Below are 266,156 nucleotides of genomic sequence, written 5' to 3' on the forward strand. Positions count from 1 at the left end.
GTTATGTATATCTAAAATGTACCAATAAATGTTTGGCTTAAAAAAAAAAGAATTTAGGCAACTCAGTCATTTCCCGTTCCTTATGAGTCTCTGAGACCTCTAACTCCCCTCCCTACTTTCCTGTTTTTCCCACTCCATGAAGCTCACATTTTATGCCAGTTGTAGCATTTATCCCATCTTAGGTTTTAAGTACAATTCTCTTCCCACTCTGACTTTCACTGCCTTTAAACAATTTATTTCACTAAAGTGTGTTAAACGCTACACACCAACCTGAAGACACTTTTAGATATAGTATATATATCTATACTAGATATAGTATACTATACTATAGTATATAGATACTGTAGATATAGTATCATGTTGTTGTTTATGACCATGGCGGTGCAAAGGATGAGAACTCGGGATCCATGTCTGGTTTAACCTCCAAAAAGGCCCAGAGGGACTGCATTTATCAAGACCCCTCAGTGTGAGACAGTCTGAAGCTTTTGTGGCTTTTTATTGATAGAAGCAAGAAGCAAGGATATAGAACAAGAGAAGGACATCTGTGCAAAAATTCATATAGGGGACAGGGAAAGGATGATGGTGTGCAGTGGCTCATATTTCCCTAATCTAAGCAAGCCATTGGGGATGGAGAGAACAGTGGTGGAAGCAACTGTATCTAAGGATAATCTATTTTGGATCTTGCTCTGCTGTTGCTTCTGCAGGCTTTATTCTATAGCCATGCATTCTAGGGAGCCTGGGCCATTGCTGTAGGAGATACCTTCATCTCAGCCATCATTTCAATCACTCCTCCAGCCAGAGTCTTCCCCACAATGTTCTGGATTATAAATTACCTTTATAACTAATGAAGGGAAGTTCAGCATTTGTAGTCTAGAGGTAGACCCTTGTAGTCCCAACTTAAGATATGCTAAGAGTAATAAATAGTTAGGGCTGAGCAGCTAGGTCCAGTGAACTCTACACCATGTGGTTTTTTTTTTTTAGAACAAGATTAAGTAAAAAAAGTCAAGTCACAGTGTGCAATAAAGCTCAATAAAAAAATACCAAACCTTAGGTATGTCCATGAGGAAAGACACAAAGACAGTATATTAGATGCCCAGTTTAGCTGAATAAGAGTATCCCCAAAATTTATTTTCATAAAACCAAGTTTGGTAACCAGTGCACTTTTTCCCCTGTGTGAAGAGAGTCTTGTGATTGTACTGTTGTCTGAAAGCTGCTTCCATGTTTCAAAGTTACAACACAACTCTATTGCTGGAAAGATTTTAACCTGTAGAAGATGTGTATGTTGACTGGTCCCACAGGATACTAAAGCCATATAATTAAATCAGTCTTAAAAAAACATAAAACAATGGACGTGGTTCACTTTTAGAAAAACAATGCAAATTTGTATTTAAAATATTATTGTTGGCTAGAATACAATGGATTTTGAAACTGGACTTTCCAGAGTCTAATGTGAGTGCTAGCGCACACCCAGAGACATACACTCTCTTGCACACTAACCTCATACGATCGAAGGCACATAAGCAGGCTGTGAAGCCGGTTGTATTAAGATACGAGTTGTATTTAAACAACTCTTTTTCCTTCCGTGGGTGGAGACTGCATGGAGCTGCCCACGGTGGCCTTGGAGCCCCCGAATGCGTTGCTGGCCGAGGCTCGGCCTCGGCCCGGCGTCTGCAGCGGCGTCGGGGGCGTGGGCGCCTTCTGTCTCGGGGGCTCCTTGCCGCCGTCCACGGCCCCAGGAGCAGCGTGCTCGGCCTTCAGGACACAGCCGGCCCCGAAGAGCTCCTCCATCAGGCTGCTCTTCCGCTCCTGGAAGGCGGGGTCCTTTGCTTTGATCCGGGAAGACTTCCCGAAGGAGGGCTCGTACCCACTGGGCGCGTCCGGCTTCGGCTCCTCGGCGCCGCCACTCCGATGCTTGTAGGCGCCGTGCCCTTGAGCGTGCCCGCCGCACGCGGGAAGCCCGTGGTGCAGGTTTTCGGTGGCTTCCGTGAACGAGTACAGCTTCCTTTGCCTGCAGGGAGCCTTGGCGTTGGGGACGGCGCCGTGGTCGGAGCTCTCCTCCGCCTCGCACAGCTGGACGCTTTTAAACTTTTCTTTTTCTGCATCATCATCCTGACCGCTTTCTCTGTCAGGGGGGACAGCTGGAGTGTTTTGGGGGAGTAGCTCTTGTTCTTGCAAAAGGGGTTTCTTTTCTTGATCTTCCTTCTCTTTATGTCGTCCAGTATTCTCCAGAGGTGCATGTACTTCCAGATATTCCTCTTCCTTTGATAAATCTGTGTTAGAAAAAATCGACAGTTCAGTGCCCTCTCAGCTCGTGGGCTTCTACTTCAGGGTGGTGCGGCCAGCACACGGCCAGTGACAGGAAAGGCGGAGAGAGCAGTGCGCACAACACAGAGCAGAGCATTTTCTAACAGGCTCAGAATGCCCCATTTTCCTAGAATATCCCAAATACACGGGATTTATGAAACCAAAGGAAAGCGATATTCATAGGCAAGGAAATGCAATTTGCCAACAAGGTTATTAATAATTTCTTGCATCACTAGCAGGATATAGTGCCAGGGAAAACAACGAGAACATTTTTCACCCATCCAATCGGCAAATAATTTCCAGAGCTGATGAGAATATGGGGACATTGCAGTGTTTGCTCCCCACTGGTGGGCGTATGCGTTGGTGGAGGATTTTGGATGGTAGTTTGGCAGTATCTAGTGAAATTTCAAGGGGACACACTCAGGCCAACAGCCTCACTTCTGGGAGGAGGCCCACAAACAAAGATTGGTATAAGGATGTTTACTGCAGAGTGGTTTAGAACAATGACACAAATGTCTGCAAAAATCCCAGCATGGGGAAGGCTGAGGCAGGAGGATCGCTGTGACTTTGAGGCCAGCCTGAACTATACAGTGAGACCCTGTCTCAAAAAAAAAAAGTAATGGTTAAATAAAGTGTGGCATTTGCAGTCCATGGGATTCTGAGCGGTTACTGTAGAGTGGGGGATAATGTGAACCGAAGGGAAAGATGGTCCCACATGGGAATATGAGCACCTCAGGGCAGGGTGTCTGCTAGTTTTCTTTTGGGGCTGGGAGTTGAGACCAGGGCCTCTTGGTTGCCAGGCCGGTGCCCACCCGGCACAAGGTGTTTTGTACTTGTTCACTGCCATTTTCCAGTGGCAGAGCAGCGCCTGACACAGCATATGTGCAGAAAGAAATTTTCAAATGAATAAATCTTTTTTTTGGTACTGGGGATCAAACTCAGGACCTTGCACTTGCAAGGCAGGTGGTGGCACCACTGAGCCAAATACTTGGCCCAAAATGAATAAATCTTTAGGACAATATCAGTGACCCAAATGGATTGAAAAGTGAGTGGAAACTTATGTAGGCCCAGTGACCCCAGCAAAAACGCAAGCAACCGTCAGATTCCACGAGTCTGCCGCAGACAGGGTGCCCTTACATTCGGTGCCTTCTACCAAATTGCTGAGTTATTTCAACTTTCTTAGCTCCCCCAGTCGAGGTGTGACCCTTCCAGGGCATCTATCTACTCTATCATCTATCTAATAATGATACCAGGGATTGATTCCAAGGCCTTGCACTGTGCTACATCCCCTGCCCTTTTTCAAATTTTTCATTTTGAGACAAGCTCTTGCTAAGTTGCCCAGGCTGGGCTCAAACTTGTGATTCTCCTGCCTCTGCCTCCCATAGCACTGGGATTACAGGTGTGTACCACCTCGACCACCCAGGCACTCCTTTTATTGTGATTCTATCAACTGTTCATGTTTTTTTTTGTGTTTTTTTTTTTTTTTGGTACCGGGGATTGAACTCGGGTCCTCGAGCTTGCAAGGCAGTTGGCGAAACCACTGAGCTAAATCCCCGGCCCTCAACTGTTTATGTTTTAATGTGTCCTTTTACGCACATGTATACAGTTCATTCTTTAAAAAATCAAATAAGGCCGGGGATTTAGTTCAGTGGTTCCAACACCTGGCTCGAAAGTGCAAGGACCTGAGTTTGATCCCTGGTACCAAAAACAAAACAAAAAACAAACAGACAAAAAAATCAAATAAGATAGGAGAGTTTTCTTCAGAGTTGGGGAATCGTCAGGCTCAGGGCCTCAAGCATGTAGGCAAGCTCTCGCCCATTGAGCTATGGCCGCTGGCTAAGAGATTTTTTTTTTTTTTTTGTACTGGGGATTGAACTCAGGACCTTGCACTTGCTAGGCAGGCGGCGGCAACACTGAGCTACATCCCCAGTCCCTCTAAGAGATTTTTAAAACTTGGTACAGTTACCTTCAAATTCTCTCTTTGAATCATCTTGCTTTGGCAGTTTACTGATATAGTGAGGAACTTCATGGTTTATTTCACTTGATTTCTCTTTAGGATGAATGTTTCTTGTTATGTTTTTACCCTATGATTTAGAAAAGCAGAACAAATACATTTGTGGCATGTAGATGATTTCCACTTGTATTTTACTCTAATGAACACAAATACTGTTTGTGTAGAACAAGTGGTGGTCACAAGTGATGGCTCAGCTGTTTTTGTTCAGACACGTTTAGCCACCGCAAGACTTCACCTTTGCCGTACCTTAGTAGTCAAAGATGGAACATCTTCTGACTTTTGGGTTTCCTGGTGTCTCATACTTACAAATGACAAGCTTTTTCTGTCCGCTTGTACTGATTTTGTTGAAGAAACTGCAGAATAGGTAGATCGCACGTGAGAATCATATTTTACATTTGGAAGCAATATTGATTTTAAACAAAATACCATTGAAGTATGCAATGTGATAAAAGCCAACTATGCTATTTTCTGGGTATTCGGTACACGCCTAACATTCGTTGGTTGCCTTGTGTATTTTCCTGCCATCTCCTTTGTTTTGCCTTATTCTGTCTCGAGAGTGGAATCAGGTGTTAGGAGAGGACAGGATTGCCGTTTGAGGACGAGGGCGTCCTCTGCAGGTGGGATTCGGAGCTGCAGACTTGCAGTGGGGCGGCTGGGTCCAGAGACACCTTGCATCAGGAATGCGGAGCGCCTTGGGTGAGTCCTACAGACCCCTCACAACTGCTCAAGCCAGGGGTGTGGACTGCCGGCGGCACGCAGGCATGAGGGACCTTTCTGGGGTGACGTGGCCTTGATTAGGTGGCAGTTATGTGGGTAAAATCATTGTCAGAAATCCACTGAACTGGGCCGAGGATTTAGCTCAGTGGGACCGCGACTGCCTTGCAAGCGCAAAGTCCTGAGTTCGATCCCCAGAACCGGGGAAAAAAAAAAAAATCGCTGAACTGAAAAGCTAAAACAGGGGCATCTTATAAAGAGGGATGAGCCTGAGACATTGCTAGCTAAATGGATGCACCTTGAGACCATGCTCTTAAGTGAAATAAATCGGACGCACCTGTTTATAAATTCCGCCTTGTCTCTCTGGTGTGAGAAACCGAAAGTGAAAATAGGACTGAAATGTAAAATAGATACTGGGAAATGGGAAGAAAATGTTCAAATGGGAAGGGGAACGAGGGAGGGAGGGAGAAAGGAAGGAAGGGACAAGGAAAAGAAGATAAAAATAGAAGGGAAAACGGAAACAGAGCTTTTGTGCATGGGGGGGAGGGGAGATGGGAAAAAAGAGGCCGCAGGCGCCACGTACAGGGGCACCTTCTCTGTGATGAGTGCTATCGTTCCGTGTGCCTAAAAGGCACCAGTGATTGCTTTGGTTAAAGAAATAAAAGCCATCAAAGATCATCATCAGAGCTAAATTATTTGCCTTTCAAGATCACCTGGGACAGAGTGGATAAATTATGCCAAAAAGTAATCTCTAAGGACTTCAGAGTTGAAAAATGTTTCTTTCAGAAGAAAAGAATTTCTGAAATAAAACAAATGATGGCAATTAAAAAAAAAACAACAAACAAGCCAAGGGCATTTTTTTTTTTTCTTTCTGAGACAGTCTCTTCCTATGCAGCCCGGCTGGCCTCGAACTCATGGTGAGCCTCTGGCCTCAGCCTCCCCAGTCCTGGGATTGACAGGTGGGGTCACCACGCCTGGCTTACGGGGGCATCTTGTTAGAGAGGAAAGCCTACCTCAAGGAAGCTCATTTTCAAAAGCCACACGCTGGCAGCAGATATACTTAGGAAGTTCAATTTTTGAAAGAGGTATTTTGCTTCTGGCTGGAAAGTTATCTCACAACTTCATCATCTTTCTAGGGTTGCATAATGCATTTTAATGCCTAGTCAAATTATTTTTTAAAATATGCATTTTTGGCAGGGTGTGGTGCCACATGCCTGTAATCTGGCGCTCAGGAGTCTGAGGCAGGAGGATCACTGTGAATTCAAGACCAGCCTGGGCTACATAGTGAGAACCTGTCTCAAAAAATCAAAATCAAATGAAATTAAAAAACCCCATTATTTTGGCTATATAAATTAAGAAAATATGACCGAGTACTTAAAAATAGATTCTGAGTAAAAATAATAAAAATATACCTTTTGGGTAATCTTCTAGTTCCCGTATATTTCTAAGGATTCGATTAGTATAGATGTTTTTAATTTCAAGCTCATGCTCCTTTTCCTAAAAAAGAATAACAATATTGATTTTTCTATTGTTTACTTTTATTAACTTGATTTCTTTCAAAAAACAATCTAAGTGAGCTGTGTATGCTATGAATGTAATCTGTAGATTCCAGAAGGAACAGAAATGAGCCTTATCATTTTGTCCCATTCTGGACACCAGATGGCAGTAGCTTTTTTTTTTTTTTTGGTATTAGAGATCGAATTTGGGACCTTGTGCTTTCAAGGCAGGCAGTGGAACCACTGAACTAAATCCCCGGCCCCTGAACTAGCTTTTTGACAAAGTGACACGTTCTGTGATGGGGACTAGATTGTGCAAGTGAGCTTCTTTCACAGGATTCTTTCGGTCCCCTGTGCCTGGGCCTTGAGGTTTATTGTTCCTCACTGCTTACTGTAGTAGCCACGGACTATATGAGCTTTTGCCCAACATCCACCGAGGGAAGAGGACCAAGATGTGACAGGAGGCCACCCAGTGCTCCTGGCCACAGTCGGTTCACACCAGACGGGGCCTGGGAACGTGACGAACACCAGTCACTCTTGGGAGAAGTGGGTGTGGAGGGAGTCGGTGGACAGACATGGTCACAGGTGCTTTCTCCCATCGCCAAGCAACACGAACACGGGGAGAGGGGAATCTTGTCAGTCCAGGAGCTGCCTAAGAGGAGAATGCTTTGGACTAGAGGAGACCCAGGCAGAATTCTTGCATTCTTCTGTGAATGGGGCTCATGAGGAAGTAGAGTTCAGTTATAGAAAACAAAGAACATTACATACTTTGTAATCTCAGTGGGACAGTGTAGGTTTTGTGCTCATTTTAATCATAAAGTTAGTTTATGACTGCTCTAGAAATGCATAAAACAAGAATATTCATTTTTTCTAGAATTTATGTTTCCAGAAGCAAAAATGGTGCAGTCCACTTCCCCTGTTCCCCCTTCTCACAGTAGGAACACTTAGCCCAAGGACCGGAAATGCTTGGGCCACTGACCAAGTGGATCCTGGGTATTAGGCTGAAGAGGAGGGATAGGGTATAAAGCTGTTCTGACTGTTCTTTCACTCACATTGCTTAAGAAAGAAGATTTCAGTGTCGGGGAGCAGATTTTAGTTCCCTGGAAAGTTCAGTTCCACCTTCCATGGGCCAGGCCCTGTGCAGGAAGGGAGTGGCTGCTGAAGTCACAGGGGCTGGGGTGGAGGGAGGCTCCATGAAGGACAGTCCCCTCTAGCATTGGAACAGAGGTGCAAGGCCGCCCCCCCCCCAGCTGGGCCATAACCCACCCAGGCCACTCGTGTGGTTGATCAGGGAATAAGTGAAGCCTTGTGTACCCAGGATTGCTCATGGAGTCTTTGTGAAACACCCATAGGAAAGAGTACTCAGGAGCTCAAAGGGAAGTCAACACAGAGTTAAGGGGGGCATGGTGGTGACACCTATAGCCCACTACTCTGGGAGGGCGGGGCAGGAGGATCTGGGCAGTTTAGTGACTTAGTGAGACCCTCTCACAATAAGAGGTAAAATCGAGCTGGGGGTGGGGCTCAGTGCACAGGCCTTGAGTTCAGTCCCCAGTAGCCCCCACCCAGAAAGGAAGATGGCTGATGGTGTGGAATCATGATGTGCTCAGTGTAGATAAATGGCTTCCAAAAATTAGCTAGGTAGCTGGGTGCGGTGGCACCCGCCTGCAATCTCAGCACTCGAAAGGCTGAGGCAGAAGGATTGCCTTGAGTTTGAGGCCAGCCAGGACTACATAGTGAGTTCCAGGCCCTCCCGAACTATATAGTGAGATCTTTTCTCATACGAAAACAAAACCAAAGACATAGATTAGCAAGGAAGTACATTCCTAGGGGCACTCCCCCTCAGTGAGCCTCGACTGAAGCAGGCAAAGCAGGGCAGCAGTACCTCCTCTGGGACCGGCGGAAGGCTGGCGTCTGTCTTCTTATTGCCACCCATTCTCCAGAAATGGGTCTGCACTGGTGAGGGTGACTTCGACAATGAGTTTCAATGACATTTCAGTCCTTGGGCCAGACCTCCCAAGCTCGGACAGTAACCACTGACGTTCACGGGGCAGATGGTAGTTTCCTGAAACTGCCACAGTGTTATTTCTTGTCCCTGTATTTTCTTGTGCCAGAACCTTGTGACTCTGCCTTGAGAGGTGGAGTTTGCTGCCTGGAGTGCTGTGGGCCCTGGAATGGAGCAGAGATGATGCTGTGTGACAGCCAGGGCGAGATCATAAAGGGCGCTGGGACCACTCTCTGCCCGATGCTCCCTTGCCCTGTGTCTGACTCTCTCATTCTGTCTCCACCTCCACATCCTTTTCATTCTTGCCCTGGGAACCCAGCCATCCAGCTGCGAGGACCCCTACACCTCGCGGAGAGTCTGTGTAGGCTTCCTGCCAAAGACTTCAGCTGTCACTACAGATAGACAGGAGCAGGACATCCGATAATCCCAGCCCCCAGCCTTTGAGCACCTTGGCCCATGAGCTGTCTGTGGAAGCCCCTGGCTAAATTGTAGCTTTGTGAACAGAATTCATGCTGGTCCTTAAGTTACTTAAGTTTGGGAGCAGCATGCTATGCAGCACATAACAGGAACAGGTTCTAAAACGTCCTCCAGGTGTCTGCCCCTCCCCACGGGGGCCACTACTGGAGTTGAGCATGGAGGGGAAGCAGACAGCACCAGAGGGAGGTGGGGAGCGCCCCAAATGCGGGGAGCACGGCGGGTGACAGGCCACGGGTTAGTGACCGAGTCTTGAGAAATGGCCAAAGTGATTGTTTTAAATGATTTGGGCACGTACTTTCTTTTTTTTTTTTTTTAAAGGGGGAAAGGTTTATTTGGCTTACTGTTTGTAGAGGTTTCAGTCTGTAATCGCCTGGCTCCACGGCAGGTTAGGAGAGGGGCAACAGTCTAGGCCTTGGAAGACAGCAAAAGCAACAAGGGAAGGGGAGGAGCTCTAAACTGAGCCTTTCTGCCCCTTTCATCTGATGCTGATTACTTAGGGAGCGATTACTTCCGCTCTCAGTCAGTGCCCTGGAGCCTAGCATTGCACCAGGAATCAGTTCCAAGCAAAGCTCCACCCATGCCTGCACAAGGCTTTGGGAGGACATCAAGTCATAGCCCTAACACACGCATTGGAGCATTGCAGGCATGAAGCTTCCACTGTTCACGCAGCCCTGCTGTAGCCTGGGCGGGAGCAGCATGCTTCCCACTGGAGAGACAGAAACTCGTGATCGGGGCAGAATACTGGGAATAAGTAAGAATGGTTTGGGGGACTTCCGCATGGAGGCCTGTAGAACTTTGAACAAAACTTGGCAAGCTTTTCCCAGGAGGAATCAGACAGAAGATGGATCCACCCTTCCAAACTACAAGGTGTCCGCTGCACGTGAACTCTGTCCCTCGCTGCAGACAGGCAGGTCAGGCGCGTACTTTCTTGATGTTTCCTTTTTCATCTCCTATCGTCCAGCTCCTTGTTTAGGGAGATTTTCTCAGTATCCTAGGTCAGAGCTGGTGAACCTTTTACAGCTAGTCTGCCACCTCTGTCCCAGATCATCTCCTAGCTCTTTACTGACTTTCTCCTCACTGGCAGTTGAGTGAAGTTTCCCTTGCTTTCTGGTTTTTCCATTTTTATGACATCACAGTTTGTGGACGCAGCATCTTCTTTCCTGGAATATTAAACTGGGTCAGCTGTTCTGCTTGTCTTTCTTTCCTTTTCTCCTTCTCCCCGCCGCCCCAACCTCTGCAGTACTAGGGATGGAACCCAGGACCTTTGCACTGAGCTGCACCCCCAGCCCTTTAATTTTGAGACTGAGTCTCACTGTCAGTAGCTACCCAGGCTGGGCTTGAACTTACCATCCTCCTGCTTCAGCCTCCTAGAGTGCTGGGATTACTGGCCTGGGGCACCACGCCTGCCTGTTCGTGTGCTTTCTCTCCTGCCTGCCGATGGTCACATGATCAGGGAGCCTGAACGCAGGTGGGAATGGAGGGCTGGATTCGCTGCCTCCAGTGTCCTGCTGCTCTGTGTGGCCCTGGGTCTCTTCCTAGGCTTCTTCCCTGCTGACCTGCAAGCTTTACCCCGAGCAAGGCCTTCCCGAGCCCCTACAGACTTTGCTTTCTGTTTTGAGACAGCATTTTCACCCTGGCCCTAGGGAGGAGGCCAGGCGAGCTGGAGCCGCGCAGGGCCAGTGGTGCCTGTCGCCCTTGCCTCCAACCTGTCCTCCCACATGGCACCATGGGAGTCACCACCATTCTCTCTGTCATTCAGAGTCTGGTTTTTTTTTTGCAGTCTTAGGTCTTTCCCTGGGGTCTTGGGGGAAGGAAGTTAGAGATTGCGTAGAACTGTCGCCTCCTAAGGCGAGGTGAGCACTGCCTTTTTCTGTTTTTATTTTTAGTTTGGTTTTCTGAGTCAGGGTCTCACTACATAGTTCTGGCTGGCCTTGAACTATGTGCCCCAGGCTGGCCCGGAACTCCCTAGCATCCTCCTGCCTCAGCCTCCTGAGTGCTGGGATGACAGCTGTGCAGTCTGGACCACATTTCCCTGCTGGTGAATGTGGCACAGGGACCGGTCCTGAGTGAGTCACCGCTGCCCAGAGCCTGTGTTGTAGGGATGTGTGGGGATGGGGTGACTTCTGGGACCCCTCCATACTCCTCAAATCCCCCCAGCCCCTACTGGCTGTCTGCCCCTCTTGCTCCCTCTGCCGACCCTGAACCTCGGGTCCTCTAAGAGCAGAGCTGAGCATGTTTTAAGTTTCATTTGTCTCCTGGTTCCCTCAGCCTGAATGCACTTGGTTTTGACCTCCCAGAAGCCGTTTGGTAATCGGGTACAGCCACACCGTGTGCAGGATTATGGATCCTTGTTTAAGGTATGGTCATTTCCAGAGGGTTTTGGTAGGCAAGAATGAAAAGCTCTTGTTCAGGCCACCTCTTCCTTCCTTCCTTCCTTCCTTCCTTCCTTCCTTCCTTCCTTCCTTCCTTTCTTTCTTTCTTTCTTTCTTTCTTTCTTTCTTTCTTTCTTTCTTTTCTTTCTTTCTTTCTTGCACTGGGGAGTGAACCCAGGGCTTTCACACTGAGCTAGGTCCCCAGCCTATTTTTTGAGACAGGATCTTGCTAAGTCCCTAAATTGCCCAGGCTGGGCTCCAACTTTTGCTCCTCCTGCCTCAGCCTCCCAGAGTGCTGGGGTTACAGATGTGCACCATTGTGTGTAGCTTCAGCTCAGCTTGTTTTTTTTTGTGGAGTCTCCCTCAGCCTGGTGCCGCTGACTGTGTGCGTCTCTGTGGTGTCGTCTCCCCAGTTCCTCCATCCCGTTCCACTAAATCAGCTGTTAAGCTCGGTGGGCAGCCAGTGTCAGGCTGGAGGTGGCACTGAACTCCAAGGGTGGTGGTTGCAGAGCCATCAGGAGGGACCACCTCACACTTTCTCTTTTGTGATTTTAGTAGCAACTCATGATCATTGATTAGGGCCAGTAATTTATTAGGAATTCTAAAATAGTGAGTTGGATCAAATCATCCCTTCTTCATCATCAACTAGAGTGCTGTAATAAGGAGGCTAGAACTTCCTTACATAATGTGGTTACTCTGAAGAATACTTCAGATAGAAAAAGTAAAAAATAAGTGTTTGTTTCCTTTTCTTTAGGTATAAGTTTCAAAATAGCATACTGTTCCCCTGGTGGTATATTGGAGCCTTCCAAAGGTGAGTAAACCCTGAAGTGTTTTGTTTATTAAGTGTCGTTGTGAACTCTTGGATTCAGTGGATAAATTGCAGTCCGTGCGGTTCGGTTATCTTTTTTGATCTCACATTGTCCCATCTCTGGCCAGTCTGAATCTACTCTAGATGGCTCCCGAGCCCTGTGCATGTTGTCCTCTTGCTCTTTGATGCTTTCCTTTTTTGTATGACAGGAATCCCAGGCTTGTTGAGTAGACTTTGTGCACCCGACTTAAAATTTTTTGAGACACCTTGGCTCTTGTTTGTGGGAAATGGAATTTGGAGACCATTAGAGAGCTCCAGGGATATCCATTCTTGCTGAGTTGGTCACTTTAGAAACATACAGTTTTAAAAATAAATATATCATAAATTAATACTTTCACTTCTGATCAAAATCAGGAGTATAGGATTTTCATTTATTCTTCTGTATTTTTTCTTCTGTCTCCCAAATCCCAGTTCTCAATGACATGAACATTATTCACCATGTTATGAAGGATGCACACACCGGTGTCGAAATAACTGTATCAACACTACCATAACTGAAATCAGTACTAAACTAACAATACTTTTGTGTGTGTGTGAAAGTTTTAACTTGTATCTCACTAGCATATGCAATAAAATGAATGTGTTTTAAGTCACTTGAAATGGTTTTTTTGTGTGACATCATGCCACCGATAGAATACATAGTTGGGTACATGTATTTTTCTTTACTTTGGATTTTTTTGGTATAGCATTTTAGTTTTTGAATTGTCTTATTACTATGCAAAATATTTATATGATTTCAAAGGCAAATCAAGCAGGAAGAGATTCAAGAAATGTATGTTTTATGACTGTCCCTTTTACCTTATTTTCTTCCCCTTTCTATTGTTATCTTACTGATTTTTTAAAACATAAAAAAATGGATAATTTGTATTGCTGCCCTTAACCTTCCTTTTTCCACTTACCAATACATCCTGAGGTTACTCCACAGGGTTCATGAAAGTTCCTTGTTCTTTTTCTTTTTTGGTACTGGAGATTGAACTCAGGTCCTTACACTTGCAAGGCAGGTGGCAGAACCACTGAGCTAAATCCCCGGCCCGAAAGTTCCTTATTCTTATTTTGTTTTTTTTCTTTTGTCGTGCAGAGTGTGGAACCCAGTGCCTCCCATCTGCCAGCCAAGCGCTCTACCACTGAGCCACACCCCCATGGCCCTGTTTCTTTTTGCGGGAGCTCAGAAATACATTGTGCAGAGGTGTATTTACTTTTCTTTTAGCAACTTAAGTTTTTTTTTTTTTTTTTTGGTGCTGGGGATCGAACTTGGGTCCTTGTGCTTGTGCAGCAAGTGGCGAAACTGCTCAGCTAAATCCCCAGCCAGCAACTTAAGTTTTGAGGGATTTTTGTTTGTTTTGCAGTGCTGGGGATAGAACCCAGGATCTCGCACGTGCTAGGCAAGTGCTGTACCACTGAGCTACACCTCCAACCAGTCCCCAGAATTTCTAAATATTTATTTTTGCAATCTTCTTGTTATCTTTCTGGCTAAATTAAAATCTTAGTGCATGTAGAATTTTGAATCTTTAATTATGCATTTCATTGAGTATTAAGTATATCGCCTGGCAAAAAATGGCTGAACACAATGTCTATTTATATAGAATAAGGAAACACAAAATTGTTTTAAAATTCCCTGACTGTGTCTCCTTAGTCTTGTCCAGTGGACCCCGACACCTCTTCTCTTAGACTTCTAAGCTATTTGTCATAGCCATACCATTTTGTGGTGCATTCTTCCTTGGTTTCCCGAAACTCTGGAGAAAAACTGGACAGAGCGCTTTCCCTGCCTCACGTAAGGAGGGTTTCCATCTTCCTCCCTGCCCTCCCTGTCCCCAGCTCTAGAGGCTCTAGAGGTCTGTTCCGAAGACTCCCTAGAAATTGAATTCCCACTCATCCCAGAAAAGACAAAGATTTTTGTCTCAAGAGTCAAGCTGAAGACCAGCTGAGATTTGAAAGTGTTTATTTCTCACTTGTCTTATCCAGCTTTCCCAAAGTGTTGGAAAATTTAGAAAAAAAATTTCTTTTCCCTAAGACAGGGTCTCACTGTGTAGAGCCCAGGCTGGCCTCGAATTTATGGCGATCCTCCTGCCTCAGCCTCCTGAGTGCTGGGATGACAGCTATGTGCCACCATGCCTGGATTAAAAGACTGTTTTGAAAATGTATTTGTAAGGAGACTTTAAATAAATTGTGGGCCATTAAAGTTTTCCCTTGTACTTGCTTTGGGCACACATATACTAACATTTGCCCTTGATATTACAATGTTAAAAATTAGTTTTACATTTAAAAATTGATTTAGAATTACACTGTAAACAAACTGCAATATTAATGTGATGAAATAAAAATGATAAGTCTCGTGAATGAATAGAGCTTTAATTTTTCTAGTTTACAGTATGTATTCACTCATTCTAATAACTGCAGACCTTCAGTCTGTTCAGGATTGTAGGGAAGAAACAATATATTCCTGAAATCACAGAATTTGAGACATAATATGCACAAACAGCTCCAGTGTCCGGGGACACGGGATCTCACATTTTCCCACATTTTGTTTTGAAAGCAGTACCTTGAGTTTCTGCTGCAGGAGCCTGAGCTCCTCTTGCAGGGACTTCGTGGCCGTCTGAGCTGCCTGAGTCTTCTGGTTTTCCGTTGCCAGCTGGCGGTTGAAGGCCTGAGTGTTCAGCCTCAGCTGTCTTTCCAACCTCTGAAAACAGGACACAGTTCAACTACTCTGCAGCCGGTTAGATTATGAAAAACTTCAGTGACAGAGGAACTAAGCACATTTAGGAGAAGTATAGAATGGCAGTACCATTTTAGTGAAGGGTTCACGGAGAGGACATCTTTTTTACATTGTTTTTACCATGTCTTTTTACATTCTTTGGAATTTGATAAAAAGAATTTGAACACATCCTTCAGATCATTAAATAAAATACAATCAATGTCGTACTTTACACCAAAACCTCAGCAGTTCTGGCCAGTGAATGCTTCTCTCTCCCCCGTAGGTTCTTGAGCCCCGCAGATCCTGGAGACCAGGGCTCCCCGAGAACAGAGACTGCGAGCCAAGGACCTCACCCACCTGACTGAGCCGAGGGACGTGAAGTAGCTTGGTCGCTATCTGATGCAAGCTCACCTGCTCTGCGGAGCGACAGTCCTATGGCACAACTGTTGGCTCTGGACTTTGACAGAAAGCTTGGCCTAAAGGACTTTTTCCCCTCATGCACAAGGGGTGATGGAAATACATGGTGACTGTTTATATCTCAATTTATCCCAATAAAAGACACAGCACCATGAAATCTCCTCCCAATACACCCCCACCCCTATTCAGAAGCACTCATCCCATCGTCCTTGCTACTTTCTGCAGCAGCTCTGGAGTCCTCTTTCCTGAGTGTCTTTATGAAGCATGATCAGAAATACGGTGAATGCTGCTGCCCAGTGCCATCCAATGGAAAGGCAGCTTATAAAAACACAGTGCTGTGTCCTCACCCACTTTATCACCACTGTGGGACTGTGTGATTTCTGGCTCTTCCCCAAGGTCAGAATCACCAGAGGGGAACATTTTGAATCAATTTAGGACATTGAGGCAGCCAGGACAGTGCACCTAGAGATGCTCCGGAAAGGGACTGCAGAATTACTTGAAAGTGGCGAGGGGGATGGGACAAGTGTGTCTGAAACATTCACCCTTTTTGTCAATCACCACTCACAAAGTGGGTCTTGCTTATTTTTTTTTTTGTACCGAGGATCGAACTCAGGTCCTTGAGCTTGCGCAGCAGGCGGTGAAACCACTGAGCTAAATCCCCAGCCCCTGAGTCTTGCGCATTTTAACGGTAATACTTTCCCATGAAAGAAAGTGGAAAAGAGAAATCTAAAAGGTTGACATAATCACTGAAAGTCCCACTTCTTAAAATATTAATGTTTAAAATTACCTACATTATGTTCACCCATAAAACATTTCTCCCTGACAACTGGACTGAAATTCCCCATACCACCAAGTGCCAACAGGCAAGGAATGGTTCATTCATTCTGGAAGTAATTTCAGATTTGTCTATAGATATAAAAACATGTAGGAGAGATAAAAATACATTTACTTCTACATGACAGACATATACTAATATGGATCCCGTATCACCCCAAACCTAAATAATGTGAACAGCATACAAGGTTGATGGTGAGGGAACTCAGTATTTTATATATGTCATCCATCCATTTTATGTGAATTTTTCTTTTTGGGACAGGGTCTCTCTATGTAGTTCAGGCTGGCCTCCTGCCTCACAGCGATCCTCCTGCCTCAGCCTCCTGAGTGCTGGGATTACAGGCATGCACTACCACACCTCGCTAGAGAAAGTATAGAATTTTCTCTTTGAAAGTATAGAATTTTACTAACAGAAGAGATAACAAAAACGTGGATCAAATGAACTTGATATTAGCTTATTTTCAAGATCATAGAAAATACTTCCTGTCACCATCAAGTATCAAATAATTAAACAGTGAAAATAACTCCATTGATATTTGTGTCCATTGATGTTTGTGTCTGAGGCAAAGTGGGCAGGACATTCTCCAGCTGGTCAGTGCTGTCTCCTAGATCCTCCCAGGCGACACCATCCCTGGCTGCGGACAGCCACCGACTGCTGAGGAGAAGCGGCCTATTCACAGCTTCATTGTTTTAATTCCTCTTGCTTCCCTACTTCTAGGATCATTCTGGGGGAACAATTCCTACTCCAGAATAACTAAAAATGGTCTATGTGGTAATGACGGGTCACACTGATGACCAAGGATGCTGCACGCAGGCAGAGTCAGGGTTTGGGGAAGCAGCCTTTTCATAACAGTTTTCAGCAGTGCTGATTCCAAGGGAGACTTTGCACAACACGGTGCAGCCTTTTTGGCACATGAGGAAACTTCCTAACGTAGGTAGCTGTGCTGCCTTAGATAACAGCCGTTTCCAGACCCGTGGGTCCAGCTGCGGCATGACCTCTTGCTCACTACGACCACAGACAGACATCTCTGGTTCAAAGCTTCTTCTTTCTCCGAGCCCCTCCTCCCCAACCCCACTCTAACTGAACTGCTCGCCCCGGCTCGCCCTCCCCGCGGTTTCATGTGCAGTGTTACAGGTGAGTGGGCTAATGCGCATCGCCACAGCCTGTTCATCTGGGAACCTTAACGTGTCTACGCCTCTGAAATACAGACCTGTATTTTCTTGTCATTCGCCTCCATTTTTGCTGCCAGAGCAGACAATTTATGGGTCAGTTCTTCCCTTTCTGCAAGGTTCTTGTCCTCGGAGAGTTTCTGCAGTGCCTGCAGGGCATCCCTGGTCTTCAGCAACTCGCTGTCGGTTTCCCTGAGTTTCCTAGAGACAGATCTTTCCTTCTCCTGGGATTTCCTAAGTAGCTGCCTTAAATTTTTCACTTCATTCTGATGTTTAATCATAACTTGAGGTAAGTTGCTTTGCGAGTTCTCGTATTTTCCTATCGCTTTCAAGTGCCTAAACTGAAGTTGTTTCAAAAATTGGTTTTCTGTGATGATGGACTCCAGTTTACGATGGATGTCGGCCAGTTCGTTTTTCAGCTCTTTAATCTTGTGGAGCCGCGCGGAGAGGATCCGGTGGGCCGTGGGGTCTCTCCGGTGGTGCGCTAGCAGACTGAGCTGGGAGTGGAGGCCTGGCGCATTCCAGGGGTGCTTTTTTCCAACGGAGATTTCCTTCTGACCTGTGCAAGCAGAGAGCCGGCGATTACTAGTAACACAGACAGATGCGCACACACACACACGCACCCATGAACATTCAGTGTAACTAGGAGGGGAAGGAACAGATGCTATATGAGCACCATGCTCTGGGCTGGGTACTTCACGCACAGGTATCTCCCTAATCCAGGTCTTCAAGGTCACTTGTGGTCTGTTTGATAGTGGGAGATTTAAAGTCATTTGTCCAAGGTTACATAGCTACGAAGTGACCCAGGATACACTGAAAACCAACTCTCTGACTTGCACTTAGGATTCTATTATAAAATGATACTAAAAACCGCGATACTGCAATTGCTAACATGGACAGGGCTTCTCATAGGTCAGGCATTGGACTAGATGCTTTGTATCCAATATCTGATGTAGTTCTTTCAACAAAGTGGGGCATGAGAACCCAGCATGAAGATCTCATATTAAAAATGACCCTTAGAAAGCCATTAAACTGTTTAAAATATGTATATGAATATATATGTTCCACATCCATAAATCCAACATAACCAATTTGTTTCTTTGTTACTTCAGAGACTAGTTGTTGATGTGTGCTAATGTATTTTAAACAAAAAATACCTGAAAAATATACTCAGCACCAAGTTTTTATAATTGAATCTGAGTTTTAAAGGTATGTGTAACATCACTGTGCTATTTGTCTCATTTTAAGTTACACTGATCCTTAAAGACACCACTGTTCAGGCACACGGCAAGGAGATGCTGAGACCGAGCCCAGGGTCTGCATGCGTTAGTGTGATGTACACGTGTGTGCATCTTTGCATGCAGAGACATGTAGGGGCATGGGTACATGTTACTGTATCTAGGTTTTGATCAAGGCAGATTGAAACTGGATTCTGAAATCTATAGCCTGGTTCTCATTCTGCAGAGAGGAGCATTCTCTGTGCCTGGTGTCACTGGAGCCCTGACCTTCAACGACTGACCCACTGTGGCCACATCGTCCACGATGTAGCTCAGCGTGTTTGGTCCACGTGGTGGAAAGGCAGTTCTGCCTATGGTGGAGACAGTGAGCCCACGGAAAGCTAGAGCACATTCGGGATAAAGCAGTGCATCATGACCACCATGGGCCACCCAGATTCTACAGCAATCAGTATCAGCAGCACCTCAGTGATGACGCCATGCCTTTTGGGACCCTACCGGAAGGCGGCTCTGGCTGCATTGAGGCCAGATGTGTTAGGACCTTGGGTACCACTCGGGAAGTCCAGATCCAGGCAGTGTGGACCAGGCTGGACTAAGACAAGGAGGACAGGGGCTGGCTCATCCCAAGCCAGGGCCAGGATGACTGAACCGAGCCTAGCACCTTGCAGTGTTTTCCTCCGTGGATGGCCTGGCTCTGAGATTAGAAGGACGATACCTGGTGGATTCTAAGGGCAGTAGAGACCTGTGTCACCCTGCGCAGGTGACAGGACCGCAGGGGCAGCAGGAAAGAGTGCCTGGGGACAAAACCCTTTGGCCCCAGGAGGTGAGGTGTGCACAGAGGGTCAGAGGTCTTTCCCCAGGGGTCTTATGTAACCCCTGCCCCAAACGCATCTGAGACTGAATTTCTCGCCAGCCTTAGTGGGGGGTGGGAGGAGATAAGTGGATGTACTGGCTGCAGAAAGGTAAATATGCCACTTGTACTGGGGGTGTGCGACAAGTTCGTGCTGCCCACGTCATGCATACAGTGCTGTGTAATAGGAAGGTAAGGGCTAGGGTCAGTCCTTAATGATTTCATATCATTACCCTTAACTACATGCAACAGCAATGGTATATAAGTAATTTATGGTCTCTGTCCCATTTCACTCAATAAGGCAGATTTAGCTGAATGATTAAACTATGTGTGGGCTGGGGATTTAGCTCAGTGACACTGTGCCTGCCTGGCAAGCACAAGGTCCTGAGTTTGATCCCCGGTACAAACCAACAAACAAAAAAACCCTAAAAACAAAAAACTATGCTTAAATACCTAATTCTTTTTTTGTGTGTGTGGGTGGGGTACTGGGGATTGAACTTGGGACCTTGTGGTTGCCAGGCAGGCACTGGAACCACTGAGCTAAATCCCCAGCCCTTGAATACCTAATTCTTAACCCACTGAGCTAAAACACTTGCTCAGATTAATCCACCGCGAACGTATATGGTTGGCCACAGTCCTTATAAAGGAAATGTGTGCTTCGCATTTGGTTCACCCCCAGCTAGGTGGCTCGAAGCTTCCTTCTCAGGTTCAGCCCAGCCTGGTCCCGCCTCTGTTGCCTCCTGTGCTCTTCTGGGCCCCAGCCCTTTCCTTCTACCTTCCTTCCTGGCCTCTTTGTCACTGTGGCCCCACTGCCCCTCCTTTCTCCATCCCTACCTTGCGCATCCTGAGCCGTGCTCCCCTCTTGGCTGTTGGCCAGGTGCTTCCCTCTCTTCTGGTCTGCACTTTCTTTCCTCTTACAAGAGTGGGCCATTTCCTGTGGTCCTGCTTCCTCTGTGGACCCACTTCCTCCATGGATCTACTTTCTCTGTGGACCCACTTCTTCCATGGTCCCACTTCCTCCGTGGATCTACTTCCTCCATGGACCCACTTCTTCCATGGATTTACTTCCTCCATGCACCCACTTCCTCCATAGTCCCACTTCCTCCATGGATCTACTTCCTCTGTGGACCCACTTCCTCCATGGACCCACTTCCTCCATGGTCCCACTTCCTCCATGGATCTACTTCCTCCATGGACCCACTTCCTCCATGGTCCCACTTCCTCCATGGATCTACTTCCTCCATGGTCCCACTTCCTCCATGGATCTACTTCCTCCATGGACCCACTTCCTCCATAGTCCCACTTCCTCCATGGATCTACTTCTTCCATAGACCCACTTCCTCCATAGACCCACTTCCTCTGTGGACCCACTTCCTCTGTGGACCCACTTCCTCCATGGACCCACTTCCTCCATGGTCCCACTTCCTCCATGGATCTACTTCCTCCATGGACCCACTTCCTCCATAGTCCCACTTCCTCCATGGATCTACTTCCTCCATGGACCCACTTCCTCCATGGTCCCACTTCCTCCATGGATCTACTTCCTCCATGGACCCACTTCCTCCATGGTCCCACTTCCTCCATGGATCTACTTCTTCCATAGACCCACTTCCTCCATAGACCCACTTCCTCTGTGGACCCACTTCCTCTGTGGACCCACTTCCTCCATGGACCCACTTCCTCCATGGTCCCACTTCCTCCATGGACCCACTTCCTCCATAGTCCCACTTCCTCCATGGATCTACTTCCTCCATGGACCCACTTCCTCCATGGTCCCACTTCCTCCATGGATCTACTTCCTCCATGGACCCACTTCCTCCATGGTCCCACTTCCTCCATGGATCTACTTCCTCCATGGACCCACTTCCTCCATAGTCCCACTTCCTCCATGGATCTACTTCTTCCATAGACCCACTTCCTCCATAGACCCACTTCCTCTGTGGACCCACTTCCTCCATAGACCCACTTCCTCTGTGGACCCACTTCCTCTGTGGACCCACTTCCTCCATGGACCCACTTCCTCCATGGTCCCACTTCCTCCATGGATCTACTTCCTCCATGGACCCACTTCCTCCATAGTCCCACTTCCTCCGTGGACCCACTTCCTCCATAGACCCACTTCCTCCATAGACCCACTTCCTCTGTGGACCCACTTCCTCCATAGACCCACTTCCTCTGTGGACCCACTTCCTCTGTGGACCCACTTCCTCCATGCACCCACTTCCTCCAAGGACTAGAGGAAGGAAGAGGTTGAGAGGAAAGGCCTGTCCCAGTGTGTCCCCTGCAGTGTCCGTGTCCCCTGTCAGAGAAGGTGGTGCTGCCACATCACCTAAGGGCTTCCACCTCTACCTGGCCAAGGACAGCAGGGCAAAACGGGTCCCAAGAGACTGAACGGAGCCAGCTGAAGTTCTTTTTTTGGTACTTGGGATTGAACTCAGGACCTTGCGCTTTCGAGGCAGGCAGCAGAACCACTGAGCTAAATCCCTGGCCCTCAGCCGAAGTTCTGAATGACACTCATTTGTGCTGGCATTGCCTTGACAAAGAAAACACATCAAAGGAAGCAATTTTCTAATCCACAGAGTATGTAGGTGAAAAAATTCTGTAAGTACCTTTTCTTTCTTTTTTTTTTGGTATCGGGGATCGAACTTGGGGCGTTGCACTTGTGAGGCAGGCGGATGAACCACTGAGCTAAATCCCCAGCCCTGGAAGTACATTTTCTACAAAAGACGGAAACAACGCTCGAAAAGCAAACTCCAGAAATATGTTACTTGCTCTCTACTGGGATTTAAGTAAATCTGTAGAATTTGACTAAACCAAAAACCCCACCACACGAAATCCTCGTTTCATTCTCTTGCTCTTTCTCTATGAAAAGTTTTGCTGCCATAAAATTTGCTTTTGTTAGTTTTCTAAGATGGGATTGAAAGCAATCTCTGCGGTTCCTGTTCTCTGGTGGACCCTGGCTCCACCCTGGCCGTTCTAACCCAGTGTCACCATCCCCAGGAGTTAACATGCGGGAGAGCCAAGCGGAAACGGAAGGTCCCTTGAAGAGAGAGCGCCGCTCCGGCTAGGGACGGAGCCTCTGGGCTTTGGGCAGAGCGATATCTCCCTAGAGTGGGCAGGTGACTTCAGCAGGCACAACTGCATGGGAAGGGAAGAGTGAAAGAAACCAGTGAGGAAGCGCTTAGCATTCAGGGACAAAGCTGAAAACTCATCTGTGTCTCCAGTTTGTCACAGGCTGGGCAGGGGCCTCAGGGGCACGAGAGCTGGGTTACCATGCGCATAGGACTTACTGAAAATGATTTCTGAGAAGGAGACCCGAGAGCCGCCAGGCACTCACTCTGATGGAGTCTAGTCTGTGGTAAGTGACCCCGGGTTGCTCTTGGTTGTTAACGGGTTGCTCTTGGTTTACGAACAGGTATCTTGCATAAGGGGCTCAGTAGGTATTTGCAGAAAAAATAAATCAGGAATCAATTTTAAAAAGCTAAATTATAAGGCACTCAGAGCTCAAAATGCAGTTCGTTTCTTGTAGAGAGTTTTATAAATGCTAATTGCCGTCTTCAATAGTCTCATGAAAGCTTAAATTGATGTAAAATGTGGTTTATAGACCTGTATATCCTTGGGCCAGGTGGTTCTAGACTTTTTTTTGAGAGAGAGACAGAGAGACAGAGAGATCTTGCTATGTGGCCCAGGCTGGTCTTGAGTTCCTGGGCTCAAGAAATCCTCCTGCCTTAGCCTCTTGTTTTTATATATATATATATAGTGTGTGTGTGTGTGTGTGTGTGTGTGTGTGTTCCATAGTTTTCCTAGTACGGTCTAAGACAGCACCCTTTTTTTTTTTTGGTACCAGGGATCAAACTCGGGACCTTGTGCTGTGAGGCAGGTGGAACCACTGAGGTAAATCCCTGGCCCTATACATTTTTTTTTGGTACCAGGGATCGAACTCGGGACCTTGAGCTTGCAAGACAGGCGCTGGAACTAAGACAGCACCCTTTAATCAAAAAACCTTTTTGTGGTGAAAAAGTAGCTATTCACACTAAGTAAAATAAATGAAGATCAGTCTCATGCCATTTCAAATCAGGTTCCCCTGAGTCAGTTTTGGCTGCAGAGGCTGGGTTTTCAGAGTTGTGAATTTCAGCTGTTGACAGGGATCGTGTGACCTCGGGGCCTGGCCGTGATGCTGCTGTGCTGCGGCAGCCTCTTCCACACACCGCAGACCTCTCTAACGGGGTCAGGGCAGTGCGCTGTCATCCTCTGCCTGAGACTGTGCTAGTGGGTTGGGGCCCACTCCCTCCTCCCTGGAAAAGGAGCTTTTAACCTTTTGAGAATCTGGCAACAGTTATGGGCCTTTCCTTCTGGAAAAGTTCACAAATGCATAGAAACAGAAATAAAAAAAAAAAAAATGCTGGGTGTGGTTGTGCATGTCTGTAATCCCAGCACTTGGGAGGCTAAGGCAGGAGGATTGCTGCGAGTTCAAGGGCAGCCTGGGCTAATAGTGAGACCCTGTCTCAAAAAAAACAAAACCAAACCCCAAAAACCAAATAATATGAAGTAAATAAAAAATATATAAAATGTCATGGGGTCACAGACACTTCCTTGTCCTAGAAGAAGCCTGCCCCGTAGGTGAGGAGCAGGGGAATGGAGTCTAGATGTCCCTGCAGTGGCATGCAGAGACACAGAGGGCCCCGGGGCGCCTGGCACAGGGACAAAGCCACTGGGTAATGTGCCAGGGGTCGGCCCTAAGAGAGCAGGCTCTCCACAAGTTCCAGCTGCTGCCGGGCTGGAGAGGGCTCCGGCTGGGTGGGAGCGGGAGGGCAGTTGGGGCGTCTGGGGCAGAGGCCGCTCTGGATGGTGGAGCTGCAGAGTTGGGGACTTCTGAATGATCCACAAGGAAGCAACATCACCGACAGCCTTTTGAACCCTCTCGGCCTCGTGCCTCCCTGGACTGGAAGACCATCCCCGTGGGCAGTCGAGGCAGGCATTCGAGTTTCACCAGCACCTCAAGTCCGGGTTCCTCAGCTGAGATGAGAGGCAAGAGGCCAGCGGGCTCCAGGCCCTGGCCACCCTGTGAGGCAGCCACCTGCTCACTGCAAAGGGGCCCTGCGAGGACCTGCCTCTCCACTGCAAGTCTCCCTGTTATTTTGTATTTGTCTTCAATTCTCTGTCTCCTAATTCCCCCAATGCAAGTTCACTTACAATACTCATCTGCAATGTGGAAGATCAGTAAAGCCAAACACAGACCGCCTCAAATTAAATAACAGCCTCATGGTCTGAGGAATTGCGCTTCGGCTGGGACATTTTGCTTCTTACCCTTAGGCTGGGCGAGTTTGGGCGCAGTGTACTTTTTCTTCTCTTTCACCTCCGGCTGCTCCACACAGTTCCTGTTGGTGGCTGGGTCGAAGCACAGGGAGATGAAGTCCTCTGAGTAGTCGCAGTTAGAGTGCAGGCTCCCGCAGGAGCACTGGGACTGGCTGAGGTCCATGCTGCCGCTGGACGGCCTGCTGCTGGTGGGCTGGCCGTCAGTCTCCAGGACCACGGCGGGGAAGGGCTCATCCGTGTGGGGTTTTGTTGTATCAGCCAGGGACATAGCAAGGAACCTAATGAAAGAGAAGTATTTTTAGCTAGGTGTGGTGGCGCACGCCTCTGATCCCAGCCCTCAGGAGGCTGAGGCAGGAGGACTGCCTGGGGTACACAGTGAGTTCAAGGCCAGCCTGCACCACATAGCAAGACCTTGTCTCAAACCAGCCAACCAACCAATCAACCAAACAAGTCCTCCCAATAAAACCCCCAACCAACCCAACAAAAAACTCCCCAAAAAGTATTTTTAAAGGAGTTCATGTTTACTTTAAAAAAATGTTTAGTTCATGTTTACAGGACATAATGATCGCATTGCTGTGGGGAGTTGCTGCACGCACTTAACGCAGCTTCTTTCTTTTTACCTCCCCTTTCCTCTCCTCGCTCCTCTCCGTCATCTCTTGGGCCCCTTCCCAAATGCAAAAGATCCATTGCCCTGTTTTCTACTGTGAAAGTATTTTTGAGTTTCCAGCTCCTGACATTACGACGAACCTTTGCTGTTTAAATTTTCTTTAACTATAACAGAGAATTAGGAAGGTGAAACCACACATTATCTTGAAGCATTTTCTGGAAGAATTTCAGTTTGGTTTTCATATTATTTCTACATGAAATATAAGACCTCTGAGACCAAACTTTGGTAAAAGCAAGTTAAAAAAACAGGTACACACCAGTGATCCTAGCTCTTGGAAGGCTGAGGCAGGAGGATCACTGTGAGTCCAAGGCCAGCCTGGGCTACATAGGGAGACCCTATCTCAAGGAAAAATTATATTGAACTGCAACACTGCAACAATGTATGAATTAGCGAATTACATTTTCATTTCTAAAGGCCTATTGTTCCTTGGGATATTTTGACTCCATGTATATATTTGGAGATGTGCACTTTCATTTCCTAAGGATGAAATCACATACTTTTGAGGTCAGACACAGAATACAATATAAGTGATCTAGTTTTAAAGAGCTAGTATTCTAAAACCAAAAGAGATAATGGGTTCCTGTTGATTATATATCACTAGTTGACCGAGGAGTGATTCTGAGCATAATGCGGATGTTCCTGCGCAGCTCATCTTCCGTGAAGGAAATCTGCCACATGGAAAATGACATTTCTTTAAGAAATAAATGACCAAGGGGCCGGGGATTTAGCTCAGTGGTGCCGCTGCCTGCCTTGCAAGTTCAAGGACCCGAGTTCCATCCCCGGTACCAAAAAGAAAAAAATAAATGGCCATACTTTCAGCCACACTAAAACCAAACTTTTATAAATATTAGGTTTGCAAAAATCAAAACAAAGCTTTTGTCTAATATTATAGATTTAAATATCAAGGTGAAAAATCAAAGTTGTATTTGGGGGCTGAGTCATAGCAAAGTGGACTTCAAAGAAATATGTTTAGCAGCTAAAATGAAAATAAAATTCGATGGTGTGATCCCAGTTTCTAATCAGGAACATAGGATAGCACATAATTGACGGTTCTTGAAACCAAAGCCTGCCTGAAAATCTAACTTAATTAAGACCCATGCAGCCTCCTACTTCTTTAATTCATTTGCTTCAAGTTAAGTACAATTTAAAGCAATTTAAATACAACAGTTATTTGTAAATCAGGAATGTTTTAGCTCGAATTAGTCCTCAAAGCAGCTCTCACTGGCTGCTTCATAGTCCCATTGGCTAAAACAACTCCCCAGTTTTTTCTCCCTAGGATCTTAAACTCAGTGAAAAAATGCTGTATTTTACTTCTACTTTATTTAAAAGCGATTTCTTGATATTGGGCTTAGACAGTAGTATTAAGTACTGGCTAAACTACATAATCAGTGTGGTGAGCAAGACTAAATGACAATGTCTTTTCTGTTTGTTCCACACAGACTCTCCTATAGGTGACCTGCTGGGTCTGCAGTTGTCGACTTGGCTTCTCATTTGATCTGAGGGTGTCTTGGTAGAGAGCATGATAACTGGCTGGTAGATACATCCCTTGAACCCCAAAGTTTCATAGGACAGTTATATGGTGTCATTGATAAATACAGTGAGTGGTAAAAATTTTAAAAATTGATTACAGTAAAAGACACATTGTCATGAATCCCCTTCAAAACCCTCCCATTTACACTTCCAACATCCCCGGCCGTCCTTGCCACTTCCTGCAGCATCTCTGGAGTCCTTTTGCCCAAGTGTCTGTAGTTGCGCTGTCCTGGCTGCCTCAATGTCCTGAATAGATTCAAAACGTTTCCCTGTCATGGTCATTTTGACTTTGGGGAAGAGCCGGAAGTCACATGGCACCAGGTCCGGTGAATAAGGTGGATGAGGACACAGCATCATGTTTTTACGAGCTGCCTTTCTGTGAAATGGTGCTCAGCAGCAGGATTCACTTTATTTTTTATCACACCTCATAAAGACATCCAGGAAAGAGGACTTCAGGAACTGTGTAGAAAGTGACAAGAATGGGCCAGGGATTTAGTTCAGTGACACCACGCCTGCCTTGCAAGCACAAGGTCCTGTGTTCGATCCCTGGTACAAAAAAAAAAAAAGTGCTAAGAATGATAGAATGTGTGTGTTTGAAGCAAGGGAGAATATTTTGAGGGGGATACAAGGCAATGTGCCTTTTGATGTAATAAAAATTAAAAAAATTTAAACATTTGCCATGTATTTTGATCACTCTTTGTATCTCTGAGATAGCTCAAGACAGCTAAACAGCAGAGCCCTTGTCCTTGATAATTTAGAAATAGATTCCGAAGGACACCAACTTCTGGTACTTTCCATAAGCCCTCTTAGCTGTCTGAAGTGGGAATTTAAAATAGAAGGAACAGGAAGTCACATACAAGAAGGATCCCAAGGCAGGCATGGTGGCACATACTGTAATCCCAGCACCCAGGAAGCTGAGACAGGAGGATAGGTTGGAGTTTGAGGCCAGCCTGGGCTGCATAGTGAGTTCAAGGCCAGGCTGAACTAAGTAGCAAGACAGAAGAGCAAGAGTGAGAGTGAGAGTGAGAGAGTGAGAGAGAAAGAGCACAAATACATATTCTTAATAAAATTAGTTAAAAAGCAGAGGGTTTGGCATCTCTTCATGATGCTGCTGTGTTAGAGCACACTAAAGTCTCTTTCATGGTAGCCTGCTTCCATAGCAGATTGAAGCAAACCCATCTCCAGCTGGTGGATTGTAGAGGGTTATTTTTTCATTTAATTCTCAATTCTCTTATTTTACCAAGAAAGGAAAAGAAGAATTAGTTGTATCAGACCCTTCCCAACAGGGTCTACTCTCTGTCTGTCCACTGGGAGACTTGATTTCCCTCAATTGGTTTCTGGCTGCATCTGGGATGGAGATCACCCTGAGCAATCTACAAATTCACAAGTTGGCTTTTCATATTAAAAGTCTGAATGTCCTATTAGCCCACAGTGGCTGCCTGAAGAGCCAGCAGTTGGTGTGAGGGACAGGAGCACCTCCCCACACCACTGGTCACAGCAGAGGTCTCCATGATTCGTGACCCTGTGACGTCTTGGATGGCAAGACAACAGTGCGGCTAAGGGCAGCATGGCTCGCACAGAAAACTACAGAGGCAGAAGTTCATCCACGGGAAGAAACAGATTTCCCATTAATCAGTGAGCTGCTCCTGCTAGAATGTCTTGTGCCCTTGTTGCTAGGACCCTGCTCGCATCAGTGCTGCCCTCTGAGCTGTTCCTGGCACCGCCCCTCACCCCTCCAAGTAGCGGAGTTCAATAAACAGTGGCCAGCTCCAGGAGACAGCGTCTCAGCCTGATAACAGCTTGACCATGCTAGGCCCACTGACGCAATGAAGATCTTGCCTCGTCTTTTGTTATCCTGGACCGTATCCTTGGTCAGGTGATTGGGAGTTTGCACAGCTTCCAATACATCTTCCCAACTCTCCAGCCTCCCCCGTGCTATGAAATACATTACACAGCTCATCACCTCCTGCCAGTAATTGTTCTAGCCGAAGCCCTCTTATTAGCAATTCAGCATTATGCTTAATACTGACAACTAGCACAGGTAAGTTGTGCAAACAGTGTACACATTGGTGGATCCTTGGCCCAGAGGGCAGAGGCTGGGGTGGCACAAAGGCTAAGGGGCTGTCCTCGCTTTCCAGTTCCAGGGTCACTGCTTTTCTCACTCATTTGCCAAACTGCACACAGCACACTGGCTAATTCTTAAGCCTTTGGGATGCAGAAAATGTTTGCAGTTTTCAGTGTATTAGTCCTTTACAACTTTTGTCAAATTTATCCTTGAGTACAGTAATATCTCAGCTCACGAACCTTCCTTCCACAAACAACTTGGTTTGCAAACAAAAGTGGTCTGTGTAATTTTGCTTCCATTTGCAAACTCCACATTGGGTGACATTAAATCTTTTAAACCTTACAGAAAAGTTTGATTCTGTTCATGATCGGTTCAGTTCAAGACCAGAATTATGAAACAAATTAAGTTCGTGAAGTGAGGTGCCATTGTATTTCCTATATTTTGTTGGCAAACAGTATTGTTACTGTGAATGGTATTTTAATTTCAATTTCTGATTGCTGCTTGTTTACAGAGTTACAATTGACATTTGCACATTGATCTTGTATCCTGCAACCATGCTAAATTCACTTATTAGATGTTGGTCTTTTGTAGATTCCATCAGACTTGCTACCTGAATGATCTTGTAATTTGTGAATAGAGATTAATTCTCTTTTAAACATGGATTCTTTTCTTTCTTTTTCTTGCCCAACTGCATTGGCCAGAATGTCCAGGACAGTGCTGCACAGAAGTGGTGCTGAGAGTGGATGTCCTTGTCCTGGTTTGGTCTTGGGAGCAGAGCATCCAGGCTTTCCTTCTTCATACATGTCCTATATAGTGGAGGATGTTCCTGTCTATCTGTATTTATCAATGGAGGTAAGGGGAAAGTGGGGGGAGAGAGAGGGGGAAGTCCTTTGGGGCACCTAGGGAATGTCCAGTTGGAACGCTCTGTCTTACCCCAGTGCACAGCATGAGATGGAGCGACAAGGACAGCAGACCGAAGGGACTTCAGGGTCTGCACCTGCATCTTCTGTAGGAGCCCCGGGCCCCTAGGGCTGTGCAAGATCAGGCAGGGGTGGTGAGGCACCGTCTGAAGACTAGAAGGCCACTGAACTGGCTGCCAAGAGTGTTAAACATCAAACCAGGTGTGTTAAAGGCTTGAGTTTATTTGTGCGAACACCAATCATGAATCAGGCAGCACCCACTGTGGTTCAAGTTCTGGGTTCTGCAGTTCTTAAGAGCAGGCTTTTATAAGATGAACGAGGAAACAGAAAAGGGAAAAGACTGAGTACAGTTACAGAGCTGTCTTATCCGGACTATTCAGTTGCTAAGTTCCTAGTTAGGTCAGTAGAGATTGGCTGTTCTGATTGGTTCAAAGGGCTTCCTTTTCCTTCAAGTTGCCGCTGATGAGAAACGTATTGAACTGGGTCTGGTTTGGCAGGCAGGAGCCCAGGGCCTGAGCCACTGCTGTCCAGTGGCTGCTGCTGAGCTGCTGTACCAAGAGGCAGATGTGCACCTCCCTGTCGTTGGTGCCATCCAGGGTCACTGAGGACCTGCTCAGCTGAGGAAGCAAACAAGTGGCTCTTCCCACGTGCAGTCGCTTTCCTTCCTGCAGGACTGGAGCAGCCCCATGTCCCAGGGATGAAGAGGAAAGCAGAGGTCACACGGGCTTTGTCCCTCTAGGGCTGCTGACGGGATGCACCCTGAGTGTGGGAGGCCACTTCTCAGTGAGCCTGACTCCCAGGTGACGCAGATGTCCTGTCTGAGATGAATTACTGTGACTTCTTTTTCCTCTCATTTGCTCACACTGATGGAAGCCACCACCAGGCTGGAAGTGGTCTATGGAGAGGCTCACAGGGCAGAAAGCAGAGGCCCCCAGCTGACAGTCACAGGGGATGGAGTCCGGGGTCTGACAGCCATGAGGATACAACCCTGCCGCAACTGCCTGACTGGGCTGGGAAGTGCAGATGCTGCACCAGGTGGTCCTGAGGCAGCTGCAATCAACTGAGCCTTGGTTGCTGCCTTCAGAGACATCCCGACCAAGGACCCTTAGTGCCTGAGGCCCATGGTCTAATAAAGGGTCATGCCGCTGTCCAGCAGGGAACGCGCATGTGACAACACGAGAGAGGGACTTCTGTGCGAGCTGAGTTGGCCCCAGGAGGTCACAGAGGCCACAGTGGCCTTGCAGAGAAAAATGGAAGAAGTAGGGTTTTATGGTAAACAAATAACTTAACTCATTTAGGTTAACAGGTGCATTCTAGGATGTTTACTTAATTTTGAAATAAATATAATGCCATGTTTTCTCTATCTCCAATCCATTGATTGTAATCAAATCATGAACCTATCAAAGTACCTTTTTGAGGATTGGCTCTTTCTTTCTTTCTTTCTTTCTTTCTTTCTTTCTTTCTTTCTTTCTTTCTTCTTTCTTTTTCCTTTTTGGGTGTGTAGTACTGGGAATTGAACCCTGGGCCTTTGCACTGCACTACATCCCCAGCCCTTTTTTAATTTTTTGAGACAAGGTCTCACTAACTTGCTAAGTTGCCCAGGGTGAACTTTAACTTATGATCTTCCTGCCTCAGCCTCCCAGAGTGCTGGGACCACAAGCATGTTCCACCACACCAGGCTCACTTTGTTTTAAGCTGTTCAGTTTTGAGGGTAATTATTATGCAGGCATAAATGATAAACTCTGATGGATCTCAGTAGGGTGGTTCAGTTTCCTGAAGAATTATGACCGGTCACTGACCTCCAATGGTTCAACTTGCAATCTTTTGGCTTTAGAATGGTGTGTATAAGATGTAAAATTCAGCATAAACTGGATTTTGAATTTCCATCTTTTTTTTGGCTAGCGATATGCAGTATGACTCAACACCCTTACACCAGGCAGCCAGTGGCAGCTCCCAGTCAGCCAAGCAATCATGGCATAAGCAAAAGATATCCTAGAGTGTACAGTGTCACCAGTGGGTTTCTTTTTCTGATACAAGTATTCCCTAAATCTTTATTCAAACCTTTATTATAAAGTAGGCTTTGTGTTAGATGATTTTGCCTGTATTGGTCAGCTTTCCTGCTGCAGGACAAAATGCCTGATGTATGCAACTTAGAGGAAGAAATGGTTTATTTGGCTCATGGTTTCAGAGGTTTCAGTCCATGGTCATCTAGTTCCAAGGCAGGAACATCATGGCGGATGGATGTTGTGGAGCACAGCTGCTTACTTCATGGGGACCAGAAAGCAGCACACAGGGGAAGGGGAAGGGGAAAGCACCAGCAAGCTCCCTCTCCTCTCTCTCGCTCTTGTTTTTTTTGGTACCGGGGATCCAACTCCGGTCCTTGTGCTTGCGCAGCCGGCGGCGAAACCACTGAGCTAAATCCCTGGCTCTCGGTCTCATTTTTTACAGCACTGGGAATAATTGAACTCATGACCTTGCACTTGCCAGGTGAGCGCGGTGCCACTGAGCTACATGCCTGGCTCCTCTCCTTTTTGCAGTACTGGGAATTGAACCCAGGGTTTCAGAGTTGAGGTACATCATTATCCTTTTTTTTAATTTTATTTTTTATTTTGAGACAGGGTCTCGATAAGTTGCTAAGTTGCCCAGACTGGGCAGGAACTTTCTATCCTCCTGCTTTGGCCTCCCAGAGTGCTGGGATTATAGGTGTGTGCCACAGTGCCTGGTTCCAGCAGTTTCTTATCCAGTCAAGTCGAAATTTAAGCTTCACTGTCACATTGCCCAGCTGCGGGCTAACGTAAGTGTTCTGAGCATGTTTAGGTAGGCAAGGGTCAGCCAGGACGTTCTGTAGGTTAAGAGTATTAAATGTATTTTGTGACAATGGGTTTATTGGAACCTAATTCCACTGTAACTTGAGGAGCATCTGAACTTGAACTTAACATAAATATTACATCCACCAAAGAAATGGAACATTCTTAGGATTCTGGAATTCCTGCAGTAGGATGCCAGAACTGTCCTATAATTTCTACCTATATGACCTGAATATGGGTCTACTCAGGTTCACCTGGCATGTGGCAGTTTCCATCGTTTTCAGGAAACTGAGTCTGAGACACATTATCAGCAAGGCAAACTAAAGTAAAACCAAGTTTGGTTCTTGGCTGTCACCACCACCGGCAGGGAGCTGTCCCCTGAATGTGTAGGCCAAGTGGAAGATTCAGTCTGTGATGTATCTACCTTCTCACTTACCTACTAAACCTGGCTGGTGACCAGTAACAGGCCTGCCACTGCACTTTTAGGTCGACTCAGCTGCTTTAGTGTCTCTGTGTTAGCATAAATAGGGCACATTTTGCTTTATTAATAAAAATATATGGCTGGGGATGTGGCTCGGTGGTTCTGTGCCTGCCTGGCAAGGGTAAGGTCCTGAGTTTGATCCCCAGTACCAGAAAAAAATATATATGCAATCTTCACTTATATGGATTTCTGATGATGTGGGACATATTGGAAAAATGTAGGCCTTGGGCCAACCACATAATGTTCTTCATTAATTAAGTAATTAATTCAGAGGCCCAGTCAAAGAACATTTAGTGTCTGCTAGGTACTGGGTTATGAAGGCAAGCTTCTGTCTTCAAGACCTTAAAATAAGCAGCCAGTAATTATTTAATCAATGTCTCCTGTAGTTAGCCCACTAGTTTTTACTGTATCGAATTTATGGTAGTTTACAGTTTATAGATTCATTTTGGCAGCGTTTATAATTTGAACAATCAGCATTGACAGAGTGAAGATGCCTATTTTATGCACTATAGTGCCAAGGTGCCATAATTTTATTATGTCTCCATCATTACAGAGTTCGTAGTTATTTCATTGTTGTTATGAGGAACATGATCCATGATAATAAACACTGTTCTAATGGAAAAATAGGACTGGTTGATTGTGTGTTTTCCTGAAATGCAACAAGAACAATAAACTCTATATTGTGTTCACCTATTTTTTTTTTTTCAGACAGGGTCTTGCTCTGTAGTTCAAGTTGGCCCTGAACTCACTATGTAGCCCAGGCTGGCCTTGAACTTGTGGTGATCCTCCTGCCTCAGCCTCCTGAGTGCTAGGATCACAGGCATGCGCCAGCATGTTCACCTAATTATAGAATAAGAAATAAGGATGTTGTAGACTAAGGTGAATATCTTTAAAATACTACACTCAGTTGTCTTCACTCCTGCTTTTATAATTAGGCAAACAAAAAATAGCTTATGCTGAAATGTTTTCAAATGGGTTCTTTCATACCTGCTGTTTATCCAGCTTCTCTAAGACGCCTGCAGAGAAACTATGTTCTGGGCACAGGTCCTTCGCACTGCAGTGTTTATGAAGTTTCCAGGGTGGTGTTTTTTGACATATTTTGGTCCCTTGTTAAGGAAAGAATATATTTCAAAAGACCTAAAATGATATTGCAAAAGGAAAATGTTACCATCTCGCAGAGAAACATTTACACAAGTGCAGAATTCGTGAAGGGGTGTTAATTTACACTGCACATGGCCCTCTGCACGACGGATTGCTGCACACTTCACACCCTAGGCTTTTCCTCTGTCAGCCACAGGCGGTTAACTGGGAAATTCTTGGATTCCCCAACAGAGATGCTGAAATACAATTTGAAGGGGTCATACAAAGTGGTGCTTTTAAAATACAGTAGGCAGGGGCCAGGGATTTAGCTCAGTGGTTCAGGTGCCTGCCTCGCAAGCACAAGGTCCCAAGTTCTGTCCCTGCTACAACCCCCCCCCCAATACAGTAGGCAGAGCAAAAGATCCAGTGGTTCCCTGCCTGTTCTTTCTTTCCAGCGCAGAGCTGAATAAACATTGTGGAGTACATCTTACTTATCTGTAAGCAACAAAAAATAACCAGTGGAAGACCTCAGTGGTCCTGCCGCTGGCTACTGGATCTTTTTTTTTTTTTTGAGACAGGGTCTCACTGTGTAGTCCAGGCTGGTCTTGAACTAACTGTGCAGCCCAGGCTGGCCATGAACTCATGGTGATCCTCCTGCCTCAGCCTCCCGTGTGTGTGCACCACACCAGGCTAGATCTTATTTTCCAAGCACTGATCATTGGCTGAAAGTTTTTCTTCTGGCCTCACAATTGGTCTCTGGACTTACCTGATTCTTGGCTATTATCACAACTGAAAATCCTCATTCTTAAATGTAAGCACTGTATTCTGTAGTGAAGTTCTAAGGAACTCAAATGGACAGTTCAGTTCCAATGGTAACAACTGTGTTTCCCACCCTGAATTATTCTGTGGTTAAGTACATATTGTATTACCCCACCCTGCCTCATAGGCAATAACAGCTTAACACACAAGTTTTCCTTCTTTACTTACCCAGATTTTTTAGTACTGTGGATCGAACCTAGGGCCTCACATGCTAAGGGAGCATCCACCACACAGCTATATTCCCAGTGCTTTTTATTGTTTGTTTCGAAACAGGATCTCACTAAATTGCCCATGCTGGTCTCAAATGCTCAATATTCCTGCCTCAGCCTCCGGAATAGCTGGTATTACAGGTGTGGACCCCCACATCTGGCTTCTCATCCATTCTTAACAATTCCTGTTCCCTTTCACACTTTTTTATATTGAAAAATGAATATGGGAGAGTACAAAGGAACTTGAAAAAGAATGATTAAATAGGATTGGCTTTATCAGATACTGAGATATAAAGCTATAGTCATTAAAACAGACCGATAATGAAATAGATTCAGAAACAAAAGCAGAAACCACAGACTAGACTCCAAATGGAAATTGAAAATATTATTATGTAGATTAAAGATGTATATGTTAATAAAAACATCTTTTTTTCTTTCTTTTGGTACCGGGGATCGAACTCGGGTCCTTGCTCTTGTGCAGCAGGCGGCGAAACCACTGAGCTAAATCCCTGGCCCCAATAAAAACATCTTAAAGGAAAATATAAAATGTGGTAAGACATAAAGGCCAGGACCATAACAAATTGACAAAGAGGACTGCATAAAAATGTAAAATCTCAGTCCAGGGATTTAGCTCAGTGGCTCCACCTCCTGCCTCGCAAGCGCAAGGACCCGAGTTCAATCCCCAGTACCAAAAAAAAGGGAAAATCTCTATATAACAAACAAAAAACATTATCTTTTTTTGTTTTCTTTTGGTGCCAGGGATCGAACTCAGGACCTTGCACTTGCCAGGGAGGCTCGGTGCCACTGAGCCACAACCCCAGCCTTACAAATCTCTTAAAATGACCCATTAATTCAACGAAGGCAATTGCAGATCTGCAGACAACCAAGAAAAATGAGAGGCTCAAGCTTACAGTGAAATGCAGGTCAAAACAATCAGAGTCCGTGTTTCATCCTCAGCGTAGTAGAAGTTACAGAATCAGATGAGACACATCGTAATTGACTAATAATACTAAGTGATACTCATTGTTTTAGAAATACAAGAGTGAGGCATATTTCTATATGTGTGGACAAATACATGGAACGATCTCTAAGATCCACTGATTTCCAACCAGTGTCTATCAGTGGCAGTGAACCCGTGGCACATGTTATTGAGTTTTTCTTTTAAGACAAAAGGTGTTAATGTAGACTTGCTTTTTCTAAACAAAAATCCCAGTATTCAGGTTTAATTGCAGTGTTGGCACTTTGTGATTAATAAGTCGGGTTTGGGTAGCAAGTTGGGTACCCGGTCTCTAAAAGGTTCGCCATCACTGGTCTGGGCTTTAAAAGGTTTTGTTTCTTGTTTGTCTTTTTCTGGTACTGGGGGTGGAACTCAGGACCTTGTGTTTGCAAGGCAGGTACAGTGCCACTGAGCTAAATCCCCTGCTCTCATCACTGGTCTCAATGAAAGAAGTTAAAATCTCTCTGTCTCTGTCTCTCTCCCTCTCCCCAGAGCAGGAGGCAATGGTGGAAGGTACCTGGAGGCTGGAGGCAGGGGAAAATAATGGTGACAAAAAAGTGTCACACAGTTGGCAAAGCTGAGAAATTACACAGAGGAAATGAAGTTAATGGAAGAAACAAGTAAATATATTTAGAATCATGGGAGTTGAGCTTCTTACTGCCTGAAAGGATTTTACTTACATAGAAAGGGGAAGAAGAAAAGAACCTCAGGGTACTGTATTAGCCCTGGACAGACTGGGTTAATGTACACACAGACACAGATATCTGCACTCATGGATACATGAGCATATCTAGGTCATGCGCGTGTGTGTGTTTCCCTCAACCCTGCTTTCTGGAATGCTGACACTTTAGTGACAGTGAACACTCCGCCCCATTTGGCCCTAAATACCATTCTCCACAGCAAGGGATCAGGGCCCCTTGGAAGGTGAGATGGGTGGGCAAGCCTGGGGCTGCACAGTACATGGCTGGGTGGGCATCAGAGGCCACGGGAGACACCCTGAAGGAGCTCTCGCTGGGCAAATCTAGGACAACTTGAGTGTCACACTAAATGTGGATGAAAGAGAGGAGTCTGACTCACTGAATAAAGCAGAAATCCATGAGTCCGTACTGATATAAATGCATAAATGAGAGCAAAGAGAAAATTCTTTCTCATGCTAGAGCAACTACCAATAAACGTATGAGAGTGGTGGAAATACAATAAGGAATAAACAACTTCCACAGAGGAAGTTGAGAAAGGTAGGAGTTGTCAATGGACGCTAACCATCAGGGAGTGTAAGCTGATCAGGAGCAGGCTTTGCCAATGTTATCAGACTATCTCTTCTCAAAATACTAATGGAACACAAAGACAAGACAGGGGACTTTGGGGAAACCTGGTCGACACTGGCTGGAACAGGGAGTCAAGGCCCTGTCGCCAGCAGTGGGGCTCAGGCGGACATGGGTGTGTCTGCGAATGTGGTCCGGAGGAAACATCAGCCAGAGCCCCTTAAAAGCATGAGCTCCTGGGCTCAGAGTTAAGCAGGTGAGAGGAATGGAAACGCTCTTCCCTTAGCTTGTAAACGTGGTGTTAGGCAGGCAAGATGAACAGTGCCTGAGCACCTGCAAAAATACTATTCCAAACATTTAAGGCACTTTGAAGACTATGGGTCCCCATCTTCTGATGCAGAAATTTGGTCACCCTCAATACTGACAGCGAGAATAATTAACACTAAGAAGAGAGGCAGATGGTTATGAAAGAAGAGAGGTTGTGAGGCAAGATATCGGAGTTCTGTTCCCACTTTGCCGACTCTGAACTGAGTCAGACAAGAAATTAGCTGGTTTCTCAGTGACGTCTAAGGGCCAGTCCAGCACAAAACCCACAAGTGCCTCAATCAATCGGTCTATACCAGAAATTTCAAGCTTTATTCGATAAGGTGAAAATGTGTCACATTCAACCTTTAGATGATTCTGGACTAGCTATGTGAGTTTTGGTCATTTAACGATTTATACATTTTACTTTTTTTTTTTTTTTGGTACGGGGGATAGAACTCAGGACCTTGTGCTTGCGAGGCATTTTACTTATTTTTGACAGTAAGCTTGAATTTGTTAGCAGACTGACACCCTAAGGCAGCCCCTTTACATTAAGGAGCTGTGTCTCTCTACTGCCACCACGTGGTGGCAAGTGCAACGCCCTGTTTTTGGTAAATGAAAACTTTTTTTTTTTGGTAAATGAAAATTTTAACACAGGTTCTAGGAAGGACATCAAATCAGGATAAAGAGACCTATTTTTAGCTTCCTGCCACACTTAAAAATTGTTTTCAGTGTTTACCTCATTTCTTTTTACTAGAACTTTCATTCTATTTCAGTAAAATTGTGCTAAAATACCTGACATCTATTATGTGTTACACATTAGATGTTCCTTTCATTCATTCTTTCAACACATGTTTGAGTGCTTTACCGTGTCCAGGAACTGTGAGGTGTAGGGGAATAATGATGAGCAACATAAAGCTTCCTGTTTTGGAGGAGCTTCTCTGTCAGTGATATGCTCCTCACAACAGTGACTGATCCCAGTGTTTGGAACTGGACTGGCAGCCCCTAGGGAAGCCACCCCTGTGGAGGTGCTGGGAGTAAAGATGGGCAGGTCAGCAGTCCTGGACAGGAAGGAGAGGACAAGGGATAGGAGGAAAATCATGGCAGACACAGGGTGGAGGAGGCTCATGTGGCGGAAGCCGTGGCAAGGGCCTGTGGTTGCAGACAGCTGAATGAGGTGTGCTAGGTGGATCTAGGTCCACAAGGCCCAGGGGCCCCAGCCTATGGCTGTGGGGAGGTGGTAGAACCTTTAAGAGGTGGGGCTAGTGGGAGGAGTTTAGGTCTCTGGGCCTAAAAGGGGATTGTGGGACTTTGGTGTTTTCTCTTTCAGTTCCCGGCCTGAAGTCCCCACCCTCACGTGCAGCCTGGCCACAGGCCCAAAAGTAACAGAGTCAAACAGCCTTGGACTGAACTCTCCAAAATTCTGGGCCGGAATAACACTTCTCTCTACTTTGATTATAACAGTTTGCTATAATGGTCATGCAAAGCTGACTAACACGAGGCTCGGACTAAGGTCGTGACATTGACAACCTGGGGAGGACACTCAGGAGACAACACCCCCAGAGCTGGCAGATGCACCGGATGTTGGCATGAGGCGAGGAGTCAGGAACCCTAGATGGCAGAGCAGCCTGGTGGGACTGGCTGGGGGGACGCTGTCTCGTGCATGTTGAGCTGGAAGTGTCTGGGTGACACTGAGAAGCAGTGCCACTCAGCTAGCTGGATATATGGGTCCAGCTGAGAAAAGGCCACACTGGAGGGACGAAGCTGGGGCCTGGGAACGTCCGAGCGGTGGTTTCTGCTTTAGATAGAGTTGAGACTGGGGGTGGATGAATGAGGGATACGGGATAGAGGAACCGAATACGGGAGTTCTTTAAAAAGCTGGTGTGTCCCAGGGCATTGGGGATAGGACAGTGACCAAACCTGCAGGGGAAGGTGGGGTCGAGGGAGATTTGTTTTTCTCCGTCTTCTGCAATGGGACCCTGGACACAGTAAAAGGCACGGCAGAGCCGGCTGAGATGGACCAGGAGAGAATGGACAACTGGCAATGCAGGATGTCTGGTCAGGGGGAAGGGACGGGGCCTTGGACAGGAGAAGGGAGCCAGGACGGGTGGGCAGGGCTTACGGTTCTGGTGGCTGGAGACTGAAGGGTTTCCCATTTGACGCTTTGTTTCTCTGTGAAGTGACACCAAAAAGGGCGCCATGGTTTATGATCTGTAACCTCCTGTAGGCCCTTAGCAAACTGCAGCAATTGGACCCCATTACTTTAGTGAACTCAGGTTGTGCTGGATGGAAAACAAACGGGCTGGGGTTTAAGAGACTGGCTAGGGGCTGTCCACTGTCTGAAGGTGTGGACTTGTTACTCGCACCACCCTGTCACTCTGCCACCAGGGCGTCAACACCGAGGTACTTACTATGGCAATGATTAGCACAAGGATGGTAATTTGTCTCCATTGCAATTTGCCTCTTTTGGCGCTTCTCCAAAAATAAAGAGCAGGGAAGAAAGCTTCAATTCCTACATGACTCCTTTTTCTCACTTGGAAGAAGGCTCTGGATGCTTTTGTTCTTCCGCACAGTCTACTTTAAAGGTCTTGGCTCAGTTCTGTTCTAGGGATACTGTCAGATTTATACCTAGGAAAGCTAAAGAGTAGCTGAGTACGTGCTGCATGCCTGTAATCCCAGCACCCTGGGAGGCTGAGGCAGGATCAGTGAAAGTGAGTCCCTCCCCCGAAATTTAGTGAGGCCTTGTCTCCAAAATAAAGGGGGAGGAGGGAGCTGGGGGATGTAGCTCAGTCACAGCGCACATCTTGGGTGCTCCATTCCCAGCACCCAAGTCCCCTGATCCCCCCAAAGGGAAATAAAGCTAAAGGACATCTTTCAGTTTGTAGCTTGGTAGCAGAATCATATTTAGTTTTATCTACTCGATTTAAAAGCTGAAATTCTCAAAATGTGTACTAAAATCTATTTTTATTTATGGGAAATACAACATTCATATTACCCGTTTAAAAGCTATTCACATGAAAGAGCAGAGAAAGGGCAACCAACTCCCACTGTGCTCAAGGGGGAGAAGGGCAGACGCAGGGGACCCAATCAGGTCACCGAAGTAACACCAGCACCAGATGGCGGTGGCGTGGGGTCCAGAAATGGGACTCTGTTCTGGGCGCATTTTGAAGATACGCTGACAGAGCCAGGGAGGGCACCGAGGCCTGGGCAACTGGAAGGGATTTCCAGTACCTGGGGTGGAACAAGCTCGACAGAAGCAGGTTGGGGCTCTGAGGATGCACTGCCTGTGAGACGCCTGAGGCACCTAAGCTGGGGCGCAAGCAGGCTGCGGGTTCCGGATCTGGCCTTCAGAGGAGCGGCCAGGGACCGACACAGGCATCAGTGCTCATGGCATTTAGATGGAAGAGTCCACGAGACTGGATGCATCCATCTAGGGAGTGTGGACAGAAAACGGGTTCAAGGTCACGTTCAGCCTCGAAAAGCCGGCCTCAAGAGTTCAGTGTGGTGGCAAGGAGGTGCTAAAGCGCTAAGGGGAAATTGGATAAAGAGCCCCAAAGCTGAGTGGGTGGAGGGCAAATAACCACATTTCGGAAGCTTTAGATTCCTACAGGCTGGGAATGGAAAAATATCAGCGCTCAAGTCAGAAGGAAAAACCAGACCGAAGCCGAAGAGCAAGGCGAGGGCCGGCAGCCGTTGGGGCGGCTCCCTCGTTGTCCCGGGCCCGCCCACCGCCCACCGCCCACCGCCCACCGCCCCAGGGGCTCAGCAGCCGCTCGGGCCAGCCGGTGGCCCCTTGGGTGTCGTCCTGACCCGGCTCCAATTCCTGGGCAGAGAGGGCGACCCCTGCCAGGCAGCGCCTTGCAGGAGAGGACGGCGGGCGCCTGGCTACGTTACCAGCAGGCAGAGCGGGGCCCTGGGCTGAGGGACCTGGAGGTGCCAGAAAGACTAGCGGGAGGTCCTCGCCGAAGCTGGACCTCAGCGACAAGATGAAGGCGACTGCGGCTGGGCAGTTAGCTGCTCCGCGCTGCTCCTGAGGCTGCGCCAAACCTAGGCCTTCCGGCGTGGGCACGTCGCTATGGAAACTGCGCGCGCCGGAGGGGGAATCTCGGAACGGCCGGCTGGCGGGTCGTGCGCGTGCGCACTGGAGCCCACGTACGCCGGGGCAAGGAGGGGCGTCGTGGCCGGGCGGTGGGCGAAGAAGCGTTTTCCCTCGGTGCGTGTGCAGTTTGTGCAGATGGCTGGGAAGTGACCGTCCGTGCACGGGGGTTTGCTGGGGAAGAGTGTGGGTGGAGAGCAGCGCGCCCACGTCTGATCACCGCACTGTGCATGTTAGGTGCAGAGATGTACAGTCAAGGACAGAGGAAACAAAAGCCGTGATGATGGAATTGTAGTTGATTCTTAAGGACTGCCTGTTTCATTGTCACAAATGGGCATCTTGTATTCACTCCGTTATTGGGAAGGGCAGACTTTTTGATATCTTTGGTGGCCATTGCAATCTTGTGATCTGCCCCTCCCCCCTCCGCCTTTTTTTCTTTGCGTCTCACTGCTTTCCAGGCTGGGCTAGAACTCCTGGACTCAATTGATCCTCCTGCCTCAGTTTCCTGAGTGGCTGGGGCCACGGGCACGCACTACCATACCTGGCCCTTTTGCCTGTTTTTGAACTTGATGGTCATCTTTGTAAACATTTATGTGGAAGAACTTTTGATGTATGAAAACTTGGTCTTTGATGTATGTTGCAATACCTCCACCAGTTTGTCAGCTACCTTTTGTTTATAGTGCATTTTAGTGTTGTGTAGACTCATTTGATCATTCCGGGCGTGGTGGCACACGCCTGTAATTCCAGCACTCGGGAAGCTTGAGGTAGGATTGCTGCAAGTTCTAGGCCAGCCTGAACTACATAGCCAGACCCTGTCTCAAAACAAACAAACGAAAATGGTTAATCGCACTTTCCCTTTATGATTTTTGGTTGCTCTGTAAGGAGTGGTAGGTGTTCCTTTTCAAACAGACTCGGTTTAGTTCTACCTTGGTAAGGGTAGCTACAAAACTTTCCCTCCACATCGCCAACCCTTCATCTGGCCGCTGTTAGAGTTCCCTCCTCTTATTTTGAAAGGCCACACATTTCTAAATGTTTAGGTGGAGAGTCATTTATGAAGATGGTGGTGGAGGTCGTGGCCTTAAGCAGACAGACTCAACTGTCACCTTAGACTTGACAGTCACGGAGACGTGGCTGGTGGGGCCCCCAGGACCCTGTCCAGGTGACAGGTGTTGCTAAGGAAATAAGCAGCCCTGATGATCCGGGCAGGAGGATCTGAAAGATGGAGGTTCCTTTCCTACCTGCATGGTCTCCTTTTTTCTATTACCTGTCCCAGTTCCCAGTCCCCAGTTCTGTCTCACCGTGTGTAGATTTCACTTCTGCTTTTGAGGGGATGATCTTCTCTGTGTGTTATGGAAAAGGATGAGGCCCTTTGGTCAATGGCTGGAGCAGTGGCCTTTTGAGTATTGAGGAGCTCATCAGCATCTTGCCACGTAACGAACATGCACCCTTATTACCCCTGTGTTAGTTTTCTGGGGATAGTGTAATCTGTCACAAATTTGGGGGCTTAGGACAACAGAGGTTTATAATTCACACTTCTGGGTTTGAGAAGTATTAAGATGTGCACAGGCACATACTCTCTGACAGCTCCTAGCAGAGCTCTTGTTTCTGCCTCCTCACTCTCTTTCTGAGTCTTTTTTTGTTTGCAGTGCCAGGGATTGAACCCAATACCTTGTGCATGCCAGGCAAGTCCTCTGCCCCTAAATTGCATTCCCAGGCCTTGTTTATTTTACTTCATTTTGACTCAGGGTGTCCCTAAGTTGCCCATATTGGCCTCAAACTTGGGAACCTGCTGCCTCAGGTTCCTGAGTAGCAGGGCTTAATAAGCATGTGCCACTGTACCTAGTGGCTTCATGGGACACCCATCAGTGGATTTAGGGCCTACACTTAAGCCAGGATGATTTCACTGCCAAATATCCGACTAATTACATCTGAAAGATCCTATTTCCAAATAGGGTTACATGTGGAGGTTTTGGTTGAACGTGAATTTTGGGGAACATGATTCAACCCAGTACAGTTTTTATGGTAATCTCTTTCATCATCCCACATACTAAGAACATATGGCTTTGTCATTTTAGGTTATCCATGAAGTTATGTAGGTCAAAATGTAACATCTGATGTCACTTATCATAAGCTCACCTGAGGAGCTCTGTGAAGTCTATCGCTAATACCTCATAATTGATCATTAAAATTAAGTTCAATCAAAAAGTGCCATTTGGGTTTCACAGCATGTGCTAGAGATGTTTTAATTGGTCAGCCCTGCGTGTCCCGGAGTACACAGCTTCTCTCTCGAGTGGGCTGTATGTCAGAGGTTTTTTGAGGGTCATTGCAAAAGACTCTTTGGAATGTTTGGTATTCATTCCTGTTGATTATCTTAAAGCTCCTGGGTGCAATGTAACACATTGCAAGCGATCTTTAGCTACTTTCCAACTTCCTCATTTGCACATTTTCACGATCATTTTAAAAGGATGAATTTGTGAAAAATAATTCACTGTGAGAGAGGGAGCACTAGGAATTTGAGGGCAGCAACTCAGGGACTTCTCTGGTGTGGTGTGAAGTATGGGCGTGGGTTCAAGTCTTGGAGGAACCGTTTCCTGTTCCCAACGACTCTAGGTCTGCATCCTCACCATGAGAACAGTGGAATCCAGTTTTAGGGCTCGCGCGGGTGTGGTTTATGCAAAACACCTGCGGCAGACTTGGGACACGCTCAAAGAGTCGTTATTTCAGTAGGAAACTTATTTCTCCCTAGGCCTGCAGAGGGCGTCTGGAGAGAGTTATTATTGAAGGCCGTTTTTATCCCCCGTGAGCAGGGCATCTGTATGTTCTAGAGAGTTGGAGAATCCAGCCCTGGTTTATGTTCCTACTTGACAGGACCATTAGGAGAGAGATTCCTGGTTTATTACTTTCTTAAATAATATAGCTGGAGAAAAATGGCATGCTCATATGGAAGGTTTTTTTTTTTTTTTTTTTTTTTGTGCTGGGTATGGAAGCCGGGGCTATCCCTCTCCCTTTTTTATTTTGAGACAGAGTCTCGTTAAATTGCTGGTTTTCCAGGCTGGGTTCAAACTTGTAATCTTCCTGTCTCAGCCTCCCGGGGTGGTGGGATCACAAGCATGTACCACCACACCCAGATTCCTATGGGAAACTTACAGGCGTGAAAATATGTAATATTATTTTGTGTGGAAAATACAGCATGTATTGTAGAATTCTGGAAAATACAGAAATGAATAAAAATAAAAATGATCTATAGTCTTCAGTGGCTTTGAAATTGAACTTCTAGAGACCTGAATGTGGAGAACCCGCTGACCATCTTGACCAACGACCGCATTTGGGGGTGGGTGGCATCGAGTATTGAAGCCAAAAGTGAGATTCTGGTAGAGTCACTTCAAGCATTCGTTGTGCTGTGAGTGAATCTGCACCGTGTACCGTGTACAGGGGACGCCGGGGCCTGGCTCATCTCGGGCACCTCTCTCAGGGGGCAATGGCGGGCGACGCCTGGTGGGCTCTGGGACTCTGGTGAGGGGGGCCAGGTGCAGAGCCAGAGAGCTCCCTCCCTGACCAGGAACCCAGGGCCACCTTTTCCACAGCGCCAGGGGCCTTAAAAAAGGAGGGAACCCGGGCATGGCAGCGCACACCTGTAGTCCCAGCACTCGGGAGGCTGAGGCAGGAGGATCGCTGCAAATTCGAGACCAGCCTGGGCTACACAGTGAGTTCAAGGCCAGCCTGAAGTGCACAGTGAGACACATACAGTAAAACAAAAAACAACTCCTCCCCCCACCAAAAAGCCACAAAAACAAAAACCCACTCCTCCCCCCACCAAAAAGCCACAAAAACAAAAACCCAAGGTGGGGACACCTCCCTAAGAGGATAGGCCTTTGCCTCCAATGCCCTAGGTCTTGATTTTGAAACTCATCAGAACACTGAGCAGCTAGTATTTGGGCGGCTTTGCTATGCTTTTGTATTTTTCTGCTTTTAAACTCAACTGCAATCACAGAGATAGCAAGGTGGGACAGAGCCCTTTGCGAACGCGCCGCTCCTCGTGTTTTGGCCCCCAGTCTTGGACAGCAGCTGCGATCAGGCCGCCGGCCTTCAGGGCGCGCGGACGGCACCGCCCTTAGCGCCCGGCCAACGGGGCGCGACAGCTGACAGCTGCGGAGAGGCCACTCGGAGAGGAATTCTGTTGCTGTTGTGTGACCGTCTTTTCCAACTTTTTGTAATCTGCCAGGAAAATGTAAAACAAGAAGCCGCTCCTCGCTCACAGGCCCCGTGGCTTCTCCGGCCCTGACCCCCGACTCCCGCACCCGGAGGTTTTCGGGCTTTTCCTTCGCGTCCTTCTCCGGCTCCGGCCCTGGCCCCGCCCCCTCCGCGCCAGGGCCTCTGATTGGCCCGCTGCAACGCCTGGCCTTTTAGGGACTGTTGTCAGGCAGGGGCCTGACCAGGGAGCTGCTTTTATCAACCAATCAGACGTTCACCTGACAGATCCCCAAAAATTCCCGCCGATGGAGGGGGAGGGCCGGCAGCAGGGACCTGGGCCCCGGCCAGCTGCGACCTGGCTCTCGCCGCTGCCCGTCCAGCAGGGGTGTGTTAGGGGAGCCCTCTCCGACCCGCGACATGGTTATCAAAGTGTTTGTGGCCACATCTTCTGGGTCCATAGCGGTAGGTGTCTGGGGGACTCTGCTTTTGTCTGGGACGCTGAGTTGGACGGGGCCCGTTGGCCTTCAGCTCCTTTCGCGCGTGCGCCCCTGGCGTGCTGCGTGTCTGGGCGGTGTTGAAAAGAGTGTGCAAAAAATGTGTGATCCGGACAGGTGGGTGTGAAAACGGATTGGAGGAAGGAGGAGAGTTTGAAGACGGAGTGGGCCGCACTGCTGTTGCATGCACGTTTTTATAGACTCATGGGCTTGTAGTGTTTCTGCCATTCATTCTCCAAGACTTAGACCGATTTCAAGTCGCTGGAGGGAGTGGGGAGAGGACCGAGGGGAGGGGAAGGGAGAAGACTCGAGATGTGTTACGTACATGTTCCAGCTCCCCACGACGAGTGTCATCATCACGTACTGCAACACACGCTAATAAAAATGTTTTAGTTAACAAAGTTGGAAACAAATGAGACTTTCCGTAACCCCGTTTGGACAGTGTGATGAAGGAGCTTGCGGAAGCGACCCCGGAGTGAAGTTCCTTGCATGCGCACTGTCATCGAGTAGAAAGTGTACAGCTGGCAGGTGCAATACTATTATTTGAGGGAAATGATGTCACAGTGACAAGAGCAAGTATCTCTGAGGCCACAGTTGTAGACTTTAGGAATCCAGACAGCCCCAAAATAGGAAATAAAAGCCAACCTCCATCCCACAGCCCAGGGCAGACCTGCCTCGAGAAAGGAGGGTGACATTTCTCCCTTGAGCTACAGTGACTGCCTAGGGCTGGCATTTTGATTCACTTTTCAGCAGAAGCCAGGAAAGTGGGGGATAGAAAACCTCTTATTAATCTCAAGGCTGGAGAGGGGCTGTTTCCTTTTATATCTAGTTCCTGGAGGCTCTGGGGTTGCGGCTCGGATTTCAGCACTCAGCAGACAGAAAGGGTTTCCGAGAGGGGACGAAGAAAACGAGAGAAGAGAGCTGCTCTCTGGAGCAGGTTTGAAACAGAAAAAAAGGAGCAGCTTTGCAAATGCGAAATTCCAGATGGAAACCTTTTCTGTTGGCACTGGCAGAAACTTTTGGTGGATCTATAACGAACGCATTTTTGTTTGTTCATTTCTGTCAGGCTGGGATTGGACCCCGGGCCGGGCAGGTGCTCTGTCACTGAACTACATCCCCAGCCTGGGAGCACGCTGGTGAGGTCACAAAATGTTGCTCTGAGAAAAATGGCTTTGTTAGGCTCTGAATATGTTAACACTCAGCATTGAAAGCTTTTATCACTTTTTCCCAATCCTCTGTATATTCTGCAGGCTGGGTGTGTGATCAGGCCAATGGCAAGGAATAGATTTGTAGATTTCTTTTTTTTTTGGTACTGGGGATCGAACTTGGGTCCTTGCGCTTGCACAGCAGGCGGCGAAACCACTGAGCTAAATCCCCAGCCCCCATTTGTAGATTTCTTAGGTTTATTTGATGTCTTACACTTGTGAAGTTTGGAAGCATTATTTAAAAAATATTTGTTTATTTAGAGACAGTCTCTCACTATGTAGCCCAGGCTGGCCTCGAACTCTCTGTGATCCTCCTGCCTCAGCCTCCCGAGTGGTGGGGTGACAGGCGTGTGCCCCCACACCCAGCTCTGGCAGCACCCTTGACTTAGCCTTGGAGGAGCTGGAGGGATGCCATTCACCCCAGGGTCTCGGGGGAGCCAGGTTCACTGGGTACCTGAGGCAAATGTTTCAGTGTCACTGTAACAGTGTGACCTTGGGAGGGATTTCACCTCGTAGGCCTCAATTGCCTTGTCTGTAAAATGAGGATAAGAATAGCAGCTGCCTCATAGAGCTGTCACGAAGACTTCTGAAATAACACGCCCCGGGGTCTGGCGTGGGGTCAGGACCCCGATCAGCGAATGGTCTCATGACCAGCTGTGGTCAGTTAGCATCAGTTGCTACCATTGTCTTGATAACAATGAATGCTAATTAGTATGGCGGTGGTTATAACCATCAGTTACTATTGACTAGTAGCGAATACTGTAGAGTAGAACTGTACCTAAGAGCCCGGTGTTGTCAGAACTGTGCAAAAGACTTTGTGTCTTATCCCAGAGAGAGACCTCAGGACCCTCAGTGTCCATGCTGATGGTTTTGGTGAGGGGAATTTCCTCCAAACCTGGGAAGAAAAATCTCACCGCTCAGGTTGCGCGTGTGTTGGGTGGTCGGCAAAGCTCTTTCTTTCTTCTTTCTTTGAGACAGGGTTGCAGTATGTAGTTTAGGCTGGTCTTGAATCCACTATGGATGAATGAAATAAATGAAAAAGCAGCCGTAAACTCTCACCTCCAGGAGCCGCTGAGTACATGTGGTGGTGTATCACAGTTCTATCATAACAGTCAACTCCAAAAAGAGATGGCACATTTCACCAAGCTCTGGAGGGGTTCAGGTTAAGGTGTCTATCTTGTTGTATAATCCAGAAGTCCAGTGCCACAGTGGGGCGTGGGACAGAGGGAGAGAGCACAGTCCTGGGACCATGGCCCTATGGGCAGACCCTGGTGGGGCCCTGGGTGTCTCAGTTCTTTGTCTTGTTGAACACTGGGGACCACAGTGAACTTGGCTTCTTCAAGATTCTGGAATGAATGGAAAAACATGACTTTTCTTTCTTTCTTTTTTTTGGTACCAGGGATCGAACTTGGGACCTTGTGCTTGCGAGGCAGGTGTCGGAACCACTGAGCTAAATCCCTGGCCCAAAACATAACTTTTCAATTGGATTGATCTGGATGAAAATCCAGGCAAATTCACTCATTGGGGCACCAGGGCTGTTATTTTATTTTATTTTAAAATATTTATTTATTTATTTCTGCAGTCCAGGGGATTGAACTCAGGGGCTTTCCACTGCGCTACATCCCCATTTCTTTTTGAGACAGGCTCTTGCTAAGTTGTCCAGCCTGGGTTCAAACTCGAGACCCTATTGCCCCAGCCTCTGAGTGCTGGGGTTACAGGTGCGCAGCACCACACCTGCGTGGGGGTTGTTACTTTAAAGTAGTGATCAGGACACCTGCCAGGGATGGCCAGCGTGAGCATGAAGTAGCGAGGTGCTGGTGCCTGACTGTGCAGGTTCTCAATTGTGGCACAAAATGCTCTGCTGCACATCCATGCACTTGGTTCTCAGAGGAAGGGCCGTGAGACTCATTTTGCAGATAAGGAAATTGAAGACCAGAGCCTTGCTCAGGTTCTCTCCCCTTTCCTTCCTTCCTTCCTTCCTTCCTTCCTTCCTTCCTTCCTTCCTTCCTTTCTTCCTATCCTCTTCCTCCTCCTCCTCCTCCTCCCCGTTTTCCCCTTCTCTTTCTCCTTCATGTTCTTTTTTTGGAGACAGGATCTCACTATGTAGCCTAGGCTGGCCTCAAACTCACTGTGATCCTCCTGCCTCAGCCTCCCGAGTGCTGGAATTACAGGTGTGCCCCACCACACCTGCTTACTTTTCCTTGTATTAAGTAGAAACTCCCCACTCATGAGTTATTGATGGATTATTCATTTTGGCAAGAATTAATAAAATAGTTTTTTTCTTTCTGCTTTCTTTGTCTTCCTTCCTTCCTTGCTTTTTTTCCCTTCAAATAGAGATCTCCTAAGAAAGAATTTTGGTGTAGACCAAAAAGGGCTTGAGTCTCAACATTAAATCTGGGATGAGCTTGTAACTTTGGCAGCATTTATTTTAAAATGTCAAAGTTTGGTCATTCTGCTAATAAACGGCCACGTGAAAATGAGAGGCAGCCCTTGTGCATGTGAGACATTTTTAAGGACTTGTTCTCATTATGAGACAATATTCTATTCAGGGCAACTTTAAAAAAATTGGATAGAGGACATTTTCATGTCAAAGAAGTTTTTTAAGTCTTTAATCTTACTTTAAAGGACGACCACATTTATACTGCTTTGCCATTCTTAGTGTGCCCTGGGTCTGTGTTATACACAGAAGGTCTTCACTTTGGTTCAACCATGTAAGCAGTCTTAACCCCATGGTTTGGTACAATGTCTTTTGCAGTGTGCAAAATTGGTAAATAACTGTTGGTCGATATTTGACTGATTATGCTTCCTGGAAGTTTCTCTCCCCAGTACTGGAGGTGGGGTGCAGAAGCCATCACACACTCCAGGGAGTGAATTCTTAGAAGAAAGAAAGCTCAGTTCGCTCCCCGCCTCCTCTCCCGCCTCTGGGTCCCCTGCCCTATTCTGCAGCTCCTTTCAGCTCGGTGTTACTCACACTGCTATTTTGGTAACTTTGAATGAAATGCATTTTAGCATGGTATGCTCGGTGTGTGAATTTTGTAGAGAATTCTTTTTTTTCCTTTTCTGTACATCAGATCTCTTGCTAACTAATTCTTGTTTTTTGGCCATTAAAGCTTTGAATCATAAGTCTTTTAAATATTGCGAATAAAAGATAATGAATGCACCTTTATTTTGATTACGTTAGTGATGCAATGCTTTAAACATTGAAGATATTAAAATCTCAGAGTTTAAATAGTCACTGTCCCTCATTTATAATGAACCATGGTGATTTTATTGTTTCCCTTGTTTGAATTCTTTATAGAATTATTGGTATTGTATGTTATAGCCAGAGAAAGGATTTATGTGCTAGCAAAATGCTTTTTTTTGGGTCAAAAACATCCTAATGGTTATTTTTCTCTGCTCCTGACCAGATTAGGAAGAAACAGCAGGAAGTGGTGGGCTTTTTGGAAGCTAACAAAATCGACTTTAAGGAACTGGATATAGCTGGGGATGAAGACAACAGGCGGTGGATGAGAGAGAATGTTCCTGGAGAGAAGAAGCCGCAGAATGGGATCCCTCTCCCTCCTCAGATCTTCAACGAAGAGCAGTACTGTGGGGTGAGTGGCTTGCTTGGTGGGAACCCTGCTGTGTGTGTCTGAGAATCAGGAATTGTTGAAGGCAGATTGATTTTGAGACCGCCTTTGAAACTGTTGCCATCTTTCTGGTCACAATGTATTTCTATCATCCAATAGCTGGAGAGTGGGTCCCTGGTCAATAATAGATGCTTAAGATGCAGAAAAGGGTGGAAGCAAGAACACGATGGTTCAGAAGTTGTGCACCTTATGTATTTTAGGTTCCTTGCTTTATTTTGAAGAATCAAATCTTTTGTTCAAGCAAAACACACATTCAGTTAGAAAGGGATTCTGTTCAGCTTTGTCATGGCACACTTGAGCATGCGTACGGACACATGGTCAGTTTTCTCTGTGGCCAAGATGTGTTTGCAGAAGTGCGGAGTCTCTAAACACAAATGAGTCTGTGTGAATTTATCTAATTATGACAAACTGTTCCAGGGCATGCTGATTTCAACAGCAGTTTTGTTTTATACATTCAATAGTTTATTGCAGCTCAAGGTCACTGTTGCCTCCGAGTTTACACGCTGTGCTTAGAATCAGATTGTTGAAAAGAAATATTTAGGGGGTCGGGTAGAGCTCAGTGGTAGGGCATTTGCCTAATATACACAAGGCCCTGGGTTCAATTCCTAGCACTACTGGCAAAAAATTAATAAATCAAAGGACTTTGGAAAATGAGGACCAGAAGTTATCTTCGGGGTCATTTCTCAGATGGGGGAATAAGGTCCCCATCAACGAGAGGGGACTGTTTGGTGTGTGCCATTGTCGAGCCATTCTTTGGCATGGCTTTTCTTTATTATTACACTTTTCATCTAAAGCACCTGTCATTGAGCATGTGTGGGCCAAATCCTGGCCCTACAGTTTTAGTCAGTAAAGTGCTTTTGGAACAGAGCCACAGGTATTCTTTTACCCATTGCCCGGGGCTCATGCACACCCGGCACCGGCAGAGGTGAGTAGTTGCAACTGAGGCCAGATGGCCCAAGAAGCCAGAACACTGGTTCCTTGTGGAGGTTCTGAGCGAGAGTCTGTTCCAGCAGCCTTGTCACTCCAAATCCGCTTCCGTCTCCACCTGGTGTCTCTCTGGCCTTCCCATAAGGACAGCAGTCCTTGGAATAGGATCCACCCTAAGCCAATGTGGCCAACATGGCCTTTAGCTGATTACGTCTGAAAATATCTTACTTCCAAATAAGATCGCTTTCTGAAGTTCTGGGTGGATGTGGGTAGGAGAGAATGCATGGATTTGTAGTATGGAGCTGTATGAATTTACATGGCTGAGTTCTCTTCTGCAGATGCTTAGCTAAAACTCAGGTAGGTGTTGGAGTGTCTTCAAACTCTCTTACCGTGACCAGCACGTGTGGAGGGGCACATCCAGTCCAATTCCACTTCCTTGTGGTTCTAACCTGGCCCTTCCTTCCCTAAGCCACTCCTGCCCTGCCTTTACCTCCCCTTCCTCCTTCTTCCTCACCTACATTTCCAACAACTGTGCCTCCTCTTAGTTAAGGAAAGGGATAAGAAGGGTTTATTTTGTGTGTGTGGGGGGCTAGTAGTGAGGAAGTTCAGTTTTATTTTTTCTGAAATAATTACTGTCAATTGAAAAATGAACACATTCACACACTGGAAACTCAACATGATTCAAAAGGGTTTGAAGGGAAAATGATTCTGCTCCCATTGCTGATCCTGCCACCCTGTGTCAGGCTGGCTGCGCAGGCCGCCTGTGGACGTCATGCAGGCCCTTGCTCAGGGAGGCGCTGCACCTGGCTTGATGCGCTGCTCCTTGTCTTGAAATCCTTAGCGACTATGAACCATGGGCCACTTCACATTGGCCCCATAAATTGTGTGCCTGATCCTGCTCTGAGACAACCATTGTAGGCAATTTCTTGCTCGGCTTCCAGAGAATTTCTTTGTGTGTTTATGACTGGTGTCGCTTAAAACATGGGCTTGTGCTATGGACTCTTGGTTCTGTTCACTCAGTAACTGCATCTTGAGGGTTACTGCTTGGGGCACGTGCTCCCAATTTTAATGGTGCGCGCATCCCATTGTATACATCATAAGGTTTTGGTGTGGTCCTCTAATGGGAACATTCAAGTTTCAGCCTTTCACTGTTATGCAGCAGTCATGCTTACATATGACCTTAGGTAAGGTGCAGGAGTTTTCTTTATAAGGCATGTCTTTGTATCGAGCATGAGTGTAAAGTAAATTCCTAACGGATGTGTGGAATTAAATACATATCTACGCATTGCACATTTCCATCAGCTGAGTTTGGGGGCGGCCAGTTCCTGGTGACGTTGACAACGGTGTGCATAGCAGACATTTGGGCCTTTGCCACCTGTGACATGAAGAGTGGATTCTCACTCCCTTGACTGGATTTCTTTCCTCATGGGTGAAGTTGGATATCTCTTCAAATTATGTTTCTAAGGTACCAGTGTTTTTTCCTCTATGACTTCCCCATACATATTCTTTGCCATTTTTCGAAAGGGCTATAGATAATGTATATTGGCTTTAAGAGTCTTTTCATATCAAAGATATGACATTCTAGATGTTTTCCCAACCTTTCTTAGGTGTCTTCTGACTTTTCCAAGGGATATTTTGTGGTAATGTAAAACTTTTGAATTTTTTGTGTAGACAAGTATGTTAATTATTTCTCTTTATTGTTCCTGGACTCTGAATCTTGTTTAGAAAAGCTTTCAACACCAAAATATTATCAAAAGAGTCATTTCATATTTTCTTCTAATATTTTTCCAATAAAGATAGGATCTCACATCTCTTATTTTTGCTTATTTGAACCATCCTTTTAATTTAGGCTAGAAAAAAAATAAATATAAACCTAGGCCAGTTATAGGAGAGAGCATATTGAGGACATGGGTTTCCATTTGTATTCACACCTAAGGGAAAGGTGCTGCGGATATTTTTTGCTATAAAAATAAAACCTGAAAGACATCACAAACTGGAAGAAACCCCTAAGATGTGAGCTAAAGTAAGGTTTTTCTTTTGTAAGTTGATCATCTCAGGTATTTTGTTGTTGTGATGGAGAGCTATCTTACGAGAAGCTTTGACAAGTCTGCCTTTCTGCTGCCTGTGGATGCTCTTAACCAAAGTACACTGGGCCGGGGATTTAGCTCAGTGGTTCCAGCGCCTGCCGCGCAAGCACAAGGTCCCCAGTTCAATCCCCGGTACCAAAAACAAAAACAAACAAACAAAGTACGTTAACGGAGCAGAGAGCTTTGTTTCCGGGGAGTAGATAAAATGGTCACTGGTATCGTAGGCTCACACTGTACGGAGTGCGGAGACACAGACGTTGTGAAGGACAAGGCAGGGTAAAAGCAGCTCGGGTCTGGAGAGTCACGTGACCAGATGTGGCCTGGGCTGTGGCAGCAGCCCCTACTCACTCGCTCTGCTCCTGAGGTTCCCAGTTAACCGCGTCCTCCTGATGAGGCCGGGAAGGAAGCGTCCGCCCCCCGGCGCCCCTGCAGTGGGGATCGGATGTTGGGTGTGGTCCTGAGTATCAGCGCGCTCTGCCAGCCCAAGCTCCTGAGGCCCCATGCGGGACAGATGAAGACGTTCTCCCGAGAGCTTGGCAGGCAGCTGGAGACAAAGGGGACACCAGCTAGAAAGCCAGGCCCAGCCCAGGCCAGGTCCCCGCCTGGCAGGGGAGCTGGCTGGAAGCGGAGCCTGTCTGTCTATGACAGGTTGGATCTGTGCATCTTAGTTGAGTTCAGGTAAGGGCTGGTGCCTTCCCGGGCCTGAGTACAACCAGGGACGACTCCAGCACCTGGCAGGGAGGCAAGGAGCTCTGGGTGTGCAGGGAAGCCAGGGAGAGAGAATGCAGCCCCACTTAGGGCCAGGAGAGGGCTTCTCAGGATATTTCTGTTACTAAACAAAACTATTTTCCCTGTTTTTGTTTGTTTATTGAGACGAGGTTTTGTTTTGTAGTCCAGGCTGGCCTTAAGCTCACTATGGAGCCCAGGCTGGCCTTGAATTCATGGTGATCCTCCTGCCTCAGCCTCCACGCCCGGCTCCTAGTTTACGTTCTTAAAATCTATTTTGCAGTGTCCAGTATGCCATGAGGAACGATACAAGGAGCAACCACGTATACGTCATCCGGTTCAGAAATGTGATGCTACCGGGAATTTAGGAGGCCACCATGTACCCTTCTTGGCCAAGCCCCCACTGTGTGCCGCACATGGCCGCCGAGTGAATTTCACGCTGACCATTCCCTCTCTTATCTCCTGTGTGTACCCAAACGGCATATTGATTTGTTTTGTATATTTTTGAATTTTATTGAAATGGGCTCTGCTTTTTGTATTGTTTGACTTGCTTCTTTTGCCTATAAATTAAAAAAAAAATTTTTTATACTGGGACTTGAACTCGGGACCTTGTGCTTGTGAGGCAGGTGGGGGAACCACTGAGCTAAATCCCCGGCACTTTTGCCCTTGTATCTTAAAGTTGTGCCGTTGTTAATGGGCGTGGTTTATGGTTTCCTCATGCTCCCTGCCTCGGAAAGGCCAGTTGTATGCTTTCTGGGTTTTGCTGTCCCACAAGTGTTCTCGAGGCTCCTGGGACACGCGAGTTTCTCTGGGTTCTATAGGTGAAAGGGATTCCTAGCTCACGGGCATCGGTGTGTTTAGTTTAGAAGACGTAGCAAGTGTTTTCTCACTTCCTTCTGCTGGTGGCACTGTTGCTTATGCTGGGTGCTTTCAGCGTTGCACATCTTGGCAACATTTAGCATTGTCCAACTTGGATACTTTGGGGAACCTAGTGGGTGTGGAGTGGTAAATCACCGTGGCTTTCCTCACTTTGATTACCAGTGAAGAGTGTGTGGCTCTTCTTGTGGCTTCATGTTATGTCCTCTCTGCGATTTCCAAAGCTTCTCTGTATAGTAGAGAACAGTCTCATCAGTTGTTGGCTTTTGTTGTAGATATTTTCTCTTTGTTCATGGCTTCTATGTTTTTCACTCTTTTTTTAACCTGAAACCAAAAATGTATTTTCCTATTCCATCACCTAAAATTTTAATAACTTTGGCTTCGTATTTACTTTTAAAGTAGGCTAAATAAGGCTGGGCATGGTGGTGCATGCCTGTAATCCTAGCACTTGTGAGGCTGAGGCAGGAAGATCTCCATGAGTTCAAGGCCAGCCTGAGCTACATAGTGAGTTCAAAGCTCGCCTGAACTATATAGCAAGACCTTGTCTCAAAAAAAGGGCTAAATAAAATTAACTTGTTTTACCAAAAGGCATGAACTAGATATATAATTTTAATTAAAAATATGGATAACCAATTGCTTCATTCATATATATATATATATATATATATATATATATATATATATTTTAGTGGTGCTGGGAATTGAACCCAGGGCTTGTGCATTCAAGACAAGCTACACTCCAGCTCTCTCAGCCACATTTATTTTATTTTATTTTTGGTACTGGGGATCGAACACGGGTCCTTGTGCTTGTGAGGCAGGCAGTGAGCTAAATCCCCAGCCCTCAGCCACATTTATTAAATGGTCCACCCTTTCTTTACATACCTGAATCCCAGCTCTATCCTAACCATATGCATACGGTGTGTCGGTCTGTTTCTAAACATCATGCCTGTCTCTGTTCACGCTGCAGTGCTACACTGAAGCCATGATCATAAGTTAAATAAGACTTACCATCTTTTTCTTCCAGTTCTTACTGCTTATTCTTGGCCCTTTGCCTTGGCATTTTAGATTAATTATCTTTTATGGTTGCATCAAACTCTCTGTTTGAATTTTGACTGAAAAAGTATTGAATCTATAGATCAATTTGTGAGGTATTGGTATTTTTAAGATACTATTTTATAGAGATGTCCAGTTCAAGGATATGTTTGTATATCCTTGTCTGTATAGCATCATTTATTTAGGTCTTCAGGAATGTTTAAATCTTTTCCATATGTGTCCTATGTCCTTCACATTTTTACAGCCATTTCTTTTTTTTTAATTTACATTTTCTTCCTGATTGTTACTAATATAAAAATAATTTTCAAACGAACATTTGTATCAAGCAACCTTGCTAAACTCTTAACTATAATAATTGTAATAACTTTTTTAATGGACTTATAGTTGATTTTTTTTTTTTTTGGTACCAGGGATCAAACTAGTGTCCTTGCGCTTGCGAGGCAGGCGGCAGAACCACTGAGCTAAATCCCCGGCCCATATAGTTGATTTTTTTTTTTGCAAATGATATAAAGTGCAGATGTAATTGCAATTTGAAAAAACGAAAATAATCTTTTGTCTTTCTTCTTTTCGCTCTCTTTCTTTCTTTCTTTCTTTTTTTCTTTGCTGTGCTAGACATTGAACCCAGGTTGTGTGCATTCTACACAAGCACTCTACACTGAACCCCAGACTGTTACCCTGGGTGATGAGGTCCAGGGTGGGTTCCTGGGCTTTTGTGTGGGAGGAACAAAGAATTGGATGTGGCACAGGATGGCAAGAGAGCAGCAGCAGAGTTTACTGAGGTGATCATATGCTGGGAGTGAGCAGGCTTCTTTGCACCAGCAAAAGGAAAACTGTACAAGCACCGGTGGTACAGGGCATAGGGTTAACATGTTGCCCCCACTGGGCTTCCAGAGCATGACTGACGGTGTGACTGACAGAGTGCTGAGCCTCATCAGCTGCATCTGTTTTGTGAGTCCTTTCCCATGGTTCACTCTGTGGTAATTGGATGTGTGAAGTGCAGTCCGAATGCCCGAGCCTTCAGTGAGCTCCAGGGGTAGAAAGTTACTGTAGCTCATGCAGGGGGTATGGCCTGCGTGCATCCTGGTTTGGTCCACATTTTTTTTTTTTGATACCGGGGATCCAACTCGGGACCTTGCACTTGCAAGGCAGGTGGCAGAACCACTGAGCTAGATCCCCGGCCCTGTCCTGGTTTGGAATTGTGGAATTGTCAGGCAGGCTTGTGGGGGGCGGGTCTTTGTTTCCCTCATCTCTGCCATCCTGTATGAAGCCAAGGACAAGAGTGGTGGGGTTGGCCCTGGATGTTGCCCGGGTTCACGTGAGAGGAGGGGAGTGGAAGGGAGCAGCTCTGTGGCCTCCAACTGCGCTATGTATATTAAGACCGTTTTATTTTTATTTTGAGACAAGTTCTCCTATGTTTCTCAAGCAGGACTCAAACTTGCAGGCCTCCTGCCTCAGCTTCATGTGATGCTGGGATTACAGGTGTGCACCACTGTGCCTGGCTAATATTGGGTCTTCTCTATGTCTTTATTATAATAGATTTTTAAAGTTAAATATTTACTGTGTATTTTGATCACCCCCTGTATCTAATCCACTTATCTTTATCTAATCAGACTTTCCAGAACTTACAATGCTCAAGCTTTTAAAAATACCTAGCCAGGTGCTGCCTCAAGTCCAAGAGGCACTGTGTGTGTTTCCACAAAGGCACAGTGCCAGGCGTTCATCGGTTACAATCAGTGCCACCTCGGTCTCTCTTCCCTGCTCAGAGCTCCTGTCCCACTCCGCCTGGTCACGGGCTGTGGCTCTAGCTCCCCTCTGCCTCAGTGGCCGTCACTGCTGCCTGCAGCCCCTCGGTCCTGGTCAGGTCAGAGGCCCCACAAGGAAGGCTTTCCCCCTCTGTCCCCTTCCACAGTCCTTGAAAATAGACAGAGGTGTGTGTGAGTGTCTCTTATCACCATGAACTCTCTCGTTCTTCAAGTCTGGGCCATGAAGTGATTTTTGGACAGGCGCAGGGCTCTGATGCCACTCGAGTGTGGGTTTTAGGTGTCCCCAGGTGGGCCGTGAAGTGAGACCTTTGGTGCCCCCTTCACAAACAGCTGGCCTGTCCTCCATGTGGTTTTTATGCCTCTTCTGTCTGCTCTCCTTGGGAAATGTCCTGGCACCGCTTGATGGGCAGGCAGCTCCCATGTCACTGTGCCCTTTGTCCAGCTTGGTATCCCTTCATTTTTCACTTCATTCATTCATCACTAAGTGTTAAGATTTCAAGGGTCTCGGACCCCACAGCTTTTAATTCTGGAGCCACTATGGGTTCCATGGATCCTGGATGTAGCAGTTTAATTCTCTAACTTCTGTACTGCCCATCTCTTTCAGAAATAGCTTTGGGAACCCGGTTGTGGTCCTAGGCAACTTGCTGTCCTCTGAACTCCTGGGGTGTGTGCACTTACCAGCTACCTTCTCATCAGAAGATGGTTATCCTGATCCTCTATTTCTTCCTCTTCGTCCTCCTCAGTGTCGGCAGCATCTCCACAGGGTGGTTTATTTTGAGGCAATACAGTACTTGCTTTTTCTTGGGCCATCATTTTCATCAAATCCAGCTACTTCTTGCTTCTGAGAACAGAGATTGTTAAAAAAATCAGACACTAAGAATCTGACCCAGTGATATCATTAAGGTAACAGCTGCCTTTCACACAGAGTTTTGGTTTATATGTGTCATCCGGGCCCTTGTCAGATACATCAGGACAACACAAATCTATCTCTACTCCCACCTCAAGATTCTTCAGAAGCTTCCTAAAATAGATGCTGCTGGCGGAATGTGTTCTGCATTTCACATCTTCCGGTGAAATAGCAATATCACAAAATTCTCCTTCCAGGCAAATTGTTTAGCTGGTGTTTTCAGAAGCAGAGTTTTATGATCATTGCCATTGTACTTCATGGTTTCAGATAGACTGATGAAAAACTCCATGGACACCTCAGGCTGTTATCTTAGTGCTTCAGACACTAAAATCTTCAGCTCAGAATAACTCTGGTCAGGGCCATGCAGAAGCTCTAGTGTGAGCTCTGGGTGCCACTGACATGAAGACTGGGGACAGGATGAACAGGGGCTCGGGCTCCACATCTAGAAAGCATGTGCTGTGGAATCAATTGGAATTTCTGATGCCCAAGTCCCTGCTTTTCTCCCTGGTGCTACATTCCCCTCGGCTGAGATCTGAAGCAGCTTCCAAACATGCGTTTGGTACAAAAGGACAAAATTAATCAGTAAGAGACTCAGGGAACGGATAGGAAAATAATGAAGCTTCAGAGAGGGATCTATGCCATGCTCTACTCATTGTGGGCTAGGTTTGGTTCCGAGCTGCTTAACACACAGTAGGAGCCTCCTGCTCTCCTGGGAGCCTTTTGCAACACTGTGGAGATCACCTCATGGCACTTTAATTATACAAACCCAAACTCTTCCCAGCTTTGAAAATCCCAGGGCTGGAGAGTGGACCTGGGCCTGCGGGGTGGAGATTCCACTTTGCGCCTGGGGTCTCAGGTCCTCTGTAGTTTTTCCCACTTTGCAAGACAGGCCTGGCTCTGAGTCCTCCACGCTCAGAGTCCTCTGTGATCCCGGGGCTCCTGGTGTCGGAAGAGCTTGACATTGGTCTCCGATTGCAGTAGGGATGCCTTGTCCTGTGGGTCTCAGTCAGGGCTGAGCAGGGTCCAGATCTATAGCGCCAAATGACTAGTCACCTAGTTAAAGATGTAAAACTTTTGGAAAAACCATTAACTGCAAATATTTGGATTTTACCGGCAGTTACTGAGCATGAGCAGTTGTGTGTGGGTGTATGAGTTCTCATGATGCTGTAAAGCACAATAAAAGAGTATAAAAATAAAGTTGAGGTTAGATTTCTTAACTTTTGGGTTTAGTTATCTCTGACGAAGCAAACTGAGCACTTTCTGTATTAGCCTTAACTTAATGACCAATGAGTAAAAAGAATCAGTTTAGGTAAATGAACTGGCTCGCAGGTGTGCAATGCATCTAAACATTCTTTTTCTTTGCTTTAAGGATTTTGACTCTTTCTTCTCTGCCAAAGAAGAGAATATTATTTATTCGTTCCTTGGTTTGGCTCCCCCTCCAGGCTCAAAGGTAAGCTGAATGCCTTGCTGTGGGCTCCGTGCAGGTTGTAATAAATGAAGACCAAACAGCATGGTCTTTAAGTTAGCATGATTTTTCTTAACATGCGTAGAATACTTCATGAATGTGTGTGTTGTCCTTCTGCAGGAACTGGACTAATCTACTCTGTATCATTTCTGTTTTAGGAACATGACTTCAGTATTCTCTATTCTAAGACTACTTACACATTCAGATAATGCCAGGTTTTTACTAAGAAAGTTTAAGGTTGTGCTTTTCATAATTTTGCTGTTTGCTTCTTCTTGTTTTAATAACATTTGCAATACTCAACTATAAGGGCTGGGGTTGGAGGTCGGGGGAGAGCATTTATTTGCTTAGCATGTGTGAGGCTCTGGGATCCATCCCTGCATGAGAGCTGTCCTCAGGCCCACGATGCTGAACTGAGGGGACAGGGCACCAAGGGCTGTGGGAGCTGCAGGTGGCAGCTCCCAGGGCGCAGCAGGCTCCGGAGTCCGTCTTATGTAGAGTGGAGATATTGAAGAGTTTCAGGATGAGGACGATCGTAATCATCCTTCTTTAAGAAGGAAATGGCTGGTGTGGGACAGATGGGTTAAAGAGGGTGCAAACTGTTACTGTAAGGCAGATGAGACTCAGCAGCTCGGATAGGGTAGTGGGGATGGAAGAGGAGAGGAGTGGATGATTTTAGGGTCCATTTTGGTCCAAGAATCACTACGGCTCGCGGATGAACGGAATGTGGTGAAGGGATAGTGTGAATAATGAGCTCTGGCCACTGTGTGTAGCAGTTTGCCCTGGAGGGAGACTGAATTTACACAGGGATGTCACACTGGAGCAACAGCTCTGAGTCCCAGCCCACGATGGATCACCTGTGTCTCATGGAGATACACGTGGGGACAGAGTCCAAGTTGGGGGAAGTGGATGAAACTCAGCCATGAGAGAGGGTGGGGCTGAAGAGACCAGATGCGACAGGGTGGAGGAGGAGGAGAAGGAGCCAGTGAGAGGCAGAGATGGAGCATGTGTCAGGGAGGTGGCCAGCAATCACAATTCTGTCAGGTGCTGTCACATCGATACATCATGGTCGGTGTCTTCATTCCTGTATGTCAGTTTTATTTACTAATGTGTCTTAAATCTGTTTATGCTGATACCGTCTCATAATGGTCCTATAAATATCTCATCTACTGTTCTTTCAAGTTAGTGTTGCCATAATTTTCTTTACTGTGCTTATAATTTTGAAGCTTTGGTTGTTTATCATTTTTTAATGATAAATAACTCTGTGGTGATTACTGCCAAAAACTAGTGTTCTTTCTTTTGAAATATTTCCTGAGGATACATCGCAGGAACTCTTTTAGTGAGACCTAGCTACCCAATAGATTTTCTCCTTTCCTGGCAGCCACCAGCACATCTCTAGCTTTACATCTACCTGTCTCTCTTCACACACAAGATCTCATATTGTTTTGTATTTCTTAAAATGCATAATTGTTATCATGTGTTATGGAATTTTGCCTTTTTCTCTTTCATGAAGCCATTGTGGAAGTTTTATGAATCTTTTAGCAGCAGCAGCAGGCTCTGTAACTTACAGCTTCTGGAGGCTCCAAGTAGAATTCTAGCCTTAAAAACTCCATTTCTCAATAATAGCATTTAATAGCTGTCAGGGAAAATATATGGCAAATGAATCATGAGGCTGAAAGAGTTTAAATAGATTGCTTTGGGTCGCAAGGCTCACAAGCTGTAGCCCTAGCATTTGAATCCAATGTTTTATATAGATGGATTCATATGATATATATTAATCCAATACCTTCTTCACGCCCCTATGTTGAAAGGTAGCACATTTATAGAAACAAACTATCCACCATCAAGATAATTATAAATTAAAAAATCCTCAGTTGTCATTTATGGAGGTAGTTGTTACACTAATACTTTACTTTGAAATGAATAATTAAAAAGAAGACTAAGCATTTTTCTACCCTTTAAACAAGAATATGTAATTCATGCCTATTGTTGAGAGAAAATTATTTTTTCACAAATCACATATCAAAGAAATTATAGACTCAAATAAAATCATCCTTTTGCAAACCTCACTGTAATAACTGTCTACCGCATTATCAACAGGTAATAAAACAGTTGGTAAAAGACATTAGGTATGTTTTGGGGGGAACGGGTTAGATTTCCTGTGCTAAAATATCACTCCTCTCTCCTCAGTAGCATTTGCTAAATTCGAAGGGGAAACTGACCTTCAAAACAAAGATTGATTTGTCACAACCTTAACAAAGTAGCTAAACCTAACGTCACTGCCGCTAATACCATGTGCTGGCTTCTGTGTCACCAGGAGGAAGTGCACACCCTCAGCTCTGAAGTGTTCTTGCTATGTATTTAAAGTTTATGCTTTCAAGAAAATTTATTTGAGCACATACTGGCTGGACACTGGGGCTATTGAGTGGAAGGATTTGGTGGCATAGAGGGCAGCATGCAGGCGATGGAAGACTTGTCGGTGTGAATATGGAGATGACCTTCCAGTCTCTGGCCTCAGGCCTCACCTTCCCTGTGGTTTGGCTCCTCTGAAACTCGTGTTGAAATCTCATTGCAGCGGTGGTGGCATTGAGAGGGGGCCTTAAGAGGGGATGAGATTGTTAAGAGGGATTAATGCCTTTCTCTCCAGCATGAGTTCTTAAAAGACTAGATTAGTGGCCTCATGCAGGTTGTTATAAATTGAGGCTGGCCAGTGCTTTGTCTCTTCCCACATGCATGCCTGACCTTCCACTTTCTGCCATCTGTGAGGCCCCTGCTGATGCCACACTTTGGGACCTACCACCCTCTGAAAGTGTTAGGCAAAATAAACCTCTATTCTTTACAAATTACCCAGTTTTAGCTATTCTGTTCTAGTGACAGAAAATGGACTAAGAGAGTCTCCTCAAAGAGTTGAAATCATAGGGCCGGGGATGTAGGGCAGTGGCGCTGCACCTGCCTCACAAGCGCAAAGCCCTGAGTTCAATTCCAGGTACTGAAAAAATAAAACAAAACAACAAAACAAACAAGAGTTGAAATCGTGCTCGGTAGTTGAAGATCTAATAAGAGCTGAGCGAGTAGAACAAGACAGTGAAGGTAACTTGGGAAGATGGAATGGCCTGTGAGGGCAGCGGAATTGAAGAGCATATGGTCCATTCAATGAGGTTGTCCTTTGGAGAGCTCAGGGAGGTTTCTGAGAACCCAGGTCCCAGGAGAGGGTAAAGAACAGAGACAGGGCAAGAAAGGTGAACCACCTGGCAAAGGGCCTTCCATCACTTCCGTAGGTGGAAAAAGGACAGTGCAGAGCAGTTTCTCTTTTATAAAGCCTATGACTTGGAGAGGAATGTAGAAGATAGTTAGAGAGGGCTGGGGATTTAGCTCAGTGGTTTCGCCGCCTGCCTTGCAAACTCAAGGACCTGAGTTCAATCCCCGGTACCAAAAAAAAAAAAGAAGATAGTTAGAGAAAGACCCAAGCCCCGGGACTGCATGGACAAGCTCAGAGCCGAACACAATGCCTAATTATAGTAGGTCTTCAACTCTGAGGTTGAAAGCAATGATTATGTGACATGCCAAGGTCAATGAAATACCTAAGAGATATTGTTCAAATTGGAGGTAAGTGGGGGAGGTTTGTTTATTGCAACTTACTTTTGTTCCTGAAAAATCTTATGTTTTGATATCTATCCACAGTAAGGTAAATCTATTTTAGTCTCTGTTATGTTTCATCTCATTTCATTTTCTTTTAATGTCCTTTTTTCTTGACAGGTTTTAGGGGGTCCTGTGTGATATTTTGATCCGTGTATACACTGCCTAATATTTAAATCAGGTTGAACATATCTGTTTCCTCCAACAGTTGTTATTTCTTTATGGTGAGAACATTTGAACTCCTTCCTTCTAGTGTCCTGAAACATACAGACCATCACAGTTATCTACAGGGCCCCTGGTGTGCAGTAGCCGGGACCCCCCCCCCCCCCCCGCCGGTATAAAACTCGGTACTCATAGACCTCTGCCCTTTCTTCCGTCTCCTGTCCTCCCAGCCCCTCGGAACCATCATTCCACCATCAGCTCTTTAAAAATCTGTACACAGGTGAGATGGGGAGGCATTTGTCTCCATGCCTGGTTTATTCCACTTAGCATAATGACCTTACAGCTCTGTCCATGCTGTTGCAAATGACCTCAGTTTTTAGATTTTGCCCTGATTCGTGGGGGTCATGACTAATGAAATTCTCCTTAGAGGGAAGAAAGGCGTGGCTGTGGGGCTGTAAAACCTATCTGAAGAGACCTGAGAGCTCCTCTAGTCTGATTCCTCTCCTCCCAGACCAGGAACTTGAAGTGCAGGGGCCCAGGAGATTTGCATGTGGGCAGCACAGTAACCAGTGGCACTGTCTTTGCTAGGACCAGTGGTGCTGTCGCTGTCACTTGGCTTAGGAGGAGTTTGTGCATGCACACTGGGAAGGTGCGAGTAGCCATGGGAAGACAGATGCATGCTTTATGGAAATGATATGACTTGTCACAGTGTCATGTTGTTGTAAACAACATTGTGGAGAAGTGTCAGCAAGGAAAGTTAATCTCACTCGAGCTAAAAATAGGAACCCTTGATACTTATGCAGAAATCGTATGTTTATCAAATGATATTAACCGACATCAGCAGCATTATGGCTTCAAAAATTTTTTCTTAGCCAGATGTGGTGGTGTGTGCCTGTAATCCCAGCATTTGGGAGGCTGAGGCAGGAGGATCACCATGAGTTTGAGGCCAGCCTGGGCTATATAGTGAATTTAAGACCAGCCTGAACTACATAGTGAAACCCTGTCTCAAAAAACAAAAAACAAAAAAACAAAAAAGGAAAGAAAGTTTTCTTGTCTTAGGCAGGCTCTATGTGCTAGGTCCAGTACCAAGTTAGTTTTTTCAAAATGGCTTTGTAAGTAAGATTTGGTCCATAAAGTTGATGTTTGTTTCTTAAAAGCATTGGGCTGGGGATTTAGCTCAGTGGTTCCGGTGCCTGCCTCGCAAGTGCAAGGTCCTGAGTTCAATTCCTGGTGCCAAAAAAAAAAAAAAGCACCTGGTCATAGCTGATTAAAGAAGCATCTTTCTTTCTTTCTCTTTTTAGCATCATTCTTTTTTTTTTGGTTATGAGGATCGAACTCGGGTCCTTGCGCTTGGGCAGCAGGTGGCAAAATCACTGAGCTAAAACCCCAGCAAATTTTTGAATTCTTTTTTTTTTTTTGTACCGGGGATCGAACTCGGGTCCTTATGCTTGCGAAGCAGGCGGCAGAACCACTGAGCTAAATCCCCGGCAATTTTTGAATTCTTAAGGGATTAGGCAGGAAGAATAGAATGTTATTTACAAATAATTCAGTTTGTAAAAGCAGAGTTGATTACATTGCTATGATTTATAAAAAGGTAAAAATGGAATGGCAAAGTGCTTCCTTATATATACAGAAAATAGGACATTAAAATGACATGAGCAATATTCCAAACAAAACTGTTACCACTTTTCACCAATCCATGTTATGCTCTGTAATTCTTAGTCCACTGGATCTCGGGTCAGTGGTCTCACAAATCCATCTGCTTCTCTATCAGAAGAAATTTTCTCAAGGCCCAAAGTTCTTTAGGTGACACTGTCAGACAGTTGTACCCAAAGCACCTGGCTGAACTTCCTTCCAGTGAGGCTCTGCGTGGTTTTCTTCATGGGAGACAAAACATCCTGACCTGTGGCCAATGGCAATAAACTTTACGGGAAACATCCAAGTGAAATATTGGTAGATGACAGAGAATTAAAATGGGTGTAGTTCATTTATTACTGATAATTTTCTAAAGTGAAAGACGTGATGATAGTTAAAACAAGTACAAAACACCAGATGCAGAAATTGGGTCATTTCTGTGGCATGCAAAACAACAAAGTCAATCCAAAAGAGCTTTAGACATCTTATCTGTAAACATAATCATGAAGCCTGTTTTCAGGGACTACACAAACATTCCATCTAACTGGCAAGAATGAGTGAACACAGGATAAATCTTGATACAATACCTATAGTTATTCAGAGACAACATGTCACAAGTATACTGAGCATATGGGAAAAATATCAAGCAACAAATCAGGCCTAGAGTAGACCCTAAACATCTTTATATTTAAAAAAAAATGAGTAGGAGATGGAATCACCAATTGAAAAGCATGGTCCTAAAATGTGCTAGATTTAAATTAAAGGAGTACATATATGATGAAGTTAATATTTAAAACAACTGAAGTTATGATCGATAACCAATACCATTATTGCCTGCTCTCAGGCAAAGCAGCACAAGGATCAATGTCTTTTTGTGTTATTTTAGTGAAGGAAATATTATTAAGATAGTAATGGGAAATGTCCAGTTACATGTGTAATTAGATTTCCCCCAGTTGGCAGAGGTAAGCATCTTCATAACAGTGTTACAGAGTTACATCACAAAACACTTCTGGTGTGTATTTGTCATCTTTCCTGATGCATGTCAAAATGCCTGACATACACAGCTTAGAGGAGGAAATGCATTATTTGGCTCACAGTTTCAGAAGATTCAGTCCATGGTCAACTGGTTCCAAGACGGGAACATCATGGTGGAAGGGTGTGGTGGAGCAAAATTGCTCACTTTATGGTGCTGGGAAGCAGAGGACAGGGGAGAGAGGCAGAGAGAGATATAGCCTCCAAAGACAGCTCACCTCCCTCAACCATGCTTCACCTCCTAACAGCGTGTTGAACTTTGAACATCTGTGAATTAATCCACTGGTCAGAATAGCACCCCCATGATCCAGTCACTTCTCCAGGAGTCTCTTAAGCCAGGCATGTTGAGAAGATGAACTTTGTACACATTTAATGATGAGTTTTGTCCTCATAGAGCCATATCACCAAGTCCTTATATTCCAATGGGCATCCCAACATTGCTTGAGAAATTTCAAATCTCTCTGTGGTTGATTCTCTCTTTCAGCCCCTTTCTCTTATCTAGACTACCAGGGACTAGCTGTACTGAACCAATCAGTGGACTGGTTTAGGAACCACACACCCTTAGTCCCAGCATCACACACTTTAGATCCAGCCACTGGATGAGGCTTTGAGGGGACATCTAGACCCAAGCCACAATGCCTATCCACTCCTATTAAAAAAAGGAGACTTAGAGAAACGTGATGAAAACCATCAAAGATAAGAATTTGGAGCATAACAAGGAATTCTGGAACTTTGTAACATGAAGCTGTGACAGATGAACACCAGAGAGGAAGAACATGACAAGCACCACATTGTGGTTTGAGGTCAGAGGGAGAAATACACCAAACATGAACTATAATAGAGAAATATAAGTCCTAAGTGAGAGGTCAGAGACTGGAAGTCAAACATGAGAGGCCCGAGAAGGGAATAACAGGAGCTCCAGGAAGAACAGAAGACTCAGCAGCAGAGAGCTGATACCTATGGAGACACCAGAAGATCAGTGGTGAAATGCTGGTGAAATTGCGGCCACCCCTCCAGCCCCTCATCCCATGGCCACTGTCTGAGGACCAGACATGGGAAGCATCCCTGAGAGGTGGACCCAAAAGGGTTGGCTGAAGAAGGAAATCAGGTGGCTCTGGGGTCCTCCATGCCCCCGGGCTGTTCTCTCTGCAGGGGAGGCTTGCACTGATTTGGGTCAACCCAAAGAGGGAAGCCTCTCCCTCCACCTCCACCCTTAACAGCAGCAGTGGGCAACAGACACATCTGTCCCTCAGCAGAGCAGGCCCGGGAGCTGGCCTTACCCAAGACGGACAGAGAGCAGGGTGGACACCGGCATCAGCCTCCAGCCTGGCTGCATCTCATAAGCACGCAGGGAGCTGTTAGAGGAGGGAAATTCCAGGGCTGCATCCAAGATGGATTCAGAGAAAATCTCAGCACAGAGCTGCCTGGTGATTTCAATGCTCTACCAATGCTGAGAACTGCTTCATTGAGGGAAGCACTTAGTAGTAATGAAATCAAGAATTTTTAACTATCTGCAAGAAATCCAGGGGTTGTTGGAAGGGCAATGTGGGAAAGGGAATGGATGGGAATATCCATTGCATGGGCATTGTTTGGGTCAGGGTGGATAGTAAAGAAGGGAACTGCAGGAGTCCTGAAGCACTTATTGCAATTAGAGCAGACAAATAAAGCATCTTGATGGGACCATATGTCCTATGTAACTATGATGTGTTACTGGTTTAATGATGACCGTTATGAGTAGTAAAGTAAGTAGTGGAATGCAGAGGCATTTTAGAACATTTATGTTAACAAGAAAGGGCAGAGCTGGGGAAAACAGAATGAAGAGATTCTTGAGCCAGCAAAAGGAAGGAAAGGAAAAGCATACAAGAGAAGACAGACAGGCTATAAGAAATTAGTGTGGTAGAAGGAGCTGAACTATTTCACTTCTTCTAGGACAGCTGAAAAAAGGTAAAATTCCTTAGGAGGGAACAAAAGACAGTTTGTTTTTTTTGCACATTGTTGTCCTATAATTGATACTATGATTGTGAATTTTCTGTTCCTTCTGTTAATCCTATGAATTTATGGTGCATGCATTTAAAGCTCTGTTATTAGGCACATTTATATTTATGCTTTTTATGACTTCTTGATGGATTGACTCTTTTACATTTATCATGTCTCCTTATCTCTGCTAACACTCTTTGTCTTTATATCTGTATTATGTATTTGTAATGTCACTCCAGATCTTCTTATGCTTACTGTTTCATGTATATCTTTTTTTGTCCACTTACTTTCAACCTATCTATGTCTTTATTTTTATACTATGTCTTTTGGAAACAACACAGGATTGATCTTTGTATTTTATTCATTTTTGACAATCTCTTTCTTCCTCCTTCTCCTTCTTTTTCTGATTCTTCTCCTTCCTCTGCTCCTTTTCCTCCCCCTGTTCCTCTTCCTTTTTTCTTTTTTGTGGTACCAAGGATTGAATCCAGGGGCTTCACAGTGAGTTACACCTCCAGCTCTTTATTTTGAAGCAAGGTCTCGTTAAATTGCTAAGTTGCCCATGCTGGGCCTGAACTTGCAATCTTCCTGCTTCAGCCTCCCAGGGTGTTGGGATTACAGGAAAATCCATCTTGTCAGTTGAAGTATTTAGTCCATTAGCACATAAGTGATCATTAATATAGTCGTGCTTAGACTTGTTTGGTAGTACAGGTCCCCTGGCCATGAACTCTTAGTTTTCTAAGATCTGAAGTGTCCTTATTTTACTTTCGTTTTTGAAGGATATTTTCAAAGAATTCTTAGTCAACAGGTTTTTTTCTTTTAGTAGCTTTAGATGCAATTTTTCTTCCCTCTGTCCTCTTGTCTGCATAGTTGCTGATGAGATGTGAGAATACTCTCAATCCTTGTTCGTGTCATGTTTCTTTTGCTGCTTGTGAATCTTTCTATTTTTTTTTTTTTAAGTACCAGGGTTCACACTTGGGTCCTTGCACTTGTGCAGCAGGCAGTGAAACCACTGAGCTAAATCCCCAGCCCCTGAATCTTTCTATTTTTATTTGGTTTGCACCCATTGGTTATGAGCTGCCTAAGCATGGTGCTCTTTGTACTTATCCTTACTGGGGTCTGTGGAGAGTCTTGAATCTGTAACTACTAGGAAATTTTCAGCTATTGTATTTTCAAATATTTATATCTCACTTCCATTTGCTCTCACTTCCTCTTCTGGCATTCTAATTATATATGTTAAATATTTTATTAATAGTCTACATTTCCCTAAGAATTTAAAACTTTTTTTAGTCTTACTGCTGTCTGGTCTTCAATTTGGATAATTTCTATTGATTTATCTCTAAGTTTATTTTTTCCTCTTTCATCTTCATTCTGCATCCAGTCTAGTAAAATTTTCATTTCAAGTATTGTATTTTTTAGCTCTAGAATGTTTCACATGTTTCATTTTTGTAGTTTCTATTTTTCTACTGAGATCAGCAGTTATTTCATTTACTGTAAGCATATTTCTGAGCATAATTTTAATAGCTGCTTTAAAATCCTTGTCTGCTAATTCCAACATGAGGGTGCACTCTGGATTGGTCTTCATGAGTTGTTTTTGACCTTGAGTAACATTTTCTGGTCTTTTTGTATGCCAAGTATTTTGGATTATGTCTTGGACATAGTGCATCACCTATGTATTGTGTTACATTCCTTTGAGTAATATTGGCTTTTTGTTATTTCAGCAGGCATTTGCTTTCTTGGACTCCAGTGGTTAACTCTATGTTTCTAGTAGCAGTTCAAATCTGTTAACTTCTTTTCTCTTTTAATTTATTCGTGAATTTTTATTTGCATGTCTTTGCATTATTTTTGTGGTGGTGTTTCTAGTGGCTATAATCTAAATTCTTTATATTTCACAGCCTAAAATCAATATTATATCATGTTATATACTATGTAGAAACACATACATATGTGCATGATTCCACATATGCATGGTTCAGGGTTCAAGTAGAGACATTTTGGCAGTTTATAAACAGAATCTGGGGTTCCTTCTATCTTATTTCACATGGGCTGGGGTTTGCCTCAAATATTGCTTTGCTGTTCTTCAGTCAAAAATTCCATTTTCTCCCCAAAACATTGGCAAACCTTAAAAAGTCACTGTCTTTCTTCATTGACAGTGAGGGTAAAGAAAAAGGGTACACTCACATGTTATTGTGGGAAAATGAATTGCCCTCACCTTTTGGAAAAGAACCTAATAAAAATATCCTCATCATTTTATTCAGTGTAACATAGTGTTATTTGTAGAGGCACAAACAATGTGAAAATTTTGAACATTCAACTGGGAAATGTTTGAATACATTGTTATTTTTTATTAAGCCAATGTCAAAAAGATATAGAAGCCAGGCGTGGTGGTGCATGGCTGTAATCTCAGCTCTTGGGAGGCTGAGGCATGAGGATTGCCATGAGTTCGAGGCCAGCATAGGCTACCTAGTGAGTTCAAGGCTGGCCTGAACTGTATAGTGAGATCCTGTCTCCAAAAAAAAACCATATAGAATTGTATAAATCAACCAAGACAAATGTCCGTATGTGAAGATAAAAATTCAAGTTATTTCATAGTGTGTTATTTCAACTTCAAAAACAAAAAAAGGAAAATAACAACTAATTTTCCAAAAGAGCCTTTAAATATTAGAATAGAATTGGTCACACATCAAAATTTTATCTATCTGTAATAGGGATTGAACCCAAGGCCTTTGCACTGAGCTACATTCCCAGCCCTCTTTTATTTTATTTATTTATTTAGTACCGGGGATTGAACTCGGGTCCTTGTGCTTGCACAGCAGGCGGCAAAACCACTGCGCTAAATCCCTGGTACCCCCAGCCCTCCTTTAAAAAATTGTTTTTAAAACACTTTGGAGACAGGGTTTCTGCTGAGTTGCTAAGTTGCCAAGCTGTCCAGACTGGGCTTGAGCTTGCAACTCTCCTGTCTCAGCTTCCCAGAGTGCTGGATTGCAGGCCTGTGCTGTCGCACCTCCTTTCCACATTTTTGATATTGCTTGTCATAGAAGGGTGGAGATGGAGCGTGTGTGTATGGCTTCCTTTGTTCCCATGGACTCTGAAGGGCAGTTTTAGAGGCTGGGGACAACTTCCTACGTTACGAAAGCATCAAGCAGGAAAGGCAGGCCTGTCCCGGACCCTGACTTGTAATGTGACGTTTCCTGCCTTTCTGCTCTTTCTCACCTCTCCGCTGTCTGTGCATGGTAAGGACTGTCCTACCAACTAGGCCAGTTTTGCTGCCGATGAAATGAAGGATGAAGACAAATATAACTTTAAGGGTTAAAAGACACTGAAATGCAAACTATGATCCTCAGGAAAATTCTTAAATATTCTCAATTTCTGTGATGCAGGTGGCAAAGTCACCTGAGGAAGCATCTTCCCTTCCCAATGGTGATGTAGCAGGAGAAGCAGAGAGCAGCGCCGAGGTAAAGGCTGGCATCCTGCGGCACTGCCCCCATGCACTGCAGGGTGTTTGCTTGGACCTGTCTTTCTCTGCCTGCTGTCTGCCTACTCTATCTGTCCATCTGTCCATCCATCTTGCCCGCCCTTCTGCTTGCCTTATTTCTCTCTTTGCACCCATCTGTCACCTTCACAAGCCTTAAATGGATGACTTGAAACCCCCCACTCAGGCCGTTTATTACTGTCACATGCACATCTGTCTACGGACTGACACTGATACCCCAACTGGTAATTTGGGGGTTACTGGAGCTTGTGCTCCAAGCAGCCTCATCTATGCACCGTGTCCCAGCAGGAGTGGCCTGGTTTCCCCACATGAGCATATCGAAGGTTAGTGATTCCCTGGGTGTTTTCCTGCCTAGGGAACAGAGAAGGCTGAAGAAACTGGGGAGAACGAGGTACAGAAGGAGAGCAGTGAAGAAGTGGGTGACCTCCCCGAGTCCCAGGAGAAAAGCGTGAGTGTTTGCTTTCGGTGTGGTGGTTTCTTTGCTTTCAGGCCTGTTCTTAGCTTACTGGGCTTCTAAGAGATGCCAGGGAATGGGCACAGTGGTGAGGAAGCAAGCAAGGAGCCTAGAGTTCAGCAGGGAGGAAGCTGGCAATTTTCATTAAATTGCTACCTGCTGTGGACCAGGAGCAAGGTCTGACAAGAGCCAGAGTAGGACCCTGAGCCCCGGCCCGGAAGGACCCAGCTGGCCAGCCTGTAATGTGTTGTCGTCATGGTTGTTAGAGGTGGGTCAGGTTCACGATCTGGGTCAAACCAGGTCTTGAATAATGATCAGCTCCACTGCCCCCAAGAGCCCTGGCCATGGGGAAATGGAGCAGTATATTTGGGGGCACCAGCAGGGACTTGAGGACAAGGAAGGGGACATAGGAGGAAACTGATGCTCAGATGAAGTCTATCCCAGGAATAGCAGATCCCAGCAATCCAGGGTGGAGGGTCCGGTCCTGAAGGGGTGCTGTTCAGGGGTAACCGGATGGCCAGTGGGAAACGGGTTCTGTAAGAGCCCAGCAGAGATGGGGGCAGATTTTTCAGGAATTCTGAAAATGTCTGGGAAGCAGGTGGGGCTGGCTTCCTCTGAGCCTCCAGTTCCTCTGAGCACCGGGAGAACTTTATAAAATGCTGCAGACATCACAACGTGTTTGTGTTTGTATTTGGCCTTTATCACGCTGAACTACTTTATTAGAATAGTGAAGTTATTTGGAGTTGTATTGGTTGCCGACCAGTGGCCCTATCTGAAAATCTTTTGTGCCCTTGGCTTGACCGACTGTATGGTGGTGCTCTCACCTCCTGGGCTCCCTCCAAAACTAGTCTTGGGGAAAGTTCCTTCCGGGACAAACCCTGGAGGGCCTGAGGCCAGCTGCCCTCTTTCCTCGGCCCGCTCACCACCCAGGGCCTGACACAGCACCACTGACACCTGTCCTCGGTGCTGGCCATGCGCCATGTCAGCAGCCTGTGTCCCTGGCCACCGAGCCAACAAAAATAGCTGCTGTGGAAAATTCAGGGACATCCACAGCCGGGCTTCTGCCTTCTGGCTTTCTCAGAACACCAAGGTGCGGTTCCCTAAATTGCATAGTCAATAGGTCACGCATCGTCCTAAGATCTCGCGAGATTGGCTGATGGACTGCGAGATTAGTTATCTACACAGAGGCTCTTGTCTCTGTAATTATTTGTCAACCATAAAAGTCAGTTCAAGCATTGTATAGAGAGGACTTTTAAGGATCTGCTGAATTCTGGTATTTTGCAATTTTGTGAGCTGAATTTGAAAGCTTGTTCTCTTGTTTAAAAAAATTAATATATCCTACCTCATTTCCGGTGTTAAGGCAGGAATAGCATTATTTCAATACGTTCACTCAACATTTTATTAACAGACTGAGTGGCACAGCATGCTAGGCAGAATTCTAGGGGCTGGGGAGGGAGCGTGGAGAATACCAAGTCCCTGCTGCTGTGGAGTTTTGTCCCAGCAGAGTGAGTAGTGCTAACATCCTAAGTCCTCCAAAGCGGATTTGACCATTTGAGACGGTGTCTGCCATCACCTTCCCACATATCTATCAACAAATGAAGGCTGATTCAGATACTGATAAAGAGTGCTAGGTCCTTCCGCAGCCATTCCCAGCTAACCTCTATGAGTTGAGACCAGCAGTTACCCTATAAGACCCCTTACTGCTCTCCTGGCCAGCTCTAAGCATAACTCCATTTTTAATAGTACCTCGTTTAAGGTGGACACAGTTGGGAAAAATAACTGGACTTAGGAAAATGTAAAACTCTTCATGATTGATAATTCTATGGTGCATGCGGTAAATTTTAATCTGTTCCTATATAGACAAGAAGAAAATGAACATTCTTGGGCAGCTGAAGAGTTGATAGCCATTCACTGAACTCAGGTTTATTTAGCTTATACCTTGGTTCCAGACAGAACTTGGAGGCAGAAGATCCAATAAGATGAGCAAGACATGTCCCCATGGAGCATGCAAGCCAGTCAGGGAGACAGAGAGAATGATGATTGTGGGAGCAGAGAAGAGGTCCCTCAACTCCAGCTAAGGGTTAGGAAAGTCTTCCTTGCAAACATCATTTTGAGCAGAATCCTGGAGAGGTGGCTGTGGGAGAAAAACCACACGAGACTCAGTACAGCTGAAATAAGTATGGCGGGTTCTAGAGCGATCCTGACATGGAAGTTTCTAAACATGTGGGTAGCACAGTGAGGCTCACTGTCTTCTGGAGTTGTCTGTCTGGCTGCAGCATGGAGAGCAGAGTGGAAATGTGGGAGGACAGGGGTGTGATGTCCAGGGGCAGTGATTTCAGTCACAGGAGGGTTAGGCACAACTCACAACAGCACCTGAATTCTGCAACGTGGGCCAGACCCTCTCTCAGGATGTTCCTTTTGCATGGACACTTGGTGTGTCATCAGTGATGTCCAATGTGAGATTAGTTTGCTGCTTCCCAGAGCTAAGCTGTCCCCTGGGCCTCCCTCAGACTTGGCCAGCTGTGTCAGCAGCACATTTAGGCTCGTCTGTGAGGTCTAAGATCCCGGAACGGCCCAGACTGGTGATGCTGAGCTGGGAGCCGTGGCAGTGCCTTGGTGCCTCTATCTCTTGCCTTCTGTGACTTTGCTTTTCCTGTTACCAATCTTGAGAGGCACCCTGGCGAGGAGGAGGAGGAGGAGGGGGAGGAGGAGGAACACTAAAGCAGGAATTAGGAGACTTGCGGTGATCCCAGTTTTGCTGCTTCCTTCCTTGTCCTGGGACTTTTGTCAAAGTACAGAACTCTGTGGCCTCAGAAAGAAGAGGCTGGTAAGAGGGAACTGGTGACTACAAGGTTGGTCTCCAACCTGGGTCCAGGATTCCAGGAGCTCGCTGCCTGGGCTTCAAGGCAGGGGAATTCTAGGGACGGCTCCTATGCCCCTGCAGCACTGGGGACCCGGGGAAGTCCTCAGGCTATTTGGGGAAGGGATGGCGAAGCTCTGACTTCCTCTGAGAGGGAGACAGAGCTACTCGTGGTACTGAGCAGTACTACTAGTTAATTACATTTTCTTAGGTGTATGAGTGATAGAAACAATATCTTGAAGTTCATAATATTTCAAGAGCTTAAACTATAATGCACAAAAAAAGTACAGATCATCTAGTTGTCTTAGCTTTGCTTTTTATATATTTTATGGTTTAATGAATGGGTTGTTCACTTCAATGAGCTTCTACTTTATTATAGTTTGCTTATTTTCAGATCCAACGTAAAACTGACTTGCAATTATGTTTTTTTCTTTCATTCTGATTTACGGGCCTAAGGAAGAAGAGGGAGAGAGAGCAGCAGAAGAGGTACGGGCTATCACCTTTGACAACTGCGCTTTGCCAGCCCAATGGAAACAGCTTCCGGGGAGCGCATCGGAGCGTTAGCCGCCTTCCCCTTGGTCTCCCTGAAGTGAAAACTGGTGCAGCCACACCCAGAAAGTCCTCCTGTGCCTGCCCAGAAGGGAAATATGTGGGCGATGAATGTGTAGAAAATTCGTGTGAGGGAGGTGGACAGAAAAACAGGACCTGGCTGTGCATCCTTTCTGAGCTTCCCATGAGAAGGTGACTCAGGGGCTTTTAATCAAAGCCAGGAGAGGCTGGAGTGGGGCATCAGGCTGAGATGCTTTCTCCTCTGTCCTTGCCCACCCCACTGAGGAGCACGCGGTGTATGTGGCCACCGTGGTGAATAGTGATGTTTCCAGGGCTTCCTGATCACCCTGCTGAGGGAGGGACGACTGCCCTGTGGTTATGGGGATGGACATTTGCCACCTGACAGCGGGCGGCAGTTTATTAGCTACACATAGTCATAGCCCAGGGAAGGGATATGCGAGGCCACCTTCAGGAACAGTGCAAATGGGCAGGGTGGGGAGCCAGGCATTGCAGTATCAGGAGGGTGGTGCTCCCTGGTTCCCACACACAGGGGGATGTGGCCGGCTTGTTAATAGTTCAGGAGGAGAAGCAGGCACTCTGCCTGGTCCCTTGATGAGCAATGTTGTTATGTTGTTCAGCCGGGAGACCCAGTGTGCAGGGGCAGAGTGGGAGGGGAGCGAGGATGTAGGCCTTCCAAGGCCACTCTGATTGTACCCGACATCAAGGAGGCACAGAGTACTGTCATGATTTCAGTGCTTATGTCTCAGGTGTGTGTCTCAGATGCCTTTGTGACTGGAGCTGCAGGTTTAAACAGCAGCCCGTCGTCAAGTGTCTGTACAGTGTACTGCTTGCAAATCTGCTGCCACACTTGGCTGTGACATTAGGAAACCACCTGGTCCCAAGATTCCTAGCAGGGATATAGCCAGGGAGAGCATGACAGAATTGGGGGGGGTTGTTAAGCTGCCCCCCAACTTTAGGCTCTGGTAGGACTGTGCTCTCATCTACTGGTTTCTGAATTTCCCAAGCCTACTGTATTAGTCTGTTTTGCTTTACTGTAATGAAATACCCAAGACACACTAACTTATAAAGAAAAGAGGTTCATGCAGCTCACACTTAGGGAAACTGAAAGTCCAAACAGCGTGACAGAGGGTCTGGGAAGGGCTCCTTGGGCTGTGTCACCTCATGGTGGGCAGCTGTGGAGGGAGAGAAAACTCCCATTGCCAAACAGGAGGTCAGCGAGAGATGGGGTCCCATGGGCCTCTCTCATTGACCCGAGGGCCACCCAGCAGGCCCAGTCCTCAAAGGTCCCCTCCCAGCACAGCCCTCACGTGACCCCTCAGGGCACAGACTCAAAACCACAGCACTGTGGTCCTCAGCCAGTGACCAAGAGTCCTGGGCATGGCCCTGTGGAGACACAGCCCGGGCTCCTGGGGTGGCAGACCCCGCCCCTTCACCGCTCCTCCCGTGACCATGAGAGAAAATGCACAAGGTCAAGGGAAAAAATTACAAAAAGGAGCTTAAATTTGGAGTGTAAAAGAAACAGATCCAACAAGATGAAAAATGTAAGAAAGAAATGTCTTACAATGAATGAAGGTAGCCTAAGAACAGCGAAGGTCCAAGAGAACAAAGTTTCACAAAGATAGGAGTTGATGAATTATATAAAATAAGGACAAAGTATTAAAAATTAGGGGTACTAAGAGATGACTTTAAAGTACAATTAAAACATCAAAAGGAAAATGATAAAACAGTATTAAAAAGCTATTAATGGTATCAAGAATAAAATTTATTCTCTAACATGTAATTGAAGATGCTGTGTGGTGTGTGGTGTGTGCTGTGTGTGGTGTGTAGTGTGTGTGGTGTGTGGTGTGTGTCGTGTGCTGTGTGTGGTGTATCTGGCTGTGCTGTGTGCTGTGTGCTGTGTGCTGTGTCTGGCCGTGCTGTGTTGCGTGTGTTGCGTGTGTTGCGTGCAGTGCGCGGTGGGTGGGGTGTGTTATCAGGAGGCCCTCCCCTCTCCGGCAGACTTCCGGTTGTTTGCTTGTTTCTCCTTGGGCCTGGGGCCCTGACACGCGTGTCTCCTAACGAGGTGACTTTTGTTGGAACAGAAGGAGGACGTCGGGGAGGAGGCGGCAGAGGAGGAGGCCGGCCTGGGAGAAGAGGAGCCCGGGGACCAGGCGGAGGACTCGTAGGCTCCGCCGCCCTGCAGCCCTCACAGGTAGCCGGCCCTGCGCTGTCCCCATCCCGCCCTGGTCCGCGGGCTGCGCTGGGCGGGTGACCGAGGACCCGCGGTGCCCTGAGCCTGCGCCTGCGCCGCTAGGGGGCGGTGTCAGCGGTGGGCGGCGGGACCGGCCAAGGCGGCGTCCAGGAAAGTAGCCGCCCGGAGTTCAGGCATGAGGGTGCAAGGGCCGCCCGCCCGTGTACGAAGCATGAGCCCGAACACTCGCGCGCGGTGGCAGGGCCACGTCACTAGGGGTCTGACGCGCTTCCGCTGCCTGGTCGTTTTAAATTTCTATTAATGATAAAAATTATGCTGCAATTCTTAACAGATGGGGCATAAGATTGTATTAATATGATTATAGCACCTAAGTTCCCTTTTTTCTCGCTGTATGGTTCAAACTGGCCTTGAACTCACTATGTAGCCCATGCTGGCCTCGAATTTACGGTGATTCTCCTGCCTCAGCCTCCCGAGTGCTGGGATTAAGGGCGTGTGCCTGCCACCTGCCTGGCTAGGCTGCTAGTTTCAGTAGTGAGGGTTAGCGAGGAGAAGGGGAGAGGCTTCAGTCTTGTGAGCCATAAAGAGCGGAGGGCATTGTAAATCACTGTGTGCTGAAAAGGGTCCTGCTTCCGGGGAAACACTCACGACGGTCACGTCATTACTGATATTACTGACCTGGCCACCGGGTTTGCAGTTCATCCAGGGCAGTTTTGCTCCAACGCTGCAAGGATCCTTAAAAATGTCAGTTAAAGGGGCCGGGGATTTAGCTCAGTGGTTCTGGTGCCTGCCGCGCAAGCGCAAGGTCCCAATTTTGATCCCCGGTACCAAAAACCACCCCCCAAAAATTTAAGTTAAAATTTTTTTCACTCTCCTTCCTGACCCTTCCATGCTTGCTCTTAAAAATGCGCGACAGATTCCCAGGCCGTTGCTATCAGAGCAGCGGGGAAGGAGCCACTGAGCGAATAAGCACCGCGCGCAGGGGTCTTCATCGCGGGCTGCCACAGAGCTGGTGCCCAAGCGGACACAGCTGCACCCGGCTCCTGTGGGGAAGGAGGAAAAGCCCCCGTGGCTTTTCTGTTCTGGGTTCCCAACCTCCCCCCTTCATATGCTTACAAACAGCGAGCTGGCGTGAAGCGTGCTTAATATATGCTAGGGCATCTGGGAGCTGGAGGGCCATAAACATTTTATCTTCATTTAAATTACAAAGCGAGTCCAGCCCAGGACCTGCTGTTTCTCCTGCTGATTTCTTTCACGTAGTGGATGCAGACCGCTGCTGTAAAGCCCACTGATTGTCCTTTCATAACGATTCCATTCCTAAGGAGTGAATTGGGACCCGTGTTTGAAAAAAAAGTAAGACTGGCAGGTGTATGAAATCCTCCTGCAGAACAGCAGGAAGGGAGATGCGCTGGTCCGCGTGCTTGTGCCGGAACAGAGTGAGTCGCAATAAAACCTGCGGCACCAGACCCATCAGTGCTCAGGGGAAGCTCTTCTGCTTGCCACGCTCTTTAAAAACAACGCGGTTTTGGGCCGGGGATTTAGCTCAGTGGTGCCGCCGCCTGCCTCGCAAGTGCAAGAACCCGAGTTTGATCCCCGGTACCAAACAAAAACAAAAACAAAACCCAAATACAAAAAACAAAACTACACAGTTTTAATGTGACCGTGATAAAAAGTACGAACTGTGGAATAGCAGAGCAGGGGGAGCGTCCGCGTGTAGCTAGATGTCTTTATAGGCCAGTTGAAAGAAAGCGAAGTACTGAACAGCACATTTTGTCTGTTTCTCTGATGGGCTCTAGTTTGGAATCCAGTCCTTCGAGGTCTGTTGTGAGGTCAGAATGCCTGGAAGTGAAGGAGTGAACCAATCAGCACCCCATCTCCCCCCTCACCCCGGGCAATTTCCGGGGCCTTCTTTAAAATATCACACAGCAGTGTGATCAGCCATTCTGCAGACCATTCAGCTTCTAGAGACAAACCTGTCTCAGAACTCATGGATAATCCAGGCATTTTATATTTTATTTATTTATATAAACTAAAAAATTTTTTTGAGACAGAGTCATGCTATGTAGTTCAAGGTGGCCTTGAACTCATAGCAATTCTCCTGCCTCAGCCTCCCAGATGCTGGAATCACAGGTATGTGCCACCGCACCCGGCTTTATTTGAAAAGATGATTTTAGGGGGAGCATGGTGATGAATGAACTATGAAAGAATTTACATTTTCAATATTTGGAAGTGGAGGCAGAATCTCAGTTGTTGCTGTTTCAGGAGAAATAACATGTAGTGTGAGATTGTGAATTCTCTCTCTCAAAGGCCGCCACATGGGCTGTTGAAATTTCCCCTTCCAGGGTTAACCTGTAAATTTTGCTTCTCTGTCTCCCATGGACTCTCATGGGAGAAGCTGTAATTGCAGGGCTTGACTTCCTTCCCGTCTTTAGTATCTGTTAGCATAGAGAAAGGTTAGAAACCGGGCTTGGTTTTCCATGAGAAAAACTTGTTTTCCTTTCCTTGTTCTGCAGAACAAATGGTAGGCAGTCGTTTATCAAGTAAAAGGCAATGCTGTCTCTTACTAATGATGCATAATGAAGATTGTGGGGAACATTCCCTGTCTCTAACAGTCTTCTCCCTAATATTTTCCCTTTCTTTTAGAATCATGAAGCAACATTTCAAGCCATGAAGCAACATTTCAAGCCATGAAGCAACATTTCAAATCAGGAAACAACATTTCAAATGTTTCCCTAGAAACTCAGTGAAATACTTTGCCTTGAAGCGCACACAGCTCTTAGTGCATTGGGCGTTCCCCAAGAATGTGCACTATCAGGTGTGGTTAGATGTACACAGATAGCTACTTAATCATATCGATAGAGGTTAAATGTGAAGACAGTATATGCATATCTTCATGTGCCTGGCACTCTTGGCCTTTGCTTTTTTTTTTTTTTTTGCTCTGCATGCATAGACATTATTAGTACCTTGAATCGAAGAGCTCAAGGAATAGAACTCTTTGTGATACAGCAAAAGCATTTCCATACAGCAGATTTCTTCCTGTGTGCCTTACACTACTTGCCTTAGGCTTAGCTTTGAAAATGAGGTGCTTCCCAGAAAACAATCATATAAATAAAGATTAATAGCAAATATCTCGGCCTATTGTTTCTTTGTTCCTGGTCTCTGCCTGAGTATGTCTGAGCTCCGCCTGAGTCCCCTCTGCCTTGGGATGAATGATTTTGTTGCACTGATTATTTGATCACGTTCCCAAATTGCGCTGGTGGTCTTGTAGGTCACATCTCATGTTGTACAAACTACTGTGCATGCAGGTCTCTGGAGCCTTATCTTACTGTAGCTCTGTCACCCACAGTGTAGGGATGATAGCAGGGACAAGGGCAATGGCACCCCAGCGCCCTTTGCACGTTTCTGAGCTGCAGGAGCAGCTGCTTCTGTTTCTCTAGCCGAGACAGAGAAGCGCTGGGCTCACCATTTTAAAACGTGGGCTGGAGGGGGCGTGGCTTGGCTGGCGCCTGTCACGCCCCACCCCTTTGCTCCCCTCGCCACCCCGATGGACTGGGACATCTTGCTTCCCTGTCCTCCCTGGCTATCTAGCAGCCACTCTCCTCCACTCCAGCATGGATGCAGCTGGACTATCAGCATGACTCCTCTCCCCGTCTCTCTCCACTTCCGACACTGCTGCTGCCTTTTGGACCAGGGAGGGAGGGATCTAGGCCCATTGTTAACACCCTCAACTCCCACAGCTGGCCTTCTAGAAGGTTCCCTGTTTCAGCCCTGCCACTCATTGGGTCGTTGACATGGCAGCTGAGGCTGTCCTGGAGCCCTGCACCAATCACGGGCCTGCACTTGGACCAATCACAGGCCTGTAGCTGCTATATAAGCAGCACTCCCCATCCACTTCTCAGATTGGTCTAAGAGGGCTCGCTCCAGCGTGCGGTGTGTGCTGCAGCTCAGGCCCTGCTAAAGTAAAGCTTAGGTTTGGTGGTCCTGGAAACCAGCTTGTAATTTATTTCTTGGGTCGTGTGGGCTCCAAAAGTCCTGTAAATGTGCTTGAGATTCTTATTCTGAGTGGTGTGGATAGAGCAATCAGTTCAAAAGAAAACACTCTGTTCAGAAGAGCTCCAGGAGCAGCAGCCAGTGAGGTCAGTACAGAGACCAGCACCCGACTCAGGTGGTGGCTGGCAGTGGCAGAGACCCGAAGCTGGCTGCGTCAGCTGCTCGAATGTACTTTGTTTGTTTGGTTTTTTTTGGTACTGGGGATCGAACTCAGGTCCTTGCGCTTTCGCAGCAGCCTGTGAAACCACTGAGCTAAATCCCCGGCCCTCGAATGCACTTTGCTCATTCATGATTTCTGTCTGAATCCAGCAAAAGAACTCTAGGCTGATTTGCAACATTTCTGGGGACCCAGATGGGCCACCTCCTTTTGGAGGGTTCCCAAGAAGAGTGCAGACCTTCCTCGTGGGTGACAAGCAAGCACCTGAACCTTTCTTCAGTGTTGGGCACAACTGGTAAGGTCCCCTCCCTGGCTGTCCCCCTGTGTGGGACCACAGGGCTCTACCCAACCCATCCCTCTTCTGTCCTGTGTCCTCACTTCTGTTTCTGCCTCTGCTTTCTTTTTCTTTGTCTTATGCAACATTTTTGTTTGTTTGTTTCATGGTTAAAGATTCCTGGTATTTTTAAGGGCTCCCCTTTATTAATTTGGAATTGTGCTTTCTGGGGAACTTACCTATCTTTCCTTCGGGGAGATTCCCCAGAGTACCTGGTATTGGAATTTGGCTAAAATTAATCTACAGTTTGTTGTTGTTTGACAACAGCCTCACTTCAGTTGCACACTCGCAGAAGGATGCGTTGAGGCTCCCAGCCCTGTTCATTGTTGGATATCGCAGGAAGGGTGGAGTAGGACCATGAACTGTGTTTGTGGTTCTGGATAGACACCTGCAGTAGGATGCGCTGGGGCTGCGGCAGACCTGACTGGTTACCCAGAGTTAACCGAGTGCTAGGCAGACTGCACCTCTTCAGTTCTCTAGGTAGCGTGGCTTGGTCTGGTATGGGTGTGCCCAGATATTGGGCTTTATTGGCTTGCTGGTTCTGGGGAGCAATGAGGCTTTTACTATTGGAAATGGATTTTCTGGATAGGGAGTCTGGGTTCCTAGACTCACTTGGATTTGATTTGTGCTGTCATCTCCTCTGTATTGTTCTTGTATTTGTTTGAGTGATTTATGAGTTACTTTGGGTTGTGTAGTTGTCTGGGAAAATATGGTTCTGATATTTTTGTTGTATTGATTACTGTAATCTCATCTGTTGTGATTGTCTTTCTTGTGATTCTGTTCACTGCTGTTATTTTCCCTAGAGGTACTGCAGGTGTATTACAGGAAAGGCGCTTGATTGTGGCTTCTGGTTGCTGTTGCTCTCTGTCCCACAGTGTAGCCAAAAGGGGGTTCCAGGTTTCTCTGTTAGGTGAAGGTCTCACCAAACATGGGAGTCACAGAGTATTCCGAAGGTCTCACCACTGGGCTGGCTTTCAGCTGACTGGGGCAAATTTAAGGATGACTTATTTATTATTATTTTTTATTTGTTGTAGCAAAGACGATTTATTGAACTTCATGGAGGAAATGTAACACTATTCTACAACCAAACTATTTAACTTTAGATTTCATGTGAAAACATGTATTAGCAGTATACTTTCAAGAAAGCATTGCTATTAATATTTAACTACATTAGGTTCTGGGGTAGTTTCCTTTGTCATTCTCACATTAAGATTTTGCTAAAATAATTTATATATTTTAATTAAAGGTCATGGTTAAATGAACAGATTTACAAAATATGTGGTTTTTTTTTTTTTAGATAGTCACCATTGTTGAAAGTGACTTTAACAGCCAATGAAGTGTTTTGTAAATATTTTGGAATATATCTAAAAGCTTTATCTCCACTCACCTAAGTATCTTCTTTTTAAAAATAAAAATGTACTGGGCCAGGGATTTAGCTCAGTGGTTTTGCTGCCTGCTGCTCAAGCGCAAGGCCCCGAGTTTGATCCCTGGTTGCCCCCGCAAAAAAAATGTACCAAAAAATTAAAATAGCAAGTTGTTGCAAATGAAGTAAAATATTTTAAAAATTAATAAATATTAAAGGGAAAAACGAGTCCTTTCATAAATGATAATGGATACTTATTACTATTGTTTCATAAAAAGAAAAAGTTAAATTACTTTAAAAAAACCCATACAGTACTTCAGGAACACATGTGCTTGGAAAGCCTATAGAATTTCTTCCCCCACTTTAAAAAATGATTTGAAAAGTCATGAACAGATTCCCTTCTTTAAAAACCTATCACACCCATTACAATTATTACAGCTTTCATTGCTTTGCTATAAAATACTTATAAATCAATGTCAATTTAAATAAAAGTAAAACAATTTTAAATTCTAGCATGGTTAAGAATGGCTTAATCTCCCTAAATTATGTGCAAATAAAGCCAATTTCAGCTCTGATAATTAAAATTGAATAATTATTTATTGTGATGATTAGTTTATTTAATAAATTGTGTTTATTTTTATAACTAAATCATCCATTTAGGACCATCATAGTGACTAAACAGAACTTCTAAACTAGATTAGATTACATGTTTAATTGGTTTCCCACATTCTTTTTTTATTTATTTACTTTTTAAGTTTTTACCAGTACACGTTTGTAGTGCACAGTGTCTGCTGCATTCCTTGTGTGGAGCTGGCACATGTGCGTAATGCATCTTCATTCCATTTCATCTCCTTTACCCCCCGCCCCCTCTCTCCCTCCATCTCCTGACCCCTTTCCATTTGAGAAAGATACATCTCCCTACTTCCTATTTTCTCATTTTTATTTTACTTTCTATTTACATTTTAGGTTTCTCATGTAAGAGAAACCATGTGATATTTAAGCTTGCATGTCTGATTTATTTCATTGAACATTATGGTCTCAAAGTTGCATCCATTTCCCTATAAATGACACATTTATCCTTCAGAGTAGTACTCCATTGTGTTTAAATACCACAATTTGTTATCCGTTCATCTGTTGGTTGACATTTAGGTGGCTTCCAAGATTTAGCTACTATGAGTTGTGCTGCTATAAGCGTCGGTGTGCATAGATCACTGTAATATGATGTATTTAACTGTTTTGGGAGGATATCTAGAACAGGAATAGCAGGGTTGAATGGAATTTTAAGTTTTAGTTTTTTGAGGCATCTCCAAACTGATTTCCATAGTGGTTGAACTAGTTTACATCCTCACCAACAGTGTAGAAGGGCTCTTTTTTCCCTGAAACCTCTCCAGCATTTGTTATTTGATTTCTTGATGATGGCTAAGATGGAATCTCAGTGTCATTTTAGTTTGCATTTCTGTAATGGCCAGAGGTGTTGATGGTTTCCTGCGTTCTTAAAATATTTTAAAATACAATAATCTTTTGGCTTAATTTCCTCTAAAATTATCAAAGACAGCAAATGACGTGAGTCAGTGAATGTGCACGCGTCACTTGGACAGTACGTGCCTTATGTCCACTGATGTCAGTAGCTTCATGTGCTAGTGTGCCATGTTCTTTGTACAAAATCTTAAATTCAAAATAAAAGTGTAGTAAAAATGTCAAAATATTTTTTCATCACTGAGGGACAGACAAATATTTTTTGGTGTCTAACTTATTTTTTTTGCTGTGGAGAACTATTTTGTGGTGACCATGTAGAAATTGGTAGCACAACACCGTCCCACAGGAATCTGAGTGAAGGCTGCAGAGCTATGTCCACTGGGAGCTGATTCCATCCAACACTGAGTCGCTAAATTGGGGGTGAGGGGAGAGCCAGGGGTACCAGGACCCATGTTTACCAATTTCCCCCAAGTTGCAGCTCTTCCTTCTAACTAGTTTTGTACTGTTTGAAGAAACCAAAATGAAAAAGAAAGCACCTTATAAAGTCATTCCATCCACCTTCAGATCGGCTTACATATCAGCAGTCCTACTGCACAATGTCTGCTGTTCCCTCCCAGGAGCCTGGGCTGGGATGGCAGCTGCTCTTAGTGCCCCCTGGGCTCTCAGACCTCCCGCTTTGGCTGCTCACTGGGAAGATGGTCAGCTTCACCCTAGCTTTCCTTCGTTCTCAATCTCAGATGAAAACCAGCTTCTTCCTGGTGTTGTCACAGTACTGCACTTGATTAAGTAGATACAGAATACAAGTATAAACAGTAAAGTATCAGGATGAGCCATCGTATTTGAGATTAAATCTTGTGATTTATCACTGCCACACTTCAAAAGTTTTCTTTGCTCAGAATTAGTATAACAACTCCTTTAGCACCAGCATGTGACCACAGGCTTTGCTTCTTGTTTCTGGGGAATTCCCTTATCAGAGGGTTGACTAGGCATTAATGGTTTGTGGCTCTTATAAATGTGGCTTCCATGTGGTGATTGGCATTGGGGTTTTTAGCAGTTTTCAAACAAAGGCATACTGTGTGTGTGTTTGTGTGTATGTGTGTGTGCAAATTTTTGTGCCCAGTCTATGGGCACCTGAATGGCACTTTTCAAGTCAGTTTTATTTCCGATGAGAATCCATGGCATGCCATTCGCTAGCAAATGGTGCTCATCCAAGATGGCAGGCTGTGTAAAGCAGCCACGCCGGTCAAGTCATCCACGAAGACCATGGCGTGCACATTGTGGTAATAGTGCTGCACCATGCTCTTTTGGAAGCACTCTCATCCCACTGTGTCCCATAACTGGGTCGTGATGGGCTCCCCCCCAGTGTCCACCACTTGGTCTTCGAAATCTTCCCTGATCCTGGCCTTGGTGTGGTTTCGGAAGCGGCCAGCATAGGAGCCATAGGTCTGGTATGTCTTGCCCACATTGAAGTCCCTGGGCACGATGGTCACGAAGGTGTGGGAAGTGGGCCAGAGGTGGAAACCCTGAAGCCCTTGACACCATGCAGCTGGCCAAGAAGCTGGCCTCAAGTTATGGCTGCGCCTCTGAAGCCATTTTCTGGACCTGCCCCAACCTAGGTGAGGAAGGCAAATGTAGGGAGGCTGGGGAATCACCCCACCACATGAGCACACTCCACCTGCAGGCTCCACTGGTCAGCGCACGTCCTGGGAGCTGCTGCCCAGGTTGTGTGCATACAGTGCTAAGGAGGATGATTTGGAGAAAACGAGGCTGATCTTTTGTAACACAACAAGAATACTGGCTGAAGACCTAATCTCTGAATTCTAATACTGTTCTCCAGCCAGATCCCTTCTGTAAAAGAGGAGGCAAGGGGTGAGGCAGCACTAACATCCAGGTTTTTCTGAGGTTATACCAAGACCTTAGGCTTGGGAACTCTTGTTGGAGCTGCGTGGCTGCAGTTTCCATGCCCCATAGACCCGCAGCACCTGACCTAGGTGTCTTCACAGACCCCTGCTTTCAGCCAGCACCTTGCCGGCAGGTATCTGCAGCCCACTTGTACTCAGCAGGTGCCCTACACTACCTGATGCGAGGCCAGCGTCTCTGTCTCTGGAGCCAGCTGACAGCACTCTATCCCCTCCCATTGTGTCCTCTCCCTCACCCAAGGCAGAGGCCCCTTCCCCTTCATCCCTACCAGCTTCCGCCCCAGCAATCCCATCCCCAACGGCACTGAGATCGGCACTGAGATCGGGAAACAAACTGGCGCCCGTTTCACGCAGGGGAATCTGTTCCCCAGACGGGAGGCGTCGGGTGGGGATGGAAGCGTTATCAGAGTGCATGTTCCCCTCTCGGTAACAGACATGGCTCAGTGTAAAGAAAGGTTTGGCAGATTCTCCAAGAACCCTGCTATGTTTAGGGATGAATTTATTAAGTTGAGTATAGTTTTGTTCTGACTTGAAGGGACAGGACTGCAGTGTGAACGCACTGCTGCCCTCCTCTGTCATGCCTTTATGACAAAGGTGAATTCTCACAAAGGCTGCTGAAGTAGCTGATGGGTCGGCAGCTCCAGACCACGATGCTCGGAAGCCTTCTGAGGAAGCAGCACCCCTCATTGACTTCAAATGCGACCCTGAAAATTCTCACAAAATGGAGAGAATAGAGCATTTTGGGACTTGTGTTTCAGAGGAGATGGGAAGGTGTCAGGTTAAGCCTGTCAATTATGACAGGATGAAAGGGAGGAGCATCCTGCTGTATTTTCCAGTCACCTGTCAGAGACCTTCCAAAGGTACATTAACAGTGACCCAGGGATGGCAGAAGAGAGACCCTGAAGGACATGCATTTTATACCGCAGTTGAACGGAATGGCTCATTTTAGTTTTTTGAGGACTCTTGATACTGATTTCTGTACTAGTTTACATTCCCACCAATAGTGCAGAAGCACTCCTGCCCCCTCAGCCTCGCCAGCGTGTGTTATTATTTGATTTCCTGATGATGGCCATTCTTCCTGGGGCAAAATGGAACCTCAGTGAAATTTGCATTTCTCTAATGGCCAACAGTGTGGAGCGTTTTTTTGTGTATTTATTGGCCATTTGTACTTCTTCTGAGAAGTCTGTTTATTTCATTTGCCCGATTTTTGAGTGGGTCTTTTATTTCTGGGGGGGGGTGTCTAATCTTTTGAGTTCTTTATATGTCTAGGTATTAGTCCTCTCTCTGAGGAATAGTTGGCAATTCTTTCCCCTTTCTGTAGGCTGTCTCTTCACTCTGTTGGTGCTTTCTTTTGCCTTGCAGAAGCTTTTTTATTTGACAGGGTCCCATGTGTTGACTCTTGGCACTATTTCCTGTGCCACTGGGGTTTTGCTCAGAAAGTCCTTGCCTGTGCCCATGATTTTAAGAGTTTTACCTCTCCTGTCTTCCAGCAGATTAGGTGTTTCTGTTTTAACATTTAGTACATGGTGAGAGATACAGGTCTAGACTCAGTCTTCTGCATGTGGACTGCCAGTTTTCCAACACTGTTTATTAAAGAGGCTGTCTTTCCTCCAGTGTGTGTTTTCGTCCCTTTGTCAAACAGGAAATACTACAGTATGCTTGGAGTTGCTTCTGCATCCTCTATTCTGTCCCTTTGATCTGCACATCTGCTTTTGGGCTAGTACCATGCTTTTATTTAAAAAAAATCAAAATATATATATCACTGTCATTCTATAACATAACTTGAAATCCAAGATTTTGATGTCTCCTGCTTTTCTCTTATTAATCAGGATTGCATTTGCTATTCTGGGCCTCTTCTGGTTCTCTATGGATTTTAGGATCGTTTTTGAGATAGGGTCTTGCTATGTAGTTCAGGCTGGTCTTGAACTCACTAAGTAGCCCAGGCTAGTGTTGAACTCCTGGTGATCCTCCTGTCTCAGCCTCTCACGTACTGGGATGATAGGTGCACACCATCACACCTGGTCACTAGGATTATTTTCTTTAGTTCCATGAAGAATGCTGTCGGTATTTTGATTGGGGTTGTGTTGAATCTGTGTGTCAGATTTGGAAGTATGGCCCTTTCAACTGTATTGATTCTGCCTGTCCAGGAACAGGGGACATCTTTTTGTTTTCTGATGTCCTCTTTGAACTCCTTTTTCAGAATATGGTAGTTTTCCTTGTAGAGAGGTCTTTGACGTTTTTGGTTAGGTTAACTTCTAAGTATTTATTTTTCTTGGTGCTGCTGCATCAGCCTGTCTTTGGAAGTGCAGATCCCTCACTAGAGTCAAGGTGTCTTAAAGGCAGAAGGCCGTCAATAGATGACTCGAGGCCAATGATGCCACGTCAGGCTCTTGTGTTCAGAAAGTATGAGATGGGAGGAAAACAGAACGCTATTTTCCTTTTTTGTTTTTGTTTTGTGTTTTTTGGTACCGGGGATCGAACTCGGGTCCTTGCTCTTGAGCAGCAGGCAGCGGAAGCACTGAGCTAAATCCCCGACCCTATTTTCCTTTTTTGTAAGATTTCGTTGACATCTCTCCTTGCTGCTATATGCCGCTCCCCGACTTTCCCCGCAGCAAATGTTGCCTCTGTGTAGTTTGAAGAGGTTTCTCCTTGCTGAGCTCTCTCCCCATGTCATGGTCACCGTGGCAGTCCCCTGGGCGGCGTAGACTTTCCCCGCCGAGCCTGCCTATGCTTGGCAGCGAGGCCTGCTGTGGGGCTTGGGGACATTTTGCACATTTGCAGATGTCACGTGGGCCTCAGGGCCTCTGGAAAACAGCTCCTTTCTCATTACCCTAGTAACAGCACGAGGCATTTTAAAGAGAACTGAGGTTATTTGCTTCCAAACCATCGAAGTAGTCTACTCTAAAAGGATCTCTCCATTTGCTAAACAGAGGGAGATGGAAATTCACAGAATTAGAAATTAATTTCTTTTTATTTTATTGAACTAAATTATGTCCTGTTTAAAGCCTGCATATATATATATATATTTTTTCTTTTCCTGAATATATATATATATATATATTCAGGAAAAGAAAAATAGTTCGATGTTTTTTCAGCAGATGGTGTCACCCTCGTATGGGGGACCCCAGAGGATGTCGCATACCACAGAAAACCCACTGCACTGCCAGCCCTTGGAGAAGAAATTGAAAATGCACGCGCAACAATCTCAACAACCAAGGTCACCCGAGCAGCAGCTCTCCGTGCTAGTGAACATCTGGGAGCGAACGGCCACCACTGTGAGCACCCCTGTAATTGCAGAGGCCAAAGAGGTAACTTATGATCTCTCAATACATTTAGTATTAAAACATTTATGCAAGTTTTTCTTTCCTGAAGTGAGTGTCCATTTTTGGGGGGAGACTCTGTACATATACATATGATTTTCTTGGTGTCACTTACCTCTTAGTTGTCCCATTTTTAAAAGAAAACATATATTTATGGAATAATAAACAGATAACAAATCACACCCCTTATTTAAATGGAATCACTGTTTTCTTCCATCCTCTGTTTTCCTGTAAATCAGAAAATTAATAATCCAGGAGACTATTTTTGTTCGTTCACATTTCATTTTCTTTAAAATCTTGCTGAAAGGCAGAATCCCTTGGTCCACAGAACCACAGAATAGTCTCAGTCTCGGTCACTCTGGTCACCTTGGTCACTCCGGCCTTCGGTGGCACAATGAGGAACACCCCATGTGTGACTGCAGTGTCAAAATACGGTTAATGAAAGCTTCTAGGAACCAAGCAACGTTGTGACGATGCAAAAGTTTATTGAAAAGTTTTGTGCTCTTGTGTGTTTGTTTCTTCTTTGTAGGAGAATCTTTTTTATTGATGTTTTGTACTCTGAGTAACTACTTGGAAGACAGTGATAACAGTGTATTAACTAATGTTAATTCTTATTTTTTGTTATTTCTTATTATTTTGTCATAAAATTTTATTTTTTCATAAAAAAGAATAAGTCGAAGCCCTGCATGAAAGAGCAAAATAATTTTGAAAAAAGTAGAACACAAAGAACTGGAGTAAGTCTGTGATGATCTGAAGCTAATGGAGGCCTGAAGATTAATCATTAATTAACCATTGATCATTAATTCAAAAGAGGCCTGAACACTCAAGATCACTGTTTCTTTTTTCTTTTTTAAATTAGAAGAGCAGCTACACAGAAACTTGAGTGCATTTTTTTCTACTCTGGGTTTCCTGTTTCTTTGGACCCAAATCTCTCTTTGCTGTATGGCTCCAGGATATGCATTCAAGATGGTTTGTTCTTGGTTTTCTTGGTGAAGTGAGAGAGGGAAATGTATCACCACACACATCTCGGGAATCTTTGTAAGGGTTTTCTGGAAGCCCATGGCGGGACAGGGCAGGGGCCGGAGTGCACTGTAATAATGGAGAGGGGCCATTAGGTGGTGACAAAAGACAAACTTCTGATCTGTCCAGAACCCTCTGACCCTGTGTCCAGGTCGTGGTCCCACAGGTTGAAATCAGAGGTGTAGGGTATTTGTCAACCAGACAGGAAAAACAAGCCAAAAAAACAACCTCATACCAATTGGTGCAATAATTAATGTATCATTTTTTAATGCTTTACCCAAGATAATTTGTCCTGAGCTAACTGTGGTGTATTCGCTTTATAATGGGCAATTGATTATTATGATTTCCCACGCCTGCATTATGTGGAAGGAATCTAGACTCAACCAACTGATTGCCTGTTGATGGTTTTGATGAAGACCCAGTTTTTTCCTGTGCCTTGGAATGGTTCTCACTAACCCTAGAAATAGGAAGAGAACCCTGATGATCAGAACAGGGGATTGTTCTTCCCTGTCCCTAATCTCCAGTCCTGACAGGAAGGGTAGCCAAATATTTGGAAATATGCTTATGATCCTAGCCAATATATTCCTTTTGTAGGACCCTAGGGTGCTTGGCTTTTCTGCTTTCTTTTGGAAGGAATTTCTTGGAAGTAGAAAAACTGAGTTGTGAAATCTTTAAAATGCATTAGTAGTTGAGGGTGGTGGCCCATGTCTGTAATCCCAGCACTTGGAAGGGTGAGGCAGGAGAAACACTGCAAGTTTGAGGCCAGCCCCAGGGTAAATAGTGAGACCCTGTCAAAAACCAAAAACCCAAAACCAAACCAAAACAACCCCCCCAACAAAAAATCCAAACCCAAACAACCACAACAACCACCACCACCACAACAAAACATACATTAGTAGTGTGTTGGGAAGTCTTCTAACTATGGTCATGCTCTCATGTGCGGAAAGTTCAGGTGGGGAGAGGATCAGGTGTGAGTAGAAGAGGGGTGTAGGGGCTTAGTGTATGGGGGATCCCTGTCAAGTCCAGCATTTTGTGGGGTCAGCGCCTGGATCTTCCTGGCACAGAAGCGCGAAGCCTTTTCTCAGACAGGTCCCGTGGATCGGGCTGGCAGTTTAGGACTGGGGTGAGGTACTCTCTCGTGTCGTTATTTCTTGTTGACATTGACTGTGTGCCTGCTAAGAGTCAGGGTCTATAAGAAGGACTTCACACCATCACTATAGTATCCCGATGAGATGGGCACCACCTGCACTTGACAGAAGGGGAAACTGAGGCTGGAGGCACTTGAGTGCGTCCCTAAGGTGCACATCCTGGAAGTGGCCAAGCTGGGGCTGAGGTGTACAGTGTCCTTCCCCAGAGGCAGGGACAGCTTCCCCAATGAGCCTCTGTCCTCAGTCACTTGGCACTGGCTGGCTGGGCAGTGAGCAGGATGAGCTGCTCCCCAGGGCCTCTCCTTTCCTGGCTCCTCTGGTCCAGCCTTCTGTCCTTCGACTCCATGCTGCCTTGAAGATGGACATGTAGGGCTTGAAGTGGTTCTTTGTGTCTCAACCCACGGGTGTGGTTTCCAAGCAGACCCATCAGAAGGCGCTCCTTCCCCATCGCCCAGTTCTTCAGGCGCTTACTGGGCCCCCCAGCTCCAGCTTGGGTACAGAGGGAATCAAATCACTGCTAGCCCTCAGCACTCTAGAAATTGCTTGGTGTTTTGTTTTTATTTATTTATTTATTTTTACTTAAATTCTTTTATTGGTACATTGTAAGTATACAACACAATTACATTTCTCATTGGGAATTGTACCTTTACATGATGCATCTTGGTTCTTATTTTTTCCCCATTCCTAGCCCTCCCTTCACCCCTCCACCCTTCCCTGTTTACACAGACTTTGTTTCCATTTTTTCCATTTCTCATCATTTTTCCTTTCCCTTCTTTCCTTTCCCCTGCCCCTCCCACTACCCCTTTGGACCTTTTCTTCCTATTTTGCATTATCGATTATTCATTCTAATCATTGGTACATTTTAGGTATACAATATAATGACATTCATCATTGGAAATTTGCACCTTTACATAATCTCTCTTGGTTCTTATTTTTCACCCTTCCCCTGCCCTCCCTTCAACCCCTCCATCCCTCCCTATTTACAAAGATTTTGTTTCCATTTTTCCATTTTCTCATATTAATTCCATTCCCTTTTCTCATATTAATTCCATTCCTTTCTTTCCTTTCCCCTACCCCTCCAACTTCCCCTTCTCTTTGGTGTTTTAGATCCAAAGTCTCAGGGTACAGAGAGAAAAAACTAAAACTGCCATCTGCCTTCTCCATCCTGGCGGTGCTTGGATCCTCCCTGCTCAGCCGTCCTTCGGGAAGCACCAGAACCCACTCAGTACTTAGCTGCCTGTGGCACTGGACACGCCACCAGGTCCTTACGGCATTTTAAACTTCCACCTCTTACGTGGGGAGTGTTTAAGGAGGTGGGGTGCTTCTGAATCCCAGGACAGTTTTAGTTTGTTTTGTAGCAGGGCAGATTTTTTGTGGTCCTTTTTTTTTTTTTAAGTCGTTAATCTAGAGAGGAAAACAAGCTCATATGAAAAAAAAGCACAGAAAATTATTTCTTCTTAGATTCCATAGAATCGTGAACAGTGTCTCTTGAATTCACTTTCTGTTGTTTCCTGTCACATATCCTTTATTTATTTATTTTTTTGTTTTTGTTTCTTTTGGTACCAGGGATCAAACTCAGGACCTTGCGCTTGTGAGGCAGGTGCCAGAACCACTGAGCTAAATCCCCAGCCCACAGGTCCTTTAAAGGGAGCTTCCTCCATATGTGAGAGCCTTCCAGTGCCCATGGATTGTTTCATACTCCCATGAAAAGGTGCTGATTCCCTTTCCCTGGACTGAGTTGGCCCCAACGACTTCCTTCTAGGGACTACATGGTGGCGGAAGCAAGGCTCTGTGACACTGCAGTCAGGTTAGAAAAGGCAGTCCCGGTCCCACCCAGCCCTCTGTCTCAGAACACTGCCCTTGGGTCCTAGGCCCTGGGAAAGGCTGTGTAGGATTCTGGCACAATGCAGCCCCGTCAGAGGTGGGAGTTGATAGATTTCCCTCCGGTTTAGGGTGGCTGCTGTATATAACAGCTACCTTCTTTCCAAAATGCCCCTACACCAGCCAAAAGAGTAGCCTAATACTTGCTCTCCTCCTAGCAACTAGTGATGTCACAGACTCCTCCAGTCCCTAACCACTACCTCACTCAACCCCACCCCAGCTCCTATAAGAAGCGCCTCCTTCTGGGCCACAGTGCTTTTGTCTCTCCTTTGTTCAGAGAGAGCCCGGCAGATCGTCCCTGTAATAAAAGCTTGTGGCCTGGTCTGGTGTTGGTTTTTGGCTTTTTTACCTGACAGGAGTGAATGAGTTTTCAGATGACTCCAGCTCCAGCCTTTGAGCCACCCTAGTTTGAACTCTGCCCAAACTGCAGATTCACAAGCAGAGAAATGTGCTCTTTGGTGGAGTGGTTTGTGTGTAGCCACGGAACATCAGAGCAACACACACACACACACACACACTGCTTGCTTTCCCCCGCTGTCCAAGTCTTTGCTCATTCTAGATGGAATGCCTTTCCCCACCATGCACGTATGCCTGGTTCTCACTTACAGGCGAAGGCCCCTCGGTGCCGCCTCTAGCATTATGTGTCTCTCAGTATTTCCCCAGAGAGAATTCACTGCACACTCTGACCTCTCCGCTCAATCTCTTCCATGCCCTTCATCGTGCGTGCGTGCGTGTGCGTGTGCGTGTGTGTGTGTGTGTGTGCGCGCCCCTTCTCCTTCTGGCCAGTGGCTTTTCATTTTTTGACTCTTTGTTGAAATAGATTCCCAAGATAAAAGTCAGATGTGAGGAGAGCTGCTCTGATTGTAGTTACAGGAACTTTGAACCACAAGGGACTTAACTCAGAGCTGTTTGAAAACCTGTGCTAGATTGTAGGATTTAAAAAAAAATATCAGTTTTACTGAAGTTTAATTTACACCAACTGTCTGTGCCCATTTTGAGTGAATAGGTTGATGAGTCCTGGCAAACGTGCACATTCATGTACCTGACTCCCCTGTGGAGCTGTCAAGGCACAGGGCATTTGTTGAAGCTCATAAAGTCTTCCCTCGCTCCTGTGCAGCAAATCCCATCCTCCCACCTGTCCCAGACCACAGCTGCTCAGCGTGGTGACCTTCTAGCCTACATTTCCTTTTTCCAGAACTTCATTTACACTTGTTCTATGCCTGGCTCCCTTCCCTCCTGTGGTGTTTGTGAGGCCCATACACATTGCTGGAACAGCAGTTTGTTCCTTTTATTGCAGAGAATGGCACCACTGGAGTTGTTTATTCACACTGTTGGTGGGTATTTAAGTCATTTCCAGCTAGGTATATTTTGAATAAAGCTGTCATGGACATTTCTGCCCAAGTCTTTTTTCACACAGATATTTTATTTGTCTGAGAAAATACTCAGTAGAGAATTGAGAGTGTAGGTTTTTTAGGACTGAACCCACATTCCATTCATTTTTGTGAGCCCAAGGACAGTGCATTGAGCACAGGTTTAAAAGAATTTCTTGGTGAGGAAAGGGAATGAATACTTGCTGGATCTTTATTATGTGCCAGATACTTCTTGAAGGATTTTTCATATATTTTTGTATAGTTGTGTTAGTCAGCTTCTGGTCATTGTTAGCTTCTTGTCACTGGGGCACATACCTGACACCCACAGCTTAAAGGAGGAGGCTCACGGTTCAGAGATTTCAGTTCATGGTCAATGGGTTCCAAGGCAGAAACATCACAGTAGAAGAGTGTGGAGGAATAAAGCCACCCCGTTCATGGTGTGGGGAAGCAGAGAACCCACAATGAAGGGTTGAGTGACCTGATGTAGACCTCAAAGCCACGCGCCCATGACCATCCAAACACACCTAGAAGTCTGCTCCACCAATCCCCTGGGCAGATCCCAAAGTCAATCAAGTCAGCACTCTGCTTGCATTGCCATAAAAAGTTTACTTTGGCCCATGGTTTCAGAGATTTCAGTCCATAGTCACTGACTGCATTGCTTCTGGGCCCACAGTGAGGCAGAACATGATGGTGGGAAGTGCGTGGAACAGCAAAGCAGCTTACCTCATGGTGGACAGGAGGCAGTGAGGGTGAGAGAGCCAGTGAGAAAGGGGCTGGGAACAAATACACCCTTCAAAAGCAACCTCCAGTGACTGACTTCATTCAGTCAGGCCCCATTCTTAAACCCATTGAGTTCTGCACTTATTGGTGGATTAATCCATTGAGCTGGTCACAGCCCTTGTGATCCAATCACTTCCCCAAAGCCCCTCCTCTAGATACTGCTGCACTGGGACGAAACATGCAAGACATGAGTCTTGGGGAACAAATCATATTTAAGCACAACAATAGTCATCCTTCAGTATTGATGGGGGACAGAGGCCAGGACCCTTGGGGACACCAAAATCAGAGGATGTGGGTGTCTCTCATACAAAATGGCATGGTATTCGCATAGACCCGATGCACACCTTCCCATGTACTTTAATTCATCTCTCAGTTACCTGTAACACCCAGTGCAATGTAAAGGCGAGTACGTAGTTGCTGTACTGTGTTGTTCAGGGCATAGGACAAGGACAAAATTCCGTACTTGTCCAGCACAGGTGCGATCTTCTTTCAGAAAAGTTTTTCTCTGTGATTGGTTGAATCCATAGATACAGAGAGTCCAGTGTATTTAGATCTTTTAACAACCATACGACATGAGTGTTGTTTTCACAGCATTTTATTTCTAGCTGGAGAAATATGGGCTCAGGAGAGTTAAGTAGCCTTCCTAGAAGGACACAGCTAGCAAGTTGTAGAACTAGGGTTCAAACTTCGTCTTTGAACTGACAGCCCAGGTTTATTTGTTACCATTGGATTCAGCTGAGCTGTTTTAATCTGTGGGTGGACCTGTAACTCCTCCCGAGAGCCTGTGTGGGTTGGCGGAGCCTCTCTGCCGGTGCAGTGGGTCAGAGCCTGTGCAGCAAAGCCGGAGTCGGCCTGTGACTTGGAGCCTGGCTGTTCTGTTGCATCATTTGCTGTTGGAAATAAGAGAAGCATCAGCTGAATTTAAGGACATTTACCTGCAGTTTCTATGTTACCAACTTTTTGCCATTAAACCAATTATTAATTGCCATCGTGTTGGAATTTAGACTAATTCATTATCTGGCTCTGTGTCAACTCATAATAAACAACACTGCCAAAATATCCCTAGACTAGGTATTCTGGAGTTCTCCTCTTTTTAAAATTTGTTTAAAAATTTTAGTTTATCAGTACATGGCTATAATAGATGGTGTTTACATTGCTTTTGTGGAGTTGGGATGCGCACATGACGCATCTCAGTTCCTGTTTTATCCCTTCCCCTCGCCTTCTTCCCCTCCCTGAATCTCTTGATCCCCAGCCCATTTGAGAACGATCCATCTCCCTACTTCCTATCATCTATCTGTTACTTTGCTCTTTGTTTTTCTGGGTTTTGCATATATGAGAAGCACTGTGATATTTAACCTTGTGTGTCTGATTTATTTCACTTAATATTATGATCTCAAGGTGTATCCATGTTCCTATAAATGATTCAAGTTTATCCTTTTTTTAAATTTTTTTTTTTGGTGCTGGGAATCGAATTCAGGACCTTGTGTTTGCAAGGCAGGTGGCAGAACCACTGAGCTAAATCCCCGGCCCCTTTTAAAAAATTAAAAAAAAAATTCTTTCATTGGTACATTTTAGGTATACAACACCTTTACATTTATCATTGGTTGCTTGTACCTGTACATGATGTATCTTGGTTCTTATTTCTTCCCCCATTACCTGTGCTCCCTTCACCTGCTCCACCCTTCCCTAGTTACATAGATTTCATTTCCATTTTTTTCTTTTCTCATAATTTTTCCTTTCCATTCTTCCCTTTCCCCTTCCCCTCCCACCACCCCTATGCCTTTGGACCTTTTCCTATTTCAAATTATCAATTATTCATTTTAATCATTTTAATCCTTATTTACACTTTCAGTTTCTCACACTAGAGAAACTATTGGTATTTACACATGTGTGTCCTATTTATTTCACCTAAGAGTATGGCCTCAATATGCATCCATTTAGCTATAAATGACTCTAATTTCTCTTTCTTTATGGCTGAGTAGTACTCCATTTTATAAAAAAACCCACATCTTTATCCAGTCTCCAGTTGATGGGCATTTGGGCTGTTTCCCAGCTTTAACTATTACAAATTGTGCTGCTATAAACTTGTGTGCACATATATCGTTGTGGTTTGATTCTTTAAATTCTTTGGGGAAGATACCCAGCAGGGGAATAGCTGGGTTATATGGGACCTCTAGCTCTAGTTCTTTGAGGTATCACCATACTGATTTCCACAGTGGTTGCACTAGTCTGCACTCCCACCAACAATGGAGAAGTTTATCTTTCTGTATGGTACGGTAGTACTCCATGGTGTGTAAATACTACATTTTCTGTATCCATTCATCTGTTGATGGGCATATGGGCCACTTCCAAGATGTAGCGATTATGAGTGGTGCTTCTATAAACATGAGTGTGCATGAATTGCTGTACTGTGATGGCTTTAACTCTTTCATGAAGATACCTAGAAAGGGAATATCTGGGTCAAGTGGAATGTCTAGTTTTAGTTTTTGAGGAATCTCCATACTGATTTCCACAGTGGTTGTACTAGTTTACATTCCCACCAACAGTGTAGGAGGGTTCCTTTTTTCCCCACAGCCTCACCAGCATTTGTTAGTATTTGATTTCTTGATGGCAGCCGTTCTCTCTGGGATGAGATGGAATCTCAGCATTGTTTCGATTTGTATTTCTCTACCTGCCAGCAATGCTGCGCATTTCTTCCTGCATTATTTGTGATTTGTACTCCTTCTGTGAAGTGTCTATTCACTTTGCTGGCCCAGTTTTTGATTGGGTCTTTTATTTTGGGGAGCTCTGATTTTTTTGAGTTCTTTATGTAGTGTACATATTTGTCTTCTATCTGACGAATGTCTGGCAAAATTTTTTCCCATTTTGTAGGTTGTCTTTTCACTCTGTTGGCTGTTTCTTTTGCAGTGCAGAACCTTTTTAGTTTAATGTGATCCCATCTGTTGATTCTCAGAACTATTTTCTGTGCAACTGGGGGTCTGTTCAGAAAGTCCTTGCCTATGCCTGTGACTTCAAGAGTTTTACTTATCTTGTCTCCCAGCAGGTTAAGTGTTTCTGTTTTAACATTTAGTTTTTTGATCAATTTTGATTTAGATTTAGTACACGGTGAGAGATATGGGTCTAGCTTCAATCTTCTGCATGTGGACAGCCAATTTTTCCAGCACCACTTATTAAAGAGGCCTTCTTTCCTCCATTGTATGTTTTTGCTCTCTTTGTCAAAGATCAAGTAGTTGAATGTATGATACATGGGGTTGTTTCTGCGTCCTCTATTCTGTTCCATTGATCTCCATGTCTGTTTTTTGTGCCCGTACCTTGCTGTTTTTATCACAGTAGCTTTGTAACACACCTTCATGTCTGGGATTGTTGGAGTCCTCTTCTTGAGCCATGGCAGTCTCTGGAGAACAAGAACTTTGAGGGCCCCAGTGTTCTCTAAGGTTCACATGCATCCGTCTCCTCCAGGTGGACTGGTGCTGGAGGTTCTGTATGGCGCGAGGAAGGGGTAGCCTGGACGTGTGCTGTTGCAAAGCTGGGACACACTGCTTTGTCCTTACTGGTTAAGGACACTTCTGTCTCCACAGGGAGCCAGCTTGGTGCCTTGGCTCCTCCCAGGGCGCTGTCCTCCCCAGTTGGCTTCATGGCATAAATTACTAAATACTTCGGCTATAAGTCCTGGCTGAAGGTTACCTTTAAAAAAGAATTCTACAGGCATCTTGATTTTAAAACTTTAATGATAAGTATAAAGGGTGATTGAAAATGATGGTGAATGTTTAAATTAAAAAAATCATTACAGTAAAATATACATTGCCATTGATTCTCTTCAGAATACTTCCATTCAAGTAGAATACACACATTCCACTATTCTTGCTACTTTCTGAAGCAGTTCTGGAAATCCTCTTTCATGTCTTCATGGTGTGTGATAAAAAAATATGACTACTCCTGCCAAGTGCCATCGAATGATAGGCAGGCTTATAAAATTATAGTACTCCTCATCCACCTTACTCACTGGAGCTGGTGTTGTGTCATGCCTGGCTCCTCTCCAAAGTCAAAATGACCACAAAAGGGAAATGTTTTGCTTCAACTCAGGACATCAGAGGAGTCACAACAGTGCAACTAAAACACTCAGGAAAGAGGGCTCCAGAGCTGCTGCAGAAAGTAGCAAGGATGATGGGCTAAGTGTGTTTGAAGGGAGGGGAGTACTTTTAGAGGGATTAATGGCATTGTGTCTTTTACTGTAATACATTCTTTTTATTTAAATGCACACTGTATTATTCAGTCGCACCTAGTATAGTGATTCCTATTCTACCTAGCCATTATTTTTTTCTTGATAAGTTATATTTTGAATTCACTCTTAGGTCAAGGACAAAACCAATGGCAGACTTCATTTTGAGAATTCCAGGGTATGAAGATGAAAAGGCAGCCTTTGTGGTGTGCACACGCACGTGTGACGTGGTTGCATGTGGTGAGCGTGTGTGTGTGCGCGTGCGTGTGTGTGCGAGTGTGAGGGAACTAATAACCTGAGGGAATGGTAACACTGAGCAGGTAAAGGAGAGTGGAGCCCCCAGGACCAAATGCACTGTTCTCACTGTGGTCATATCTCAAAACCTCTTGGTCCTCTCTTTAATCACACACAGACCCAGGAGAAATGATTACAGATGGCGGATATGGTTTCCTCAGAGATTGTGATCATTTCAGATACTTTATAAAGATTTTCTCTGTGGACATCTAATCTGGCTTAAAAGTTCATTTAATTTGTTTTGGGGAAGACAAAGGAAGAAACTAGAAATATACCTAATAAATGGGGAGATTCTAAATAGGTTATGCTAATGGAAGATTCTTCCTGAAGATGCATTTGCAGATAAAGTTTTATTTATTTTATTAAAATGATAATGTGATAAAGGTCCCAGGGCCTTCTTTTTCTTCTACCAGCATAGTCTTGATATCAACCAGAGTAGTTGTCCTTTGAGATTTACTTACATTTGGCTCAAACTCCCCTTCTAGTCAAAGAAGGAAACCTGAGCTCCCTCTAGTAATTTTCTGAGGGAAAAAAGTGATTTTTCTGAAATACCAGTTTAGTGGAAAGAAAAAATTGCAGTCGTTGTTTAGGTCCACGTGTCTCAGTCCACTCAGGCTTGTATGACAGAATCTCCTAGCTGGGGTGACTGATCCGTGACAAATTTACACCTTGCAGTTTGGGGGCTGGGAAGTCCAAGGTGGCTGCGTATTTGCTGTGTGGTGAGGATACTGTCCCTCTTCACAGCAGGCTGGGTTCACACTGTGTCCTCACAGGGCAGGGAGGAGACAGCTCCCTGGAGTCTTCTGGTTTATGCTTTATGTTTCCAACTTGATAAAACTGAAAACAATGTACATGACTTCATTAAAACTTGACAACATCTTCAAAGAGAAAAATAATGAATGCCAATAAAATTGGAGAGGACGATCTGATTCTTCTTGCATGGAGATGACATAGTGAGAAACTTACAGACTTGGATATAATGATGTGGTATGCTATGCATTCTTCAGATTTACAACTAGATTTACAATACCTGCTAATCACCTACAAATTTGACAAAACTCTTGTACAATTTTTCTTCTTCTATACATTCTTAAATTTTTTGTTATTTTATTTTATTAGTACATGTTTGAAGTACATGAAGTTTGCCTTCATCTTGGGGAGTGGGTACATGTACTTAATACAGCTTGTTTCTTCTTTTTAATCCCCTTCTCTGTCCCACCCACCTCCTTCCCTCTGCCTCTAAATCCCCTTTCCCTATTTTCGTTCTTGTTATTGTCGCTCTGACCTCATGTTTATGACCTAAATGTTTACATTCATTGAGGTTAATAGGTCCTTGTACATGGAGTATCTTAGTTCTTCCTACTTCCCTTCCCCTCCCCCTCCTCTCCCCTTGCCCACGATTTCCTGGACTCCTTTCCATTTGAAAGAGATCTATCTCCTTGTTTTCTTCTAACCATCCTTTATTATGCTCTTTTTTTGTACTTTCTTTTACTCAAATGAGAGATACCATATGGTATTTAAGCTTGTGTGTCTGATTGATTTCACTCAACTGATGTTGAGTTGAATATATAATTATATTCCAGGTGCATCTATTTTCATACAAATGTCTTGAATCTATCCTTCTTTAGAGCCAAGTAGTATTCCATTACATATATATATACCACATTTTCTTTATCCATTGGTCTGTTGGTGGGCATACAGCTGCTTCTAGTTTGTTTTATAAGATCACTAATCCCAGGCATGGGGCCTCTTGCTCATGACCTAATCATCTCCCAGAGGCTCCACCTCCTAATACCATCTCAGTGCACATTGGACTCCAACATAAGGATTTTAGGACACAGCACCCAGTCAATAGGGACACTCGACATGTGCATATTCATGTGTATTATAGCTGCTTTGCCTCATGAGGCAAAGAGCATAGTTTCATTCATTTGACTGAAATAATTTTTAAGTAAAAAAAACCTCAACATGGCAGAAAAGCTAAATGAAAGCCTTTTAATATGGGTGTTATTATAGGTTCTTTTGGAATAGTTACAGGGTTGAATTTGGACTGACTGCCCTTGGGTGTCACTGATTTAGAGTATTTATTGAGTGGTATGAAATAGAACTGTGGCAGAGCAGGGGCTCTGTGGATGTGCAATAGGCACACACTCCTGAGGGCCCGGGTGCTCAGGCTGAGGGGTGAACTAGGGGTCATGTGGTTGTGCCTCTCCTCTGGGCTTGCCCGTGTTCCCCCATTACCACCAGCCACATCCACGCCGTCGTTCCTGGCTTTCTACTTGAACTCCTTTACTTCCTGCCTTGATTTCAAGGTAAGGCCCAGACAGCCCCATGTGGCCCACAGGCTCTGTGCATTGCGTCTCTGCTTCTCCATGGTCATTGCTCTGTCTCCCATCACACTCTGTGCTGCTATTGTAGCAGTTGCTTTTGTGTGTGCATGTGTGTGTGTGTGTGTGTGTGCGTGCATGTGTGTGTGTGTCCCATGGTCTCTCTCACTCATCTCCATACCCTGAAAAACCTCATCCTTCACGTTAGCTGAGTGGCCGGCTCCTCAGTGAAGCCTTCTTTGATGTCCCCTGCTCTCTTCTGTACCCCTTGGTGCCTCTGGGTGGTTCTCACTGTTTTCAGAGCTCCCATCACCCTGTGTTGTGATTTAGATCAAGAGTGTCCCCTGGAGGCCTCACGAGCTCCCTAGTGTGGCTGTGGCAGGTGATTGGATCATGAGGTGCTGTACTCATCAGAAGCACCCACTGGTAAGTTCGGCAGCTGTGTGTGGCGCTGGGAGGTGGGGCCTGGCTGGAAGAGGAGGGTCACTGGAGGATGGTTCATCTCCCTCCCTGGCTCCTTCCTCTCTCTGCTTCCTGGTCACCATGGCATGAGCAGCTTTCCTCCATCAGACTCTTCCTCCATTCCTTCCTGCCTCAGAGCCGGCCAACTATGGACTAAAACCGTGAGCCAAAATAAACCTCTCTTCCTTTAAGTTGTGGGTGTTGGCATTCTATCTCAGGGATGAGGAAAGTGACTAAGACATGCTTAGATCAGAAACCCAAGGCCAACCAGGAGAAGTCAAGGAGGTAGACACAACATCATGGCTTCTAGGAGAAGCAGGCATCCAGCCCTTCTGCTCACTCTGTAGTCTTCCTGCTTGACCAGCACTGAAAGAACAACTGATCAGAGACTGTGGAAGGCTTGTCTGTTGGTATCTGAGATGAGCTCTTCCTGCATGTTTACTTTGCTGGAGCTGCTTCCTGCTTGACCAGCACCGAAAGAACAGCTGATCAGAGACTGTGGAAAGCTGTGTCTGTTAGTGTCTGAGATGAGCTCTTCCTGCATGTTTACTTTGCTGGAGCTGATATTGTGGACAGCTACACTAGTTAGGAAATATTATAAGGCAATTAGGCAAGGCCTCAGCAGAGAAGGCAGTTGTGGCCTGAGGCTCATTCACTGTAACTGTCTCTTCAAGCAAAAGAGGTACAACTACACCCACACACTTCCCTTAGGGACAAACAGCAATGATGGATATTCTACATAGGCATCAGTCACCCTGGGTGGGGACCAGAACCTCCTGAGCCCATTCCTCTGGGAAAATTTCTCCGGGCAATTCCATGTACGCTTGCTTCCCCATTTGATTCCTATTTAATCACTATCACCTAAACAACTATACTTGTTGTGATCTTATTGGCTGAACATAGTTTTGTCCCACCTCATTCCCACCTTGTGATTTCCCATTGGATCAATATTACCTACGTGACTATATTTTTAATCTTATAAGTTGACTATAGTTTTGTCCCATCTTGAACCCATCTCTTGGCTCAATAAAACACCCCTGAGAATCAAGTTCCTCCTTTGTTTCTCTTAGACAGAAGCTTTCTTTCTCTCAGTAAATTCTTCTTACTCTTCACCTCTATTGTTCCTAGAATTCATTCTTTGATTTTAGAGAACATGAACTGGACGTGTTGGACATCTAGCAGGTTGGAAGTATAATATTTTCCTTACATTATTTGGAGGTCCATATATCAGACACCCTATATCACTAGGACATGGTGGGCAATATCAACTTGATGATACTGGGCTTTTCTTATTTTTGAGCAGACACACACAGAACATCAACAGCCTTCCTTTGTCGTGCAGGGACAGCAGTGTCCCTGTGCTCTACCACCCCCCCAAACAGAGACATTTCTGCAGTTTCATCCTTGTTATGTACTCATTGTATACCTATACTCTCGATTCCTTTATGAAATATATCAAGAGGAGATAGAATCATGGGTGAAACTGGATGGCATTTGAATCCACCATGCAGTGAAGCTTTTGTGAATAAATTTAATGAAAAAAATCTCAGTTCAGGTGGCTGGAATAAATAGCCCCATTTGCTCAGAAATGCACTAACAGATATGAGGGGAACGTTTCCAGGTCCCATTGAGCTTAGCAGTGTGGGCCAATGTGTAGCCTACAGGTTGTCTCTGTTGTAGCCACAATGGGTGCTTTGCTGTTGCTGCCAGTTCTTTCAGTTCTTCTCCCATTGATGTGCGTGGCTTACACTGATCTCCCCCTTCAGGTTTCTTTTGGTTGGTGTCCTTAACAAGGCCTCCCTGACCACTGGATTTAAAAAGAAACTTTCTTCTCTCAACAGGTTATACATGGAATTACATATGACCCAGCAATACTGCTTTGATGTATATACCTAGGAAATATGAGGACATATGTCCACACAACCATGTGTACATAAATGCCCACAGCAATATTGTTTATAAGAGCCAAATTCTCATCCACAGAAGAATGGACTAACAAAATACAGACTAGAATGGAATATTCCATTCTAGAATATATAAAGGGAATATTAAATATATAAAGTAATATTAGTGAGCCATAAAAAGGAATAAAGTACTGACCACTGCTTCAACATGGCTGGACCTTGAAGAGATTATGCTTATTGAAAGAATCCCTCTAGGTCAGCAAGGCCCTAGATGTCAAAACGTCAGAATACAGAAAGCAAGACACAGTTGATACATCACAAGAGTCAACTGCAGTAGATCTTAGATCTTGGGAACCAAGATGATCTTGAAATGATTTGTTCTCGGGACACAAAGGTGTTGGGAGCTACTGCTGAAGTGCGTAGGAGGCCACCGATGAAGAGGTTCCCAACTCTTGGGGTAGCCTCGTGTTGAGGAAGTTGGTCTGGAAAGCAATGACCACAGCCAGAGAGAAGAAGCCAAAACTGCAAGAATCCGAAGTCCATGAGGTGCTGAAGACACTAGTGGAAGACACTAGTGTGACTTGCACGTAGAGTGGAAGCAGTGTGCCCAGGGATTAGATGCTGTGTAATGCATACTGAACTGCGAGTCCCTCACTGAGATGGTGGCTGACACCTGGTGTTTTTGTCTGTTTATCTCCAGACCCGTTGCAGTCCTCGTGTTGGAGGCTGCGGGTATCTGCAGTGCTTTGCCAGTCTGTCTGCGGGTGTCTTCACTGAGTAGTGTTTGGCAGGCATGAAGGAAGAGCTGGTCTTTGACTGTCTGTAAACTGCACTTCAAGAGCTCAGCTTACACCCACACCCCCACCCACACCCCCACACATCCTTGGATCTACTTTTCCAGATTTTTAAAATAGCATAGGCACCCCATTCATGTGAGCAGGGAAATGACTTTGGTTCCTACAAGTGGTGATCAAAATACATGGTGAGTGTTTAAGTTTAAAAAAATGATTACAGTAAAAGACGCATTTCCATTGATTCCTCTCACTGTCCTCTGCTTTACTTCCAACACACTTATCCCACCCTCCTTGCCACCTTCATCTCTGGAGTCCTCTTTTGTAAGTGTCTCTACAAGGTGTGGTAAAAAATACAGTGACTGCTGCCGCTGAGCGCCATCCGACAGAAAGGCAGCCCTTAAAAACACGACGCTGTGTCCTCATCCACCTTGTTCACCGGATCTGGCACCGTGTGACTTCCCGCTCTTCCCTAAGCCAAAATGGCCAGGAAAGGGAAACGTTTTGAATTGATGCAGGACATGGAGGCAGCCAGGACACCGCAACTACAGATACTCAGGAAAGAAGGCTCCAGAGCTGCTGCAGAAGTTGGCAAGAAAGATGGGATGAGTGTGTTCCAGGTGAAGGGGAGGATTTTGAGAGAAATCATGGCAATGTGTCTTTTACTTTTTTTTTTTGGTACTATGGATCAAACTCAGGACCTTGCTCTTGCAAGGCAGGCATGGCGCCACTGAGCTAAATCCCTGGGCCTAACCGTAATACATTTTTTTTGTTGTTTTGGGTACTGGGGATCGAACTCAGGTCCTTGTGCTTGTGCATCAGGCGATGAAACCACTGAGCTAAATCCCCGGCCCAACATTTTTAAAAAATTAAATATTCATGGTAATTTTTGATTAGACCTCACAGTTTAAAATATTTGGGGAAATGCTTCAGCAAAATATGAAAGGAATCAGGGAACACAGTTTCCCTGAGCTTTGTTTCTTCAGTAATTTTTACTCCCCGTCTCCCCGGTTCAGCTCTGAAACCCATGAACATAGCCCATGACCTCAAATGTTTCCTGTGGCCTGAAGCCTGGCCAGTGCCTGATTTTACTGCCTGTGGTTGCTTGGTGACCCCTGAGGGGCTGTTCTGGGAGAAGGCAGGCGAGCAAGTGGCTCTGAGGAGCTCTGAGCAGCCCAGGCCGGCCTCCTCTTGGCTCTGTTCTGGAAGCTCTGCCGAAGAGTGCTCTGCTGAGGCAGAGAGCACAGGAAGCAGAGGTCATGTCTCTGCAGCCACTGCAGCAGGCAGGGGCCTCCTGTTCCTCCTCCATCCCATTCTTGTTCTGGTTGGTGGGGCTGGGTGGGTTCTTTCTCCTACGCAAATGAGAAGCAAAAACACACAATGGATCTGAAGGAAAGGTTGGATGACAGAGACTTGAAGTCACAGATCTGTGAGAGGTGGTGAACAGCTACATGTTGGAGTCAGGATCTGAACCCAGGTCACTCCATATCAGAAACCCATGGCTCATCTTTGTCCTTGTTTATACGCAACAGAGGAGGTAAATATTAATTCTGATAATAAATATTAATTATGCTAATTTTCCTTCTTCCTTGTCTTCTCTTCCTCCTGCGTCTCTCCTTCCATTTTCTCTTTTTTCTTTCTCCCCTTTCTCCTTCCTCTTCCTTCTTCCTTTTCTACCTCCTCTCCTTCCTTTTCCTTTTTCCTCTTCTTTCTCCTTCTCATCATTATTGTAGCTACCTCATATTCCATGTCTATACTGTCCCCAGCATCATTCCAAGCGCTCTGCCTGCAGTGTCTCATTAGCTGTGCAGTGGGTGTCATCCCTCTGTGTACCGGGAGGAAATCGACAGTCAGAAACATCTTGTATCTCATCTAAGTTCTCCTAGCTGGAGAGGGCTGGGATTTGACCCCAATATTTTCCTGACTTCAGAATTAGTGCTTCTAATTCTTCAATATTTACTTACCTTGATTTTGCAGGAAAAGCTAGTCCTTCTCTCTCTTGGCCTGGGTTACTTAACTGCAGGCCTTGTAAAATTCCAAGGCAAGTAATAGCTGCCCTGGGGTCATTTTGTATACACACGGACTGAGTGGGTCTGATCTTTGTACCGACCTCCAAGCTGCTGGTCATTTTTGTGTGCATGTTCTGGGCTCCGCCAGGCTAGGTAGACATGGGAGAGACCTCTCTGGGGGCTGCTCAAGTGAGGCCACCACCCCCAAGACCATGGCACTGTTGTGCCTTAAGCATTGGTGGGTATAAAACTTAAACTATGGCTTGTGATTGGTTGCTATTATTTTACTTTGTTACATTAGTAACCCATGAGTGAAGCGTTTTTCTCTTTGAAGTGACTTGTTGTGGGATTTCCCAGTGGAAAGCCACACCAAGGCACGGTGTAGACACGACGCAGGGACATCTATGCAAAAGCACAAATCCCGTGTTCGGAGTCAGCTCTTCGCGTGACTTCTGGGGAGGCCACAGTGTGCATGCAGCGCCCGGTGTACTGACGTGAAAATGGATTATTCTCCAATGCCAGAGGGTTACAGATTTTTTTGTACTAGGGACTAAACCCAGGGTCTTTGCACTGAGCTACCCCCCCAGCCCTTTTTATTTTTTTTGAGACAAGGCCCCGTTAAATTGCCAAGTTCCCCACACTGGGCTTGAACTTGGGATGCTCCTGCTTCAGCCTCCATGTTGGGGATTACAGGTGTGCACCATTCTATCCAGATCAGAGGTGGTTTTAATCCAAGAATAAAACCAACAGAAACAGTTTGACCATAAACTAAAAACAAAAAACGAAAACAAAACACGTTTTGAACAAGGTCTGTAACCTGGAAAGTACCCCTTTTTCTCTGAAAACAAGGTGTGTTCCTCAGTTTAAAAATCCTGGTGGCCTAGCAATTAAGATGGTTTTGCAAAGCCCTATTTTCTCATTTCGTTCCTCTTCCCAAGTGATTGTTTTCTATTTGACATCAACAACTAATCACACAGGCTAATGTATTAGCGTGGGGCCTGACTCAAGGCTTCTGTGGCCAGGTGTGGGGACCACCTTGAGCCTGGTAACTATGGTAACAGCATTGCCCCCGCAGCAGAAGGGGCTCCCAGAGCCCAAGACGCTCAGGGCCAGGAGGCTAATTCCCACCACAAAGCCCTTTCTGTGTTCCCTTGGGCACTGGAAAGCTGCTGGCTGTGGCGGTGGCCAGGACTAGCCTCAGGCTGAAGACTCACCAGGCAGAAATGTCAGCCGTACCTGTCCTGTCATCGATTATGTTTTAAAGGGATGCTGGGAAACATTAGCACCGCTGATGAGATAGCTCAGGTAGCTGCATGGTTCCTGCAGCCCCTGGGCTCCTGCATATATGCATTTAATGCTGGGGTCTCCATAGGCTTCACGTGGTCTTTAAACATTCTCAATGGGTGTCCACGGAGTGCTGTCACCAGGCCACTGAGAATGCCAAAGGGCTTAGAAGAGTCAGCCTTTCCTCTGGGCTTGTTTATGACAACCCTGATGATTAGGAGAGTCTGTTGCTGTGGGTGGCTGGCTTGGTGGGTTTTGCCATCCGTTCCCCACACATGAGAGAAGCTAGGCTAGAAATGACACTTTGCTGTGTGACCCATGATTCCCGGAGCTGCCCACATGAGTGACATTCTCAGGCTGCCTGTTGTCAATTGATAAGCAGCCTTGAAAATTCAGGGCAAGGTAGATTCCCAAGCTAATAAAATGTCTGAGACTGGGCGTATGGAGCCAGAAAATTTTGAATTCTAGAGAAAGGGCAGTGTTGATTCAGAAAACTTAGCGACAGTAAAAATGTGTCTCACTTCCAGCTCATTTTGATCCACAACAACAGTCACTTTGGAGGCTGTGAGACCTGAGTGACTCCATTTTAAAATTTGGCCCCATTTTAGAGTAAGGTGGCCTGGACATAAACTCTAGTTCCAAGAAAAACCACAAGATGCACTTTGGCCACCTGCCTGTGATAATGTCCAGCAGTCCCCTAGCAACTAGCCTAGCAACAGCTAATCAGTAGCTGCTTCAATGTCCCAGATGCTCTTCTTGATGGCCTGCAACACCTAATCAGTAGTTACCCCAGTACCCCAGTATCCCAGATGTTCTTTTTGATGACTTGAGCAGCCATTTGCAGTTCAGCGCGCAAGGCCCAACCAATTAGGTTTAAACTTTCAAAACTTGCTAAATGCTAGCCAATTGTGTGATTTGAAACCCCGCGCCTTTTTGAAACCCTGCTCCTTGCTGTAACCTCTATAAAAACCCCTGGTGTTTTAGAGTCGGGGCTCTCAACCCTGACCCGCTGCGTCGGTGTCGGATGAGAGTCCCTGCTCGAGCTTGAATGAACGACCCTCGTGTGTTTGCATCGGAATCGGCTCCTTGGTGGTCTTTGGGGACCTCGTGATCTGGGCACAACAGAGGCCAAAGTGATAAAACACCGGGGTTTGTGCTCAGCACTTGGTTCTCTGATTTTCCGATTCCCTTTCTGTGGGTGATTGTAAAAGAATACACCAGAGCATTGTGAGAACAAGGTGAGATGAATTCTGCAATGTACTCATCCCCAGGACTTTCCATACAGGCAGGGCGGCTCTGGTATTGCTCAGCTAATAGGCGCTGTGCCTGTTTCTTTGGAAAATATTCCTGCAGTGCAGCACGAGTTGGCTTGTGTTTGAAGTTATTCAGATGTTGGTTGAAACTTCTGGACCTTAAAGATCACCATTGGATGTGCCATGTGCCAGGAAGCTGTTCTTCGGGTACACAGCATCCTGCCCTGGGGTAGAAGGACATTCTGTTTCCTGCGACTGTGACAGATTGCCCCCTGCTGTTGTCCTGGTTTCAGGTGAGTCCCTCTCCTTGGTGGCTGCCCAGGGTGCTGGCCAGGGCCACGGGGACGTGCAGGAGAATCTGCCAAGGACAGGGACTTGTAGGCTAAGTCCAGGCCCCTTCCACTAAGTTCCTGACCGTGGGTCTCAACTCATGGTGCCACAATGGTTACATCTTCTAGTGGATGGCTTGGCTCTTGGTCCTCTTTCTTTCTTTTCTCTCTCTCTCTCTCCTTCTCTCTCTCTCTCTCTCTCTCTCTCTCTCTCTCTCTCTCTCTCTCTCTCTCGTACTGGGAATTAATCCAGGGTCTTTGCACTTAGCTATCTCCCCACCACTTTTTTTTATTTTTTATTTTGGGACAGGGTCTCCCTAAGTTGCTAAGTTGCCCAGGCTGAACTTGAATTTTTAATTCTTCTGCCTCAGCCCCTCAGTGTGCTGGGATTACAGGAGTGAGCCACCCCCCTAGCTTCTTGGTTCCTTAAAGTCACAAGAGTAGGATCTCCAGGGCAACTGTGGTTTTGTGTCTAGGGCTCCATGCTTGGGAGAAAGGACAGGGTCTGTCTCTTGGCTCTTCTGTCTGATGACTGTGGGACCTTCGCAAGTTTCCACTGGGGACTGGAGTGCGGTACCTGCCCAGTGGAGGCCTGGAAACGACTGAAAATCCAGGGCAAGTGCTCAGCACAGCTCCCCAGCCCAGAAAGCCCCTCATTCCTATGAGGTATAAGTGGTTCCCAACGGAGTTTGGGGCCTCTAATCTCCTTCCCCAACGCCACAGTTCTCAATTAGGCGAGTTCCCTGGGGGCCGGGTAGTGAAGTTGTGGGAGCGGCAGGATCTGGGTTGTAGGCACCTTTTCTCCTATCCCAAGGGCCTCATTAGTTGGGGAAGAATTGCCTTAAGCAGCCAGGCATGATGGTTTGGACCTGTAATCCTAGCCACTGCCAAGGTGGGGGCAGGAGGATAATGAGTTTGAGGTCAACCTAGACAGCTCAGTAAGACCCCAACCCTGTCTTAAAAACTGTCCTGAGCTACAGACTTGGGGAAAATAACCAAGTGTTCTAAGGGTTATTAGGCTCCTGGTGCCTTCAGAGGTCCCAGCACCCCTGCCTGCCCACCCCCGACCCCCAGCCTTTACAAAGCTACAGAGAAATTGTGCTTCTCTCTCTTCCTGCTTGCTTTTTTCTTTCTTTCTTTCTTTCTTTCTTTCTTTCTTTCTTTCTTTCTCCCTTTCTTTCTTTCTCTCTCTCTTTCTTTCTCCCTTCCTTCCTTCCTTCCTTTCTTTCTCCCTTTCTTTCTTTCTTTCTTTCTTTCTTTCTTTCTTTCTTTCTTTCTTTCTTTCTTGCCTTCCTTCCTTCCTTCCTTCCTTCCTTCCTTCCTTCCTTCCTTCCTTCCTTTCTTTTTGGTACCAGGGATCGAACTCAGAACCTTGTGCTTTTAGGCAGGCAGTGGAACCACTGAGCTAAATCCCTGGCCCTCTTCCTGCTTTCTTGTCTGTCCCTGTCTCTGTCTCTTTATGCTTGTTGCTCTCTGTTTCTCTCTCTCTCTCTCTCGCTCTGTCTCTCTGTCTCTCTCACTCCCTGACTCTGTCTCTTTGTGTTTCTGTAATATGTCTCACTGCCTCTGTTTCTCTCTCATTCTCTGTCACTGTCTGTCTCTCCCTGTGTCTGTTTCCTGCTCTCCCTGTGTCTGTGTGTGTCCCTGTCTGACTCTCTTCCAGTAATATAGCAATAAAAGCTACAGGGCACATCATGCTCTCAAAGCGCTCAATTACCATGTCCACATGCAATGACTGTCTAGAGGTCAAGAACCTTCCTGAAGATGCACGTGGAGCCTGCCAGTGTGACTACGGACTGTGTTGGGGGAGCCAATACATGATACTTACAGGAACAAAAGTACCAAATGCTCCCTGATGAACCAGGTGGGGTCTCCAAACCCCTTCAACTTCAGCATTAGCCTTTCAAAAGATTATAAATGTAATACATGCTTATGGTCAAAAGTTTTTTAAAATAACAGAGAAAGTAAAAATCCTCTTTCTCCTCCGATATTTTTCTCTGTTCTTAGAAGTCATCATTTAATAATGTTTAATTATTATATTTCATTAATAATAAAAGCCATTAATACAGTGTTTTGGAAACTTTGTGTTAGCCAGCTGTCCCATTGCTGGGACAAAGCACCTGACACTAGCAGTGTAAAAGAGGAGAGGTTTACTTTGGCTCCTGGTTTCCCAGAGTACAGTCTGTGGTCACTGGCTCTAAGGTTGAAAAGGCATAGTGGAAGGGCATGGTGGAGGAAAGCCACTTGAACCATGGTGGCCAGGAAGGGGGTTGGGAGAGAGAGAGAGAGAGAGGGAGAGAGGGAGAGAGGAGAGAGAGAGAGAGGAGAGAGAAAGAGAGAGGAGAGAGAGAGAGGAAAGAAGGGCCCCAGGGACAAGAATATACCCTTCCAGACCCTTCCAGGTCACCCCCAAGTGACCTACCTATTTCAACCAGGCCCCACCTGCTAACAGCACATTCAGCTATGAACTTAGTGGATTAATCCACCACTGAGCACAGCACACGGTGACCCAATCACCTCCTGAAAACCCCATCTCTGAACACATGAGATTTTCACACTGGCTTGTAATTAAAGACATGAAAACAAAAATAATAAAAGTGAGTTACTTTTAATGTTAGCAAAATTGCTCACCCCGTAAGAGGCCATGAGGGCTCAGTCACCCCACCTTGAAGTCAGCTCTTCCATGAAAAAGCATTTCAGAGGTATTGGGAGATCTTTTCAGCAGAATCAAAGATGCCAACTCAGAAGGGAGGGTGGGGTTGAGAGGCGAGGCACATTATGGTCTGGAGCCCGGTGTGTTTGTGTGAACTTGGAGGGAGGAAATATGTGGAATTTACAAATCTCTTTTACTAGAAGTAAAGCCAAGCCCAGTTTCCAGATGAAGACGGAGGTCCCATTTGCAGGCTTTATTGTGTCTTTTAAGACTCTGAGGAAATTTGGAGATGGTTTCCTGAAAGGGAAGAAAGAAGTATTGTAACCTTGGATAACTTTGTGCCCTAAAGCTGTGCTTCTCTTAAAAGTTCAATTTTAAAATTATGATTTTCCTCATCTCCTTTCTACTGTTTGTATTTCTTCTACTCAACCTCACCCTGAGCTTGGCTAAGGTGTTTTTATTCCCTGTCATGAAGAAGTTCTCAAGGGCCATGGAACTAGATAATTGGCCCTTTATACCTTGTGAGATTCACAGTCTTTGCCTAGTTGGGAGCTCGAATTTCAGTGGAGGGACTCGGGCTGTTAAAGAGCAAGGCTCTCCACAGTTGGGACGTTTCTGGAAGTCTAAAGCATCTTCACCCTTCTGCTCCAGATCCTGGTCCCCAGATCTCAGCTCCTGCACAAAGTGTCCCATGCAAGGTGCAGCATGTCCTGGGACGTGGCCCAGGGGTTCTAGCTACAGGGTGAGTGCTGGAGCTGCTTGTTTCTGCTGCTGAGATTCCGACAGAGACAGGGCTGGGGTGAAAATCCCAGAGCATAAGGTGCCCAGGGAGAAAGACCCAGAAGCCTTCCTTTTTTCCTTCTAATCCTCGGGTTCACCCCTGGGGTGCCCATCAGGACCAGCAAGGGGACACTGCCCTGTCAGCAATGTGGTAGGACTCTTGCTGGACACAAAATGGAAGGTTAACAAGATGGACAGTCTCTGAAGTTTCCCTTCTCTTGTGTTATTCTTATGGGTGCATCACTTGCTTCAGCTTAGAGTGTGTTTCTAGGATGGTTCCATCCACTATATTAGTTTCCTAGATAACAAATTAGCATGAGTTTGGTAACCTGAAACAGCAAAACTGTGCTCTCTCACAATGTGAGGGCACACGTGTACAACTGAGATGTCACAGGGCCATGCTCCCCCTGAGGGCTCTGGGGTGGCCTCGGGTGTCCCTCAGTGGTGTCACCCTCACTCCGGTCCCTGCCTCTGTCTTCACAGCCCCCCCCCGCCCCCCGTGTCTCTGTGTCCTCATCTCCTCTTATAGGACACAGAGTATTTGATTTCAGAGCTCACCCGAAAGCAAGGCCATCTCGAGAGCTTTAGCTTAATTACACCTGCAAAGACCTTGTTTCCAGCTAAGGTCATATTCTGAGATTCCAAGTAGATACAGAATTTGGGAAGCCATTATTTCATCTGAGGCAGGAGATTAGGGGATGGCAAAGCTGGCTTGGGAAGTAGGTGTGACCTGTTACTGACAAGACCCTGCACACATGCGCAGAACAGTTCCCAAAGGCCTGCATGTGGACTCCTGCTGAGAAGTGGAGCAGGTTTTCCATAGGATGCTTAGACCTGATGCCAGCTGGAGGAGTGGATGATACAGAAGGGACAGACCACTGAGTTTTTGTCACTGTGTTCACTCTTGCATGGTGGCCTGCCCTCATGCTGTAGAGTGCACTTACTACTTTTACTTGTCCCTAACTTGCTCTGAAGACCCTGTTTCTTTTCCTACTTTTAATAAAACTTTGCCACCATTTGCACTTGTCTTAACCAGTTCTTTGCTCAGGACAGAAAGAACCTAGAAGGCAAATGATCTCAAAACTTCAGGCCAATGTAGACTAATTTTCAATGCTCGGGCAATCTGAGAGCTCCATGAGCCATTTCGAGAACAAACTTACAACTAACAAAATTTTCTCCAAAATGACAATGCAAAATCAATGAAGATCTTGATCAAGGATTCCTGGTAACGTCCCACTGACTGTGGCCTTGGCCTTGAGCAGCAGAGTCCTCCTCTATGAGGATAGAAATGGGATCCACTTACTGGAGTTGTGTGAATTTCATATAAAATGCATCTAGCTTGTTGGGTGCAGTACCTAGAACACAGTAAATGCTCCATAAAGCTCAGCTTTAAAAATCTTAAGAGCTAAGAAAAAGACGTCAGCTTAGCCTGTAAAATGGTTGGGGACATAGATGTTTCTTGAAAGAGAAGTCATAAAAGGAGAATGTACAAGGGTCCAACAGAGACGGTTGGATCTTATCTTAGTGCTAGGGTACCAGGATCAGTGTCCCAATAGAGAATGGAGAGCACCTGCAAATTAGGGAAGCCTAAGAAAGGCAAATAAAAGCACTGGGTACAAAAGTACAAGCAAGTGCACGGAAGCTTCTGGGGTCAGTGCAGAAATAAGAGAGGGAAGGGTGACAGCCATTACCACCCCTAGGACCAAAGGGATGGGAGGGAGGCGGCGGCCTAAGGGACCAGGAGGAGAAAGTCACGTGGTGGGAGCAGTGGGCAGAGCCACTGTGCAGGACAGGTCAGAGAGCGAAGGCCAGGGTCACTGGACAGGGTCCAGGGAAGTCCCTGTAGAGAGGAAATGAAACCACAGCTTGGTGAGCAGGCCTCTGGGGTCTCATTGTGTAAGTGGACTCACAGGGCAGAGTTCGGGAGTGAGAGAAAATGGGGAAGGGATTTGCGCTCAGCGGGGTGACGGGGCCCAGCTCAGACGGAGAGGCCCAGCCGCTCAATGAAGGGACCCGTGTGGGGGCAGTTGCTGGGGCGGGCCTGGGTCTGGTTCGCCAGGATCTCGGCTCTGGATCTGCAGGATGGCTGTGGGAAAGCCCCTGTCTGGTCAGCATTCGATGATAGCCTCTGCCTGGGGGAGCCGCAGAGGCTCTGCTGGAATCAGAGGTGCTTCCTCCGGTTTAGGACAGTGGTGGGAGGCTGGCAGACATCCGTGGTGCTTGAAAGTCCCTGTGAATCTCTTATCTTTACGCCCTGGTCTTGGAATGGGGTGAGACCCATTATGTAAGTTTTGGGCAAATCAATCTGGTATTGCCAGTTTCAAGACCTACTCCTTAGGGACTAACATGCCACAGGCACAGCTCGCAGGGACCTAACCTGAAGTTTTAAGGTAATAAAGGAGTTGAGGACAAAAATGAAGGCCAAACTGCTCTGATTGGGCAGGATGGGAAATCCTCTGCAGAGTCATTGTTTATGTATGTTATTTTTTATTTTTCTCGCAAAAGCAGCTTTTAAGTCCTGGAGCTTCTCAGAAGAAAACAAAAATCTTATTTTTAATGTGTAGCAGGTTAAGGACACAGGGGTGCATCTGCCCTTGTCCAGGCCTGACAGTGCTCCCTCCTTCCAATCTCCTGCTGGAGATCCCCTTCGCTGAGTTAATTTTGAAACCAGAGCGAGGGAGGCTGCTGATCACTGGTGTGTGGTGTGTGTGGCCAACCCAGCCTCCGAGAAACCACACGCAAAAGGGAGAAGGCTGGGGTATCTTGGGAAAGCACAGGGAGAGACACCTGCCTCAGCCTCCTTATGGCTGCGGCTCCTTGGTAGGCTGTGCGGTGTTCTCTTCAGTGGATGGCATCGACCTTGCTGAGGTGAGCAACCCGGGGCCCCACATCAGCATGGCTTCCCGCAGTGCCCCTTGCACAGCCGCTGCCCCACACCTGTCCACTTTGGCAAGGGGCAGGAGGAGATGCTGAGCACGCTCGTACTCCCTCACGGTAGGGATGGCTGCGGATGCTTCTTACCCCGACAGTGTGTCCTGGGTCTCTTGCTGGGCTCTGTCCCGTGAATAATCACAACGGCCCATTGCCGAGGGGTGTGGCAGCAGATCCCAGTCAGGTGTGTATCTGTTCTCAGTAGAGGCAGCTGGCTGAGTGTACTTGTCAGCTTCCTGCAGCCCCACGCCATGCGCCTCTAGGGCTCTCGCTCCTCTCCCTCCTCTCCCCTCTCTCCCTTTCCCTCTGCTTTCTTCTCTTCCTCCCCTTCCCTCTCTTTGATTCCCACTTAGACCTCAGGTTCAGAGATTTGACTTAATGCGGCCTGATAGAAAAGTTATGGTGAATGTTGAAATAAAAAAATTTTTATTGTAGTAAAAGACACACTGCCATGGATCCCCTCAAAATCCTCCTCCCAGCTTCCAACACACCTATGCCACCGTCTTTGCCACTTCCTGAAGCAGCTCTGGAGCCCTCTTTCCCGAGGGTTGTTAGTTTCCTTGTTGTGGGTTCCTGCATGTCCCGGGATTCAAAATGTTTATCTTTTGTTATGATTTAGGTCTGGAACGCAACCCCCTAGCCTTGGGTTCAGAGGTGGGGCTTCAGGAAGTGATGAGCTCATGGGGGAGCTGCACTTAGCAGCACATCAGTCAGTGTGGTTAGGAGCTGTGGCCTGGCTGGAAGAGGCAAGTAACTGGGGCTATGACCTGGGAGCATTCAGCTCCCTCCCGGGCTCCTCCCTTCTCTCTCTGCTTCCTGGCTGCCATGATGTGAGCAGTTTGCCTCCCCCGGGGCCTCCTCACTGTGCTGTTTCTGCCTTGCAGTCAGCTGTGGACTGAAGCTGTGAGCCCAGATAACCCTGTCCTCCTTTAAGTTGTGGGTGTGGGGTATTCTGTCCCAGAGACAAGGAGAGTAATGAGCACACTTTTCATGGTCATTCTGATTTTGGGGAAGAGCCAGAAGTCCCACAGTGCCTGCTCCTGTGAATAAGGTGAAAGATGACAGTGTCTTAGTTACTTTTTTCTTTGCTGAAACAAAATACCCAACACTCACAAGTTAAAGGAAGAAAGGTTTATTCTAGCTCACAGTCTGTAGAGGTTTTAATCCATAGTTGGCTGGTTCTAAGGCAGAGTGGCGTGGCAGAGGGGCATCATAGAGGAGAAACTGTTTATTGTGTGGCAGGCAGAAGGCAGCAAGCAGCAGCAGCAGGCTGTCTCTCCTTTTTGTTCCTTCCAAGCTACCCACCTTTTGGGTGGTGTCACCCGTACCCAGGTGGGGCTTCCCATTATCCACACCCAGAACTATGCTGAACGAATCAATGTGTTTAATAATCATGTACCTTAATCCCAGTGTCACATACCACAGATCCAGCCACCTCTGAAAAGCCCCACCTATGATTGCGTGAGGCTTTGAGGGGCATCTAGACAGAAGCCATACCAAGGATGCACCACCACATTTTTATGAAGCCAGCCTTTCAGTTAGATGACAATTTGTAAAGACCCTTATGAAAGAAGACTTCCAGAACTGCTTCAGAAAGTGGTAAGAATAATAGGATAAGTGTGTTTGAAGTGAGGAGGAAGATTGTGAGAGGGATCAATGGCAGCATGCCTTTTACTGTGATAAATTAAAAAACTTTAAGCGTTTACTATATATTTCAGTCACACCTTATAGTCACCCTCTTGCATCCTTGGCACAATTTCAGTGCCATTTGGTGCAAGGACCTCTGTTATTTTATTATTTAGTTCCCATTAGTATTTAATTCTTTTAATAGTAGCCTCTCCAGTGCTTCCTATGGGCAGGGCTGTCCTAAGGGCTCCCCACTTCAGTGTCTAGAGGTCACTGGCACGATGGCCTTTGGCCTGAGGAACCTGCTGGCTCTCACAGGGGCCAGGACCAAGGCTGGGTGGTCATTACAGTGGGGTCACCACCCAGCTCTGTGCTGCTGCATCCATTCCTCAACCTAATATTTAGTGTGCATCATTTTGTTACAGGGTCTTATAAAATGGGCATCATTGCTTTGTAGTCATTTTAAGAAATAGGCACAAAATTCTTGTGTCACAGATCTCTGTTCCTTTTTAAAATAAGCAATGTGTCTGTGACACATCTGAGATAATGTACATAGGGTATCTTCTCTGTCACTTCTCCTGGTGAGTGGCTGCTGTGTCATCATCCCCTTATGGAAGAAAACCTTTCACCTGGCTCCTCTCCTAGCACCAGGTGTGGGCTGCCTTGAGCTTCTTGTCCCACAGATGAGGCTGCCAGGAATATGCTCCAGCGTGTCTCCAAGGACCGTGCAAGCATTTCTACACTTGGACTCAGAACTGCTGGGTCCTGCTGGGTATGTGGCACACATCTGTAATCCTAGCACGCTGGGAGGCTGAGGCAGGAGGATCAAAAATCTGAGCCCTGCCTGGGCAATTTAACAAGACCCTGTCTCAAAAATAAAAATAATAAAAAGGGCTAGAAATGTAGCTCAGTGTGAAGGCCCTGGGTTCAATCTCCAGTAACACACACACACAAACACACACACACACAAACACACACACACAACTTGCTGGGTTCTAGGGGTAGAGGTGCTGGGGCTTCATTTGGCTGAATCTGCTCCAGAATCAGAATGGTCCCTGCTTGGCCTCCCCTGGCAGGTGGGGTTCCAGAGCCCCATACCCCTGCCAGCCCTTAGCTCCAGTCAGCTTTTGAGTGTGTGCCAGGCTAGTAGGCATAAAGTGCTTTTCTGTGGGATTAATTGCACAATCCGTGTGCCGATGGTTTGGAGCTCTGCTCTCATGGCCCCACCTTCCATGGCCTGCTGCTCTGCAAATCACCTCTCCACATCTTACCATCGGGGTTGCTGGAACTTTCTTGTTGGGTCCCAGGAATTTTTTGTCCTGCATTTTTAGGCTGATTTTATTTGTTGTAGAATCTCCCTGTCTCTCAGGTATCGGCCTTGTCCCGGTGACCTTTTTGAACGCAATCATTTTCATATAATCAAATTTATTTCTTGTGTATGTTTGAAGTTTTGTTGAAGAAGTCTTACCCTATCTGCAGGTCTGCAAGGAAATTCTCTTGCACCTCTTTTTTGTTAACGTCACCGTTTTACCTTTCACAAACAGGCACTGAATTCAACTGGACCTCACTACTATTATGTCAGGTAGAAATTTAATTATATTTTGCTTAATATAGATTCCCCTGTGCTATCTCCCAACCAAAGTGCTCTTTCCTTCCTGGGTTTTGTGGACACTTTTACTGTGTTAGATCCCTAGATACTGTGTTAGACCACATAGTTCCCTCTGCACTCTGTTTTCTGTCTCCTCCATGTGTTTCCTGCTTTGTGCTGATGGCACTTTGACTTTTTGAGACACAGTCTCACTGTGTCATCCAGGTTGATCCTAAACTCCTGGGCTCAAGCGATCCTTCCACCTCAGCCAGTCCTGGTTACACCATGCCCTGCAGCACTGCCTTTCCATTCCCAGGACGGTCGGGTGTGTCTTAAAGTTTAGTAGGGAAATGTTTCCTATTTCATTTGGCTTTTAAAAAGTTGACTTAGCTCTTTCTTGATCTTTTTGCCTCCATTAAAATGTTTAAGTTTGCTGAATTCTTCAGAACACCCACTTGGAATTTTATTGTCCTTGAACCACATTTAAGGCCAGTGGAGGGAGAATGATATCCTTTTTCTGTTGTTTCTCATCTAAAAGTCATCTTCCAATGAAGCATGGTGGTGCAGGCCTGTGATCTTAGGACTTGGGAAGTTGAGGCAGGAGGATCAAGAGTTTAAGGCTGAGGGCCAGGGATTTAGCTCAGTGGTTCTGCCACCTGCCTTGCAAGCACAAGGTCCAGAGTTTGATCCCCAGTACCAGAGTTTAAGGCTGACCTGGACCACATAGTGAGGCCCTGTCTGTAAACAAAAAGACAGAAGTCATCGTTTATGGAACTTGATTTCACACCCATGATTGCCCATCCAGGGTGATCATTTTGTGCCCCAGATGGAGCATTCCTGAGTCCAGAAACGAGCTCACCTCCCTGCTCTCCTTTACTCCACCAATAAGGTTTTAGCAGTGGTCCAAGGAGAGCCTTGCTGCTGGGGATGGGCTGCCCTCTGGGGTCTCCCACCTCTACCTGCAGGAGTTACAGGAAATCCTCATCTGCTATGGATCCAGCGCCCTCAGGCTCAACACATGCTGGTCTGGGTCCTCCTCGACTCCTCTCTGCGTGCCTCTGATCCATATTTGTCATCCCAAGAGACCCTGGAATTCCACGGACTCCTTACCTCCTCATTCCCAGCCTCTAAAGGTGTCTGAATATTCCCTGTATTTTCTGCATTTTCTATCCCTGCTCCAATACTTGAGTAACCCCACGATTCCATGTGCCCTCTGGAACACAGTTTGCCGACCTGGGAGTCTTACTGTGTAGCCCAAGCTGGCCTTGAACTTGCTATGTAGCCCAGGGTGGTCTTGAGATATTGATCCCTCTTTTCAGCCTCCTGGGTGGTGGAATTATAGACAGCTTAATTCTTTTTTTTTTCCCATTAAGTTTATTGGTACAGGGCTGGGGATTTAGCTCAGTGGTTTCATCACCTGCTGTGTAAGCACAAGGACCCGAGTTCGATCCCCGGTACCAAAAAAAAAAAAAAGTTTATTGGTACATTTTAGGTATAAAATACAGTTATATTCATCATTGGGATCTCGTACCATTACATGAGTATGTTGGTTTTTATTTTTTTCCCTATTCCCCTGCCCTCCCTTCACCCCCTCCACCCTTCCCTATTTGCAAAGACTTTGCTTCCATTTTTTTCCTTTTCTCATATTTTTTCTTTTCCCTTTTTTCCTTTCCCCTACCCCTTCCACTTCCCCTCCTCCTTTAGACCTTTCTTCCTATTACACAATATCAATTATACATTTTTAAAATTACAATATCAAGATCTAGGAGACATTACCACAGATTTTACAGAATTTAAAAGGATATAGAAAGCATATTTCAAAAATCTGTTTTGAAATAAATTTGACAACTTCTACAAAGTACCTTGGAAGACAAATTAATGAAACTAACTCTGGAGGAAATATAAAATTTGAATAGCACCTATTAAAGAAAGTATATTCCTAGCTTGAAAACCTACCCATATGACAACAGCAGGCTCATATACATTTTAACTGATAAATTATATCAAACAATTAAAGCAGAAAAAAGAAGGAGCACTTCTCCCCTCATTTTAGGAACTCAACATTGTGCTAATCCTAAAACTGGATAAAGATAATAGAAGAAAAAAGGATGAACATAGATAGAAATTTATTTAACAAAAAAAACTATTGGAAGTTAGATCTGGCAGGAAGTAGAAAGTGATTTTGCTATAGGGATGGCAGTGTTGGTTCAGCATTGGAAGATCCACCCCCAAAAGTCATCATTTTAACAGAGGAAAGGGAAAAGCCATATGATCCTGTCACTAGTTGGAGAAAAAGTATTAGACTAAATTCTACAGCTGTTCATGGTAAAAGCTATCAGGAGACTAGAAGTAGAATAGAAACTTCTCAACAGATTAAAGACATGTACTCCATACTTCCAGCGAGAACGCCCTATATGAATGGAGAAGATACAATGCTTTCTCCTTAAGGTGGGGAACAAGGGCAGATATGCTTACTCTTTATCTGTCCATTAAACTTTGAAACCTAGGCCCAACCAAAATAGTCTGGCAATAAAATGACACAATTAGGATAGGATTGGCAAGGTAGAAGTAAAATCTTTATGTGTAGATGAAATGATCATCTACAGAGAAAATACTAAGAAATCTCTAGGAGTCCCTAGAACTTGTATTTAAATTTAGCAGGATTAGAAAACACAAGGTATATATAAAAATTCAGGTCTGTGTATACTTGCTATAAAGGAAGAATTGGATATTGAAATTTAAAAGTTATGTAGGAGTACAAAGGACCTAGAAAAGTTAAAAAAAAAAAAAAAGGACAAAAAACAGTTTTGGAAGACATTTAGTACCTAATTTTAAGAGTTCTTCTAAAGCTACAGTAATCAAGGCAATGTTGGTGTAAGGAAAGACATATAGATCATTTGAATAAAACAGAGAATCTAGAAATAGAACCACACATATATGGTCCACTGAGTTTTGAAAGATTATTTAACATTAGCATTTTATAGAATACAAACTCAATTCAAGGAAGAGGAAGAGATAGTGTTTTCAGCAAATGGAACTAGAACACCTGGTATCTGTATATAAAAAATTAACCTCAACCCTTTATTTCCATACATAAAAATAACTTGAAGGGATCTATGAACCTAAATATGAAAGCCTAAAAGTATAAAACTTTAAGAAGAAATTATAAGGGAAAATGTTTATGAGTTCAGGGTAGGCAAGAACTACCTAGGATACAAAAAACATGATGTATAAAAGAAAAAAATTGATAAATGAGATTCCATCAAAATTTAGAACTTTAAATGACATCATTAAAATGAAAAGCAGTCGTTAACCAGACCATATTTACAATGCATATAACCTCTGACCAGAATATATAAAGAATTCTTAGAGCTCATTAATAGGCAACCCAATTAAAAAGTAGACATAAGAAGATGATAAATAGCCAGTACAGCACAAGGAATGGTGTGCAACTCTAGAATCAGAAAAATACTAATCAGTACAATAACAAGACTGAATTATACACTCATTAGGGAGATGAAGTTAAAAGTTTTAAAAGCCTTGTCATGACTTTTTCTTTTTGTTGGATTCTCCCCCTTTGCGTTTAATTTGTCACACCCAATGGATTCATTCTGCTGGGTTTCTTGGGGTTGTGATCCTCGTTGTCTTTTCCTAGGGTATTATCTAAAAGTTTTTGAAGTGCCAGTTTGATATTCATGAAGTTCCTGAGGTGCTCTTTATCATGAAAGTATCTTATTTCTCCATCAATTTTGAAAGATAGTTTTGCAGGGTACATCAATCTGGGTTGGAGGCTGTTTTCCTTTAGGGCTTGGAATACATCACTCCAAGATCTTCTTGCCTTGAGGGTTTGCATTGAGAAGTCTGCTGTGATTCTGATGGGCTTTCCTTTGTATGTGATTTGTTTCTTTTCTCTCACTGCTTGTAGAATTTTGTTCTTCTGTTGAGTTTCTGGAATCCTAACTATTATATGCCTATGTGTAGATTTTTTTTGATCAAGGCTAGCTGGAGTCCTATATGCCTCACTTATCTGTATGTCAAGTTCTTTTCCCCTGCTTGGGAAGTTTTCTGCCATCACTTCTGTGAGCAGTTTTTTTTATGTCATATGCACTCTCTCCTGTTTCTTCATTGACTCCAATCAGTCCTATGTTATTCTTCTTTGCATCGTCTAGCAGCTGCTGGGTTGATTTCTCCTGTTCCCTTACAATTTTAAAGCAATTTTTCTTTTCCTGGTCACTAGTTGCAATCTTATCTTCTATATGTGAAATTCTATCCTCACATTGGTTCATTCTGCTGTGCAGACTTTCGATGGAGTTTTAATCTCCTGGAAATCTGTTTGCATCTGTTTTATGAATTCCATTTGTTTCCTATGTTGGGATTCCATCATGTTCCTCAGATCCTCTATTTTTTAATCTATATCCTCTCTAGATTTATTAATCATGTCTTGCACCATGAGCACAATCTCTGCTGTTATCTGAGTAGTTATTTCTGATTTTATTTTTCCCAGATCCTCTTTTGTTGCCAGTTCAGAGAGTCCAGGTGGTTGAGTATCAGATTGTTCCATCTCGTTTCCCTTTGGGGTTGCTGTAGGTGATCCAGAAGTCTGTTTTTGAGGCTTGTTTATGTGTCTTCTCTTTTCCACGGTGTGGGGCGGTGCTTCCGGCGCCTGCGTGGCTCACTTTCTCTGCCCTAGTAGCGTGGGATGGTGGTGGGGGAGCTTCCTTCCGGGTCCCCAGCTTAATTCTTTGTAGTGTCAGTATACGTACTTGGTTTTTTTTTGGCCAAGATTTCTAGTTCCCTGAATCCCTCTCTTCCAATAACCATGTCCTGCCACACCCTCAAAACCCCTCACTCAAATGTGCTGTCTTGGATGGTAGCCACTAGCACCCATGACTATTGAAATTTAAATGAATTTCAATTCAGAATAGGTAAAAGTTTGGTTTTAGTTGCACTAGCTGCATTTCCGAAGCCAGTGACAGCATTTTGGTAGCACAGACAGGGAACATTTCCATCAGCACAGACACCTCTGTTGGGTACTTTCTAGCACTGTCCTGGGCTTTGTCTTCATCTTGCCTGTCCCCCACCTCTTCACTTTGTCACTCACTCCCATCTGGTACCTAGCTCTGCCTGTCCTCGGCCCCTGCCAGAACCTGCATACAGCTTGCTGAGCCCACTCCTTTCCCCGTCCCTCACCCTGTCCACCCTGTAGGCCTATCTGGCCCATCACACAGTGCACCCATGACTGAGATGACAAATTATGCAGAGTTTATTCACAAGACAGCCAAGATGGAAAAGGTCTCAAATTGCCTCCCTGAGGGCAGGGTTTAGGTATCTTAGTCACTTTCTCATTGCTGGAACAAAATACCTGACACCCACACCTTAAAGGAGGCGAGGTTTATTTTGGCTCATGGTTGCAAGTGATTCAGTCCATAGACTGCTTGCTCCAGAGCAGGGCAGCTTGGCAGAGGGGCCTGGAGAAGGACTCTGCTCACGTCATGGTGGACAGGAAGCAGGGAGTGAAGGGAGGAGCCAGTGAGGGAGATGTAGCCCTCCAGGCCACGCCGTTGTGACTACCTCTTCTGACTACGCCCCACCTCCTCTGTCTACACCTGCTCCTGTCGTCCAAGCTCACGTTTCCTGTATGAATTTCATGCTCCTGACTGACTCACACATTTTCATCCCTGCTTCACTCCTCGCCTGAATTCCAGACACCGATGGCCGACAGCTGCCTGACCTGCCTGTGGGGTGGCTGATACATTGCCAAACATGTCCAAGATGGGAGCTGTTCCCACCGTGGGGACAGCTTTCTTTCTGGAGTTGCTCAAGTCACTCCTCACCTTCTCGGCCACTCCAGCTGAAAGGCTTTGGCTCTACCTGGAAACTGGGCCCAGAGGCTCAGGCTGTGCCCTCTCTATTGGCCCTGCTGTGGTCCAAGCCTCCTTGGTGCTCTGCATCCTCTGCGTCCCTTGAGCTGGCTCCTTACTGTCCTCAGACACACAGGGACAGTCCCTGCTGAGGACCCTGGCCCCTGTGGCTCGAGGCCCTTCCCCGGACACCCGCATGTCTATTGTCTTACTCCTTCGAGTCTTTTCATCTCAGATGTTATTCTCAGGGAGGCCTACTTTGGCCCACTTTTATAACACTTCAGTTTCTCCGAGCTTCCTCTGTTTTACCCCATGAAACTTATATTCTTATATTAGCCTATGGAATTTACTGATATTTACTTTAATTTTTCTGTCTCCTGCTGGTCACAGGGGCAGGGATTATTTTGGGGGGATATTTTGCCCTTGGATTCATCTTCAGACTCCAGTACCCTGAAGAGGTGTGCTGTGATTCTCTGTATGATTGAGTGTGTCCTGTGTCAGAGTCCTTATGTCTTCTTCACAGACATCCTGTGCAATACTGGTTAAATTAATACCCAGATACTCAGAGCTTTAGCCTTTTTTCCTGGTGTCTAGTTTGTGGTGATCAGTTCTAGAGGCAAGGTTATTGCATCTTTGTAGGTCAAGCTCATGTCTGGTGATTTTTCTGAACCCAGTCCCAGCCCAAGGATTTATCCCTTGATTCTGTTTGTTTTTCTTCGCAGGTACATAAATGACAGTTATCTCTTCCTCCCAATCCCTACACCTCCTGTTGTGTTTTCTTCCTTATAGATGGGCCAGACATTGTAATTATGGACATCCTTCTATTGTTCCTGGTTTCAAAATATTTCTAGTATCTCTCCACTAATGTTGATTCTAAGATTTTGGTAGAAAAGCTTTATTGAATTTAAGAAGTTTATTTCTATTTCCGAGACCTTTTAAATCATGAAACATATGTCAAAACTTGTCAAATGCTTTTTATTATTAACTGAGATAATTATGTGATTATATTTTCTTTTTATCTATTAATGTTGTGAGTTGCACTGACAGATTTTTCTGATGTTGAATTATTTTTGCTTTCCTGGGATAAACTCTACTAATGTACTTAAAAATACAGTTGGACTCAAGTAGTTATTTGTTTTATGTTTTGTATCTGGTTCTCCCTCCTAAGCCTCATGTACTCAAAGGCAGGTGATTGGGTCACTGGGGAGGGTGGAGTTAAATATGAGGTTAGGAGGCAGGGCCTGGTCGGGAGAGGCGGTCACAGGGGCATGACCTGGAAGGGTTTCTCTCCCTCCTCAGGTCCCTTTGCCTTCTGCTTACTATCCGCCATGCTGTGAACAGCTCTCTCCTACCAGGCCCCTCTGCCTGCCATCCTTGCCTTGGAGCCAGGTGACCATGGGCTGAAATGTGAGCCAAAATGAAGTTCTCCTTCTTTAAGTTGTATTGGGTATTATGTCTCAGTGACAAGAAAGTTACTAAAACACTTCTATTTTATTTATAATATCTACAAGAAGGTTGATGGCTAAAATGAGCTATATATATGTGTGTGTGTGTGTGTAGGTATAACAATGCACACAAAATTATATTATGGATATAATTTGCACTGTGCTTTTTTTGTCTTAGAATTGAGATTATGGCCAGGTGTGGTGGCTCACGTTTGTAATCTCAGCACTCAAGAGGCTGAGGCAGGAGGGTTTCAGCAAGTTTGAGGCCAGCCTGGGCTGCATAGTGAGTTCAAGTTCAGCCTGAACTACATAGTGAGACCCTGTGATGAAGAAGAAGAAGAAGAAGAGGAAGAAGAAGAGGAAGAAGAGTAGGAAGGGGAAGGAAGAAGAAGAAGGAGAAGAAGAATTGAGATTACATTGGCCTCCTAGAATGAGTATGTCAGATTTTGTTTATTTAATCTTTACTGAACATCTTGGATAAGCTAGGAAAGAATGGTTTCTTGAATGTTTGGGAGATGTCACATGTGAAATCTTGACCACTATTTAAGTTTCTCTAATGCTTAATCTCTCTCTCTTTTTTTCTCGTGCCACTTTTGGCATTTGTATATTCTTTTTTGTAGAAATTGATCCTTTCTAATCTAGGTCCCACACATTAAAATAAAGATGTTGATCCTACCAGGAGCTCTGGAGCTAGAAAGTTCCTGACAAGTGGCCCCACTGAGGCAAGAAAACAGCCCTGTGTACTCACGCTGGCCACTCACTGGACTCCGGTGGCCCCGGGGAGGAGCATGGTCTGTGTCACCATAGTAACAAATAGCCTTGAAATGTTTGAGTCTTTCTCTATCCCCAGTGTGTGCTTACGTGAGTAAATAACCATACCCCTTTGGCGAAGGGCTTAGGGAATCATTATGTTTACTCTTACCCTCGTGTATTAGGGACCTTCCTGTTGGGTCTCCTCCTCTCCTTTGGTTGATGGGTTCCAGGACTGATAAGTAGCTCAGGTACAGTAACTAAGTAAGGGATTGTGACTTGTGATCATAGTAGCTACCTCCAGAATCCTGCTCTTCTGTCTTTGATCTATTTTATTTTTTTATTGATTTTATTATTATTTTTTAAACGGGGACTGAACTCGGGACCTTGTGCTTGTAAGGCAGGTGGCGGAACCACTGAGCTAAATCCCCAGCCCTGATCTATTTTAATTTTATAGACTGAGCAATGCTCTTGTTGGATGCCTGCCTAACTTGCCTTGGGAATGCCAGTTCTCATAACCTTTCTTTTTATAGACTGCTTTTTGTGTTCTATCTAAGAGCTCTTTACTAATTCACGGTTAGGATGATTTTCTTCTGTTTTAATTAGGAGTTTTGTAATTTTTTGTTTTATATTTAGGTCTACAATTCAACTTGAGTTGATTTTTATATATGTGTGAGGTGAGGATCAATACGTCAGACAGAGATGATAATTATAAATATATATAAATCTAACAACTGAGATGCATACCTACAATACCAGAGACAGACTGGAAGGTGTGGTAGTTGTTAGCCTTTCTTCTTAAATGATGAGTGTTTAAAATTATGAATTTTCCTCCGAATGTAGATTTGTCTGCATATTGTATTTTTGGTGGTGAATATTTTCATTTTTGTTTATTTCTAGATGTTTTATTTTAGCTTCATTCAGGATTATGTGGAAAACTTAATTTCTTAGGTTTTACATTGATTTTCCTTATAGATTTTGAATTCTATATTTGGGTATAGAACACAGTCTGTGAATTATCATCTCCTCAAAATTTATAAACATTTTCTTTGTGGACAAAGATGACTACTGAAAAAATAATCTCACAAGTGTAATAAAAGAACATACATTCTATCACTGTCAATTATTTTTATATGCATATTCTATACATATTTATTAAATTGGCTTTATTACTGTACAAATTGTGTGAGTACTTAGAACAGTACCTGTAATATAATAAGCACGTATAGGTGTTATTGAAAGGTATGTCTTTAGCAAGTCCTTATTTTATTTCTAGTTTGAGATTTATGTATTTGGGTCTGTATTATATGATACATAAAGACTTATAGCTGCTACATTTTTTCTATAGATTTTCCCTTTTATCATCATATAACATCTCTTTTACCTAGTTAGTGCCTTTTGTCTTGAATCCCACTTTATGTGATATTAACAATTCCACTCCAGCTTTCTTTTTTGCCTTCTGTGTTTCCATTCCCTTATCTCAACTTTAATTGTATTATTGTACTTCTGTAAATAATATGTAGCTTGATCTTGATCTATGACCAAATTCCATCTTATGGACAACTCCAATTCTAGTACACCTAAGTAGGTCCCCACTGGGCTGAATAGTTTAACAGATAACAGTGACAAATTCTAGCCCAGAAAACAAACAACTCTCAGAGAATGAGTGCATTCCAGTCAACTGAAGGCAGGGTGATGCTTGGAAGATGAGAATGGCCCAGGATGGGTGATTTATTTTCATAACTTTTAAACTAAGAGAAGGCCAAAGCCTTCAGGGAATAGAAAACTCCAATAAAAATCCATTACTGTTTCCGGCGTGAAGTCCCATAGGGTACAGTTTGGAGAAATCATGGCCACTAAAAGTGTATGTGTGTGTGAATCCTGGAAGAAGAGAGCTAAAGGGGAGGTGTCCCTAATTTTGGGGGTGAATTTCAGAATTCCTGGATGGCTCCTAAATGATGCATCAAGAGGACAGATTCTAGCTAGGGAAAAAAAGAATGAACTAAGAAACAGGCTGCTTCTTAGACAGAGTGTGCAATTTAGTCCAAAGAACTTAAATGCTTGCTAGAACAAACAAACAAACAAACAAACATCCCTTTTTTTTTTGGTACTGGGGATCGAACTTGGGACCTTAAGCTTTCAAGGTAAGCGGCAGAACCACTGAGCTAAATCCCCAGCCCCTCACCTACTTTTTTACACTCTCCTCCCACAACCCCTGGATTTCTTGCAGATAGTTAAAAATTCTTGATTTCACTACTACTAAGTGCTTCCCTCAATGAAGCAGTTCTCAGCATTGGTAGAGAATTGAACTCACGAGGCAGCTCCGTGCTGAGATTTTCTCTGAATCCATCTTGGATGCAGCCCTGGAATTTCCCTCCTCTAACAGCTCCCTTCGTGCTTATGAGATGCAGCCAGGCTGGAGGCTGATGCCGGTGTCCACCCTGCTCTCTGTCCCTCTTGGGTAAGGCCAGCTCCCGGGCCTGCTCTGCTGAGGGACAGATGTGTCTGTTGCCCACTGCTGGGGTTAAGGGTGGAGGTGGAGGGAGAGGCTTCCCTCTTTGGGTTGACCCAAATCAGTGCAAGCCTCCCCTGCGGAGAGAACAGCCCAGGGGCATGGAGGACCCCAGAGCCACCTGATTTCCTTCTTCAGCCCATCCTTTTGGGTCCACCTCTCAGGGATGCTTCCCATGTCTGGTCCTCAGACAGTGGCCATGGGATGAGGGGCTGGAGGGGCGGCTGCAATTTCACCAGCATTTCACCACTGATCCTCTGCTGTCTCCATAGGTATCAGCTCTCTGCTGCTGAGTCTTCTGTTCTTCCTGGAGCTCCTGTTATTCCCCTGTCAGGCCTCTCATGTTTGACTTCCAGTCTCTGACCTCTCACTTAGGACTTATATTTCTCTGTTATAGTTCATGTTTGGTGTATTTCTCCCTCTGACCTCAAACCACAATGTGGTGCTTGTCATATTCTTCCTCTCTGGTGTTCATCTGTCACAGCTTCATGTTACAAAGTTCCAGAATTCCTTTTTATGCCCCAAATCCATATCTCTGACAGTTCTCATCAAATGCTTCTTCATGTCTCCTTCTGCTTCTTCTTTTTTGCGCTTTTTTGGGTCACAGGCTCGCATGGGTTCTTTTCTCAGTGATAATGGAAATCAAAACTTAGGGAACAGTGTGAATTTGCAGACAAAACTTTAATTACAAAGCAAGAGAAAATGAGAAGGGATGTCAGCTTGGGGAGAAGAAAAGCTGGAGGGGACACAACTATGACAGAGATCAGGATGGCCCCTTAAGAAAGGAATGGAAGAGAAAATGTCATGAGCCAGCATGGGTCATAGTCAAGTTAGGTGGAAATTGAACATGAATTGGTTTTAGAGTAAAGTAAAATGAATACTCTTTGTAGAAAACAAACAGGAGAAAAGAAAGACACAGAAGCTGCTTACTCCAAGGGCAAAGCAGCACCTAAGAAAAGATACATTTTACTCTTATGGGGTCTCAAAGGAATGTCATTAATTATTCATGGCCTTTTACTCATAAGGAGCCAGAGTCTCTGCAAGGTGGAGTTTAGTTACAGCACAGATGTGAGCTTGAACATGGCCCCAAATGTGCTCAGAAATGTGTTATATACCCACTTGGGTGGAGATTTTGTTATGAAAGGCAGGAAATGAAGGTATGAGGAAGTTTAGGGTCAGCTCTTGGTCAGATCTGCCACCATCTTTGCTTGCATGGGTCGTACTCAGTTTGCCCACAGTCTGATTTTCTTATATCAGACTATAGTGGTTTGCCTGATTAACCAACAGCTGGATTCACTTTCCCTCTCTTCCTTTTTTCTTGGACTGCTACTTCACAGTCCTGCTAATACCTCCTGGCTCACTTTGGCTGAGGGCACCTTAGCCATTTGTTCTTCCTCTTTTAAGTGCCTAGGAAACACTGCACTTATTTAAATATCTTACCATTTCTCAAAATTGCTTTCAGCAAGAAACGATTAAATGTACCAGGAAATGGTTATTAAAGCTTTTAATCACACATTCTTTGTGGGTAAAAATGACATCCAGATATATTATCTGTGTCTTATTCATCAGAGTTGAGTATGTGCAAAGAGTCAATCTGTCTTGTAATAGTGGATGCCACCCTGACTCCATGGAGGACTATGCAGCCTGCTCGGTTGAAGGGACTTTTATAGTGGAGTTTGGAGGTGGGAGATACTATGGTTGTTTGAAGGTCTGACCCCCCAACACCTCAGAGATTGACTACCCTGAGAGATAGGGGCTTTAATAAGTTAAAATGAGATCTATAGGGTGTTCCCTCATTCAATATGACTGGAGTTCTTACAAGAAGGGAAAATTAGAGACAGTCACACACAGGGAGGATGCCACACAATTATGAGAATGAGCATCCACAAGCCAAGGAGATGGGTTTACCACAGATTCTTCCTCTCAGGCCTCTAAAGAAACCAACCCAACCAGGCCTTGGCTTTGGGCTTTCAGCCTTTAGAAATGAGAAACAATAGCTTTCTGGTGTCTAGGCCACCCAATTTGTGGTACTTTGTTGTGGCAGCCCTAGACCACTAAGACAGGATGGCAGAAGATTCAGAACTCTTTAAGCAACTCCATTGTTCAAGACAGGTATGATGGCAAGAAAGAGGGTTGTACAGAGTGCATGTGCAATATATATGGATATTCAGATAGATGTATCTATCCAGTTTCGTTTTATTTGAATTTGAAGAATGGGGAATCTTTTTAAATAAGGAGAGCATGAACACCTTCAGGAGTTGTCTTTGGCTAGGAGGTAAGATCGCATCCTCTGTCCTTTAGGGAAGGTCTCTTCTGTAGCAAAGTTATGAGAGCTTCTTTTGAGTTTCTCCTTCGATAAGCTCCTGGAGAGCTGAATATCTTATTTCAAAAGAATTTTGTCAATTTTGGTCTATAACACATAATTTAGCGAACATTACTAACCCACATGCCTCTGCTCTCTGCCATATATCTGCATTTGCAATTTCAGGTTAAAGACCATTGCCAAAGGTCATCCTGTCTCAGGAAAGTCTGCACAGAACTTTCCTGTGGAACAGCTCCTGCAGAATCGGCACAGGTCTGGACTATTTGGATTGTTTCACAGTAAGCATTGTACTTTTGATGCTTTTGGTGCAAGTGTGAAAAAAATTATAGAGGGGGAAAGTAAATCCAGCTGTTGGTTAATCAGGCAAACCACTGTAGTCTTTGAGATAAGAAAGTCGGATCTTGGGCAAACTGAGCACGACCCATGCAAGCAAAGATGGTGGCAGATCTGACCAAGAGCTGACCCTAAACTTCCTCATACCTTCATATCCTGCCTTTTGTAACAAAATCTCCACCCAAAGCATGGAAAAGGAGGTCGACGTGGCGTGGGGGGAGATGAGAAGAGAAAAAAGCACTGAGTGTATGAAAGCCACCAACCCTTCTTCTCTAGGTAAGTTATGCCCTGATATACTTCTTAGACCTCGTGCCAGGTGCTTTTGAAGGATTACAGTGGGGAAGGGGCTCTGAAGACTGGGCATGGACATGTGTGAGCCCCCATGAAGAAATAGAAGCCCACAGCCGCTCCAGAGAGGTAAACTGAAAGTCAGCTCCAGGGAGCTGCCCCAGTGGTGAGGGGCAGATGGTTTCTGAATGTTCACCATGGAAATAGTGAGCCTAGCTGCCAGCATAGGTCCATTGTGGCAGGAACCAACTAATCAGTTCTGCTTTCCCTCTTGTTTTAAACTAGTAAACCTAGGAACCCTTTATCCATGTCTTTAACTCTAAATACTTTGTTTCTCATAAGAATGGTCTTGGATGAGATGCAGGAATGAGAAATTATGGGGCTAGAGACTGAAGGAGGATTCTTTTTTTTTTTTTTTTTTTGGTACCGAGGATTGAACTCAGGACCTTGTGCTTACGAGGAAGGTGGTGGAACCACTGAGCTAAATCCCTAGCCCCGAAGGTGGATTCTTAACTGGTGGATGGCTTTTCAAGTGTGTGGATGAAGGAATGGCATCAAGGGAAAGTGAGTGTCATCTAGGGCCACAAGCCTCTGTCCCGGGATGGCTTTGTTATCAGTCACAGATGGAGACTTGGTGGACTTCCTTGTGAGAATGCTGGGTCTCTGCAGGGTGTCATTGTGGTTTGTAGAAAGGCATGAGGCCTTAGCTAATGACCCGTGCAGAGCAGGCTACTGGTGTCACTTGAGTAATAAGAGAGAACAAAAGAACATGTGTGAACTGAATTTACAAATTATGAAAATCTCAGGGGGAATTTTCATTGAATGTTCAAGATTAAAAAGTTTTTCTAAATACTAGAAGCTTTACCAAAAGCAAATATAAGATTTAAAAAGAGAAAATATAAATTTACACAATTAGTTTGTTGTTATTTTCACCCCAACTGCATATGCTATTCTTATGAGAAAGAGCTGGGTACTTACAGGACAGTAGCCTGAAGAGGGGACAAACTATACAGCATTGGAAAAGCTCAGGACACACTGGTAGAAAAATGGTGTCCACCTCTCCCATCATTGCCTGCAATGGACAGACCCCACAGGAGTGTTAGCTCTGTTTGCGTGAGTGGGTTTGAGAAGGATTTCCCAGATTAGAGCAGGTCCTGAGGTGAGAACCATCATCTCACAGGCTGGGTTAAAAGGATGAGGAACATTTAACTGAAAAGAGGAGAAATTTGGGGAGTAACTGGTCAGAGTACAACATCAGTTTAATGGTGGCCCATTGACCATGCCCAGAGCTTTTGCAGATGTCTAGGAATAAACCTAAGATTCTGCTCAACTTTAAGAACCAAAATCAAGGTGAGGTGTTTTTACAGGTTACCGTATGGAGTCAGGTGTACTCCTGGGGAGTACAGTGCAGTCTGTCTGGGCTGTGGTGTCAGAATAACATACACCCAGGGGTTTATTAGCAACAGATTTTTTTCCCCATGTTTCCGGAGGCTGGGAAGTCCAAGATCAGGGCACAGGGAAATCTGTTGGTGAGGACTTCCTGGTTCACAGATAGACTCTTCCAGCTGTAACCTCACATGGAAGAAGGGAGGAGTTGACTCTCTCAGGCCTTATTTATAGGGCACTAACCCCATTTATGAGGCCTCTACCCTCATGACCTAAGGCTCTGCCTCTTAATACCAAGATACTGATGGTTAGGACTCCAGTTAATTTGGGAGAACCTAAGCACTCAGCCCGTAGCAGAACCTTGCTGAAGAACAAACTGGGACCAAGTAGAACAGATGCAGGATGTGGACTGACTCAAGCAGAAGGAGCCATGAGCACTTCTGCATGCTGTTGAGAGCTTGGTGTGGTTGAAGGTGCTTAGACAAAATTTGGATTGCTGAGATGCTCTTAAAAAGGATCCTTGCTTGAGAGGAAAGTCAGCTGGCAAAGCTTAAAGATTTTTTTCCATCTATTCAACACATGTTTATTGAGCACATGTTATGTGGCGAAGGCTACAGCCAGTACCTGCCCTCTTGAGGCTCACATTTTGTGATGCAATGGTGTTGTCGAAGTCCTGAGATAAAGGATGTCAAAGCAGGAGAAGAAAAAAACCTAAAAATGGAGTTACACAGAGAGAAATATAACTTTAAAATAAATGTACTCCCAGAAAAGAGTTAAACTGAAAGAAAAAAAAAATAGAAAAATCGATTTTATGAATTTAGGAAAAAAAATTGGCAATAGATAAAGAACCATCAAGAATTCTGAAAAATATAAATTTAGCATCGGTGTATTTAATGGAATGAAATGATGATGCTTAGTGAGCCTGCAGACTGAAGGGAATAGCAGATTGGCAAGTTGGTGATCCTAGAAGGCAAATACAGGGGCACATCTTCCATTCTTACTTACTGGCCTTGGAAAATTGTTTCTGCAAACATTCAGGTTTTTTAAGAAAGGACGCTGAATCAGGAAGAGGATTGGTCTTCCTTTTAGCTTTAGTCAGAGGAAATTTAAATTTGAACATTCCCTTGAATAAATGGTTAGTCTAGAAGTTACCGTAAGATAATGTCATTGAATGCATTAGGCTCTGGGTTCAATCCCCAGTAACGCACATGCACGCACATGTACACACACACGCACTCACACACCACAAAAAGAATAATGTGATTAAGGGACATGGGTATGGGTATGTTGGTATACATCTGTAATCATAGCTACTTGGGTGGCTGAGGCAGAAGGATCACAAGTTGGAGGCCAGCCTGGGAAATTTAGCAAAACTTTGTCTCAAAATAAAATTTTAAAAAGGGCTGGGGATGTAGCACAGTGTAATTCAGCCCTCCCTGGGTTCAATCCCCAGGACTGCAATGTATTCAAACTCTACAACTTAAGTCATTGAAGTCTCTAAAGGGTTCTCTTGATGCTATTTTGAATTTAATGTTAAACCCTAAAATCTTTAAAATATATAAATTAAGTCTCATTGCTGTCCTTGTTCTTGTCCCTCCTCCTCTTCTTCCTTCTCCTTCTTCCTTCCCCTCTCCTTCCTTCCTCCTCCCTCTCTTTCTCCTCCCCTTCCCCTCCTCAGTACCGGGAATTGAACCCAGGGCCTTGGTCACTTACTACTGACTCACATCCCCAGCCCTTTAAAAAACTTTATTTCAAGACCAGGTTTCACTAAGTTTCTCAGGTATAACTTGTGACCTTCCTGCCACAGCCTCCCAGGAAGCTGGCATTGTTACAGATGAGGAGCACCACACCTGGCTAGGACTTCTAATTTTATCAGTGATGCAATCCACACACCAAAATGTTATTTTTTTTTTTAAAGAAAAAACTAGAAATACTGCGTAAAATAGAGCCATGACTCTTCTCAATGCAAGGCTGAAAGGACGTAAGGGAAACCCCGGAGGTCAAGACACAGCAGGACCTAAGAGGCAGAGTGTATTATATTAGGCACTTTTCTGTTGCTGAGACAAAATGCCCGACACTTACAATTTAAAAGAGGAGAGGTTTATTTGGCTCCAGTTTCCAATGGGTTCTGTCCATGGTTGGCTGATTCCAGGGAGAAATGGCGGGGTGGAGGACTTGGTGGGGCAAAGCTACTCACCTCATGGCAGCCAAGGAGGGAAGAGCTGGGGAATAGAATACACCTTTTCATAGGACTGATTAGCCCAGAATTCACATGACCTCATTCCTCCTCGAGATTGAAGATACAAAGTAAGATGTTTACAGGGGCATTCAGCTACCCCTAGAAGCCTGGGGCCATTTTCCTAAGCCTGTGATCATCCAGATTCCACCAAAGGCAGAAGCCCACTGATGGAGACTGCCATAGATAGAGACAGTCCTTTCCTGGGGATGGAGCCATCTACCAGCCATAAGTGTTCCCGAGCTACAACACCAGGATGGAGATAATGAACATCCAGACCCCAGCTCACCAGCTAACCCTTGAAAGCTGGCCTCCCTCTGTTGTAGGTGGGCCAATCTGAACCCTTATCAGAGTAAGCCCCTTCCAGCTACCTAAACTGAGTCCTTTCCTGTCTGCCCTCTAACTTTCCAATTAAAGCTTTTCCCTGAAAAAGAAAGAAGAATGAATACACCCTTCCAGGTCACATCCCCAGGGACCTGCTTCTTCCAACCAGGCTCTGGCTCCCAATAGCACATTCAGCTATGAATCCATTCAGCTATGAATCTAGCTATGAATCCACTGATGAATACAACACCCCATAATCCAGTACCATCTCTGAAACTCACGAGACCTTGGGGGGACATTTTCAATAGAAACCCTAATGTGTAGGAAATTCTGCAGCTGTCTTAGGGGATTCAGTCATCTTGGATACTAGGGGGTTTGTATTTTAATATCCATGCTGGGAAAGAAGCAATGTCTTAGATCTCCTCAAGGTAGAAAGCTGGACCTGAAAACTTGGGAATATGGTCAGGACTTCCCAAGTGCTATGTCCTCAGAGAAAGGGAAGATTAGGAAAATACAGTTGGTCCCTGTGTTGGGCTTCAGTGAGTGCAGGCTCCATGTTCAAAGACCAACCAATCTTGGATCAGAAGCATTCAAATATAAAGAGTTTGCTGTTAGGGATTTAGCTCAGTGGTTCTGCTGCCTGCCTCACAAGCACAAGGTCCTGAGTTCAATCCCCGGTACCAAAAAAAAAAAAAGGGTTTGCCTGTTTTGAACTTGTACAATACTTTTCTTGTCATTGTTCCCTAAGCAACATGCTATAGCAACTCTTTATGGAGCATTTGCATTGTGTTATAAGGGATCTAGAGATGACTTTCAAGCATGTAGGAGGATGTGTATAGGTTCTATGAAAATACCGCCCTACTTCATGTAAGTGACCAGGGCATCTAGGATTGGGTGTATTTATGGGGGTCCTGAGCCTAGTCGCTCTTGAATGCTGAGGGGTGGCTGGTATCTGCCCACCAGTACAGGTGGCAAGGAAGCATGTCTGCTGTGGCCTGGACCTCGAATAAGAATGAAGAGTAATTTGTGACTGCTCATCTGCCCTCAGGCACAGGTGTGGTTAGTATTTGCTCTACCTGCAGGATTAGGCAACCACTAGTCCACCCAGCAATTTGACAAGACATTCTCCGGGTGTCTAGGGGCTTACTGCTTTGTGAGGAGACATTCCCCAATAAGATGGCACAGGATGATCATAGACAGAACCCCTCTGAGATGAGCAATCCAAAGTGACAAACACATCATGGAACCAGCTCACGTGAAGGAATGTTGGAAGACGTACACTTGTAGTACAAGATCAGACCCCCAAGAGCTTCAAGTGAAAACAGTGTCACACATGATGAGATATCTATTTTTACCATGATTAAGGACATAAAAGGAAAGAAAAAGCATGCAAAAATGAAAAGATACAATGAAAGAGACCTGAAAGATTTACCAAAGAATCAAATAGAACTTTCATAACTGAACAAAGAAGTCACTGAAACTAAATTTATTTATTTTATTTTTTCCATTAACTTTATTGGTACATTTTAGGTATACAGTACAGTTAGATTCATCATTGGGATCTTGTACCTTTACATGAGTATCTTGAGTCTTATTTTTTCCCCTTCCCCTGCCCTCCCTTCAGCCCCTCCACCCTTCCCTATTTACAAAGACTTTGTTTTCATTTTTTCTCTTTTCTCGTATTTTTTTCTTTTCCCTTCTTTCCTTTCCCCTACCCCTCCCACTTCCCCTACTCCTTTACACCTTTTCTTCCTATTTCACAGTATCAATTATACATTTTGATCTTTATTTACACTTTTAGTTATTGAAACTAAATTTATTTATTTTTTTAAATTTTATTTTATTGGTATATTTTAGGTATACAATATAATGACATTCATCATTGGAAATTTGCACCTTTACATAATCTCTCTTGGTTCTTATTTTTCCCCCTTCCCCTGCCGTCCTTTCAACCCCTGCATCTCTCCCTATTTACAAAGACTTTGTTTCCATTTTTCCATTTTCTCATATTAATTCCATTCCCTTCTTTACTTTCCCCTACCCCTCCCACTTCCCCTTCCCCTTTGCCCCTTTTCTTCCTATGTCACATTATCTAGAATACATTTTAGTCCTTATTTACATTACTGAAACTAAATTTAACTGTGCAAAAAAAAAAATAGAAGTGAGAACTGAAGAAATTATTTAGAAGATGAAAGTGAAAGCCAGAGCAAAAAATGAGGGAGAAAAAGAATTTAAAAGAGGCAAAGTCAATAGACAAGGAGAGAGGCAGCCACCTGGTTCCACACTACAAAGATGCAGAGGACACCAGACCACCAGACCACGGTACTGAGTCCCACTGCTCCCGGCCCAGAGGTAGGGGCTTCTGAGCTGCCATCCTACTGCTCCTGGTCCAGAGGAAGGGACTTCCTGGCCACCATCCCTCCCGCTGCTCCCAGCCCACAGGAAAGGGCTTTTGGGCCACCATCCCTATCACTGCTCCCGGCTCCTGTCCCACCTCTCCCAGCTCAGAGAAGGTAATCCGTGCAGGCACTAACAGCCCCCTGCCCCAGTCAAAATGAGAAAACATGTAAATAAGTCTCAAAACCAGACTTCCAGATCACCTAGAGCAACCCCAAAGGGAAATGAGATGGAACCCTCTGATATTCAACCACCTGGACCCACTGAACTGGCAACAAAAGGGGATCTGGAAAAAATGAAATCAGAAATAATTTCTCAGATAACAGGAGAAATTGTGCCCCTAGTGCAAGACATGATTAATAAATCTAGAGAGGAGCTCAGGAACGTGATGGAATCCCAACATAGGAAACAAATGGAATCCATAAAACAGATGCAAATAGATTTCCAGGACATGAAAAACTCCATTGAAAGTCTACACAGCAGAATGAGCCAATGTGAGGACAGAATTTCAGATATAGAAGATAAGATTGCAATTAGTGACCAGGAAATGAAAAATTTCTTCAAAATTATAAGGGAACATGAGAAATCAATCCAGCAACTGCTAGATGATGCAAAGAAGAATAACATAAGATTGATTGGACTGAAGAAACAGGAGAGAGTGGAGATGACATAAAAAATCTCTTCACAGAAATAATGGCAGAAAACTTCCCAAACATGGGAAAAGAGCTTGACATACAGATAAGTGAGGCCTATAGGACTCCAAATAGCCTTGATCAAAAAAAAAATCTACACATAGGCATATAATTGTTAAGATTCCAGAAACTCAACAGAAGAACAAAGTTCTACAAGCAGTTAGAGAAAAGAAACAAATCACATACAAAGGAAAGCCCATCAGAATCACAGCAGACTTCTCAACACAAACACTCAAGGCAAGAAGAGCTTGGAGTGACATATTCCAAGCCCTAAAAGAAGACAGGCTCCAACCCAGATTGATGTGCCCTGCAAAACTATCTTTCAAAATTGATGGAGAAATAAGATACTTTCATGACAAAAAGTACCTTAGGGACTTCATGAATATCAAACCAGCACTCCAAAAAATTTTACACAATGTCCTAGGAACAGACATTGAGGATCACAACCCCAGGAAGCAAAGCAGAATGCACCCATCTGGCATGACAAGAAATTAAATGTAAAGGGGGAGAACCCAACAAAAAGAAAAAGTCATGACAATGACAAGTCAACATGTTTCAGTTATAACCATCAATGTTAATGGTCTCAATTCACCAATCAAAAGAAATAGACTGGCAGAATGGGTCAAGAAGCAAAATCCAACAATATGCTGCATACAAGAAACACACTTAATTCAAAAGGAAACTCATAGACTGAAAGTTAAAGGGTGGAAAACAATATTCCATGCAACAGGAACCCGAAAAAAAGCACGAGTAGCTATCCTCTTTGTAGATCAAGTAGATTTCAAACCAACACTGATGAAGAGAGACGAAGAAGGACACTACATCCTTGTAAAGAGAACAACCCAACAGGAGGAGATGACAATCATAAATATCTATGGACCAAACACTAGTGCACCCAACTATATAAAACAAATACTAACGGATATGAAAAGTCATATATGCACTAACACAATTGTAGTGGGGGACCTCAACACCCCACTGTCGCAAATAGATAGATCAACTAGACTAAAAATAAGTAATGAAATACTAGAACTCAATCGAACTCTTGAACAAATGAACTTAACAGATATTTACAGAGTCTTCCACCCCACAAAATCAGAATACACATTCTTCTCAGCTGCACATGGGTCATTCTCCAAACTAGACCACATACTCACACATAGAACATGTTTAAGTAAGTGCAAAGGAATTGAAGTTATCCTGTATATTATCAGACCATAGTGCGATGAAATTGGAGATCCATAGCAAAAGAAACTCAAAAAATTTCATAAACACGTGGAAATTGAACAACACACTTCTGAATAACCAATGGGTCACAGAGGAAATTAAAGAAGAAATCAGACAGTTCCTACAATTAAATGACAATGACAATACAACATATCGGAATCTGTGGGATATAATGAAAGCAGTCTTACGAGGGAAATTCATAGCAGTGAATACGCATATTAGGAAAACAGAACGAGCCCAATTAAACAACCTGATGCTGGACCTCAAGCTTCTAGAAAAAGAAGAGTAGGACAACCCCAGAGCTCATACAAGGGAGAAAATTATAAAGATCAGAGGAGAAATCAATGCAATGGAGACTAAGAGAACTATACAAAAAATCAATGAAGCCAAGAGTTGGTTCTTTGAAAGAACTGACAAACCCTTAGCCAACCTTGTCAGAAAAAGGAAAGAAAAGGCCCAAATCCATGCAGTTAGGAGTGAAAAGGGTGAAATTACAACACACCTAGCAGAAATCCAGAGGATCATCAATACCTACTTCCAGAACCTATACACCAGTAAGATGGACAACACAGAAGAAATGGACAGATTCCTAGATACATATGAATTACCAAAGTTGAATGAAGAAGACCTAAATATCAACCAATGAAATTGAAAATGTAATTAAAATCTTATCAACTAAGAAAAGCCTGGGCTCTGATGGCTTCACTGCTGAATTCTACAAGACATTTAGAGAGGAACTGCTGCCACTACTGTTGAAACTCTTCAATGAAATTGAAAGGGAAGCAATACTCCCAAATTCATTCCTGGAAGCAAGCATCATCTTGATCCCCAAAGCAGAGAAAGACCCCACTGAAAAAGAGAACTACAGGCCAATCTCACTAATGAACATAGATGCAAAAATCCTTAATAAGATACTGGCAAGCAGAATGCAGAAGATCATCAAGAAGATCATACACCCTGATCAAGTGGGATTCATCCCAGGGATGCAGGGATGGTTCAATATATGCAAATTAATCAATGTAATACACTATATCAATAGAGCCAAGGGCAAAAACCATATGATTATCTCCATAGATGCAGAAAAAGCATTTGACAAAATCCAACATGCATTTACGATAAAAACCCTACAAAAAATTGGAATAGATGGTCTCTACCTTAAATGGATAGAAGCCATCTATGAAAAACCAACAGCCAATATCATACTAAATGGTCAAAAACTGAAATCCTTCACACTAAAATCAGGAACAAGACAAGGATGTCCACTATCACCACTCTTGTTCAATATAGTTCTGGAAACATTAGCCATTGCAATTAGACAAGAGAAAGAAATAAAAGAAATAAAGATAGGTAATGAAGAAGTCAAATTGTCATTATTTGCAGATGACATGATACTCTATATAGAAGACCCCAAGAACTCCACCAAAAGTCTTCTAGACTTAAGAACCAAATTCAGTCAAGTAGCTGGTTACAAGGTCAACACACAAAAAATGAATAGCTTTCCTCTACACCAATGACAGACTCTCTGAGAGAGAACTAGGGCAAACAATTCCTTTGACAATAGCATCCAAAAAACTGAAATACCTAGGATTCAACCTAACAAAAGAAATCAAAGACCTCTTCTCTGAAAACTATGGCACTCTGAAAAGAGAGATTGAAGATGATATCAGAAAATGGACAGACATTCCCTGCTCCTGGGTAGGAAGGATTAATATAGTGAAAATGGCCATACTTCCAAAACTGCTATATAGATTCAATGCAATTCCAATTGAGATCCCAGCAGCATACTTCATAGACCTTGAGAAAACAATCCAAAAATTCATTTGGAACAAGAAGAGACCCAGAATAGCAAAAACAATTCTAGGTAACAGAGACATGACTGGGGGTATCACAATGCCCAACCTGCAACTCTACTACAAAGCTACTGTGATAAAAACAGCATGGTCCTGGCAAAGAAACAGACTTGAGGACCAGTGGAACAGATTAGAAGATGCAGAAACAACACCAGACACACTCAGCCATCTAATGTTCGATAAAGGAGCCAAACACCCTCCCTGGAGGAAAGATAGCCTCTTCAATAAATGGTGCTGAAAAAATTGGGCTTCAACTTGCCAAAGATTAAAACTAGACCTATATCTCTCACCATGCACTAAACTAAAATCAAAATGGATTAAAGATCTAAATATTAAAATAGAAACACTGAACAAGTTGGAACAGAGGTTAGGTAGAACCCTTGAAGACATCGGTGTAGGAAAAGATTTTATGAACAAAACCTCAGTTGCCCATGAACTAGCACAAACAATCAACAAGTGGAATCTCTTCTTATTAAAAGGCTTCTGCACAGCAAGAGAAACCACCAGCAGTGTGAAGAGACAACCCACAATGTGGGAAAAAATCTTCACCTGCCCTTCCTCAGACAAGGGTCTACTATCTCGAATCTCTAAAGAACTTAAAAAGATCAGACCTCCCAAATTTAAAGACCCAATCCAAAAATGGGCATCTGAAATGAACAGACATTTCTCAGACAAAGAAGTAGAAATAGCAAATAAATACATGAAAAAATGTTCAACATCACTGGTCATTCGAGAGATGCAAATGAAAACAATGCTGAGATTCCACTTCACTCCAGAAAGAATGGCTGCTGTCATGAAATCAACCAATAACAAATGCTGGCGGGGCTGTGGGGAAAGAGGAACCCTGCTCCACTGCTGGTGGGAGTGTAGACTGGTGCAAGCACTGTGGAAATCAGTATGGAGATACCTCAAAGAACTAGGACTGGAAGTCCCATTTGACCCCGCTATTCCACTGCTGGGGATCTTTCCAAAAGAATTCAAAGAATCATACCACAGTGATATATGTGCGCCCATGTTCATAGCAGCACAGTTTGTGATAGCTAAAACTTGGAAACAGCCCAAATGCCCATCAACTGGAGACTGGATAAAGAAAATGTGGTTTTTTAATAAAATGGAGTACTACTCAGCCATAAAAAATGAGAAATTAGAGACATTTATAGCTAAGTGAATGCACATTGAGGCGATACTCTTAAGTGAAATAAATAGCACACACATGAATAAATACCGAATAGTTTCTCTGGTGTGAGAAACTGAAAGTGTAAATAAGGACTAAATGTATAACAGGTAATGTGAAATAGGAAGAAAAGGGGCAAAGGGGAAGGAAGTGGGAGGGCTAGGGGAAAGGATAGAAGGGAATGGGATTAATATGAGAAAATGGAAAAATAGGAACAAAATCTTTGTAAATAGGGAGGACTGGAGGGGTTGAAGGGAGGGCTGGGCAAGGGTGAAAAATAAGAACCAAGAGAGACTATGTAAAGGTACAAATTTCCAATGATGAATGTCACTATATTGTATACCTAAAATGTACCATTGATTAGAATGAATAATCGATAATGCAAAATAGGAAGAAAAGGTCCAAAGGGGTAGGGTTAGTGGGAGGGGCAGGGGAAAGGAAAGAAGGGAAAGGAAAAATGCTGAGAAATGGAAAAAATGGAAATAAAGTCTTTGTAAACAGGGAAGGGTGGAGGGGTTGAAGGGAGGGCTAGGAATGGGGAAACAATAAGAACCAAGATGCATTATGTAAAGTTACAATTCCCAGTGAGAAATGTAATTGTGTTGTATACCTACAATGTACCAATAAAAGAATTTAATAAAAAAAATAGACAAGGAGATATGATGAGAGATTCCAACACTGCCTACTAGAAGTTCGAGCTTGAGTTAATAGAGAAAATAAAGGCAAAATTCAAAAGAAATTGGCCAGGAATCTTTTAATCTTAATGAAGTAAATGAATCCTTACTTCAAGAAGCACAATGAGACCCAAGCAATATACATAAAAATAAAGTGATACTGAGGCACACAGAAATGAAACTTCTAACACCAAAGCAAAGAACCTAAAAGTGACCATGGAGTAAAGCCAGATGACACCCAAGACAATACAAATTAGACACAGTCAGACTTCATAACAGCAATAAAAGTCAGAATATAGTTGTTATGGCTTGTATCTAAATTTCCTCCCAAAGCCTCATGCACTAATAGATGGAGCTTTTCAGAGATGGCTGGGTCTAGGGTGTGTGAATATGGATTATGGGTGCACAATAACTAGATTAGTCCACTGACTGGATTTGTGTGTAGTATTCTGGGTGTGACTGAATGGATTTACTGAGGTGTGAGTGGTACCAACCAATAGGCTTATAACCTGGATAGAATAAAAAGAGAAATGGCAGCTCACTGCTTGCTGGCTTTCTTCTGTCTGCCCTGCCATGGACTGTTTCTTCTCTGCCAGGCCCCTCTGCCACGCCATCCTGCCTTGGAAACATTCGACTGTCGACTGGAACCTCTAAAAACTTGTTAGCTAAAATAAATCTTTCCTCATTTAACTTTGGGGGTCAGGTATTGCCTCAGCAATGAGAAAGTAACTAAGAAAACAGTAAAGTAATAATAAAATAATAGCTAATCATATTGAAGGCATTATTGTGTTTTAGGTGTTTTAGACTGGTGATCTCATTTGATTATTAAAACTGTAGAAGATGTGGACTAATGTTATTCCCATTTACCCATGAGGAAACAGGCACAGGGACTGAGTCACTGGTCAAAGTTAAGTTGCTCATAATGGACACTGCAGCCACATGGATCCCAGGGAGTCTGACAGAGCGTGCACATACAACTTACGCCACACAGGAGCAGTTTCAAATATCAGGGAAAAGAACCATCCAACTAGAATTCCAGACACAGCATGTGGTCACTGAGTAGTAAGCATGGCATAGAGACATTTTCAGATGAATAAAATGGAAAGGCATAGACCTCCACTGCAAAAGGCTAATCAAAAAGTATAGACTGTATGTAGTAACAAACATAATGAAGATGAGTTTTATCTTCATACGGATGAAATGTAGGACAGTGGCACTATAGGATGGAGGAGGTGACTGGATTCCACACTGTGGCATCCCTGCTGTTGCAGGAGGAGGAGAGAGGTCTTCTAACCAACTGTGGACTCTGTGAGTCATGTCTGCCTAGGCTAATTTGAAAAGTAGCTGGCAAAAGGAGAGAGTGAGAAAGTATAATTTCTAATCTAATGTGGGGAAAAAAGGGAACCTGATTTATCTAATCATGATGTTGATATAAAGGCTTAAAGAAAGCTGTATTGATTGTCTGCTCCTGAGTTTTATTATTGGCATGAATTCAAATATGACTCATGTTCAGAGATGCCCAGGAGCCTGCAGTGAGGGCTGCTAAATGGCAGGTCTTTTGCTGATGCTGTTGGGGTTAATCTCCACAGTAAACCAGTTAGCATATACAGTGATGGTGAACCTTTTAGAGCTTTCAATGATACAAACAGCACACTGTGGCATGTGTACCATAGGTTTGCCACCACTGGCATAGGCTTGCCACAGCCTCCTACTCTATTCTTCAGTTGTATGGAATTAGAGTTACCTCCAACCTATGTGACTTGCTCAGAATCATACAGCTTTATGAGCCAGAACAACTTTGAAGTCACAGCTGTTTGTGTGTGCAAGGGTTGTGATATTTCCCGTCCCAGCTCTGCAGAGGGGCCACAGAAGGTGCCTTGCTCCTGTGTGTCTCACTTTTGAGCAAATTTGCCTAAAAGCCCTCTTGAAACAGGAAGTACGATTTCATTTAAAATTTAGGAGGCTTTTCTTCAGTGTTTATATTCACAGGCAACAGATGTTATCATGGGAGGACGAGATCCAGGCAACTGTTTTTTCCTATGTTAAGAAAAAAAAGCCAACAGTTTTCTTGCTAAATACATGGGAATCCCTGAACTTGGCTTTCACCTGGGACATCTGTGCGGTTGGGGTGCTTTAGCAGGGTGCTGAGAAGAGTGCTAAGTCTCAGCTTACCCACCTTCCCCCAGCAGCCAGACACTGTGGCCTGTCTGGTTTTAACTTTGTGCTGTGGTGAATCTTCATATTTTACTTAATAGTGAAGAACTGAAGTCAATCTTTGCTCAGTGGTACCTTGGTGCTCCCTGTTAGTTGGTTCTGGGAGCCACAACAAGTACCAAAAACGACGGGGCCACATTGTTTTGGCCGGAAAGGGCAGTGAGTCTCCAGGCAGCTGACACCGAGTTCCAGCTTGTGCACTGAGTACCAAGTGCTGGGACAGCATGAGTGCTGCGATAGAATTTTAACATCAAATTCAATGAGTTTCAAAGCAGTCGAGTACCAAGGTACGGCTGTATTTTAATGCTTTCTGCTCTGAACTTTAGCTTGTCCTACACTCATTCATTCATTCATTTATCCATTCATCCAGTCATTTACTTGCTCATTCACTTGTTCATTCATTCATGCGTTCTCTCATTCACGCATCCACCATCCATTCATTCATCCACTCATTCGTTCACCTAGCACTTACAGAGGACCATGGTGTGCCACGCACATTTCTCATCCAACCATCCAACCCGCGCACAACTCGTAGGCCTGAGAAAGTCTAAGCATTTGAACAAAGCCAGGAGCTTGTTATTGGAAAGGACCTGCCTTTAGATTCATTTTAAAGGCTCCTGACACTTTGCCATATGTATTTTCATTTACTCTCTTTTTTCTTTTTGACAGATCTTTATCTAAGTTGGTGCTAGGTCAGTACTTCTACTCGCGGTTCCCACACATCTGAGTCAATAAGACACACTGTGCTGTGGCAGACACTGGCACAGTCTAGGCAGTGGGATGTGTACCGTACCAGGACAGGACAGCTCAGGCTGGTGTTGCCATGAGGACGTCAGTGACAGTGGAGCCTCCAGAGCCGGCCCATGGGGGACCTGGATGGCAAGCCCTGCTGCCAGAGAGCCTGAGGCTGATACCCAAGGAAGGCAGGTGGCTGAATGGGTTTGACTCAAAACGTTGACACAGCCTTCAGACCTGGTGCCTCCTTGTGTCCCAGTTTTTCAGGCTCAGTCCTTGTTGATGCCCTGTGTCTCGATGTCCTTCTGGCCTCATGGAACACTTGTGCCCTCTTTTATGTGGAGTTGAATTTGAGCAGCGACTGGCAGTAAGCTGCCCTCTTTTTTTTTTTAAAACCCTTTTTTTCAATGACAACACAAATGCAAGTGAGAAGGTGGGCCCAGGGAAGGTTATGTACTTCTCGGAGGAGCTGGCAGATGTATTTGATGCTGCCACCCCTGCCGGTGTTGAGCGTGTTAGCCAGTGGGCCTAGGTTCAGTCCCAGGGCTGTGAGCAAGGGAATGAAGTCCCTGGGCCACCAGCAGGTGGGTGGGGCCCCTGGGAAAGCAGGACACGTGAGTCAGGGCTGTGAGAGAAGATGAGGCATGTTATGAAGTGTGTGCAGAGCAGTCTGAACCTGCATACTCTCGCTATGTGGGCTTGCCACTTGTTGTATGGCATTGCCAGTGCAGGAAGTGACCTGGGGTATGTTCACTTTGGCAAGTTCTGCAGGTATAGGTAACCGGACACCTCTGGGCAGTGCAGTTCCCCATCCTCTGGTGTCCGCAGGGTTCTGGGGAGCAGCTGATCTATACCAGGGCCGTGCTCGGTGGAATAATGGCCCATGGAGATGTCCATGTCTTACTCTCTGGCGTCTGTGAATACATTAGGTCACACGGCAAAGGAGAAATTGAGGTTGCAAATGGAACTATTTGCTCATTAACTAACGTTAAGTGAGGGAGGTTATCTGGGGCTACCCAATGCAAACACAGCATCCTTAAGAGCAGAGGAGGGACAAAAGCACAGCCAAAGAGATGGCTGTGTCAGGAGGACCCATCTGGCTGCAGCTTGCCTTGTGGAAGGAGGAGCCAAGGAAGGCGGGTGGCCCCTCAAGGCTGCAAAAGCCATGGAAATGGATTCTTCTCAGGAGTGTCCAAAAAAGCAACGCGGCCCTGCTAACACCTCGATTGCAGCAGTGTGGGGCTGAGTAAGTGTTCTGACTTCCAGAACTGTGAGATCACAAATGAGTGTTGTTGAAGTCACTCAGCCTGTGGTTGTTACAGTTGCTGCAGGAAACTAATGCACAGACATAGTGGGAGGGAGCAGGGGCTCAGAAGGAAGAGGCGCGGGTTTGCATCTGGGTTTTATCCTAACCAGCTGCCTATTCTTGGGTAAAGAACAGAACTTCTCTTTAGGTTCCACTGAACATGTTTTCTCTATTTTGCAGTTCTTAAGAGACTTAAATGGGGAAATGGACAAATAATTACAAATAATTTCATTGTTTGCAAATGGGAAAGTCAGGGGGTTATAATGCTGGTGAGGAGGAGCTCATGGTGGTTAAGATAGCTAAGGATTAGAAACTGACCTCCAGCCAGGGTGAGAGGAGTCCATCTGTGTACACAATCATCGCACAGAATCCAGGGGTGGACTCTGGCCTCTGGCCAGCAAGTACCAGCAGCCACTTTTGGTAATACCTAGACAAATGTGCCACTGTAAGTGGGGATTAGTCCTTTAAAATCCCTCCTGGGGCTCTTTCCTGCTAGGAGTGACACATACAGGGGAGGCAAATCAGCTGGGCATGGTGCCACCTGCTTGTAGTCCCAGCTACCTGGAAGGCCGAGGCGGGAGGATCACTTGAGCCCTGGAGTTCAGGGTCAACTGGGCAATAGAGTGAGACTCTGTCTCAAACAACACCAGCAGCAGCAACAGCAGCCATAAAATGAGATCAGTTGGTAGACAGTTAACACCTCAGCTTCTACACATGAATGAGCATTCATCAGCTGAAAAGTATATGCTCCCTGCCTCTGCATAATTAAGCCAAGAAGACCAATTTCTCTCTTGTTTTTCTTCTGTTTCAGTTTTGATTAAACAGAAGAGCTCTCATGATAGTTTTGTTTAAGTAAAATCCGGAACATACCAAACAAACTCAGTTATTTTCGTTATTTCTTTTTTTATAAGCTGAAGAAACCAAATCCATGTGTACTTCCTGGCTGAGCAGGGAATCCCAAAGATATTTTAGGTGTCAAAAAAATCTTAAAAGTTTCATAATTCTCAATTTGGGAAGGATAACATTAAAATGATTTATCAGGATAGATTGCTCACGAAACAACAAGTAGCTAGTGTCTCGGTATTTTCATTACTGAGAGTGAAAATGCAGCGTTTAAAACTAACATGATTCAAATTAATATAATTGTCTTAGTTGCTTTCTCCTCAATGGAACAAAATATCCAATATCCACAACTGAAAGGAGGAGAAATTTATTTTGGTTCATGTTTTCAGTCAATGGTCATCTGGTGGCTAAAAGGCAGAAACAGCATGGTGGAAGGGGGCCGGGTGAAGGAAAACCATTCATGTCACGTGGCTGGGAGGGAGATCCCCCCTTCCAAATCACAGCCAGTGACTGGCTCTCCTGACCAGACCCCACCTGGTAAGAGCACATTTGATTCTGAACTCTCAGTGGCTTAGTCCCCCAATGAGTATAGCACCTGCACGATCCAGCTACCATCCCAAAGCTCAGACTCTGCACATAGGAGACTTTGGGGACATTGTAGATCTGAACCATAACAATAATTAAGAATAGTAACCCTAAAATGGTTCAAGGTACACCTACCTCTGGTCCTGGTCAGTATAGATTAACCCAGCACAACTTTCTTCTGTCACATGTTGCAACTAAGAACTATGGACAGAATATAAAATGCAGTTCTCAATGACTTTGAAAAGCAAAAGCAGAAGGCAAATGCAGGAGAGAAATCAAAGCTTGCGGAAGTGGCCCATTGGAGGTAAGTCCTCTGTTTTTCCTTTCTTTTATTTCTGACCTGTGGTTGGCTCCTTCCTGGACTGTGCAGGGGTGTTGGCCACAGGAGCCTGAAGGAGAGCCCCGCTTTGCGGGATGTTCCTCTTCTAGCCACATCCCACTCACATCGCCAGTGTGGAGCTGTCTGGGCTGATGTTAGCAGCCAGGCCTGTGGGGAGGCTCCACCTTTCTGGCAGCCAGAAGGCTCTGGGCCCTGGGGCCCTGGGGAAAGGGGTCCCTGTGCTCTAGAGAGAGATTTTTTTCTCTCTTTCTTGCACTGCTTTCTCTTGAACAGGGCTCAGGTGCACAGAACCATGTGGCAGCGATGTGAGCAGCTAAATGTTGGCTAGAAATGGGCATTTCTTGGTGAAAAAATGAGAAAGGGAAGAGAATAGAATGGAGGAGGTAGAGGCAATTCTTATTTTGAAAACTGAACTAACATGGAAGCCAGTGCTGCCGAAGTTAAGACAAAACTTGTGGTTTAAATTTAACCAAGTTGATGAATGACAGTGATGCAGTGGTCAACTACCAAGAAGAATGAGGATATAAATGCACTGTATATGTATCTAAAGTTTAAAACACATGAAGCAAAAATGGTGGGATTGAAAGTAGATAAAGATGAACCCATGGCTCTAGTTGAACAGTTCGACACTTTGCTTTTAGTAACTAAGAGAATAAATAAATCAGCTGTGCCATGGAAGCCTGGAGTGACATTCGGCAGCAGTTTGGCAAAAATGCCCCTGTAAGGCAGCAACTGCAGTGATGCTGGAGGCCCCTGTTCAGCTCAGAGGCCCAGGCTGGCCAGGCAGCCTCTGAGGGCTCTGCAGAACATCAACGAATACAGTGCAGGCCACTAGCACTAAATAATCGGAAGCTATCTTTATTATTTTGACATGGACAAGAAAGAGAGTGTATGCCAGCAAAGAAATTTACCGAGGGGTGTGATGGCTGATTCTAGGTATCAGCTCGGCTGGGCCATGATGACCAGTTCTTCGGTTTAATGCCAGTCGAGATGCTGTGGTGAAGGTGTTTCCAGGTGTGACTAACATTCAAACCTGTAGGCTTTGGGTGAAACAGATGCCCTCTGTAACGTGGATGGAGCCCTTCCAATCAGCTGGAAGCCTTCAGAGAGAGAGTCCGGTGTCCTGAGCAGCAGGAGTCTTACATCCAGGACCCTGTACACTCAGCTCCTCCCCAGCTCCAGCCTGCCCTGCAGACTGGGGACTTGCAGCCCCCAAATCACATGAGCCAATTCCTTAGATAAACCCCTTTCTGTCTCCCCCTCTCTCCATCACTGTCACTATGCCTTAACTTTTCTGTGCATCCAGAGAAGCTTGGATAATACAAGTTTGCTGAGTGGAAAATTCAGGGAGTTCTAACTGCTACAAAAAGGAAGATCGTGATGATTACATGAATAAAGCACTACACTTTGGGGCCAAGGATTTAGCTGAGGGGTGCCAGTGCCTGCCTCACAAGCACAAGGTCCTGAATTCAATCCCTGGTACCAAAAAAAGAAAAAGAAAAAGCATTGCACTTGGTCTTCTAGATCAGAGATCCCTAACATTTTTGGCACCAGGGACCAGTTTTGTGGAAGATGATTTTCCTGTGGATATTCTCATATTTCTTTTTTCTTTTTTGGTATCGGGGATCAAACTCAGGACCTTGCACTTTCGAGGCAGGAGCCAGAACCACTGAAGTAAATCCCCAGCCCACATATTTCTGATACATAATTTTTGATACAAATTACCCCTCCCAGTGCTAGCATCAGTGCCTCAGCTCCATCTCAGATCATGAGGAGTTAGAGTCTCACAAGGAGCACAAACCTAGAGCCCTTGCACACACAGGTCACAGTAGGGTTTGCACTCCTACGAGTTTAACGCCCCACTGACCTGAGAGGCGGCAGAGCTCAAGCAGTGATGCCTGTGATGAGGAGTGGCTGGAAATACAGAGAAAGCATTGCTGCCCACCACTCACCTCCTGCTGTGTGGCCCAGTTTCTAACAGGCCACGTACCGGGTACCAGTACCAGGGTACTGTCCATCGCCCTTGGTTGGGGAGCCCTGCTCCAGAGAGGACAAAATGTCTCCACAGGCCCGTCTAGAGTTGGCCAGGAGCTTGCCGTCTTCAATGAAGCCACTGGGCTCTGACAGCCAGGTCCCCTAAGGCTCACACTACAGCTGGCTGGGGACAGTCGAGATGAAACAGCATCGTTTTGATAATTGTGTGATGAGTACAGCTGGAAGCCAGATTTTCCTCCGCAAATTTGAAGGCCTGGGTTTAGCAACTGGCTCTCAGTCACAATTCTGTTTTCACTTTTCCTTTAAGATTCAATAGCTACAAAATGGCCACACTGGGGAAATAAGACTAGGTCACAAGGAAGGCAAGAAGTCAGCATTTAAGGAATCAAGTAGATCTTCCTTCGGTGCTCTCATGTTTGAGCAGACATCAGGGGCAGCGAGCGTTCAGACACCTTTGGGCTTTGTCCACGCAGCCTGAAGCCTCCACTCAGATGCCTGCCTCTTAGGATGGAAGCCCCAGCTTCTGATGTTGAAGCCCTACCCCAATGGGTCTGTATTTAGGGAACAAGGCAATAAGGAAGTATTTAAGGATAAATGAGGTGCTTAGGTACCCTTAATCTAATAGGACTTGTGTCCTTATAAAAGAGGAAGAGATACCAGAAATTTCTCTCTCTCTCTCTCTCTCTGATGCACAAGAGCAAAGCCCACATGGGGACACGACAAGAGGGCCGCCATCCCTAAGCCTGGAACAGCGCCCCCACCAGGAACGGAATGTGTCAGCACCTTGTTCTGGGCCCCCCAGCCTCCAGTCTGTTGTGGAAGCCCTGGGCTGTGATGCTTTGTTATGGGAACTGTGCTGACTTAGACACGGAGACGACTTTTCCTCTAAACTGGAGCTCAGGAGTTGGCTCAGGTCCTCAGACACACTAGCCTGGCTTTGAACGAAAACCCACCCAAGCCAAAGTCACACCCAGGCTATCTGCCACCTAAGTGCTTCCCCATGGACGTGGTCGGCCACTCCCTTGCTTTAAGCCTTGGAGTGTTTGTTCAGGGGCTGCATAATTGTGCTCCTCCCTGTGGAGAGTCATCCAGAGGCCTTGCTAGGGTGGCTTCTGCTCCTCCTCTCCCCGAGTCCCCTTTCACCCACGGGCTAGAGCTGCCAGCTGCATGGTCAGTGCAGTGGGGCGGGGGGGGGGTCCCAACGATGCCCCTGCCTGGTCTCTGGCACCTCTGATGCTGTCACCTTGCATGGTCAAATGAACTTTGCATGTCGAGTTAAGGCTAGGGGCCTTAAAGTGGGAGATTATCCGGGGTGATAATCACTCGGGCCCTTAAAGTGGACAGAGGGGTCGAGGGGCCAGAGAGAGGTGGAGGAGAAGAGGCAGGCGAGGGTTGAGGTGTGAGACATGGGCCGTGGTTGCCACCATAACGACGGAGCAGGCCGTGGCCAGGGAGGGCCAGTGTCGCAAGATGCCAAGAAAAACCCTGGCCAACAGTCAGAAAGAAACAAGGACTTCGCCCCACGGCCCCAGTGACTGGATCCTCCAGATACCCAAGGGAGCCTGGAAGCAGACCCACACCACAGGTCAGCCCGTGAGACCCCTCGACTTTGTCCTCCGGAGACTCACAGGGATTTCTGGCCCCCACTAAGTCTGTAGTAGAGTTGCCCTTCGTGTCCGTGGAGGACCCTCAACACCCACAAAGGCGCCAGTCCCTTATATAAAATGGCACTGTTTGCATAAACCTAGCCTCTGCCCCATAGCCTTCAGATCCCCGCCAGATGACTTAGATTCCCCGTTCAGCGCTCATTCTCTGCACACAGCTGTGCCTTGTGGATTAGGGAATAACGACAAGGATGAAAGTTCTCTACATGTTTGCTACAGTTGTAATTGAAAAAAAATATTTTTGGTTTGCAGCTGGCTGGATCTGAGGGTGCGGAACCTGCAGACACTGAGGGCGATGGGTCTGTCACAGCAGGAGCAGGAAGCTGTCCTGCACATGTGTCCTCTGTGTGCTGACTCTGTGGCAGGAACCCTTCCCTAGTTCCCACCTGGGGAGAAGGCCACCTGTCCCGGACGTCAGCTCTCTCGGCCTCTCCCTCAACAGCCGTCCCTGCCCTCCCAAGGGCCCAGTGAGATTGAACCCAGGGCCTTCACCCCAAGCTACATCCCCTGCCCTTTTTTAAGTTGCTTAGTGGCTGAGTTGCCCAGGCTGGGCTCCAACTTGTGAGGCTCCTCCCATGCACCAGTGAGCAGGATTTGTCACATCCTCCTTGGTGCTCTGTAGAATTTGCCCTGCCTCTGTATCCCTGTGGTAGCTGTCTGCGTGATGCCACTGTTTGCTGCAATCTGAGCTTTAATGGCAGGTGGGCCCTGTCCCTAGTCTAGCGCCCTACAGTCTATGGACCAATATTTACTGAAGGACCGTGTTCTTGTGGCCAGGGGACAGGTCCTACATACTGGGTATTCAGTGGTGCCTAAATCAGAGCAAGACCCTGTCCTCACGAAGCTTGGAGGCTGCACATGGTCAGGGTCTCATGGTGTGTGCTGCATTGGAGGAGCCAGTCCCTCTTGGGCACAGGGGAGCCGCAGCTTCCAGGCAGAGGATCGAGCTGGCCTCTTCAGGACAGCCGAGGTCTTTGCATACCTGAGCTCCCTCCCTCTCAGGGCTGGTGTGGGCTCCAGCAATGCTCATCACAGAGTCTGGAGGACATGGGGTTAGCTCGGGTTGCCCGTGGTGTAATAACCAGGGTGCTGTTTTATAGCTTTGTTCATAATGTGACTGAAATAATATTGATGCACACAGTTCCCAAATGCATTCTTCCCATTCACCTTTACATTTTATCCCCAGGGCAAACCTTGGGCAAATACGGAAGGGAAGCCAAGGAAAGCAAAGGAAATATTTAACTGGTGACAACTTATAGTTGCCTTATTTGCCTGTCTTGCCGGAGAGTCCTGAGTTATAAAAGTTGGTCAGTGGGTTCAGGTTGGTTAGCTTGAAGTTTCATTTTCCTTTACTTCAGGCAGTCCCTAAACTCACTGAGGAGGCCTCTCAGGCTCTGTCTGCATTCCCTCCTCGGAGCCCCCAGCCCATCTGGTTAGGAGCTGCCTGACTCGCTAATCCCTGCTTGTTCAAAGGAGGGCTTGAAAGTGATATGGTGCCTCTGTTTCCTTTCTGAGGCTGGAGAAGAAACTGATGCAGCTGCCACCCTGATCTCAGGCTCTGGTCTCTGCAGCATGGGACAATAGGGTGTCATTTGAGCTGCCACCCTGGGGTTCTTTATCAAGCCCCCCCCCCAGGGGGAGGAGCTGTTGTTCTTGTGGCCAGGAAGTGGGGTGGGGGAGGTCCTCTAGCTCCACCCTTCCTGTCCTCAACCTGCTCTCTTCATTCTCTCCCCTTCTCCCTCCTGGCCTCTGCAGTCGGGTGGCTCCCTCCTTGGACCACCAGGATGCCCTGTTTGCTTTTACCCTAGAGTCTGGCATGGACACAGCTGGTAGATGTGTGTTCAACACAGGAGTCAGCAGACAGGTGCAGTTTGTGTCTGCCACTTTCAGTGTCCTGACTCTTACCCATCACACGCAGACCTTTGGTGGAGAGAATGGCTGGGGCTGCAAAGCCAGGTGGCATCTGACCCTCAGCTTGGGTTCACTGGGATTGGGGAACCTGAGCCTGTAGCTCAGGGTGATCACAGAGGATGCCCAATAAATGCATTTATTTTAGTTACTTTCTTCATCCCTGGGACAGAATATCCCACACCTGCAGCTTAGAGGAGAAGGGCTTTATTCAGGCTCATGCTTTAGAAGTTGCAGCCCTTGCATGGCTAACAGCATGGCAGAGGAGAGCTGCTCACCTCATGGCGGACAGGAAGCAGGGACAGAAGGGAAGAGCTGAGGAGGGAGATGCACCTGACCAGGCCATGCCCTCAGGGACCGCTACTTGAAACCAGACCCAGCCTCCTAACAGCAAGTTAGCTATGAGCCCCTAACCAATCTCCTTCCAAACACAGGTGGCTTTGGGGGCCATTTTCAACCTAAACCATAACAAGCTCCTTGACTTCAGTGTTTCCAGGTCACGTGGGAAGATCATGACCATGATGGCCCTGTCCTCGATCCTTGTTCCTTGCTTGTCCTGCAGAACTTGGGGGAATTATTCAATCATTTTATCAGGGGAGAGCCAGGCATTTCTGAGCAGCTATCTTTATCTCTAAAATTATAGATGTCATGAAATTTACAGTGCTTGCTCCATTTAAGGATTTGAAAATGCAGGCGTTAAACACTTACACTGATTTCTTATGCTAAGATTAATGATGTGTCCTTTTATGATCACTTTTCTCAGGTGAACGCCCTGGGTGTGGACAGTGCTGGTGACAACACCTATCCTGAGAGCCCAGAGTATTGCTTTCTCACTCTGTCCACGAAAGACCGTGTGTCTCCTGCAAGCTTATGCTGTCCCCAATTTCCGCGGTTTTCTGACTTCATTGATAGGAATCCAGGGCTTTAACTTATTTCAGGATTTCTTCACTAGCTTCAGGACCCAGTGCTTCCACGCCGGAGGGGGTTCTCCACTGGCTGGCACTGGTGCCATCAGTGGGAGCACGTGGAGATGTCTGAGTGCTGGCTCTGGAGTGGAGCATGGACCCTCTAAGGGGTCCTGCACTGTCTGTGTGAAGCCCCCAGCAGGAGGCCCTGCTGTAATATTCATCATACAACACTGCTGCTTTTCAGCAGATAAAGAGGAAATAATAATTCAGAGGACCAAATCATTCCCAGAACCCTCAGACCGGGGCCTGATAGAAGTAGCCATATGAACAAAAAGGCCACCTTCCCAGTGGGGATCGTCACCAGAGTCAGAATGAAGAGCCGGGCGTGGTGCGGCAGACCTGTCTTCCCAGCACTCAGGAAGCTGAGGCAGGAGGATTGGCATGAGTTCGCATCCATCCCGGGCTGCTTGGTAAGGTCAAGGCCAGCCTGGGATGCACACTGAGAGCCCATCTCAAACAAAAGAGGGCGGGTTCTCCTACGGCACATAGCTCTCCAGTGCAACACTGCTCTTTGTCCTTCACCTGAATGTCAGAGGTTGCTGGACCCAGCAGGGCTGGGGGTATGGCGGGGTGGGTGGAGGGCCCCAGAAGGGGCTGGGCCTTGCCTTTCCTTGATCTATATGGGAGAAGGACAGGCTTGGGGATTTACTCAGCACCCCCTGTACACCACATGCTCACAGGCAACACCAGTCAAGGGCTGCAGACATAAATGACAGGAAGTCCTCTCACTTGAGTGACACGTGAGCTGCTGGAGCCACCTCAATGGTGCAGGGAGGTGAATGAACGAACACACCTGGGGACAAAGTCTCTGACTCTGAGCCAGGGAGAGAAGGTGGCATGTGCTATTGGGTTTTGGTAGCTGCATAGGAGTTTTCTAGGGACCTGGGGAAGGAACAAGTGAGTGGGACAGAAATAAATAATGCCAGACTGCTGTGACACCCATGGTGGCCCGGGAGCAGAACAGGTGGCAGAAGCGGAAGCTGGGGGGAACAATCTGAGGTCAGATTGCAGGGAAATCACAGGTTTCAAGCAAGGGTCTGGTGTGATCCAGTCACGGGGGGTGGGGAGGCTGCCAGGGCTGGAAGGGGCAGCAGGACTCCAAAGACAGGCAGGGAGAGCTGCACCTGAGGGGGAGAGGAGGGACATGGGCTTCTGCTGCTGGTGTCGGTACGCACTGTGACCCCGCGCCCCGGGGAGGCGATCGAGGGGCTGGGGAGCCAGCAGAGAGGACCTCGTGGGCGCCTGGTGCCTTCCCTGCCTCTTCCCCGGTGCTGTGCCCGGGACACAGAGACTTTCCCTGGGAGCAGAGCACTGTTCCGCGGTCCCCAGCACACGGCACCCGGGGATGCATGCAGCCTCCTGTCTGTGCAGGGTCGGTGTGGCCTGCAGGGGCAGCCCGAGGACCCTGACCTCTCTGCAGCAGCCTCACAGGAAAGGCGAGCCTGGGCTTCTCACTTGTTTTTGTTTTCTGTTATGCACAGATGAAGTAACTCGTGAAGAACGGAGCCTCAGTCGCCTCACAGCACTGGAGGCTGAGAGGTCCAGGACCAAAGGGCTGCATCCACTGAGGGCCTCTGTGCCCACGGGAAGCTGAGGCAGCAGGATCACGAGTGTCAGCCTAGCCTGAGCAACTCAGCGACTTAGCTGGGGATTTAGCTCAGTGCAGGCCCTGGAATCAATTCCTAATATAGGACAGGGAAAAGGAGAGAGAACGGGAGTGTTTAATAAAATTGAGCTCAAGATAACTCATTACCTCACGAACCTGTGAATCCATGAATCCACCGTATCACTCACTTTCCCACTGCTGGGACAAAATGCCCAACGCCTACGGCTTAAAGGAGGACAGGTTTATTTGGCTCATGGTTTTCTCCATGGTCAGCTGGCTCCAAGGCAGAAACAAGATGCTGGAGGGGCGTGGCCAAGGAAAAGAGGCTCCCCTGTGAGCCAGGAAACAGAGAGAGGAGGGAGGAGCCAGGTCACAGCCCAGGGACCCCTTCCTGACAGCACATTCAGCCTCAAACTCATCAGTGCACGAATCCACCTAGGGAACAGCAGCCCATGATCCATCCACCTTCCGCAAACACGAGACACAAACACGGAGAGCGTTTTAGCATCCATCAGTGGACAAATCCATTCAGAGGTCCTTCTGGGCCCTCCTCGAAGTATACTTGGATTCTACTTCGGCATGGGCTCAGGAGGGCGCGTCCACCCGCTGGCTTCACAGGGCTGCTCTGCACCACATCTTCTTCCAGGCCCAGCAGCTCCGTCCTGCTTTGGGGACAGTGTGGTCTGACTCTCTGGGTGTCCAAATTCAGTCATCCATAAAGACGTCCACTTCTCAGTGTCTCAGGGCCCCGACGAGCCTCCTCTTGCCTGTGTTCATGAACTTGAATGTTGTGCTGCCAGATGGGCCTCAGGGAACGGCAGAAATAACAGAGATTTTGCACATTTCTTTCTGCCTTCATTTCCCTTGGATTTACAGTAATGCCTTCACTCACAAACTCTTTTGTTCATGAACAATTCAGTTGGGTTCTCGAGCAGAAGCATTCAGCAAAATTTTGCTTTTGTTCAGGAACTCTGCATTGTGTGAGGAACACCCAGCCACCGTCCCCAGATTCATGGAACAGATTAAGTTCATGAACCGAGTTACCACTGTATTTTATTTCAGAGCACTGTTAACCAAACTGGGGTTCTCAAAACCTTGTTCACACAATATGTTCTTTGAAAAATGGGTCTGTGTCAGGTGAGTTTGGGAAAGGGCTACATTCCTCAGGCCCTCCTTGAGCATTCACCATTCGCTATAAAGGCTATAAAGGCTCTGAGAGGCCTGCATTAACAAACTTTCCAGGCAAGGGCTTGCCAAGCTTTCAGCACATGAGGCCCTGGATGCTGATTTGTGTCTTCTGTGAAACACAGTTTTAAAATCCAGGGGACAGACTTTTGTAAATGCTGCCCCAGCACAAATGAGCTATGCAAAACTTTAAAGTCATATTGTGAGTCCCTAAAAGAGGAAGAGAGTTTGCAAAGCTATGGGAAATGGAATTCAGCTTACTAAAAAAAAAAAAAAATTACTATAAACAAAAACCCAGAAATGAAATTCAGGGTTTCCCCAGCTCCATTCACTCCAGGCTACCCCAAGGAACATTCTACACCCAATTCCCTTTCTTCACTGTAGACTCATAACAAAGGACAAAGAGTTAGGACAAAGAGCAAGGGAGGAATTCAATGGGCTAGCAAAGTGATATAGCCACATTCTATATTCATGTTATTCCTATTTTTCAAGATATCATCCCATAGGGCTATCACTTGACCTCTCTGTGATGCCCTATCTCATCTGTAAAATGGGATAGAATGAAGATCCACCTCACCAACAGTAATGAGGAAGAATGATTTAATGAACATCAAACATTTAGAATAATAACATACTGGAAGAGTCCAAGTTTGAACCAAGCCTGGGCAACTTAGTGACTTATTGAGACCCTGTCGCAAAATAAAGAATAAAAAGGAGATGGGGATGTAGCTCAGTGCAAAGACCCTGGGTCTCAATCTCTGGGACTGAAAAACACAAAGATTGGCAAAGAGCTTCTTCGTCATCATCATCATCATAGTGAAAATTAAATTTATACTTTTAAAAACGAGTTTCCTAAGTTGCTTTCCATTAATTCTCTTTTCCCAGGCTTTGTTCAATTAAATCAATAACACAGAAATAGGGCCTTCACATCATGATGCTCCTCATTGACTCGGGAGGCCAAAAGTGCAGGCACTCCGAGGCTGGAGTCCTGTCCGCATCCCTCCCCGTGACGTGCTCCTGGGCCATCTAACAGATGACTGGCACTGACATGGGCCAGGGTGATGGTGCAGGCTGCAGTCCAGGCCCCTTTCCTGCTCTCTCCACTGGGACACAGAGCTGACAAGAAGCCACAGGATCTCTAGCACCTGTGGGGCTCAATTGCACCTATACGATAACATCTCCCGCTCACTGGGATTATCAGAATCCCGAAGATAAGGGTGTGGTTAAGTGACTTGACAACTAACAGTAGCTAAATCTTGGTAGGGACCCAATGTCCATCAACAGACGAATGGAGAGAGAAAATGTGGTGTTTACATACCATGGAGCACGACTCTGGCATAAAGAAGGATAAACATGAGGCATTTGTGGGAAAGTGGATGCACCTTTAGATTGTAATGCTAAGTAAAATGAATCAGACATATGCTTGCAGAACTCCAGGTCCATGGAAATCCCCACAGTGACAACTCTGAGTGTGAATTTGATGTCAGCGCTTCAAAAAACCCTTCAGTGCCAGGTAGACAGCTTCTTTGACGAGAGTGCTGGGTGCTCTAAAGAATAGGTTTATTGATGATCTGAAGGTGATGGCAAGGTAAGGGTGCCCCTTCTCAGTATGACAAGGAAATATGATTGATGTGTAAATGCTTCTGGGTTTCTTAAAAACAAACAAACCCATCTCTTCTGGTATTTTAGAATTGCATATTCTACTCCCATCCCAGCCATACAAGCTCTGTGATGTTGGAGTTGGTATACCAGATGGTTCTACAAATAGCGCAGGGAGGCCTTGTGAGACCAGGTTGAAAACTAGACCCAACTGTAGTCTCTCCAAGGCTGGTTTGCTGAATGCGGCCTGCCCCATGTCAGTTCCACTAGCAACAGACAGGGGACAGCCATATATATATATATATATTTTTTTTTTTTTTCAAGAATTGGAGGTTCCACTCCCTTCTCTGGAAAAAAGAAAGAACCCAGGAAAGCATTTTTATTGTTTGCTTGCAGAGAGAGTACCTGTAGTTCTCCTTTCCAAAACTGCCATCAATTAAACCATCTTTACAGTCATCAACTTTCCTACTGTATTAGGGTTTTCTAGAGGAACAGAATCAGTATACAATATATGTAGAATTATACAGGGATTTATTAGGTAGCTCACAGGATCAGAAGTAGAAGAGTACAATGGCCGCCTACAGGATCCGTGGCTAAAGATCCAAAATGGCTGCCTAGCAGGTCAGAGATAGAAGTATTCACAATGGCCACCTGCACACTGGGGAGCTGGAGGATCCAGTAGCAGTTGAAGGTCGATACCCTGGAAGCTCACTGCAGAGTCGTCAGTGTGAGCCTGTGTTGAAAGGCTCAAGGAACCAATGGTGGCCAATGTCTAAAGGCAATGGAAGAGACTGGAACTCTTTCAGAAAGGGCAGACTTCTGTCTTCTTTCCTTTTTTTATTCCATCCAGGCCACATGCCTATTGGTTGTGCCACTGACATCTAGGGTGGGTCTTCTTCTCTCAATTTGTGGCCTACATGTCAATCATCCACAGACACACCCAGGACTTTACCAGACAGCCAGATGGCTCTTACTTAAGTCCCACTGACATCAGTTTACCGTTACACCTACTTAGCTTGCTGCCCTATCAAAAGGCCCTTCTGGTCTAAAAGCAAAAGTTGTAATATGTACGCAAGATGATACATGGTGTTGTTATAATGCCGAGTGCTTGCTTACTATCTTCTAGGCTCTGTGCTAAAAGTTCCACTCACTCACTCATTTTAAAACTAATTCTTTAGCTCATCACTTCACTTACTCATTTGCCACCTGTCTTCAGTGCTTGCTGTGGTCAGTGCTGGGGAAACAAAGTCAGTAAGATAGTTCCCAACCTAGTCTATGGGAAATTATCTAGCAGAAATGAAAATAAACCAGAAATGCCTGAGAATTGTTACATGCTATCAAAATGAAAGCACAGGGTGACACAGATGTCCCCAGCCTGTGTTTGCACCATCTGCCATCACTCTTCCAACACCCGTGTCCATGTCCACTATGCCAATGAGGAAACTAAGGGGTGGAGCCAGCTTGGACAGTGAGGGCCAAGCTCTTCACAAACCCACCTCTTCATCCCCTCCCGGGCTTAGAATCCTGTCCTGAAGATTCTATGGGGACCTCAATTTTCAGAAACTTTCCAGAACTCCCTGGAGACCTCAGGAAGAACACAGCCCTGGGTGAAGGGTAGGGCACTGTGACAGCAATTTAGGCGGAACTGCGTGCCCACTCAGCTGCTGCAGGTCAGTGGTCATTGTCTAAGTGTCCTTGGGCTTCCCAAGTGCCATAAAATTGCATTATTCTGGAATAATTTCGAATAAGACCAAAGAAAATACAAAATAAGCATAGGAATGCACACGTGTATTCTGGTCCCTGGGCCCTGTGGCTGCAGGGCTGGGGGCTCTGTTCTCACAGGGTCTGTCCAGCAAACTCCCTCCATTCCCGGGTAGCCTCCCCATAGGAGTGGGGTCGGCCCGCATGGGCATGGTGTCCCCAGATGGAGCAGCGATGCCCCTCACTGGGGACCAGGACAGAGGCCAGGATGCTGCCGCACCAGCCCGGGGCTCTGAAGAGTGGCACCAGTTCTCAATTCCCACGATCCTTCACCCTGCTCCCCCAGAGAGCCTAGTTTGATTTTTAGGAAACTGCTGTGGCCCGCAAAGCCTTCCAGGCCAAGTCATTCTAGTCAGGACAGCGGCTTCCTGGGAAATCCATTTTCCGGCCTCACAGAACTTTGGATCCTTCTCTAAATTTGCACAAGGGTCCGTGGGACCGTCCTAGCCATGAGGCTGGCTCCAGCCAGGTTCTGGAATCAGACAGGCTGGTGCCTGCCCTGCTCTGCACAGGGCCCTGCTTCCTCCGTCCCCCTGGCAGCCCCACTTTCTGTCACCCACTGGTCCCTCAGGTACTGTTCTGTGCTCACTGTGTGTCTTAGTCACTCCTCTGGTTGCTGGAATAAAACAGCTGGCACCCACAACTTTAGGGAGGACAGGGTTATTTGGCTTATGTTTCAGACCATAGTCAGTTGGCTCCAAGGCGGGACAGCACGGCAGAGGGAAACCTGCCCAGGGCATGGAAAAGAGGAGGCAGGGAGGAGATGGGAAGGGATTTACAGGCTTTCTAGGCCACATCCCCAGGGACCTGGTCATCCCATGCTCCAGTCTCCTTCCCCAAAGCCCCAGGTATGAGTGCAGGAGGCTCTGGGGACATCCAGATATAAACCCTAATGATGTGCCAGGCCAAGACCTGTGCTGGGAGGAGCAGCCCGGAAGACAGCACAGAGAAACAGGTGTCCACCCCAGAGTTAAGCAGCGGCACTGAACAAACAGGATAAAGGGTGTACTAGGGTGTGTTCCATTGCTTAAACAAAATGCCCGAGGGTGGGTGCTTCACAAAGGAGTTTATGTGGCTCATATGCAGTTCTCATCTGGAGAGGATTTTGCTTCCCGTAGGACATCTGGGAAATCTGGGTACATTTTTGTTTGTCACAACCTGTGTGGCTGGCATTGAGGGCACAGGGATGGGTTGCTGGTGACCCTCTGACCAGGCACAGGACAGCAGTCCTCCCCAGATGGCAGGGGGGGCTCAGGCGGCGAGTGTGTGTGGGGACCCCAAGACCCTGGGAGGCAGCAGGGCTTGACCACCACTGGTGCCTGGCTGCACACAGGGCCAGGACGTGCGGGAAAGGTGTCAGTTTCATGGCTCTTGGACGACACCCATCCGCAGTGGCAGGGATAGAGCAGCCCCGCCGGGGCCTCCCTTACCGCCTGGCCAAGATCAGGTCAGGGCCTTAGAACCTGAGCTCTGGGTCTGGTTGCTGCACTTTCCAAGGCCCACAGCCAAGCCCGGCTGTCAGCCGGCCGAGTTCACTGGGCCAAGCGGTTTGTGCACCCAGAGCGCTCAGCTTGTTTTCCACATGGTCTCGCTGAGTCCCAGGAGGCGAGGCGAATCCTGCTGCCGGGCCTTCTCTGTCTCTGGATGCACCCTCCTCCCCTTCTCCAGGTCTCAGCTCCCACCCTGCCTCAGAGCAGTGGCCTTCACCCCTCCATGCCAGCCTGCCGGGTCCCCTCTGAGACGCTGCTGTCCACAGGCGCCCCTTTCTCTGGGTCCTCCACCCACCTGTGTCACAGCCCCTCAGCTGGCCGGGGCTGGGTCACCAGAGCTAAGGTGACAATGGCTGACAGGCACGTGGGAGGGGTCAGGGTGGTGCAGGCTGAGAGGCCGGGCTGTGGCGCGCAGCAGCTGCGCCCCCTTCACCCTGTGTCTCTGCTGCAGAGAGCGCCAGGCTGCTCGTTACCCCAGGAGACGGTGGAGGAGTTTAATAGTCCGCTGTGATTGGCTGTGCTCCTCTCATCAGAGGCTTTGCAGGCCCCCACCCCAACCCCCAGCTCCAGGCTTCCTCAGACCTCCTCCTTTCTCCAAAACGATCCTGTAGCTTCCAGGCTTTGGACTCTGCATACCCACCAGCCCCACGAGCGCATCTCATCTCTTGCAGAAAGGGTCGCAAGGCAGGGTGGGGAACAAGGACCAGCACTGTTCTGAGGCCGTGGAAAACGGGACCTTCCTTGCGAACATAAGGCAGATGCCCTCGGCTCGCGGTGGGGGCCTGCGCCCTGGGAATCTACAGAGCTTCCCGGGTTTCGCTGTGTGGCCAGGGTCGGCTCTCGTGGATAAAATCACGAATCTCCAACGCGTAAAAAGCACGCAGGAGCATTTATGAACATAAAGGTGCGCACGTATGTGGCTGTTTTCCCGCCAGGGAAAGGTGGGTGCTCTCGGCACCACCTGCCACTGTGCCCCCACGGTTTTATTCCCCAAGCTGACTGTGGCCCGGGGAACCGCTCTGTGCCTCAGTTTCCTCATCTGGAAGAGCGGGTGACAGTGCCCGCTGCATCCTGGGTAGGGCGAAGGACGCAGCGAGGCGGCGGTGAGAAGCGCGGACCCCCTTCCGGAGGCTGCGGCCGCTTCCGAAGTTCACTTCTGTCCCCTGGGAGGCGGCGAACTCGCGAACCGGCCCGAGGGGTCCGGAGAGCAGCTTCCCAGCTACGTCAGCGGTGGTCGGCAAAGGCTGCGCTCCTCCGGCCCCGCCGGCTGCCGCGCCCGCCTGGGGAGCTCGGGACCCAGCGGGAGGCAGAGCCCGCCCCGCCCCGCCCCCTCACCTATCAGATTCCCCGTGCGCAGCGCGGCGCTCCTCCCACCTCCGAAGCGCGGGGCCGCGCCAGACCCCTCCAGGCCTGGGCCAGCTCGGGAGGACCGGCCGCGCGCCCCCTCCTCCGCGGCCGGGATGCGGCTCTGAGCTCCGGCCGCCTGCAGCCCGGGTGGGCCGCGCAGGACGCTCGCGCTCGGTAAGGGCCGGGCGGGGGCGGCGCGGGGGCTCGGGGCACGGGGCAGGTGAGGGCTGCGCCGGGGACTCCGCACTGCGGGCTCGCTGCCCGCCCCCTGCCTCCTAGTTTAAGCCGAAGATGGTTACAGGCCGGATGTCCTCGAACTCGTGCAGCAGCGTATCCGTGGGCAAAGTCTCGCTGCTCCTCACCCCCGCGGGAGGGCGGCCGCGTAGGGTCAGGCCAGAGGAGACGTCGCTCAGTTCAGAAGAATAACTACATCTTGAGAAGAAAATCCGCCCGGGAGGGAGCAGAGTGTGGCGGGGCGGGGCTGGGCTGCGAGGGGCAAATCCACCTCACTTCGGGGACGCCGGGTGTCGCCTGTGTCCGAGGGACCTGCAGGAAGGAGGCTCCTAGGTCATTTAGCTCTAAAAAGGCAGGTGCCTTAATTTGGTCATCCGCTTATTATTACAATATAATTATTATTTTTACCATTTCTCTATGCACGCACATTCTGCTATAATATGCATAGTATATGTGGTCCAAGTATTTGTATTCCAGTGATTTTTTTTTCCCCGCGTCCTGTTTCTGTTTCACTTTTTTGTTTAGATTTTTAACTTTTCATGCATAAATTTGGCTTCCAAATAATAGAAAACTGAGTAAAACAATTTTTTACCCTTCCTTTAGATGAGCACGCCAAGCTTTAAAAAACATCTTTAAATGTATGCAGCACCCTTTTAAAATATTAACATTACCTCCCGTTTCCACATGTCTCACTGTTTCTGTCCTGGGTCAGAGAGATGGAGGAGGGGAATTTAGGGACCAGGGGTCTGTGTGGTGCGATCGCCTGCATGTGTTTGGGGTGTCCTGCTGATGGTGGTAAACCGTGCTGGTGGGGCCCATCCTTATATGCAGGGGTGGTGAACCTATGGCAGTTGTGCCCCAGCGGGCTGTTTGTAACATTGACAGCTCTGAAAGGTTCGCCATCGCTGCTTTATGTAATAAAGTATTTCAATTCAGTGATGTAGTCTTGTGCTGGGGATGTAGCCCAGTGGTTCAGCATTAGCCTGACCTTCGTAAGACCCTGGATTCGATGCCCTGCTCCAGAAAAGTGTTTCCTGTTTAAAACAGGTGCATGCAATAGGCAAACTCAGTTTCAAAGAGAAAGAGCATTTAACATCTTTCCTTTAAGGACTGGATTACATCTGTATTCAGGCCTGTTTTCTATCTTCTTTAATTTTTTTCTTGTCAATTCATCATACTTAGTTTTCTCCTTAAGGTAAATGAAAAAATAAGCACTCTTTGATGTTCAGGGAGCAGCCCCATGTGAGGCCCTTAGGGTTAACTCCTTCTGGGAGCATCTCGGAGCCTCTGTGCTCCCCCACGCTGTCAACTGAAAAACTTGACATAGGCAGTGCTATTTTTGCAGTGCTATCCAGACTCGACGTCCTTTCTTTCGCAGGATTTCTAGGTAGGTGCTTTGAACATGTAAGGGATCCTAGGACGCCCGTTGTTGAGGGTCCTGCATCCCTGCATGGCCAGGCGTCTCTGCGTGGTGGTGATCCTCGTGAGGCTTGGGCAGGGCACTTGGGAGACAGCCCTCTTTACTGAGCCCCTGTCCGTGGCTGCAGGCACGGGGCAGTTGCAGCTCAGGCCAGTGCAGAGGGTAATGGGAGGGCTGCAGGGAGTCCACCTCCCCTTGCCCGGCCATGGACTTCGCCTTGGGCTATGGCTGGCCTCTCATACCTTGGGGAGCTCCTCGTGCCTCCTGTGCATTCTGGTCCTTTAGACAGGGCTTGTGATCAGGTTTCTACTAGGGTTTATACCACAACTGGATTCTGGTCCTGAATTTGGGCTCCAGCGGCTTTGAAAACTGTCAGTCTTTGGGCCTCGCTCCTGGCCCACCCTGGACCTTTGTCCGTGGCTCCCACTCCTGCTTCTTTCCCGGCCCTCCTGATTCCAGTCTCCTTTTGCTTGTGCTGGGCTGAGGATGGGGCCCCACCAGGCTTTGGGGCTGGCTCCCCGTGGGTTCAGACAACGCTTTTCTTCCCGTGGAAGCAGGGAAATACCTGAGCTCATGTCTGAAGACACTAAGTGAAGAGGTAGATAAAATGGATTACAGGGATTTTGAAAAATCAACCTGGCATTTATTTGAAAACTGTGATGAGGGGATAAGGGTTTCATGCAATGAGACTCTGATAAATGAATCAATCATGTTTTGTTTTTGGTAGTTCTAGAAATTGAACCCAGGACCTTTGCCTTGAGCTACACCCCCAGGCCCTTTTAAATTTTTTTTATTTTGAGACATGGTCTCACTGAGTCATTTGCCCAGGATGTGCTTTGGAATCCTCCTGCCCCAGCCTCCCAGAATGCTTGGATTACCAATGTATGCCATCATGCCTGGCTCAACCAGGATTTTTATGTCTAACTTGAGTATCATCTCACATCCTCAATGGAAGACAAAGAGCTAGAAGTCATTTGGGACCCAGCTGGGTGAATAAAGTAGCTGGTCATTAATTTTCCCCCGTTCCGTAAATATTCACAAAGAGATGAGGAGCTAGGGCCAGATCCCTGGGTGCAAATTTCAGCTCTGCTAGGTTCTTGTTTTGTGACACGGGGGAAGTTACTTAATTTCTCTGTGCCTCTGTTTCCTCCACTGAAACCAGAGCTATAAAGGCACTTGTTTCATGCGGAGTGGGTACACAGATGGATGAAATGGTTTCGAGGATGTGAAGCCAGGGGTGTGATGTAAACATTCTGTAAGTTACAGTTACTATTGAGGTTATTATTACTGGCTTGTTAGGGGCCAAACACTGTACAGTGTTGAATAGTATTGTTTTGAATTAAGGAATGAGGCATGGAAATAAGGAGAAAACTAGTCTTACTGAATTTCAAAAGATATCTTTAAAAAATTTTTAATTGTTATTAGTCCATGTTTGCAGCACACAGTGATTGCACTCATGGTGGGGAGTTGGTACAAGTGCATAACGCATCTTCATTCTTTTTATGTCCTCCACTCGTCCCCTCCTTGTCTTGGCCCCCTCCCCTTTTGCAAAAGGTCTGTCTCCCTGTTTCCTATGGTCTATCTTTCATTTGGCTCTTGATTTAGACTTTGGGTTTCTCCCATGAGAGAAACCACGCAGTGTTTAAAATGTGTCTGATTTACTTCACTTAGCATGGTGGTCTCAAGGTGCATCCATTTTCCCACAAATGACTCAAGTGTATCCTTCCTTATAGCAAAGTAATAACTCAGTTTTAAAAGTCGTTGCCAAAAAGGTGGGTCACCATCTTGAATCCTGAATCACTGATGGCCTCTCATCCTGTCAGATGTCACTTGCCCATAAAAGTTACATGGGGCCGCCCATGTCCCCAGCTGCTGTTCACCAGACTGTGGCTTCCACTCTGTCACCCACGGGTGCTGCAGTCTGGCTCCATCTGGCCTGGACATCATGTTGTCACTCCACATGACTGGAGCCCATGCTGGTCTCATTAGAATGATAAGGACGGGCCCATCAGCAGGTGACATGGCCATGCCTGAATTTGGGAAGGAAATGGTGGACCTGATTTTGGGGAATCTCCCCCTTCCCCTGGAAAGCTCTGAGGACAGAAGGCAGGCCACCCACTCTCACCCCACCCCAGTGACTACCCAGACCCCCAACCTGCCAGGGAGAAAGTACCTTAGAATCTCGAGCTCCTGTTCTCCATTCATTGGCTACTAAATTAGATTTCCTGCCCGCTCCTAGAACTGATGGTTTGTGAAGAGTTTCGATTCAGAAGAAACCCAAGCAAACAAAAACAACCCTGCAAATATGGTAACAGGTATGTCAGAAATATTTTCAGCCACAGTAGCATCCTTGGAATAAGCAGGCAGCATGCTTGCTGTCTCAGTTTCGGTGTGTTTTCTTGTCACCTCAGGTCTCTATAATTATCCGGAGCCATTCTCCAGAGTTACTATTTAAGTTTACCACCTGGTCCATTCTGCTTCTTGGTGCTTCCCATTTATTTATTCATTGCGTAGAGGTGTTGGGTTCCCCTGTGTTTTCTGAACTTGGCAAGTTCCCTTTCAAATCTCATTCTATCTCGATGCTGCGCCACGCGTCCCTTCTTGTTTTGCTGATTTTGTCTTAATTTCTTGCGGCACAAATCATTTATTGTGAATGCCTTTGATGAGCTTTTGAGAGTCTGTTTTCTTTCAGACTAGCTTCTTTCTGGCTTTTGCACAGTTCCTTCTCCTTCCTTCACTTTTCTGTGGTATTTATGTGCATTTACTGTCATTTCTTTCTGTGTCAAGCATGTCTAACAAGAGCATGTTCAGCTCTACCTTCACATATAATTCAGTTGTCCTTTCTTGCGTCTCTTCTTTTGTGGATTTTATTGTTTCTTTCTTCCCAGAGCTGCAGTTGTGTACTGGATTTCACAATTAATCTGCTTTTCTGTAGCTGGAGGGTATGGAGGAGGGGGAGGTGCGGTAGGCAGTGTGGATAAGGATGATTAGTGGATTTAGTTTCTTTTTTCCCTGTAATTTTATTATAAGTTGCTTTCAAGGTACACTCAGGTTTCAGAATGCCCCCAAATTCAGGGTGTAGCTTGGAAGCATGTAAAATTGTATTTTCAGTTATAAGTCATTGCAACCTGTGGGAGAATCCGAGAACAACAGATAAGCCATTTGTGAGCCCATCCCGGCTCCAAAGGTTCCTACATTTTGCCACATTTGATTCTGATTTCAAAGCTGAGGCGATGTCAAAGCCTTTTCCATGCCTGCTCCACACCCTCCCTCACCCTTGTCCCCTCCTGTCACCCTCTCACTATCCTGATTGCCGCTGTTCTTTCCCATACATGTTTCCACCTCACTGCATGTGAATCTCTGGTTAATCATGCTGTTATTGTCTGTTTTCCAAGCTTTCTCAAATGGTTTCATTCCATCACATTATACGGCTGCTCTTTCCAAGTTTTGTGGCTTTGGAATTTATCCAAGATGGGATGCTGTGCTAGTTCCTTTGCTTTCATTGCTGTATAATATTGTGTTGTGAGCTTATACGGTTTAGATGATTTTCAGTTCTGATAGAAAGATGCTATAGTGAACATTCTTGCACACATCTCTTTTGCACACGTGTGAGCTTCCTTTAAGTAAGTATATTAAGGGTGATAGAAAAATATGGTGAATGTTTAAAATTATTGCAGTAAAAGACACATTGCTATTAATCTCCCTCAAAATCCTACCCCTTGCGTTGAACCCGCTATCCCATCGTGCTCGTCCCTTTCTGTAGCAGCTCTGCAAGTCCTCTTTCATAAATGTCTTTAGTTGCGCTGTCCTGGCTGCTGCCTCAAGGTCCTGAATGGATTCAAAATGTGTCTCTTTCATGGTCACTTGGACTTTGGGGGAGAACCAGAAGTCACACAGTGCCAGACACAGGGAATATGATAGATGAGGACCCCATCATGTTTTTATGAGCCTGTTGGATGGCATTCAGAATCAGCATTCATTGTATTTCTGATTAAGCCTTGTAAAGATAAGAAGGAGGAATTGTTTAGACGGTGGCAAGAATGTTGTGTGTTTGAAGATAAATATAAAAATATAAATATAAATATAAAAATATGCTGTTTTATTGATTGTCTTGGTATTACTGGGAGTATTTTAAGGGGAGTTAATGGCAATGTGGTTTTTTTTCCTCTTAAATTCTTTTATTGGTACATTTTAGGTATACAGTACATTTACATTTATCATTGGGTGCTTGTACCTGTACATGATGAATCTTGGTTCTTATTTTTTCCCCATTACCTGTGCACCCTTCACCCCTCCACCCTTCCCTATTTACATAGACTTTGTTTCCATTTTTTTCTTTTCTCATAATTTTTCCTTTCCCTGCTTTCCTTTCCCCTTCCCCTCCTACTTCCCCTACCCATTTGGACTTTTTCTTCCTATTTCAAATTATCAATTATTCATTTTAATCCTTATTTATACTTTCAGTTTCTCACACTAGAGAAACTATTTGGTATTTACACATGTGTGTCCTATTTATTTCACTTAAGAGTATGGCCTCAATATGCATCCATTTAGCTATAAATGACTCTAGTTTTTCATTCTTTATGGCTGAGTAGTATTCCATTTTATTAAAAAAAACTCATCTTTTTTATCCAGTTTCCAGTTGATGAGCACTTGCACTGTTCCCAAGCTTTAGCTATTACAAACTGTGCTGCTATAAACATGGGTGCACATATATCACTGTGGTATGATTCTTTTAATTCTTTTGGGAAGATACCCAGCAGGAGAATAGCTGGGTCAAATGGGACCTCTAGCCCTAGTTCTTTGAGGTATCTCCATACTGATCTCCATACTGATTTCCACAGTGGTTGCAGCAGTCTGCACTCCCACCAGCAGTGAAGGAGGGTTCCTTTCCCCCCACACCCTGCCAGCATTTGTTATTGGTAGATTTCTTGATAGCAGCCATTCTTTCTGGGGTGAGGTGGAATCTCAGTGTTGTTTTTATGTGCATCTCTCGAATGACCAGTGATGTTGAACATTTTTTCATATGCTTATTTGCTGCTTTTACTTCTTTGTCTGAGAAATGTCTGTTCATTTCAGATGCCCATTTTTGAATTGGGTCTTTGAATTTGGGGGTGTCTGTTTTTTTCAGTTCTTTATATAGTCTAGATAGTAGTCCTTTGTCTGAGGTACAGCTGTTAAAATTTTTTCCCCACATTGTAGGTTGTCTCTTAGCTCTGTTGGTGGTTTCTCTTGGAGTGCAGAAGCTTTTTAATAAGATGAGATCCCAGTTGTTGATTTTCTGTGCTAGTTCCTGTGCTACTGAGGATTTGTTCATAAAGTCTTTTCCTATGCCAATGTCTTCAAGAGTTCTACCTAACTTATCTTCCAGCAAGTTTAGTGTTTCTGTCTTAATATTTAGATCTTTAATCCACTTTGATCTTAGTTTAGTGCATGGTGATAGGTATGGGTCTAGTTTTAATCTTTGGCAGCTTGAAATCCAGTTTTTCCAACACCATTTATTAAACAGGCTATCTTTCCTCCAGTGAGGGTGGTTGGCTCCTTAGTCAAAGATGAGGTGGCTGAGTATGTCTGGAGCTGTTTCTGCATCTTCTAATCTATTCCAGTGATCCTCGGGTCTGTTTCTTTGCCAGTACCATGCTGTTTTTATCACAGTAGCTTTGTAGTATAGTTTCAAGTTGGGGATTGTGATACCCCCTGCCACGTCTCTGTTGCTTAGAGTTGCTTTTGCTATTCTAGGTCTCTTCTGGTTCCAAATGAATTTTTGGATTGTTTTCTCTAGTTCTGTGAAGTATATTGTTGGAATTTCAGTTGGCATTGGCAATGTGTTTTTTAATGACATAAATTTTAAAATATTCACAGAATATTTTGATCATATAGTGTATATTAAAAAAAAAGAATAATTGGGTGAAAACATGTGTCTCCATCTGTCCTAGACACTGAAGAGTGTTTTTTATGAGGGAAGGTGGTGGTACTAATTTATATCCCCACCCACTATATAAGTCAGTAACTCAATACCTGGTTCTCCACAGGTTTACTAATGCTTAGCATTATTGGACATTTAAATTTTTGTTGATATTATGGGTATGAACTAGAATTTCTTTTTTTCTGGTACAGGGGATCAAACTCTGGACCTTGCACTTTCCAGGCAGGTGCAGGCACCACTGAGCTAAATCCCCAGCCCTAAGAATTTCTTTATTTTATGTGTTTGCTGATTCTAGTAAATCTGACAATCTTTTCATATATATATATATATATATATATATATATATATATAGTATGTATGTATGTACCATATATATATAGTATATATGTACCATATATATATAGTATGGATGTATGTATGTTTCCTTTTGTGTTTCTTTTTCTGTGAATGGCCTGTTCATCTTTTTCTCATTGATTTGTAGAAGTTTATTTAGAAATTTTAGAGGCTCATTTCAGTAACACACACTGTAAAGCCCTTCTCCTAGTCTATGGCTTGTATTTTTATATTTTATTGAGCAGAAGTTTTCATTTTTAATTTGGTCAATGTTTTAGTTACATTTCTCTTTGCTAAGATAAAATACCTGACACCCAAAGTTAAAGGAGGAATGCTTTATTTTAGCTTACAATTTGTAGAGATTTCAGTTCATAGTTGGCTGGTTCCAAGGCAGGGCAGCATGGCACAGGGGCACCACAGAGGAGAAACAGTCCATGGCAGAGCAGACAGAAAGCAGGAAACAGCGAACCTCCTGGACTTTTATCCATCCAGGCTACAGTCCTATTGATTGGTGCCACCCACACACAGGTTGGGCTTTCCTATCATTCATACTCAGAACTGTGCTAAACCAATCAATTTAGTTATCACACCCTTGATCTATCTTCACACACCCTAGGTCCAGCCACCTCTGAACAAGCCATAACAGTCAAATGTAATAAGTCTTCTTTTATCTTAAGAAAAGCTTTTTATCTTAAGGAATTCTTTTCCATGCTAACATTTTAAGGATCATCTTGTATATTCTTTTTAAAAAGTCTTAAAATTTTACTTTTCCCATTTAAGTCTTTAACTATCCTTGGGTCATTTTTTATATTTGTGAGTTAGGGATTCAGATATAATTTTTCAATATGAATAGCTGGGAGTCTCAGATCATTAATTCAGTGGTCAATCCTTTCCCTGGTGATGGGTAATACCATTTCTGTCCTGTATGTATAGATCTGTTTAGGGGCTGTTCATGCTGTTTTATTGATTATTTTGGTCTGGTTGGGCTACCAAACAAAATACCATAGATTTGGAGGCTTGGACATATGTTGTCATAGGTGTAGAGGCCGGGTAAGTCTCAGATCGATGTCAGTATGACTGGACTCTGGTGAGGGCTCTCTTCTGTTTGTAGACAGCCACCTGCTGTCTTTGTCTTCCCAAGACCTTATTGACTAAATGAGTACCTATGTATCAAGACTTAGTATTATAAGAAACTCTAGGGAAGAAACTACTTATCACAAGTCCTGATATACAGATCAGGCTTTCCCTCTGTTTTATTTTAAAATGTTTTTAGCTATTTTTGGTCTTTTATTCTACGTATAAATTTTAGGTTCAGTGATCAAGTCCAAACATTTCTAGGTCTATTTCAGGGATCTCTGTTCTGTTTTGTCATTCTGTGTTTTGTTGGTTTCTGGCTAAATACCAGGTATTTTTAATTATTCTATCTTTATGATATATCTTGCTTCGGTAAAGTAAATTACTACCTTGGTATTTTTGCCATTTTTGGAAATCTTTTTGGTATGTGGAGAAATGACAGCTTTATGATATTGAGTCTTTTTGCCTGTGAACATGGTGTCTATACATAGTTCATCTATTTTTTATTTGTTACACTTGTTATTTATCATTATTTTTTATGTTATTTGTTGAATATTTTTCAAATAACATCTTCAAAACTAGCAATCATGCCCATCTCAGATTCAGTTCTATATACCTTCCTTGTGCTTCTTCAGGCCTTTGTAAATAATTCTCATTAATTTTTGTTACTTTTTTTTGTATCGGGGATCAAACTTGGGACCTTGTGATTGCAAGGCAGGCGGTAGAACCACTGAGCTAAATCCCCGGCCCTGTTACAGGTTTTTAAAAAATCTTTTTATTTGGAACTAATTCTAGACTTGTAGAAAAGTTATAAATATTGTACAGGCCATTCCCCTATCCTTGTCACTGAGTTTTAACATCTTATATAATCATAATTGAATGACTGAGACTGCGAAATTAACACTGATACAATATTCTTGATATTGTTATCACCAGACCTTCTGTGAATTTTGCCAGTTTTCCACTAATGTCCTTTCTCTGGTTCAGGATCTCAGCCAGAATTCCTTATGGCATTTGGTGGTCATTTTACCTTCTTCACATTCAGTCTCTAATAGTATCTCAGACTTTCCTTGTCCTTCATAATCCTGAATTGTTAGATGAGTCCAGAGCAGTTATTTTGGAGAATATTCCTCATTTTGGGCTTATCTAAGGTTTGCTTACCTTTAGACTGAAGTTATGTATTTTCAGTCATATATATCCCAGAAGTTTATTAATACTTTTAATGTATTTTCTTTTTGTTCTAATAGTTGGTTTGTATACTGTTTTGAATGTTTTTGGTAGATAATTGTATGAGATACTTGGTTGCTTTTGTATTCCTAGCACATAGGAGGACTTAGCTTAAAGTTAGGCCTGGCCATATGGTTTTTCTTGGCCAAGGAAATGGGAGCTGAAATGATATATGAGAGAGATGTAATTGCAGCTAATTCATTTCCCAGCTGTCTTTGCTCTGCTTGAGTCCAAGGAGTGACCAAAGTATATGGTGAATGTTTAAATTAAAAAACAAACAAAAAAACCATTACAGAAAAGACATATTGTCAAGAACAATGGGATGAGTGTGTTCAAAATAAAGGCGAATATGTTAAAAGACATCAATGGCAATGTGTCTTTTACTGTAATAATTTAAAAAATTTAAACATTCTGTATTTGTTGATCAACATTTACAGCAATTTCTATCAAATGAAAACATTATGGTGTGTTCTCTTCCACAGTATTTACCGGAACTGGCACCGTGTGACTTCTGGCTCTTCCCCAGAGTCAAAATAATCCTGAAAAGTAAATGCTTTGAATCAATTCAGGACAGTGAGGCAGCCAAGACAGGACAACTAAAGACACAAAAAAGGACTTCCAAAGCTGCTTCAGAAAGTGGCAGAAACAAAATGGAATGAGTGTGTTCAGAGCAAGGGAGAATATTTTGAGGGAGATTGTTAGCAATATGTATGTTTTTTAGTGTAAGAATTAAAACACAAATTTAAACATTTGCTGTAGTTTTCTTTCTTTCTTTCTTTCTTTCTTTCTTTCTTTCTTTCTTTCTTTCTTTCTTTCTCTCTTTCTTTTGGTACTGGGGATTGAACTTGGGACCTTGCGCTTGAGAGGGAGGCGGCAGAACCACTGAGCTAAATCCCTGGCCCTGTTCACTGTATTTTTCGATCACACCAACTCTTGTTATGAACATGCCATAAAGCTACAATGGCACAAAATGATAAATCAACTTATAGAGGACAGAGGTGCTTTCAAGAATGGCCTGGATCAGTAGTAGACGTTGTGTATGTGGAAATAGCCTTGCAATGTATTATGGTTTGTATGTAGATGTCCAAAGCCTTATGCACTCATATGTGGGGATTTTCAAGGTGGCTGGATTAAGGGTGTGAGATAATTAAATTAGCCCACTGATTGGTTTAGCATAGTTCTAGGTGTGGATAATGGGAAAGCTCACCCAAGGTGTGGGTAGCTCCAACCAATAGGCATGTAGCCTGGAAGGGATAAAAAGGAAAAGGAGGCTTGATGCTGCTGCTTCCTGCCTGTCCTGCCGGAGACTGTTTCTCCTCTGCCATGCCACCCTGCCTTGGAGCCAGCTGACTGTGGACTGAAATCTTTATAAACTGTGAGCTAAAATATACTTTTCCTCTTTGGATTTGTAGTGGGTATTTTGTCCCAAACAAAGAGGAAGTAACAAAGATACAGTGCTAAGCATGTGAGATTTGGGAAATGCTTATGGAACAACCTTACCCATTTGGTCTGAGATGATGATCATTTTGTCTGTAAAGAAGAAGAGCTTAGTTTCTTCTCTTCTTGTCTGTACATTTCTGATCTCTTTCTGGTCTTATGGCCTTCGATATGACTTTGTGTATGTAGTTTAATAAATCTGATAATGGGCATCCTTGGCTTGATCTTGTCCTTTCATCATTTTTAAGTTTCACTGTTAAGTATGCTATTTATTTTAGATGCTCGAGGGAAACCTTGTGTCAAGTTTAGGAAGTTTCCTTTTGAAATAAGAAACTAGTGCTAAATTTTATTGGTTTATTTTTTGATTGATCTCTTGAAATAACCTTATATATTTTTCATCTTTAATATAGTGATATATTTTCAAATTCCTGACATGATTTAGGAATGCTCATTTTTGTGTTCAAAAGAGATATTGTTTATACTTTTCCTTTACTTAAACTTTCAAAATTTTAAAGTTTGACAAGATCCCTCTCTAAATCTTTCTGGATTGTATTTTAGGGTGGAGGCAAGTGGGCTTCTGATGAACAGATTCATTGTCTTTGTTAGTCTATTAAAGTTCTACTTCTTAAAAAAAAATAAAGTTCTACTTCTTTAGTAAACTTTGCTAATTCATTATTTACTACAAAATTAGTTCATTTAGGTTTTGAAATTTGTTGGCATAGAATTGTTCATAATGTTCCCTTATGATTTAAAAATCTTTATTTCTCTTTGTGGACCTTTTTCATTTTAACTATAGTTTTTTATTTATGCTCTCTCAGTTATATCTTACTAGAGATTATTTACTTTATTAGCTTTTCAGAAAGAAACAATTTTTTAGTATGTAGATTTTTTGTTTTATTCTCTACTTCATTGCTTGCTATACATATCTTCTTCATCTTTTCCATTTTCTTATCTTTTTAATGTTTACTTTATTGTTTTTTATTCTAGCTTCTTGAATTACATAATTAATTTTATATATTTTTAGACCTATTACTTTATTCCAAAATAATTTTTATTTGCATTCCACAAGTTTTGATGTGCTGTTCCTTCATTGTTGTCTTAAAATATCTATTGTGATTTCTTTTAAGCCAAAACGTTTTCAGCTATACATTTGAGAATTTCAAAATATATTCCCTCATCATATTTTTGTTGATTTTTAGTCCTTGTAAAATGGTAAATGAAAACTGAAAATGTTTACTCTCCATTTCTCTTCATATTTTATTAAATAAAATTTATTAATTTTCTTTGTCAAAGTATTATTATTATTATTATTTTATTTATTTATTTATGGTACTGGGGATTGAACTCTGGTCCTTGCGCTTGCGGGACAGGTGGTGGAACCACTGAGCTAAATCCCGGCCCTGTCAAACTATTATTATTACTAATTTTTCGTCTGCCTGGCTTTAGATTTCAAGAGAAATGTGCCAAAAAAATTATTTTTTATAATATTGTCAGTTTTTTGCTATATGTTTTCAGGATCTATTGCTAGAGAATTACCAGTTTTAAAGGACCTACATTATAATATTATATGGTGAGTTGCCGTGAGTGGCTTTGGCTTGAATTCTGCTTGTTTCACATAACTCACTAGGTGTAGGTTTCTTTTTTTCATTAGTTCATGCTTGCAGTGCACAGTGGCCACATTCCTTGTGGGGAGCTGGTGCATGCTCATAGCACATCTTCATTCTCTTTCTCATTCCTTCCCTTCCCCTCCCTCCAGCTCCTGGTCCTTCCCATTTGCTAAAGATTTTTCTTCCTATTTCCTCTTATCTGTCTTTTAATCCCCTCAACTATTTGTGGCCATTTCCCTCACTTTTCTTTGTACCTTTACTTTGGAAGTGTCACTTGAAGTTACATATGACTGGAATTTTCCAATATAATTCTGTTTTTAAATAAATGTGCTCACTGTTTATAATAATCAAGATTTCCAAGGCTTTTGAACTTATTCTTCTCTCTACTAATTTTCTTTTCAGTTTTCTTTTCTTCATCTTTGTGTGTGTGTGTGTGTGTGTGTGTGTGTGTGTATCTGCTGTTGGATTGATCACGTTTTCTGTACTTCCATTTTTTTTGCTCTTTTTTGCTGTTCTGCAAGTTATAGATTGTATTCTTTTAATGGTTATCCATAATGAGTTGTGTATTTAAACCATATATAATCTAAGATTCAGTATTTATATTTCTTTACTTACCAGCTAACCACTTCTTATTTTTAACTGTTGCCTACTGTTTGGCTTGGGCTTTGTAAACATAAAAAATTTAATTATTTATGGACATAAATTTAATTACATATTTAATTGATTTCTGTGTTCTTTTCTTGAGCATTTTAAATTTAGGTTTGTTTTCAGTTTAATGTTAATTCCATGCTGTGCTATGTTCCAGTAAGAACGATACAGCTTCAGTACCTGTGGCTTCTGTTAACTAGTAGGACGACTTGGCTTCAAGTTGCACATAGTGGACAGAGGAGGTTCTGGAAGTGAGGGAAGGAAGGAGTGTGGAAAGGGGAGGAGAAGAAATACAGAACTAAACATGTTCTGGGTTCTTCCTGCTACTTTCAGTGCTTATCTGATTCAGAGGAGGGTAAAAGTAGGCAAGAATGGACTTCCTTGGAGTATTGAGCTCTTACCAGCCCAAGCTTTTCAACATTTCAGCAAAACTCCCCTAAAACAATGTTCATTCACCTCAAGCTAACGCCTAATTAAATCTAAACACTGATGAAAAATTCAGTCTGAACTGTTAGAACAGCGAGTGATCTACAGTGTGATATATCTCTTCCCTAGCTGTCCCACCTAGAATTCCACTGGCTTTCCAGTGTCATCTCAATTTCTAATGGTGACCTTGACATGGAGACGATGCAGCCATGCTGAAAAGGCCTTTGTGCCTTCCTGTTCATGTCTCAAATGGTAACACCCACAGCAATTTACTCTCCCCCTTATGAACTTTTCGGGGCTGTTTTTTAAAAACCCACCATGGTAGGAATCTAAATTCTGAGACTAAGTATAAAAATCAGATCTGGTGGTTCTCAGTAACAGTGGGACTTCCCAGCGGGTGGGATGTAGAGGAATGGAATGATCAGAGATGATTTCTCTTGTTGGTTGCTGTGCCCTTGATTTTCCTCTTCCACATTTTGCAGTGCTTCTTTATTGTGCTCTTCACTGTCACCCTGCATGGCTGACGTCATAGTGTCAGATGACTGTGGAATAATTACATGAGAATTGTAGAGTCCTTACAGCTTCCTTCACTCACCGTATCTTGTTCTGCAACTGTCTCATTAAAAGCTGCCCTTGCCATCATGCAGGCACACAGTTAAGGGAATTAAGTGTTTTGTAGTGGAATATGGGATCTGTTGGTGGAAGTTGCGTTATTGCAGTGTCACTAGCATCTTTATAAGCCACTAGACTGTTCTCTGCAGCCTCCTTCCTGTCATTTCCAGACAAATAAGTGTGGTAGTCCCCTTTCATTCCACATTAGAAAACCTTGGACTAGCTGCCCAAATGAGGTTCATCTGATACATCTACAGTGTCACAAGTTAACTCCATCTCAGTCCCTACCATTTGCCAATATTCCCAAATCAGTTTTAGTTCATCTTGTCTCTTATTTTCTTCTTTCTCTTCAATGCTGTTGATTATTCTTTAGGGGGCTCTTTTAGCTCCAATCACATTTTTGCATGGATCAGATAGGAAGTTTCTTTCTTTGATGCTCAGCTCCATACCTACTCCTGATTGGTGACACCATTTCATGGTATTTCTCATCCTCTTTGGCCAACTTCTGGTACACTGTAGCTTCCCAGTCATTCATAGTGGTAGCTGCTCCAGCAGGGTTTGACTCTTTCTGCCTCATGCTCTGTGTCTAGGCAAGAAAAATGTTCTATATTTTTCCTCATGTCTTGCATCCTTTGATATATACTTAGGTTTATGCATTTTCTTGCTGAAGTGCCTCCATTTATATTAGAGTGAGCCTACATAAGTGGTAAACTTTCTATTTGTGTGTTTGAAAAAAAATGTCTTAGTTACGCCTTCTTTTTTAAGTGTTAGTTTGACTGGATATAAAATTTTTAATTGACAGTTATTTCCTTCCAGCATTTTGAAGAGATCATCTGGCTTAGATTACTGGTTATAGGGAATTGCTACCTGTCTAGTTGTTAGTCTTTGGTAGATAATATGGCTTTCTTTTTGGAAACTTTTAAAATAGGCATGTGATCATTTAATCATAATGCAAAATAACTAATTCCATGTTTATACAGGTGTTTCTTTACACTGAGAACTGAGGTAGGTATTACACATTTTTTAAGGTTAAAAATTGATTTATTTTTGCTAAAAAGTGATCAGGAGCAGGTTGAAATTTTCATCACAAATATAAAATATTCATTACTATTTTTATTCACAATAAATTCAAATTAAAGTTTCCTAAAAAGCTATATTGTCTAATATGATGACAGAGATAACTACGTATTTGATAGCCAGTCTTTAAAGTACCGGCTAGTATAAAGGGACTACTTTGGCTTCCCTTTGGTTGTTTTTACAACAAAAAGACTAATATTCTTTGTAGATCTCCTACTTTATTGTTAACTGTAGACAGAGACAGGTGGAGACAATGGTATCAAAGAGCATTTAGAAATGTTCTCATTTTTATTTAAGATTTTTGACAGTGAAGAATTCATAAAATTCTATTAAATGAAATAAAATTAGATTAAATTCTCTTGGCTATACAATAACCATCTATTTCCAAATAGGGGACATATTCCATAGTATAGTAACCATTTTAATATGTAAAATAGTTCCATATTTTTACCATAAGACTTGGCTAAAATGTAAAACATCCTTGCAATAAAATTGACAATGTAGTTACAATAGCTTATAGGATTTCAGAAATGCCTCCTAAAAGAAATAAAATAATGGTCCTAAAATAATGGTCATAAATTAGATGGAGTAGGAGGGAACATCACACCACCATGACAGAGTAACATGGTCCTTCTCCATGTCAAAGTGACAGCCACTTAATAACAATGACTTAAGATACAGAAGAAATAGAGTATGTTCTTCAGAAGGGATGGCACAAGAAGATAATTGCTATGAACAACCCCTTCCTAAAGTCCCGAAGAGCTTTTCAGGGAGCATAATCTCAAAATGGGTGAAGACCATTTATATGACATGTTCCAGGATTCTCTGTATTGCAATACCCCCTTCCGTGGGCTGCTGTCCTTGTGCTACTTCTGGAGGCTGCTGGTGGGACCCACTTTGGTCTCTTGATTTCAGCTGAAGAACTGAAGGCCTTAGAAGCAAAATAAACCTCCTTTGGTGAGGACTGAGATTCTGATTTGATTGCAGCTGGGGAAGAATCTACTGCAGTCATTTACTTGAAAAACACACGTGCGGAAGTCCAGAGCATTACAGTACATTTGGATTTAGATTTCTTCTGTTTCTTTTCTACTGGGAATTTTACCTTCACTTCTTTTTTTGCACTTCTTTAACTGCTTTTTCTCATAGTAAAGTCTTCCTCATTATGTTCACTCTCCTCGAAAGCAGAATCATTCTCAGACACAGCTGCATCTTCTGGTGTGGTATCAGGAGCACTGTTACTGTTGCTGCCTTGCAGGTCTCTTCCTCTGCTGAGCTGCAGCTTCAGGTGCTGCTTTTCTTTTCCCTTGAACATGATGAGCATCCCCTTTCTCTGTAATCTTGTCCAAATCTAAAAAATCACCAGCCATGGTGCAATTAGAGATATGCCAAGACTGGGGCCGGGGATTTAGCTCAGTGGTTATGCTGCCTGGCTTGCAAGCGCAAGAGCCCGAGTTTGATCCCCGGTACCAAACAACAACAACAACAACAACAACAACAACAACAACCTCCTATAGAGATATGCAGAGACTTTATTTCTTTTTTACCATTGCTGTGTTTTTCAGTGCTTTTATCTCGAGACTCCTGCGCATCATTGGTGGCTGTCGGAAGTTCCTTCACTGGTAAAGCTACAGCAGTGTCTAAGGCCCTCTGGAAGACCTTGTCACCTAAGGCCATCCTCGCACCCTTTTCAAGAGTTTTCTCTTGCAGTAGGATGTCTTCTTTCTGGAGATTCTTCAAGTTATGTTTTTGTTTGCCTTGTTCGAGCTCTTTGGGTGTTGTCCTGGATTTCTTGCTTAAAGGTGCTGTTGCAGAAATAAAAATCATCATCTCAATTAGAGTTCTCAATCTGTGAGAAATTGACTGGTTTCTTCTTTCTCACAGGGTGCACTATGGTCTCCTTCAAGAATGTAAATCTGGAGGCTGGGTATTTAGCTCAGTGGCATCGCGCCTGCCTTGCAAGCGCAAGGTCCTGAGTTTGATCCCTGGTACCGAGAAAAAAAAAAGAATGTAAATCTGCCTCGCTGGCAACTTTTAAGGATATCCGCTTTGTTCTGTAGTCTCATTATGACACGGCCCTGCTGGGTACTAAGGGTACAGTTTTGATTTGAGTCTCTGCCTCTCCTCACCCCCCCCTTCTCTTCTTCCTCTCTCTCTCTCTCTCTCTCTCTCCTGTCTCTCTGCAGTATTGGGTTTGAACTCAGGACTTTCAAACTGGCTTGAACCCCCTAACCTTTTTATTCATTTACTTTGTATTTTTAGATAGGGTCTAAGTTGCTAAGTTGCCCAGGTGGGGCTTGAATTTCTCATCCTCCTGCCTCAGCCTCCTAGAGTTCTGATATAACAAATATGCTTGACCATACTGATGTGGCTGTGAGGACTCATATTTTCAATGACAGATAGTTCTCAGCTGACTTTTCTTTATATATTGTTTTCTCTGCTCTCCTTCCACTCCTTTTGTAAGGAGTGTTTCTGTGGTAAGTTGGCCCTCCTCCCCTACCTGCTCCATGCACTTTGTCTTTCTGGGGAGTCCAGTTGTGTTGGAGACAGTTGTCTCACTGGAAGGATAATGATTCTCCTTCAGCCTCGGCCTTGGCTCTCCGTGAGGACTAGAGATGCAAGCCTGGGGATTTTCTCATTTTACTCCAGGGGGTCATCTTAGGCTTGTTTCCCACCTCTGTTCACTTTTCTCCAACTGGGAAGGAGACTATTTGTGAGACTTTTAGGAATATCAGCTTCCCACCTTTCCCTGCTTTTCCCACCCTGATAAAAGGTCGGGTACGATTCTGATCATGCCCCCAAGCCTCTTCTTTTAAGGAGTATGCCTGGTGTTGTGTCCTTTTTTCTTTTTTCTTTTTTCTTGAGTGCTGCTTATGTACTTTTGGCCAGTTTGACCATAATTTTTTAATACAAAGTAGAGAAACATATGCCTCAGTGCCCGCCACACATTGAGCAGTAGCAGCTGCTAATGTGACTCTGTCCACCAGCCATGGGTCAGGGTGACTTTCAGTGTCTGTTTCTTATGAAATCCTGAGCAGCCCCTGGTGTTTGTTGTCTTTGGAGAGAAATAAGTGCCTATTGTTGTTAGAGTTGAATTCAGAAACTGAGAAATTTTAATGGATTGAGAAATTTGAATGAGACCAGTGGCAGCATGCTGGCCTTCCTGGGGTGGAGGTGTCGACGGAGCATGGTGTTGACATCCCCAGACAGCCTGCAGCAAGTGTGCTACAGCCAACTCTCAAAGATTTCTGGAGAACTCATAAATATTTGAAACCGGATTTTTTTTTTTTTTTTTTTTTTGGTACTGGGGATCGAACTCAGGTCCTTGTGCTTGCGAAGCAGGCGATGAAACCACTGAGCTAAATCCCCGGCCCTAAACTGGATGTTTTTGATACCCTTAGTTAGCTTTCTCAAACACGAAATGCCCAAATTACCTTCTTGCTAGTTTTAGCTAACCAGTTTACTTCAAAAAATGAGCAAATAAAATTCACTGCTCTGAGACTCTATAGTTTTTTCTCCCCATCTTTCCTCTCTTGAAAATCTTGTTTTTGCTGCTGCCCCAAGACTCAATTTCCTGCTAACCTCATGGGTGAAAATCAATTGCATGAAAGATCACTAAAATATATACAGCACAAGGAATTATCTCTGAGTTATTCTTTGAAAGCTCCATGCTTCATACTTTAGATTTACGATTTAGCACCTACATGACACACGTACTTTTCCATTTTCTGTTGTGGCTGCTTTTAAGACTCACTACTCACACGTGTCTAATGGAAGCTGTTTCCTTGATCACCTGTTGCTTGGGAAGAAAGGGCAAAGTGATTTGTGCAGATTAGTCGGCCAGATAAAGGAAGCAGCCTTTCCGGGCTAATGAAGACTGACAGGGTAACGTCATGCGTGAGTTAATCTTTAGGCTAAACAGAAGAACTAAGAAGCTATGAGTTAATCTTTAGGCTAAACAGAAGAACTAAGAAGCTATGAGTTAATCTTTAGGCTAAACAGAAGAACTAAGAAGCTACCCTTGGTTTCCGTGTGATTGATTTATTTAGATTCCCTGAGGCCCGCTCTCCCCTTCCTTCAGACTCATCTTACTCTCAGTTTTGGCCCAGCCTTGACCCTGTGAACCCATTCAGTCAATTCTGGGTGTGTCTGAGGCCCTCTATAGGGTGAGGTCCTCACAAATTCTACGTAAACTTGAGCAACCTGCCTGTAAATTGCTGCTTTGAGATTCATGCTGTTTGTTAACTGTGAAAAGTTTCCAAAAACCCCAACAGCAAAGAAACCTGTTGAATTTCGTCTAATTCAGTGGCTTCCCTATTTGCAGTCCTGTTTTCCTCTTGCTCTCCACCCCACTTCACTGCCCCCAAACACACAGAGGACCAATGATGTGGGGAGGGAGGGGCCCAGTCTGGGAAAAACTGGCCTTCGTTCCCGGAAAGGACTCCACATTATTTAGGCCTAATCTTGGCTAGTCTTCCACCCTTGATTTTTAAATTCCTTTTTCTTTTTTAATTAAAAGTTCTGTTGAGGGTATAATGCCAATATGATTAACTTTATCTTTAAGGTCCAAAATTCCATAAATCCCTAGTATTTTTTAAAAGTGTGGTGACGTTCACAGAAGTTAAATTTGTCATCTAAACCACAAAGCATTTTGTATGTGTACAGTGTATGCAGCTGACCGCATTGTCCAGCTCCAGAACACTTTTCAGCACCCCAAAGGAAGCCTTGCATCAGCCATTTCCACCCCCGCCCCGTCTTGGGCAACCCATATGACACCTTGTCTCGGAGAATTTGACTCTACTGGGGACCTCATACTAGCAGAATCACCGAGTTGGACTTTCTGTGTCTCACATATTTCATTTAACAGAATATCTTCCAGGTTCATTTGTGTTGAAGCACATGTCAGAACTTCCATCCTTTTCAAGGCTGAATAATATTTTGCAGTGTGAATATTCCACATTTTTTTATCCATTCATCCATCAATGGACACTTCTGTTGCTTCCACTTTTTGGCTATTGAATAATGCTGCTGTGCATATGAGTACAAATAACTGTTCAAGTCCCTGATTTCATTTATTTGGGCATTTACCTAGAGAGTGAAATTGTTGGATTATATGGTAATGTTATTTTCAGTTTTGGGGGCAATTGTCATGCTATTTTCCACAGTGTCTGCACTATTTTATGTTCCCACCAGCAGTCCACAAGGGTTCCAGTTTCTCCACGTTCTCACTAACATTGTATCATCGGTTCCTTTTAAAATATTAACCATCCTAGTCCACATGAAGTGTTACCTCATTGTAATTTAGACTTGCACGTCTCGGTGATTAGTGGTGCTGTATTTTCATGGTATTGACCAGTTCCATATTTTCTTCAAAGGAAATGTCAATTGGAGTCCTTTGCCCATTTTAAGATCAGGTTTATTGTTGTTGACAAACCTCTAATTCTTAGCAGATCCAACATTCTCCCTCTCTTGAACTTGACTTCTGGGGAGATGCTGGTTGGCATTCATCTCTCTTCTATTGACCTCTCCCCATCCAAATTCCCCACCAGTCAACCATGGTTACTGTCTTAGTGTTAGTCAGTTTTCATTGGTGTGACAAAATACTTGAGGAAAACAACTTCAAGGAGGAAGGGTCTGTTTCGGTTCATGGTTTCCTAGGCTTCAGCCCATGTTTAGCTGGTTCCTTTGCCGTGGGCTGAGGAGAGGCAGAAATGTCATGATGGAAAGGCAAGGCAGAGGAAAGCTGCTCACCTCATCGTGGCAGAAAGCAGAGAGAAAGAGAAAGAGCCAGAGAAGAATGGCCCAGGGACATGATATATCCCTTAAACCTGCACCTATAATTGTATGTTTCACCTACTTAGGCCTTACTACCGAAAAGCCCATTGAGGAATGGACATATGGGTGGGTTAATCCACTTGATGAAGTTAAGACCCTCATGATCCAACCACTTCCTGAAACCCAGTGTTTGGCAACTACACCATCAACTCAATGAGCCTTTGGTTGAACAGTTTGGATGACAACCAAACAGGCTGCACAGAACATCTTCTGTCACACTTTTTCCACGTGCCAAGTCTTGGGCTCACTAGTTGGTTCCACAGAGGGGAAATTTATTTAGACCAACTGTCACTGTCACTGTTTTCTTTTCCTTCCTAAAGGATTGTCATCTGCTCTCTGATCTTAGCCAGCATGACTTTGCTAAAGCTACATTTTGGAGGTCTAAGAGCTTCCCAGTTGTTCTGTAGGATCTGTGTTGATGACTCCTCCTTCCTCAGAGGCTCCTTTGGTCCATGGGGTGCATCTCTGTGAGTCCTGAAGGGCCATAGGTTTAGGAGAGTGGGCTCTGGGCACCTTCATCTGGCTGCAGGTTCTGCCTTCGCCTACAGCCTCTCCCTTGGAACCAGGCTGGAAAATGTACCCTACAGGTTTCTCTTCAGTATTAGGGGGCATTAGCACCCACCTCCTGATGTCCAGGGAGGACTAAACATGAAATCATATGGACAGTGCTTAGAACAGTGGCTGGACACAGGAAGTGTTAGTAGGAATTGGCTGCTGTTGAGACACTGATCTGGTTTTTGTGTGCTTTGTGTAACTGATCTCTTTTCATCTCAATTTTCCCCCTTGCCTCTTGTTTTCTAAAGTCTGTTCTTTGCTCTCCATTGTTGGAGTCCCAGGTGTTGTCCCTCTTTGGCCATTTTAGTGTCCCTCTTTATACAGGTAGCTCTAACCAGGCCCCCTTCAGAGTTAGTGGGAGGCTTCTCCCAGCACAGATCTGTGTCGTAAGGAGATTTACCTGGAGCACATTCCACAGTCTCCAGATCACTCCACATCAGCTGCCCCTCACTGGCCCATCCACAGCTGTGGCAGTGCTGCTCCAGAGATGGAAGAGTTAGACCTTTCACCAACTTCCTTGAATTCATTATTTTGAAGATGAAATCACAGGGTATCACCCTGCACAGTGGACCTACTGGGACCATGATAAGGGGTTATTTCCTGAGCACATGTACAGAGGAATCCCAGGGCTTCACAAATCAAACAAGCCTCAGAAGTCTGCAGTTGTCTGGATTATTTCCTGAGCACTCACTAGTTCCTGGGTACTGCATTAGTCGGCTTCGTGCTGCTATGACAAGGTACCTGAGCACCTAATTTAAGTTTTACTCAGCACACATATGTGGAGGTGTGAGACCAGGACTGGGCAGCTTCATTGGTTTGGCTGTGGGTGAGAGTGGCCCACCACGGTGGGAGTGTGAGATTTGTACATAATTTGTACCTGTTAATATTTGAATTAATTCAATCCTGTTTCTAGTTTTGTTATTCCTGATTCTTTGTATAATTTGTGCTTTCTAAATTATTTGAGAACATTGTCATTTTCTTTCTTTAATAATGGAAATACTTAAGGCTATGCATTTAGCTCTGCAAGGAATTTTGAATACATCCAAGGGATTATATCTAGTATTCTTATGTGTTTTATTTTATAAATAATCTGCTATTTTACATCTAACTTCTTCTTTGACCTTACAGTTAATTTTCTTTCTCGCTGAGTGGTTGGGAATTCATGATGTTTAACTTAACGCTAATTCCTAGTTGTATTGCTTTGCGACCAGTATGATGGTCCATTTCTTTTTAAATTTATGTATAGTTATACTGCTGTCCAAAAGTATGTAGTTATAACGATGATAATGCTGGTTTAAAATAAAGATAACTAGCATTTGAAAATAATGATTCTAAGCCACTTACTTTAGTATACACTTGGGCTTTTGTTTTACCAACTGAGTTTTAAATTCAAATAAAATATAAATTCTTAATAAAATTATTAGATCAAGTTTCTAGTTTTGATTTTTATGGGAAAACACACCGTGCCTGTGGGGTACCAAGGAGCACTCAGAATGGTACCAAGCAGCACCTGTAAATGCAGCAGGACTCTCCAAAAGCCTGTCAATGTTCAATGTGTTAATGAGCTTTTGCAGTGTTGTGTGTTTAGTTGTGAATCATTTCGCATTAGTATCTGTGGTTTTCCTGCCAAAGTCCAAAGCTGTCTGCAGTGAAAGCTGTGTGTCTGTGGACAGATTCCGAGTGAGGGACATGGGGAAGAGGTTCCACAAGATACCCAGATGTCACAGGAGGTGGTTCGCACACCGGAGGCTGACTGTCAGTGCCTTCTCTGACAGTCGCAGCCACACTGGCAGCCACTTCCTGCACAGTGAGGTACTCGGAACTGCTGGGGCATCCGCATAGGTGAGCGAAATCGAAATCCGCCCCCCCCACCCCCCGCCGGCTTCTCTGTCCATTTCTGGCATCCAGGCTGGTTTATTCTTTCAAGTGAGAGACAGCGAAAGACACAATGACTGGACTTGCCTGTGACCAAGTGATGATGCTTGCACGCTTGCGTCCCCTTTCTTTTTAACTCATGGAGTTGGGCCCTGCTCATTTGACTCCAGGCAGGATGGTTTCTGTGGATTCACAGCAAAGCTGTGAGAGCCTAGCGATGAGCAGAGGAGAGAAGGCTTCTCTGGGAGGTAGACGAGACAGAAACACTCGAGGAAAGTACAGGACACAGCCAGTGTTTTTGGGCTGGTTTTGAGCACTTAATTTCACCAGTTGTCTTCTCTTGGATAACTGTCACTGCCCTAGACAGAAATGGAAACCTAGTGTAGAAAATTTACACAGAAAACATGTCACGGTTTTTCTTTCTTTCAAAATGTTCAAAGAGAAAGGAGGAGGCGCACCGTGACAGATGAAGTGCGGAGCTGCTGTGGGGAGAATTACGCCTAGGGCTGTGGCTGTATTTGCTGTTTAGAAAGTACACAGAAGGTGCCTGTTGGAAGATATTCGCCTGTCTGCCTTGGGCAGTTTCATGGGTTTTATCAATGAATTAGTTTGCTAGGCCACCCACAACAAATTAGCACAAAGTGGGTGGCTTACGTAGGAATGGATTGTCTTGAAGTCCTGGTCGCAGAGTCCATACGAGGAGGGCTCTGTTAGATGCATCTCCTCCAGCTTCTGCTGGTTGCTGGAGATCTTTTTAAAAAAATCTTTCATTGGTACATTTTAGGTATACAGTACATTTACATTTATCATTGGGTGCTTGTACCTGTACATGATGTATCTTGATTCTTATTTTTTTCCCCATTCCCTGTACTCCCTTTACCCCTCCACCCTTCCCTATTTACATAGATTTCGTTTCCATTTTTTTCTTTTCTCATAATTTTTCCTTTCCCTTCTTCCCTTTCCCCTTCCCCTCCCGCCATGCCTCCACCTTTGGACCTTTTCCTATTTCAAATTATCAATTATTCATTTTAATCATTTTAATCCTTATTTACACTTTCAGTTTCTCACACTAGAGAAACTATTTGGTATTTACACGTCTCCCATTTATTTCACTTAAGAAGATGGCCTCAATATGTATCCACTTAGCTATAAATGTCTGTAGCTCCTCATTCTTTATGGCTGAGTAGTACTCCATTTTATAAAAAAACCCATCTTCTTTATCCAGTTTCCAGTTGATGGGCACTTGGGCTGTTTCCAAGCTTTAGCTATTACAAACTATGTCGCTATAAACATGGCTGCACATATATCACTGTGGTATGATTCTTTTAATTCTTTTGGGAAGATACCCAGCAGGAGAATAGCTGGGTCAAATGGGACCTCTAGCCCTAGTTCTTTGAGGTATCTCCATACTGATTTCCACAGTGGTTGCACCAGTCTACACTCCCACCAACAATGGAGAAGGGTTCCTTTCTCCCCACACCCCCGCCAGCATTTGTTATTGGTTGATTTCTTGATAGCAGCCATTCTTTCTGGAGTGAGGTGGAATCTCAGTGTTGTTTTCATCTGCATCTCTCAAATGACCAGTGATATTGAACATTTTTTCATATATTTATTTGCTGCTTTTAATTCTTTGTCTGAGAAATGTCTGTTCATTTCAGACGCCCATTTTCGGATTGGGTCTTTAAATTTGGGAGGTCTGATCTTTTTAAGTTCTTTATATATATTCTTGATTGTAGATCTTTGTCTGAGGTACAGCTGCTAAAAATTTTTTCCCACATGTAGGTTGTCTCTTAGCTCTGTTGGTGGTTTCTCTTGCAGTGCAGAAGCTTTGTAATAAGATGAGATCCCAGTTGTTGATTCTCTGTGTTAGCTCCCATGCTACTGAGGATTTGTTCATAAAGTCTTTTCCTATGCCAATGTCTTCAAGAGTTCTCCCTAACTTATCTTCCAGTTGCCGGAGATCTTTGATGTTCCTTGGCTTGTGGAAGCATGTCCCAATCTGCTGTTATTTTGCCTGTGTCCAAGCACCCTATAATTAAAAGAACACCAGACATATTGGATTAGGGGCCCACCCTACTCAAGAGTGACCTCTTTTAATGAATTACATTGATAAAGATCCCATTTCCAAATGAAGTCCTCTGTGAGGTACTGGGAGGCAGGACCCCAGCACATGAAACTGCAGTTCAGCCCATAATAGTAAATATTCAGTAACTCACCCAGTGACTGTGGACTGAACATCTATTATATGAAATGTACTGTGCAAGATGTTGAGATTTCAATAAATGAAATGTTTTTTTGTGTCCAAGGTACCTACAGTAAAGAAGAAAACATAGAATAAGCATCTGTAATAAGGTAGAACTATTTAAAAGTATGTCCAAGGAATTGTGTGGGTACCAAGCAGGAAGATGTTGGTCAAATCTACTTATAATGGAGATGCCAGGGAAATTTTGCTAAAGAACTGAAGTTGAAGCTGGACTTGCAGGAAGTAACAGGAAGTTACCAGGTAGACCTTGGACAATCTGGACAGAAAGAGCAGCAAGGAAGTATGAAACAGATGGTGTGTTCCCAGTTTAGGCAGCTTGTGGTGCTGTGGAGTGTGTGTGTGTGTGTTCACACTGCAGAGGATAGGCAGCCACTGGAGAGCTTTAGTGTTGGAGTGACACTGCTGGACTTGTGAATTTGGAAGTTTCTGGTGGACAGCGTGGAGGCTGGACTGGAGGAAGGTGAGTCTTTGTTCTGCAAGATGAGGTGGTGGAAATGGGCGTGGACCTGCTGTTTGTGTCACTGAGTGGATGTCAGGACAAGTGAGGAATGGAATTTGAGATGTCTGTGGGCTGCTGGATCTGTGGATGTGGAGCTGTATCAGTCAGCTTTCTTGTCCTGAGATGCAGTACCAGGTATCCACAACTTAAAGGAGGAGAGGCCTAATTTTACTCATGGTTTTGAGGAACTCAGTCCATGGTCAGCTGGCCCCAGGACAGAAACATCATGGCGGAAGGGTTTGGTAGAACAAAGAAGCTTAGTTCATGGCCACCAGGAAGCAGAGTAGGAACAGTACCAGAGGGGAAGGGGCCAAGAGCTAGACATTTCAGAGGATTATTCAACAAATAAACATCTCCTACCGCTTTCTTCCCATCTAGCTAGGTCTTGGGTTTCCTGGACTCTGGGACTGCATTACAAGGTAGATGCAAGATATGATCCTTCCTGTGCTTAGTTTTTCCTGACCCAAAGAATTCTGCTGGGCAGTGAGCATTATACTTTTCTGTCAGGAGGCTGAGTGATTTGGATCTGGGAGCAGAGGAACCACTGTCCTGGTTCACTGGAGGGGAAGGGATGTTGATGTGGCTCCATCTGCTGAAGGCCCTGAGAGCTTGCTGTGGACCACTGTCTTGCACTCTGATCCTTCAGTAATCAAGGACTTGTAGAAGTAGACGGGGTCTCAAATCCTTTTGTTCCACTGTGCTAAGCTGCTCCTGAGTGCAAGGGGAAAGGTCAGTTTGGAAGAGTGAGGTTATTACACATAATGACGTTGACTTTCCCTGGTTCTGGCCTTACGAGCAACCTGGAAGTACAAGAAGGTTAACAGAACGTTACTGTGGACACCTTGACAAGTGCTGATTTGCGATCTGGGCACAAATACTTGTAACCAGCACAGTAGTTAAACACAAATGGCAATTGTGTGGGCCGGGGATTTAGCTCAGTGGTTTCGCTGCCTGCTGTGCACGAGGAAGGACCCGGGTTCGATCCCTGGTACCAAAAAAAAAAAAAAAAGGCAATTGTGAAATTTGTTTCTAGCATTTAATGTTACTGTTTGCTTTCCTAAGTGGACACAAAGATTTCCTCTGAAGCCTTTCATTGTAAACCTACCAGAAATCCTTCATTCTTGTGGATGAAGGAGGAGCCTTTTAGTGATGCTAGAAATTCATTTCAGGGAGAATGAAGCTTTGAATTCTAGAATCAAGGTTCCAAACATGGAAACACATTGATTTAAGGTAATAACTATTAATATTTGCAAGATTCGTCCTATTTGACAAATTGCATTCAAATATATCTGTTTTACTTCATCCTCCTGGCAGTCCCACCGTTCAGTCTTGGCTTCCTTATTTTTTGGTTGAACAAATGGAGGCTCAGGTATTTTAGAAATTGCAGTAAAGTCAAAAGGTTAGGATGGGGTGAACGGTGGAGGCCTGGACACTGGGTCTTTATCCTACCTGTGTGTGACTAACTGCACCTGGCCTCCTCTTATCAGTAACTTCCACACCCCCTTGAACCACAATGAACCTCTTTTTTTTGTGTGATTCAGTACATACCTCGGACTCATCACACAATACTCGTCTGTTCCTCTTCTGGTCTAATATTAAAATCAGTTCTAGCTGTTGGCCTCATTAAATTGACTTTATGATGCCATCACGGGTCATGGTCCAAGGCTGGAAACAAGGTGCTGAGAAAGGAATGGATGTGTCATTCTGGGGGGGGGGTAGAAGGGAGGACAGCATTGGTCACAGGGTCCTCTCTAACTGCCGGAGGGTGGAAATGTTGGGGTGCAGATGGAATGTCAGGGAAAATGGCTCTATCACATCCCCCATTTCTCAAATTCAGTCTGCTTCACTGGCCTTCCTTTGTTACCATGGGGGCCAATCTGCCAGTCCTCCTGTCTCATTTCCATTTGTCTTTGAGGACTTCAGTCTTGCTGTTGCTCACTTGCATCTGTAAACACAGGTCTAGGTCGTGCCATCTTGGAGGTTCAGTGAACTGCCTTGGCAGCAGTGATTGGTGATTGTGCGTGTACTGTTTTCTGAGCTGGTATCTTCTGTCCTTTTAATCTTCAACTCCTGGGACCAATCAGTCAGCTAAATGCTGTCAATGCATTCAACTTCCAATGCTATGTTTGTTCCCTTAGTCTTCTCTGTGGAGATTCTTATGCTCTTTGACACCAAGATTAGAATCTTTGCTAGGCCTGGGGTTACATCTTCTGCTGTCCCAGCAACCAGGATAGGACATTTTATGCTGTGGAACTGACAGAGGTCTTTCTGAAATTCCCATCCATGCTCGTGACACATCACAAACCACAGGGGTCACACACTGACACGTTGGCACTTGGAAAGTTTGCTCAGCGACCCCACACCTTGGGTCCTTGGCTTTTGGGTAGAGATGGGAATGACCCAGAGAGTCGCTGTGAAGTTGATTGAGAAAGCACATAGCAAGAACCTAATAATGCTGGCCAGAGAAATCGCTCCATTACTAATATACTCACTTCCGTAAATGATTAATGGAATGAAGCACTCCAGGAATAAGATGAGAGGAGAACACATCATGGCCCAGGGAGACAAGAGAGGTCACAGAATTCAGAACCCAGCTGGATCTGCAGCCGTACCGGGGTGGGGCATGTGATGAGCATCTTAGCAGAGAATGTCATCCTCTGATCCCCTCTTACTGCTCCCCAATGGCCAAGCCCGAAAGGCATCACCACCGAGACAGCCCCAGATGATGTCATTCAACGGGACAGCCTGCTGGGGTTTAGAGAGGGATTGGCCCATTTTTTAAAGTGCCATGGACACACCATACTTTTGCCAGTTTCCTTTCTCCAGGCAGAATCTGGACCAGTTCCTCCTCATCCCTAGGATCATGAGGTCCTGGAACTGAAGAAAACATGTGAGGCCACCCTCTACCTCCTCGGTGTCTTCCTGTGGAGAAGAGGAGGCTGCAGATTGGGGACAGGGCTCTTGCTGTCTTGGACCTCTCTGTTCGCTGTGTTCTCTACTTCATTAGGTGGGATGAAAGCACACGCACAGGTCCCACAGGTTCGGGGCTCCCTGAGGGCAGGCAGCCTGGGTTCATGTTGGGCTTTGGGGACCTGGCAGAGAGGAGAGCACACCAAGCATGCTTCAAAGCAAGAGTTTGCCTGTTATTTCTCATAATTTTTACGGGCTCTGTGGTTGGAACCACATTTTCCTGCTGCACTTCATGGTGTCTCCTGCAGGTGTCCTGCTAGCGTCTGTTCCTGGAGGGACCCTTCTCTTGTGAGGGGACCTACATTATGTGCCCCTTGAACATTATCTCAGACTGAGCACACGGGACCCGCACGTACTTTCTGAATTAAATTTTTTTTAAAGGATGATACAAGAAGCCATGCCTTTCTCCAAGACTTAAAAGGAGGAGCTCTGTGGGTTCCTCTCTTCTCCCTCGAAGTCACTGTAAGAGGCTTCTCTTCCTGCTCTTCCTGCCCCATGGGACAGGAGAGAAGCCCCCGCTCCTGGAAGCCATTGCCAGTCCCAGGTGTGTTCCAGGGAATCCAGAAGGAGAGGATGTGTGCACTCTGCCTCTGAAGGGGGTGACAGGCAGTGTCCCCCAGCCCCGCGACCAGGTAACACCTGGCACCTCTGCTGCCATTAAACTTCGGTGTACAATCTTACTACCTCACTCCCCCAATCTTAGGATCTTAGCTAATCTCGGAACTGGCAGTCTCCACGTTTCCTGTTACGCAGGAAACCACTGGGGCTGCCTGGTCTCAGCTTCTGTGTCCCCAAGGCCCTCAATCGGTGTGTCCTGGATTACCTCCCCACGTTTCCCTGGGCTGCCCGGTGGTTCCCATCTCCTGCTTTTCCTGCTTTGTCCTGTCTCCCTCTCATCTTGCTTGGGCAGCTTTGCCTTGGCCCTGGGTCTTGCCAAAGCTGGACATAGCGGTGCATGCATGTGATCTCAGCTACTCTGGAGGCTGAGGCAGGAGGATGGCAAGTTTCAGCCCTGCCTGGGGAACAGTGATTTGGGGAGACCCTGTCTCAAGATAAAAAGTAAGAAGGGCAAAGGATGTAGCTCAGTGGTAGAGCACCCTTGGATTCAAACCCTAACACGACAAAAAAAAAAAAAAAAGACAATTGTAGGTCTCAGAGAAAATGAACAAAAGGCCACTTATTCATGAACGTCCCTCAAGTGCCAGAGAGTTTTCTTTTAGCAGAATTGGAAGGTGCTAGAAGAAGAATGAGGTTCCTAGAGTAAAAAGAGGGGATGCAACAATCTGGGATTGGCTGGAAGGGGTGAGAGGCAAGCTCTCTGGGGATGTTTCATAACAGGAAACACTGCTTGCTTCCTGCAGAAGTGGGGGCCCTGTCTGTGGTCAGCTACTTCCTGGAGCAAGTAAATCACCCAGCTGCTTCTTCAGCTAACTTCCTGATGGTCCTTACGGGCACGGTGTGCCATGCAGTCCATCTCACCTACGGCTGTTGTCATCGAGGCTGCTGCTGGGACCCAGGGCGGGACCCTGCTGGTGAGGAGGCCGAGTGCTTGGGCTCGTGTGTTGACTGAAGCCAGTTTGGCCACCGGTCCTCTTGGTTCTTTTTGATGGGTGATAAGATGAGCCTAGTTAGAGGGTCAAGTACACCTCTTTCCCATAGCCTTGCCTCATGGTACTACTGGGAGAGGAAGTTCCGGCGAAGTTCCTGCTGTGCAGACAGAAGACGTCCACACACCAACAGCTTGGGTCATCCTGCACTGGGCTCCAGAGAGGGTGCACCTGTTGGCCTTTAGTCACTTGACTTTGTAAGAGGCACCAAAGGTAGGTTGGAGCCTGTTCAGAAGTGTGATTCCATCACCCTCAAAGGCAGCTTTGGGCAACCAACTTTTCCAGTCCAGTGGCTGGAAACAGGACCAAGCCCTGCATCCTGCAGCAGTCCTGTGGTACTGGATGCAGGGCTTCCTGGAATCTTACGTCCCACTCCTGCACATGGGGAGCATGTCCCTCAAATGCTAAAGAAGGAGCCGCCCAGGCACCCTGAGCGCTGTTTGTAACCAGCACTGTGCTCCTTAGCAAAGCTGCTGTGTGGCTGAGGACATTGGAGGTCCCCGAGGGGCTGCCTGGAGCTGCGCATCTTTCTGATGTTGGTCCTGTTAGGTGAATGGTGATGACCCAGTGAACGAACGGCACCAGCTTGAATTTGGGTGTTCTGGGGTGGGGTGCAGGGGGCTCTTGGAGTGACTCCAGAGGAGAGTCCAAGTCCAGCTTGCCGTGACCTCGAGGGTGGGGTGGCTGTGAAACGTCCTGGCAGAGTAGGCATCATTCCTGGGCTCAGACGGCTTGCAGCGGGAACATGGGAAGCCAGGGGGTGGGGAGGTGGGGGTCAGACCTATCATTTCTCGAGCTTAAAGGGTAGTAAAGGAAAATGAGGTAAGAGGTCAGGTATGGGTGTGTGTCCTCATCAAGCTGCTTCGAGTTGGGGGAGGCGAAGTTATGGCTGGTGGGGACGACTGAGCAGTGAACCAGGACATCTGTGTGTGTTCCGTCCATTCGGTGGGCAGGCAACTCTAGGTGTCATTGCCACACAGGAAGAAAACTCCCTGTGAGCAGTGCAGGCACCGACAGATGGTAGGAGGCTGCATGTTCTAATTGGATGCTGTTGGACCTGGGGTGGTGACAGCTAGCCCAGTAGAGTTGATACATGGAGAAGGAGGTTAATACAGGTGCAGCCCCAAGGACCCATAGGGTAGGTCTGTGTTTGAAGTGATTGAGGCTTCTATTAGGAGCTGATGGGTCACATTGTTCAAGAACAGCCAGTGGGAGGATGGAGACTTAACTTCCAACACGGGTGTGATTTGGATGGGTCTGGCTGAATGTGAAGAATTTAATCACTTAGCAGAGTCCTTGACCCCCTTGGTGGGGATATGGGTAGCCTGTCTATCAGTGGAATTGAGGGCATTCTCAGTGGGGACCCATGGATGGGGGCCCCTCTGTAGTTTTGATGTTCAGTGGGGGGACAGGGAGTTTTTGGGTTATGTTGCACTTCCCCTGGGGGAGGTTGTCCAAGGGGAGACCCCGGGAAAAGACCTCCCAGTGCAGGCAGGGCCCTGAAGGGTGGGTGGTTGGTAAGGATCCAAGTTTCCTGAGGTGGAGGTGGAGGATGGGGGGTGTGTGTGTCAAGAACTCCTCATTTCCTATGGAAAGGTGACTGTATCTGTGGCTCCCCAGAATCTGACAGTTCAGTCTGTAGGATCTTGAGAAAGGCTGAGATCTCAGCCCATATAAGAAGGGGTGCTAGGTGGGCCATAGACATGGGGCATCTAAGGGGATAGATTCTCAGCAGGGTTCTTCCCTTGGGGTGTTTGATATGAGATCTAGCTTATGGAGGAACTAGCCCTTGGCAGTGAGAGACTGGGCAAGGAGGGTCAAGGGCCTTGTTGGTAGGGACACCTTTGGGGGAGCAGGAAGTAGAGACAGGATGTGAAGGAGGAGATCTGGGTGGGGGTGAAATGTGAGGACTTGCCTGGACCCAGAGATCAACGGTGGCATCTAGAAGAGTGACAGGCCTGTTGGGATGTTTTCGTCCCGCAGCAGAGTGAAGTGGGTGAACCTGGGGATTAGAAGTGTCCTTAAATTTGCAGTGAGTCAGAGGGCCCAGCAGGGAGGAGGTACAGGAGGGAAGGAAAGTACAGGTGTGTAATACTGACAGTCCGGTCGAAGAGGAGGAGGAGGAGGACTGCGGCCGGAGTGAAAGGGAGTCTCAGCAGGCTGCCCCAGGGTCTTGCTGAGCTGGATTCTGGGGGGCCAGTGAGGGGCCACCTGGAAGAGGGTGGGACTCAGTGGTGGGGTTAAGGTCATTTATGTGGCTCCGGGATGGGAGTGGTACCCGTTTGACTGCTGTGGGAGTGGTGAAGAAGAACACAGCCAGCAGCCCCCCCGCCCCCCAGCTGGCTGGAAGGGATTGTGTGGAGGGTGGAAGAAGCACTTGTTGCCTGGGGGTAAAGGGAGAGGGGACTGGTGAGTGAGAGGGCTGTGGGGGGAGGCGAGCACCTGTGAGGGCTCGCAGGAGGCTTCAGCATAATCTTGGAGAGGGCTGTGAGGAGGGCCAGGCCCTAGGGGAAGGGACAGCCATAGGTCACCTCAGATGGACTCAGGCCAGCAGGTTGTTTGGGAAGGGCCAGTGGCAGGGAGTCCGGAGAGCCGAGTGAGGTGGTTTTGTCAGCTGGATTGTTTGGGGCTGCAAGGCTCTCTGAGACAGGCCTGGATGACGGCCGCCTTCAGCGGCAGGTGGCTGTCTCTGAGAGAGCTTCCAGGCTGAACACGGGATTTTTGTGTAGCGAGAAAGCCAGGGGGAGTGCGGATGAGGGTCGGGGGAGGGCTGTGAGTTGTGTCTGTCCAGAGGTAGCGTTGGGAGGAGCGGTTGGGTCGCGATTATGTGACCCACTAGGGGTTTGGAAAGGGCTGCTGTGCGGTGGGGTTGAGGTCGTGGTGATGGAGGGTTTGAAGGCGGCTGTGAACGATGTCCTGAGCCAGGGAGGGCACGAGGGTACGGCTTTGGAGGCATTAAAGAGGTCTGGCTATACGGCCAAAGGTGGGAGCTCAGAGGCAGAGAAAGCCAGCTAGGCTGAGGAATGAGAGGCGGGGAATGGGAGACGAGGACGCACCAGGGATGAACGAGAGGATGTATGTTTATGGAGTACCGTAGGGTGCTGTCATGTGGGGATGCAAAGGCTGGTGGTCAGCTCCCACCGTCTCTGCTGAAGGCTAAACTGTAGGTCCCGAGCTTGTTGACAGAGGGGAATAAGTGGCCCCTGTGAGGAGAAATGACACAGAGTGTCCCTTGGCCAGAGAAGAGCTGCAGGCCCCACCAGTCTCTGGCTGGAAGAGCAGGACCCATCAGATCAGGTGGGCAGGGCTCTGGAGTGGGTGGTCCCACCTCTGTGTCCACCGTCCAGGGGTCCTTTAGATCTCACAGAGGATAGGATTTTACGGGGGGCTGCAGATTTGGGCATTGCTTTACCTGATGCCCAGTTTTGCTTCATCAGAAGCGAGGCCCAGGGGTTTAGACTTTTGCTTGGGTCATTGGCCTGGTCGACGTGTTGTGAGAAGCCAGAGGGCAGATTCACTGGAGGCTTTTGGGAGACCTCTCTGTCAGGTGTTCGCCTTTGGTAGACCTGGAAAGCAGTGGTCCTGAGACTGGCCATAGGGGTTTGAGGACCATGCTTGAATTTTGGAGTTTTTCCCTGATGTCAGGTGCTGCCTGGGAAATGAAATATCTTGAGAAAAGGTTGTCTTTTGGTTGAGGGAGGGTCTAAGCTGGCGTGGGCTGTTAGTATCTCTGTGAGCCAGGCCGTTACCTGGGCTGGGTTTTCTTGGGGTCTTGACAGATTTTTTGCAGTCTGTCAGGGTTGGTAGACTTAACGGAGGCTCTGTCTAGACTGAGGAGAAAGTACTGGGTAAAGGTTTGGTGTCTTTCCTGGTCTCTGTGACTGGGCTCGTGACTCCAGCTAGGGTTCTGTCTATGAACAGCAGCTGTTCCAGGGTCTTTGCGATTATTTTGGGTGTGGGTCTCATCGACGTGTGGGCAGGCATCATCTAAACTTGTTGTCCCTCATGGGGAGCACAGTTGTGGTAAGAATCATGTGTACGTCCCGACAGGTCAAAGGAGCGAGAGAGATGAGTGCACTCCATGCAATGGGGGGGATGTGATGAGAAGGAACCAATGTGAAAGAGAAAGAAAATACTAGAAGGGGGAAGAAGACACTAGTAGGGGAAAGGAAGAAGACAGATTAGGTGCCCAGCTGCATGACAGTGTACGTGCAAAGTTTTGGCATGATACAAAAGAGCTTTCTGTAGCTTATGGACCCATTGTGTCCCCTTCAGAACAATTCCATATATTCCCAGCGAGCATGAGGAGATCCTAGTGTTCCTGTAATGCTGACAAAAGGAAAGGGAGCTAGACTTCCGTGAACCTCTTACTGGATACCTTCAATGCGATCTCACTGAAGCCTCCCACAAGCCTTCGGTGTGGGCCTTTTAAAAATGAGAGCTTGAATTTGGAGAGAAAAATGGAGGAGCAGATAGAGATCGGAGACCTGAGCTCTGACTTCCCGGATCCCCGCACCCCCTTCCTGCCATCTAAAGGTGACAAATGTGTTACTGGGCCATGGCCTTCTTTTCACCGTTCTTCAGCCTCTGGGGGACTTGTGTTGACAGGTGATTGGCCCAAATTATGATGTGATCATGAGGGAGCCTAAGGCCCAGGGAGGCAGGTAGCAGTGTGACCCAGCTGGCATGGTGTTCCGTAAGTCATGGTGGGAAGTTCCCTCGAGGGCCTGCATCTTCTTCTGGTATTCTCGTCCCTGTCCTTGGCTGTTCTTCTGTGATGATCAAGCTCATTTCTAACTGGACAATCAGTGCACTGTATGCAAGGGAAATAAGATTGTCGTGCCCCAAGTGGCACTTTCCAGACCACCTGGGGAGCCTTCTTTGGTGACAGTGGCAGCAGGCACTGAAAGGTGCGTTGCCCACTTCTCGCGACACGGCTTGGGATGACTACAGAGACAGCTTTCTCAACTGATTTTTGTTTTCTTTCCCCTGCTTCTGGGAGTCTGAACCTCAGTTCTCTCACAAAGGAAATGGACCTTCTTCACCTCTCAAGGGAGGCAGAAAACTCTCCTTTCTTGGTGGATTTAGCCCAAGATGGCTTTCTTTTTTCTCCACATCTTTTCTTATCAAAGTTTCTCTAGCAACACACAGTCGTTTATGATGGATCAATTGGTTTCTTCACATCTTGAAAATAACCAGGAGTGGACCCATTAGCAGTGGACTGGTTTGTGCCTGAGTGTCTGGCCTGTACCTGACACCATCTCATTCTGTCTGTGATCAGCACACCTGTGTGGAGTGACCGATGCGGTAACTTTGACACGGTGGTGACCAGTGATCTCCTAGGCAAGCTCCTGTCCAGGGTCTCTGCTGGCCACAGGGAAGTTGGGGGAGTCGTGTCTTTGATTCTGAATAAAGACATTTGATTGCAGAACCCAGCTGTTCCAGCCAAATTCACACAGATGGGAACCCTCTGAGAAACACCACGTGCCAGGGGCAGGCAGTTGTCAACAGGTGGGAAGGCTAATTTTTACTCAAAAGTCCTGATCCTGGGTGGATCCCTCTGTAGTATTTTTCACTCTGTTTAGCAAAACTCCAGAGCAAAACATGAGTTCCCAGGGAAACTTGGGGCTCAGATGCCTATCCCGCACTGTCCTTCATGCCATAGGGCACAGGTGGATGCATTGCTGATGCTCCTTGTCCTGTGGAGCGAAGTGGTATGAAAATGAATCTTACTGATTCGGCGTGCTTTTTAAAACTCCACTGTCAGGAGAGCGAATGGAGAATGCAAAGTGGAGAATGCAATCCAAGGCTCCCCGCTGCTGTGGGAAGCCAGGTACCGAGGGTGGACAGGCCAACTCAGCCTGCGTGACAGTCCTGAGACACTGCAGACACACGGGTCGCCTGTCCCCACCGGCAGCCTGCTGTGTGTGAGCGGTGGGGGCGAAACCCTCCTCTAAAGTCAGCCAGGCTCCTCTTCTCAGAGGTCACTTGACTCTTACAAAATATCAACAAAGCAAAACTACCAAAGGCGCTGAAATTTAGGGGGACAGTTTCACTCTGAGGAGAGGTCAGGTAAAACCAAGCGTTTGGTTTCAAAGAAGAAAATGGATTCAAGTCACTAAGAAGCGCAATTTGGCTTTTAAAGACATGAGCGTCTTCTTCAGTCATCCAGGACTGTCCATCAGGCTTCTGTGTGCTGAGTTCTGTGCATTTACATATGTTGCAAAAGTGAAGACGGCGAGTGGTCTTTGCGTCCTTCTGGGGTTACTAATGGCAAAGGTGGGGGACACAAGCAATGAACAAACTACAACCTCATTAATTATGTTCATCCCGGACAGTGGGAGAGAGCCGTGAGTGGTGACCAAGGACGAGAACAGCGGGGAGGTGAGGACTAAGGATGCACATGAGAGGGCGAGAACCATCGAGGCAAAGGGTCAGCCCAGGGAGCTGAAGGGACAGGTGTGGCCTGAGGGGAGAGGCCGGGGTGGCCCCCTGAGAGAGGAGCAGGACATTGGGCGCCAGCCTGCAGAGCACCCAGGCCATCAGCCGAAGGACTGCCAGGCTGGCTTGTCCAGAAACAGAATTTCAGGCTGGTGGAGTTGAGATGGTTCCATGCAGCAGAGACTGGATATGGCCCCTGTCGCCTCTTGTTATGCAGATTGAAGGTGGGACTGGCCGCAGTTCTAGAAGAAGCACATTTCCTTGCTTTCAGTCTTTCGCCTGCACCAACGGCTCGGGCACCAGATTCCTGTCTGTCTGTCTGTCTTTCTTTCTTTCTTTCTTTCTTTCTTTCTTTCTTTCCTTCCTTCCTTCCTTCCTTTCTTCCTTCTTTCTTTCTTTCTTTCTTTTTCTTAAATCCTTTTATTGGTACGTTTTAGGTATTCAACACATTTACATTTCTCATTGGGAACTTGTACCTTTACACGATGCATCTTGGTTCTTAGTTTTTCCCCATTCTCTGCCCTCCCTTCAGTCCCTCCATCCCTCCCTATTTACAAAGACTTTGTTTCCATTTTCTCATATTGATTCCATTCCCTTCTTTCCTTTCCCCTACCCCTCCCACTTCCCCTTCCCCTTTGCCCCTTTTCTTCCTATTTCACATTACCTATTGTACCTTTTAGTCCTTATTTACACTTGCAGTTTCTCACACCAGAGAAACTATTTGGTATGTACACGTGTGTCTTATTTATTTCACTTAAGAGTATCACCTCAATATGCATCCAGTTAACTATAAATGTCTCTAATTTCTCATTTTTATGGCTGAGTAGTACTCCATTTTATAAAAAACCCCACATTTTCTTTATCCAGTCTCCAGTTGATAGGCATTTGGGCTGCTTCCAAGTTTTAGCTATTACACATTGTCCTGCTATGAACATGGGCGCACATATATCACTGTGGTATGATTCTTTTGATTCTTTTAATTCTTTGGGAAAGATACCCAGCAGTGGAACAGTGGGGTCAAATGGGACTTCCAGTCCTAGTTCTTTGAGGTATCTCCATACTGATTTTCACAGTGGTGGCACCAGTCTACACTCCCACCAGCAGTGGAACAGGGTTCCTTTTTTCCCACAGCCCTGCCAACATTTCTTATTGGTTGATTTCATGATAGCAGCCATTCTTTCTGGAGTGAGGTGGAATCTCAGCATTGTTTTCATTTGCATCTCTCGAATGACTAGTGATGTTGAACATTTCTTCGTGTGTTCATTTGCTATTTCTACTTCTTTGTCTGAGAAATGTCTGTTCATTTCAGATGCCTGTTTTTGGATTGGGTCTTTAAATTTGGGAGGTCTGATCTTTTTCAGTTCTTTATAGTTTCGAGATAGTAGGCCTTTGTCTGAGGAACAGCAGGTGAAGATTTTTTCCCACATTGTGGGTTGTCTCTTCACACTGCTGGTGGTTTTTCTTGCTGTGCAGAAGCCTTTTAATAAGAATAGATCCCACTTGTTGATTGTTTGTGCTAGTTCACGGGCAACTGAGGTTTTGTTCATAAAATCTTTTCCTACACCAATGTCTTCAAGAGTTCTACCTAACCTCTGTTCCAACTGGTTCAGAGTTTCTATGTTAATATTTAGATCTTTAATCCATTTTGATTTTAGTTTAGTGCATGGTGAGAGATATAGGTCTAGTTTTAATCTTTGGCAAGCTGAAACCCACTTTTTCCAGTACCATTTATTAAAGAGGCTATCTTTCCTCCAGGGAGGGTGTTTGGCTCCTTTATCGAAGATGAGATGGCGGAGTGTGTCTGGCATTGTTTCTGCATCTTCTAGTCTGTTCCACTGGTCCTCAAATCTGTTTCTTTGCCAGTACCATGCTGTTTTTATCACAGTAGCTTTGTAGTATAGTTTCAAGTTGGGGATTGTGATACCCCCTGCCATGTCTTTGTTACCTAGAATTACTTTTGCTATTCTGGGTCTCTTCTTGTTCCAAATGAATTTTTGGATTGTTTTCTCAAGATCTGTGAAGTATGCTGCTGGGATCTCAATTGGAATTGCATTGAATCTATACAGCAGTTTTGGAAGTATGGCCATTTTCACTATATTTATCCTTCCTTCCCAGGAGCAGGGAATGTCTGTCCATTTTCTGATATCATCTTCAATCTCTCTTTTCAGAGTGCCATAGTTTTCAGAGAAGAGGTCTTTGATTTCTTTCTTTAGGTTGATTCCTAGGTATTTCAGGTTTTTGGATGCTATTGTGAAAGGATCCTGTCACTTCCTAATCCTCCGTTGGGGACCTCATTCAAGCAGCTTGGATCTTATGGCTCTACTGTTTCTCCACCTTTAGGTTCACAGTGTCCTGAACCATGGGGGAGCTGCCCTTTAGGAGACGGTCTCTTGGCTTTGTTTTCAGGACATTTTCTATGGGGCTCAAGGTACCATTTCACCAGACCTAGGCAATCAAAAAGCTTTTATAAAATTTTCACATTTTCTATTCTGCTGACCCTTTTTTGGCTATATTCTGAATTCATTTTTGTTTTCTTTTGGTAAGAAGAATGACCCCAATGCTTTAGTTCAGAGCTTGCTAAAGTAATCAAAAGCCCATCTTCTTTAAACACCCAGTGTAGAGCTGGGGATTCAGCTCAGAGGCACAGTGCCTGGCTGGCAAGCGCGAGGTCCTGAGTTCGATCCCCAGTACCAAAAAAACCAAAAACCAAGTAAAAACCCAATGTATATCAACCTTCCTTGGTCTATGATGCTATGTTCATTCACATCTTGACAGCATGGATAAAATTGTTCAGTAAGATTGTTCAGCATTATTTGGACTGTTGTTCAGAAAAAAATACATCAAAGGCTGAAAAGAGGCTGGTTTCCAAGAATTACTGAGTTGGGCCACTGGCTGCTTATGAATTACAACCTACATGTAAAGGGTCTTAAAAAACTTATGGGTTTTCTCAAAAATAAAATAGAGAAAGCTTCAGTCGAAGGTAGATTGCAGCGTGAGAGGGCAGAGCCCGAGAGCTGCAGGTTCTCCATGGTGTGTTCACCTCTCTGCCACTGAATCTGATTTGGATAACAGCAGTGCTTTCCTCTGGGAATGGGAAGATAAGTCTGTCCTCCACACAGTGGGAATAAAAACCAAAGACCTCCAGGACCACTGGCCATGACAGTGCTTGGTGTAGGTGCTCGATAAAAATTAGGGATGCTTCTTGCTGTGGACTGAATCTTGTCCCCTCCAAGTCCCGTACTGAAGCCATAGCTCCTGATGTGATGGCATTTGCGGGAGGTTGGTCTGAATGAGGTCATGAGGGATGCTGTCCCCAGGATGTGATTAGCACCGTGTAAGAAGAGAAAAGGAGGCCAGAACTCTCTCTCTCTGCCAGGTGCAGACTCAACAAGGAGACACTATCTGTAAGCTAGGAAGAGGGCGCTCCCCAAACTCTCCCATGATGGCACTCAGATCTCAGACTTCAGCCTCCATAACTGCAGAGTGATGGCGTTTTATTACGGCAGCCCGAGCAGACTGAGACAACCCTCCTACCTCCATCCGTGCTGAGACCCCTGGCCACATGCATGAGTCCTGGACCCTATCTTCCTCAGTCAGCTTGACTGGTGCTGTCATATTGCACTGGTGGCCAGCAAGGACAGCACCTCAGACTCCAGACTCCTAAAGCCCTGGGAAGGACAGTGGGCCCCTGATGTCCTCAGCCAAAGTCCCAACTCCTGAGTGCTCTGTGAGGCCACAAGGAGCCTCCCTGTGGTCCCTCTTCACACGGCACCATCTTTGGAACCCACCAGGCCCTTCCGGTTTGCCTTGGAGCAGCTTACCCTGAACATCCGTGGGTGGATTCTCCATCCTCTTCTTGCCCAGTTAAAGAGAAAACAGATCTGGGTGTTAGTTCTAGGAGGAAAAACATTTATTTTTCTATTACAACAAGGGAAAAGAGACTTCAGTGTGGAACAGGGTTCTGTTTTTTATGCAGCATGGAAAACCTGGGAGCAGGGGAGGGATGGGGAAGATCTCACGAGAACAGGGGGCCAGGAGGGGATCCTGCCACAGCCAGGTTGTGCAGACCGGATGTGAAGGTGATTGGTCAGCGAGCCATTGTTGGGGGGATCCTGGCTCAACCACCTTAGTAGGATTCTTGCCAAAACTGGGCCACACAGAGACAGGCATGAAAGTCCAGGTTTGAGGCTACCTGGGAAAAGGACTCAGAGAAGCCTGAGTCCTTGCCAGTAACCCTTGCTAGGTGGCACCACAGTCATCACTGTGCCAGTCCCGGGAGCCACGGGCCCCTCACAGACTTGTTACCATTATGGCTGAAGCCCCCCCAGCCCCAGGCCCTGCTCCCATCTGCGGAGGCAGGCAGGCAGGGAGGCTTTCTGGAGAGAAAGAACCAAGGCTGAGGGCCCGGATGCCCCCTTGCACAGCTGTGGCCACATCAACGCCTTCCAGCAGGGATGCCCTGCCTTCACTGGCCACCTTCCCAAGACGGACACAGGGTTCCCTGTGGCCACGTCGGTGGGACAAGGTCCTCACTGGTTCCTGGCTGCCTGGAAGGAGCAGGATGAAGGGGGCTTTTGTCACAGACGCCGTGGAGCCGCCCCAAGGCCCCAGGCTGGCAGAGGAAGAAACTGTTTGCCTGGGTGGGGGATTTGAGGTTCCTTTCTCACCGAGGTGGCCGCAGGTGCTGTGAGCCCCTCTGTGCAGATGCTGGCGCCCGGCTGGTGGGGACCACAGCATCCCCGTGGGGCCCAGGACACAGAGCATGTGGAGAGGCGTGGGGCACGAGGCCAAAGCAGAGGTGGTGACTGCTTGTGCTAAGCAGAGAATATTCCAAGAGTCTTCAGCTGTTCTTACTATTTTTTTTCATCCTTACTATTTTTTGTAAAATTAAGAGATATTTGTCTTTATTTTATATTTATATCTTTCCCACTGCGCTCCACCCCAGCCGTGACTCCCAGCCCCTGACTTGGGATTGGACAAGCCAGAAGGTGAAGTCAGATAAAAATAAAATCCCTTTCGGGTGACGGGAGCTGGGGTGGCCTTGCGTACCCACAGTGCCTGCCCCCAGCGGTGCTGTCATTCAATCTGAAGTGTGACTTCACTCAGCCCAGAGAATGCTACTATGTCCATCCCGTCCCGCTGGATGGAGAGGGCCCTGGGCGCCCGTCTGACTCCTTGGATGGGAAAAAGTGGCACCGTTATCTTCATGGGCGTCTCGGTGAGCCCCTAGCGTGGGTTCCCTGTGAATACGGGCACCGCCTTCCTGTCCTGGAGCGGGCCTAACACAGCGCGCATGCGCACGCTCAATGTCCGAAACCATAGGAATTTCTTGTCGCACAGCTCTGGAGAGCACAAGGTCAGGACTGGAGTGTGGGCCAGGAGGGTGTTCCTGGGTCGGGGAGGGAGAGTGTGGTCTTGGCCCCTCCCTGCCTTCTGGTGTCTGGGGGCAACTGTTGGGGTCCCCTGGCTTGTGGACATGAGGCCCCTCTCTGTCTTCTGCCTCCCCAGGGTTCTGTCTGTGGGCAGGACGGCCTCAGGCTCACCTTTCCACGGGCGCAGGCGTACTGGGTGAGGGACCACCCTGCTGCCTTCGCTGGAGCTCGGTAAGACCCGGCCTCCTTAGACCACACTCCGAGCCCTGGGGGGTTAGGGGGAGCAAGCAGCTTTGTGAGGGGCGGGGTGCTAAGGTTCAGCAGGCGCTGACCCAAAGCAGGGGAGATGGTGCCTTTGTCACCCGCATCTCCACATTGTGCTAGGTAGCTGTCGGACATCCCTGAATGTGGGTGGAGCCCCTTCTGCCTTTAAAGACAAAGCTGTTTCTGTTAGGACCGGGGCTGGGATCCTCACCCCGTGCAGTAGTGGATACGTGCGCCTACTACTCTAGTGCACCTGTGAAAATACCGGGTTCCGTATATTTCAACAGCGATTTCCTTTGTGATCCTGTGTTTTGCTCTATGCATGTGAAAATATGATTTGAAGAAGGAGTTCACCCAACTGTGTTGAAAGACCCTGTGCGGCGGGCATGGTGGTGCACATCTGTAATCCCAGCATTCTGGGAGGCTGAGTCAGGAAGATTGCAAATTTGAGCCCAGCCTGAGCAACTGAGTGACTTAGTGAGAACTTGTTTCAAAACAAACAAACAAACAAACAAACAAACATTTAAAAGGCTTGACCTGTAGTTCAGGGCAAAGGCCCTGGGTTCAATCACCAGTACTGACAAAAAGATCCATAATGCAAAGATGATTGTCTGGGACTTGAGTTTCCTTAACTGGCTTTGGGAAGAACTTACCTCCCCCAACAGGGCACAGAGGCCCAGTGAAGAGGAAATCATTCCTCCCAACGCAGCACTTGCACTTCAGACTCCTGGAGAACGTTCCCAGGGAAACTTCTTCAGTCACCTGTGCAGGAGGGCAGGGGTTGGGCCAGGGGTTGCTGTTGGGGTGGAGCCAGGGTGTGGGCAGGGCCTTCTAGCTCCACACTCCTCCTCCGCTCCATCCTTCCAGGCCATCCGAGGTTAATGAGACAGTTCCCTGCTCTCCACTGCCCACTGGGAAGCCCATGTATGGGAGGAATTGGAGTCAGTTTGACAGATCATCCACTGATCTGACGATCAATGAAATATTGTAGAAGCCATCATGAAAGCTCACAGCTTGACAAGGATCCTGCCTCCCATCTCGGGCCAACTAATGTCTCAAAGCCGCCCTCAGTCTTGGAGTGGGCAGGAGGAGCAAACCCCAGGCTTTATTTCCCGGAGCCTGTTCCATGACACACTGGACCACGAGATGCATTGTGAACAAGTCAGATTTGTGGCCAAATAAATTTGTGCAATTGTTTAAAAGATACCAACTTTTCAGTTTATTTTTAATTAAAGCGATTGTAAAAAATATATCAAAGCACACACATCTTAGCTGTGTGGCTCAGTGAATTTTTTACTTACATTTACATGCTGTATCCACCACCCAGACCAAGCGTAGAGTGTACACAGCAATCCTGAAGGGTCCCCCCGGCCTTTCTAGTAAAAGTCTCCTACCAAAGGTAACCACTGCTCTGACTTCTTCGTCACCGTAAGTCTTGCTTGATTTTGACTTCATGGTGATGGAGCCAGGAGTGTGTTCTCTTTCCTGCCCTGGGCTTCTTACACAACATCGTGTCTGCCAGGTCAATATATAGTGTGTGTTCAATTATTCATATTTTTTATGGTTGTGTAGCATTTCATTCCTGCATCCTGCTGTTGATGGAGATTTTCTTTTCCTTCCTTCCTTCCTTCCTTCCTTCCTTCCTTCCTTCCTTCCTTCCTTCCTTCCTTCCCTCTTTCCTCCCCACCTTTTCTTTCTCTCTGAGGATTGAACTCAGGACCTTTCCACTAAGCTACATCTCCAGCTTGAACTATGACCCTCCCACCTCAGCACCCTAAGAGTGCTGGGATTACAAGTGTGCACCACCATGCCTGGCTGGACATTTCTTGACAGTAGTCATGCTGTTTATCAGTTTGTTGCCACTCAGCTCCAAAATCACTCCTTTGGACTTCTGAGAAAATGGATCTGAGCCCTTGACATGTTTTTCCTCTGCAATTCAGTCCGGAAGCTCCTCAGCAGAGGGTGCTGGAGAAGCCCGCAGGGGGGAACAGTGTTTTCCTTCATGGTTGGGGTGCAGGCCCGGCAGGCTCCTGCAGTGTGCTGGCCGCGTGCCCGCAGCACGGACAGAAGGCAGCATCCCCCCGACACACCCCAGTGGCTTTGTAACAGAGCGCCCCACACAACCACGCATGAACAGCTTTCCTGGCTACCTGGAGGCACATGGCTTGCAAGTACCACAGGGTGGCTTTCAGGGTCCCCTGCTATGCGGGACCCCAGGCCCTTCTCCTTCCAGCGAGGTCTGGATCTCAGCCTGGGCTCGGTGACTTTTCGTTACATTTGCTTCGTCCTATTTCCCATAGAGCTAGCTTTACTTCTTACTCTTATATCTTCTTACTGAAATCCTTTACTGTAGTAAATGACTCTACATTAAAAGTTCTCTTCCAAGACTGCGTGGTTTCTTTCCAGTTTGGACTCAGTCTGATGGAGCCGCTGTTTGCAAGTGTGAGCCAGCTGTGGTCACACCTGCCTGCGAGTGTCCGTGTCCGGGGGCACTGCGAAGGCGTGGTTTACTGGGTCACAGCACCTGTGTCAGCTGAGGCTCAGGTGGCGCGGCCAAAGGAGATTCTGCTTTCAGAGTGCTCATCTACCTTGAGCTCCTGCTGGGCGGGTGGGGCAGTCCTTGGTGTGGCTCTGTTTTATTTCAGTCACACTCACGCATGGCAGTGGTATTTTATTTGCATTTCCCTAATGATGAACCCCGCTGACCTTTCTTGGGTGTCAGGCTTTTTGTTATTCTTTATGGGGGGGACATCAAACTCAGGGGCTTGTGTGTACTGAACAGTTGCTCTACAACCACCTGCACCTCTGGCTTGAGAGTTTGGGTTTATGGATCTCTCCTTTTTTGTGAAATGTCTATTCACAATTTAGTTTTTAGAACTGTGGTTGCCTCGATCCTTTCCTTAATGATGTGTAGACATTCTCAATGTACTCTGGATAAAGCGGTCCTTTGTCACATGATGTAAGGCAAATACGTCCTAGTCTGTGACTTGCCTCTGCATTATCTTGATGGTGGCCTCTGAAGTCCTGTTTATCTGTCATTTCCTTTATGTGTGTGTGTGTGTGTGTGCGCGTGCACATGTGTGTGCACTGTTTAAAAATAATGACCAGAGAGGTCTTCCTCCAGAAGTTTTGCTGTCGGACCTCTGCCCCTCCAATAGCCTTTCCTGCCCTGGTGGTTCTGGCTTTTTTTGTACTATTTATTTCTTCCACTTTAATAGGAAATATGCCAGCATCCACCTCCTGCACAGCCCCTGGGGTTTTAGGAGGGCCATAAACATAGCTCTCGCCCTCCAGGCACTTTCAGCCGGAAAGGACACAGTGGTCCTCGCAGGTGCTGACACCTGAAGAGGAGTCCGTGGAGGCCCAAAGGCAGGGGTAGAGAGGCGGCTTGTCATCATGGGCAAGACGTCCCCACTGTGACTGCGGTTCCACAGCGACCTGCCCTACATCACTCAGAAATCACAGAGCAAGCCCGGGGCCTCAGCCTACTGGCCTGGCTGTGGCTGTTTCTGACTGCCGGGCCCAGGCGTGTGGGAAGGGGCTCAGGTAGCAGAGCTCTTTGTGGCTCTGTCCCCGTGAGGTGGAATTGCTTCGTGCTAAGCGCTCGTGTCTCCCACAGTCTGGAGCCACATGGCCCTTTCCACAAACTCGGCCTGCCAGACGGTGTCCCGGGCCGGATGCCTGGGCAAAGCTGTGCAAGGAGGAGTCCCTGGTCCTTTGAATGAGGCAATGGGATCTTGAGGTCTGACTTCGGAGGTTGTTTCGTGGGACGTTAGGCAGGAGGAAGTTCCACTTGCCCGAAGAAACCAACACCCCCGGAAGTGTTGGCCGTTGGGGTGCCATACCTGCCTCACCCCCGGGTGATCTGATGTCTGTGGAGGAGCCAGTGCAGTTGAGTGAGGGTGGCATCCGTCCCTGGGTAGTTATTATTATTATTATTACTTTTGAATTAATTTATCTTTATTGATGTATGTTTGCAATACATTATAATTGCGTTCATCTTGATGAATTAGCACCTATACCTATCACATCTTGATAATTTTTGTTGTTGTTGTCTTGTTTTTTGAGGCAGAGTCTCCCTTTGTAGTTCAGGCTGGCTGTGAGCTCACTATGTGCCCGGCTGGCCTGGACCTTGAGGTGACCCTCCTGCCTCAGCCTCCGGAGTGCTGGGATCACAGGCGTGGACCACCCCACCCAGCTCCCATCTTGATAATTTTTACTTCCCTTTCCCCACCCTCCCTTCTCTCCCTCTCCACATCCCCTTCTATCTCTGAAATGTCTGTCTTCTTGTTTTCTACCATCTCTCCTTTACTTTGCTTTTTAAATTATTTATGTTTTGGGTTTGTCATCTAAGAGAAAGCATGTGATATTTAACCTTCTGTATCTGATTTATTTCACTGAACATTATAGTCTTAAGATCCATTTTCCAACAGATGACTCAAGTTTATTCTTCTTTATGGCTGAATAGTACTCCATTGTGTATAAATACCATGTTGTCTTTATCTATTCATCTGTTGATGGACACATAGCCTTCTGTAAGTTTAGCTATTATGAATTGTGCTACTGCAAACATGGGTGTGGATGGATCATTATAATATGATGTTTTTTAAACTCTTTTGGGAAGATACCCAGGAGAAGTATAGCTGGTCAATGGAATTTTTAGTTTTAGTTTTTTTGAGGACTCTCTGTATTGTTTTCCATAGAATTAGACACCCCCCCAAAACAAAAGACCTACTTAGAAAAGGGCAGTTGAAGTGAATAGACACATGTCCAAAAAAAAAAAAATGGCCAAAAAGGACATGAAAAATGTTCAGCATATTTAGCCCTTAGAGAAATGAAAATCAAAACAACACGAAGAGGAGCCAGTGGCAGTTAGGCGGGCAGTGCCGTGTGGCATTGTTGCTCCACAGTTCACAGGCTGAGCGCCCTGCACGTGGGCCGGGCCCTCCTCCCAGAGACTCCAGGACCTGGCCACCTCTGACCTCCGGGCCAGCAGAGCGGTGCGTGCTTGGCCTCTCCCCAGACCGGTTTTGTTCGTTTTCTGCCTGAATTCGCGTTGGTTCTTTTTCCTCTCTGTGGCGATGTTGAGGGACTATCAGGAAAATGGACCGGGGCTGTGTCAGCGTGTTATGACGCCGCCTCGTACCCACCTGGCTACTGGAATCTCCAGTAGTGAAGGGAATGCTCGAGGCTCTCCAGCACAGATGTTAGGAAAAGCCCTCCTAAGAGCCTCTACAAGGCCATCGCACTGGCCACTGTGCTGTTTTTGGTTGATGCCTTTCTTTTTTTAAAAATTTAATTTTGTTGGTACATTTTAGGTATACAATATAATGACATTCATCATTGGAAATTTGCACCTTTACATAATCTCTCTTGGTTCTTATTTTTTCCCCATTCCCTTGCCCTCCCTTCAACCCCTCTTTCTTATTATCCTAGGCTCCCTCCTGTTGTCGGGCTACATCAGCAAAGTGGGGGCAGACTGGGCGCCCCATCCTGATCTTTGGCATTCTGGTGTTCCTGCTAGGATTTTACCACCTTCGCATTGCCTACTACGTGTCCAAAAGCTAGTGGGGTTACTCCTACAATGACATTCTGGACTTTGATGACACCTCAGCCCAACAAGTCACAGTGGAACTACACCCATCTTTACAACATTGAGCAGAAGCCATGGCTAAGGGCTGAGGAATTTTGCAGTTAGTAGATGTTTAACAAATCAGCGGCCAGATTGTATGGGTCAATCTCAAAAATGTTCACTGAGCTTACAGTTAGCTAATTAGGACGTACTCTGTTTTCATTTCCTGGCCCTGGCAAAAGCTCAACATGTTTTTCCACATGAGTAGGTACCGGGGAGGAGTAGCACTGTTAATTACTTTAAAAAGCAGGACGTTATTTTGTAATGGAGAGTAGTACTACTACTGCCCTCTTTAAAGTTGAGGGTTTCTCTGAAATAGTCCTCATTGTCAGTTTGTCTTACAGCAAATAGAGCTTTCCAATATGTCTAATTTCCTTACTAAGTAATTTATTTTTAAAATATCTAAGTATCTTACCCCTCCCAATATATATCTCTCTGCACCTTCATGTTCTATGGGAGACTTGGGTAAAATCAGATATCAGTCTGGGTCCTTCTGTGATGTCTTTTACTAGCTTTGTTATTGACAGCAACCAGGAATTTTCTACACTATGGAGTGAGTTTTCAAAATACAGACATTTTCTCTAGTTTCTCAATAAGGTTGCCAACAAATTATTTGGGTCATTTTGTCCTTTGTAGATCAAGATGTTCTGTATGTCATGCCTTGAAGGACTAGACTTTTGACTGCTTGCTAATGAAAAATGCAGGGAAGTTGTTCAGGGTTTATACCATTTTTATTGACATCTGGGACTCCATTGTCCTTCTGATAATGATTGTTAAGACTGGCCTCACTCCCTGGAGGACTAGAATACCTTAGATTGATTCTGTTTCCTTACTTGGAAAAAAGGGACACATATTTAAAAGAAATTAAGAGGTCAAAATCCAAATCCTAGATTTAAATGAGTTCACTTTAAGCATATTTCAGAAAGCATTGTAATGATTTTATGATATCTTTGATCCCACTACCCAGGACTTTGTTTTTAGGTAACTGTTTTTAGGTAAATTATACTCTACTTTCCAAACTCTTTTTTTTTGAGACACAGTCTCACCATGTAGTTTAGGCTGGCTTTGGGCTTGCTGTGTAGCCCAAGCCGGCCTCAGATTTGCAGCAATCCTCCTGCCTCAGCCTCTTGAGTGCTGAGATTATAGGTATGTGCTTTGCTTACCAGTCAGACTTACTGCTCCGTGTGAAGGCTTTTGAGAAAAGGCGCCTGGCAGAAAATGAAAATTTAAAGTTTACTATGAAATCAATCTGTCGAAGTAGAGCAAAATTATCTGAGAAAGGAAGCAAAATAGAAAACTACCATCTTTTCTTGCAATTGTTTTTTGTTTCTTGCTGAAATAAACCACAGCTCTAGCTGTGTGGGCAAACAGACACCAAAGGAAGGCAGGAAGGAGTAGTGTTCTCAGCCTCCGGGGCCAGGGCAGCAGACAAGTGCCAGTGACCCTTTGCTCTTGCAGCGATTCCTCAGAGGTCACTGTGGGCTCTGGTTGGCCGGCAGCTCCCTGAGCCCCGAGCAGGACAGGAGCTTGGCTGTGTCTACAGCCAGCATGAGAGTCAGCGAACAGCGAGCACCTTCTAAGAAGCCTCCATGGTTACTGCATTTGCTTCATGCCGAACATACTTGGAACAGAATTTTGACTTCATGAAATGTTGAAGTACTCTTGTTCCATCAAAACGTGCCCCATGATTTCACACCATCTCTTTGCTTTCCTGCTGGCTCCTCTGACCTCTCTCCCAAAATAATTTTAAGTCATGGTGATTACATTGGAAATTGGTGGATTTCTCCCATGTTATATTCTTGAGGCATCCGCCACACTATTGGGTAGATAAGTTAAACTAGTAGGATGAGAAGTTGGGCGCTAAGTTATCTCCTTAGAAAGCTGGGGGTGGGGTGGGTGGGCTGCCCTAATGCATTAGGCCTGAAAGGATTCCCAGATGCTTGCATATTGTTCCTCCTGTGGACAGGTGATTCACGTCATAGACTTGGTCTGGATCGATTGTACCCATTTCCCAGGTGGGAAAAGTGAACCTGGGAGTGGGTCTTAGGGGCTTGCTCAAGCTTACACAGGGCGGTGGTCCGGCAGCACTACCGGCTCAGATGATTGGGAGGACTGGAGGGCAGGGATGATGATTTGAACACAATTCTTTTTCTCTTAGTGGTTCCTGAGAGACAGAATTATCATTTTTGATCAACAAACCAAGCCCGGAACCTGATGGGGTGGAATGCTGACGGCTCTCCTACCCGAATTTCCCTTTAGTATCTACCTTGCGGCTGAGCTTTCCAACCACAGGACCTCTTACCTACCAAAACGTGAGTTGTTTGCTTTCTTGATGTTGTAACATTAAGGTGAATGGTTCTGAACTTGCCCCAAATAGCAGAGGTGGGTGGGCAGAAGGTGAAACAAAATAAGTTAGAAGACTTAAAAAAGTAACCTAAAATATAAACCCTAACTTTTAGTAGGATGAGATTCCAAGGTAGTTGTGCAAATCAGCAAGCCGGACTCCCTCCTCTGGGACTCACTTGGCTAGACCAGCAAAGACTGCACGTGCAGCCCACATTTAGAGCTAGACCCTGTGGTTTCTGACCTCGCTGGTTGCCAGGCTGCACCTTTTCCTGGCACCCTCAGAAGGCAGAGTCTGAGGTGCTCCTGAGCGACCTGGTCCCATGCACACAGGCACAAGCAGTCTGGGACTCCACAGGTTGAGGGTGGCTGGCCACAGAGCCAGGACCAAGACTCAGACCCTGGTGCTCCCTGTGTGACTCCAGGGGCCAAGGCGGTGCCCGGAGCTCAGCCTTGGCTCTTCACTTCTGCAAGCAGCGAGGGTCCAGACTTCCACACCTTGGTCTCGTCCCCGTCCATCTCAGCCACCTTCTGTCAACACTCATGCTTTCAAACAATTGCTTTATTTTTCTAATTGTACATTGCATGGGGTCCAGTGAGCTCATTCGCTACTAGCACACAGTGCGTGACTTCCTGTGGGGAAACAAGCATTTCTGTCTCCTTAATCATCACTTTGCAGTGGGAGCCTTCGAACTCCTCTAGCTCTTTGTAAAATGCATGAGAATAGCTGTAGAACACGCGGCCCCAGCTGTGCTCTAGAACCCCACGGCTTATTCTTCCTTGCTCACTGGGACTTGGTGCCCGCTACCCCAGCCCAGGCCTTGCTTTTGAGAGCTGATCCTCTGGTCTCCTTCCTTTCAGATGGCTTTCCTGAAGATGAAGTTCATGTATGCCTGCCTGCTGGGGATTGGGGTGCTCTGTCTGTACTTCAGCATAGGTCCTTTTAAAGGAGGAATATTTATTTTAAAAAAAAACTACGGGCAATTCCTTCAGCTCCCGGGTATCGACTGCCGGCGGAATCCCCCCTTCCTCATCCTGCTGGTCACGTCCTCCCACCAGCAGGTGGCAGCTCGCAAGGCCATCCGGGAGACATGGGGCGGAGAGCGGGTGGTGACAGGACAGCTGGTGAGAACCTTCTTCCTCCTGGGGACCACGGCCAGCAAGAACGAGATGACAGTGGTGGCCCAGGAGAGCCAGCAGCACGGGGACATCATCCAGAAGGACTTCAAGGACGTCTATTTCAACCTGACCCTGAAGACCATGATGGGTATGGAATGGGTCCACCGCTATTGTCCGCAGGCAGCTTTTGTGATGAAAACAGACTCAGACATGTTTATAAACGTCCACTATCTGACCGAACTCCTACTGAAGAAAAACAGAACGGCAAGATTTTTCACGGGCTACTTAAAGCTGAAAGAGTTTCCGATCAGGAACAAGTTCAGTAAGTGGTATGTGAGTCCGTCCGAATACCCGTGGAGCAAGTACCCGCCCTTCTGCTCCGGTACTGCCTACGTCTTCTCCAGTGACGTGGCGAGTCAGGTGTATAACATCTCCAAGAGCATCCCATTCATTAAGCTGGAAGATGTGTTTGTGGGGCTCTGCCTGGCCAAGCTGGGGATCCGGCCAGAGGAGCTCCACTCCCGGCAGACCTTCTTTCCCGGGGGGTTGCGCTTTTCCACCTGCCGCTTTAAGAAGGTGGTGGCCTGTCACTTTGTCAAGCCCCAGGAGCTGCTCACCTACTGGCAGGTGCTGAAGACTTCAGAGGAGGAAGACTGTCAGGGTGTCTGAGCGGGCCCCACGGGCACATGGGTCAAACTTCTGGTAACCCACAGGGATGGCTTGGGGAAGATCTGGCCGGCCTCGCTGGGTAGGGAGGGAGCAGGACGGTGAGGGTGCTCTAGATCCAGACTTGGTGAACGAGGGCGCTTAGGTGCAGCCACTGTGGCTTTCCACCACACCCCCGCACCAGTGGATCCCATCTCTCAGGCACCCACCCAAGGTGCTGTGTGCTTGACACATGCGCCCATTTGATCGCTTCCGGGCTCGTACCTATGTGAAGCTATGGATGCTGTCACTCCCCTTTTCAGATAAGGAAAAACAGCTGAAGAAGCACAGTCACTCGTCTGCAGATGGCCTCCCCATCCCTTTTCAGAGTCCCCCAGCCCAGCTCCCACCCTGAGGCTTTTTAGTGTGAGCCCGGGACCAACCTCTCCCCGCCCTGGGGTGACATAGTGGGGCACTGAGTCCCGGTTAGTGACTCCGGCCGGTTAGTGACTCCGGCCGCACATCTCCCAAAGCGTGTCTCTGAAGACCCAATTGCCTGCAGTTGCCATGAGCACACTGCTGACTTCCAGTGAGCACCATGTCTCCTCCAGCTGCTGGGGCACCTGGTCTCCAGCAGCCAGTGTCCTTTGTCTTGCATTGATGGGACCGACTGAGGGCTTCGGGTCTCCGAGCTCAAACTGGAGGGCAGCTGGGCACCAGGCACTATCTACCCAGGCTTTCAGGGCATTTCTGGCTTTCCTTGGGTCTAAGTCGAGCCGCTTGATCACAGGGACCACTTAGGCACAAAGCACCCACGGCCCCAGGTCCAGGGATGGGTCCCTGTGCCTCTGTCCCAAGCCTGAGCCCAGCTCATGTGCTGAGCTTGTTGTGTGGCCAAGGAACCACCGAATGCCCCGCTCTGGAGTTTAGCTTTGCATTTTGTCTCCCCGGAGGTTTGCATGAGCCTGTTTAGCAAGGCTGTGTAAAAACTGGGCAGGTTTGTGCGAGGTCCTGAAGCCGTTCATTTGGCCGCTGTCACAGGGTGTGCATGCTCTGCACCCGAGGAAAGATGCAGCTGGAAGCAGATGCTGTCCTCCTCTGCTGCTGAGCTGAAGGGCTTCCCACGCTCCGCCTCCCTGAGATGCTCACTTTAGTGACACCAACACCCCTGGTGTCTGGCTGAGGAAACTGAGGCCTGCGAGCCACACCCTGTTCCGGGTCCCATTCAGGGGCCCCAGCTCTGCTGAGGTGGCTCTTCAGTGCGCGGTGACCCCGAGCTGCTGAACCCTGGGCGGTTCTTGGTCATCAAGGCAGTGCTGCCCCTGATGCTCTCTCGCCCCAGCTCTAGGACCCTGTGTGCCCTTAGCCTTGCCCCTCTTGGCTGCTCACGCCTGTGCTGCTCCCTTCTCTGCTGTGACCCTCTGGGCCTGGTGTCCCCAGGCTCAGCCTGGACCCTGTGTCTGCTCATTCTGTCCTCAGGGCCTCATCCTGTGCCCTAGAGCTCAGTGTCCTCCTTCTGTTCCTGACACCCGTTGGTCTCCAGGCAGAACATCCTCTTGATCTTTGGTCTCACGCATCCCACTGGCTACTTGATTTCGCCGGATGAGCAAATCTCACTCTGAACTTCGGGTTAACCCCAGGAACCCACACCTGCAGCCTCGCAGTGTCAGTGCAGGGCCCCTCCAACTTCCCGTGGAGCCACCTCAGGGCAGACTGCTGGCTCACCTTCCATCACATCTGCCCTACAGTTACCGCGGCTGCCACCCTTGAACACGTCCCTGTCATTTCCCTGCAGTTCCAGCAGCAGACCAAGCTCCTGTCTCCCTGAGCTCTAGGCCTCAGTTCAGCAGCCACGCGAATCTCTCCTCCTGGCACCCAAAGGCACACGGAGCCACAATCTGAAGCTGAAGTCCAGACCTTCCTCTCTCAAACCCAGCTACCCCCAGTCCCAGGTCTCGGGGACACCGCCACCATCCCTCCACCCTTCATCCCTGCAGGCCAAGGCCATCCCTGTGACCTGTCCCTGTGGGTTTGGCCTCTCCCTCCATGTCCACCCTGGTCACCTCTGTTCCGACCACCGTCTTGGTTCAGCCTGACTCAGGCCCTTGGGGCTGTCCTTCCTCCTTCCAATCTGTCCTTCACTTTACCTCCAGATAGTTGTTAAAAAGGAAGTCAGATTGGAAAAGAAGAGACCCAGGGAAGCCGAGTGGCTTGTTCCCAGGTGCCTTGTCCCTAGAACAGCGCTTCCTGGCCTGGGATCAACAAGCATGGAGGCCACCTCCCCACACAGGCTGCAGGAGGGTGACACGTAGCCAAGAGCAGCAGTTCCCGATGTCCTGGCCTATTTAGTAACCTTAGCCTGCAGAGTTCGCCATGGCCATGCTGCCCATGGGCCACCTGCCTGGCAATGCCCAGCTCCTGCTGGGCACCCCGCACTGCTATGCTATTCCGGAGGGCTGGCACAAAGCTGAAATGGGTTTTTAAGCAAAATTTATTTTCATGCCAATTTTTGATTCCCTTGAGGGTAGTTATTTTTGTGCAGAAAAATTATGCACATGTTTACTTTGGTTTTAAAAGTAATGTGTTAAATTTTTTCCCAGGCTTTAAACTTGAACAAGCAAAGCAGGTGGAAGGGACCCTGGGTATACTTTACACACACGTGTGCACCCACCTAGCATGTGGCAGCCCTAGCAGCCACAGATCAGAGCGTGGACTCAGCCTGCTTTCTCAGAGGGACAGCTGGCTTCTCTGGCCCTTGCAGGGACCATGCAGGTGCAATCCTTGCAGTGCTCCAGACCCCATGTGACCGGAGCCAAAAAACCCAGATGTGGACACCAGGCTGCTGTGTACCTGCTGAGGAAGCTGAGAGAAAAGCCTGTCTTTGTTGGTTTTCTGTTGCTATAACCAAATACACACCTGGGTCATTCCCCAACACGGACTTTTGTGAGATGCATTCGAGGCACAGCAGTCCACAGAGAGGAAATTAGCGTGGGGAGAGGAGACCACTTCCAAGCCCACATGAGCCCATCAGGGAGACCCCATCTCACTTGGCCTGTGGCACATCTTAGGTGTCACCTCCAGGTTTGAACATGGCTGTGCAGCTTGCTGGCTCTGGAAACGGGGTTCTTATTCTCTGTGGACCTCAGGTTCTGCACCTCACTAAAAGCAGTGATAACTTCCACCTCAGAAGTTTGTGTGTAGAGTGGGAGTCACCTAAGAGAATTCCCCTCACATTCTCAGCACCGCTGTGCCCGGAATGGGGCACAGGTTGGATGCTTGAGCTTTTGTTTTGATGTGGCAACCTGCAGTGTGGCCCGGCAGTGATGGTCTTGCTTGGTTATTGCTCCAAATAGTCTTGATTGGTGGGGGAAAGCTGTGTGGCTTCTAACATGTGGGTTATGAGGGAGAGGGTCTGATGAGACAACACGCCCAGGAGTGATGCGGCTGTCATGCGAATGAAAGTTGTAGTCACTCGGCCCTAGTGCCACATTCCCCTCAAGTGCTGGGTGTGAGACAGTGAATTCCCTCCCTGCTTTAGGGTGAGTGAGGTAGACCAGGGCAGGACAAGGTAGCCAACACCCAGCTTCCTGGTCTTCAGAATCTAGTGCCCCAGGGTGAGGTTTTGTGAACCTTAACCCCAGGCCCATGTTATGCACACTACAAGGTCTGGCACCTGGATGTGAATTTTAGCTCTCACTCTACTGAGAGACAGCTAATTTGCCTTCTCTTTGTCTTAGTTTTCTCTTCTGAAAGATGGGACAATAGTAGTTCCCACCTCCCAGGGTTCATGTGTGGGTTAAATGAGACACAATAGAAATTGCATAATATCCCATAGTAGGTGCTTAATAAAGGGAGGTGCTCATGGTCCCAGTTGGGTTTGGGCTGTGAATTTGAGGGACTGGTAAGGTGGCATGCACAGCGCCACCTCTGTGTGCGGAAGTGGTGATCATCTATGTGCAATGAGAGGTCCATGGACCTAGTCTTGAGGGCTTCATGTCAGCTCCAGTTCCTTTCCTTCCTTCGTCTCTGTTGGGGATGGAACCCGGGGCCACATGCATGCTGAGCATGTGCTCTGCCCCAGAGCCTCACTCTAGCCCTCCTTTCTTCCTCCACAGCATTCCTGGAACTCCTGGAGAAATTCTCCTCTCCAGGACATGCTTCAGACCACAGGGCACCGTGCTCTGGGCTTTGCTAGTTCAGGGATGTGACAATCTGAACATGGGAAGGGAAAACTTGGGGTAGTGTGCAGCACTGAAGACCAAACCAGCCAGCCCTGCCTTTGATGAGAAAACCAAGGCTCAGAGCAGCAGAGAGACTTGGCCAGGCCTTCTGTGTGTGGCGCGTCCAGGACTGGAGCCTGGCGTTGGGAGCCCTGCTGGCCACTCACTCCTATTCATCCACTCGCTGGGTAGATCAGCGCAGGGCTTCGATGGGCTGGCATGGGGCCCAGGCTGAGGGGTGATGCTGAGGGGGTTTTGCAACCAGAGCCTTCCTGAGTCCCCAGTGCGATCTCTTGGCATCTGCTCAGTGCCGTCTCCGTGCTCAGATGTGGTCAGCCATGTCCCACCTGCTGTTGCATTGAGGACACCCAGCTGCTCCTGTGAGCAGCCCTGCCCGCTCCACCTGAGCATGGTTGGCAAGGTTGGCATGGTTGCCATGTCCCTCACATCCTGCTTTCCCCACAGCTCAGGACTCGTCCCATCCAAAGGCCGTTGGCTCGTCCCTTAGCTGCTGCCCCTCTTCTGTGAGTGTTGCCATGACCGTGTCTCTGCTCCTTCCTGGTTCTATTTGATGTGCTAAGATGTGACCCTGGGCCATGCATGGCATTCCCCAGACCCTGTCGTTTATCTGGGGGCCTCCCTGCCCAGCCCTGTGCTGAGGTCACTTAAGCTTCCTAAACTACTGGCAGAACCTCAGCCCTTTTCTGTCAGCCTGCTTCCCTCTCTCCTTCCCTAAAACTTCACAGAACAAAGCCCTGGGCCCAACACTGGGACTGTAAGTGTCTTCAGGTGCGTGTGTGTGTGTGTGTGTGTGTGTGTGTGTGTGTGTGTGTGTGTGTGTGTATGACAGATTTGGGGGTCTTTATCAAAGAATCAGCTCGTTTGTCTCCTAGGGCCTTCCTCAGCTATCAGGTGTGAGGATGGCACTTGGGAGGTCTCCTTTGTCCTCACGTTTGCTCAAGCAGTTGCACACTTACTCCAACGCGGGGAATGGTCCCCAGCCACGTCATTCTGAGATTTCCCCATACTCCGAGCTTCAGGCAGAGGGTTTAGAAAGAGCGACATAAAGCGAATCGTCCAACATCTTGCTTGTGTTTTCCACAAGCAAAAGCTGTGCATTCCAGTCCTCTCCTCCATGTAGCCTGGGTAAACAGTTTTGAAAGAAAACAGCCGAGCAGCCGAGACTCCCCTGAGCGGCCCATGCCGAGAGCCCACGGCTCTGTGATAGACTGAATTATTCAGCAGCCCGATTTCATACGACAGCTGCCGTGCATCATGTTAAAAATAGATGAGATGAGGTTTACATTTTCTCTGTGTCTCCTACCTGGAAGTACTTTTTATTAAGAATTAATTCCCAGCTCTTTTCATAGCAGAAATGACATTTTAGCCACTGCCATCTCCCGGTAGATGGAAGAGGTCCTGAAGGACCTTCTGCCTCGCTCTGCCTGTCTCTCCTGAGGCCTGCCAAAGAGAACTTGGGAACAGGAATTTCTGTCCATTTTTCTGCTTTCGAAGTCCAGGTCCTGAGGTGGGATGGATCCTCAGATCAGCCCTGAAGGTGAAGAGTGGAACTGTCCTCCCAGCCTGGGGCAGAGCCACACCAGGATGCGTCCAAACAAAACATTAGTTTTTCATTCACTTTAAAAACTGGACACTGCCTGTGAGACATAATTAATTGCTTTTAAATACAAACAGAAGAGGTCTAGGGGTGTAGCTCAGTGGTAGAGTGGTTGTCTAGCATGGCTGAGACAAATTTTAAAAATAAATAAATCCAAGTAGGGAAATTGATTTCATTGCCAAGGGTATTTTTGTTTTTCCAGTACTGGGCCCAGAGCCAGGGCATTTGCACTAAGCTGCATTCTAGCTGTCTCTTTTTTAAAGTTTTAAATTTTGAGACGGGATCTTGATAGGTCACTCCTTTGCACAGGCTGAGCTCCGACTTTGGATCCTCCTATTTCAGCCTCCCAGGGTGCTGGGGTTACAGGAGTGTGCCATCATACCTGGCTTGTTTCATTTCTGTGTGGTTTTATTTTTGGTGCTGGACATAGAACCCTAAGCCTCCACCACTGAGCTGTACCCTGTCATGCTGTTTTCACAATCCTCTCTCCTACTTTCCTTCACCGATTTAAGGGATCAGTGCTCCGTGTGTGCAGAATGTAGATGGCCAGCATGGCACCCACGCCGTGGGGGACATAAACACGAGGCCCACTGGCTCAGAGCTCTCATCGTTTAAGTCCCCAGAGGAGGTAAACCAAGAAAGTAGTGATACCCATGGTTACATTCTGCTTTGCAAAACAATCAGCTGGGTCAATCTCTGTTGCTTGTCTCTTACAAATAAGACATCATAAATATCCAACACCACTGGAAATTACTTAGCACTAACAGAGGAGACTTCGTTGTCAAAGTTTGCTTTTCTTAAAAGATAAGAAACTAAAGTGAATTTATATGTTATTGAATGTCATTTAAACTGTCATTTCCTTGTATGTTAAGGGGGTCTTCCAGAGTCTTACATATCACACATGGGAGTGGGCATATGTATTTATTTCTGATTTGTTAAGTATAGTATTTATCTTTAATGAAAATGTTAACATAGAATCATGCCCTTGACTCAGGTAGTTCCAAGTTGTAAATGCATAAGATAAACTTGTGCTCTTCCCAAAAAGTCTGCAAGGTGCAGCTGAAAATGGACCATGTTTTTATTTTCCCATTGATATTTTCTGTATTTATTTTGTGTTTGGAAAAATATTTTTTAAATTGACCTTTGATTTTATATGTTTAGAAAACTACACTGAACAATCTTGATGTGATAATCTTTGTAAGCTATAAGGACTTCTGGTTTGCCTTGGGCTTGGAAGCAACGCAATGGCACTTTACAGTTTGGAAGGTCTATGGGGCTGGTTCTAGGTGGGCAGGGAAAGGCAAGGTCTCCTGTTGGGAATTGTAAGTCAAGGGCATTATGACATGGGCATCTTTTGGAATTTTGTTCTCTCAGGTATATTTTCCTATCATTTAATTTTAAGAAATCAAGAATTATGAGTTGATATGATTGGAACTTTGGCGTCTTGGATGATAACCCATCTTTGAGGTACAGATTGGATCCTTGATCTTTCTGAATGCCATCGCAATGGAAATAAAATGGCGGAAGCAGATTATTAGTATTCCTTTTTGGCTTTGATATGTATTTGTCACAATTCTTGTGGTACTGCAGACCTGGAAATCTTTGTCTTTCCTTCCCTCCGTGACAATGTGAGGACTGTCTCTGGTCCCCTGAAAGGCTGGTCCTGTGTGCCTGCCTCACTCCTCTCCCCTCCTTGTGGACATCAACTCTGTTCCCACCATCATCTCTTCTTTTCCCACTATAGCCCTAGCACTCCCTCCCTTCTAGAACATTCAGCACAGCAATGTGCTCTCACACTTACTCTCTTTATGAGGTCCTGTTCCCCACCCACAGGACCTTGATTAACCTTAGTCACTGCCACAAAGGTCCCATCTCAAAACACAGTCTCATTCTGAGGCCCTGGGGGGGTTAGGGCTTAGCATAGGAGTTCTGGGAAACACAACTCGGTCATAAGAGTTGTCTCCTGTCACTCATTCATTCTCACGTTGCACTGTACTTTTACCCATCCACCTTCTCTCCCCAGAGGCTGCAAATTCTCTTCTTTGTGCCTCTTGTCCACACCTCCCTAGTACATACAGCAGCATTTCTCAGCAGTGTTCAGTTTTATGATCCCATGGTTTGAAAGAACACAGACGGATTTTATGGGCTGAGGGTTGGGCCTGGGACTCCACTGGCCTGGAATAAATGGGGCTGCTGGGTGTTCCCAACCAGGAGAGGGGGAAAGGAGGAAGGGCTGTAGCCCCTAGGGTCTTGGCAGGATGAATGGGAGGGTAGGGGCTGGGCTCAGGCCCAGCATCCTCTGATGATGTGACATGGGCTTGGGGCTTGAGCTTGAATTCATTTCTCTTTGCTGTAGCCCAAGGAGTCGTGGCTGCTTCAAAGACAAATCAAGACCATTCTTCCCCTTCTTCATGAGGACAGATAGGAGGGAAAGGGGTTTGATAAACCGTATAGGAATATAGCCTATCACAGTGACACCTTGAATTTGTGGGGACTGACATAGGGTCTCCAGGATTTTAATTTTTCTAACAAAAGCCTTAAAAATCTCTTCTCTTACCATGTTGCATTGACCCATCCTGGGTGCTACCTCAATATGGTAAACTGTTCAGATGTTCTTAGTTCATAAGGATGCAAAGTAGACTCTTCATATAAATAACAGAATTTGAAAAACATGTCCTTTAGTTTGGGTATTTTTAATGATAAGTGAAAGAAACAAGTCTAACTGTCTATAATCAAGAGGCAATTTATTGGCTCATCAAGTTGGCCAGGTGCCTGGGGACCTCACGGGCCAAAGGGAGAGCTGGGATGTCGGTTGAGGGGACCCCAAGGATGCTCCCCTCTGATTTTGGGTGCAAGCAACCTCATTGTCTCCTGTGGAATCAGGAATCCCAGTGACAGACCGGGGACCCCAGGTGCCTGGCCTGCAGAAGGAGAAGCCTTCCTTACCAGCTTCGTGGTTCAGTCTGCAGGATGCTGCCTGGTCTGCAGTGTCACAGGTCCAGGCCCCAGGTCAGTCAATGCTACAGAGGGAAGGCAAAAGAGCGCTACTCAGATGGAGTAATACAAGCTCACAAGAGATTGTTGGGCAAAGCTCTGAAAACAGAGCCAATAAAGCCATGATGGTAAGGTGGATGTGGTATGCGTGTGTCTTTAAGAGAAGATTCTAGAACATGCTTCTTCAAACCTACTTCTTAAGTAACTGTCTAATTTTTCTTCCCATAAGTCCATTAGTCCTGAAAATCTTAAATAGCCGCTAAAAATAGCCTTATTGTGTGTTAGTAATTGATTATGGACATTATTTCATTTAATTCCCATCTGAATTATGGCTAAATTTATTCATACATTATGACAGTCATAATAGTGCCTGAATTGGATTATTAAGACGCCAAAGGAAAGTAACCAGTGAATCAGCGCTTGCCTTCACATTGGCCTGATGGTTCCTTCCAGTCACGCAGAACAGGGAATGAACAAGGAAACTAGTGTGGTCATGAAATCATTAGTTCTGTCCCGTGAAGCAGAACAATAAGGAACCAACAGAGAGGAGTCATTTGGGTGGAAAATTGCAGGGACATACACCCTTGGCTGTCTTTACAGTTCTAGGTTGTTCTATTCTGTAGGTTCAGCCCTCATGGCTGATTTCTATAACCCAGGACAGAACGTCCTTGTCACCTGGCACCATGGCCAACAGGAAGGCCACTCCCAGCCCTCACATGACAGATGCTGCTTTCTGTTCTCCCGTGGTCTGAGTACCGGTGTGGCTCTGCAGCCTTTGGCAGCACTGTCCTTTGTCTGTACAGATGGAGATTGGAACTCAACAATTAGATTCCTTTCAGTGATGCGAACCAGCTGCACCTAATTAGATCACATTGTATTAGTGCGTCTAGCAGCAACACTTTGGCTGATGCTTACTCATCTCAGATAAGAAGCCAGGGCCATCATGAAGGGAAAGACCTTGGAAAGGGGCTAGTCCAACATCCCTGTTATTCAGTCAGGTGTGCTGAATCGCAGCTCATTTGGCTGCAGGAAACAACACCAGAAAAAAGGCCTCTCTGCTAATTTCTCTATACTTTGAACTGTTTTAGATTTTGAATACTAAATGAAATCATAGCATTTAAGATCTTATGTTAAAAAACTGTCACCCTTCTGTATAATTTGCTTATTCTGCAAAATATAAGGAAAGGCCCAAAGCATAAAACTGTCCCTCCCAGGTGCTCGGAGGTTTAAATATTTTGCCCAAGTCATATCGCTGGAAATTGACCCTGGAGTTCTCACTCCAACACCACTGAATTAATGCCTGGAATTCAGATGAGAGGTTAAGTTATGTATGTCTTAAGGGAGGTCTGGTGTAATTATACACTTAGTTTTCCAGTAGCATATTGACTGGAAAGTGCTATGCATTCATTCAACAAATGTATGTTTAAAGCTCACAGTGTTCCAGAGTTCCTTCCTGCCTTAGTTACTTTCTTGTTGCTTGGAAAAAAATACCCACAAGTTAAAGAGGAGAGTTTTGTTTTTGGCTCAGTTTTTAGAGGTTCCTGTCCATAGTCAGCTGGCTCCAAGGCAGGGCAGCATGTCAGAGGAGCCTGTCAGAGGAGAAAGAGCTCATGGCCTGGCAGGCAGGAGGAATAGAGACATCAACGGAGGAGGGGTACATATACCCCCTTCCAGGCCACACCCACACTGACCCATCCCTCCCCACCAGGCTTCACCTCCCAACATTGATCGGGAAAAGTTTTAGATAATTTAATAGATTGACTGTTAAGGTAGTTGTAGAAGCAAAATGAGCAATGTGTTCTTTTAAGATTTGCTTTTCCCATAACTCCTTGTTTAAAGTGACGGTTATCTGACTCTTTAACCAGTAACTTCATTAACCTAACAAAGTTGCAACGTCAGGGTGAATTTACAATGTATGTGTGCCTATCTTGTGTCTGTGATTTGTCAATAGGAACTGAAATTGTATTTACACATCAAAGACCACTAGGGATGAGATAATGGCTGAAAAGGATATAAAAAGGGAAACCCTGAACACAGGGGGCATGGATACTAACCAGACCTGTTTCTGGCGTTCCTGCCCACTCGCGAGAAGAAATTTTATTATTTTATCCGAATTCTGTGTCTCCGTGTATTTCTTCCCGAGATTTCTGCAACAACTTCACACCCAGCTATAAACCCAGTAGCACACACCCATGATCCAGTCACCTCCCAAGTGCCCATCTATGAGCACCTGAGGCTATGGGGGCACAGTTAGATATAAGCCATACCACTACTTTCATGGAATTTATTTTCTGTAAAGAAAAGGGTGGGTAAGTGAGGCTTTGAGAATGCTGTGGGCTACTGACAGAGAAGGTGCCCACCCTGTTCTTGAGGTACTGGCAAGGCTTCCCAGAAGAAGTGACAGCAAACCAGAGGCGGACTCATGTGGGAAGAGCAGGAGGGCTTCCTGGGGAGAGGCCAGCATGCAGGAAGGCTGGATGGGGTCAGAGCATGGTGGGTGGGGAAGAAAATACCGATCAGTACCACAAGAGCACGGAGTCCAAAGCAGCAGGACCAAGGGATGGGACCTGCTAAGGGCTGAATGTCTCTGTCCCCTATTCACAGGCTGAAGCCTAATCCCTCATGGAGCCTTCTTGGGAAATGGGGCCCTCTGGGGGGTGATTAGGTCTTGAAGGTGGAGCCCTCAGGGATGGGGTCAGGGCTTCTACAGGAAGAGACACAAGCAAGGTGACCTCTTTCTGCTGCGTGAAGGTGTGGCAGGAAGGCCAAAAAGGTATTTGGTGCAAACTGGGAAGAGTGTGCTCTCCAGGAACCAAAATGGCCAGCACCACAACCTCAGACTTCCAGGCTTTAGAAGTGTGAGAAAAAAATGCCCGTTGTTTAAGCCACCACCTATGCTATTTGTTAGGGCAGCCCAAACTAAGACAAGACTGGATGGACACCCTGGGGCCAGATGGTGAATGGCTCTGTAAGATGTGGTGAGTAGAATTTTAATGGTCCCCAATGGGTCTTGGCCTCATCCCCAGGACTGAGTACAAGGAGATGTGGGTGTGATTATGCTACATGGCATGTGGAAGAGATGGAGCGGGGATAATTAAGGCTGCTATCAGTTGGGTTTGAGTTCATCAGAGGGGACCTGATTCGGTGAGTCCAAACTATAGGCTCTTTAAGGGCAGAGTTTGTGCTGGCTGCCAGCAGGAGAAGAAAACAGAGAGATCCCAAGATGGAGAAAGGTTCAGGATGCTCTTTTTCTCCCAACGATGGAGCAGCCATGTAGCAGGGAATGTGGAGCTCCTCAGCTGGCAGCCAGCAAGGACACAAGGACCTCACACACACAGCTTCTAGGAGCAAACTGGCCAACAACCTGGCTGAACTTGAGAGCAGATTTTACCCAGAACTCTGGTTCAGCCCAGCCTGGCAGATAGAGTGTGGCTTCGTGAGGGTCCTGGCTGAGAACCTGTGCCAGCCTTCTTGCCTACAGAACTGAGAGGCAATAGAGAGGTGTCTTTTAAGCTGCTAAGTAACTCATTATTTAGTAGCCACGGGAAGCTAACACACAGTCCAGGTTTAAAAAATTGGATTTTAGAGTGATGAACATAACATTTTTAAAAGTCCAAATGTATCTCGCAGGAACTTCTGGAGAACTTGAGAGAATGAGCAGAGACAATGTTCACGAATGATAATTAACATTCCCAGAGATAGGAGAAGAATTTAAAAAGACGGAGATGATTAAAAACTGAACAACTAGAGAGCAAAAAAGGTTTCTTAAAATTTAAAAGTGTGACAACAGAAGGTGAAAAATCTCAGTAGGGACTGGGAGATAATTTGAAGAAATCTCCAAGCTCCTGCCATTGTGATGTATTTCACCTGGTGAGAAGGGAAAAATGGGCAACTGAAGAGGGACAAGGCATGGAAGCCACGCATACTTCTTCCTCCTTGCTCATCAGCCAGAACTTTGTCACATGGCTTCATCCAGTTGCAAGGGCGTTTGGAAAGTGTGTGAGTGACTAGGTGTCTTATTTTGTTTTGTGCTGCTATAACAGAATACCCGAGACTGGTAACTTAGAAAGAACAGAGATTTAGTTCTCATAGTTCTGGAGGCTGAAAAGCCAAGATCAAGGCACCAGCAGCTGGCAAGGGCCTTCCTGGTTCAAACTCACATAGCAAAAGAGCCAGCTAGTCCAACTCTGCATGAAAGCATGTGTATGCATGTATAAGTGTATGTATGCACACATGCATATATGTATTATGTATGGATGTATTAGAGCTAGAGATAAAATGTGGAGGCTCTTTAAAGGGTCCGAACCCCACAATGAAGGAGGAGCCTCATGTCTCAGGCATCTGTTAAAGACCCCACTTATTAATACCACCGCATCAGCAACACCTGACTTTCGGAGAGGACACATTCACGCATTGCATTCTGTCCTTGGCCCTCAATGTCTAGGTCTTTCTTATGTGCAGAATGGATTTATTCCATCCCAGTTGCTCCCAAAGTCTTAACCCATTCCAGCACCAATTCTCCAGTCTAAATTCGGGCTGGGAATTTAACTCAGTGGTTCTGCTGCCTGCTTTGCAAGTGCAAGGTCCTGAGTTTGATCCCCGGTACCAGAAAACAAAACAAAACAAAACAAAACCCCAAAAGATTAAAGTCTAAATTCAAAGTCTGATCTAAACCTCATTTGGGTGAGATCCAAAGATTGACTCAACTAGAGGTAGATTCTCCTCCAGGTATGATCCTGTGCAATCAAACAAGTTATGTTCTTCTAAAATAGTACCCTGGGGTAGACATTCCCATTCCAAAACGTAGTACTAGGCGGGAAGGAGGGGTCACTGTTCCAAGTCAGTCTAAAATCCAACAGAGCATGCAGAATTAGATTTTAATGCTTAACTCTTACTTTTTAATCTAAAGATTAATCTAAATCTCAATCTTTAACTTCATGCCCTGCCTTCCATACTTACTGGATTGGAGTCCATCCCAAGTAGGAGTTGTGTACCTGCAGCTCCCCAAACTGATGTTACATGCTGGTGGCTCCATGGTTATGGGGTGTCCTTTGTCCCCATGGCTTCACTAGGCACTGCCCTAGTGGGGACTGTTTGCTGTGGTTCTGCCCCAGGGCAGTTTTTTCCCTGGGCCCCGTCCTTCTACATCTTGGTAGAGGATGCCATGCCTCTGTGGTTCTTATACTCTATATGCCTGTAGGATTAGCCTAAAATGGATGCTACTAGGGCACACTGTTGTGTCCCCTGAAGTTGGGACATAAGCCACAGCCTGGCTACTGAGTACATCGGGCTGGCCGCGGTGTGTTGTCCTGTAATCTGACGAGCAGAGACCCATGGCATCCCCGACCTGCAACCTGCAAGATCCCAAATGTGCTGGGCCTTTCCCAACACCATGCCTCGAAGAGCAGCACCTGGGCTCTCATTCATCCATCCATCCATCCATCCATCCATCCATCCATCCATCCATTATCCTCTATCCATCATCCATCCATTCATCTATCCATCCATCTATCCTTCCTTCCTTCCATCCACCCATTATCCATCCATCCATATATTATCCATCCACAGGTCCTCACCTGCCTCCTTCACTTCCACACTAATCTTAACAATTGGTCCCTTGGCCACACCCTTGTTTTTCTTTCCTAAACATAGTTATTTTATTCTTTAGATAGCTAAGATGAATATTTTTCAGATCTTTACATCTTGCTTCCCCCCTTATCTATAAATTCTGCCTTTAAATTTTTTCTCTTCTCACATTACTATAAAAGTGTGATTAAGCAAAGCTATTCCACAGTTTTAGTTGCTTAGTGATTTCCTCTGCCAAATGTCCTAGTTCATTGCTCTTAAGTTCAGCCTTTCAAAAAGTCCTAGCACCCAAACATAATTTGACCAAGTTCTATGTAACTTTATAGCAAGGATGGCCTTTCTTCTGGTTTCCAATACTTTGTTCCTCATTTCTGTCTATGAGGTGTGATTGAAATATACAGTGAATGTTGAATTTTAAAAAATATTACAGTAAAAGACACATTGCCATTAATGCCCCTCAAAATCCTTCCCCTGGCTTTGAATGCACTGTCATGGTTTAGATCTAGAATGTCCTCCAGGAGTCTCGTGTGTTCAGAGGTGAGCTTTATAGAAGGTGATTTGATCTTGGGCTCATATATTCACACACTTATCCTATTGTTCTTGCCACTGGATGAACCAGTCCTGGAAATATGATGCTGTGTCCTCATTCACCTTATTCACTGGATCAGGTAATGTGCAACTTCTGGCTCTTCTCCAAAGTGAAAATGACCATGAAAGGGAAATGTTTTTAATCAATTCAGGACACTGAGGCAGCCTGGACAGAGCAACTAATGACACTCAGGAAAGTGGGCTCCAGAGCTGCTGCAGTAAGTGGGCAAGAAAAATGGGATGTGTGTGTAAAATGGAATCCTGGCAAGCAGCACTGTAGACTGGAGTCACACAGCTGCAGGCAGGTCCCAGCCAGGGCCAGGCCCAGACACCAATGGCTTGGGCACACAAGCCCAAGCCAAAAGGTGGCCCAGAAAAGAGCTGCACAGGCACACAAGCATCAGCCAGAGGCCTTCCCCATACCATTAGTAAGTGCATGGAGACCCTAGCCAGAAGGCTGCTCGGACACCAGGGTCTGGAGTGCCCAGCTCCCAGCCAAAGGCCCTCCCAGACAACAGCTACATAGGGGGAAAGGCCCTTGCTAGAGGCACGCCTAGATACCATCCCAACTGTGCACAGGCTCCAGCCAGAAGCCTTCCCAGACAACAGGTCAGCTCAGGGACCCAGAAGGCCACCATTCTGAACCCAGTAACTGGTACACTGGTGAGCATTAGAGAAAAGGGTGCTCAGTGGCTTGCTGAGAATTGAAGACCACTGGGTGAGCAAAAAGTTGCTTCAAGAAAGGCACAGCAAGCTGCATCTGTTGAAATGAGAAGACACATAAATAAGTCTCAAAACCAGACTTCCAGATCACCTAAGGCAACCCCAAAGGGAAAGGAGATGGAACAATCTGATACTCAACCACCTGGACTCCCTGAACTGGCAACAAAAGAGGATCTGGAAAAAATGAAATTTCTAAGATAACAATAGAGATTGTGCCCATAGTGCAAGACATGATTAGTAAATCTAGAGCAGGGCCTGGAATTTAGCTCAGTGGTTTCGGCACCTGCTGTGCAAGCACAAGGACCCAAGTTTGATTCCTGGTACAAAAAAAAAAAATCTAGAGCAGACACAGATAAAAAAAATAGAGGAGCTGAGGAACATGAAGGAATCCCAACATAGGAAACAAATGAAATCTATAAAACAGATGCAAACAGATTTCCAGGAGATTAAAAACTCCATTGAAAGTTTGTGCAGCAGAATGAGTGTGTGTGAGGATTGAATTTCAGATATAGAGGATAGGATTGCAATTAGTGACCAGGAAAAGAAAAATTTCTTAAAAATAGTAAGGGACCACAAGAAATCAATCCAGCAGCTGCTAGACAATGCAAAGAAGAATGACATAAGACTGATTGGAGTCAATGAATAAACAGGAGAGCGTGCAGATGACATAAAAAAATCTGTTCCCAGAAGTAATGGCAGAATGCTTCCCAAGTAGAGAAAAAGAACTTGACATACAGGTAAGTGGGGCATACAGGACTCCAACTAGCCATGATAAAAAAAAAATCTACACATAAGCATATAATAGTTAAGATTCCAGAAACCAAGCAGAAGAACAAAATTCTACAAGCAGTTAGAGAAAAGAAACAAATCACATACAAAGGAAAGCCCATAAAAATCACAGCAGACTTCTCAAGGCAAGAAGAGATTGGAGTGATGTATTTTGAGCCCTAAGAGAAAGCAACCTCTGACCCAGATTGATGTCTTGCAAAACTATCTTGCAAAATTGATGGAGAAATAAGATGCTTTCATGACAAAGAGCACCTGAGGAACTTCATGAATACCAAACTAGCACGCTAAAGAATTTTAAACAATATCCTAGGAAAAGACAATGAGGATCACAACCCCAGGAAGCCCAGCAGAATGAATCCATCAGGCACAACAAGAAATTAAAAGCAAAGGGGGAGAATCCAACAAAAAGAAAAAGTCATGACAAGGATAGGTCAATAAATATCAGTTATAATCATCAATGTTAATGGTCTCAATTCACCAATCAAAAGAAATAGACTGGCAGAATGGGTCAAGAAGCAAGATCCAACAATATGCTGCATACAAGAAACACATTTAATTAAAAAAGAAACTCATAGACTGAAAGTTAAAGGGTGGAAAACAATACTCCATGTGACAGGAACCCTCAAAAAAGCAGAAGTAGCTATCCTCTTTGCAGATCAAGTGGATTTCAAACCAACACTGATTAAGAGAGACCAAGAAGGACACTACATCCTTGTAAAGGGAACAATCCAACAGGAAGAGATGACAATCATAAATATCTATGCATCAAACACTAGTGTGCCCAACTATATAAAACAAATACTAACAGACATGGAAAATGAAATAAGCACTAATACAATTGTAGTGGGGGACCTCAATACCCCACTGCCACAAATAGATCAACTAGACAAAAAAAAACAATGAAATACTAGAACTCAATCAAACTCTTGAACAAATGGACTTTACAGATGTTTACAGAGTATTCTACCCCACCAAATCAGAACACACATTCTTTTCGGCTGCACACGGGTCATTCTCCAAAATAGACCACATACTTGCTCATAGAACATGTTTAAGTAAGTGCAAAGGAATTGAAGTTGTCCCTTGTATATTATCAGTCCATAGTGCGAAGAAATTGGAAATCAAGAGCAAAAGAAACCGCAAGAATTTCATAAACACATGGAAATTGAACAACACACTTCTGAATAACTAATGGGTCACAGAGGAAATTAAAGAAGAAATCAGACAGTTTCTATAATTAAATGACAATGCCAATACAACATATTGGAATCTATGGGACACAATGAAAGCAGTCTTAGGAGGGAAATTCATATCAGCAGTGACTACTCATATCAGGAAAACAGGGAGAGCTCAATTAAATAACCTGATGCTGAACCTCAAGCTTCTAGAAAAAGAAGAGCAGGACAAAACCAAAGCTCATACCAGGGAGGAAATTATAAAGATCAGAGCAGAAATCAATGCAATGGAGACTAAGAGAACGATACAAAAAAATCAGTGAAACAGAGTTGGTTCTTTGAAAGAATAAACAAAATTGACAAACTCTTAGCCAACCTCATCAAAAAAAAAAAAAAAAAAAAGGAAAGAAAAGGCCCAAATCCATGCAATTAGCAATGAAAAGGGTGAAATTACAACAGACCCAGCAGAAATCCAGAGGATCATCAATACTTACTTCCAGAACCTATACGCCAACAAGATGGAAAACACAGAAGAAATGGACAGATTCCTAGATACATATGAATTACCAAAGTTGAATGAAAAAGACATAAAAATTCTAAACAACCCAATATCAACCAATGAAATTGAAAATGTAATTAAAAACTTATCAACTAAGAAAAGCCCGGGCCCTGATGGCTTCACTGCTGAATTCTACAAGACATTTAGAGAGGAACTCCTGCCACTACTGTTGAAACTCTTCAATGAAATTGAAAGGGAGGCAATACTCCCAAATTTATTCCTAGAAGCAAGCATCACCTTGATCCCTAAAGCAGAGAAAGACCCAACTGAAAAAAAGAACTATAGGCCAATCTCCCTAATGAACATAGATGTGAAAATACTTAATAAGATACTGGAAAATAGAATGCAGAAGATCATCAAGAAAATCGTACACCCTGAACAAGTGGGATTCATCTCAGGGATGCAGGGATGGTTCAACATATGCAAATCAATAAATGTAATACATTATATCAATAAAGCCGAGGACAAAAACCATATGATCATCTCAATAGATACAGAAAAAGAGTTTGACAAAATCCAACATGCATTCATGATAAAAACCCTACAAAAAATTGGAATAGATGGTCTCTACCTAAATCTGATAAAAGTCATCTATGAAAAACCAACAGCCAACATCATGCTAAATGGTCAAAAACTGAAATCTTTCACACTAAAACCAGGAACAAGACAAGGATGTCCACTATCACCACCCCTGTTCAATGTAGTTCTGGAAACATGAGCCACAGCAATTAGACAAGAGAAAGAAATAAAAGGAATAAAGATAGGAAAAGAAGTCAAATTGTCATTATTTGCAGGTGACATGATACTTTATATAGAAGACCCCAAGAACTCCACCAAAAGTCTGCTAGACTTAATAACCAAATTCAGTCAAGTAGCTGGTTACAAGGTCAACACACAAAAATCAATAGCTTTCCTCTACACCAATGATAGACTCACTGAGAGAGAAGTAGGGCAAACAATTTCTTTCACAATAGCATCCAAAAAACTGAAATACCTAGGAATCAACTAACAAAAGAAATTAAAGACCTCTTCTCTGAAAACTATGGCACTCTGAAAAGAGAGATTGAAGATGATATCAGAAAATGGACAGACATTCCCTGCTCCTGGGTAGGAAGGATTAATATAGTGAAAATGGCCATACTTCCAAAACTGCTATACAGATTTAATGCAATTCCAATTGAGATCCCAGCAGCATACTTCATAGACCTTGAGAAAACAATCCAAAAATTCATTTGGAACAAGAAGAGACCCAGAATAGCAAAAGCAATTCTAGGTAACAGAGACATGACTGGGGGTATCACAATCCCCAACCTGCAACTCTACTACAAAGCTACTGTGATAAAAACAGCATGGTACTGGCAAAGAAACAGACCTGAGGACCAGTGGAACAGATTAGAAGATGCAGAAACAATGCCAGACACACTCAGCCATCTCATCTTTGACAAAGGAGCCAAACACCCTCCCTGGAGGAAAGATAGCCTCTTCAATAAATGGTGCTAGAAAAACTGGGCTTCAACTTGCCAAAGATTAAAACTAGACCTATATCTCTCACCATGCACTAAACTAAAATCAAAATGGATTAAAGATCTAAATATTAAAATAGAAACACTGAACCAGTTGGAACAGAGGTTAGGTAGAACCCTTGAAGACATCGGTGTAGGAAAAGATTTTATGAACAAAACCTCAGTTGCCCATGAACTAGCACAATCAACAAGTGGGATCTCTTCTTATTAAAAGGCTTCTGCACAGCAAGAGAAACCACCAGCAGTGTGAAGAGACAACCCACAATGTGGGAAAAAATCTTCACCTGCTCTTCCTCAGACAAAGGTCTACTATCTTGAATCTACAAAAAAAACTTAAAAAGATCAGACCTCCCAAATTTAAAGACCCAATCCAAAAATGGGCATCTGAAATGAACAGACATTTCTCAGACAAGGAAGTAGAAATAGCAAATAAATACATGAAAAAATATTCAGCATCACTGGTCATTCGAGAGATGCAAATGAAAACAACACTGAGATTCCACTTCACTCCAGAAAGAATGGCTGCTAACATGAAATCAACCAATAACAAATGCTGGCAGGGCTGTGGGGAAAGAGGAACCCTGTTCCACTGCTGGTGGGAGTGTAGACTGATGCAACCACTGTGGAAATCAGTATGCATATACCTCAAAGAACTAGGACTGGAAGTCCCATTTGACCCCGCTATTCCACTGCTGGGGATCTTTCCAAAAGAATTCAAAGAATCATACCACAGTGATATATGTGTGCCCATGTTCATAGCAGCATAGTTTATAATAGCTAAAACTTGGAAACAGCCCAAATGCCCATCAGCTGGAGACTGGATAAAGAAAATGTGGGTTTTTTTATAAAATGGAGTACCACTCAGCCATAAAAAATGAGAAATTAGAGACATTTATAGCTAAGTGGATGCACATTGAGGCAATACTCTTAAGTGAAATAAATAGGACACACATGTATAAATACTGAACAGTTTCTCTAGTGTGAGAAACTGAAAGTGTAAATAAGGACTAAATGTATAATAGGTAATGTGAAATAGGAAGAAAAGGGGCAAAGGGGAAGGAAGTGGGAGGGCTAGGGGAAAGGATAGAAGGGAATGGGATTAATATGAGAAAATGGAAAAATAGGAACAAAATCTTTGTAAATAGGGAGGAATGGAGAGGTTGAAGGGAGGGCTGGGCAAGGGTGAAAAATAAGAACCAAGAGAGACTGTGTAAAGGTGCAAATTTCCAATGATGAATGTCATTATATTGTATACCTAAAATGTACCAATGATTAGAATGAATAATTGGTAATGTAAAATAGGAAGAAAAGGTCCAAATGGGTAGGGGTAGTGGGAGGGGCAGGGGAAAGGAAAGAAGGGAAAGGAAAAATGCTGAGAAATGGAAAAAATGGAAATAAAGTCTTTGTAAACAGGGAAGGGTGGAGGGGGTGAAGGGAGGGCTAGGAATGGGGAAAAAATAAGATCCAGATGCATTATGTAAAGGTACAATTCCCAGTGAGAAATGTAATTGTGTTGTATACTGTCCCGGCCCGCGGGTAAGTCAACGGAGACCCTAGAGGGGGAGTGAGAATGACAAAGGACAGGGGACACGAGAGATGGAGACAAGATAGGTTTCTGATCAAGTCTCGTTTATTGCGGAAGCTGCTACAACATATATACCGTAGGGCTAGAGGGGAGGAGCAAGAGGAGGGTACTGGGGCTACTTCCTTGTTGCCGGGTAGATTTGCAGCAGGCCCAGATATGTCCGTAAAAGGCACTCAAGAGTTCTAGCGGGGGGGCAAGGCCCCCCACAGTATACCTACAATGTACCAATAAAAGAGTTTAATAAAAAAAAAAAGAAGAAGACTAAGACAAAGATGAACTTGAATTCATACTCAATCCTTCAATAAACTGTAGACACATTAGGTGTAATATTTAAGGTATGCATTTAATAGTCTCTTGCCTTGGGATTTCTTCTCTGCCACTCTTCCTGGTGAGCTCCCACTCTGACCTAGGAGTTCTGACTGAGTTCTCAGTGCAGCTTTATATCTCCTGATGAAAATAGAAGCAGTGTCTCCAAAGCCCATCTACATTTTCTCTTCCTGCTACAATAAGAAATGGCATCTCCCAGCCTCCTCTGCTGGGAGGCTGAGGCCACATGATCAGTTCTAGCCAATAGGCTGAGGCCACATGACCAGCTCTAGCCAATAGGCTGGAAGCAGAAATCAGGAGTGGCTTCTGGGTTGACACATAGCACAACAAAGGATAATTCTCCATATGTTTTTCTTGCTCTTGATTTCTGAGATCGCTTGCTGGCATGGTAGGGCCCCAGTTGAAAATGTCTTAAGCTTCAGTGAACATTAACACCTAATAGCACTATCACAGATGTGATCTCCATAACCAGAATACCACCTGATTGCAAAAGAGTGTGTGGGTCTCCTCTAGAACCCTGGACTATCACAGCAGCAGGGATGTGTATTCAATTTGAGATTTCTTCTCTGTAGTCTGGGACAATAAATCTTACTTTCTTATTAGAGATCCTTTCACTATTGAAGAAAAAAAAATTCCTTGGAGAGGAAAACTGGGTAGAGGGAGAGAAAGACATCCTTTTCAGTGTATAACCTTTTGTATTACTTGATTTTTATTTGTATTTTTTTCCCCTGGTACCAAGGATTGAACTCAGGACCTTGTACTTGCAAGGCAGGTGCAGACACCATTTTCAGCAAAAACTACTTTTTGAAACTTAAAAAAAACACTAGAAAGCAGAAACCATGGTAAATATGAAGAAGTAGGACTATCATCATATTTTCCACGTATTACATGATATTTAACATTGTTTGAGTCACGTGAGCAATGCCTTTACTGTAATGCAGTGACTTTAGTGTGAAAGGGGTTTTCCTATAGACTATGGAATTTTTGAGCCAAACATAGTGACTACAATTGTTTGATGTACTGAAGATTCATAATCTTGTTACCTCAGAGCCTTTAAAAACTTAATGACGAGTAGGAAATTTTGAAGAAAAGGAGTGCATTTCAACTAAATTGTGAATACCAAAGATTGCGGTAAATTGGTTTTAAACAGACTTCTCACATCTGAAATTCTCCCTTCTTCATCTTTCCTGACCCTACACCAGCTCTCCAAACCATTCCCACATAACCCAGTTTGCTTTTCCTAGGCTTTTCCTGATTCCGTTGAGTGGCAGCTTGGCGGAATGGTGAGCCCTTCAGTGCCGAGGCAGAACAATGATGACACTTGGTTAGGGCTTAGCTCCACAGCTACACTATTAAAAGAGTGAAATGAAAACTTCAGAAGGAAATGGTTAAGTCTGTTTTTTGTGATACATTTTTTATTATAGGGTTTTAAGCCTTGTCTTTAGGCATGAGAGCATTTTCAGTCATAAAAATATTCTTCGTTAAATTTTCCTACTCTTCCCAATTATCACAGGAAATAATTGGCCAGCGAGGAAGCTCTGATGTACACATACATACACAAAATGATTTAAAATGTTTTAAAGAGGTGAATGCCCAGGATTACCTTAAAGAGTGGTTTTCAACCCAGAAGGAACTTTGTAAGTACTCAAGAAAAATACTGATGCTGGTGTCTCCCAAGAGATTCTGATTTAATTGGCCTGGTTACATCCTGGGTATCAGGCGTTTTCACATTTCTCTGGGGACTTCTCACTACTCGAGGGAGGATCTGACCTCGGGAGATGGAGCATGAAAGAAGTCATTGTTGATCTCTAATGGAGCCTGGTTGATCACTCCAGACACTGTTATCTTCAGATGTTTCATTTTTTCTGAAATAGAAAGTTTTCATTGTGCTTGCATTTAAGAGGCTTTTAAAAGAGCAATTTTAAGCTGACAGCAAGATTGGGAAGGTACAAAGAGTTCCCATTCATCCCTTGTCCTCACACATGCACAGCCTTCCCCTTTATCAACATCGTGTGTCACTGTGGAGCATTTGTGATCACTGGTGAACCTGCGTGACATGTCATTGCCACCCAGAGTTCACAGTCTAAACCCAGGCTCGCTCATGGTGTTAGACATGGGTTTGGGTGAATGAGTAAGGACATGGATCCACCATTAGGCATCCTAGAGCGTGGATTCACTCCCCTAAAAATCCCTGTGCTCCCCCTGTTCATCTTTCCTTCCCCAACCACTGCTCTTTTTATTGTCTCCATAGCTTGCCTTTCATGGGATGTCATATACTTGGAGTCATCTGGTGTGTAGCCTTCTCAGGCTGCCTTCTTTCACTTAGAAATATGCATTTAAGCTCTCTTCATTTCTTTTCATGGCTTGTTAGCTCATTTTTTCTTTTTTCAATACTCAGTAACACTCCATTTTCTGGCTGTGCCACAGATTATTTATCCATTCACCTATTGAAAGATATTTGGTTAATTCCAAGTTTTTATAAATATGAATAAAGCTGTGAGAAATATCTGCCTGCATGATTCAGTATGGACATATGTTTTCATCTCTTTTGCATAAATACCATGGAGCACAGTTGCTGGATCGCATGCTAAGAGTTTGCTTAGCTTTGTCAGAAACTGGCAAATTTCCTTCCACAGTTTGCACCCTTGGTGACAATGAGAGAGAGCTCCTCTTGCTCCTCATACTTATTGATATGTGATGTTGTTCACATTCTGGATTTGGGTCATTTTAATAGACTTACAGTAGAATTAACTATTTATTAACTAATATTTGATAGACAAAAGCAATTTGTGATCATTGCTCTCCAGACTTAATTGTTGTTGCATTTTTGAAGTATGTTCTATGTCTTTCATCTATTTTAAAAAAGTGAAATATACAGGAAATTTGAAACATGTGTAGTTTAAAGGATAAGTATCAGGTGAACTCAGGAAATGCAGCCTGCCTTGTGTACTTTTGTGCTTGCCTGAAGAATAACTTGATCCTTTGGATAATCAATTTCTTGCTTTTTATATCATCTATATATGTATTCCTAAATAATAGAATGGGATTTGCTTGATTTTCTTGCTTTATCATTGTAGTTTACTTACATTAAAGTAGCATTATTTACACTACAATAGCATTTTCATCCTGTGAATGTACCACAGTGGACTCTCTCTGTCTATTGCTGAGGCACATAACCGTTGTCTGTTGATTGCATCCATTGGCTGTCACCAACAATGGGCTAACAATGGTCATGATTGTGTCTCCAGTGCTCTTTTTTTCTTTATTATTTATTTTCAATTTTATTGTTATGAGTCCATGTTCACAGTACATAATGATTGCATTCCTCATGGGGAGTTGGTACATATACAAAACACACCTTAATTATTTTTCATCCCTTTCCCTCCTCTCTCTCTCTTCTCTCTCTGTATCTCTTGGTTCCCTTCTCATTTGCAAAAGATGTATCATCCTGCTTCCTATTCTCTATCTTTTATTTTGCTCTTTATTTATAATTTGGGTTTCTCATATAAGAGAAATCACATATTTAAGTTGCATGTCTGGTTTATTTCACTTAACATTATGATATCAAAGTGGGACCATTTTCCTACAAATGGCTCAAGGTTATCTTTCTTTATGGCAGAGAGTAGTACACCATTGTGTGCCAATACCACATTTTCTTTATCCACTCATCTTCTGTTCCTAGTACGAAATTACTGAGTGATAGTTTCAATTCTGATACTAAACATCAATTTGATACAACAGATGGGTTAGCACAGATGGGTCATACTGACTCAGTCTCACCAGCAGTGTAGGAATAGTCTTTGTTTAATACCCCTTGCACTTAGTATTACCAAGCTCTTTGATGTCTCCCAGTTTGGCAAATGTGCAGTAGTATTCCCTCAACATTCTAGTACAAGTTCCCTCAATTAATAAAAAGCAAAGAATATGGAGTAGGTACTTTTATTGCATCAGATTATAGCTCTCTGGCTTACTATCTATTTCATTGAGTTTTATTTGCTCTTCCTTTTCTTACTCCTTGAGATCCAATCTCAACTCGTTAATTTTCAGCCTGTTTCCTTTCTATGTGTATATATATATTTGGTACCAGGGATTGAACTTGGGACCTTGTGTTTGTGAGGCAGGCAGTGGAACAAGTGAGCTAAATCCCCGGCCCTCTATGTATGCATTGATGCACTATGCTTTTCCCCATGTATGGCTTTCATTGCAGCCCACAAATTTTGACATGTAATATTTTCATAAACTTTCAGCTCAGCATACTACCAGAATATGAATGTTATCACCTAACTTAGGAAGATTTCTCAGATATGATCATTAAATCATATTTGTTAGTCCTGATATTCATTTCTACCATTTATGTCTGCTTATTCTGTCAATTCCTGACAGAAGAATTTAGAATTTCATCATGATCATTGCAGATTTTGCTGTACATATTTTGAAAGCCAAGTTACTAGAGATTCATTAATTACAAATTATTACATCATACTGGTCTGTTGAGCTTTGATCATTGTGAGTGAATCATTTTTAACTTTGGTAATGTTTTTTACCTTTAATTCTTTTGTTGATTTTAATTTATATTACTTTCATCTTGCTTATTTTTGGCATGATGTATTTTCCCATCTTTTAATGTTTAACTCTAGTGTATCATTATATTTTACATGTATCTTTTGTAAGTAGAATAGCTTGATTTTTTTTTTGTTTTTGGTACCGGGGATCAAACTCAGGAATTTGAGCTTGCAAGGCAGGTGCCAGAACCACTGAGCTAAATCCCTGGCCCATAGTTAGATTTTTAAAATAAGTTTTTATGCAGTTTAGCAATGCATTCAGTTTACATTTGACATGCTTGGATTTCCCCATAATTTTGAGCTTTCTAGTTGTCTTTGTCTTTCTGTCTCTTATCTTGTTTTATTTAATTTTGGTTAATTTTTTTCTCCTGAATAGTTTGCCAGTAAAAACCTCTGGTTCTGTTGTTTTCAAAATCTAAAGTTAGTTGATATCTTTCCTCTTCACTTGGATAATACAAAGAGCTTAAACATACCCGTTGGATTTGCTCTCCTGACGCATATTCTAATTCTTCCATTTTAGATCTCTGGAGTTGTTATTATTCTATAGTCAATGTTTACTTAATCTATGTCATCTCAGACCTTCTATATGGGACCACTTCCTTTGTGCCTCAGGTGTATCTTTAAAATTAATTAAGAGGACATTAGCTTCATTCCAACCTCTTTTTTTAGCACTAGGGATTGGACTGAGGCCCTTCACTGAACTTTATTCCGACCCTTGTTTCATTTGTTTGTTTTGAGACAGGCTCCTACAGCACCATTAAGTTGCCAGGCTGGCTTGAACTGCTATCCTCCTGCTTCAGCCGCCCAAAGCATGGGCATTAGAGGTGTACGCCACCAAGTACCAGCTCCAACCTCCTTTTTGCATTCAAAGTTGCTTCTGAGAAATCAGCTGCTAGTGTAATTGTTATTCTTTGCTTTAAGGTTTTTGGTCCAGTATTCTGCAATGCCAGTATAGTCTGGTTTTGTTTGTTTATTTGTTTAATCTATCCTTTCTGGGAATCAACTTCTTAAATTTGCTGATGCTATTTCTGAGACAATGTTTTATTATTTAAATTTTGCAAGCATGGAGTTTTATGATCCGTTTGTATAATTCTAGCCTCTGAAGTTTTCTAGGTCTGTTTTTGCCCTCTTGTATTTTTTTTAAACCATGGTAGCTTGTGTCCTTGTGTCCTAGTTTCCTTTGTGCATATTTTGTTGACCTTACAATTATTTGTGCGACTCCCTGAGGCCTAGAAGGCAAGTGAGTGGCTTCCTATAGCCCAGAGGTCTGTGGCCTGGGCAGGTGGGCACACTTGGCACAGTTCCTCTCCCAGCTCAGGCTTCTGGAAATGCCCCAGTGAGGTGACGCTCTGTCTTCAGTGCGAATGTTCCCCAAATGCCAAACAAGTAAATAGTATGTTCTGAACCTAATTCTAGAAACAAGGAGGTTTGACGCAGTGTTGGAACATTCATTCTACATCCTTTTCCCTTTTCCCTTGTTCTACTTTAGAGGGTAAAAGTTACCAACGTTGACTTTTGCAGCCAGTGTGCTATTTACAGATTTCTTGCTGATGAGATACAGCAGAAGCCCCGTGGAAGCTCTGTGCTCCCCCTTTTCCTTACAACTCCCCCAAAGCCTTGCCAAGAGCTCTCTGATCTTACCTTTTGCCTTTTGTGCACTGAAGATTATGAAAGGCCCACCATCTTCACTCTAATTTATGTGGAGGGGAGGACTTAATGGACCCATTGTTCTGACACTTACATTGATGATCAGATGTGTTCAGAATTAAGATGGATTCTTCTACCTCTAATCATTTAGCATAACATTTCCATTTGCCAAAGTTCATCTAAAGAGACCCAGGAAGCACCTGGCTGAAAGGCATGCTCACTCACTGTGGCCAGAGGCAGCTTCTAGTGCTAAGGGGGCTCCTCCCTTCCAGGTTCCTCCAGGTGCCCTCTGTCCCACCCACTGGCTTGGTAAGGTCAGAACTTTCTCATCCCTGTGGGCTGAGTTGCTGAGGTCCTGGTTTTGCTCACAGGAAGTTTCAGCTTCATTAATTGGGCCTCATTAACCAGGGATTTGTTGTATCTGTCTGTGTGCTGTTAAGCTCTGGAGGAAGTGTTTGCTAAGCAAATTAATGGCATAATCAGGATCCCAGGGAGAATGCGATTAAGGACCCAAAGCAAATTATAATAGAGCATAATTGTTTAAATACCATAAGACTTTTTCTTGTAACATCTTAGGCAAACAATCTGTGTATATGAAGAAATCATGAAAAACAGATTTATGCATTATTCTATAATCCAGATTCATGTGACCTCAATCCTTATGAATGAGAGCTTCATGTGTCCTCCAAAGAATATTTACAGAAACACTAATTATATTTTACAAGGGCTATAACTTTTAGTCTTATGATGAATACTTTTCATATATGATTCTTACTTAAATGTGGATAACTTGCCAATCAACTCACTTCTATTTTTCAGATTTCCCAAGTTTAAAAATAATATTTATTGGCACACACAAAGACTTGGATAAGAATGCTCAGAGCAGTTTTTATTTATAGTAGCCCAAATTAGAAACAACTCAAATATCCATCACCTGAAAAATAAATAAACAAATTTGTATATATTCATAAAATGCAACACTCCTTAATGATAGAAAATAAACTATTAAATGAGAAAATGGAAAAATAGGAACAAAATCTTTGTAAATAGGGAGGACTGGAGGGGTTGAAGGTAGGGCTGGGCAAGGGTGAAAAATAAGAACCAAGATAGACTGTGTAAAGGTGCAAATTTCCAATGATGAATGTCATTATATTGTATACCTAAAATGTACCAATTATTAGAATGAATAATTGAGAATGCAAAATAGGAAGAAAAGGTCCAAAGGGGTAGTGGGAGGGGCAGGGGACAGGAAAGAAGAGAAAGGAAAAATTGATGAGAAATGGAAAAAATGGAAATAAAGTCTTTGTAAATAGGGAAGGGTGGAGGGTGTGAAGGGAGGGCTAGGAATGGGGAAAAAATAAGAACCAAGATGCATTATATAAAGGTACTGTGAGACCTAAATAACTCCATTTTAAAATTTGACTCCATCTTAGAATAAGGCAGTAAAGTGGCCTTGACATAAATTCCACTTTGCTGGAGTCAACTATTCCCCTAGTCTCCTTTGTGCCCATAAAGTAATGATAAAATGTCCTTGCTCTGGGACAACAGATAAAAAAAGGACACAGCTCCTAACTCGATCCTCTGTTTGCCCAGAAAACAGATGCTCCCGGGCCCATTATCTATGTGCTGACCATGAACATTCTGTCAATGAGCTGATTGTTCCTTTTTTATAAAATCTACATGTAGCCGCCCCTCAATGCCCCCCCCATACAGCCCATACTTGCTAAATATCAACCAATCATGTAACTGCTAAATGGAAAATCCCCAAACCTTGCTGTAGCCACAATAAAAACCCTGCTGATTTAAAATTCGGGGCTCTCAATCCTGATCCGCTGAGCCAGTGAGGGTTGTGAGTCCCTGCTCGAGTTTGAATAAACGACCCTCATGTGTTTGCATTGGAATCGGCTCCTTGGTGGTCTTTGGGGACTTCGCGATCTGGGCACAACAGTACAATTCCCAATGAGAAAAGTAATTGTGTTGTATACCTACAATGTACCAATAAAAGAATTTAATACAAAAAAAAAGAAAAGAAAATAAACTATTAATACATGCGACATGGGGAAATCTCAAAAGTGTTGTGCTGAGCAAAAGAAGCCAGACACAAAAGTGTTCATGGGGTATGATTCCATTGGTAAGAATTCTAGAAAAGTCTAATCTCACATCTGGTGTCTGAGAGTGGAGTAGAAGCTGCTGGGGTGGCTAGGGCTTTCGGACACGGTCATCAGTGGGGCTACTGTTCAACCTACCACAGTTCACCTTCAGGCTGTCAAAGATTCGTGTCTGCCCCACATGCAAAAGATAGGTTCCCCAGTGTCTCACACCCTTATAGGATTGATGAATTAAGAACCACATCTAAGTCTCATCAGCTCAAAAATCCTGACTCTCATCATCTGAATTATTTCATCAGGTGTGGGTGGAACTCTGGTATGATCCATCCTGGGAAAAAATTCCTCTCCATATCTGTGGATCCATAAAACTAGAAAACAAATTCTCTGTTTCCAAAATGCTAGAGTGGGTTTGCATATAATCCACGTATGTCTTCCCATATACTTCCCATATACTCCCATAAATGATGTCTAGATTATTATAATCCCAAATGAAATGTAAATGCTATTGTCAATAGATGTATTTATAAGATAGTAATGAAAAGAAAAAGGTCTGTATATGTTCATAAAGACACAATTTCCCCCAAATATTTCCAATAGTGTAGAATGTCACTATAGGCTGATAGTGGAACTCACAAACACAGAGAGTGAACTGTATACATCAATGAAGATGAGATTTTAAAGAAAAATTAGGCTGATTCCTCCTTGCCATATTGTCACTAAGATATTTTAAAGGTGAATGATTTAAATTCTACAAAGAAAACTGCCATGAACATATATGCTCATACATACACACATGAGAAGTACATGTACAGGACCAATGGAAGACAGAGGCACCAACCCCCTGGAAAACCTGGGAATCCTGTTATTCTACCAAATCCCATGTGGCAAAATCAATCTCCTGCACAGGTTTAAGTGCCACAAGATCAAGCATGCTCCTTGCCTGAGTGCATTTTGCATCTGAAGCTACAGGATGGAAAATTTCCAACAATGTTCACCAGCTTTAATGAGATTCTTACCATCTGAGGTTCACTTTGAAAGAAGAATGACCTTCTTGTAAATTATTGTAGATTATAAAAATGATTATATGGGCTGGGGATTTAGCTCAGTGGTTTCATCGCCTGCTGCACAAGTGCAAGGACCTGAGTTCGATCCCTGGTACCAAAAAAAAAAAAAAAAAGAAAAAGATTATACTATAGTAACTGATTTCATATGTTCATGACAGTTTTCACTTGAAGGATAAAATAACAGGACTGATATGTTATAAAACTACCAAATAAATGGATTTAATATGCATGAAGTGCTTAAAGGAGGCTGCCATACAGTATAAACTCCACACATATTAGGTATTGTTGTACTGAGGTGGGGGAGTAGAGGAAATTTCAGTATTATTTAAAGTGTCTGAGTTTTAAGGTGTGAGGCTGCATTCACTGTGTTAATAGTAAAACTAACACCAGTAATTTTAAAGAATTAATGACAGAGGAAGAAGCAGAGATAGCAATGCAGATGACTTCAAAGAAATTAAGGATGAACATAGAAGAAGGAATCAAGGAAGGGATACAAAGCATCTGCTTTTAAACACACAAAGTATTTCATATTTTTGTCATAAGTCTGTGTTGTGTTTGTCATCTGAGCTTGCTACACAAATTCCTGATGGTTGAGTGACAGTACCTTTCACTCATCTTTTTTTTATTATTAAATTCTTTTATTGGTACATTATAGGTATACAACACAATTACATTTCTCATTGAGAATTGTACCTTTACATAATGCATCTTGGTTCTTATTTTTTCCCCATTCCTAGCCCTCCCTTCACCCCCTCCACCCTTCCCTATTTACAAAGACTTTATTTCCATTTTTTCCATTTCTCAGCATTTTTCTTTTCCCTTCTTTCCTTTCCCCTGCCCCTCCCACTACCCCTACCCATTTGGACCTTTTCTTCCTATTTTACATTATCGATTATTCATTCTAATCATTGGTACATTTTAGGTATACCATATAATGACATTCATCATTGGAAATTTGCACCTTTACACAGTCTCTCTTGGTTCTTATTTTTCACCCTTGCCCAGCCCTCCCTTCAACCTCTCCATTCCTCCCTATTTACAAAGATTTTGTTCCTATTTTTCCATTTTCTCATATTAATCCCATTCCCTTCTATCCTTTCCCCTAGCCCTCCCACTTCCTTCCCCTTTGCCCCTTTTCTTCCTATTTCACATTACCTATTATACATTTCATCCTTATTTACACGTTCAGTTTCTCACACTAGAGAAACTGTTCGGTGTTTATACATGTGTGTCCTATTTATTTCACTTAAGAGTATTGCCTCAATGTGCATCCACTTAGCTATAAATGTCTCTAATTTCTCATTTTTTATGGCTGAGTGGTACTCCATTTTATAAAAAAACCCACATTTTCTTTATCCAGTCTCCAGCTGATGGGCATTTGGGCTGTTTCCAAGTTTTAGCTATTATAAACTATGCTGCTATGAACATGGGCACACATATATCACTGTGGTATGATTCTTTGAATTCTTTTGGAAAGATCCCCAGCAGTGGAATAGCGGGGTCAAATGGGACTTCCAGTCCTAGTTCTTTGAGGTATATCCATACTGATTTCCACAGTGGTTGCATCAGTCTACACTCCCACCAGCAGTGGAACAGGGTTCCTCTTTCCCCACAGCCCTGCCAGCATTTGTTATTGGTTGATTTCATGTTAGCAGCCATTCTTTCTGGAGTGAAGTGGAATCTCAGTGTTGTTTTCATTTGCATCTCTCGAATGACCAGTGATGCTGAATATTTTTTCATGTATTTATTTGCTATTTCTACTTCCTTGTCTGAGAAATGTCTGTTCATTTCAGATGCCCATTTTTGGATTGGGTCTTTAAATTTGGGAGGTCTGATCTTTTTAAGTTTCTTTTGTAGATTCAAGATAGTAGACCTTTGTCTGAGGAAGAGCAGGTGAAGATTTTTTCCCACATTGTGGGTTGTCTCTTCACACTGCTGGTGGTTTCTCTTGCTGTGCAGAAGCCTTTTAATAAGAAGAGATCCCACTTGTTGATTGTGCTAGTTCATGGGCAACTGAGGTTTTGTTCATAAAATCTTTTCCTACACCGATGTCTTCAAGGGTTCTACCTAACCTCTGTTCCAACTGGTTCAGTGTTTCTATTTTAATATTTAGATCTTTAATCCATTTTGATTTTAGTTTAGTGCATGGTGAGAGATATAGGTCTAGTTTTAATCTTTGGCAAGTTGAAGCCCAGTTTTTCTAGCACCATTTATTGAAGAGGCTATCTTTCCTCCAGGGAGGGTGTTTGGCTCCTTTGTCAAAGATGAGATGGCTGAGTGTGTCTGGCATTGTTTCTGCATCTTCTAATCTGTTCCACTGGTCCTCAGGTCTGTTTCTTTGCCAGTACCATGCTGTTTTTATCACAGTAGCTTTGTAGTAGAGTTGCAGGTTGGGGATTGTGATACCCCCAGTCACGTCTCTGTTACCTAGAATTGCTTTTGCTATTCTGGGTCTCTTCTTGTTCCAAATGAATTTTTGGATTGTTTTCTCAAGGTCCATGAAGTATGCTGCTGGGATCTCAATTGAAAGTGCATTAAATCTATATAGCAGTTTTGGAAGTATGGCCATTTTCACTATATTAATCCTTCCTACCCAGGAGCAGGGTATGTCTCTCCATTTTCTGATATCATCTTCAATCTCTCTTTTCAGAGTGCCATAGTTTTCAGAGAAGAGGTCTTTGATTTCTTTTGTTAGGTTGATTCCTAGGTATTTCAGTTTTTTGGATGCTATTGTGAAAGGATTTGTTTGCCCTAGTTCTCTCTCAGTGAGTCTGTCATTGGTGTAGAGGAAAGCTATTGATTTTTGTGTGTTGACCTTGTAACCAGGTACTTGACTGAATTTGGTTCTTAAGTCTAGAAGACTTTTGGTGGAGTTCTTGGGGTCTTCTATATAGAGTATCATGTCATCTGCAAATAATGACAGTTTGACTTCTTCATTACCTATCTTTATTCCTTTTATTTCTTTCTCTTGTCTAATTGCAATGGCTAATGTTTCCAGAACTATATTGAACAAGAGTGGTGATAGTGGACATCCTTGTCTTGTTCCTGATTTTAGTGTGAAGGATTTCAGTTTTTGACCATTTAGTATGATATTGGCTGTTGGTTTTTCATAGATGGCTTTTATCAATCTGAGGTAGAGATTATCTATTCCAATTTTTTGTAGGGTTTTTATCATAAATGCATGTTGGATTTTGTCAAATGCTTTTTCTGCATCTATGGAGATGATCATATGGTTTTTGCCCTTGGCTCTATTGATATAGTGTATTACATTGATTGATTTGCGTATATTGAACCATCCCTGCATTCCTGGGATGAATCCCACTTGATCAGGGTGTATGATTTTCTTGATGATCTTCTGCATTCTGCTTGCCAGTATCTTATTAAGGATTTTTCCATCTATGTTCATTAGTGAGATTGGCCTATAGTTCTCCTTTTCGGTTGGGTCTTTCTCTGCTTTGGGGATCAAGGTGATGCTTGCTTCCAGGAACGAATTTGGGAGTATTGCTTCCCTTTCCATTTCATTGAAGAGTTTAAACAGTAGTGGCAGCAGTTCCTCTCTAAATGTCTTGCAGAATTCAGCAGTGAAGCCATCAGGGCCCAGGCTTTTCTTAGTTGATAAGTTTTTAATTACATTGTACATTTCATTGGTTGATACTAGGTTGTTCAGAATTTTTAGGTCTTCTTCGTTCAACTTTGGTAATTCCTATGCATCTAGGAATCTGTCCATTTCTTCTGTGTTGTCCATCTTATTGGTGTATAGGTTCTGGAAGTAGGTATTGATGATCCTCTGGATTTCTGCTGGGTCTGTTGTAATTTCACCCTTTTCACTCCTAATTGCATGGATTTGGGCCTTTTCTTTCCTTTTTCTGACAAGGTTGGCTAAGGGTTTGTCAATTTTGATGGTTCTTTCAAAGAACCAACTCTTGGCTTCATTGATTTTTTGTATAGTTCTCTTAGTCTCCGTTGCATTGATTTCTCCTCTGATATTTATAATTTCCTCCCTTGTATGAGGTTTGGGGTTGTCCTGCTCTTCTTTTTCTAGAAGCTTGAGGTGCAGCATCAGGTTATTTAATTGGGCTCATTCTGTTTTCCTAATATGTGTATTCACGGCTATGAATTTCCCTCGTAAGACTGCTTTCATTGTATCCCACAGATTCCGATATGTTGTATTGTCATTGTCATTTAATTGAAGGAACTGTCTGATTTCTTCTTTAATTTCCTCTGTGACCCGTTGGTTATGCAGAAGTGTGTTGTTCATTTTCCATGTGTTTATGAAATTTTTTGAGTTTCTTTTGCTATGGATCTCCAATTTCATCGCACTATGGTCTGATAATATACAGGGGATAACTTCAATTCCTTTGCACTTACTTAAACATGTTCTATGTGTGAGTATGTGGTCTATTTTGGAGAATGACCCATGTGCAGCTGAGAAGAATGTGTATTCTGATTATGTGGGGTGGAAGACTCTGTAAACATCTGTTAAGTTCATTTGTTCAAGAGTTCAATTGAGTTCTAGCATTTCATTACTTATTTTTAGTCCAGTTGATCTATCTATTTGTGACAGTGGGGTGTTGAGGTCCCCCACTACAATTGTATTAGTGCATATATGACTTCCCATGTCTGTTATTATTTGTTTTATATAGTTGGGTGCACTACTGTTTGGTGCATAGATATTTATGATTGTCATCTCTTCCTCTTGGATTCTTCCCTTTACAAGGATGTAGTATCCTTCTTCATCTCTCTTAATCAGGGTTGGTTTGAAATCTACTTGATCTGCAAAGAGGATAGCTACTCCTGCTTTTTTTTTGGTTCCTGTTGCATGGAGTATTGTTTTCCACCCTTTAACTTTCAGTCTATGAGTTTCCTTTTGAATGAAGTGTGTTTCTTGTATGCAGCATATTGTTGGATTTTGCTTCTTGACCCATTCTGCCAGTCTATTTCTTTAGATTGGTGAATTGAGACCATTAACATTGATGTTTATAACTGAAGCATATTGACTTGTCATTGCCATGACTTTTTCTTTTTGTTGGGTTCTCCCCTTTTACATTTAATTTCTTGTCATGCCAGATGGGTTCATTCTGCTTTGCTTCCTGGGGTTGTTATCCTCAATGTCTCTTCCTAGGATATTGTGTAAAATTCTTTGGAGTGCTGGTTTGGTATTCACGAAGTTCCTAAGGTGCTCTTTGTCATGAAAGTATCTTATTTCTCCATCAATTTTGAAAGATAGTTTTGCAGTGTACATCAATCTGTGTTGGAGGCTGTTTTCTTTTAGGGCTTCGAATATGTCACTCCAAGCTCTTCTTGCCTTGATGGTTGGTGTTGAGAAGTCTGCTGTGATTCTGATGGGCTTTCCTTTGTATGTGATTTGTTTCTTTTCTCTAACTGCTTGTAGAACTTTGTTCTTCTGTTGTGTTTCTGGAATCTTAACAATTATATGCCTATGTGTAGATTTTTTTTTTGATCAAGGCTATTTGGAGTCCTATAGGCCTCACTTATCTGTATGTCAAGTTCTTTTCCCCTGCTTGGGAAGTTTTCTGCCATTATTTCTGTGAAGAGATTTTTTATGTCATCTGCACTCTCTCCCATTTCTTCATTGACTCCGATCAGTCTTATGTTATTTTTCTGTGCATCATCTAGCAGTTGCTGGATTGATTTCTCATGTTCCCTTATAATTTTGAAGCAATTTTTCTTTTCCTGGTCACTAATTGCAATCTTATCTTCTATATCTGAAATTCTGTCCTCACATTGGCTCATTCTGCTGTGTAGACTTTCAATGGAGTTTTTCATGTCCTGGAAATCTATTTGCATCTGTTTTATGGATTCCATTTGTTTCTTATGTTGGGATTCCATCATGTTCCTGAGCTCCTCTCTAGATTCATTAATCATGTCTTGCACTAGGGTCACAATTTCTCCTGTTATCTGAGAAGTTATTTCTGATTTCATTTTTTCCAGATCCCCTTTTGTTGCCAGTTGAGTAGGTCCAGGTGGTTGAGTATCAGAGTGTTCCATCTCATTTCCCTTTGGGGTTGCTCTAGGTGATCTGGAAGTCTGGTTTTGAGACTTATGTATGTGTTTTCTCATTTTGACTGGGGGGGGGGCTGTTGGTGCCTGCACGGATTACCTCCTCTGAGTTGGGAGAGGTGGGACAGGGCCAGGGAGCAGCAGTAGGGATGATGACCCAAAAGCCCTTTCCTTTGGGCTGGAAGCAGTGGGAGGGACGGTGGCCAGGAAACCCCTTCCTCTGGTCCAGGAGCAGTGGGATCGCAGCTCAGAAGCCCCTACCTCTGGGCTGGGAACAGTGGGAGGGATGGTGGCCAGGAAGCCCCTTCCTCCTGGCCAGGAGCAGCGGGACAGAAGGTAGCCCAAAAGCCCTTTCCTCTGGGCTGGGAGCAGCATTAGGGATGGTGACCGGGAAACCCCTTCCTCTGGACCAGGAGGAGTGGGATGGTGGCTCAGAAGCCCCTACCTCTGGGCTGGGAGCAGCGGGACTCAGTACCATGGTCTGGTCATCTGGTATCCTCTGGGTCTTTGTAGTGTGGAACCAGGTGGCTGTACAGAGGAGCGGGGGGGGGGGTCCAGTGTATTGTTGCTGGGGAGCAGGCTGATTTGGCGTGTTCCGTTGGACTCTGGACCTCCGTAGGGTGTGTGCAGAACTGCCTGTCTGCAGTGGGCTGATTCGGCGTCTTCTGCAGGACCCACTCATCTTGTCATCACTTACCAGATGACACCAATGACTTGGAGAGACAAAAAATTGGTAGTTTGACTTCAATTCCTGGATGCTGATGTTTTAAGAGAAATTTCTCCACATAATTAGAAACTGTTTGCTACTGTTCTGACAGGTCAGGACACATTGGCAAGAGAGTCAGTGTGACCAGAAAAGACTTTGGTGGGTGCTAAATTAATTGGTAGCTAATAATAATTGCGAACTAGAACATCAAGAGAAACATTAATCAAAACAAAAATATGGTTTGTTAAATTCCTTTTTACTCCAGTCTCTAACTCCTATTCTCCTGGAATGCTAGCCAAGGACTCTGGGCAACATGTCACCTTCATAACTAATGTGAAATATGTGCTGCTTTAAGACACAAGATCCCTTGTTATGGTTTATATCTAAAATGTTCCATGAAAGACTCAGAACTGGGGCTTCTGAAATTCAGTTGGATTGTGGGGACACTATATGCATCAGTAGATTAATCCATTGGTGAGTTCATAGCTGAATGTGCTGTTAGGAGGTGAGGCCTGGTTAGAGGCTGGTCATGGGCCTTTACCTGGAAGGATGTATTCTTGTTCCTAGCTCCTGGATTCTTTCTGTCCCCTGACTGCGATGTGGACAGGTTTCCTCCCCTATACCCTTCCACCATGATGTTTCTGCTTTGGAGCCAACTGACCATGGACTGAACTATGAACCAAATTAAACCTTTCCTCCTTTAAGTAGTGAGTGTTGGATATTTTTTCTCGTGACGGAAAAGTGACTACTATAGAAAATTGGTACTAGGAGTAGTACTGTTGCTGTGAATATGCCTGATCATGTAGTTTTAGAAACTTTTGGAACTGGTTTGTGGAAGGAATTTGAAAAGCTTTGGAGATTCAGGCTAGAGAAGCCCTAAGTTGCAGTAATGAGGGACTGATGAGTGATTGTGCTTAGAGCTAGAGGACCAGAATGTTGATAGAAATGCAGATAGTAAAGACCAGGCTCAGGAGGTTTCAATTGGGAACAAGATTGGCAATTGGACTAGAGGCCAAAAAATTGCCTACATTTTACCCATGTTCTGAGACTTTGCTGAAGAGTGAGATTAAAGGCAGTGGACTAATTGATCTGGTAGAGAAAATTTCAAGGCAGCCCAATGTTCAGTCTGTGGCATAGACCCTGCTGGTTGCTTTTTGTGAGATTTATAGTGAGAACCAGGAGCAAAATTTAAAACCAAAATGTGTGAGAAGTTTGCTGTTTACCAGAAAGGAAGTACCTTTAAATTTGGGGACAAGGAGAGTGTGACTGCTGAAAAGATTAGCATTGTAAAGAGGCCAAGTGAGAAAATAGCACTGGGAAAATAAGAAAGATACCTTGAGGAGATCTCAGGAAACCAGACCCCACCCACCCCAGGCTGAAACATGTAAAAGTATAAATTTCTGGGCCAGGGATTTAGCTCAGTGGTTCTGGCACTGGCCTCACAAGCTCAAGGTCCTGAGTTTGATCCCCGGTACCAAAAACAAAAAAGTATAAATTCCTTTGAAAGACATTGCTTTGAGGTGAGGGCCTCAGGGTATCCTGCTCATTCAGGACCACCTAGGACAGTACTTCTTTTAGTTCAGCCCTTCAGGTGTTCAGAGGCTTCTGAAGCCATGGTCCAGGGAGCCTGTCTACTGCTTAAGCTGGTGCAGGCAGGCCTTAGCATCATTCACATGGTACAGGTTCTGTAGGCATACAGAATGCAAGAGTTGTGGGTTCATGGAGGTTTCCACGTATATTTCAAAGGAAGAACTGGGAGACTAGGCAGTGTGCCCCCAAGAAGGTAGTGCATCAAACTGTGAAAGTGGAGTTGAAGGTGCAGGGAAGACCTTAGGAAGTCGGAAATGCTAAGAATATGGAGCATCTGCCAAAGAAAGCTGCAGAAAGGGAGCAGGATCAGCCCAAGAGAGATGCCTTGTGGGGTTCAACCAGCAAGATTGAGTGGTGGAGTTGTCCAAGCTATTTGGACCTCACATCTCACCACAACTTGTCCTGGGTGCTGACTATGGAAATACAGGATTTAATGTTTGCCCCTGTGAGTTTCAGTCTTGCTTTGATTGACTCCTTTCTATGTCCTTATTCCTCCTTTTTGGAATGGAAATGTTTATCCTCTGCCATTGTATATTGGAAGTACAGTGATACATTGGTTCACAAACTCATTCTTTCCACAATTCTGCTTGTAAACCAAACTCATTGAGAACCAAATCAAATTTCCACAATGTTAAACCTAATCATTGAATTTGACTTGGTTCTCGTCCAAGTTGGTTTGTGACCAGAATTGTGGAAAGAATCAAGTTTGTGAACTGAGGCACCACTGTATTTAACTTTCCTTTTTATTTTTACAGGGGCTCATAGCTAAGAGTTTGCTTCGAGTCTCAAAGGAGACTTTGGTCTTGGACTTTTCAGCAATGCTGTAATTGTTAAGACTTTGGTGACTCTTAGAGATGGACTAAGTTGCATTTTGCACAATGAGATGGACATGAGCCTTTTGAGGGCCAGGGTCAGAATGTTATGGTTTAGACCTAAAATGTCCCCCCACAGTCTCATGTTTTTAGAGGTGGGGCTTCTGAGAGGTAACTGGATCATGGGGGCACTATATTCATTGGTGGATTTATCCACTGATGAGTTTATAGCCGAATGTGTTGTCAGGAAGTGGAGCCTGGTTGGAGGCTGGTCACGGGGGGGGGTGTGTGTGTGACCTGGAAGGGCAAGTTCTTGTCTCCAGCCCCTCCTTTTACTATCTGCTTCCAGGTTGCCATGAATTGAGCAGGTTCCTTCCATCTGCCCTGCCACTGTGATGTTTCTGCCTTGGATCCAGCTGACCATGGACTGAATCCTCTGAATCGTTAGTCAAATTTACCTCTCCTCTTTCAAGTTGTGGATGTAGATTATTTTGTCAGAGTTGGGAAAGTGACTAATACTCTCCTAAGTAGCCGATAATTACAACTGACACACAGTTAGAATTGTGGTGTATTCACTTTTGAGTTTTAGCATAGGGAAAGTTCACTTCCCATCAGATGCCCATGGACAGATGGAGATTAAGGGTCTTTTTTTTTTTTTTGGTACCAGGGATTGATCTCAACACCTTGTGCTTGAGAGGTAGGTGGCGGCACCGCTGAGCTAAATCCCCAGCACAAGATTAAGGGTCTTGAACAATATCAGTGTTAAGACACACATATGTATATTTCTATATCAGAATAGCATCAGTGCAAATAAAGCACATCAACAATGCGTGTCCTGGGACAGAAGCTCAGGATGTAATGATGGCTGACATGTGCTGAGCCTGACTATCCTGGGGATTTGGCTGAGTTTCCTTGCTGTCTCTTCCATATAGCCAAGGAGGAGTAATTCATTTTACCAAGAAGAAATCTAAAACTAGGAATTTAAAAATCATTGTAAAAAATCATACAGGAAACTCTTTACCTCAGACCATCTTGGAAGCCTAGTTTCTTAACCAGTGCATCTGCCATCAGGAAGCAGTACCCAACCCATGTGAGGCTGGAGGGAACACAGATGCCTGGAGTGTTGCTGGCCAAGAATCAGGGGGTATCATGTGTCCCTGGAGGTGTCAGCTCTGGAGAAGACACTCGAGTACCAGACTCTCCCCCTCACACCAAAATGCTATCTAAGACCCATAGCAACTGGACACCTCCATGAGGATGATCAAGGAGACACTTAACCCCCTGTTGACTGAGTTCCCTAGAGATAACTGAAGGCACCTTAAGCACCTGAATATTCTACTAGGGAGGTCTAGGAAGGGCTTGAGACAAAAATTAAACTTTGACATAGTAAATAGAAAAATAAGGGACTCTGCATCTGCTGCCTACCTGAGTAGCATCGCCCTGATCTTCACCTTTGTCTTCATATGGTGTTGTCTGTTTGTGTGTTTCTGTGTCCAGATTTTTCTCTTTTAGGAAGACACCAGTTGTGTTGGTTGGGATCATTTCTAATGATCTTATCTTCACTAAATTTACTACATCTGTAATGACCTTATTTTCAAATAGGTTCATCCTCTGAAAGACTTGGGATAGGACTCCAACACATGAGTTTTGGGGAAGGACACAATTTGATCCATATTAGGTGGGGTTTTCCAACTCTCAAGTGTGCGTGTTCCAATTACACTTGGAAGATGGGAAAATTCCCCCTGGTAAGTCTGCAAACCTGCTGGAGCTGGGCCAAGACTCTATTATCTAGTCCCCACCGTCAGGGGCACCATAATGGCACTTTGGACCTGGGTATCAGTGTCGACCTGTGCACAGCAGTCCTCGAGCTGTCAAGATTTCCCTTCCCTCAGTGTAAAGTCAGCCCTGGAAGTGGTTGGAGATCCACCTGAGGGACGATTACCAGATGCATTTGCTGTGATGCTGTGGGTCCCTTTACCCAAGAACCAGCCTTCTCTCCTTAATCTATGTGCTTCAGCCCTGAGAGGTAGCTCAGGCCCAGAAACTGGGGCAGTGGATGTGACTTGTTTGATGGCAGCCCTTGGCCCTGGCTCATCTACTCCTGACTTTGGTGGATGCGTTAAGAGGGCAATGCCCCTACTGGATGCTCATCTGTCCTGCTCCTGGGGGCACTGTTCTGGCAACTGTCACCAGAATGCTCTGCTGCTCAGGGTTCTCTAGCTGCCTCTCCAATCTTGCATCTGTTACAATAACTGTGCCCATCTGGCTGTAGTGGTGACATGTGCCACCTGGCCCAGAATGTTTTCGGGTTCTTGCCTCTCCATTGCTACCAGAAAGCCCAGCCTCACCATGGCATTTCCTGTTGTCAGGCACCACCTAACTTCCTAACAGTGCTGGTGGTTTCTCACCAGTGCACTCCTTACCACTTTGTAAGCGCAGTCTCCTCTGGGCCCTTCCAAGTGACACAGATGCTGGCCACTTTCTGGGTCTTGTGTGGTGTGCACTTTCTGGGGCGCATGCTTCCCTGAGCCTTTGATCCTCTCCCATCTTCTGCCACTGCAGTTCTGGTATTTGCCTTTGGCTTGATATGGGCTGTCATTGTCCCCAAGTTTTCAGAGCCACCCTAGTTAGCGCATCTCTGGAGGCCTTGCTAGGGTTGAATTTTACATCCCAGAAAGGTGCCTCCATGCTGATAAGTGATGTAATCTAATCTCATGCACTCACTGAATCCGCTATACTGGGGAACAAGTCTGTTAGGGTTCACCCCTAGATGTCCCCCAAGAGCTTCAGGCACTCATAGGCAGTGCTTTGAAAGATGGTTGGATTAAGGGGCACCATAGCTGACTTGCTATTAGAAGGTGAGGTTTGATCAGAAGAGGTGAATCACTGGTGGCATGGCCTGGAAGGAATTTCT

General features: G+C 45.2%; 3 protein-coding genes, 3 long non-coding RNA genes, 1 other non-coding gene and 4 pseudogenes across 21 annotated transcripts; 5 read left to right on the plus strand and 6 right to left on the minus strand.

Annotated features, from left to right (window-relative positions):
- Positions 1 to 1,074: 1,074 nt before the first annotated feature.
- Lca5l (lebercilin LCA5 like) lies at positions 1,075 to 41,999 on the minus strand. Of its 10 annotated transcripts, none has more exons than XM_021256224.2 (12): positions 41,796 to 41,984; positions 41,133 to 41,331; positions 40,313 to 40,538; positions 40,024 to 40,073; positions 34,219 to 34,368; positions 24,753 to 25,039; positions 17,402 to 17,919; positions 14,787 to 14,924; positions 6,445 to 6,529; positions 4,565 to 4,671; positions 4,271 to 4,388; positions 1,075 to 2,270 (listed from the first exon to the last, which is right to left on the minus strand). In XM_021256224.2, the coding sequence occupies exons 6-12, from the start codon at positions 25,027 to 25,029 to the stop codon at positions 1,561 to 1,563; spliced, it is 1,953 nt and encodes a 650-aa protein (XP_021111883.1). In that variant the 5' UTR covers positions 25,030 to 25,039; positions 34,219 to 34,368; positions 40,024 to 40,073; positions 40,313 to 40,538; positions 41,133 to 41,331; positions 41,796 to 41,984; the 3' UTR covers positions 1,075 to 1,560. The 10 variants fall into 10 exon arrangements, with proteins under 10 accessions (XP_021111883.1, XP_087068595.1, XP_021111889.1 ...); XM_087212469.1 differs by having other exon boundaries at positions 34,457 to 40,073; XM_021256230.2 differs by lacking the exon at positions 40,024 to 40,073 and having other exon boundaries at positions 41,829 to 41,999.
- Positions 8,091 to 16,777, plus strand: LOC110348654 (uncharacterized). Its single transcript, XR_015451690.1, has 3 exons — positions 8,091 to 11,364; positions 12,134 to 12,190; positions 15,223 to 16,777. It is a non-coding gene; the product is annotated as an uncharacterized LOC110348654 (long non-coding RNA).
- Positions 42,000 to 46,473: 4,474 nt separating the features above from the next.
- Positions 46,474 to 82,449, plus strand: Sh3bgr (SH3 domain binding glutamate rich protein). Of its 2 annotated transcripts, none has more exons than XM_087212512.1 (8): positions 46,474 to 46,650; positions 51,295 to 51,480; positions 61,225 to 61,305; positions 73,137 to 73,211; positions 73,605 to 73,697; positions 77,024 to 77,049; positions 79,215 to 79,324; positions 81,965 to 82,449. In XM_087212512.1, exons 1-8 carry the CDS (start codon positions 46,606 to 46,608, stop codon positions 81,970 to 81,972), a joined length of 624 nt encoding a protein of 207 aa, XP_087068638.1. In that variant the 5' UTR covers positions 46,474 to 46,605; the 3' UTR covers positions 81,973 to 82,449. The 2 variants fall into 2 exon arrangements, with proteins under 2 accessions (XP_087068638.1, XP_004842416.2); XM_004842359.4 differs by having other exon boundaries at positions 46,486 to 46,650; positions 77,020 to 77,049.
- On the minus strand, positions 61,396 to 61,498 carry LOC147830324 (U6 spliceosomal RNA). The gene has a single exon (XR_015439475.1). It is a non-coding gene; the product is annotated as a U6 spliceosomal RNA (small nuclear RNA).
- On the minus strand, positions 75,601 to 81,196 carry LOC110348653 (uncharacterized). The gene is made up of 4 exons (XR_002394082.2): positions 81,002 to 81,196; positions 80,438 to 80,638; positions 80,000 to 80,056; positions 75,601 to 75,837 (listed from the first exon to the last, which is right to left on the minus strand). It is a non-coding gene; the product is annotated as an uncharacterized LOC110348653 (long non-coding RNA).
- Positions 82,450 to 87,616: 5,167 nt separating the features above from the next.
- LOC101714701 (ras-related protein Rab-33B pseudogene) lies at positions 87,617 to 88,493 on the minus strand (annotated as a pseudogene).
- Positions 88,494 to 118,244: 29,751 nt separating this feature from the next.
- LOC101712225 (uncharacterized) lies at positions 118,245 to 164,246 on the plus strand. Of its 5 annotated transcripts, none has more exons than XR_015451696.1 (7): positions 118,245 to 118,340; positions 130,074 to 130,329; positions 135,646 to 135,758; positions 136,090 to 136,230; positions 136,533 to 136,665; positions 153,944 to 154,048; positions 162,101 to 164,246. It is a non-coding gene; the product is annotated as an uncharacterized LOC101712225 (long non-coding RNA). The 5 variants fall into 5 exon arrangements; XR_015451695.1 differs by having other exon boundaries at positions 136,118 to 136,230; XR_015451694.1 differs by having other exon boundaries at positions 135,646 to 136,230.
- A 5,381-nt stretch (positions 164,247 to 169,627) lies between these two features.
- B3galt5 (beta-1,3-galactosyltransferase 5) lies at positions 169,628 to 230,426 on the plus strand. Its single transcript, XM_004842358.3, has 3 exons — positions 169,628 to 169,781; positions 221,097 to 221,250; positions 222,143 to 230,426. The coding sequence occupies exon 3, from the start codon at positions 222,143 to 222,145 to the stop codon at positions 223,067 to 223,069; it is 927 nt and encodes a 308-aa protein (XP_004842415.1). The 5' UTR covers positions 169,628 to 169,781; positions 221,097 to 221,250; the 3' UTR covers positions 223,070 to 230,426.
- LOC101714348 (14-3-3 protein epsilon pseudogene) lies at positions 184,260 to 185,086 on the minus strand (annotated as a pseudogene).
- On the minus strand, positions 185,853 to 213,441 carry LOC101714017 (RAD51-associated protein 1-like; annotated as a pseudogene).
- Positions 218,436 to 219,031, plus strand: LOC101713664 (transmembrane protein 230-like; annotated as a pseudogene).
- Positions 230,427 to 266,156: the final 35,730 nt, after the last annotated feature.

This window comes from Heterocephalus glaber, unplaced genomic scaffold (assembly GCF_053883595.1).
Source record: "Heterocephalus glaber isolate CG9 unplaced genomic scaffold, H.glaber_assembly_v1.0 deba00000122, whole genome shotgun sequence".
Classification (NCBI taxonomy): domain Eukaryota; kingdom Metazoa; phylum Chordata; class Mammalia; order Rodentia; family Bathyergidae; genus Heterocephalus; species Heterocephalus glaber.

What these genes read in the sequence shown, in the direction of transcription:
- Lca5l (XM_021256230.2), bottom strand. Translation starts at nt 25,029, where the DNA reads ATGTCCCTGGCTGATACAACAAAACCCCACACGGATGAGCCCTTCCCC. An exon ending in CGAATGACAAGAAAATACAG is followed by an intron (nt 14,925 to 17,401) that starts GTCTGTATTTCA and finishes TCCTGTTTTCAG; the next exon opens with AGGTTGGAAAGACAGCTGAG. An exon ending in TTCAAAGAGAGAATTTGAAG is followed by an intron (nt 2,271 to 4,270) that starts GTAACTGTACCA and finishes TTTCTAACACAG; the next exon opens with ATTTATCAAAGGAAGAGGAA.
- Sh3bgr (XM_087212512.1), top strand. Translation starts at nt 46,606, where the DNA reads ATGGTTATCAAAGTGTTTGTGGCCACATCTTCTGGGTCCATAGCG. An exon ending in CCGAGTCCCAGGAGAAAAGC is followed by an intron (nt 73,698 to 77,023) that starts GTGAGTGTTTGC and finishes GGCCTAAGGAAG; the next exon opens with AAGAGGGAGAGAGAGCAGCA. An exon ending in GAGAGAGAGCAGCAGAAGAG is followed by an intron (nt 77,050 to 79,214) that starts GTACGGGCTATC and finishes TTGTTGGAACAG; the next exon opens with AAGGAGGACGTCGGGGAGGA.
- B3galt5 (XM_004842358.3), top strand. Translation starts at nt 222,143, where the DNA reads ATGGCTTTCCTGAAGATGAAGTTCATGTATGCCTGCCTGCTGGGGATT.